General features: G+C 42.5%; 3 protein-coding genes across 6 annotated transcripts; 1 reads left to right on the forward strand and 2 right to left on the reverse strand.

The window, feature by feature from the left end:
• Window positions 1-41,979: 41,979 nt before the first annotated feature.
• LOC144688561 (tumor necrosis factor receptor superfamily member 6B-like) lies at window positions 41,980-51,549 on the reverse strand. Its single transcript, XM_078555290.1, is given in 5 exon segments — window positions 41,980-43,543; window positions 43,545-43,827; window positions 46,900-47,097; window positions 48,524-48,911; window positions 51,447-51,549. Coding segments are annotated over 5 exon segments (954 nt in total). The 5' UTR covers window positions 51,486-51,549; the 3' UTR covers window positions 41,980-43,497.
• A 14,458-nt stretch (window positions 51,550-66,007) lies between these two features.
• On the reverse strand, window positions 66,008-198,210 carry rtel1 (regulator of telomere elongation helicase 1). Of its 3 annotated transcripts, XM_078555291.1 has the most exons (36): window positions 198,187-198,210; window positions 183,989-184,098; window positions 180,317-180,512; window positions 176,836-176,929; window positions 175,243-175,324; window positions 173,248-173,308; window positions 168,006-168,081; window positions 161,688-161,772; window positions 159,938-160,003; window positions 157,407-157,560; window positions 150,438-150,476; window positions 149,699-149,777; window positions 141,638-141,735; window positions 140,849-140,904; window positions 138,268-138,342; window positions 137,135-137,216; window positions 126,822-126,954; window positions 126,160-126,273; window positions 125,176-125,216; window positions 119,365-119,450; window positions 115,770-115,847; window positions 115,544-115,621; window positions 114,522-114,668; window positions 111,302-111,417; window positions 106,986-107,109; window positions 99,630-99,798; window positions 93,576-93,721; window positions 88,080-88,166; window positions 87,237-87,447; window positions 83,861-84,004; window positions 81,105-81,245; window positions 75,531-75,785; window positions 72,712-72,912; window positions 71,016-71,243; window positions 68,359-68,459; window positions 66,008-66,361 (listed from the first exon to the last, which is right to left on the reverse strand). In XM_078555291.1, exons 2-36 carry the CDS (start codon window positions 184,088-184,090, stop codon window positions 66,227-66,229), a joined length of 4,080 nt encoding a protein of 1,359 aa, XP_078411417.1. In that variant the 5' UTR covers window positions 184,091-184,098; window positions 198,187-198,210; the 3' UTR covers window positions 66,008-66,226. The 3 variants fall into 3 exon arrangements, with proteins under 3 accessions (XP_078411417.1, XP_078411418.1, XP_078411419.1); XM_078555292.1 differs by lacking the exons at window positions 180,317-180,512; window positions 198,187-198,210 and having other exon boundaries at window positions 183,989-184,092; XM_078555293.1 differs by lacking the exons at window positions 168,006-168,081; window positions 175,243-175,324; window positions 176,836-176,929; ... (1 more) ...; window positions 183,989-184,098; window positions 198,187-198,210 and having other exon boundaries at window positions 173,248-173,302.
• A 13,140-nt stretch (window positions 198,211-211,350) lies between these two features.
• Window positions 211,351-274,515, forward strand: LOC144688563 (stathmin-3-like). Of its 2 annotated transcripts, none has more exons than XM_078555294.1 (5): window positions 211,351-211,576; window positions 258,730-258,825; window positions 266,090-266,259; window positions 269,001-269,192; window positions 272,732-274,515. In XM_078555294.1, the coding sequence occupies exons 1-5, from the start codon at window positions 211,558-211,560 to the stop codon at window positions 272,789-272,791; spliced, it is 537 nt and encodes a 178-aa protein (XP_078411420.1). In that variant the 5' UTR covers window positions 211,351-211,557; the 3' UTR covers window positions 272,792-274,515. The 2 variants fall into 2 exon arrangements, with proteins under 2 accessions (XP_078411420.1, XP_078411421.1); XM_078555295.1 differs by lacking the exon at window positions 211,351-211,576 and adding an exon at window positions 239,545-239,633.
• Window positions 274,516-288,358: the final 13,843 nt, after the last annotated feature.

Consider the following 288,358-nt stretch of genomic DNA (forward strand, 5'->3'; position numbering starts at 1 on the left):
GATGGTGTGTGGCTTGGAGGGGAACTTCCCAGGTGGTGGTGTTCCCATGCATCTGCTGCCCTGGTCCTTCTACATGTTAGTGGTCATGGGTTTTGAAGGTGCTATCTAAGGAGCCTTTGTGAGTTCCTGCAGTGCCTCCTGTGGATGGTACAGTGATTCAGCGATGATAATGCCATTGAATGTCAAGGGGCAATGGTTAGATTCTCTCTTGTTGGAGATGGTCATTGCCTGGCACTTGTGTGGCGCGATTGTTACTTGCCACTTGTCAGCCCAAGCCTGGATATTGTCCAGGTCTTGCTGCGTTTGGACATGGACTGCTTCAGTGTCTGAGGAGTCACAAATAGTACTGAATATTGTGCAATCCTCAAGGAACAATCCCACTTCTGACCTTATGATGGAGGGAAGGTCATTGATGAAGCAGTTGAAGATGGTTAGGCCTCAGACACTACCCTGAGGAATACCTGTAGTGATGTCCTGGAGCTGAGATAATTGATCTCCAACAACCACAGCCACCTTCCTTTGTGCTAGGTATAACTCCAACCAGTGGAAAGTTTTTTCCTCTGACTCCCATTGACTCCAGTTTTGCCAGGGCTCCTTGATGCCACACTCAGTGAAATCCTGCCTTCATGCCAAGGGCAGTCACTCTCTCCTCACCTCTGAAGTTCAGCTCTTTTGTCCATGTTTAACCAAGGCTTTAATTAGGTCAGGAGCTGAGTGATCCTGGTGGACCCCAAACTGAGCATCAGTGAGCAGGTTATTTCTAAGCAAGTGCAGCTTGATAGCACTGTTGATGACTCCTTCCATTACTTTACTGATGATCGAGAGTAGACTGATGGGGCAGTAATTGACCAGGTTGGATTTGTCCTGCTTTTTGTGGATGGGACATACCTGGGCAATTTTCCACATAGCCGGGTAGATGCTAGTGTTGTAGCTGTATTGGAACAACTTGACTAGGGGTGTGGCAAGTTCTAGAGCACAAGTCTTCAGTGCCATTGCCAGACTATTGTCAGGGCCCACAACCTTTGCAGTATCCAGTGCCTACAGCCCTTTCTTGATGTCATGTGAAGTGAATCGAATTGGCTGAAGACTGGTGTCTGTGATGCTCGGGACCTCTGGAGGAGGCCAAGATGCCTCATCTATTTGGCCCTTCTGGCTGAAAGTTGTTGCAAAGTTTCAGCCTTATCTTTAGGACTGACGTGATGGGCTTCCCAATCATTGAGGATGGGGATATTTGTGGACCCCTCTCCTCCAGTGAGTTGTTTAATCGTCCACCACCATTCACAACTGGATGAGGCAGGACATTGGTTGTGGGATCACTTAGCTCTGTCTATCACTTGCTGCTAACGTTGTTTGGCACGTAAGTAGTCCTGGGTTATAGCTTCACCAGGTTGACACCTCATTTTTAGGTATGCCTGGTGCTGCTCCTGGCATGCCCTCCTGTACTCTTTTTGAACTGGGGTTGATTCCCTGGCTTTTTGGTAATGGTAGAGTGGGAGATATGCCGCGCCCTGAGGTTATAGATTGTGGTTGAGTACAATTCTGCTGCAGCTGATGGCCTCCTGGATGCTCAGTCTTGAGCTGCTAGATCTGTTTGAAATCTATTCCATTTAGCACGGTGGTAGTGCCACACAACATGATGGAGGGTATATTCAATGTGAAGACGGGACTTCATTTCCACAAGGGCTGTGCAGTGGTGACTCCTACCAATACTGTTATGGACAGATGCATCTGCGACAGGCAGGTTGGTGAGGATGAGGTCAAGTATGTTTTTCCCTCTTGTTGGTTCCCTCACCACCTGCCGCAGACCCAGCCTAACAGCTGTGTCCTTTAGGACTCAGCCAGCTCGGTCAGTAGTGGTGTTAGCGAGCCACTCTTAGTGATGGACATTGAAGTCCCCCACCCAGAATTCTGAAGAAGGGCCATACGGACTTGAAACATTAGCTTTGTTTCTCTCTCCACAAATGTTGTCAGACCTGCTGAGTTTTTCCAGCATTTTGTTTTTGTTTCAGCATTTAAATAGTTCTGTTTGGAGGCGATTGAGACATGGATGGGTTTGCAGCAATACATGGAGTGGTAACTGGCAGTGTTACAAATATGGAAGTAGGCAGCCTTTATGATGGAGAAGAAAAGCACCAGAAACTCAGCTGAGGATCAAATAGGGTGCCAAGATTTTGAACAGCCTGTGACAGTTGCTGAAGGGAGGATAGAAAAGGTGGCAAGGGTACAGAGCATGTGGTGGGAACTGAAGGTGATGAAAATGAGACTTTGTCTCAGCACGGACTGTGTGATGGTCACTCCAACTAAAACTGTTATGATGATGTGTCTGCGACAGCTAGATTGGTGAGAATGAAACCAAATAGGTTTTTCTCTCGCATTTGTTCTCTCATCATCTGCTGCAGGCCTAGTCTGGCAGATATGTCCTTTAGGACTCAGCCAGCTCAGTCAATAGTGGTGTCTGTCTTTTCAGTGTCTAACTGAAGAAAATTGCAGCTCATCCAGGACTGGATGGTGAATAAGTAGCCTAAGGACACAGACAGTGGAAGTGAAAATGATCAGTCTGTATATGGAACTTCACCCCATCTCTGGATAATGTACAAGCTACCCTTTTGTGTCATACAGAAGAGGAGAGTGCCAAGGATAGATAGTGGGGGTATTCTAGAGGTAACAATGGGGATGGAAAGAGAAACTATTATTGGAATTACTCTCACCGCGATTTGAGAGGCAAGAGTGGAACCAAGTAAGGGCAGTCCCATGAACTGGACAATGAATGAGAGAGCTTGGAGAAGGATGTCATAAACTGCAGAGAAGTCAAGAATGATGAGGAGGGATTGTGTACCACATTCACCATCACAAACTTTGACTCAGGCAAGTTTAGTGGTGTAATAATGCAGAAATCTAACTGGAGAGAATTAAAGAACAAGTTCAGGATAGATGTGCACAAATTTCCAGAATATTTAGAGATGGGGTATTAGTTGGCAAAAATAGAGTTCAAGGTTGGCTTTTTTGAGGAGGGATCTAAAGGGAAGGAGACCATATGAGGGGGCCATTTCCAATGTCAGCTAGTATGGGTGGTAAGCGTTTTGGCAGGAATGGGATCAAGGGAGCATGGGTTGGATCAAATGAAAACAGAAATCCAATAAAAAAATATAACCAGAAGTAGAAATAGACTATCCAAGACACAGCCCTGGATAAATAACCTCACTTTTGAATCCTATAATGTATTATTACATTAACTGATCAAAAGATGAAATAAGGAAATAAGCCTATCAGGCCCTTGAGTAAATTTCAACTCATTTAAAGCTCAAAACTGGAATTGCAGATAAACACCCCAGTAGACACCACTTAGAATTAATGGAAAGACAGATTGAGTGAGTTTTATAATGGTTGCTCAACTGCCACATTGGTTTTACACTCCAGTGATAAGTTGAAAATTACCACCTTAAGTGTTATCAAAAAGGGGAGAAGGCCTTGATTTAACATTTCATCGAAAGCACAGGACCTCTAACAGTACAACACTACATTGGCTTTACACTGTCAGTCTAGATTATGTGCTCAAGTCTGTGAAGTGAGGTTTACATTGCAAAATTCTGTCTCAGTCTCTGTGTGACCACTGAGCCAAGAGTGACACCTGACAGGAAGTGTCAATCGTATGTGTGGACTAGAGTGAAATGTTGACCAGTTCAGATAGATTCACTTCCCTGAAGGATATTAGTGAACCAGTTTTGTTTTTTTCAGCAATCTTAGCAATTTTCAGAGTTACTCTTCTAGGCCTATGCTCTCTGGAGTTTAAAAGAACGGGAAGCAATCTCATTGAATCTTTGGAATTCTGTAGCCTAGAAGGTTCTTGATGCTCCCAACGTTGAGTATATTTAGGGCTGAGATACAGATTTCTGGCCTCTCAGGGAATCGAGGGATTATGGGGAACGAGCAGGAAAATGGAGTTGTTGCAGAAGATCAGCCATGATTACATTGAATGGCAGAGTAGGCTCGCGAGGCCGTGTGGTCTATTCTCCTATTTCTTCTGTTCTTATGTAAATTTTTTATAAATTGATTTTTTTTTTAATTATTTGCTTTCTTGGAACTAATAGTTCACTTTTGTTGGAATAATCTTCACTAGGCAAGTTCTTTAACCATTCTGTTCCAGAGTAGCTCATTAAGTTCTAATTACTTAGCAAAATATACCTTCTGGCCAAAACAGGTACTACACATGCAGCACTTGGACCCCATTTTTCAAGTCCTACGAACAGCTTCATTGTCGCTACACAAAATGCCAAAAATGTTAAGCTAAGTCCCCTGATGGTGTACACAATACCTAATGCAGACCTGAGTTATGCCTTCAAGGAATGTCCCAGGGTCCATCGCTAGTCCATAACAAGCCACTTATTCTCAGTTCTGGTGATAGTCGGGCACTACAAATTGGCTTCAGTGTGGTCTGTGAGGAGAAGTCAAATTTCATGTTCCTGATCACTATTCAGTGGTCTCTGCCAAAAAATGTTTATGCTAGTGTTAGTGGTTTTTCACAGGGAAAGATTTTCCCCCCATCGGGGGTGGGGGGGAAGTGCGTGGGTGGACGCATCTCCAATCGGCGCCTCCGATTGGGTGCACGCTGCCATTTTACGTGGATGGGCCAATTAAGGCCTGCCCACCGTGACGTCCGCCAGGAAGCGCTATGCGCTCCCTGTGCAGGCGGGGGCAATTCCCTCAGCCGGGAGTGTGCTCTTTCACGCATGCGAACAAAAGAGTGCAAAGATCTCCCTGAGGCTAAGTGCTGCCTCAGGGAGATCGCCTCGGAATTAAAATTTTTAATAGAAATGATAAAAAAATTTACCTGACATGTCCCCTCATGTGACACTGTCACATGAGTTGGGACACGTCCATAACTTTTATTAAAACATTTGATAAAAATTTAAATACCCTCATGAAACATCATCCCGCCCGTGGACGAGGTTTCATGCTTTTTACGAAGCCCACCAGGGCTCCCGGCCTGCTCGCCAATCTTAAGGTTGGACGGGCAGGTCCATTAATTATCTTAATTAGATTCTCAATGGCCTCAATAGGCTGTTGATAGGCCGGCGGGCGCACAGCTGACTCGGCTGCACCCCCACCGACCTGAAAATGGAAATGATGCGGGGTGATGTTGGGAGTTCCACTCGACGTCATCCCACGTCACTTTACACGTCGGCGAGTGGGCCCCGCCCCCACTCGCCGACCAGAAGATCCTGCCCTCATTCTTTTCAGCTTTCCTGTTTCTCTTCAGTGACATTTTTGCACAGATTTATAGTTGGATATTTTCAGTATCCTGTGATCTTGGCAAAATTTTATGTTCTGTACCCAGTGTTTAAAAAAAATTGTTAATTTGTTTTCTTCTCTATTTGTTCCTCTATTTTAAACAGCTGAATTCATATTGTAAATAAGGCCAAATATCATTCTGATTGATTCATGAGAAGGCATGCAAGGACATTAATTTCAAACATAGAAGATGCTCTCACTTAAAAATTGCAAATGAAATTTTTAAGTAAAAGATAAGGTTTTCAGGCTATATGCTTTTTATATATCATCAAAAACATCCTTTGTTTTCTTGGAACTGATCAGTTCTCTTTAATCAAATACAAAAATCTTCATTGGGCAAGTTCCTTAATTAGTCTACTCTTTTTTCGACCATTTAGTTTCTGCTACTTTATTCTCTCAGATATAGAAGGCTGAAGAATATAGAATATAGAAGAAGGATCATTGGAACAGGCGTTACTGCTGGTAATGAATTTAGGAAACCCTCTGAAAACTAAGGGAAGTGCCTGGAGGTGGTCACTCGAAGTTACTCCTCGGTGAAGTGTGGGCAGCTCCATTGAACTGGACAATGGAGGAGAGATATAGCAAAAATATGCTGCAGTCAATTGTGTCAAATGGTGAAGAAAGGTCAAAGAGGTAGTATGGTCATACTCTTGGAGAATAAAGTTTCATGACTTTAGTTAGGGCTGTCTTGGAGCCATGGCAGAAACAGTAATCTGAAGAGATGCAAACAAAGTGCTGACAGAGATAGATACATGACTTGGGCAGTGGCAACATGTTTAAGGGCTTTGGAGAGAAAAGGACATTGAAATTAGGTTGGTAGTTTGCAAAGAAAGAGGAGGCAGACATTTTGTTTGCAGGGGAATGACAGTGGTTTTGAAAAGAAGGGGGCCTGCACTTAAGAAGAGGGAACCATTTCCAATAACTGGAAATGTGCAGCAGGTGACAGCATCTGTGAGAGAGAAACAGAGTTGATGTTTCAGATTGACTATCTTTAATCAGACCTGGAAAAAATTATAAATCTCATGGGTTTTAAGGAAGTGAAGGGTGAGAGGGTGGAAAAAAAAACAAAGAAGGTCTGTGATAGAGTGGAAGACAGGGGAGATTAAATAAGAAAAGAGTTGATGGTGCAGGGACAAGTTAAAAAACAAAAGGTATGTCTTGAGAAAGTGTGAATGGCAGAATGATGACAGCTGCCCCAAAAACTCCAGAGAAAAAGAAACAGAATGGTGGCAGATATTACAGTCTGAAATTATTGAACTCAATGTTGAGTCCAGAAGGCAGTAAACGGCCTAATTGAAAGACGAAGCTTGCGTTGAGCTTGACTAGAACACTGCAGGACACTGGGGATAGAGGTCAACATGAGAGCAAGATGAAGAATTAAAATGAAAGGCAATCGAAGCTTGGGATCATTCTTGCAGACTGAACAGAGGTGTTCTGCAAAGTGGACATCCAATCTGCATTTAGTCTCCCCAGTGTAAAGCAGACTGCATTTTGAGCAGCAAACACAGTATATTAAATTGATAGAAATATATGTAAATCACTGTTTCACCTGAAAGGAGTGTTTGGGGCCTTGGACACTGAGGAGAAAGGAGGTAAAAGGGCAGGTGTTACATCTGCGCTTGCATGGAAAGCTACTGTGGGAAGGGGAGGGCTGGTTTGGGGTGACTGGGGATTGGTTCAGGGTGTTGCAGAGGGAATGGATCCCTTCAGAATGCAGGTAGGTGAAGGGAAGGTGTGTTTGGCAGTGGTATTGTGTGGAGGTGTCAGAAATGGCAGAGGATGATCCATTGAATGTCGAGGCTGGTGTGGCGGAAGGGTAGGACAAGGGGAACCATTTGTGATTCTGGGAGGAGGGGGAAGGGGTGAGAGTAGAGATCAGAAAACGGGTCAAACATGGTCAAGGGTCCTGTCAACCACAGTGTGGTGGATTGTCTGCAGAAAAAGGAAGACATCAGAAACACTGATGTGGAAAATTGAATAATTAAAACAGATGTGTCAGGAAAACTGGGAGACTGGACTGGAGTGCTTACAGGAAACAGGGTTTGAGGAAGTGCAGTCAAGGTGGCTGTGGGAGCCAATGGGCTTATAATAAATATTAGCTAATTGTGTAATTTATACTAAAACTTATTAAAAGGGACTACATAGTGAAGTGAAAGTTATGAACCAAATTATGAGCATTTAACAAATCAGTCTAACTGTGTACCTGAAGGAACAATGCAAACAGCTGTTCTTAGCCATTCACAGCATTTCTCTGGGGGTCCTGCCGATCTTCCATCAGAGAACAATGCAGAAATTCTAGGGTGGTCTGTAAAGAAGCAGTGCATATCGGATTGTTTCCTGGGACCCCATTAAGATTTTGCTAAGTTAATTGATCTCAACTGCACTGGTACTAGACCTGCTGCAGTTGGCTTTTGTGCACCCAGGAATGAAGGGTCAAATTCCATTCAGGATTCTTTTTCTTACTATTACCTAATAACTCTTAGAAACTGTTTGTGCATGTATGCCAGGCAAGGACAGCATATAGTTTGCTTGTGGTCTCCTCTTTGCACTACAGAAAAATGCCCTGCCGGCATTCACTCTCTCGGCTTAGACAATAATAGATTTAGGTTGGGGACAATATCAAAATAGATAACTGATATCTATGAAGCTGCACGTCACTTAAATCACTCCTTTTCGGAATAGAGAGGAAAACATTGTTAGCAGCTTAAAGTTTATTTTCATAGCAAATTTGTAAAAATATTCAGTTCCTCAAAAGTTTGAGTCCAACAATGCATTATCATTGAAGAGTGACAGATCGGAATCCAAAGTTGTAAAATGGAATTGACTAGTTCCTCTGAATCAAAAACAGAAAACGCTGGAAAAACTCAGCAGGTCTAACAGTATCTGTGGAGAGAAAGACAAAGTTAACATTTTCAGTCCGTATGACTCTTCTTCAAGGCTATAGAGAAGTAAAAATGTGATGAAAATTTATACTGTTTAAGGGGGGTGGAGCAGGTGAAGCTGGATAGAAGGCCAGCAATAGGTGGAGGCAAAGGAGAGATTGACAAAGATGTCAAGAACAAAAGGACAAATGGGGTGTTAATGATAGTGGTACTAGCTAAAGGAGGTGCTGATAGTGGCATTAAGGTAAGAAAGGGGAATGTGATAAAAGCGGGACAAGGGTAAGCACTCTGGAAAGGACAACATGAACAAGTGACAGATGGCCTTAGTGGGGGTGGGGTGGAGGGAGGGGATGCTGGTGGGAAAAAAGATCGAAAATAGGATAAAAGGTAGGGATAAAACAATGAATAAAAATGAAAATAAATAAAAATAAAAATAAGTGGATAAAAAATAAAAATTAAAAAATAAAAATAAATATTAAAAAAAGGGTATAAAAAAGGGGTGAGGATGGAGGAGAGAGTTCATGGTCTGAAGTTGTTGAACTCAATGTTAAGTCCGGAAGGCTGTAAAGTGCCCAGTCGCATTACTAGTACAGTGGCGTTACCACCATGTCATTGCCTCCCCCATAATGGTTTACAACAGTGTTTGACAATGCACTTTTTTATGTTATTGTTTTGGTTAGTTCAAATGAAAATAATAGTTAAAATAAACATGTGGATTTAACTAGTATGTAGGTCAGAGTGGAGGAGGTGGAGTCTACTTTGTGTTGTCCAATGATTTCAATGGGCCACAATGTATTCATAAATAAAAGGTCAGGGGGGAGTAGCACAACCTGACAGCAGAACCATGGTAGGTGGTGCCAACAGGCCAAAGGAGGCCAGTGTGGAAAAAAGTACTTTTGCCAGAACTCCTTGTGGGTGAGGAGGAGTAGAAGTGCTACCCCCAGGCTCCATAAGGAGTCATTGGGCCTCCCCAGCTCTGGCCTCCGCCATTATCGCCAATTGCCTACAGATCTGCTTCTCCCAATAACTGTCTGGGCCTGTTCCTGTCAAGTTAAGTAGATCTACCTTCTTTAATTCGTAATGGCGGGGGTAAAAAGCATACGTGCACAAAAGTTGGATAATACTGCAAAGGTGCAAAATGTATTTTCTGGAAATTGTTGGGAAATTCCCCACCCCACCTCTCAAATTTTGATTTTTGACGTTTTATTTAATGTGCTTTCCAGCATTTTGGATCAACACATTCTTTGTAGAATCCCCTTCCCAATCCTTCGAGGTAGGCATGCTATTGCCCTTTCAGCAAAAATAAATATTTAACATAATGGTGAATAATGGTAAGTAGTGACTTACTTAAAATAATGAAACTCTAAAATAGCTTAAAAACATGCTTACCTGAAGAATGAACCATTTGGTATTATATATGTTCATATCATTTATGGTGGCCGGAATTTGTTGTGGCAAGGCATCAAACAAAGTCTGCCAATTTAGACTTGCCCTTGCACCCTTCTCAGAAATATTTTGCTAACCAAGTTGCTGAAAGTACAAGCCGATCACGGTGCAGTGAGGGAAATTTCATATCTGGGACCTGACTGAACAGGGAAAGCAGCAAGTTATCTCCTTAACCTATCAGATTTAAGTATTGGGAAATAAACAGGATAAAGACTGAAAAGGGGATGAATTCTGTATCAAACAGGTACAGAAAGGGAAAGAAAGGAGGGAAAGTAAAGGTTTTCTTTTAAAATTTAATATTTTAAAAAATCTCCTAAAGCAATTCACAACATAGAGGAATTATACGTGTAATGGTTTATTTTTTGGTGTTAGAGATGTTGATTGGCAGTAATTAACACTTATGCTTATCTTTATTAGCCCCAAAATCTGTGGCTGGTTTAGTTCCTATAGAAAATAGACCAACTTCAAAACATTCAATGCATGTCAAAGATGAGACAGGCAGTGAAATACTGTTCTCATGTAGATAATGGCCGACCACATTTAACACGCATCTGCTCTTCATCTAAAGTTGCAATACCATCTGCACATCTACAAGTAATGAGGAATGCCATTATTTTGACAGCAAATTCTGTTGCATTATATCTTATGCAAACCTTTTGTATGCTAGCTCCTGGTCATTAGTAGGATGTGCTATTTATGACAATTAAGGAAACAGCAAAGTTCTTAATACAAATATTGAGAGCATTATTAAATATCTGTATGAACAGTAATAAACACTGAGAGCAGTGCTGAGAAATGAATACCAGACTTGTACTGAAAAAGAACACTTGCAGCAAGGGTTAAAAGAGAGCAGCAGAGATAAACTTAAAAATGGAGAGTCTGAGAGTAGCATTATAAAAGTATATAAATAGTAGGAGCAGTAATAATGAAAAAAATACACAAACAGGATTAAAAATAGCCAAATACCAGGGCTAAGGACAGTAAAAGTTACTGAGAGAAGCACAAAAAAAACTTAAGACAGAATTTAATGCCCTCTTCCAAGATGAGTTTGGAGGAGGGGAGGCTTTTAGTAGGGCAGGAGGGTGCTGGGTGGGGATCCCGCTGCCCTATGTGGCGCAATTATGTCTGAGGCAGGAAGGCTCATGGATGGCCTTCTTGCCCTGCTGCCAATCGAGGTCCTTAATGCCCACTTAAGGGCCCCATCCTGCCACCCTATTGTGTTTGCTTGCAGGCTCCCAGGTGGGAGTTGCTCGTTCAAAGATGCCTGATCGAGGTCCCGTATCAGGAAGGGGGGCCTGCTGGGAGTCAACCCTCTGACCTTGCTGCTGATCTCCCTCTGCCACCGCACCCCCCGCCACCTCCCCCAAGGACTCCCATCCCATCCTCACTCACCTGTGATCTGGATCCCTCGGCAATCTTAGGCCTGTCCCTGTGTGAATTGCCAGCAGTTGCTACCATTACCCCCACTGACGCTACCAACAATGAACAGTTGCCGGCCTCTCATTGGCTGGCAGCTCTCAGGGGCAGGATTTTCGCTCCTGGGATCCTTGATCCTGGGAAAGGCCCATTACTGGCCACTTAAGCGCCTGAGAGATATTTAATATTGGCAAGGCCTTTTCCAAAGGAGGCAACATGAGGCTCTAGATGGCTCTTTGGGGTTTCCCGTCCTATCATCTGAAGAGTTGGTGGGGAACAGATCCCTGCCAACACTGGCTGCCCCTCAGCTATTTCACGCTCCAATGAGTGTTAATTGGCTGCAGGCAGGACTTCCAGCCCTCACTCAGGAGGAAGTCCCATCTTAGAGAGCTGTTGGCCAATCTGATTAGCCAGCAGCTCTCTAGTCCCTACAGCGCCAGAAGCTGTAGTGGACAGAAGCAGGTCTGCATGCAGTCCCTGTCCCAAGACTTCAGGAAAAGGTAGGTTTTGGTGGTCTCAGGGTGGGGAGGGTTTAGGGAGGCCTTGTGGATGGGGGGGTGGGTGGTGTTGGGATGTGAATAGTAGGAGATTGGGATGTCAGTGGAGAGGGGAAGTGTAGGTCCAGTGGCCACTGTACCTTAAGGGGAGTGCCCAAGGTTAAAAAGAGGCTTCTGGTGGAGGCGCCTCCCCCATCCTGCCTGAGGCCTAAATCTGATTATTTTTGGGCTTCCCCCACACCCGGGAAATCATCCCACCAGCCTAAAAATTGAGGCTAGGTGTGAAACGGCCCTTAAATGGTCAATAATTGGTAACTCAACAGGGGCAAGGGCAGGTGGCCAGTTCAAGGCCTCGCCGGTCCCAGCGTAAAATTGCTGAGAGGTCAGGGTGGGCGGGTACCCAGCGGGAATCCCATTCGTGCTATTTCACACTCACCCCTGCCTACAAACCTGCCAGCAGGGAACATGAAATTCAGGCCCAAGTAAAGTCATGACAACAGCAGTAAGGTTGTGAAGGGGAAGAGTGTGCCCTCTGTAAATCTTTTAATATAAAACTAATAGTTGGATTTCAAATGCTTCAATACAGATTTCTAAAGTAACTATTAATTTGACTTAGAATAGATTCATTTTAATTATGAGCATTTTTGAGAAAAAATACTTAAAACTAGCCACTCCTGTCTTTGCAAATGGTAACATTTTTGGTGGTGGTCTCATGAAATATTTGGGGGGGAAAATCAAAGATTATTCACTTTTGTGTGTTTCTTACCAGAAAGAGTAGTTGGAGGAGGGTACAAACAGTCAGGTTTTCCTTCCTCTCCACAGCTATGTCTGCCCTAGTACTCAAGGAAGAGCTGTGCCTATTGGGGATACTGCCTTCCACTTCCAACTGAAAACTGCTCTGGAGAAGGGAAAATTTGGTGCAGATGCTGCTTCCCTTAGTGAGAAGTCACCCGGTTCTAACTCATCTTTCTGTTAATGTTTCTAGAATGATTTCTGCATTACTTCTAGTTGATCAGATCAGAGAGGACACTGGCAACATTGTCAGTTGCACATCCATGCCTCTTCTGGGTACTTTTGAAGGCGTAGCTCCTGTGCCCACAGGGATAGAGAATTTAAGGAAATTTCAACATCTCCTTGATTGCTTTCACTATTTTTGAGCACCGTACCCCCACACATTTCCCTCCACCTCCACCAACAGCACCCCCAATTCTCAGCAGGTCACACATCTGCAAAGCTATTTGTGTATCTGAGAAGATCCTGGTTAAGTGCATTATCTGACAGTAAAGATTACACATCATCTACAAATAGATTGCAATATAATGTGTGACTTTCCTTTAAAAGTTGATAAATTCACATCACAAGAAGAATTTAACTTTTAACTGTAACCTCTGCCTTACCAACAGCCACTGAATTCTAATCCAGTTCAAATCCTCACTGCTAACTTCACCTCCTCCCACCCCCCCCACCCCCCCAGTAAAAAAAACTGCAGGATTGACACCACATACTTATTGATCTAGAAACTGGATCTCATTGCTGCGCTGTCAAATGTGCTGACCTTAGAATGAGGAATTGAACAAATGCCCCATCTGTTCCTTCATGTGATATAAAAGGTGACATTATTTGAAGAAGAGCAGAGGGTTCTCTTGGCGTTTTGATTGATATATATTTCTCAGCCGTTATCACTAAAAAAAAAGGGGGTTTTTTTCTGGTCATTATCTCATTGCTTGTGGAATCTTGCATTTCCCTACAAGAATGGCACTTCTTTTTATTTTTGGAGGCAAAAGTATATCCACTTCTTGACAACTTGTAAGCAAGAGTTTGCTGTGGATACTTTTTATTAACTGTTGGATTCAAAAATCCTCCTTCCAAAAGCTCAACATGTCAAACAGCCTAAGGCGAAGATGATATGAGCAGTAAGCTTTTAATGAGGATCCTAGGATCGTGGCAGTTATTGTAAATTTTATCCTGTACTATTATTAGTTTAGGTGCTATTAACCAATGCGTGCTTAACACTTTTCTATAACATTCCTTTGTCCACCTTCTTTTAACATAAATGTTTAGCCATTTAAAATAATTTTCATGATTGAGACTGAAGATTTTGGGCAAATTAAGTAGGTATTTTCCTTTATCTAAAGTACCATACGCACCAAAATATATATATCTAAATAGATAGAGATAAAGCCCAATCATAGCATCGCCCTGTAGCCAACATAAATACAACTTTAAACATGAAAATGTCAGAAACCAAATTGCCAAGAAATGTTCCACATTGATCAGAATATTTTGTGCAAATCCAGCAATTAACTGGCGATTCCCGCAAACCGATGCGTCAGTGCACGGTTTCGGGAATTCTTTTGTTGAGTTTTATTTTACTTCTGTTTTAACGTGATACTTTTGCCAGTAGATGACTGATTTATAGCTGATGTGTTTATTGCAAGAATTAGCGCGTTCCATAAGAATTAAATTCCATTCGGGATTAGTATCGGACACATATTTGCATTTACTCATTTGCAGGAAGAAAACTGCAGTCATTACACTGGGAAAACAGTGTTACCAATGCGGATCAGCGAAAATTGGTCAAATATCATTTGTTTTTTGAACAGATTGGATGAAACTTCATTTCATTGAAACGGGTGAATTATGTCTCACAATGATATTTGGAGAGCAAGAACGATCCATGTATGTTCCTTGATGTAAACTTCGGATTAAAGACTAGTGCTAAATTAGGAGAATGGTGAGATAGCAAAATGACCTGGTAGCGTTTTTTTTTTCATTCGTTGGTAGGTTCAATCATTCACACATATCCATAAACCGTCCGAATTCAAGGTGTAATATGATGATTATTTTTGGAAATATAAATGCCAAATTGGAATTAAACTTGTTGAAACCGGTAGCTATTTATCTGCTTGATCAGAATGCACTCTAGCTCTTATGCATCGTAGACTGGGTATATCTTCTTAGGCTCTCAGCCCAAAGGCAGGGTCGACCCACAGTGCCATGACAGATAGGACAAGAGGGCAGGTCCTGAATCCGCCCCAACCCAAACAAGGATTGAACCTCATGCTGTTGACACCAATCTGATCTTCACCAGCCGTCTAGCCACCTACCTTCCACCCCCACCCTGCGCCGGGTCCTGAGTTGCTGTCAACATGTATGTTGTTGTCTGCAACTATGGGTAGTGTTGGTAGAGGCTCCAATTTTCTTTCCATCACATGGATGCCCTGGAATCTCTCCCACTCTTACCACCTGCCAATGGCATATGTTGGAAGGATTTGCAAGTAGATACTCAACCTGTTTGGCTATGTTATGAATACACCTTCGTTGGCCATTAAGTCCTGAAGTGGGACTTGAACTCTGGCTCAGAGGCAGGGACACTATGACTGCACCAGGAGACCTCCTTATATCATCAGTCACCTGTGTTAAATACAGACAACTGAACAAAGCTCCATGGGGGAGGGGTATCGAGGATACTGCCATTGATGAGCATCAATTCCTTTCAACATTATACCTTGTGCAGAACATTCAAAATTATAATATATTTATCATTTCTAAAGCTGGTCGATTAAAATCAAACAGTTGCACAAATTGACTTGCAGCTGATCTTTGACCTGGATTCAGAAGAAGTAAAACCTCAAATCAGAAGAACTGTACATAAGACAACAAATTCATAATCAAATAGTACACTCCTACTTGCATAATTGTCGGTAGTTAGCAAGAAACTGTTACATGCCCAAATATCTTTGGCATTGTAGAACTCTCACATATAAGTAAACCACGTCTATTGTCCCATAGGGAGGTCTTTTGTCACAGCAGTTCAGACTGCTTGGAGGGGCTAAAGGCAAAATACTGTGGATGCTGGAAATCTGAAACAAAAACAAAACATTCTGGAAAAACTCAGCAGGTCTAACAGCATCTGTGGAGATGCTAAGAAAGACAGTTAAAGTTTCGAGTCCTTATGGCTCTGAAGAAGAGTCATACGGACTCGAAACATTAACTCTGCCTTTCTTGCCACAAATGCTGTTAGACCTGCTGAGATTTTCCAGGGTTTTTTGTTTTTGCTTGAAGGTGCTGGTTGGCTCAGTTGGCTGGATGGCAGGTATGGATCAGATTGGTGCTAGCAGCATGGGGTACAATTCCTGTTCTGGCTGAGATGGATTCAGGACCTGCCTCCTTGCCCAACCCATGGTGGAGGTCATGGCACTTTGGACAGAGAACTGAAAAGAAGATTGTCCTATCCACCTGAAAACAGGGAGATAGAATTTTTCGTAGGTTTCATCAAAGATATGGTGGGTGATCGTGAATGCCCATGGAAATTCCAGACGTGGGTTTTTATGTGTACTTTGAGTTTCTGAAGACGTTAAAACTACTGTTGTGCTGCTACTCTGATGTCATTGTAAACTGGTTTCAGGTGTGTTTCAAAAGAAAAGTTGCAATATAAATCCAACATAATTAAGTCAATACCTAATTTCCAAATTTGCTGAAACAAAAACCATAAGACCACCACCAGTGGGGATTTCCTCCAGTATTGACTTCATACTGAATGTAATAAAATGGACAAGGATCCACAGGATCTTGTGTAAACTTACCATTGCTCTTTTAAACGTAATGAGGTGCTCATGTTCACACTTTCATAGCATTATCATTAAGAATGTTCAACAGTGCAGGTCTGCAAGTGTAATCCATGGTTCGGAACAACCGCAGTTATAACTTGGTATTGCAATCTACAGATTGTACCCAACAGAATTGGTTTGAGACAGTTTTGATATCATAATAGCATCAAATGGCAACCAAACCAATGTCAGTTTGCACATGGAAGAAATGTACCTGTTACTGTTATATTGTGCTTAATGGGTTGCCAGGGCTCTTGGTTTCTGACATCAGGGACAGGATTTTCCTTGCGGGCCTCAGAACCCCAATATCAGGCTCAAATGTGAGTCCTGAAGCCTGTGTGGGGTACAGTCACTCAATGTGATTTTCCCCAATGCAGCCAATTAATGGGCAATGGATGGGCTTACTGTCTAATTAAGGACGGTGTTCATGAAGCTGAAGGGCCAATTAAGCAGAGATTTTCCAGCTTGAAAGCAGCAGCCAGATGCTATGGCAGGCGAGTGAGGGAGAGGGTACTGCAAAATGGAGGTGTCCTCCAATGCTTTCAAAGTCTGAATAAGAAAATGACTTTTGCAGTGTCCACCAGTGTGGAGGTGGGGCCACTATATGATAACCTGTAGCTGCTGCTGCATTGAGGCAGGTGGGGAGGGTCTCGAAACCTGGCTGAAGTGCTTGCCCCCCCCACCTTGATCAACCACTAGGAAGCTGTCTCCAGACAGTTAAATTGGCCACCATTGCACCTAGGAACCTGGAAACCTACATGAAAATTCCAGTCAGCTTCCTTCAATTGGCTTTAAGTGGCCCTTATTAGTTAAAACAGTTACCTGCCATGTGTGGGAGAGTAGACACCCCCCACCAACCCCCACCCCCCCCCCCACCCCCACCTTGGTTTAAGCTGGTTTAAGGGGCGGTGGGGGGGGGAGGGGGTGTAGAGCTGGATAGAGGGCCAGTGATAGGTGGAAAAAACCAAAAGATGTCACAGACAAAAGGACAATGCATGAACCAATGTTCCCTCTGAGCTGTGAAGCTATAATCAACCCAAAAACTGCTGCAGGGAGGGAAACAGAGTTAACATTTCAGGCTAAAAACCTTTCATCAGAAAGGGAAAAGTTAAAGATGTAATAAGTTTTGAGCAAGGGATGGGTGGAGGACAAAGGAAGATCTGTGGTTGGTTGGAAGATAGGAGAGATTGAATGACAGTAGAGTTAGTCTTATGGGGCCAAAGAGACAGGGCAAGAAAAGAGACAAATAAACAAAATATATATACCTAGAGCATGTGTGCTGCTGTCTGAAAGCAAAAATAAGAGAAGAGCTGAAATGTGCAAAAGAAAACAAACAGAGTTTACAGTCTGAAATTGTTGAACTCAGTGTTGAGTTCAGAAGGTTGTAAAGTGCCTAATTTAAAGATGAGGTGCTGTTCCTCAAGCTTATACTGAGCTCCACTGGATCAGTGCACCAGGCCAAGGACAGAAATGTCCATGTGAAAGCGAGGTGGAAAATTAAAATGACAGGCTACTGGAAGCTCGGGATCATGCTTGTGGACTGAGGAGGTGTTCCATGTATTCACCCAATCTGTGCTTGGTCTCCCCAATATTCAGTGAATACACGCACCACTGATGTCGCGGAAAACAGAACACTCAGACCCAGGAGGTTTGTCTCGGAAGCCTTTATTAAATCGTGATATCATGGAGAGCCCAGCAACATACAATGGAGCTAGCTGACACTCTGAGGAAGCATCAGAGTACATTCATAGTTATAGTAAAAGCATGCGTAATTAATAATATTGAAATTTTATCTTTGGCATGCATACAATTGTTCTGTCTTAGTTTATAATTACGCAAAAACCTTGAGTAGTTACACAAAACCTTGAGTTACCCATCTGGCGACTAGTCATCTAGACAGACAACAGATAGCATGACTAGGCCCTGTCTCATGTGCTGATAACAGACCTCCTAACTTTGTTTCAAGGACTCTTGGTAGTTTGATTATGATACTTGTTTTTCTTCCTTCACAATAGCTGACACGCAGGTTTGTCTGCTACTGGTGCAAGGAGACTTCGTTGTAGTATTCCATTATGGTTTAACCACTTAACCCTTTGTTATCCTGTAGATGTATTTTATTCTCCCACAATCCCTCCTTGTTAATCTTCTAGATTAATACCAATGAGGAATAGTATCTTCATTATCATAAGGGGGTTCATAACCATAAGGAAAAGGCCGATCTCTGGCGGGGTAAACTTTCTCTCCCCACCAGTGGGTTTCACTGGGGCCAGTGCCCATCATTTGGGGAACAATTGGGGCACCACCTAATCCAGTAGAGGCACTGTTAATAACCTGGGAACAGCAAATTCGCAGAGCAACACATGCACAACACCCTATAACACATGCTATGACCCACCCAATTAAAACATACAGCAGCCAACTTCCCCAACCGGAGAACCACCCCATTACTGTAGCCCACCAGGAATCCTTGTTATAAAAATTACTCAGTCTTTCCCCAACTTTCTTTATTTCTTGCACTTTATCCATAACATGCTGTCCCAGGTTAGTAATGTTCTCAGAAACATCAGGCACATAAATGCAGCACTCTGAACCTATCATGGCACAAGTGCCACCTTTTTCAGCCAGGAGGAATTCAAAGGCCATTCTATTTTGTAAGGTGGTCAAGCTTAGGGCTATCATTTCAGTAGTGGTAGCTGAAATCTGTTTCTGTGTCTCAAAGCATCAGCCGTTGAATTAGCAAATTTTTCAAGTGCAGCTGCCAGGTTGATAATCTCTCGGGAATTACGAGCAGCTCCATAAGAGGGGATAGCAATCATCCAGAATCGTTCAGATTCCGAGATGTCATGGCGATGTAGACGCTGATGCGGGTGAATATCTAATTTACTTATATAGCGAAGGTAGGGATTCAAATATGCTGGGTAGCAGCAACCACTCCAGGTGGGAGCGGTAGCGCCCTTCCCCAAACTTCTGTTATCTTGATTAAAGAAGGAAGATAATTGCAGCATCCCAGGCAGCCAGGGGTATGCTTTTCCCCCACAAACCCAGTACGTACCATTTAGAGAATTTTGAGGGTCATAACTGCCAGGGCTAGTAGATATGGTGTTTTTGCAACTACTGCTTCCCAGGTTATAGGTACCGGTTGCAAGGTTCGAACACCAACAGGTGGCGTTTATCGGCTCCTGAGGAGGCTTGATTCTTATCCCATGATCTGTATAGCAGATGGAGAGCAGGTGGAGAGCGACGGAACCATCCCCTGAACATATTGGATACTGCATCATCTGACTGGGTGTGGAAATTTGTGAGATCCTTCACTTCTTCCTCAGTCATTGGTTTTGCCTGATAGGTGCTTGACTCATCCCCATGTTGGAGAGTCTGGGCACATATCCAACAGGAGCCCTGTCCTGCTTGTCTAGCATAGGCATGGCATGACGACAAAAAGGTGTTGGGGTGAGAATCCTTTGGGTACACCCCACAAAATATAGCAAGAAGACAGAATATAGCAAAAGGCAGTATCCGATACATAATGCAAATTAGTTCACTGGTAACGACGGTTATAGGACTGCCGGACAATGTTTTTTTCAATGAGTGGCGTGCACCCAGTCTTCCTTCCCTTTAACCTTCAAGGCCGTTCGAGTTGTTAGCAGCACAAGGTAGGGTCCTTTCCACCCTCTCATGCAATTCAGCTGCTGTTTTGCATAGAGGAAAATGAGTACAAATCCAACACTTAGTCCGATTAACTTGCGAGGCTAGGGCCTGCATTCGTCGAACCGCAGAATTGGTATTCCATGCCCCCGCAAGGACCACGCAGGACAGGATCCAAATCAGAGTCAGCATTCTGACGGCTCAGTTAAAGTTCTTGCACAAGCACTTCCGTCCGAGGTCAGCGTCCGCTTGACGTGAGATGCGTGGATCCACAAGGGCGTCCTTCAACCTTTACGGCCGTATAGGTGGTGAGCAGGACTTGGAAAGGCCCTTCCCATCGAGGTTCCAAACAGTTCTTTCTCCTGAAGGTCTTTACTAGGACTAGGTCCCTGGGCTGGTATTGATGGCAATCTTCAATGGTGGGCTTTTTCTGAGCTTCTACTACCTGTATATGCAAGCTCTTGAGACAGTTAGGGTGAGAGCGCATAGTCATGAGCCCCAAGGGTAGCGCTTCAGGCCCTTTCAAACTGGTTTCTTCACATAATTTAGCTAGTTTGTTTTTCAGAATACCATTTTGTCTTTCCACTGCTCCAGTAGACTGGGGGTGGCATGGGCAGGAAAGGTGATGGTTGCATTGTAAGGCCTTCAACAGTTCCTTTATCACTTTAGCCGTAAAATGAACAACAATTTTACAACAACAACAGCATCATTTCGTCGGGTGGGATACGCCTCCACCCATCACGAGAACAAACATACTAGAACTAAAACATAATTATATTCCATACATTTAGGCATTTGTATAAAGTCCATTTGTAGGTGTACAAATGGGCCCCATGGCTGGGGTCCCGTACCAGCAGTCACCGTGGGCGTCTTGCCTGGGTTATGTCATTGACATAGGTATCACAGGTATTATTAATACAATGCCTATTAGCATATTACTATTCACTATACATTCAACATTCATTCTACATACATGTGTTAAACCCCTGAGCTGGCAACCAGTCAAGTCATGATTCTTGTGTCGTGAGAGATTCAATAAGTGCTCATTAGTTACCCATAAAGGAACTACCCCTTCTTTAGTCTGTCTTATATTTTCTCGGGCTTGTTCCAGTGCCCAAGATCCATAGGTGTTGCATACATCATTTCTGCTTGCTTCGTCTGAAATACTTTTCCCTATTTCAATTAATTTATTGATAGTCCCCGCATGACTTTCGAGCATGGTAGCCAGACTTTGGATTAACCAATGATGTCCCTATATTGAATATCATAGTGGCATCATTTATCAGGCTGTGCTTAACGCGGTTCCCTCCCAAGCCTAATCGCATCTCGCCATTGAACTGAACTGCTTCAGTCATCAATTGGCACGTCAGAGCCGTATAGAGTGCTTGGGTATGGGTTGAGAACCACTGGGGCAGGACGACACCAGATACATTCAAGACTATGCGTACCAGCTCATGGTGTACATTATCATGCAAAACTTCTGATTAACCAGTACCAAACCATTCGTTGGTCCTGGCTGCATAGTCGGACAAGATGGATCAGTCGGTGTGGTTTGAGGGGCTTCAATTATCTCTACTCAGACTGTGAAAGTAGAGGTGGGAGGTGGCTGGGTAGTGGCGGACCTCCCATGCTCGATCTGAAGCAAACCCTTACTACAATTTGAAAGCACTTGTTCTCCTCCTGTTACATTTATCATTCCCCGTTGCATGTCGCATTCGGCACTGTCCATGCTGTACCAAAGTTCCTCCTGCGGTGCAGGATGAGCAGTGATGATCCCCGACCTTGTTGCCAGTACTGATAGGCCCACGATCAGGATCGTAGATCTGTGGAGACATTAACATCGGTTCCCGTTCTCTGGGTTACCGCTTGGTCAATTGTCATGTATCCTTAACTGTGTGTAATGCCTCCATTTACTTCCCGTTCTCATATCTACAAGTGCGCATGTATCACCTGTCATAATTACCTGGTATGGTCCATTGTTGCTCTTCGGATTTGCCTGTTTCCATATCCTTAATCATCTGTCAGTCTCTAACTTCCTCTCTCAACTCATGTAATTGCTTACTTAATTCCCTTACATTGTCCTGTATTTTTCCTTTCTGTGGCCCTACACCTCCTACTATAATACCTTCAGGTAATTGCATGGCCCTTACCTGTTATCATTTCAAATGGGGTGAACCTGTCGGTCCTGCTTGGGGTAGCCCACAGTGCATTAGAATATTGGGCTGTTCCCTGTCTCTTGATTGATGTTTTTTTTTAAAGTTCAGTTCATCCTTTCCACCATCCCTGGACTCTGGGGGTGGTAAGGAATGTGGAATTTCTGTTTAATCTCCATTAAATTACACACTTCTTTAATGACTCTCCCTGTGAAATTAGTTCCCTGTTCTGAATCCATCGGGGTAGGCACCCCCACTCCTTCCAGTTTACTCCCTCCTGCTGCTGTCTCGTGTCAGACCTCAATTCCTTAAACAACTCTACAATGCACCTTCTTATCCTATCTTTCAATGGCTCAGTATTTTCACTTCCAGTGATGGTTCTCTCTGGGAACTGCTTAACTCTGCCTGTCATCAAGGTGTTAATCCTATGGTTTTACTTTTTGTAGCTTGCAGGCACATTAATATAGTCAGTAGTACATCTATTTAGCCTTTTTCCAGCTTTCCCTTTACCTGTATCCATCTTGTGGTAAATTGTTGTTAAGTATTATTTCTCCTTACATTTCAATTCCTGAACTACAGATTCCTCATAGTTTTACCCCTAAGTTTTCTTTCCTGACCATGATCATCCTAAGTTTCTCTTGAGTTCAGTTTCTCTATTGTCTTGATTGTTTAAAATGTTTCCTTACTCTTTGGGCCATATCAACTATTCCATTTCAACGGGGATCTCTGTCTCTAGATCTTTGCTTATCTCCCCTTGTGCAGTTCCAATGCCTCAGTTGATGGCCAGATTATCAAATTCATTTCCCTTAAAACAGTTTGTACATTATGTCCTCTTTCCCTAACTCATTCTCCTACTTGCCTCATACCATATTACACTTGCAACAGCTACCATCTTATCTTGTTCAGGTTGTCTGGAGAGACTTTACAATCCAATAAAGTATTCTCATAACAGTTTTAAAACAGAAATCATGTTTTGCTTCCTTATCTTCTTCTCAAAGATTTTATTGTCTTAAAGGTAACCCACTAAATTGTGTCTGACCCTTTTCTTTTAGAATTATCCCAGATTCATTAACTCGGCCAAAAATTGGATTTCTGCCAAACTTTGTCAAGGTCTTGAGCTTAGCTTCATATTTTGGGAACAGACTTACAAACACAAAAGCTTGCAGCATTTGAATTAGTGCCAATTGTTGTCAGACCTTTTAAAATGAAAATTCCCTTTTGAGAACTTTATCAAGAACCAAACCTCAAATTTTTAAACTTTGTAAGAACTGTAATTTACACTATCAAAATTAAAACAACCTCTTTTTCATGTGTAATGATTTGTATCCAAGTTATAATTTCCGTATGTTTATCGACACATTCTTTATCTTAGATAGCATCCTAGTGATTCAAAAGTAACCTGTTAAATTACACTGCACTTTACATCTCAAGATTGTCCCAAATTCAAATTCCAGTGCTTTTGAAATGCAGATTTCCTTTAATATTTAATTCATCTCTTCTTAAGAAACCCCTTTTTATCCATTGGAACCATCTAGACCTTGTGTTTATGTCTTTTCGTTTTCCTAGAATCTTTCTGAATTTCAAGTAATTTCTTTTTCTCGGAATTTTAGAATACTAACTCGTATGTATTAATCCCAATCAGCTTGGAAGCTGATAATGAGTGTTATTCCCTACTAGTCTGCAAAGGGGTGGTATAAGGGTTGGTTCATCTCAAACAAAGGCAAGCCCTATTTTATCTTTACACTACCTTCAAATTACGATTTTTGCCAGAAATCTCAACTCAAACCTTATACTCAAAACTTTGGAATATTTGAATAAACTTTTCCTTTAATCTAATATGGGGCTTTCGACTCTAAAGTGCTTAACTACACACACAAAAGACAATTCAGGGAAGAAAACACATTAAAGCTCACATACAAATGCTTCATTGCACACAAACAAACACATATATAAAGGTATGTATCGATACTCCTATAATATTGAACTTAACTCTAAACGAAGCTTCGAGTAGCAGTGGGGGGAATAAAGGGATCTTGAAGGCTCCACCTATAGGGACCTTCAAACTGACGAAAGCTCACATTTTCTCTGCTGCTACTTGTGAGTTGCTCATTAACCCCCTAGGGGTACCCTTTCTCTCTCTCTCTCTCTCTCTCTCTTCAGCACAAACAGCTCTTGTAACTTAGATCAATTCAATTTTTTTTTTAAGTTACAGAAAATTCAGTCGCGGACTATCTACCTCCCTTAAAACATATTATAAGCGCTCAAATCTGTCCCGATTAAAAGTTCCAGCTGGTGGGAAGCTCTCTCCTTTACTTTGAGTCCATTTAACCCAATCAGAAACATATTGGACAATTTCAGGACTGTAATGGACATACATATAAGCATTTGGGGTTCCCTTCAAAGGGGGAACCTGGGGTTTCTTTGATGTCATATTTCCCATTTTACTTAATAATATATACAAAAGAAAACACAGAAATTACTTACTTTTCACCTCCATGGGACTTGAACCCCTGGGTATACTACTACTACTTTTTTTTACCTCCATTCATTTTTCATTCAGTTTTCTTGCCCATCTTCAATGTTCCTGATTTAAGCTTCGGTTTCATCGGTTTCGGTTTGTTCTTAGTACTTTGCGAAGCGGGGGGAGTGGCAGAGCCCGCTCAGCTGTTGCGACCTCCCATTTTTCTGAAAAGAAAACACAATTAACAGCGCGGCGCGTTTCCTGCCCTATGCGCTCACCGGTGTTTAAGAGTTCCTTAACAAGTCCTCCGATTCTTTGGGTCACTTAAGTCTCTTTGGTCGGTAGCTACCCTTTTACTTGCAGTCCCCCTTTCAGCTGGGACGCTAATTCACTGCAATCCCCCTCTCAGTTAGGATGCAGTTCGTACTCTCCCTAACTTAGGAGAGTTATTCCTCCCTTTCTCCGCGAGGGTTCTTTTTTTAGAGATCCGACGGCCCAGGATTTCAATCACCTCTCCAATTTCAGAGGTTACTGGACTTCAGTCGGATCCCATCCTCGTCGCCAATTTGTGCGGAAAACGGAACACTCAGACCCAGGAGGTTTGTCTCAGAAGCCTTTATTAAATCGTGATATCACGGAGAGCCCAGCAGCATACAATGGAGCTAGCTGACACTCTGAGGAAGCATCAGAGTACATTCATAGTTAGAGTAAAAGCATGCGTAATTAATAATATTGAAATTTTATCTTTGGCATGCATACAATTGTTCTGTCTTAGTTTGTAATTACGCAAAAACCTTGAGTAGTTACACAAAACCTTGAGTCGCCCATCTGGCGACTAGTCATCTAGACAGACAACAGATAGCATGACTAGGCCCTGTCTCATGTGCTGATAACAGACCTCCTAACTTTGTTTCAAGGACTCTTGGTAGTTTGATTATGATACTTGTTTTTCTTCCTTCACAATAGCTGACACGCAGGTTTGTCTGCTACTGGTGCAAGGAGACTTCGTTGTAGTATTCCACTATGGTTTAACCACTTAACCCTTTGTTATCCTGTAGATGTAGTTTATTCTCCCACAAGTGAGTACAGTAAACTATTTCGAATTTTTTTTTTCCCCATGTCCTGGGTAATATTTATCCCTCAATCAACATCAGTAAAACAGCTTGTTTGGTCATTATCTCATTGCTGTTTGTGAGACCTAGCTGTGTGCAAATTGGCTGCCATGTTTCCCTATCTTGCAATATTAATAACATTTCAAAAACATTTCTTTGGCTGTAAAGCATTTTGGGACATCCTGAGGCTGTGAAAGGTGCTATCTAAATGTATGTCTTTCTCCTTGAAATTCTTATGCCACAGTCCTTTTGGTACTCCTACAATGCTGTTAAGTAGGGAATTCCTGAATTTTGGCCCAGTGGTAATGAATAAATAAAGTAAAAACATTCTAACTAAAACCATTTATGATCTCTCAATAGGAGAAGGTTTTGGAACCTCGCAGTATTACGGGTATACAAAATTCTTAAGAATATAAACACTATAAGGTTTATCCCATTAAAAGTGAAACATTCAAAGGACTACAAATCACTGAGTAATTGTAGAATTAGATTGTTAACCTATTTCAAGTTAGAAGTACTGTAGATATCTCTCTGATATGGGCTTTGGTAACCATAACAAGAGTGTTATATCTGGAATCTTTTATGTTTTCTCAGTTAATGTATGTGCTGTCAGAGTTTGTAGAATATCAATGTATCACAGTGGTGCTGTAATGTACCTTATTGAATGTTTGTCACTATTACTCATAAAAACCCACATGTAACTACATCACCATTAGACTTATGAAGGAGGTATTAAGTTATAATGTACTATATTTATAGCATGAGTTTGGGCACAATGTTGCTAGTCAGTCTGATGTGGCAAAAAAGGGCTCCAGATTGCAAGCTGTCAACTGTCTTTGAATAATATTGAACTTGATGAAATTAAAATAAGGGTGAAGTAATATTCATCTGCTTTGCCTATTCCCCTTTTTAAAAAACTATTAGGAAGTTGCATTACACATGGGTGCTACTGTGTTAACATTGGTCATAAAAAGTACCTAAAATTCCCTTAGAGCTGGATTAATAATTTGACATGAAGAGTAAACAGTAAAGAAATATGCTATTTTTGTTAATCATGCTTATATTTCTTGCTGTAATATTCAGGTTGTTTTGTGTTGGAATATATTGCAAAGTGTATTATTTATGTCTAGTAAAATGGCACTATTAATATCCATCTGTGAAATAAAATAAATCAGTAATGGAGATGGAGTTAGAAATTTGCTGAAGAAAACTAGGAATGCAAACCTTTACTATTCCTAAAATGGTATAGCACAGAAGGAGGCCATTTGGCCCATCAAACCTGCACCAGCTCTTTGGTAGAGCCTTTAAATTAGTCCCTTTTGCCCCATAGACCTGTAATTTGTTTCCTTTCAAGTATTCATCTTATTCCCCTTTGAAATTTACTATTGAATCAATAGTGACTTGAGTGGAATATTGTTCTAACCGGGATGGGAGGAGTGCATGGATTATCTGCCCCCACCCCCTATTCCACAGGTCATACCATTAGTTTAAAAGTTTAATTTACTCATCAAAATGGCCAATTGTTTACCTTCACTATTGGTGCCCAGAATAAAAGAGACTATAACCGGGTTCCTTTCAATAAACAGCAAACTTATTAGTTTTTTATAAAACCAGTCTTGTCAAATAGAAAGGCAAAGCTTATCAACAGACAGCATGGAATAATAAATGATACTAATTATTATTTCGAGATACCCTAAGTCTCACACACACACACGTACACATACAAAAAAAGAGAAATGAAAATAGAAATAGAGGAATTCAGCTAAAGGTTAAAAGTCAGTGGTTCAAAGGTAAAGGATAGACTGTGGAGTTCCTGAAATAGCGTCCAGGTTATACAGTTGGTCTTTCAGCGCTGATCTGCAAAACAATTACTGACTCTGGCACTGCTTTCCGGGCGGACTCATGGAATATTTGAGGGTACTCTATTCCAACATGTAGAGTATCTCAGGAGCAGCTTATATTCACTTTCGGCTGTGGACTGGCTCTGGACTGCAAAAAGGTTGCTGTCTTCCTTCTCAAGCAATTGACCCTTCTCTTCTCAAAAGCAGAACTAAAACCCACCTTTATAAAACACAGGCCGGAATTTTCCTGCCCGGTTGGTGTCATGGTGGGCTAGGGGAGTGAGCAATATGGCAAGAAGGCCAAAAATCACCGTCGTGAAACCAGTTTGCGATCGCCCACAACACCTGTCAGTGGCGGGTCGCATTTCCTGTCGCTGCACGTCAGGAACCTAATTTCAATAGGTTCTCATTATAAGGCCTGCTTGCCAGAATCACCCCTCTTACGCTAGATCATTCGGGCACGTGTTTCACAACTGTACGTAAGCGACGTGCACCTGGTGAGCTGCACTTCGCTCGGGACTTTGAGGTTTGGTTCCCTGCCTTGCTTTGGGCAGCACTCATGGTCATCAGCGCCGGGCTTTGCAGGCAGACTTTTAGAGGGCTCACAGGCAGGTTTCTACTTACCAGACCAGCCCATAAGGCGAGGTTGCTTTTCAATGGCTGCAGGGCCAGGGCTTGCTTGGGGGAGGGGGAGTAGTGGCCTCAGGCAAGGGAAGAGGCTGCAGGGTGAGGGCTGTACTAGGGAAGGGAGGGTATCCCAGGGTATGTGTGGGGCCACACGTTGATTTGTGCAAGTGGCCTTAAGATGGTGAGGGCTGGGGAGGCAGTCTCCAGAGGAGATGAGGCCAGATGGAGATATGAGGGTGTGTGTGAGAGAATGAGTGGTGATGTCCCTTGAGCTGGCAGTGAGTGAGATGTCAGTGAATGTGAGTTTAGAGTGATAAGATGGTTGCCTTACCCTGGCAGGTCAGATAAGATCATTCATCCATTTTCTGCACTGGATGGTCAACCTCTTGTGTGTGGCATTGGTACTGATCACCCCTGCCACCACCTCCCAAGCAGGAGTGGTGAGACTGATGGACCTCCTGCAGCCCCAGCGGGCGTAGAGGACATCACGGCAGGCTACAGAGCATCCAGAAGGAGCCCCAGCGATTCATTATTGAATTGGCGAGCTGCACTCTTCTTGGCTTTTGGGGCCATGTCTTCACCGGTGTCCTCCTGGGCTGCAAGCTTTGAGAAGTGTGTGCGTGGCTGCAGTTTAAATATGGAGCCCTGCATGAAGAAGTGGCGAGGTAACAGTGTGGCGTGAAAATTGGAGGCCACCTGCCAGCGAGTCGGGCTGTTTCCTGTGGCTGAGGCGGGAATGGGACGACATAGCGCGAAAACCAGCCATTGCAGTCGGTGGGTAAAATGACTCTTTTCCTGCCTGCTACCACATTTTCTGAAAATCTGGTATGACTCCACCCACAGTCTTCCAGGCCTGGTTTCTTATTCAGAGCCACAAAAATCATGTGACCCCCTTTGTACACAGTCCACTAGGGCCAAGAAGTTTGCAGCCTTTTTTCAACTGCTTAATTACCCTTTCTTGTAAAAGGATGCTTTTTCCAGGAATAAAAATCAGAGTCCTGCATTAACCTTTTAAGGGACAGCATCTTTTAAAACACAAATTCTTCCAGAATGACCTAAGTCCTTGAAGGTGAACCAGAGGAAAAAATATTGGCGAAACTTTAGGGACTAAAATCCAACAAATTCCTGGGACCTGATGGCCTACATCCTAGGGTTCTAAAAGATATAGCTGCAGAAATAGTTGTTAGGAAATAGAGACAGTTTAAGTAAGTTATATTGGTATTTGTGGGTGTCAGTAATGAGTTTTAGCTTTAAAGTTCGATATGTATTTCTGCATTTGTGTGTTAAGAAAGGTCAAACTGAGTTTTAGTTTCAGTTTGAAAGGTGCTTGCATTTCTAACGAGAGTTTTACAACTGTAAGCTAAGTTAAGCAAACAAGAGTAGAATAGTGCTGTTGCCAAGTGAAGAAGGTACACCCTCCAATCCTGCAATTACCACATAGGCCAGTTGAAGAGGAGAAGTTACACTCTCTGATCCCACAGCGACCACAGAGACTCAGGCTTCCTTTAACCAGTTTTATTCAAACATATGCAAGGGATAAGGATAACAGGAGTCCTCGGGTTAAGGTGCTTAATTGGGGGAGGGCTAATTATAACAATATTAGGCAGGAACTGAGGAATCTAGACTGGAGGCGGATGTTTGAGGGCAAATCAACAACTGACATGTGGGGGGCTTTCAAACGTCAGTTGATAAGAATTCAGGACCAGCATGTTCCTGCTTGAATGAAGGATAAGCATGGCAAGTTTCAGGAACCTTGGATAACGAAGGATATCGTGAGATTAGTCAAAAAGAAAAGGGAAGCATTTGTAAGAGCTAGAAGGCTGGGAACAGATGAAGCCCGTGGATAATATAAAGAAAGTAGGAAGAAACTTAAGCAAGGAGTCAGGAGGGCTTAAAGGGGTCCTGAAAAGTCACTGGCAACCAGGATAAAGGAAAATCCCAAGGCCTTTTATATATATGTAAAAAGCAAGAGGGTAGCCAGGGAAAGGGTAGGCCCACTCAGGGACAGAGGTGGGAATCTGTGTGTGGAGCCAGAAGAAATGGGAGAGATACGAAATGAATACTTCTCATCAGTATTCACCAAATAGAAGGACTTAGCGGTCAATTTGTCTAGGTAAGAGTGTGTAGAAAACCTGGATCATGTTGAGATCAAAAAAGAGGAGGTGTTAGGCATCTTGAAGAATATTAAGGTGGATAAGTCCCCAGGGCCAGATGGGATCTACCCCAGAGTACTGAGGGAGGCAAGGGAGGAGATTGCTGGGGCCTTGACAGAAATCTTTGTATCCTCACTGGCTACGGGTGAGGTCTCAGAGGACTGGAGAAAGGCCAATGTTGTTCCATTGTTTAAGAAGGGTAGCAGGGATAATCCAAGAAATTACAGGCCAGTGAGCCTTATGTCAGTGGTAGGGAAATTATTGGAGAAGATTCTTCATGACAGGATTTACTACCATTTGGAAGCAAATGGGCGTATTAGTGAGAGGCAGCATGGTTTTGTGAAGGGGAGGTCATGTCTCACTAACTTGATCGAGTTTTTCGAGGAAGTGACAAAGATAATCAACGACGGAAGGGCAGTGGATGTTATATACATGGATTTCAGTAAGGCCTTTGACAAGGTCCCTCATGGCAGACTGGTACAGAAGGTAAAGTCGCACAGGATCAGAGGTGAGCTGGCAAGATGGATACAGAATTGGCTTGGTCGGTAACCGACACACTGGTCCCATGCTAACTCTATCCTATTGAGTACATAAACATGTGATTTTGCTAACCAATTATTCTAAAGGCTATATACATAATTATATTATCCAATCAAAATTAAAACACGTACACAAAGACCTTGGTTCTCACAACTCAAGATTGTTTGTATTTCATCAAAGCCCCTTCTTTGTCCATTGTATGTCTTCCCATATCTAAGCTAAAACCATCTGCCCCTTCCCTATGTGAGAGGGGGGTACACTTAATCTAATTTATGTCCTACTTTTGTCTCCAGTCTGACTCTCAAGGCTATGCAATGTTCATCTGGCAATCTTCAACTCTTAATATGTTTAGCAGCCATGTCTGCCTGGAGATTTTAAGGGTTTTTCAGTAAATTCTTACTGTATTCTCTTTTAACATTTTTAATTTCCCTCTAACACTAGCAACAAGGGTCCAGAGAGGCACAGACACATACAGAAGAAGAGAAACAGCAGTTTGATTTTGGAAGCTATTTGAATTCAGTTGGTTTTGAAAGTAGCTGCCAGGAGAGACTGGAGCAAAAGAGAGAGAGAGCCAGTCCCAAGCTAAAGAAAAAACCTCAAAATCAAGGGGAGTGGAACAGGGGAAAGTCCCAAGCAGACCTTCTAGTCAAAGGAAGGACAGGAAAATGGAAAAGGTCCTGTTAAGTGATATTAGGAGTAAGGGGCAGAGAGAAAGGTTCCAAGCTTCAGATTTAAACAGACAAAGGCTGTAGAAAGCGGATTTAAAACAAGAACAGCTTGCAAGAAGCAAGAAGGTCCGAAGAGACAACTGAAGGTCTGTAATTCTTTGATATTGGCATTTGAAGCAGTGGTACTGTTGATGGCCAAGTCAGTGAGAGGGAGTGCATGGAAGACTGCTTGAATGCATGCGGGAAGAGGAACATCAGAAGAAGAATTCAAATCCCTGGAGATTAACCCTTGTGGAATGCGTCTGAGAGGAAGTGTCAGTTTTGGAGAAGATTCCAAGGCGAGATCTTGGAGAGTGGAGTTTGGAAACCCTCGTGTGAAAGACAGAGTACGGTGAGACCATATGGTTCATGGTGCGACAAGTGTCTTGGGGGAGTTGAGGAGAGATCCATAGCATCTGGTTGAGGTGGCATTTGCCACTTGGTTTGAGAATGTGGTGTGTCAGACCACAGGTTGCCTATTGGTTTACATGGACTGTACTCACTGTGAACATTAAAGTACAAGATAGTTTTTGTAACTTGTGTTATCCTTAACAAATCTGTATATATCTGTATATATATAGTTGTGGATGAAGGAGTATTGTAATATATTCCATCTTTCCTTGTTGAATAAATGTTTTATTCTTTTGTTACAGCTGACTCCTGTGACTCTGTTCAGCAGCTGCTCTCCATGTATCTAAACAAACAATTAAAAGTTAGGATCTATCAAGCTGAGTTCCACCCTGGGATCAGGCTTGTCCAGGGGTAATCTCAACTGGGATCATAACATAGTAGATGCGCTGGTTATGATTTTCCAAAATTCCCTAGGTACTAGAATGATTTCAGTGGATTGGAATTAGCAAATATAATATTGCTATTCAAGAAAGGAAGGAGAGAGCGAACAGAGAACTAAGGACCAGTTAGCCTGATATCAGTCGTCAGGAAAGTGCTGGAATCTATTATTAATGATTGAAGTCTTAACAATGCACTTTGAAAATCATAGTACGATCAGACAAAGTCAGCATTGTTTTACGAAGTGGAAATTGTATTTGACAAATTTCTTAGCGTCGTCTGAGGATATACTTAGTAGGATAAATAAAGGGGAACCGGTAGATGTAGTATACTTGGATTTCCAAAAGGCATTTGATAAGCTGCCACATAAAAGGTTAAGGGCTAGATAAGGGCTCATGGGGTATTGTATTAGCTTGGATAGAGAATTGGTTAATGGACAGGAAGCAGAGAGTAGGGATAAACGGGTATCCTCCTGAACTAACTTTGGAACTAATACAGCAGCCATTGTGTTAACGAAGTGAGTGTTCAACATCCAAAGGGAGTAGAATTCCTTTTGGGTATGGCAAATCACAGAGTTGAAATGCAGCACCTGCAAAGTGTTGTGTGTGCAGTCTATGGCACTCACGGAAAAGCTCGTAATCCTAGTGAAGCTGCGTGCTCATACTGCCTGTTTTTCTCTGGCAAGAATTAATAAAATATGCTCAGCTGTCTTTGCATTCAGGGTGTAAGTGATCTCCCTTTTGACACAGTGGACTGCGAAATATCGTAAATATCGCTGTGATCCAGACTGGACAAAGCCATGTGCATAAATGTTTATGACTTTGGTCACCTTCGCAGCCACTGGTAATATCGTCCTCGCACTGCTCTGAGGCAGGTTTCATTGAGCACCTCTGTAGTGATGTGGGGAAGTCTGACACATTGTTTCCTCCTGGGGCTGATGTAGGAGAACTACTCCCTCAAACCCCTGGATGGATATGGACACCTGCTGAGAGCCCTGCTCTCCCTCCTCCCTCTCCCACTACCAGTAGTTTGCCTTTCTCTTTATCCTCTCTGCTGATTCTCCTTGTCACACTGTGGTCCAAGGGAATGCAAATTACTGAACCCATGACTGGCAGAAAGTGTTTTGTGCAGCACCCTTGAAGGCAGGACCAAGTCTTTCAGCAAATGCCACACCACCCCATGTAGACTTCAGCAATTTGAAATAACCGTACAATCCACCAAACACTTTTACAAACTTAGCAACAGTCAGTAGAAAACAATCGGCATCTAATCTGCAAGCAGTTGATCTCTTTAAACAGCACTGCAAATCCTTTTAAATAGCACAATCATCAGTAGAGTAATGGAAGGGTCATCAACAGTGCTACAAGCAGCACTTGCTTAGCAATAACCTGTCCACTGACACTCAGTTTGGGTTCCGTCAGGGCCTCTTGGCTCCTGACCTCATTACAGCCTTGGTTCAAGCATGGACATAAGAGCTGAACTCCAGAGGTGAGGTGAGAATGACTTCCCTTGACATCAAGGCAGCATTTGACCAAGTGTGGCATCAAGGAGTCCTAGCAAAACTGGAGTCAATGGGAATCAGGGGGAAAACTCCCTTCTGGTTGGAATCATACCTAGCACAAAGGAAGATGGTTGCGGTTGTTGGATGTCAATCATCTCGGTTCCAGGACAGCACTGCAGGCGTTCCTCAGGGTCGTGTCCGAGGCCCAACCATCTTCAGCTGCTTCATCAATGACCTTCCTTCCATCATAAGGTCAGAAGTGGGGATGTTCTCTGATGATTTCACAATGTTCAGCATTATTCGCAAGTCCTCAGATACTGAACCAGCCCATATCCAAATGCAGCAAGAGCATGACAATATCCAGGCTTGGGCTGACAAGTAACATTCGCATCACACAAGCACCAGGCAATGACCATCTTCAACAAGAGGCAATCTAACCATCGCTCCTTGACATTCAATGGCATTACCATCGCTGAATCCCCCACTATCAATATCCTGGGGGTTGCCATTGGCCAGAAACTGAACTGGACTGGCCATATAAATGCAAGAGCAGGTCAGAGACAAGGAATCCTGTGGCGAGTAACTCACCTCCTGACTCCCCAAAGCCTGTCCACCATCTACAAGGCTCATGTCAGGAGTGTGATAAAGTACTCCCCACTTGCCTGAATAAGTGCAGCTCCAACAACACTCAAGAAGTTTGACACCATCCAGCACAAAGCAGCCTTGATTGGCACTCCATCCACAAACATTCACTCCCTGCATAACCAGCGCACAGTGGCATCAGTGTGTTCCATCTACAAGGTGCGCTGCAGGAACTCAGTAAGCCTTCTTAGACAGCATATTCCAAACCTACAACCACTACCATTTAGGACAAGGGCAGCAGACACACGGGAACACCACCACCTGGAAGTTCCCCTCCAAGCCACTCACCATCCTGACTTGGGAATATATTGTCGTTCCTTCGCTGTTGCTGGGTCAAAATCCTGGAACTCCCTAGCAGCAGTGTACCTACACCACATGGACTGCAGCAGTTCAAGAAGGCAGCTCACCAGCACCTTCTCAAGGGCAATTAGGGGATGGGCAATAAATGCTGGCCTAGCTAGCAATGCCCACATCCCATAAACAAATAAAAGAAAAACTTGCAGAGCCTCTTTCCTGCTGCTGAACAAATGTTCAGCTGTGCAAGGGTAAGAGAGAGTGTTAGCTGGATTATCGAGTTCCAAAATGGCAACGCTAGCATCAAATCAGCATTACATGCTGACTGACATCACAATCTACTCTACTCTACATAGGCTTCCAGTCCACACTTCCTGCACGCATGTGCTGACATCCTACCCAAGATGGCGTCTAGCACAGTCCTCACCAGAGGTATGCATGCATCCCACTTTTTATTTATTCTTTCATGGGACATGGGTGTCACTGGCAAGGCCAGCATTTGTTGTCCATCCCTCACTGCCCTTGAACTGAGGGTGGTTAGGAGTCAACCACATGTCGACTAGACCAGGTAAGGATGGCAGATTTCCTTCCCTAAAGGAGCATTAGTGAACCAAATGAATTATATGACAATCAATAATAGTTTAATGGTCACCGTTACTTTGACTAGTTTTCCATTCCAAATTTTATTAATTGAATTTAAATTCCACCAGCTGCCATGGTGGGATTTGGACCCAGAGCATTCGTCTAGGCCTTGGATCACTAGTAGAGCGATATTACCACTATGCCACCATCTCCCCTTGGGATAACTTTGGAACTATTTGAGCAGCCATTGTGGTCAAGGAGAAGGTATTCCACATCCAACTTTTTAAGCTATTGTGCATGTCTGGGCTTGGTCAAACACAATAAAAGTTTGCAACCAGATTTGGTGTCAATTTGAATGTTTTTATAATTGGTGACTAGTGCACAACCTGACGAGCAACATTCCTGTGTGACACCAATTGCCTTTGATGATTAGGTTTGCGTTGAACTGAATTTTATTTATGTGGAAAATGCCTTGGTGGGTGTGTGAGTTTATGCTTCCAGTTGTTTGTGTAACCATGACAACTGTCAAGGAAATTCATAAAAAGAAATTATTTGATGTAATCAGAAATGAGGTGTAAGTCATCACATTGACCAAAACAAATCAGCTGTCTGGCCTGTGCACAAGGGTTTGCGAATGAGAAAATGATGACATTAAAAGCAGTGGGGCACTTTTGCATAGAGATGAGCAAAACTAGAATAAGTAAGAGTTGAAAGTGCGGTAGTGTATCAAACAACACTCGACAAAGAGGCGATTAAAGGTCCAAACAAGGCAAAGACTTTATTCCACCAGTATGCATATGGGTATACAGCTCAAGGGAGAGACTGTTCAATAAACAAAAACAAAAATAGCTAGAAAAGCTCAGCAGGTCTGACAGCATCTGCGGAGAGGAATACAGTTAACATTTCGAGTCCGTATGACTCTTCATCAGAACACTGAACAAAGTTTGCTTTACATATTTATACACTTTACTTAGCTTGTTACTCAGGTATCCAGTTTGTCACATGGCTACAAACAGTGCTAGACAATTACAGTATTGATTTTTTTTTGAAAAATATACTTTATTCATAAAAGACCTGGAAGAACATTACAAAACATTTCAGAATCGCCATCACAAAAAGTATAATCAGATTCAACTTTTACACATGGATCAATACAATCAATGAATATTACAATCATTTCAATATGGTCATTACAGACAATCAGACAATGGAATTGGAGTTATCAACATACATCATGTTGCGCTCTGAGGCACTTCAATACAATTATAATACAAGTAGTATTCCATCCATACATTCATTGTGAGTCGTACAGTCTGAAGGGTCTATGACAGTTCCCAGCCCCTCAGTGCACTATGGCAGAAAGGTCTTAGACAGCGACCTTTCCCCATGGCGCCTTTGCAGCGGCTGCCCCAAGCTTTAGTGCGTCCCTCAGCACGTAGTCCTGGACCTTGGAATGTGCCAGTCTGCAACACTCGGTTGGGGACAACTCTTTGTGCTGGAAGACCAACAAGTTTCGGGCAGACCAAAGAGCGTCTTTCACTGAGTTGATGATCCTCCAGCTGCAGTTGATGTTTTTCTCGGTGTGTGTCCCTGGGAACAGCCCGTAGAGCACAGAGTCCTGTGTCACAGAACTGCTCAGGATGAACATCGACAGAAACCACTGCATCTCTCTCCAGACCTTCTTCGCAAAGGCACAATCCACAAGGAGGTGAACAACAGTGTTGTCCCCACCACAGCCACCTCGAGGGCAAAGTACAGAGAGGGTGAGAAATGTACTGTCCCATGTACTGTCATCTAAGGCCTCCATGGTAGAGGACAGGAAGAACTGGGAGGCCGTGCTATCTGTGGGCTTCACGTCATACAATCTGGCATAAAAGGATTTGCTGATCCTCAAAATGTCAGACTGCGACGACTTTACTGAGCCGTCTTCTTCCTTCAGGCTGCTGATCAGAGCTCTTTCTGTGTACCTTTTGGAAGAAGAAACGTGAGCAGGTCTCTTCCTGCTCCACTGAGCGGACTCTGGAATGGAAGATGATCCTGGAGGCCTCTGGGGCAAAGAACGAGGCTTGCTGGCTCTTTACCTCTTGGAGTTCCTCGACTTTTTTTTTTGAAAAATATAATTTATTCATAAAATATCTGGCAGAACATTCCAAACCATTTCAAAATCACCAGCACGTAAGTACAATCAGATTCAACTTTTACACATGTATCACAAGGTGCTTCAATACATTTATAATACACTGAGTATTCACTGCATACATTCATTTTGAACTGTACAGCCCGAGGGGCTCTCAACAGTTCCCAGCCCCTCGGTGCACTGTGGCAGAAGGGTCTTAGACAGCGAACTTTCCCCATTGCACCTTTGCGGTGGCTGTCCCAAGCTTTAGTGCGTCCCTCAGCACGTAGTCCTGGACTTTGGAATGTGCCAGCGTGCAACACTCGGTCGGGAACAACTCATTGCGCTGGAAGACCAACAAGTTTCGGGCAGACCAAAGAGCGTCTTTCACCAAGTTGATGATCCTCCAGCTGCAGTTGATGTTTGTCTCGGTGTGTGTCCCTGGGAACAGCCCGTAGAGCACAGAGTCCTGTGTCACAGAACTGCTCGGGATGAACCTCGACAGAAACCACTGCATCTCTCTACAGACCTTCTTTGCAAAGGCACATCCCAGATTTGCACTAAGTGCAGTAGCGGGCAGGTAAAACGACGTTTTACCCACTGGCCGCAATGGTGGGTTTTCACGCCGTATTGTCCCAAACCCACTGCATTAGTTATGCATTCCCGGGAAACATGCCATTTCAATGGCAGGTGGGCTCTCATTCACCCACCATGCTATCACCCCACCGCTTCATCATGCCAGGTGCCATATTTGAAGTCCAGACGCGCGTACACATCTCGGTGCTTCCAACCCATGACTACTGCAGGGAAGAAGTCCATGAAAGGCAAAAAGACTCCAACCCCCAGGTTTAGTGGCACATCACTGGAACTCCTTTTGGATGCCATGGAGGCCTGCTGCGATTTCCTCTACTCCCACTCTGGCCGCAGGATGGGCAGCAGTGTGACCAGCCAGATTTGGGAGGCAGTGGCAGTGGTGATCAGTGCCAATGCTGCACAGAAGAGGTTGGCCATCCAGTGCAGACAGAGGATGAATGATCACATCCGTGAGCCAGGGTATGGCAACCGTCTCATCACTCTAAACTCACACACTCAAGGCCATCGCACATTCACTGGCATCTCACTCATTGCCAGCTCAAGGGTCATCACCACCCATTCTCATACACACACCCTCACATGTCCATCTGTCCTCATCTCCTCTGGAGACTGCCTCCCCAGACCTCACCATCTTGAGGTCACTTGCACAGATCAACATGTGCCCTCTCACACACCCTGGGATACCCTCGTTCCCCAGTACAGCTCTCGTCCTGCAGCCTCTTCCCTTGCGTGAAGCCACTTCTCCCCTTTTGCCAAGCAAGCCCTAGCCCCGCAGCCATTGAAAAGCCATTTGTGCGATATTTCTGATATATGGCTGATCTGGTAGGTAGGGACCTGCCATGAGCCCCCTGATGTGGTGCTGTCTGTGAAGCCTGGCGCTGATGACTGCGAGTCCTGACCGAAGCAAGGTAGGCAATCAAACCTTGAAGTCTCGAGCGAAGTGCAGCCCACCAGGTGCACGTCGCTTATGTGCTGTTGTGAAATATGTCGGCGTGTTTTCCCGCCGACATGGACAGATGATAATTTGTTGGGGTGGGCGGGGTAACGATTCCGGCGGGCTGGCCTAATAATATCAGATGTATTACAATGAGGTTCCCGACGTCCGATGGCGGGAAATGTGGCCCGCTAACGACGGGCTGGGCAAACGATTGTAAACTGGTTTCACGCCATCATGAGACCAATCGTGCCATATTGTCCGCTCACACCACTGAACATGCCCAACGCATGGAAAATCCCAGCCTTTGTCTCCTCAGATATATAACCCTTTGCTCCCTTTCCAGTATTATAATTGTGTCTTTGATTAGTATTGCCTCCTTTTTTCCATTTCCCTTTTTTCCCTGAATACCTTACAGCCAGGAATATTAAGTTTGCAACCCTCTCCTTCTTTGAGCCACATCAGTTATTACCATTCTATCATAGTCGCATGTGGTGACTTATGTCTTGAGCTCAGTTGGTTTATTTACCATACATACATCCAGCTCCGATCCATCTTAGACTGTCTTGTACTTGGTGAATCTGATCTCTCCTATTTCTGAACCATTCTTTTTTGCAGTATTTAGGTTGGATTTTAATCATCCCACTGTGACAGGTTGGGAAACTGGAGGATTCATAATATCATGACGAAAGGCGTCAGGACAGAAGCCCAATGTCTTTAATGAGCATCCGGTTATGATGAAGGGTGGCTGGGTTAATGGGAAGACCTCGCGTTGGAACAAGGCAGGAAGGTATTAACTCCTATTTTATCAGGGATTTCTAATTTTACAATGTAAGCATGGGAACAATGGAGCTTCAAAGCCTCACCAGGTACAAGGAGGCAGTGGGCTATCAGGAGTCAGGTCCAGGCAGCAGCCATTGTGAATGGTAGTGTGGCTTGGCAGAGGATGGAACAGCATGGGCAGTGGCAATAGAAATTGGAAGCAAGGACAAGCTTGCCATCATAGCAGGGGCATACCCCTTGTGTGCTATCTTAGACATGGCACTTGTATGTACAGAGCAGAGTGGTGAGGGGCCCTGAAAACTGAGTGCAGCCATCTGCCCTAGACTTTATTTGCTCAGATTTCGAGACTTGCAACAAGGAGCATCAGAGGAGAGAGCTGCAGTCACAAGGAGTGAGCCAGCAGCAACCAAAGGGGCACTAGGAGCTTCAGCCTTAGAGGGAACACGGGGGAGGAGGGCATAAAGTGGCGCACAACCAGCCTCTTATGCAAAGAAGAGGTTATCCACCAGAGAAGGTCTACCATCAGAGGCCCAGCTTCCTGCAAATGTCGGAGCAGCAATGTTACTGAAGACGGCGCCTCCTGAGGTGGCTATAATGTTCTGTTTGCCATCATGGCAGATGAGCACAGGGTATTGTGGGCACCAATGCCTATGGTAGTGAAGGTTACTGTGGTGCTGAATTTCTTCAAGGGATCTTCAGGATATATCGATGGGATTTTCCAGTCTCCGGTTCGTTACTGCATCAAGGTCACCAATGCCCCCCCCCAAACCAGCTTATATTTCACCCCTTTCCTATTTCTACTTAGTTCTGTTGAAGGGTCATGAGGACTTGAAATGTCAACTTTGCTCTTCTCCGCCGATGCTGCCAGACCTGCTGAGTTTTTCCAGATATTTCTGTTTTTGTTTTGGATTTCCAGCATCCGCAGTTTTTTGTTTTTGTTTTTATCACCAATGCCACATTCAAGATGGCCAATCAACACGTGTGTTTTTGTTCCTACCGGGAAAATCAAGTTGAGAGGGTTATAGGACTCAGGGCCATTGCTGGATTCCTCCAGGTGTAGGATGTCATCAACTACATGCATGTGGCTATGGCTCCCACAAACTGGCTTGCAACTTTCATCAACAGGAATGGCTTCCACTCGCTCAATGTACAACTAACTGGTCTGTGATCAGCACAAACAATCTTTCAAGTCTTTGCAAGGTTCCCGGGAAGATGTCACGATGCCTACATACCAAGGTAGTCCCAGGTGCCAAAGCTCTTTAAGCCCCCTGCATGCCTTCAATGGTTGATACCGGGTGATAAGGGCTACCCACTACCTTAGCTCTGATGCACAGGAGAGATACAACACCAGCAATAGATAACTTAAGCGACCATCAAGCAGGCTATAGGGCTTCTGAAAATGCGGCTCAGATGCCTAGATCAAACTGGTGGAGACCTTCAGTATGCCCCAGCAAGGGTTTTGAATATCATCATGGTGTGTTATGTCCTGCACAACCTAGCTCTACAGGGGGAAGAGGAACTCCCTTTATTGTCCAAGCAGCCTTGAAGAGAACCTGTGGGGATGCAGGTTCTGTAAACCTTGGATCATCCTTCAGCCATTCCAAATAATGCTTTGTTCTTCAGGTCTCTGTTTCCTGTATGCATCATTCCATTTGACCGAGTGCTGGCAGCCCTTTAAATATGGCACTAACGCTTCCTGCAGCATGATCTCATGCTGCCTCACTGTCTGAGTGGGAAGTTCCTCTGCCTCAAGCCAGTTAATTGGCCAGCTATGATGTAATCACGTCCACCTCCACTCACAAGGCAACAGCTCTTGTATCAGTTCCCAGTGGCAAGATCTTGAGCCTTTCTGTAAAATTCAGCCCTTTGTCTCTCTTAGTCTTTGGTATACCTGTTTCTCCTTTTTATTGTTTCATCCTCATGCTCACCCAACAACATTCATTCCTGTCTCTGTGTTCACATAATTCCCAGCTTTGTTGGGATACAACTGAAAAATATATATTGAAAATCCACCAGCTATTTTCTTCTAGTGCAATACTGACTACACTTTATTGAAGTATTTGGATGTCCTGTTATTGTGATTAGACATGATGTAAATTAAAGTTCTTTCTTTCTTCTAATTAATTCGCCTTTAGAACTTGGAATAGAACTGGATTGCTCCACTAGCATTTCCTCTCCACCTCCACTGAAGGTACAACAATAACTTCAACACAAAATCCTTTCAGAATCTCTACTGCTACCCAATAGCATGGTGATTTTAACCAATTTAAATAGCTTAAAGAATGTTGATATGTTGAGAAATGTAAAATACAGTAATATACAATAAAAGACACATGGAACACAATAGAATTGCAAGCTGAAAAATGAATAAAAAATTAGAAAATCAATTTAATTGATTGAAAAATACAATAACAGACCAAATGAATGAGCAACATTATAATTTTCCTGATACAATTGCTATTCCTACCCAAAGCTATTTCACAAATTCTAAAACCTTTGCCTTTACATGTAAAAAATTCAATAGAAAAATAAATATCTAATTGTAATTTGGCAAATCTTATTGTAAGAAGTGCTTTATGATAATATACTTTACCACACATACTATGGCAGAAACTATGCACATCTATATATACAAAATGGGCATTATATGTTTTTCAGAAAAGTCAATTTTTGCATTGATTGTTTCAATGATGAAACAATATTTCACACTAAGATAAAAGCAAAAAACCGAGGATGCTGGAAATCTGAAACAAAAACAAAAATACCTGGAAAAACTCAGCAGGTCTGACAGCATCTGCGGAGAGGGATACAGTTAACGTTTCAAGTCCGCATATGGACTCGAAACGTTAACTGTATTCCTCTCCGCAGATGCTGTCAGACCTGCTGAGTTTTTCCAGGTATTTTTGTTTTTGTTTAATATTTAACACTGTTTTATTCACATTCCTGTTTTGTATAAATAACAATATACATTTGTATAGCATCTTTCAAAGAATGATACAGCATAGAAGGAGGCCATTCAACTCACTAAGACTGTGCCAGCCCATTGGCAGAGCTATCCAGTTTGTCCCAATCCTGTGCTCTTTCTCTAGTGTCTTTTAAATGCTTTCCATTCAAATACTTATCCAATTCTCTTTTGAATGTTATTACTGAATCTGCTTCCGCCATTCTTTTTTAAATCTTCTTTGTATTAAGGAGAACAACCCCACCTTCTCTAGTATCTCCACATAGCTGAAGTTTCCCATCCCTGGTACCACTCCAGTAAATCTCTTCTGCACTTCTCTAAGACCATCACATCTTGATGTGAGTAAGATATGAGCAGCAGATTTTTAGATGAGCTGAGGCTTGTGGCGCATGGAAGATGGGAGGCTTGGACAGTAGATCATTGGAATAGAAAGCATGAATGAGGGCTTGATCAGCAGATGGGCCGATACAGGGGCAGAGACTGGCAGTCTTAACAATGGAGAGGGTATGGGGTTAGGAACACAGCTCAGGGACAAATAGGATGCCAAAATTTGGCCCCAAATGTTCTCATCAGTCAAATCCCTCAAATTTCTTTCCTTCTCCCTTGATGACTAATATTTGCTGGAATGCAGTTGCACATTATCGTACTACCCACTATCTCGTCCAAGTGCCAATTCTTCATGTGTGATCCCAGCCAGTGATAAGTGCCACAACTGAGTCAAATGCTACACACATGCATGTTTTTGTGGTGTTGGGGTGGGGGGCACACAGCAGAAGTGGGAAGCCATGCGAGTATTCCCCATCCACAATACAAAGGTGCATAGGTCAATTAATTGTAGCATCCAGCAAAGATCAGTTATTCCAGCACAAACTGGGAATAAAACCTGGAGCCTTCTTGTCTGTATGGTTTAGTTGTACTCTGCAATCATTCAGTGCGAATTAATAATTTTGAGAGCTGAGTTGACACTTCACATAAAACGCTTTCGTACATTTTTTATAACATTCTTCAACTTTGCTTTTCCAAGTATACGCAGGGTATTTTCTAGTAGGTGGTTTTCCTTGATACCTTCTTTCCATTTCACTAGAAGGGGATGTAACTTTCCATGCATCATATACTTATTCTCTATTCTCAATTGTTTATTAACTTTTTTTGCCCCTTCAATCTGAAGTAGATTAATAAATCTCATTAGCTTCTTTAGTGGAATCTTCTGATATGCCACAAACTGAATAAGTGCTTCATTACAGGAAGAAACAGCTGTTGAAAGAAAGAAAATTAAATTAGCATTTTATTAGGGGGGCTACATTGGTGCGTAGCTTTCTGTTGAAGGTTTTGGATATAACAATTCAGAAATAAACCTCCTTCTGTTTTTCTGGTCTTGTTTTCATTTTCTGCACAAAATACATTGAAAGCTCAAAAAAGCTCCTGACTGAATCTTGCACTGAGCTTCACAAACTGAAGGCCTATGTGAAAAACAGTTACTAATATAATGTACCATACAATTCTCATGTGAATTTTCTTTTATTCATCATGGGATGTGGGCATCGCTGGCTAGGCCAGCACTTATTGCCCATCCCCAATTGCCCTGAGAAGGTGCTGGTGAGTTGCCTTCTTGAATCGTTGCAGTCCATGTGGTGTAGGTACACCCACTGTGCTGTTAGGGAGGGAGTTCCAGAATTTTGACCCAGCGACAATGAAGGAACAGTGATATGTTTCCATGTCAGGATAGTGAGTGGCTTGGAGGCAAACTTCCAGGTGGTGGTGTTCCCATGTGTCTGCTAGTCTTGTCCTTCTAGATGGTAGTGGCCATGGGTTTGGAAGGTGCTGTCTAAGGAGGCTTGTTGAGTTCTTGCAGTGCATCTTGTAGATGGTACACACTGCTGCCACTGTGCGTCGTTGGCAGAGGGAGTGAATGTTTGTGGATGGGTGCCAATCAAGTGGGCTGCTTTGTCCTGGATGGCATTGAGCTTCTTGAGTGTTGTTGGAGCTGCACTCATCCAGGCAGATGGAGAGTATTCCATCACACTCAAGACTTATGCCTTGTAGATGGCGAACAAACTTTGGGGAGTCAGGAGGTGAGTTACTCGCCACGGGGTTCCTAGCCTCTGACCTGCTCTTGTAGCCACAGTATTTAGATGCTGGTCCAGTTCAGTTTCTGGTCAATGGCAACACCCAGGATATTGATAGTGGGAAATTCAGCAATGGTAATGCCATTGGATGTCAAGGGGCAATGGTTAGATTCTCTCTTGTTGGAGATGTCCAATGCCTGGTATTTGTGTGGCATGAATGTTACTTGCCATTTGTCAGCTCAAGCCTGGATATTGTCCAGGTCTTGCTGCATTTGGACACGGACTGCTTCAGTATCTGAGGAGCCGCGGATGGTGCTGAGCATTGTGCAATCATCAGCGAACATCCCCACTTTTGACCTTATGATGGAAGGAAGGTCATTGATGAAGCAGCTGAAGATGGTTGGGCCTAGGACATTACCCTGAGGAGCTCCTGCAATGATATCCTTGAACTGAAGTGATTGACCTCCAACAACCACAACAACCAGTGGAGAGTCTTCCCCCTGATTCCCATTAACTCCAGTTTTGCTAGGGCTCCTTGATGCTACACTTGGTCAAATGCTGCGTTGATGTCAAGGGCAGTCACTCTCACCTCTCCTGATAAAGGAAGTTTTGGAGATATAGTTTTATATGTTAATATAGTCTTTTGGTGGCAAAGGCAAACAGATATGTTACTCTCCTTTATTTATCCCCCCCCACTGACTCCCATGAATCCAGTTACCAATCTAGATTTTATGGGCAGGATTTTTCATATGGCAGGTGGGCTCGGTGGGAGCGGAGCCGGTTGCCGTCTGCTATCGGCTCTGCACCGCCATTTTATGCGGGCAGACCAATTAAGGCCCGCCCAGCGTAATACGCGACCGGTAGCGCTCAGTGCTACCTGTGCAGGCAGGAGGAGGGAGAGTTGGGGCCAGCGCTCTTTCGCGCATATGCGTGAAAGAGCGCAGCAATCTCCCTAAGGCACGGAGCTGCTTCAGGGAGATTCAATGGATATTAAAATGATTGAATAAATTATTTTAAAATGTATTTAAACATGTCCCAGTCACATGAGTTGGGACATGTGTTTATATTTATGAAAATTTATTTATTTATTTAATAAAAGCTCCAGGAAACCTCATCCTGCTCGTGGATGAGGCTTCCTGAAAAACATGAAGGCCACTTGGGCTTTTGGCCTACCTGGCAGCCTTAAGGTTGGACGGGCGGCGTTCACAATTGCTTCAATTAATTTCTTAATGGCCTTAATAGGCCGTTTACATTTCGGCGAGCGTGCAGCCGACTCCGGCGTGCGCCCACCAAATTATATATCGCGATGGCGCATGATGACATCGGAATACACATCCGACATCGTCGCGCATCATTTTACGCGTCAGTGTGTCGGGCCCACTCCCACACGCCAACCACAAAATTCAGCCCTATGGATCTGCTTTATTTGAATAGCTCTCGTTCATTGCCTCTGAGTCAGAAGGTTAAGGATTCAAGACCCACTCAAGAGACCTGAGAACAATATTTAGGCTGATGCTCCAAAGCAGTACTGAGTGAGTGCTATACTGTCAGTGGTGCCATCTTTCAGATGAGATGATAAACAGAGATCCCCATCTTCCCTCTCAGGTGGACATGAGAAGTCCCTTGGCACTATTTCAAAGAAGAACAAGGAAGTTATCCCCAGTGTCTTGGGGAATATTAAATCCCTCAACGAACATCATTATATCAGATTACCTAGTCATTATCTTCTTATTGCTGTTTTTGGAAGCTTGCTGTGTGCAAATTGTCTGCCATATTTTTTACATTATAGCAATGACTACATTTCAAAAGAACTTAATTGTAAAATATCTGAGATGTCCTGAGGTCATAAAAGGCACTATATAAATGCAAGTCTTTCTTTTATTTAATGCCAGCAGTTTTAAATCACATTTAACCTAAACCACCAGCATTAAAATAAACAGGAAATCCAGCTGTCCAAGACATAGTGATGGTTGGCCATCTCCCAGTCAGTAACATTGTTGGCTGACCTAGTAGACAACTCCCAATCCAGCTTTCCATCCTATAAAGGGAGCCATATGGAATCTGTTTGGAGTTTTCATGCAGCTTTATTCTTGCAACACATCTTCTAAAGAAGAGCAGAATGAGTAAAGCGCCCCAACGAGATTGGTATTTAGTCAGGGAACTGAATCTTGATGACAAGTTATCATTCAAAAAAAAACCCAACCATTTCACGTAACATATTGGCTATTTGGACAATATTCCATGAGATTACTTTACACACCTGAATCATCCAAAGTTCTGTTGTCATGCCTCTTGCAGGAAGTACACAGGGTATTGTGGTATCGATTACCTGGGACATTAACCTGTAAGCCTTCTTCAGTGCAGTTTGTGTGTACAAAACAAGGTTCTGAACTGGAAACTCTGGGAGAAAAATAACCATTGGTACACAGCTCACAATTTGTATCACTGTATGGGGTTCCTGGAAAATACCAAATTCACAGATTCTGTTAAAACTCATGGTAAAGATCCACTTATATCATTACATATAAAGCAGCATGTAGTACATTGTGCAGTAAGTGGAATTCTGACCTTTTTATTGTTTCAGACTGATAAGAGGAAACAAAATTGTGGTCTGTGATTCTAATCCATTAAAAGAACTAAACCCATTCACAAAAACTTTGAATTTATAGGCAAATTCAACTATCAAGTAAATACATTTAGTTCAATGATTACCTCAACAGATCCTTGATAAGTAATTTATTAGTGGAGTTAATCATTCTATTTTATCATCCAAGAAGGATTCCACAGCATTAACAACAAAGTATTTAGTAATGCTATCTATTGAGACAGTCCAGGACTTTCTCATCACGTTAGTTAAGTGCTTGGCTAGCAGGTTCATATTGAGTTTCCAAACCTATATCATCAAATGATGTGTTAGTCTTTATTGTTTTTTTATGCTGCATATGTTAAACTTTTAATCTACCAAGCATCTTCTTTTGTTTGTCCAATGCATGCTGTAAGATTCCTAGGGGACCCATTCTTCAAGTTTCCTTGTTAATTAACAAACACTAAATTAAAAGCTTTGGTTGACTGTGAACTTATTTTTAATTTGTTATGCTTATCCTGTTTTTATTCCTGTTGAGATTGTGATATGCTCTAAGTGAGGGTGGTTGACAGGTGAAAAGATGGGAAATTGTGGTTTGGGCCCTCGTTGACCGAATGTTTTATTGGCCCAAAAAGTGTAGAAGTCAATTGGTCAAAAAAAAAACAAATTTCAGCAAACTTCACACTAACACAGTGGGAATGCTGACATAGAGGTAATCCAGAGGCCCAGGCTATTGCTCTGGGGACACAGGCACCATGGCAGCTGGTGGAGTTTAAATTTAATAAATAAATCTGGAATTGAAAGTTAGTCTCAGTAATGATTTTCGCAAAACCCATCTTGTTCACTAATATCTTTTAGGGAAGGAAATCTGCCATCCTCACCTGGTTTGGCCTACATGTGACTCCAGACCCACAGCAAATGCTATTGACTCTTAACTGCCCTCTCTAGTGGCCTAGCAAGCCCTTCAGTTAGAAGGCAAGGCACCACCACCTTCTCAAGGGCAATTTGGGATGGGCAACACATGATGGCCATGTTAGTGATGCCCAGGTCCCATGAAAGAATAAAACAGTATCAAAAGATTAAAGAATAACTTCAATGAACAATTCCTCATAAGTTTAAATAATCAAACATTCTAATGGAAATCAATTATAGTTCTGCCAATTTATATAATTATTCTATAAGATTTGTAATTGGATATTTTTACAGAAAAGTAATAGAATCATAATTCCTGAAAACAAACTACATAGTCAAGGCAACAGATGGATAATGTAAGTTCTAAAAATGGAGATACTAAACTTACCCATTTTAATTACGCCAGCACCATAAGAGCAGCTGGATTGTTTCAGGCAGAATTCAAACTCCAAATAATAGCCAGCTTTGCATTCGCACACTCTATTATGTGTAGAATTACACTGGTGCTTTTCATACTGGTGGACTCCACAGAAGACATTACAGTAGCGACATTTCTGAACGTAGTTCCAATACTGTGTATAGTGCAAATTTGGGCAGCCTTCACATATTGTTGGTTGGGTACTAGTACAGTGTTCTTTCACAAATGTCCCAGGTGGACACTGCTCACATGTCACCATCTGACCAGTTATTGCATCTCTTCTTTGGTAAGTAGGCTTGGCTTTGACTGGTTCAAATGAACTTGAAACATTTTCTATTAGTATAATATTGATGAGGTACTGTTGGGGAAATTATAACCAAAAATAAGAATTAAATGTGATGTAAACAGTCCATCATTACCATTCAGTACATCACAGCCAAAATAATTTTGCACAAATACTTGTTCTAGATGCCAATAACTCGAAATAATAAAGTATAAAAATGCATCAAGTACTGGTGCACTAACAGTGCAAATGCAGACAATGACAAGTGTGAGAAAATCATGCCTTAGTATTATGCTTTGTAAAAGAATTAAACCATGTATTCAAATTCTGTAGCTTGAACACATGTCTGCATAAGTTCAAACACTTTCTTTTACACTTTAAGTGAACCGTTGCAACCTTGGCTTGCATACAGGCTTCCAACTGCATGAAATGATATCATAGTCATCAGAACAAGTATAAATTCATAAGGGGAAGGATTTTTAGTTCAGCGTGCAGGCATGATTGACGGGCCCGGGAGTGGACCGCTGCCCACAATCGGCCCCCGACCACCCTGCCGGGGTGGGGGGGGTGGAGGGAAGGAGCTGACGTAAGCGCGTGTGCAGACGAGTGCTGAAAGAAAGCTCCCTGAAGCCAGAGAGCTGCCTTGGGGAGATGAAGATTTTGAAACCAATAAATAAAGTTCTTAAAAACCAGAAAAAAATGTCCAGGCACCACAATCAGTCACCTGAACATATGAATGTTGAAAATGATGTCCATACTTTTAAAAAAATTTAATAACAGAAACCTCATCCCGCCCTTGGATGAGGTTTCATTAAAATTGCAAAGTCTGCCTGGCAGATTCGACCATCCGCCAACCATAAGGTTGGACAGACCACAAAAAATCGGGAACAATTGGAACTGTAACAACTTTAATTGTCTTCTTAATTGTTGGTGGGAGCGCTTCTGACACTTGTACAGCCGACTGAAATATCGCGTGAGCAAGGGATGATGTCGGGATGCTCGCCCGACGTCATCTCGCACAATTTTGCGTCCGATCAGGTCAGGCGCGTTCCTGCATCCCGACTTAAAAATTCTTCCCAAAGGGTCTGGATGTGTGATTCTTCTTTAGGAATAGAAGCTAATGCCAGATAACAAAAAAAAAAAAATCAAAAATCAACATACTGTCCTGGTAGCTGGTCTACAAGGTGAATCTACAGCATCTACAAGATTATTCCAGTCCAGATTTTAGTGTGCTCATTGTTCACAGCCAAAACAAGAAAGTATAACCTGTTAAGCAGTGTAGTCTAGTTTGCTTCATGCTTAATGAATCTTTGCACTTTACTACAATTTGACGGTCTTGCTGTAGACTTCTGTCATGCCCAAATTCCTGACATAAGTAGGATTGCCATTCCCCCAGGATTGGCCTGGGGCAGGATATTGAGGTCAGCGAGTGGAGGGCGGGGCCTGCCCACTGATGTGTAAAATGACGCATGGTGACGTTGGGCGGAACTCCCAATGTCACCGCTCCCCATTTAAATTTTCCGGTAGGCGGGGGTGCAGCAAAATCAGATGTGCGCCTGCCGACCTGTCAATGGCCAATTGAGGCCATTGACAAAGTAATTTAGCTAATTAATAGACCTGCCTGTCCAACCGTAAGGTTGGCAGGCAGGCCAGGAACCCTGGTGGGAATTAGAAAAAGCATGAAACCTCATCCACAGGCGGGATGAGGTTTCGTGTAGGTTTAAAAAAAAATTATTAATGTTTTTTGTAAAATTATGGACATGTCCCAACTCATGTGATAGTGTCATTTTTTTTCTCTTATTTTTAATATTTTTGACAGAACAGCCGATCTCCCTGAGGCAGCACTTAGCCTCAGGGAGATGGGAGCACTCTTTCGTGCGCATACGTGAAAGAACGCACTCTCGGGTTTAGGGATTCCCCCCTCCTCCTCCTCCTCCCCCTCCCCCTGGAGCGCACAGCGCTTCTGAGCAGATGTCGCGCTGAATGGGCCTTAATTGGCCCGCCCACGTTAAATGGCGCCGCGCCTCCCATCGGGAGCAGTGATCGGAGGTGCACCTGTGCGCGCCCGCAATTCAACTTTGCCCCCAGCAGGTGGGGGGGTTGGGGAGAAATCCTGCCCATTGAAATCCCTGTTCACATAGGCCAGAATTTGACGCTAATTGGGCAGGCGGGCGTGCGCCCGAACCGATGGACACCTGATTGGAAAGCTTGGCCATTTTTTTTCTCTCTCTCTCTCTGCTTTTCAAAACTTTGCCTGAGAATTTTCAAGTCTGCATTCCCTCTGCCTTCGGGGAGCTTTCTCGCGGCGCGCGTTGGGTGGCTCGCTCGCTCCCTCCCTCCCGCGCCGACGTGAGTTTCTGGGCGCGCGCTTCACCCTGACTGGCTGTAACCGGCCTGTGTGATAGCGCGCGCGAAGGCGGGCGGTTGCCATAGCGCCTGGAGGTCCCAGGGCGCTCGCGGACCTACTCTAGGCCAATTCTGCCCCGTCGCCGGCGTGAGGGGCTGGAAAATTCCGGCTCCTTTCCGCACTGTGACATACACGGGTATGTGTTGGCTATGGGGCAGTGTCTTTGGCTTGACCATTATAATGGAGTCCGTTCATCTGCCTACCTTGAAGATCATGGTGAGTTTCCTCTGGTCGGGCCGCATCTTCTGGGCTCCCTCCTGTTATGGGCATGATTTTATAAGCGGAGATCATCGAAGCCCGATGACTCACCCTCAGGAGTTCCTTGAAAACCGCACGTTTTGGTTGGACTCCACAGGTTTGAAATACGTCTCAAGGAAGAAGGAAGTGGCCCTGTGACAGTGGAATTTCCCCCTTTTCCTTAACTCGAACGAGCAAAACATATATTTTATGGGAATAATAAAAAAAATTAGTTCCTTTAATCATTTCTGAGACACTAGAAAATTGCGGTATGACAGTTACTGGTGCGGTAGACAATGTGTGGCGGTTTCTAAGGGGCGAGCACAGTTCTTGGAATGTCATTTATTGTATATTTAAATGTCAATGTTTGGAAACGACTTCGCCCCGAAGTCACAAGGTGCTAAGTGTTTTATATCTCGCATTCTGCTTTATTCGCTTTTTGTTAGTTTGTTTCAGTTAGAAAGAACGTTTCTATCAGTGAAAAACTTTTCGGTTGAAACCTCAGTCCAGGTGTTTTTTTCACCCACACAGCACGCCAGGTATCACCTGTGGAGAGAGAGAGAAAGGATTAAAGTTTCAGGTCGGCGACTTTCCTTCCGAACTGTAAAAAGTCAAGAGATGCAACACTGCTCACACAAGTAGAGGGGTCCAGAAATACAGGGGGAGGAAGGGAAAAAGGGAAAGATAGAGAGATTAAATAACAAAAGGGATGTTGGGACAACACAAAAGGGAACAAGTAAAATAAAAGCAGAAAATGCTGGAAAAGCTCAGCAGGTCTGGCAGCAGAGAGAAACAGAGTTAATGGGCAGAATTTTCCCTTTGGCGTGCGTGGTGGGGGGGGGGGGAGCCTCGCATGTTCATGCGTAAAATGACATGCGGTGATGTTGGTCGAGTGTCCTGACGTCACTGCGCGCCATCGCAATATTTTGTTGGGTGGGCACGCGATGATGTCCAATGCGCCATTAATTAATTAAGTAACGGGCCACTTAAGGCCCTTGACTCACCAATCGATACCTATTTTTCGGGGCCCGTGCAATCTTCGGATCAGCGCACGGGCAGGCGGATAGGAGACATTTGTATAAACCTCATCCATGGACGGGATAAGAGGGCTCACTGGGGTCGCGAGTGTGCACTGTCAAGTATTTATTTTTCAAAGTTATTGAAACTCACCTGTGTGATCTGCAGTACTTCAAAACGCACTCTAGCTGCTTTGTCCAGACTCTCAACCTTCATGTCAGCACACTGCAATGAATAATCTTTTCTGGGCCTGTAGGTTTCAGAAAGCCTTCCCTTTGCCTGGGAATGGGAGCTGAACTGTCCACTGGAGGCAGCTCCTCTGAGGAGGAAGGGAGGGCTAGAAGGAGGAGGAGGCCAGGAGTGCACATTCAGCCTCCAGAGGAGCCACCTTTGGGAGGACAGGCACAAGGGGTGCAGGGACAAGAGGTGGACCAAGGCAGAAGGGGCCGCAGATGAAGCCGCTATCCTGCTGGCAGGGTATACAAGTGGCGAAGCAGCTACCTTAATATGTCTGAGGTGCAGTGCCAAAGGAGGCTCCATCTCTCAAGGGAGTCAACTATATCTGTCAGATGATTGAGCCTGAGATCTCCACTAACTGTGTGGTTGGACAACCCATGCCAGTGGCTCTGAAGGTCGCAGCTGCCCTCAACTCCTGTGCCTCTGGCTCCTTCCAGAGGTTGGTGGGTGATCTTTGCGGTGTCTCCCAATCAGTTGTCTACACTTGTGTCAAGCAGGTTACAGACGCTCTGTTCAGCCGTGCATTGACCTTCATCCACTACCGTTGGGACTGGGCAAGCCAGACACAGCAAGCCAGAGGCTTTGCAGCCATTGCTGGCTTCCCCCGCGTCCAGGGTGCAATAGACTGTACACATGTGGCCATCAAAGCGCCAGCAGGTGAGCCCGATGCCTTCGTCAACAGGAAGAGTTTCCACTCCATGAACGTGCAGATAGTGTGTGATCACAGGATGCTGATTCTTCAAGTCTGTGCAAGGTACCCAGGCAGCTCCCACGACGCCTACATCCTCAGACACTCCCAGGTGCCGGGGCTCTTCAGTGCTCCAGTCCGGCTTGATGGATGGCTGCTGGGCAACAAGGGCTATCCCCTCAGAAGGTGGGTCATGACGCCTCTCCGCCATTCAAGAATGGAAGCTGAGCAACGATACAATAGGAGCCAGGCCTCCACAATGGCTGTGGTGGAGAGAACCATCCGTCTTCTCAAGATGCACTTCCGATGCCTGGACCACTCGGGGGCACACTCCAGTGCCCCCAGATTGTGTGTCGGTGATAGTGGTAGCATGCTGCTCTCTCCACAATCTTGCGTTGGAAAGGGGGGGGGGGGGGGGGTACAGTGGACGATGAAGATGCTGATGCAGTGGCAGTGGCTGCACACGATGAGTCCAGCAGTGAGTCCGAGGATGAGCATGCACAGGGAATTGCTGAGGGGGTAGACGCTGACCCGGGCATACAGTAGGGAGGCAGGGACACCCAGGAGGCTTTAATCCAATGAACCTTCAGCTAGCACACCACAGATGGCCCTCCAGGACAAGCCTGGGCAGTAGCTTCATACTCAATACCTAAGTGCCAAATCTGCCAGGTTATAAAAAGTAACCAAGGGCCTTGTTAATAAAGCTGAATGTCCCACAAAGCACTCATAACATTTTTGGAAACCATACACAAGCAAAGGAAAAGAGGCACCCACAGCCATGGTCACATGTCTGAATTTAATATCACAAGCAAAGAAACTTAAAAAAATGATCATGGTGTTCCAATTCAAAGCAAACCATCTTGGGCCAACACAAAAGCACCAGTGATAAACCCATGGTGTACCTAAGGTGCCTTATGTTTACATTTCATGTCTTAGTGCTGCCCCATCGCTCGGAGTAGCTTGTGAGACAGCCTGCTGACTCTGCTGTCCTGATGGCTTTGATGAGCTTGGCGGCCGTCCTCTGACCTGTGGAACCTGTGCTCGCCCCGCCTGGGAGGGAGCTGCCAGTTCCACAGCTGGCATCTCCCCAGTCGTCGCAGTCTCGCAGAATGCTACGGTAACTGGGAGGGACGGAGAAGATGCCGCCCTCATCTGGAGCACCCTGAGAGGTGTCCGTGGAGACGATAGGCAGCTGCTGCGCCAATGTGAGGTCTTCGGACCTCCCTGTTCGCCATGGATGGATGGGCATCGAGCTGGGAAACTTGGTGCCCAGACCATCTTCCACACTGGCACTGATCAGCTGAGGTCAATGCCAATGTGAGGGCTTGCTGGTCAGAGCGCATCCCCAGGAAGCCCTGATGGATCTGGAGGAGCCTCTTCACGCGAGTCACTCTCTCCATAGAGGACACATGGCGCTCGGACATGTGGCTCATTGCTTTGGTGATCGTCCACGTAGACTCCTTCACCACAGAGCCTAAGCCAAGAATAGCCTCATGTATCTCCTCCAGAGGCTCCCATACACCCGCCAGCATTTCTGGCTGAAGATTGTAGCAAATGCTTCGGCCTTTTGCACTGATGTGCTGGGCCCCCATCATTGAGGATGGAGATATTTGTGGATCCTCCTTCACCAGTGAGTTGTTTAATTGACCACCACCATTCACGAGTGGATGTGGCAGGACTGCAGAGCTTAGATCTGATCCATTGGTTGTGGAATCACTTAGCTCTATCACTTGCTGCTTATGCTGTTTGGCACGCAAGTAGTCCTGTGTTGTAGCTTCACCAGGTTGACAGCTCATTATTAGGTATGCCGGTGCTGCTCCTGGCCTGACTTCCTGCACTTCTCATTGAACCAGGGTTGATCCCCTGGCTTGGTGGTAATGGTAGAGTGGGGGCTATGCCGGGCCAGGAGGTTACAGATTGTGGTCGAGTACAATTCTGCTGCTGCTGCTGATGGCCCACAGCGCCTCATGGTTGCCCATTTGCTAGATCTGTTTGAAATCTATCCCATTTAGCACGGTGGTAGTGCCACACAACATGATGAAGGATATCCTCAATGTGAATATGGGCTTCATCTCCACAAGGACTCCTACCAATACCGTCATGAACAGATGCATTTGCAGTAGGTAGGTTGGTGAGGATGAGGTGAAGTATGTTCTTCCCTCCTTTTGGTTCCCTCACCACTTTCCACGGACACAGTCTAGCAGCTATGTCCTTTAGGCCTTGGCCAGCTCAGTCTATGATGGTGCTACCGAGCCACTCTTGGTGATGGACATTGAAGTTCCACACCCAAAGTACATTGTGCACCCTTACCACCCTCAGTGCTTCCTCCAAGTGGTGTTCAACATGGAGGAGCACTGATTCACCAGCTGAAGAGATGCAGCACTTGGTAATTCCTTGCCTGTGTTTGACCTGATGCCATGAGACTTCTTCTATCCACACCCAAGTGTTACGTCAGGTAAGGTGTGACTCAGTTTACAGACTTAACTGTATGCCACATGTTCTGTTACAGCTGCTTTGGGGCACATTCTTAGTAACAAGAAAACTTAATGACTCATCCAAGTCAACAAATACAGAAAATACTGGGAAAATTTGGCAGGTCTGACACCATCAGTGGAGAGAGAAACAGTTAACATTTCAAGTCCGTATGACACTTCTTCAGAGCTAAAGAGAAGTAGAAATGTGATTAAATTTATACTGCTAAAGGGGGTGGAGCAGGTGAAGCTGGATGGGGGCAAAGAAGAGATTGACAAAGATGTCATGAACAAAAGGACAAAGGGAGTATTAATGGTAATAGTAAGGACTAAAAAAGGTGCTGACAGTGAGGTAAAGGTAAGAAAGCAGTATGTGTTAATAGCAGAACAAGGGTAAGCACTCTGTGAAAGAACAACATGGAACAGGTAACATTTGACCCTTTTGGGGGTGAGAGAAATCAAAAACAGCTTTCTGCTTACAAGAGGGGTGGTGAGAGGAGAAAGCAGGGCTGTTTAAATTAAGCTCGCTTCCGTCCGTACCAAGGGCAGAATTTTCTGCCTGTCGGGCGGGCGGGCCCGACCCAATCTCCCCGGTGGGCGCGGAGCTGATCCCCGCCAGCAAAGCGGGCCGCACCACCATTTTACGTGGGTGGGCCAATTAAGGCCCGCCAAGTGTGACGTCCGGCGGGGAGCACTATGCGCTCCCTGTGCGGGCGGTGGGGGGGTATTCCCTAAAAGCGAGAGTGTGCTCTTTCGCGCATGTGCACGAAAGAGCGCACTTCTCCCTGAGGCTAAGTGCAGCCTCAGGGAGATCGCCTGGAGTTTGAAAAATATTAAAAATAGAAAAAAAAACCCTTACATGTCCCCCTCGTGACAATGTCACATTGAGTTGGGACTTGTTCATAATTTACAAAATAACTGTATTAAAATTCTTAAAACCCTGCATGAAACCTCATCCCGCCGCTGGATGAGGTTTCATGTTTTCTCTATTTGCCACCGGGGCTCCTGGCCTGCCCGCCAACCTTAAGGTTGGATGGGCAGGTCCTTTAATTGGTTAAATGATCCTGTCAATGGCCTCAATTAGCCATTGACAGGTCGACGGGCCCGCAGCTGATTTTGCTGCACCCCCGCCTTCCTGAAAATTTAAATGGGGCGGGATGATGTCGGGGGTTCTGCCTGACGTCATCCCGCGTCATTTTACGCATCAGCGAACGGGCCCCGCCCGCCGCTCTCCAATGGCAAAATTCTGCCCCAAGAGTATCTACATTTTAAGAATGTGTCTTTGGCTGTGAACTGCTTTAGGACATTTCTTCCGAGCTAAAGAGAAATAGAAATGTGATGAAATTTATACTATTTAAGGAGGGTAGAGCAGGTGAAGCATGATAGGTCAAAGGAGAGATTGACAAAGATGTCATGGCGGGTGGGGGGTTGTATCATGTGACATGACTCCCACTTTTCCACCTTGGTTTGCACAAAGGATGTATATTCCTGGTCTGGGTTCTTGAGATGTTTAATGTTTCAACCATTAACAACTTCAATAGAGGTTTCAGGGTCCTTTCGTCCTTACAGATGGACCATCTCTGTTAGTCAGGGCCTGGCCTTACAAATGTAAAGGGCCTTTGTACAATTCCTTGGGATTTGATATCTGCAGTAACAGGGGGCATCAGCACCTCTTTAGAGATAACAAGGTTGCTGCTGTTCTGAAAGCTAGAAATTCCTTTTGTGAGAGTTATAGCGTGTCATGACTTTAAAGCATTTGTGCAGTTTTAAGCATTTTATAAATTAGCCATGCTGATACACATTTTATAAAAATATAGAATGAGGTCTTCACTCCTAGACAGTTGTAATATAGGATTCAGGCACGCTCCCACAAACAGCAATGTACTAATGACATTATGATTCTAGTGATGCTGATTGAGTGCTAAGTATTGGCCAGTTCACTGGAAAAAATTCCCCTGCTCTTCCTCAGAATAGTGCCTTGAAATCTTTTGTATCCATTCAAAAAAAGAGCAGAAGTGGCTGAAGGACACAGTGCCCCATTCCCTCAGTACTGCATTGGCGTGTTGGCAAGCATTTTCTATCCAAGTTTCTGGAATGGGATTTCAACCTACAACCATTTGACTCGGAGGCAACATTGCTATCAGATGATTCATAACCAAGATCACACAACCGAGGAATTAAATTCTTGCCTGACTCATTGCTGTAGATTTATTAAACTGTATGGATGACTTGAGCTTCAGGGCATCCTTTTAGTTTCAGGTTAATCTTACATTTTTTTCTCCTGAAAACAAATGTTGCAGCTGCTGGAAATTTGAAATAAATTTTAGGAGTTCTGACGAATGACTTGAAGCATTAACATTGTTGCTCTCTCCATGGGTGCAGTTGAACATTGCTCCTGGTGTTTAATTAAATTTATTGCTGCAATAGGAAAGTTTCTTTCACATCATAGCACCTGAAATTGTAATTCCTTGGAGCTCTGTGGGTTATTGTAGAATGGAACAGGCAGATACAGTTGAAGGAAGGGTGGGTGGGAGTACTCTTAGAATAAGATAATCATTTAACTCTACATCTAGTTAAACATCAAACATATCCAAACCCGTTTTGAATCTTCTTTCAAACGGCAATAAATAAAATGGTAACTTGTGTTGTTTGTTATTTTCTTTCATGTTTGTAAAAGAACTGTCATTTAATAACTTCTTAAATCAGAAAACGCTGGAAAAATTTATGGTCCACGCACATTTAACTAAGCATGGATTCAGACAAAGGGAACTCTTTAGCTGTGAGAGATTCTATTAACAATGTGCAAATGGTTGATTACTGCCAATTAACCTATCTTGCAGTGAAAACTATTACAAGTGCTGAATCTCATTCCTTCAGGTTTGAGTTGCTCATTTTAAAATTTTCAACATATTTAAATAAAAGCATAAGAAATGTGAGGAGTAAACTATTTGGCCCTCAAGCCTGCACTCCATGGCTGATCTTCTGCCTCTACTTTCCCGCCCACTCCCCATATCCCTCGATTCCCTGACAAACAATTTAATTTCTCCTGTCTCTCCTCTCCCATTCCAATTTTTCCCTCTGTACTTGATTTAACATTGAACTCACTCAACAAACATTTGCTTTTTAGTCCTTGCACTGTCAATTTCACAATCCTTCAATTTAATTGATTAGGAGATACATAGTTGCTTGCCCTAATCACAAAGGCCCCAGATGCTCTGTTTCATTTAATGTGATGTTATCGGCTTGCATTTTCAGCAGCTTGCCATGTGCGATTTTTGTAAACCTAAAGTTGCAAGAGCAAGTCTCTGTTAGATGCCCTGCCATGGTGATTAGCCCCATTCTAAGTTCATATTCCAGTACAGTACCAAGGGAATGCTGCATTAACAGAGCTAGTGTCTTTATGGCTACAATTTAATATGCCATCCTTTCAGTCTGTTCAGGTGGCTGAATAAGATCCCATGCATTCATTGAAGAAAATGGAGTTCTCCAGGTACCTTTGGCGACATTTATCCTGTAATATTACCAAAATTAGATATTTATCATTTGCTATTTGTACAATTTTGCTATGTGCAAACTGGTTGCAATTTGCTTACATAACAACAGTACCTCTACTTCAAAAGTAATTGATTTGATTATTAAGCACTTTAGGACATCAGGAAGTGTTATATTGATGCGAGTTCTGACTTGGTTAATGGTAGACTTGATATTGACCAAAAGACCATAAGACATAGGAGCAGAAATTAGGCCATTCAGCCCATCGAGTCTGCTCCGCCATTCAATCATGGCTGATAAGTTTCTCAGCCCCATTCTCCTGCCTTCTCCCCGTAACCTTTGATCCCCTGACCAATCAAGAACCTATCTATCTCAGTCTTAAATACACTCAATGACCTCGCCTTCACAGCCTTCTGTGGCAATGAATTCCATAGATTCACCACTCTCTGGCTAAAGAAGTTTCTCCTCATCTCTGTTCTAAAAGGTCTTCCCTTTACTCTGAGGCTGTGCCCTCGGGTCTTAGTCTCTCCTACTAATGGAAACATCTTCCCCACGTCCACGCTCCAGGCCTTTCAGTATTCTGTAAGTTTCAATCAGATCGCCCCTCATCCTTCTAAACTCCATCGAGTATAGACCCAGAGTCCTCAAATGTTCCTCATATGTTAAGCCTTTCATTCCTGGGATCATTCTCGTGAACCTCCTCTGGACCCTCTCCAGGGCCAGCACATCCTTCCTGAGATACAGGGCCCAAAATTGCTCACAATATTCTAAATGTGGTCTGACCAGAGCCTTATAAAGCCTCAGCAGCACATCCCTGCTTTTATATTCTAGTCCTCTGGAAATAAATGCCAACATTGCATTTGCCTTCCTAACTACCGACTCAACCTGCAAGTTAACCTTAAGAGAATCCTGGACTAGGACTCCCAAGTCCCTTTGCACTCCAGATTTCTGAATTCTCTCCCCAGTTAGAAAATAGTCTATGCCTCTATTCTTCCTACCAAAGTGCATGACCTCACAATTGTCCACGTTGTATTCCATCTGCCACTTCTTTGCCCATTCTCCTAACCTGTCCAAATCCTTCTGCAGCCTCCCCGCCTCCTCAGTACTACTTGTCCCTCCACCTATCTTTGTATCATCTGCAAACTTAGTCAGGATGCCCTCAGTTCCTTCATCTAGATCATTAATGTACAAAGTGAAAAGTTGTGGACCCAACACAGACCCCTGCAGAACTCCACTAGTCGCTGGCCGCCATCCTGAGAAGGACCCCCTTATCCTCACTCTCTGCCTGCTGCCAGACAGCCAATCTTCTATCCATTCTAGTACTTTGCCTCTAACACCATGGGCTCTTATCTTACTGAGCAGTCTCCTGTGCGGCGCCTTGTCAAAGGCCTTTTGGAAGTCCAAGTAGATAACATTCATTGGCTCTCCTTTGTCTAACCTACTCGTTACCTCCTCAAAGAATTCTAACAGATTTGTCAGGCATGACCTCCCCTTTATGAAACCATGCTGACTTTGCCCGATTTTACAATGCACTTCCAAGTATTCTGAAATCTCATCCTTAATAATGGACTCTAAAATCTTACCAACGACCGAGGTCAGGCTAATCAGCCTGGAATTTCCCGTCTTTTGCCTCACTCCCTTCTTAAACGTTGGGGGGGGGGGGGGTTACATTAGCGATTTTCCAGTCCTCTGGGACCCTCCCTGACTCCAGTGATTCCTGAAAGATCACCACTAACGCCTCCACTTAGGTGTTTATTATAGACGCCCAGATAGTCAGCGGGAAATTGAGGAGCAAATATGTGCACAATTTGTGGAGGTGTGTAAAAACAATAACAATAGGGTAATTATATTAAGTGATTTCAACTTTCCCAACATTAATTGGGATAGACATAGTGTTAAGGGCTTGGATGGAGTGGATTTCTTGAAATGTGTACAGGAGAACTTTATAGGTCAATATGTAGAGGGTCCAACAAGGGACGGTGCATTGCTGGACCTAATTCTGGGGAATGAAGCCGGACAGGTGGCTGAGGTAGTGATGGGGGAGCAGTTTAGCGATAGCGACCACAACATGGTACAGTTTAAGTTTGTTAAGGACAAAGAAATCGATAAGTTGCAAAAAAATGTTTTGGATTGGGGGAGAGTGGATTTTAGTAAAATAAGGCAGGATCTGGCCAAGGTAGATTGGGAACAGTTACTCGTGGGGAAATCTACAGAGGAAAAGTGGGGGGTGTTCAAAAAGGAAATGGAGAGGGTACAGGCTCAACATGTTCCCTCTAGGGTGATAGGAAGGAGTAACAAGCCCAGAGAACCATGGATGACCAGAGATATTCAGTTTACGATGAGCAGGAAAAGAGAGGCTTTTAGCAGGTACAAGGGAAGCAAATCAGCAGAGGCATTAGTGGAGTACAGACGGTGCAGGGTGGAGCTTAAGAAAGCAATTAGGAGAGCAAAGATGGGATATGAGAAAGCTATGGCTGGTAAAAGTAGGGAAAATCCCAAGATATTCTATAAGTATATCAATGGGAAGAGGATAACCAGGGAAAGAGTAGGGCCCATAAGGGACCAAGGGGGCAATCTGTGGGTGGAGCCAGAAGACATCGCTAGAATGTTGAATGAATACCTCACGTCCGTCTTCACCCAAGAGAATGAGGATGAAGGTATTGAACGCAGGGAGATAGACTGCAAGGTTCTTAAGCAAATTGATATAGGGAGCGACAAGGTATTAGAAGTGTTCGCAGGCTTAAAAGTGGACAAATCTACAGGTCCAGATGATTTTTGTCCCAGACTGCTGAGGGAAGCAAGGGAGGAGATCGCAGAGGCTCTGACCCAAATTTTTAATTCCTCTCTGGCCACAGGGGAGGTGCCAGAGGACTAGAGAACAGCTAACGTGGTTCCACTATTTAAGGAGGGTTGTAGAGATAAGCCAGGGAACTACAGGCCAGTGTGTCTCACGTCAGTGGTAGGGAAACTATTGGTGAAATTTCTGAAGAAGAGTATCTCCACTTGGAGAAGAAAGGTTTGATCAGGGATAGTCAGCATGGCTTTGTCAGAGGGAAGTCATGCCTAACAAACTTGATTGAATTTTTTGAGGTGGTGACCAGGTGTGCAGATGAGGGTAGTGCAGTTGATGTAGTTTATATGGATTTCAGCAAAGCCTTTGACAAGGCCCCACATGGCAGACTTATAAAGAAGGCAAATGCACATGGGATACAGGGTAATTTGATAAGGTGGATTCAAAATTGGCTTAGTTGTAGGAGGCAGAGGGTGATGACAGAAGGATGCTTTAGTGACTGGAAGCCAGTGTCCAGTGGCGTACCACAGGGATCTGTGCTCGGTCCCCTATTATTTGTCATTTATATAAACGACATAGATGATTATGTGGGGGGTAGGATTAGTAAGTTTGCGGATGACACAAAGATTGGCCGGGTGGTTAACAGTGAGGTTGAGTGTCTTGGGCTACAGGAAGATATAGAAGGGATGGTCAAATGGGCAGATAAGTGGCAGATGGAATTTAACCCTGAAAAGTGTGAGGTGATACACTTTGGAAGGAGTAATTTGACAAGGAAGTATTCAATGAACGGCATGGCATTAGGGAGTTCTGAGGAACAAAGGGACCTTGGTGTGTGTATCCATAGATCTCTGAAGGCAGAGGGGCATGTTAGTGCCTCAATCGAAGCATAGATTACAAAAGTAGGGAGGTTATGTTGGAGTTGTGTAGAACCTTGGTGAGGCCACAGCTGGAGTACTGTGTGCAGTTCTGGTCGCCACATTATAGGAAGGATGTGATTGCACTGGAGGGGGTGCAGAGGAGATTCATCAGGATGTTGCCTGGGATGAAACATTTAAGTTATGAAGAGAGGTTGGATAGATTTGGGTTGTTTTCGCTGGAGCAGAGAAGACTGAGGGGCGACCTGATTGAGGTGTACAAGATTATGAGGGGCATGGACAGGGTGGATAGGGAGCAGCTGTTCCCCTTAGTTGAAGGGTCAGTCACAAGGGGGCATAAGTTCAAGGTGAGGGGCAGGAGGTTTAGGGGGATGTGAGGAAAAACCTTTTTACCCAGAGGGTGGTGACGGTCTGGAATGCACTGCCTGGGTGGGTGTTGGAGGCGGGTTGCCTCACAGCCTTTAAAAAGTACCTGGATGAGCACTTGGCACATCATAACATTCAAGGCTATGGGCCAAGTGCTGGTAAATGGGATTAGGTAGGTCAGGTGTTTCTCACATGTCGGTGTAGACTCCATGGGCCGAAGGGCCTCTTTCTGCACTGTGATTCTGTGTAAGGTAAGTGGGCAAGGGGGTAGGGTGGAAGGTGGGTGGTTGAGAAGATAGGGTAGCAGGTAAGTAGGTGAGGAAGTAGGGTAGGTTGGGATCAGGGGGGCTGTCGGTTGGTCAGGAGGGTCGTTGGGTGGTTGGGGGGGAGGTAGTTGGAGGGTCCAGTGGGGAGTCCTGGGGAAGGGATCAGTGGTGTAGTTACTCAGGATTTAGAACTGGTTTTGATCCTTCTAACATTTCCTGGGTAACTATTCTGGTAAGTAAGTTGGACCCATTCAAAGTCTTCGATTTTAACTCAAGAGTTTCAGAAGGTTCCAGACGCAGCAAAATTGCCCATCGGAAGTCAAAGCTTCCCAGGTAATTCGTATTTCGTCAAGTATGTCAGGACTCCCGAGGAATCCCCCAGCATATCATGTGGGACACCTCCAGGGTATGACCATCCAGAGATCGTAGGTTTTGGGCCATAATTTAATACTAGAAAGTTAAGGTACAATACGGATGAACTTTAAAGGGTTGCTTGGCATTTTCTTATATTTTTTTCTTATCTTCTGCTATTCTGGTTTTAAAATCAAATTCGATCATCAATACCACTCATTAGGATTTGAAACTTCACCTTTTCCAGCCCCATGGAAATGTCCTAAACTTACTGATGTTAGCAACGGACTTAAATTTTCAATGTTAGTGATAAGCAAACTGGCATCTGGATCAGAATGATGCAGAATTGGCAGTACAACTGTGTGAGAGATAGCATCAGTGAGTGTGTGTGTGAACGTGAGATAGTGTGTGAGAGTGTGTGTGTGTCTGCACGCGTGCGTGCGAGTGTATGTAGGGGCAGGCAAAGGTAATGAAAGTAATGGATGTGCCAAAACACAACAGGTGTGATAGAATGAATGGATTTTGTGGTCTGTACCTGTCCTTTCACATATATTTTTTCTACATACATGAAAGACATCCTGCCACCCAACCCCTTTTTTTCCTCAAATGAAATCACCCAATCCGGACTGTTTGTATTGATGTTGTAGGGGAAAATGCACTCTAATTGCTTAACCTAGAGAGGCAACCAACTAAGGTCCGTTCAAAGTAGAGCTGGCAGCTCTGGATGCTCAGCAACCGCACTAGGAGAGATGGGCGTTGTTGAGGCAACTCAGAATACGAGGAGGGAAGCGCCCTCTGAGCCTAAAAAAAAGAGGGAAGGCAATAGGCCCCTCGGGTTTGGAGAGTAAACCCCTCATTTTGGATCACTGGGGCTGAAGGGAAGGTCTTTGATGCCCAACTGCCCCACTTTCGGGGGGTGGAGCATCCAGCTTTGATGACCCCAAGGGTTGCTGCAAGAGGGCGCCTCCATTAACCTGGCAGCCTCCACATGCAGTGGGGCCCACTCCACCACTGGCAAAATGTCGCTGAGCACAAAAAAGACCTCTGATTGGGGCCTTAATTGAATTGGCTGCCTGCCTCCATTGAGTGGTCAACCGATCCGCATGTCAGCTTGCCCTTGAGAAACCCCCACAACACAGAATTTTCTTATTTATATTTGTTCATGGGATGTGGGCATCACTGGCTAGGCCAGCAATTATTGCCCATCCCTAATTGCCCTTGCGAAGGTGGTGATGTGCTATTTTCTTAAACCGCCGGAGTCCATGTGGTGTAGGAACACCAGCAGTGCTGTTAGGAAGGAAGTTTCAGGATTCTGACCCAACAACAGTGAAGGGATGGCGATATATTTCCAAGTCAGGATGGTGAGCAACTTGGAGGGGAACTTGCAGGTGGTGCTGTTCCCATGCATCTGCTGCCCTGGTCTAGGAGTCCTGCCAGGGCTTTTTATTATTTTCCTGCACCTCCAGCTCCTAGCCCCACCTTCCTGGGGCCAGGAAAATTCAGCCTCTCTAAGAATTGCCACTTAATTTTATGCCCAGCTTCAGTTGATCAGTGCAATTGGTGCTAGAAGCGCAGTAGTTGAGTTCTACGATTTGGTGTTTCTGCATTAACTCCCTGAAAGGTTGGACAAATATAATACAAGCAATTGTATTTAGAATCTTTTCATTCTTTTAATACTAAGATCTGAACTGATGACCTTTCTTTCCACCACCCCCTAAGTATACCCAATTCCTCATTTTTGACAGAGCGATCAGTTGAACATTTTGTGACAGATTTTCACGTTTATGTTATACTTATTCTTGCATTTGCAAGAATTTAAACCCACATCTATCATTCCACAGAATCACACAGTGATGGTTCAATACACTACACCATTTACCAACTTGCAGATCCAACTGAACTGAGCTTCTACTGTTAAGGGCATTATTGAGATCTTCATCTTTGATCCTGAACTGTTTATATAAAGCATATGATTTGTCAAAATATATTTTTATTCACATGCACACAATGAAGTTGACATTTACAAAATTCAGAATCTTCCCAAGTATAATGATTAATTCAAAAAAGTTTTGTCAAATATTTTGACAGCCGTAAAAACACAATTTTAAATAAGATAGTTTATGCGCAAATAAAAGTGCATTTTTGCAGCAAAATTGGTTATTTCCTTGATGTTAGTTATGCAGAATGCAAGGTCAATTGAGAATGTCCTTTGTGTCAATACTGTTCATCGCTTCATTCTGAGACTGTGGATCGTCTGTCCAAAAGAAAAGTTGCCTCAAGTATCTTCTGTTGGTGGTCTTTTTGCATTGTGGGCATCTTTTATTTTTCTGGAATGATGATAGGACAATGAAGTCTTTGGAGATGGTGCTGCATTTCAATACTTATATTTACATTTTGATGACTCCATTTTGTTAAGCTCACACAATGACAGTTTGAAATAACCACAATAATTAGAGAAAAAAACCCGTATTCCAATCATATTCCAATGACAAGAATAGCCTTATTAAAGTATTCTTATAGAAATAACACTTAAAAATGTATTTTTTAAATCTCTTATCTCTCTAGCCTAACTGACCTACCTCATTTTACTAACCTGGTTTTCATTTTTAAAAAAATCTCAGCTTTCCATTATCCATTTTGAAGGTGGGAGCAAGTTTGATAAACAAGGGCTTTTTTTAAACTCAAGCCCAGACATTGCATATTAATATGGTTTTAACCTGGTCTAATCACTCCCCAACTCCAAAAGATTAAGACTGCAGGATTACTTGAAACTTAAGACCGAGATCAGTAGATGTTTGTTAGGTAAAGGCATCAAGTACAGACCACACATGATGTTGGGGTACACGTCATCCATGATCTAACTGAATGGTGGATTGCCTATATTATGTTTATATTTTCTAGATTCATGAATAACATGCAATTGAGTTTTAGATTTTCCATATACAGTATAACGGGAACTTTTTAAATATCTGTCAACAGTCTCAGAGAACTAATATGATTTTAATTTTAACCAATAGTAGATTGCCTTTTATCCAGAATTGTTTAATGACATTTGAATTGCTGCATCAACGAGCAGTGGCAGCAATGTGTATCATCTACAAGATACACTGCAGGAACTCACCAAGGCTCCTTAGGCAACACCTTCCAAACCCACGACTGCTACCATCTAGAAGGACAAAGGCAGCAGACACATGGGAACACTGCTACCTGGAAGTTCCCTTCCAAGCCAGTCAGCATCCTGACTTGGAAACATATTGCCATTCCTACATTGTCGCTGGGTCAAAATCCTGGAACTCCCTCCCAAACAGCACTGCGGTATACTTACACCACAGGGACGGCAGCAGTTCAAGAAGGCAGCTCACCACCACCTTCTCAAGGGCAATTAGGGAAGTGTAATAAATGCTGGCCTAGCCAGCGATGTCCACATCCCATAAAATGAATTAAAAAAACTTTGGTGAAACAGTAAATTTTAATTTATGCAACACATTCAAAATTAGTTGTCAATAAATATTTTATATGTATATTTATTTTATTTTAAAAGTTATTTAATTTATCAATATAGGAATTCAGCATTGTAAAGTATTTGAAGTTACAGGATTTTTTTTTCTAATGAGGAAGGCCCTACAGAACCTAACTACAGCTTTTACATTGGTTTTAACAGAAAAATGTGGTTTGCTTAAAGTCGTTTCACATAAAAGTTGTGATTTTCAGGAATGAAACCACAACTTTAAGTGAGGACTTCCTGTATTTGAATCTTTAGGTCTCCCTTTTTATCTACGTCTTTGAGCATTTTCTATATTCCTTTCAGCAATTTTCTATTTTCCATGTGATGAGGTAGCAATAAGTAGAGGTCAAAGCCTCACAATGGAGCAATCATCACAGGCAGAGTCTTCATTAGACTGTTCTTATGCACTTCCTAATTCCTAGATTACAGAAAAACAAGTATAGTTCTGAGAGCAGTTTACAACTTGACATGGGTGACAGAAAGCACAAATTGGCAGAGAAAAAAAATTCAAACCAACATGAGATCAACTGAGAACATCTACATGTAAGCTTTTGTAATAATCAGTTAAGTAACTGAAATTGAATAAACATATAGCACTGAAAAATCACAATAAACCACCCATCTGCTTTTGAACATATTTGCACTAAGTAACCGCCTTTTCAGTCTAGTGTTAGTTTTCTCAGATTTAGTTAGTCACTGCTTTAGCTACCCAATCTTCTGGTTTCCAAAACAATCTTTAGAACTAAATATATAAAAATCACAACATATTCATTGCTAATTGAGCATTTAAAAAAAAACAAATTAAAAAGCTAGTCTAACCTTCAACAACTGCTTCCAGCAAGACATGCAGCAGGTGAATTCACAGGAATGACAATTAAATGGCACTGTTGCATCAATTTTGCAAAGTATGCAATGGAAACCTAGCAGAATATGGTGCAAAATTTACAACATTTCCTTTGGAAAAAACAGCTGTTCATATAAATTAGCTGGTCTTGGTGTGACAAGTTTCAGTGCATCAATAGTGGGGGAAAAAAAACACTTCAGTAACGTATCCCAGTAAAGGAACAGCTTTGTTTTATTTACAGGTTGCTGGGTCTCCTGTTCAGAAAAGTGTTTTCACGACTGCCACAATGACCACCAAAACATCAATACAGAAACAAATCTGGAGCGATTTAAAAAAAACCCAGCAATTTTGGTTGAAGAGATCATTAGAAATGACAAATCTGCACTCAAATTCTGGTACTTATGCCCAGGTTTTGCACGTCAATAGGACATGGGTGGAAGTTAACAAATGTAGTATATCTTTTGACCACTTCCTCTAACTGTGTGTGCCTGATTAGTGTAGGCTCTAAACAAATGGGGAATCACAGCACAAACAAAATGAAATATTTTAAGGACAATATTACTTGATATGAAAAGCTTAAGAACACAAAACAGAAGAGCACAAGTGAACTTTTAAAAGTTAAAATCAGCTAAGTACAAACTGAGGAGAGTTCATCTTTGATAAACAGGGAATTTAGGAGTAAGCAACACTTTTTTTTCATTCTGTATGCTGACCTGATAGTATTGAACACTTCAAAACTCAGTACTGGCTAAGACTGCTAAAGCTCAAACTACAAGGGGACACAGAATACAGCAGTATTGTCATCAAATTTGATCACGCAAGCTGCTCATTAATTAATTACCAATTCTACACACTCTTTAATAAGCTGCTTCTATTGATGTATCACAATTTTCCCTAAAGCAATAAAAAACATATTTCATTTTTCTCCTATACATTTATAGACTTCAAATGATTGCACTTAAATCTGTATAATCTACGAATGTTAATGCCTTGCAATGAATTAATGAACCCTTCAGTTTTTAAACCCTGAAACACATTTACATGCACGCATCCAACTTCAGCAGTCTTTTAAGTTGTTCTCCCTTATATCAAGGTTTTTAATTGGTTAATTGGTCATTCTGCAATTGGTTGGTGGCACTCTTAGCTCTAAGTCAGATGGTAACGGACACAAGCCCCATTCAAGATTTGGGCACAGAGAAATATAATATAGGCTGACACTTTAGTACACTCTAAGGGGGTGTTGCACTGTCAAAACTTTCAAATGAGATTAAACTGAGGCCAAACAGTTCCAAAGAAGAGTCTCTCCTGCCAGACTTGCTGAATTTTCCCAGCGCTTTCTGTTTTTATTTCAGATCTCCAGCATCTGCAGTATTTTGCTTTAATTAATCTGAGGCCATTTCTGCCAGTTCAGCTGAATGTAGAAGTTCCCATTGCACTTTTAAGAAAAGCAGGGGGATGGCCAGGTTAAGGCCAACATTGGCTTGGAAGCATTTTGGGATGTCCTGAGAAAGCAAGTGGCACTAGATAAATGCAAATTCTATTTAATGATTTACTGTTTCTTACATCTGTTTTTAAAAAATGACTTTGTTAGTAAGAAAATGACAATTGTGACCACTATTTGCTGCTCTGCTTTGATGTAAACGGCAACTAGCCCACCCCAAACCTGAACTTCAAATCAGGAAATTCTTCCTCACAAAAAGATCAATCCATGGCATGGACTTCCACATTGCATGGTGTATGTCAGAATTCAGATAACCAGGCGATAAAGGATAGAAAGCCTAATCTTGATAAACTTTTAATTACAGAGACATATATTACATATTGTGATCTCCAACCTACGACCAAATGTTCAGCCTGCTCCTATATATAAGCACAGGTGAGTTCCCAATTAATGCCCATCACATTAACCCCAAACTGATATACAATTAACAGCAGAAATGAAAACCCTGGCATCATTTAAGAAGCAAGTTAAATGGTGCAAATTTGTGGATAGTCAGGTGTTTCTGGATGGATGAACCTAGATGGACTGAATGGCGTTATGTCTGTAATTATGCACCCTGCAATTTTGTGCACCCACCAATCAACACTTCACAACATCAAATGATTACTTTATTAAAGGGCATAGAGCAGCCTTACATAATGGCAAGTCAACATAAAATAAAACCACCATTTTATCTTGAACTAATTAAAACATTACTTGAACTTATCAAAATCAGCACACAGTATAAAAAATATGTAATGGAACTTGCATAAAAAACAAGCGAGTATCACTCAAGTTGTATGCTTCATACTTTTCAGTAAACCACTGAATACTGCTTCTTAACCTCTGGGTATCCACTCACTTTTCTTAAAACTCACCCTGTCTTTGGTTTTCATTGAAGTAATTGAACAATTTGGAAGCAAGTTAGTTACCTAAACATACCTATTCATACCTTTCACAACCTCGGGACATCCCAAAGCACTCTGAAATTCGTAGCTTTTAAAATTGAAATTCAAAATAGAATCTATATTTGGCAGGGTAGGGAGGAGTTTGTGGAGAATTTCAGGTTTATACATGGTCTAATTCTGAGAAGTGTTTTAGTTAACTAAAGCTGTATGCTAATATTAATTCATATAACTTCATGTAACTTACCAAACGTCAAATTCACATCTGAGGAGAAATGCGGCAATGGTTCATTTGTTGATGGGGGTCTTATGCTTTTTGTTCCCATTTCTTGAAATTCAGAGGGACAGCTTTTTACCATATTATCATTAATACAATGCAAATTGCCTGGGATCCCCACGACATTCGAGGACTTTGGTTTTCCACTGCTTGGAAAGAATGCTGAAATCTTGCTTTGTGTTGCAACAGATCCTTCAGCTAGTAAAATCGTAATTGACCAAAAATAGAAAAAAAATCATCACACATGGACAACTTGTGTCTGAATGTTCACACATACTAAAACAAATGTTTGAATGTGCCTGCTCCATCGTGGGTATCTACCTAATGGAAGCTCAAATCACAGCTCCGCTGGACATTATAAAACTACTTTTGCTATTTCATTTTTGGAGGAAAAAAGTCTTCAAAGACCATTAGCATGGTTTCTAAAATGTAACAGCATGATTAGACTGTTCACTGCAGCTTAAAGCCTCGTTAAGGGTTTAATTTCATTGTGTTCTTCTGAAATTCACAGCTCCCCTCTCCACATCTGACCTAAAGTCATTCAGTTCCAAGTCGGCCCAGTTACTGAGGCTTTCCTACTGATTCTCCTAAGTAAATTTCTCTAGTTAAATATTTATTTAAACCTCTTTTCTGTTCAGCTAATTTTCCCACCTATTTAAAAGAATTATCAAACATCTTATTTTGAAAGGCGGTCAGTTATTTTTTGGGGAGTGAAAAAAAATTCACAGGCAGAAGAAAATATGCAATCATCTATACTATTCATGTTAATAAGTTTTCAAGTGATGTGACTGTTTTCTTCAAAATATCTCACCATTGTCAAGAAGAAACCATCAAAAACAATGTAGTGAAGGAAAATTCCATGCTACAGATGAGTTTATCAAGCAAAGACCATCATCAGTTCACAGGACTTTAAACTGATTGGGATATGAACACAGAGCAGCCCTGTTAGTATCAATATATAATAACCTAATTTTATTGGGGGAGCTGTTCTGTCCAATACCAGGAAGATAAAGAAAAGTAAAAGCTTTTAAAGGCAGAAAAGGGTATGATAGATTATTTTAAGCTAAATCAGTCCCTGAGCTTAACTATGCCCTTCTCTAAAAGAATTTTCAACAGGAGTTTGATGCATTGACGAGGATATGCAATCAGGGACTCAGTGACTGATTATTTTAATACATTGGAATAGTTTTTAATACATAATTTAAGTTAGATCTCAGTGATAGGGTAATTTTCTTTTATTATTATTCATTTATATGTAATTTTTAATGAACGAGCAGTGTACCCAAAATTAATTTCCATATGGACAATAAAGTGAAATTCAATTTTGAAAATTGAACTGAATTGAGATAGAAAAAGAACAATGCCATTTAAGGTAAAATAATCAGGGAAAAAAGGTAATTAAAATCTTCACACTTAAAAACTGCTGAATATTATGGTAAGTAAAGCTCCTTCTGCTTTGAGTGATATTACTGGAATATTAATATTTACTCCAGTATTACAGTCTGAGAACTGAAAACACAAAAACTAGCTAGTTTATGGAAATGCTTACTTCTCTGTATTCCAAGCATTAAACATTATCAAAATAAAAGTTTATAAAAATCTTGTAAATATACACAAAACCCAAAGATGATCTTGTGAAAGACAATAAATGCCAGGATGTTCTTACCATTCTCATTATTGCTGTCATTCTGGTTTCCAGTCAGGACTATATGTTTAGGGGGTTTCTCTTCAGTTTTGTTCAGAATTCCCCCTTGTCTCTCAGGCTGATGCTCCTTCTCAATGAACTGTTTACAGTCTGTGCCCGTCAGCTCTTTACACATCTGGTTAAACTGTTGTTTGTGGTGTGTTCTAACAAATATGTAAAATTCTGTAAACACATAATTAGTAAACATTGCCACTGATCTTGCAAACCAGGACCTTTTTTGAACACTTAACTGCATTGTAATCCTTTGAAAAGGCCACCAAATTGTTTTCAACAACACAAAGACGGTTCTCTCAACACAATGCTCATAAACACCACAAAAACAAAGTAGCAACAGAGTTTTCTCTAAATTGTCTGTGTTCATTTGCATGTGCATTTTGATTGCCACTGCAGAATCTCCCATGAATCTTTCCTTGAACCATCCCCCTATCTCATCTACATGCTGCCTCTTAGTGAAATGATCGGCAGATACTGGCCAGCTTCCACAACTACTCTAATGGCACCCAATTCATCCTCCATACAGTACATGGCCTCTGCTTTCATTGACGATCCCCAATTGCCTTGAGAAATGGTGGGAGCCACCTTCTTGAGTATAACTGAGTGGCTTATTCAATCTTTTCTGAGGGCAGTGTCGAGGCAACCATAATGCAGTGGGTCTGCAGTCATATATAGGGCAAGTTGGGCAAGTAGAGCAGATTATCTTCTCTAAAAGGGCATTAGTGAACCAGTTAGGTTTTTGACAACAATCAGTAGTTTTGTGGTCGTCGTTACTAACAATAGCTTTTAAAAAAAAAATTCCAGATTTATTTGATTAAATTTAAATTCCTCAGCTGCCGTGATAAGATTTGAACCCATCACTCCAGGTCATTCCTCAGGGTCTCAGGATTACTAGCCCCATAACATAACCACTGTACTCTGTACCCTCCATCCTTAACCCCTCCACTGCCTCTAATTGATAGATACCCCTACCTAACAAAAGTATAACGATGTAGATCAAAGCTGTAAATGGGAACACTTCATGACACTATATAAAAGCAAGGTGCCGTTGATTGAAAGTCAGCACAGGCTCAACAACTGCGAAACATCTGGCCTATGATTACTTCTACCAACTTAATGAACGCTGCATTACAAATCAACATCAGATTAAAGCAAAGCCATCTCCAAAGATTTTACGTCAAGACCAACTGTTTGCATATTCAATCATGATTACATTAATTGAAAGAGAGTGAACTTCATTTCACAAGGTGAAGCTACTCGAGAAGCCATTTATGTTACAGGTATTACAGTATATAAATACAAGTTGGTGTTATTATTTGTCTTGTTGAAACTTGAAAGCAGCAGGTCTCATGCTTCCTTCAAAACTTCCTCAGGTTGAAGCTATCTGAAGAGTCCAAAGCAGGAACTTTGCTAAGGAGTCTTATAAAAGCAAACATCTTGGTTTAACAGATTGGAGCATAACATGGGAAAATGTGAGGTTGTCCACTTTGGTAATAGAGTTGAAAAGCAGATTATTTAAATGGAGGGAGACTGCAGAATGCTATGATACTGGGGGATCTGGGTGACTTTGTGAATCACAAGAAGTTAGCATGCAGGTACATCAAGTAATTAGGAAGGGAAATGGGATGTTGGCCTTTATTGCAAGGGGGATGGAGTAAAAAAAGTAGGGAAGTCTTGCGACAACTGTACAGGCGTTAGTGAGACCACATCTAGAATACTGCATGCAGTTTTGGTCTTCTTATTTAAGAAGGGACATATTTGCATTGGAGGCAGTTTGGAGAAGGTTCACTAAACTGATTCCTAGGATGAAGGGCTTATTTTAAGATGAAAGGTTGAGGTCATTGGAGTTTAGAAGAATGCGGTGATCTTATTGAAACATACAAGTTTTCAAGAGGGCTTGACGGGGCAAATGCTGAGAGGAAGTTTCCACTCATGGAGCATTTAAAGCCAGAGGCATAGTTTCAAAATAAAGGGTCTCACATTTAAGATGGAGATGAGGAACCATTTCTTCTCTCAGAGTGTCATTAACTTTTGGAATTCTCTATAATGGAGAGCATAGGATGTTGTATCATTGAATATATTCAAGACTGAATTGGGAAGTTTTTGATCTACAAGGGAGTCAGTTATGGGAGCAGGCAGGAAAGTGGAGTTGAAGCCAAAATCAGACCAGCCATGATCTTATTGAATGGTAGAGCAGGCTCAAAGGGCCAAATGGCCTACTCCTATTTCTTATGGTAACAGTATCTTGACTATTTGCAAAGCAAGATTTTAAACATATAAATGGAGAGAACATAACACAATTACAAAGAAAAAGGCACGTAAAATCAATGCAAATGTCAAACACCAAATTCAAGTTAAAAGAGCACATGCAATTAATATTCAACAGATACAGATTCCAAAGAAAAGAGGAACATGCAATCAACATCAAGAATTTTCTGAATCCTGATTAAGGCAGTGTTGTTCCATTGCAGGTTTGATGTTGGAATAGTGTCTCGAAATGGAATACATCACAAAATTGGATTGCAGGACTCCACAACTCCAGTCACACCTCGACATCTCTTAGCAATGTAAACACCATAAATTATTATTATTAAACATTTTAAATTTTCACTGAAGAACCAATAAAGTGCATGAGCTTTTGTTGATCTGTACAGGCACTGTGGAATTATTGGTTTCCACTAGCTATCTTAGAAGCTAGACAACCGTGGAGCACAGGGAGATAAATATTTGCCGAACAGACAAAACCTTACCATGCACTCAATATAAACAAGATACCAGCTACTTACTGCGTAGTAAATGAAAATCCTCAGACTTTTCTGTAAAGAGAGCAGCTATTTCAGACACCATGTTGTCATAGTTATCAGTCTTTTTATATGTCTGAAGTACTGTGGAGAATCTGTTGAAATTACTAGATCCTAAAGCCTTCTTAGCATCAGTAATATAAGCAGCAAGTAAATGCTGTTTCTTCTGGTCTGTCGTAGCAGCTAATATGTTTGAAGGTGTAGTTGTGGAAACTGTTGGTTCAGAATTACAAATTTCACCTATATTTAAGGCAGACAAAAACCCACATTAATACAATCTTTTAATCAAATTTATAAATCAGTCATCTCAGTTCAAATAATTTCCTGAAAAATCTCAATTTTCCTGCAACAGAAAGTGTATTCACTTGATGCAACTTTAGAATTCCTAGGTTTTTCATGCCTAAGTTTTCTTAGGGGGACTGAACTTTACCATTTCAAGTGACTTTAATTAAATAAAATGCTGAGAACTTGTATATAAAAATACACATGATGTTAAATGACACAATCAGCTCAATAATCTATGTACACTTAACTTTGGTTAAATTTCACAAAGGTAGACACTCTAGGGGTGGAATTTTCCAAAAATTGCACTAAGTACGGTAGCCGGCGGGTAAAATGGAGTCCTGCCCACCGACAGAAATGGAGGGTTTTCACGCTGTAACTTCCCGAGCCCGCCTCATTATTTATGCATTCCTGGGAAACATGCTGTTTCCATGACGGGCGGGCTCTCATTCACCCACTCGCCATCACCCTACTGTTGCATCACGCCACCATCTTTAAAAGGCAACACCCAGCAATGCGCCCATCGCCACCAGCTCATCACCACTGCCTGGGAGACATGGCCAGCAAAGGCAAAAAGACTGCATCCCCCTGCTTCAACGACAGGTCCCTCGAGCGACTGCTGGATGCTGTGGAGGCCCACGGGGATGTGCTCTACCTCCCGCTCTGGCCGCAGGATGGGTAGCAATGTCACCAACACGGCTTGGGAGGTGGTGGCAGTGGTGGTCAGCGCCAACACCCTGCAGAGGAGGACAGCCACCCAGTGCCACAAAAGGATGAATGATCTCCTCCATTCCGGCAGGGTAAGTCACTCTTTTCATCACATTCAACTCACACGCTCACAAACCCATCACACATCCACAGGGCCCTCACTTACTACCAGTGCAAGGGACATTCGCGCTTTCACACACACTGTCATTGTTCTCGTCCCACCCATGGGACCACTCACCACCCACACAGGCCAGGCATACTTATCATCTGGCCCGGCAGGCATCCTGATACACTCTCCCCATCTCTATCCATGCAGGACAAACCGGCTGACAACAGGGGGGATAGGTCGCAGACAAGTGGAGGGATGCCGGAGATCAAAGTGCGGACAGAATTAGAAAACAGAGCCATCCAGCTGGCCGGTAATGACTGGGACCAGTCCTGTGCTGACAGTGAGGTTGGCACTGCTGTACCAAGTGAGGATCCAGCAGTGCAACATCCATCAGACAGCCATGCCGTGAGTGACGTGTCCTCTTTCATAGGCCACTGCCATGCACTAATTATCTCCCCTTGTTTTCGCAGGCACATCTGCCAAACAGCTGACAGAGTCCATGACCCAGGGCCTCCAATCAAGCTCCGAAGAAACCTCTGAAGAGGAATCTGAAGACCTCCCTGAAGTCCCGTCACAGTGCTCACCCACACCCTCCACCAGCGCAGAGACACACACGTCGGTGGGACCTAGCTTTAGAGTAGCATCGGGATCACAATCTGGTGAGCATTTTGCACTTTCTGATCCGCAGCAGGCGGAGGCAGGGACTTCCCAGGTCCCCGGTACTCAGAGGACTGCTGAAGGCCAGAACATTGCTGGGTCCAAGTCAGATGACGAGCCTCTGGACTCGGTCATGTCACGGTTGCTGGAGCTGCAAAGGCAAGCTAGGGAACAAGAAGAAGGGATGTCCGCTGCAATCCTCAGATTGCAAGGCATGATGGAGGAGTCCGTCCATCTTCAGCCTGAGGTAATAGCGCCAGTTTGCCAATGCACCAAGGTCAACACTGGCAGGATGGCAGCCATCATGGAGACCATGGTCCAGGACGTCACTCCTGCACTGCTGCGCGGGCTTAACTCCATTGCTGATGCCATAGTTGGCCTCCAACAGTGTTTTTGCGAGAGGGGTGCTGGGCAGCTCGAGCTCACTCCAGCTACCCCTTCCACTCACTGAGTCAGCCAGAGGACCTCCGGCACCCATAGAGAGGAGGATCAGCAAGTGCACACTCTGGGGCAATCCACACAGGTGACTCTGGGAGCGACAGGCCCATCCGAATCCTATCTTCCTGTGACCTCTGCAGATACAGCTTCACAGGCCGAGGCCTGTGCCACACAGCAGGACCCTGAAAGCAGGCCGTGGCCCTCCAGAGGATGCCCACCAAAGGCATCACAGTCAGCAGGCTGCCTCCCCTCTGCTGTGGATGTCCGGGCAGCACCAAGACGTAGTGGCAGAATTAGGAAAGTTAGGTAAAAGTAGTTGCACAGCCTGGCCATGGGTGTTGATCACTCATACATACTGTTCACTATCGTCAATAAACTCCTAAGAATGTCACCCTGTCTGTGGCTCCTTGTTCTGATGAGCAGTGTACTTCTCACTCAGATGTGAAACCTTACTGCATAAGGTAAAAGGCAGGCGTCTCGGTTCAGGGCCTCTTCCCTGTGCTCTGTGCAGCCTTCAGACCACAGTGATGGTCCAGCCTCACACTCCCTGGAAACATTACTGATGCCTGCACCTCGGCGGTGCTGGTCATTGCTGCCAGAATGTAGAGGGCAAGCGCCACAGAGTTCTCTCATATTCTGTGTGCTCTCAGCACCTTTAAGGTGGGGCTCGCCTCCATCACATCAGCATCTGCGGCCAGTGATGCTGTGCACCAGCTCCTGAAGAGCTAAGGTGCTGAAGGCAGACACAGCATCAGATCTAAAGTTTCATGGCTGCGTCTCTGAGATGGCCCTGATCATGGATCAGCGAGCTGCTCTCAGCTAGACACGAGTCAGACATTCTCAGGGCCTATGTGAAGATCTATGGAGTGGTTTCACTGCATGTTATCATCATCCTCCTGTGATTGAGCAACTATTAGGGCTTCCACTGCATCTCCATGACAGGAGCTTTCTCACAGAGGGTATTGGCGGTGTGATAAGCCAGACTGGAGTCAAACGTCCACAGCTGCAATATGAGGATCTACGGGGATATCTCATTGCATGTCGTCATCATCTTCCACAAATCTGGCAGCTATGAGGGCTTCCCAAGTGCATCTGCCTCGTCTAACCAGTGCGAGGGCCTCATCCCCGTCGTCGTCACCACCGAGGACCCCCTCACCCTCAGCTCTGTCGACGTTCTCCTCATCAGAGGAGACGAGCAGCTCCTCCATCTCCTCCTCAGCCAGCTCCCCTCCCATTGCATCGCCAGGTCGTAAAGGGCACAGCAGATGATGACGATGCGTGGCAGACGATGACGATGCGTGATACCCTTTGCGGCCTGTTTTGCAGGGCTCAACCAGACCAGTCCAGGCACCAGAACTGCAATTTCAGCAACCCGATGGTCTGCTCCACCATGTTGTGAGCTGCTGCACGAGCCTCATTATAGCTTCGCCCGGCTGCAGTCTGAGGCCGCCACAAGGATGTCATCAGCCACGGCCTCTGCAGGTAGCCCTTGTCTCGAACCCTGGAGCTAACCCTGCAGCCTCTGCGGACCCTGGAAGACTGCAGGGATCTGCGAATGACTCAGGATGTAAGCTTCGTGCACACTCCCTGAAAACTGTGCGCATACCTGCTGGATGTGTTTCTGGTGGTCACATACCAGCTGTACATTCAGTGAGTGGAAGCCCTTGCGGTTGATGAAGTCCACCGAGTGTAGCGCTGGAGACCTAAGCACCACATAAGTGCAGTAAATCACACCCTGTACCTGTGGGAATCCCGAGATCAGGGTGAATCCAATGGCCCTTGCATCCTGGCTGTCCCGGTCCCAGGCGAAATGCACAAAGTTGTGTGTCCTCGAGAAGATGGCACTCGTGACCTCATGGATGCATTTGTGGGTGGCAGATTGTGAAATCCCACAGAGGTCACCTGTGGAGCCCTGAAAGGAGCCACTGGCATAGAAATTGAGCACCACGGTCACTTTCACAGCCACTGGCAGTGGATGCCCTCCATGTCCCCTTGGCGCCTAGTCCTGCAGTAAGTGGCAGATGTGAGCCACCAGGTCCCTAGGCATGCGCAGTCGTCATCGACACTGGTTCTCAGTCATCTGCAGGAATGGCAGGCGGAGTCTGCCACGGCTTGCTGTCACTCTTTGGCAGCGAGTGTGGGAGACCCAGCTGCTCCTTCTCCACGAGGTTGCTGCTCCTGCTTTTGTGCAGCCAGGTGCCTCAGTCACTCTCTCCTCCGTCTTCTACGGTCTCTGTAGGCCATCAGGCATACAGCTAGGTCACCAGGATCCATGATGCTGACATGGTCCTCCTGCAGCATGAAAGAGAGAGAGCCGTGGTTATCATGGCTGTACTTAGCACCTTTCCTGACCCTGTGTGACCACCCCTTATTGCATCCTGGAGAGTGCTGGTCACCCCTTGGATGGCCAGAGATGAGTGCGCTACATGGCTGCCCTGTCAACCTGCGACATGGGAAACACTGGTCCAAACCAGGATGCTGAGATTGCAAGGGGCTGTGAGCGCCTCCAGCAGTGACTGCTACATGGCCAGCATTGGCGAACAGATTGTACGTGTGCAGTCCAACTGCTCCACGGTCCAATAAAGTGGCGGCAGACACGAATTCTGTGCCGGGGGAGGGTGGGGGCGCTTGGAGCGCTTGGTGGCCCTTTGGTGCCTCCGTGTTGCTTGCATGGGTGGGCAGGCAAGGAGCCTGACCCCAATCATATCACTGTGCTTGTGCCTGATCTTAGTTGCAGAGGCATGGTCAGTTTATACAGGTAACCCCGTCACCCGCAGCAGTCGCCTCCCAGGCCAGGCATCAGTTTCCCCTGGTGCCCCCGAGGCCTGTAAACAACGGGCGAGCTGTGAAGAAAGCTCCTGCTCACTCACCTCAGTTCCTCTAAAGTGAAGGCCGCCCAGTGCACGTCGCCACAACATGCTGTTGTGAAACACATCAGCATGCTATCCCGCCAATGTGGGTGGATGATACGGCTGGGTACCAACAGCCTGGTGGGATGGCCGTTTAATTATATACTAATATATTACAATTAGCGCCTCGCCGACTGATGGCAGGAAACTCAGCCCACCATCAGCGGGCTGAGCAGACAATCGCGACCTGCCTTCACGCTGTCGTGAAGCAGGTTGTGCCACATTTCCCATGCACGCCACCTATCATGTCCGCCGCCAGCAGGCTCGGAAAATTCCACCCTAGGGCTTTTGAACTAGGACGAATTAGAACAGCAACTTCTTTCTCACCAAAAAATGTATTTTGAAGAGTACCCAAAATGAGAACAAAATAATTTATTAGAACAAGTTTTAATTGGGTCTGTAATAAACAAAACAATCTGAATAATAGTCTGTATGTTAACAAAGGAATCTCAATACCTTTGCTAAGTGCCCCACAGTTTAAGTGTTTTCCTCCTTTGTTGAGATGTGTGCAAGCATTTAGCTGTTGAGATGAACTTGAAGATGTAAATTTGTTCTCTGTAGAGATTGCAAGCTCAAACTTCCACTTAGTCTCACTACCTGGATTTTTCATAAAATGTTGAATAATAATTATCCTGCTTTAAGCAGAAGAGCAGCACTTTGCAGCTTTACCATAATCATAGAGTCATTTTACTTGATAAAAAATTGAAATCAGAAAGACACTTTTGAATTTTCAACTCCACTTTTAACATGGATTCACATTTATCTTACATAGAATTTCAACAATGCTATAAAAGTAAATAGTATTAAAAATGTTCAGGTTATGGAAGTGCATTTCAAAGCTTTAAGACTTCATATTTCCCCCTCTACTCCTGTCAACAGTAAATGCTGCGGAGAAAGATTTCACAATTACAGATGGTTCTCAGTGGTTTTGACAAGCTATTGAAGCAAGAGGTGGGCATCAAGATGAGCCTAATTGTGTTATTCAAAGTCCATACACCCTTTCTGTAAGCACTGATTAGGCTTTGGAGTCCCAGCTGTTTCTTCCTTCTCTTCCTATTTTATTGCTTGCAAGTGCCTTAATCTTCTCAGCAACAAATAATGAAGAACATTTAATATCAACCACAATAGAATTGAGGCACAATAGAAGTCATGCCTCTTCCACCTGTCTAGCTAGGATTCACTAACGCAGCGTGAACCAGGGACTAAATTTGGGACCTGATGCAAACAAATTGAGAGTGTTGATACAGAAATTACACTAAGTTGGCATTACCTATCAAACCCTTCCACAATGCAATTTTCTATATGGATCTCCTGATGGAAGAGCTTACAGTGGGGTAATATGTATGGGTGCAAGTAATCCTGCCATTGTTCATGCAAACGTCCATTTTTCATGAGTCCAGATGGAGAGTGTTAACAAGTTATTCCTAAAAGGGAGCAAGGTATGTCATAATCTAATCTGCTTCATGTCCTTATCTGACTTTCATGTTTCACATACTTCCAACAGGACTCAGTTAACCCAATTTAAGCTTCCCACACAACCCTACAGAGCTAAATACAAACCAGGAATCAAATCTGAAATCTTTTCTGCCTGTCTGGCTGAGTAATACATGATTGGTGTATTCTCGATGTAGATTTCTTTATGTAATTGCCGTGTAAGCACAGGAAGAAAAAGGCAGCAAATTCTAAAGTGAAAATAAATGCTTGATTGTTCCGGGAAACATAGTTTTGCAATATGAGGAACTGCTTAATTTGCATTTCCTGAAAAATTAATATTATGTTTCTCCCCTTTTCCACATGAGAATAGCTAGAGGCTATAGCTATAATTAAAAATATTCCAGCAATTTTTCAATTAAACTGCAATGCTAGAAAACTTAAGTTTTGCATAGTTTTCTTTACTGCAATGTTTACTCTATTTCTTCTTACAAAATGTATTTTGTATTTCTTTTTAAAGTATATTAATCACAGAAAAGGACAGGCATTGTCTCTATGTACAACTGAAAGAGGCACACAGGACTGAGCCTTTAGGACTTTCAAAAATTTCAACTGTTTATGTCTTACAGGAGTTGACAAATCTATAAATTCAGGTTTAAAAAATTAGTAAAACCTGATTACGAACAGAATGTGCAGCGAAATATCCGTTTAAAAAACCTTCAAGAATAAAAACCTTACACTAAGGTTACGTAGTGCTGCTGACAATCTTGTAACAAAACTACAAACTCCATACAGCCAATGTGATGAGGTTGAACTTCTTTCTGACCACCTTTGGGAACCTTAGTGCCATGTACTATTCACTGGTCAAGTGACTGGCAGGCAACTTGGTCTTCAAACTCTGACTTGTTAACTGACTTCCTTGAGGGGTTGCTAGAGTCAACCTGACCTGTTTTTTTTTTACTTCTGCTCCCTGGCGAGCACAGGAAACAAATTCTTTGATAAGCTGTTAATACATAATGAAACCGCCCACAGGTCTGACAATGGTACAGTAGCGTGCTCTGCCACACAGCTGCTATATCTACCTTGTGGAAGCCTTTGTTATACAGACTGGATTTTGATTAAACATAATTTCTTAAAGTAAAAGGATTGTTTTTTGCCTCTTACGTCTTAGAACTGCATAATCAGATTTATACACCCATCACCAGTAAGATGGTGGCAGGTTTCATCAAACCTTATTTTGTGATTGAGTTATAACATCAGGGAAGAGTGGAGAGAAATGGGGAAGAAAGTAACTGGAAATAACTTAATAATTAAAAATACAGCACTCATTCTCTTTTTTGAATCCTTAATTAACTGCAATCCTAAATGATTGATTAGAAGGTAAATACCAGCTAACATTTTTCAAAATTAATCCCTCTTCCAATTAGAAGTTAACTGGCATCATAGGTTTCCAGCTATAGTATTTTAAGAAGTGATTTCAACACTAAACAAAATACACGACGGGAAATCACCTATGAGGTACTTCCTTTTTATTGCCTGCAAGTGCCTCGATCTTCTCAGCAGCAGCAAATAATTAAGAACATGTAACATCAACCACAATATGATTTATTGGGAAATGAAGCAAGAGGGAAAATACTCATTTTCCTTCTGATGTTATATCCATAATGTTGCCTGATCGACAGCTTATTTATAAAATGGATTCCTCTTGTTCGAAAAAATAGATAATAAAGTAATGGATTATTTTAGTTAATGCAGGAATTCTGTGCTTCTAAATGGTGTACCTGGATTTTCTTCCTGCTCTACTCTTTGCCTCTCCTCTCTTGGAAGTGCGTGCTCAGGCTTAAATCCACATCCCTCGCCAGTCAGGTTATAGCAGGCTTCATCAAACCTCTTTTTGTGATGTGGCCGAACAAACTGATAAAACTCTGTTTAAAAATAGTATTTAAAATTTATAAGCATCACAACAGCAAAATATATCCCAAAACAATAAGCTGTCATTACCATGTAATATATGACATATTAAGGCAGAGCCTGATACAATTGCACAGAATCATATCTACGAGCTTACATGCCAGAGTCCTCCATCACCATGCCTGGGTATGTTTGCACTGCCAGAGAGTAGACTGACCAGAGTGGGCTCTAGTGGGATAAACAGTCAGGTGAAAGTAGTTCTGGTAGTCCCCTAAATTGGTTATAGAGGTGAATGGCTTTAGATGGAAATAGGCCAGGGAACCTCCTGCTGATAACCCACCACCCCTCCCAACTGCTTCTCGACCTGCCCTTCCCACACCCACCCCCACCCTGCGCTCCCCAAACAACCAACCTCCTGAAACTGATGAATCATTTGTTCATGTTGAACATCACTTGATGAGGCACCAAAGGGAATCAAGGGATCCGTGTACTTTAAGATTGTAGAGTAACTGGGGCTTGTTGCAATGGAGCAGAAAAAGGGTAACTGGAGATCAGCTAAAATTATGAAGATTTTTAATAAATAGGGGAAAGCTGTTCTACTTTTTCGTAAGTCAGCAATTAGAGAATATAAATTTACCACTAAAAGATCAAAGCAAGCAGTTAGAAGATATTTTTATAAACACAGGCCACAGAATGTTCCACCAGAAACAATGGTGGAAGCAAACTCATAATAAGCTGGTATAAGGAAAATAGTTAAATATTTGAAAGAAAATATTTGAAAATATTTTTCTTTAAAAGAGGTACAGGAAAAAGACATGAATGGGTACCTCAGCCAGAAACAATCCCACTGCCTTTCTTGAGAAAATTGAGGGAAAGTACAGTTAAACCTCTATAATGCCTCCAGTCCCCATAAGAATTTTTAAACATCTTTTAACCCTATCCTTTAATTATTGTTGTTGGTACTTGTTTTTATAAAAACATTTACTGTTTCTCTTTGTTAATTGTCAATCTTTCCTTTTATCCTTTCCTAGTTTTATTCATTTTCCTCTCTACATTAACTATATTCTGCTTAAATTTCTTTTGTGTAATTAGCATTAAATTTGTCATATGGCTTAAAGTCTCATTTTAATTTGCATTTTTTTACTCATCCATGGAACTTCAGAATTTGCCATATCCACGACCTATTGTAGGGAATAAGTCTAGTTTCAATCCTTGTTTCCCACTGGTTATCCACTGTCTTATGTCAGTTTTTCTTTCCATTTTATTTGGCTTTGTTCCCTGTTGGAATTGGTCAGTTTGCAATCAAGTTCCTATAACTTTCACTGTCTTTTTCAATTTTAATATCAAATCTAAATATGTGACGGTTGTTGTTTCCTAGAGGTTCTCCAATTTACACAGGTTATCTGGGCTTTTTTCAAATGTGAAATTGAGTTCCACTCCTATGCACGTATTACTTTTCCATTTACTTTAGTCCAGTACTACCTAAATGGATGATTTGGCTTCAGAGGTCATCAGGAAGCTAGACCCGTGGTATCAAAGCATGTGGGTCAGTTTGATAACAGAAAGGTTAAAGCTAATTTAAAATTAATTACAGAGATATTCAGAATAGGGAAAGGAAAAGAAGGAAGGATGGAAAGGAGAAAAGGCTTGCATTTACATAGTGCCTTTTGCGACTAAATATCACCCCAAAACGTTTTGAAGTGTGGTCATTGCAATGTAGGAAATGTGGCAGCATTTGCGCCACACAAGTACCAGGCAATGATCATCTCCAAAAGGGAGAATCTAATTATCTCCCCATGACATTAAATGGCATCACAATCGCTGAATCCCCCACTATCAACATCCTGCGGGGTTATCATTGACCAGAAACTGAACTGGACCAGCCACATAAATACTATGGCTACAAGAGCAGGCCAGAGTCTGGGAGTTTTTTGCGGCGAATAACTCACCTCCTGACTCCTCACAGCCAGTCCACCATCTACAAGGCACAAGTCAGGAGTTTGATGGAATACTCTCCACTTGTCTGGAAGAGCACAGCTTCAATAACACAAGAAGCTCAACACCATCCAGTGCAAAGCAGCTTGCTTGATTGTCCACCACCATCGATGCACAGTGGCAGCAGTGTGTACTATGTACAATATGTACTCAGCAACTCACAAAGTCACCTTTAACAGCACCTTCCAAACCTGGACCTCTATACCCCTAGAAGGACAAGGGCAGCAGACATGGGAACACCACCACCTGCAAGTTCCCCTCCAAGTCACACACCTTCTGACTTGGAGCTATATCATCGTTCCTCTACTGTCACTGGATCAAAATCTTGGAACTCCCTTCCTAACAGGACAATGGGAGTCCCTGCACCAGATGGACTGCAATGGTTCAAGGAGGCGGCTCACCATCACTTTCTCAAAGGCAATTAAGGAGGGCCAACAAATGCTGGTCTTGCCAGCGACACCCACATCCCATGAAAGAATAAAAAAAATGCCCACAAACACAAATGTGATAGTGATCAGATAATCTGTTTTTGGGATGTTGATTGAGGGATAAATATTGGCCAGGACATCAAGGATTGTTCCCCACTCTTCTTCAAAGTAATTCCATAAGATCTTTTACATCCATCTGATAGGGAAGATGGCATCTCTTTCAAAAGATTTTGCCTTTGATAGTGCAGCACTCCCTCAATACTGCGCTGGTATGCCAGTCTCGATATTTCAATAATCCAGAATTAGAACCATTGCTCGGTACTGAACCTACTATCCACACAGCAGCATCTTTATTTGAAACACAAGGTAATCCAGCTCCTGGTGAACTACAATAATCCACTGTCACTGCTCTAGGGAGCTTTCAGGCAGGAATAGAGTCTGAAACAGGTAGTTTCCAAACACAATATCTTCCAGAAGTCCGTGGCACCAGCTCAGAGTGGTCAGGTGAAAATTCTGAACAAGTTACATTATAATATTATGCCACCTGTATTTATAGGCAGGTGGTCTTGCCCCGACTGCAGAGAATAGCAGATATGCTATTGAGTATTTATACTATATTTTGGCACCAACTCAAAATGCACACGTGACACAATGTACCATTCTTTCAACATCAAAGAGTACCAGATCAACCAGTCACACAGTTATTTTTTAACCTAATTTTAGATGGTGCAACTTATACGGCACTTCATACACAATGAAAACCATAATTGGCAGAATATAGTTTTATGTAACCACACAGTAACTAACCCTTACAATTAATTACCTCGCAGAAGATTGTTTTTTCTTGAATCTTCTGTAAAAAGGGCTGCCATTTCACCAAGCATGGTATCAAAATCATCCGTCATCTTGTACTTTTGCATTGCGTCTGTAAAACGCTCATAGTTGGCCTTGCTAAGAACCTCCTTTACAGCTACAATGAAAAATTTAGCTTTTTCTGCTTTTGTCTTTTCAGATAGTGGCAACACATCAAATCCCTAATCAGAAAACATAACAAATCAAGTTCACTTTGTCAAATAATATAAGTGACTGCTGAAAAGGTGAAAAAGTTATTGATATGCAAGTAAAGACTGAATTTTTTTAAATCCTTACAAAGACATCAACAGCCTCAGCACAGATTGATTGCAACAGTTTCTAGCATTTTGGAGCAGATGGAAGGGATTTTTAATACATTTCACTTGCAGGTATGCAGACGTCAAAAGTACTATTAACACCATGTATTAGAATTAACTAAATTCAAATATCTTTGTCTTTTAAAATAATGAAACAGTAAAATAAACAATTCATTGCACTAATGAGGAATTTCTTCACTATTAAATGAAACAAGTGGCCTATTAAAAGTCTTCTACAAACACTGTGTTTTTAAACTGCAGGAAAACCCAAAAGGCATTTAGACTGCCAAAAGCAACTGTGCACTTTTGGATATTACTACATAGCATAAATACAAAGCAACTTGTGTAAAGAATCTCAGAACAAAATGGCCAGAATTAATTTCAAATAAGATTTTATGCTGGGGGAGTACATTGAAATGATGTCATCAGGTAACTGTACCATTAGATGAAGTACCATTAGGTTTACATAATAATGAAGACAAAAGAAACATACATACATGATTACTAACGAGCATAATTTTTTTTCTGCCTCCTCGCTGTTCACCAGCCAGATGTTTAAGAGACATTGCTGGCATTTTAACTGCCTACAGAAATGCAAATTAAAAAGTAAATCATTTGCCACATTCGGCAACAGGTGACAACATGCTAGAAGTAATTCATTCACTGAAGTCCTGAGGATGTGAGAAATGTTACATAAATGCAAGTTCCACATCATTATTATGCAGCCATCTATTTGTAGCTATGAGCATTGGTATAAATTTTCTAAGGCTTTTGGGAACCACTGAATTACTAATCGACAATTCTGCTGAAGGATCCACTGAATTAATTCATAGCAATGCTTTTAGGGAAGGCTAACAAGGCAAGAAAATGCACAATAAATGGTCAGACACTGAGCAATATTGAGAAACAGCAGGTCCTAGGAGTGTGTCCACAGATCTCTGAAGGTGGCTGGCAAGGTAGGTAAGGTGATCAAGAAGGCATACAGGATACTTGCCTGCATTAGCAGAGATACAGAATGTAAGGGCTGGGAGGTTATGCTGCAACTGTATAAAACACTGGTTAGGCTGGAGTACTACTGTAGTTCTGGTCACCAAACTATAGTAAAAATGTGATTGCACTAGAGAGGGTATAGAGGAAATTTACGAGGATGTTGCCTGGACTGGAGAATTTTATTTGTGAGGAAAAACTGGATAGGCTAAGAAACTCCGGGATGACCTAAATCATGGCATGAAATTATGAGGGGTTCAGAAAGAGTGGATCGGAAGGCCCTATTCCCCTTGGTTGAGGGGGCATAGATTTAGAATAACAGTTAGGAGATCTAGTGGGGATTCAAGGGGAAACCTTTTCACCCAGAAAGTGATGGGGATCTAGAACTCACTGCCTAAAAGACTAGTTGAAGCAGAAACCCTCATAACACTTTAAAAAAATACTTGGATATGCATTTGAAGTGTGGTAACCTACAAGGCAACGTATGACGAGCCGGAAAGTGAGATGAGGCTGAATGGGTCCTGAAGTACCAAATGGCCTCCTTCCATGCTGTAAATTTCTATGATTACGTTCTATCTCAGTCTGTACAGATTTCCAACATTTTCTCACTTTGTTTCTGATTTTTAGTTTTTCTCTTGCATGACTTATCAGTGACATTTGGCTCTGCAATATTCAGCAGGAGGTCTCGCTTAAATGAAGGAATGATATCTGATTTGTAAATCAAGTCTGATAAACTTTCAACCCACCGGCACTGGTCTTAAGAAAGAAAACAGACTGACATCAAGTGCTGCACAAAAGCCATCTTATGAGCTAAATGGTATTCTATAGCTCTACAGTGCTTTTCTTGCTAAACATTTTGCCCATTGTTGACGTAAGGCAGGGCTGGTTAAAGGAACTACTATGAAAAATAAAGGTTAAAAAGTAGAGGAAACATGAAGGCTGAAGAAATAGTCTAAACAGGAGGAGCAGGAATTGAGAGCCTGATTAAATGTGGCACTGATAGTGAGCTTTTGCTGAAAGGGGGAAACAAGGTGAAACGGGAGCTTAGCACTGAGACAGAGCAACACAAGACTTGTATGCTGTACTATTTCAAGACCACTGTAGTAGACTGCCCACTGAGAGGACAGTAAAGTGAGAAGGCAGCAGTGTACAGGATTTGACCTGAACTGGAGTTTGCCACTAAGTAGAGTTGGTTTAAAATTAAATTTCAGTTAAGACAATAATGGGACATGAAATCTGAGTGGGCTCATATTGTACTGCTACTCATGTAGAGGATAAACACCAATATAGATTGGTTGGGCCAAATGACCTGTCCTGGGTTCTATTCTACAATATATGAAGTAATCTCGAATTAGGTGGTATCACAGAACATACAGGAAGGATTGGAACATGTGTGGAAATGCACAAAGTCTGCTTAATAAAGTTAATGAGCTGCAGGCACAAGTAGTCATGTGAGAAAATTATGTAGCAATAATGGTGATTTGAATCAGAAAAGGGGCAAATTGGATATTTAATGTTCCTGGGTACAAAGTATTCAGCAAGTACAGGAAAGGGAAAATGGAGGTGGGGTAAGTTTTGATCAAGGAAAATATTAGTGTGAGAATGTCCTTGAGGGGTCAAAGATCATATTAAATGATGGGGCAGGCTCGCAGGGCCAAATAGTCTAATCCTGCTGATATTTCTTACATCCTTACGTAAACCCTTTGCAAAAAGGTTAACTTACCATTATGCCTTCCCTGTAGCTGTATCTGCATGCTGGCTTTCTTTGATTCCACGTACAACCAAATTCCACTGAATCTCAACATTTACGAGTATCTCATCTTAGAAAAAATATTTTGCTTTTCTGTTCTTCTTATCAAAGAAGATAATTTCATACTTACTTACCCACGTTATATTCCATCTGCCACTTTTGTGCTAAGTCACTATCCACTAAATCTATATCCTTTTGCAGCTTCTCTCTAATTCCTCACAGCTTACTTTCCCACTTCCATCAACAAACTTGGATATATTACACTCAGCCCCCTCAGCTAAATCACTGATGCAGATTGCAAATAGCTCAGGCCAAAGTCTTTTTTAGCTTGGAACAATTGCTTTTGATGGCACCCTACTAGTTACAGCATCTCAGAAATGACTTAACATGTTAATACATTACTTCCAATCCTGTAAGCCCCATTTTCTGGGTTACAAACCTTTATGTGGCACCTTATAGAGTGCCTTCTGATAATCTAAATATGCTACATCTATTGGTTTCTCCTCATCTATCCTGGTAGTTACAACCTCAAAAATCTCCAATAGATTTGTCAAACACTATTCTCCTTTCATTAAACTGTGTTGACTCTACCTACTCATTTTGATTTTCCAACAGCCCTCTTACCTCGCGCTTTATACATTTGAGTATTTCCCTATTACTGATGTCAGGCTAAGTGAACTGTGGCTCCTTATTTTCTTTCTCCAAATGTTTTTTGAACAGCAGGGCTACATTTTGCTTCCTTCCGAATAACTGGGACCATTCCCGAGTTGAGGGAATCCTGGAAGATCAAAACCAATGCACCCATTATCTCTGCTGCCACTTCCTCTAAAACCCTAGTACGTAGGACATCAGGACCCAGGGATTCATTTCCCCTTTTAAAAATTTTTAAATTTTTTTCTTATTTTAAGTTTCTCGTTAGACTCTTTGGTTCCCCACCATTTCCGGTACATTGAAGGAGAAAAAAAATTCCAGAGAAATGGGGAAGGAGGTGGGAACTGGGACCACCAGGATTTCTATTTGAAAGAACAGACGCAAACTTGATGGGCCAAATCACCTCCTCCGTGTTTTATTATCTATGGGGAGAATTTTATCCCTGTCGGGCAGGTGGTTCGGGAGAAGGCACAGAGCCGATCGCCGCCCGCGATTGGCTGCGCGCCGCCACTTTGCGTGGGTGGGCCAATTAACACTCAGCGCAACCTGTGCAGGTGGGGGGTGGAGGGAGAGTTGGGGCCTGCGTTCTTTCGCGCATGTGCACGAAAGAGTGCAGAAATCTCCCTGAGACATGGAGCTGCTTCAGGGAGATTAATTGTAGAATAAACATTGCAAAAAATAAACTACTCAGACATGTCCCCTCATGACAGCATCATGAGCTGGGACGTGTTTACGTATTTTCATAAAATTTTTAAATTTAATTTATAAACCCTTCATGAAACCTCATCCCGCCCATGGATGAGATTTCATGAGAAATGAGAAGGCTGCCTGGGCTCTTCACCTGCCCGCAACCTTAAGGTTGGACGGGCAGCCAGGCAATCAGTTTAACTGGGTTATTAATGGCCTTAACAGGCCTTTGACAGTTCAGCGGGCGCACAGCCAACTCCGGCGCGCGCCTGCCGAACTGAAGATCGGAACGACGCGCGGTGATGTCGGGACGCAGGCCCGACATCACCGTGCACCGAATGGGAGATTCTGGCCCATGATTCTATGGGAGCAGGAAAAGTTCCTGGGGTATATTCGGATGGTCATGCCATGAATAGAGAGACAAAGGAAATGAAGTTGCTAACCGTTGTGGGTGTGGGGAACAGGACAAATAGAGACAATGAAGGAAACTGCCGAGGTCTGAAGCTATTTTTCTTTAGGTATTAAACACTATATGCTTATGACACAGACAAAGATGGCAAACTAGGGATAGAAAATACGAGCAATGCCAGGGTGCACTGTCTACCAACCATTGTGGGAAAGAGTTAACTACAGAAATGTAGTGGTAGTACAAAATTCAACTGAGAGAGGAATAAATAATCACTTCCGTAACCACAAGCAAGTCCTGGATAATGTGTTATCTCCAAGGTGCCACTGTAAGGGGCACTGAGAACAGCTCTAGAGACAGTGAACTGTGCAGATGGGCCAGTCAACAGGATAGAGGATAGAGGTCACGGATAGAGCTATGTGGGAGGGTTCAGTCTAACATCATGGGGGAAGGATGAAATCTCTCAACAAATTACTAGAGTTCTAATTGTAGGAAATGTTATTAACACAAACATGGACTAGGTTTTGGAGAGCATTTGTGGTGATAAGGGAAGGTTTTTTTGCAAGCGCTCAGGACATTATTTCACATTTGCCATTGCAGCATGTAAAGAAACAGGCAGAGCAATTATGTAACCTAAAAGGGGAATATTTGAGAAAAAGTAACCACCAAATAGTTAGGTTCATTGTTAGAACATTAGAAGTCAAAAGCAAGTGCACTAGACCATTAAAAGCAATTTTTCCAATCTCAAAAAGACTTTGCCCAAGCAAATGGAAGAAAATAATTGGCAAACAAATCTACAGGTTAGCAAAGTCCAAGAATGGAATATATTAAATGATGTTAGAAGTGATCACAAAATTAGGTGGCTCATATGGAAAACAGCTGGACTGTATTTTTTTTTCAGTTATTCAGATGGGAGTGTTACTGGTAAGGCCAGTATTTATTGCTCATCCTTAACTGCCCTCATGAAGATGGCAGTTAGCTGCCTTCTTAAAATGCTACAGCCTGTGGGTTGATATTAGATCAGGAGTTTCAGAATTTTGATCCAGAAATGATGAAATAAAGTAATATATTTCCATTTTTGATTCATTAAATTGCTCTGGGGGTATAAAAGCTGATTGGAACACAGATAACAAATTAAACCACAGCCCTGGTCCTGGAGCAGATAGCGAGAAAACACGTTTTAATTATGAAACGGAAGCAAAATGTGTTTCTATGAAGCTCTGTGCAAACCAGGTACATACAGAAGCTAAAGTGCCTTCAACTTGAAAGGTGGAGTAATTAATCCAAAAAAAAATGACAACAAATCTTCAATTTCCCATTTCTGAAGTGACATGCTTCATGAGTCACTGCATCAAGTAGCCTGATGAAGTACTGATGAAAATCACTCTGGTTTTTGCACAAGTAAGCGAGGACAAGTCCATTATTTTAAAACTCTTAACTTGCAATCAGGGACCAGAGCTAAACAAAGCAAATCAGAAGACATTGCAGAATACAGTCATGCAGGTATCTTACTTTTTTTCCACCTTCATCAGTCTTTAGTTCACTGTGCTCTAATGCATCAAGGAGACTCAAAGGTTTCTTTCGCGTGTTCTCAGTTGCTTTCTCATATTCAATGCAGAGCTTGGCCATGGCATCTCCCCTGGAAGGCTCAACATCCTCTGTAAGAGTGCACAGACACAAATTGCTAATAATTTGTTTTGAAGAATTAAAACACAATTTAGTAACTTTTTTTTTTGAGAGTGTGGGAGTTTCTAACCTCATAATTTAAAAAGATAATTAGGCAGATTTATGTTATAACCCCCATGTAAATGGAATGTTCAAAACACTAAAAATGGTATCAGAGGAGAAAACAACTTGCACCTTTAATGTAGAAAAACAGCACAAAGTACTTCACCAAACCAAAGATGATATTCGGAGAGATAAGCATTAACCTAATTAAAGATGTGGGTTTTAAGAAGGCTCTTAAATGAGAAGTAGGATTTTAAGAGATGGATTGTAGTTCATCTAAGCTGAATGTTGGGCAAGCTAAGTGACAGTGGAGAGATCGAGAGAGGTACAGACAATGTCACCAAGAGTCAGTACATAGATGAGGGAAGGGGTAAAGAACAGATTCCTAGTACAGCATGTTGCAGTTGGGAAGGAAAACCATTGCTTGAGTTCTCCAAGTTGGACAATGGAGGTAAAGGATTGCAAGATCATATTATATACAAATCTCTCTATCCATGTATTTTTCTAACCACCTGTCTATATAAGAACATAAGAAATAGGATCAGGAATAGATCATTCGACCCCTCGAACCTGCTCTGCCATTCAATAAGATTATGGCTGATCTGCTTGTGTTTTGAATTCCATGGCCAGAATTTTTACGTTGGCGATTTGGGGGCGTGGCATACTTGCCAACAGGAAAATGACGCAGGATGACGTCAGGAGGAACCCCCGACGTCATCCTGCCCCATTTAAATATTCAGGAAGGCAGGCAGACAGCAAAATCAGCTGTCCGCCCGCCAACCTGTCAATGGCCAATTGAGGCCATTGACAGGATAATTAACCCAATTAAAGGCCCTACCCGTCTAACCTTAAGGCTGGCGGGCAGGCCAGGAGCCCCGGCGGGCAGTAGAAAAAACATGAAACCTCATTCACAGGCGGGATGAGGTTTCATGTCTGTTTTAAAAATCTTTAATAAACTTTATGTCATATTTATTAACATGTCCCATCTCGTGTGACATTGTCACATGAGGGGGACATGTTAATAATTTTTTTATTTTTCTATTTCTGAGGTTTTTTAAACTGTCACCAATCTCCCTGGGACAGCACTTAGTCTCAGGGAGCAGTCGCGCGAAAGAGCACGCTTTGACAGTTGGGGAATCCCTCCCCACCTCCCCCCCCCTGCACAGGAAGCGCATAGCACTCACTATCGGGCAGCCCGCTGGGCAGGCCTTAATTGGCCCGCCCACTCAAAATGGTGGCGGAGTTCAGCTGCCCGCCCGCCACCGAGCCGGTGGGGCCCGCCCGCCCATCGAGGGCTAAATTCTGCCCCATGTTCCTATCTACCGCCAATAACCTTTGATTCCCTTGCCTAACAAGAATCTATCTATCTACCTTTGCCTTAAAAATATTCAATGACCCCAACTCCACCACCTTCTGAGGCAGACAGTTCCAAAGTCGCACAATCCTCAGAAAAAAATTCTCCTCGTCTCTATCCTAAAAGGGCGACCCCTAATTTTAAAACATTCCCCCCTAGTTCTGGACTCACCCACAAGGGGAAACATCCCTTGCACCTCCACCTTGTCAAGACCATTCAGGATCTTGTATACTTCCATCAAGTCACCCCTCATTCTTCTAAACTCCAGTGTAAACAAGCCCAGTCTGTCCAACTGTTCCTCATAAAACAACCTGCTCATTGCAGGTATCAATCTAGTAAACCTCCTCTTACCAGCCTCCCATGCATTTACATCCTTCCTTAAATGAGACCAAAACTGCACATACTACTCGAGATGCAGTCTCACCAATGCCCTGTATAACTGAAGCATAACATCCTTACTTTTATGTTCAATTCCTCTTGAATAAAGGATAGCATTCCATTAGCCTTCTTAATTACGTGCTGTACCTGCATACTAACTTGTTGTGACTCGTACTAGAACACCTAGATCCCTTTGCACCTCGGAATTATGCAGCCGTTTTCCATTTAAGTAATACTCTGATTTTTTATTCTTCCTGCCAAAGTGAACAACTTCACATTTTCCCATATTATACTCTATTTGCCAGATCTTTGCCCACTCACTCAGCCTATCTATATCCATCTGCAGCCTCTTTATGTCCTCTTCACAACATACTTTCCTACCTATCTTTGTGTCATCTGGAAATTTAACTACCATGCCATCATTCCACTCATCTAAGTCAGTGAGGTAAATTGTAAAAAGTTGAGGCCCTAGCACAGACCCCTGCAGGACTCCACTGCCAATCCAAAAAAGACACATTTATGCATACTCATTTTCTGCCAGCCAGCCAGCCAATCTTCTATCCATGCTAATATGTTACCCCCTACACCATGAGCTTTTATTTTCTGTAATAACATTTGATGTGGCATCTTACCAAATACCTTCTGGAAATCTAAGTACAGTATGTCTACAGGCTCCCCTTTATCCACAGCACATGTTACTCCTTCAAAAATCTCCAATAAATTGTTAAACATAATTTCCCTTTCACAAAACCATGCTGACTCTTCCCGATTACCTTGAGCTTTTCTAAGTGCCCAGTTATAACATCCTTAATGACCAATTCTACCAACTTCTCCACGACAGATATCAAGCTAACTGGTCTATAGTTTCCTGTTTCCCACCTCGCTCCCTTCTTAGCCCAAAATAGACGGACTTGAATACTGATTCATAGGAGCTGCAATTTAAGCAGTTTAGCGTGCAACACTTTTTATTTCCATCTGGGTACATGGTCGAAGCTGTGTCACCTGATGTAGATTAAGTTGGTGGTTACAGATAACGTTCAGTTCTCAAAATTGAACCCAAGACTTTCCTATTGGGAGTCAGGTGCTCCACCCTTTCCATTCATTATGACCCATTTGCCAAAGCTTTTATGTACCTTATATTGTCGATAGCCTAGAAATTGCTGCAGGTATAAAGAAAGGGGTTAACTCTGAACAGCAGCACCAGTCGATCAAGCTTAATATTGATGGTTTTGCAGCACATGCAACAGATCTAATCTGCTGCCTTAGTGCCGGGTTATTCAAGTCAAGCCTGCAATCTGAGTGTTCTGACCATTCAATAGCTGAATGAAGGACATTGCACAAGTACATTAGAAAACCAGGCATCCCTTCCTCATACAAGTACATGGGATACAATGCAGCTATATTCCCCATACATCTCAACAGAATCTTGCTTCATCAGGGGTAACTAAATCTACAACTAACAGAACCATAGAACCATAGAACATTACAGCACAGAAAACAGGCCATTCGGCCCTTCTAGTCTGTGCCGAAATATTATTCCGCTAGTCCCATTGACCTGCACCTAGTCCATAACCCTCCAGACCTCTCCCATCCATGTATCTATCTAATTTATTCTTAAAACTTAAGAGTGAGCCCGCATTTACCACGTCAGATGGTAGCTCGTTCCACACTCTCACCACTCTCTGAGTGAAGAAGTTCCCCCTAATGTTCCCCCTAAACCTCTCTCCTTTCACCCTAAAGTCATGTCCTCTTGTGTTTATTTCTCCTAATCTAAGTGGAAAGAGCCAACTCGCATTAACTCTGTCTATACCCCTCACAATTTTGTAAACAAATCTTTCAGGTCAGCAATGCCTCACAATGAATTACCTCCTAAAAAATGTTGTCTTCCAGAAACTGTTAAAACTTATTGGAAGGCAATGAGTATAGTTGGAATGGCTGTGGCCAAAGAAAACCACCACTCTTGGTCTTGACCCTGAATTAAACAGTTGTATTATGATTCAGGAAGCTGAGTGAATTAAAAACCACAAATGCAGTGTGGTTTTGTTTTGTTTTGTGTTTTGTGGTGAACCAGGATGTCAACAGTTTAAAACACATCAGAAAATAAATCAAATCAGCAATATTTTGAAACAGTCACTCACAGTGTGGGTGAGAACGCTCAACGTTAATTCCCTCTCCCAACACTTCTTCCAAACACTGACTAGAAAAGGATAAACCCACACATATACTGGATGTGTGCGCTGAGCCAGCAGCATTCCTAATGGGGAAGTTAGGTACAATTTCCAAACCGAGGTTGCATCTGGAATCAAACAACCCCAGCAGCTAATGAGAAGCAATACTGGATTGGAACAGCACCCCATTAATAAACCCACAAAACCAACAAAGGAGGAAGGGATAAAATCCACCACCCCCCGCCCTGCCCCACAACAGAGTGTAAAAGTCCACCATTTGCAGCACAGAAACAGAAAGGCAACTAAAACAGCACATAGTGTACTCAGAGATAAACTTTCCTCCCTCACTGTAATTCTAATAGCACAAACCCACGTAAAACACCCACCTCCCTGCACCCCTTCATTACCTACCACTCCCCCACACCCCATAATGATAGGAGACTTTGGCACAAGGATAATAAAACTAAAGCAATAACCCTAACAGACAGAATTTCTGATAGCATAAACTTCTCCCACTGCACATAGAAATTAGAATTGGATCCAGTCACCAATGTTCCCCTACTGTAAAATGAGTGATTATATTCCTTTCCCTACCCCAGAAAATAACTTCTCTCCATAGAGCAGAAATATTTCAAAGATGTCCCAACACCAAAGTGGATTTTGCCTCACTGAATAAAGATATTGCACTCTTCCCTGAACTTGGCCTCCTCCCCCAACAAGATGCCCAAACTGCACTGAGCCTACAATTCTAACCTCCAGCTAAGTAACGCACAATTAGCATTATTTAGCTGATTGGAATCCCAAACCCACAGCCAACACTTCCTCCCATTGTTTTGATAATCAATAAACCTACTGACCAAACGCCCACCCACCCAGCCCAACACATAGGCTATCACTTTGGTGGTCAGAGCCTATAACCTCATTGGAAGATAGCCTACCGCTTCCCCCTGCAATAATCCATCCTTTATTGGACCAGAATTCATCCTCCTCACCTAAGCATATTTCACTCCCAAAGCAGCCACCATGTCTTTCCTCTTTTATCGATTTCTCTCCCCCTTCTCCAGCCTTTCCCCTCTTCATCACTCTCCTCTTTCTTGGTCCAATTCAATTATCCCCTGCCCTGGAAACACACTTGAATTGAATACAGTACTTGGTCTCAACTCCTCATGTGTAATACAACAAAAGGTTGTCTAATTCTGTAATAATGTGACAATTTACCACATCTTTCCCCACACCATCCACCCCCCAAGCTTTTTGCAGGTATTGTTATCTCAAAAAGTGCACGACTTTTCCTTTTAAAAGGATTGGGATTTTAGTTTGGTAGGGAATTTATTGGCAGGAAGAAATAGGCTTCCAACATAGACATGTCGGGCACGGTGCACAGTTGTGGTCTCCTAACTTAAGAAAATATATAATTGCATTAGAAGCAGTTCAAGTTCACTCACCTGATTCCTGGGATGAAGGGGTTATCTTGGGCGTGTATCCATTGGAGTTTAGAAGAATAAGAGGTGATCTTATTGAAACATAAGGGGCTTGACAGGATAGATGCTGAGAGGATATTTCCATGGGGGAATCTAGAACTGCAGGACATAGTTTAAAAATAAGGAGTCTCCCAATTAAGACAGTGATAGGGTGAATTTTCTTTCTATTAGAAGGTTGTTAGTCTGTGAAATTATCCTCCCCAGAATGCAGTGGAGGTAGGATCAATGAATATTTTCAAGGTAAAGTTAGACAGATTCTTGATTGAAAAGGGAGTCAAAAGGGTATAGAGAGTAGACAGGAAAGTAGAGGTGAGGCCACAATTAGATCAGCCATGGTCTTATCAAATGGCAGAGCAGGCTCAAGGCCTACCTCTGCTCTTAATTTGTATGTTCATATGTATTATATATACCTAGGCCACTGTAAGTGAAATTAACAGCAATATGAAAAATACTGTACCGGCACGTTTTCTTTTGAGGCTTGGGACATGAGAATCTAAAGTTTTTGCTTTCTTCAGACTTAGGCCAGAGGCAGCAGACAAGGATGAAGCAGACAAGGATGAGGCAGCAGGATTTACCTCCGAACACCGGCCACTACATGACCCCATCTTCAGTTTTGGCGGAGGCATCTATTTGTGTAACAGAAATACAATTATAGTAATAAGTAATATTCTTGCAAATTTTCCTTTCCCATTTTAAATTCATTTCAGTGATCCATAAAATCAAGCTCTTTAAGAGAAACACTGGAACTTCATAATGTTTAAAAGCGACCGGAGGTACTGAGGGAGCTCTTTTTTTTACAAAATATCAATCCAAGCTGTATAAAACACAAAGCATATTGTAAAATATATTAGTTCATAACTTAATTTAACTTAAGTTTAATTTAACTAAATTTCAAATCGATATCACCTTCCCTGCAAAGATGCCCTACTTTGGTTCACCAGACTCAAGAATGAGCTACTTAGTTGGCATTAATTATGGACCAGTCAGTACATGATGGCATGCGAAAATGTGGACTGTCCTCCTTTCCTCCAGCTAGCCAGGAATGTGGACCAAGTTGGCAAGAGGTTATCAATTATTTGGAACAAGTAGCTGACAGGACACATGTTGGACATTTGTTGTTACATTGCCATGAAGTGGATGTGACAGTAAAGGCTTGCTCGCTTGTGTCTTGGACTATTCATGAAAAATACTATTTTGCATGAAAACGTGTCTCCTCTGATCCAAAACCAGCATTATTATGTGTGTGGCTCAGAATTGTAATTATCCCTTTATTACAGTACATCGCACCCAGGATACCATACAGTCATCCATGATCTCTTTTGAAAAGTGGCACACATCATACCATCAGACCAACATTTACAATTTAAAACTAATAGGTTATTTGCAGGCTGAACAATACACAGGAACAGTGAGACTGAGCTACATATCAGCTATATTAACTTTAAAAAAAAGTCAGTCCACAAGAAGTCAAAATAAGAAAGGACTTGCATTTATATAGTACCTTTCCCAACCTCAGGATGTCTCAAAGGACTTTACAGTCAATGTTGTACTTCTGAACTGTACTCACTGTTGTAAATTAGAAAAAGTGGCAGCTAATTTACACAAAGCTGTAAACAGCACTTGATAATAAACAGATATTCTGTTTTAGTAATGTTGATTTTAGGGTAATATTTGCCAGGACACAGTGGAGGAACTCCCTATTCATCTCTTAAATAGTGTCAAGGGGCAGAATCTTCTGCTCTCACAGGTGCAAGCTTGGAGGCAGGAAGGGTATTTACGTAGGTGGGGTGGTGGCATACCTGAACGTCACCATCTTTCCACCTCTACCAGAATTAAGTTCTGGGCAGGAAGACCCATGGTTGGCCTACCCACCAATTGAGGCCCTTAAGTGGCCAATTAATAGGGGGCATGGTCTTCAATCAAAGGCCTAAAAGGAAGCACCACAGGTCTCACCGGCTCTCAGTTGGCAGGTGAGACCCCAACGCCACAACAAGATTCCGCCCATGGAATCTTTAATGTCATCGGAGGGGACAGACAGGGCCTCAATTTAATGTCTCATCCAAAAGCCTGCATCCCCAGTGCTGTATGAGCCTAGATTTTGTGCTCAAGTCTCTAGGATGAAATTTGAACCACAACCTTCCAACTCAGAGGTAGAGTATGTTGGCCAGGGGCTGCAGCTGAATTGCTGACACAGGCAAAAGCAACTTTTGACCTGAAGTAACCTGAGTCCAGTTACTGGCCTGAGCAACTTTTGAAACCTGACTCCAGTCACTGGTCTCAGCTGGCTGGAACCGGTTTTAAAGTAGCTGAGTGTCTTGAAGACAAAGGAAATGTGATGAGTCCTTATTTAGAAAAGGAAGAACGAGGTGATACTGCAGGTCTTGGAACAGAGCCAAGGAGAATGTGCCACAGATCAGCCAAGCAGGCCTAAAGCAACGGGAAAGAGACAGCACAGCTTGAAGAGATGAGATTCAGTATAAGACTGAAAGGATTTCGGGCGTGGAGCAGCGAGACTCTGGAGACCAACCATCGCAAAAGCAGAAGAACCTACATCAGCAACGTAGAGACACAAGAGAGAGAGAATGGAATGCCTGGCCAGCGTCAGCTCTCCTTTTCGGGTATTAGCTTTTATATTCTGTGACCACTCAGGGAGTGTCAGAGAAACCTAGTGGGTGTGCGTATAGATCCTAGTTTTGGGTATAAAACTGTATAACCTGCTGTAACCTGCATGTCTATATTTAACCAGACGTATAAGCTATATGTAGATGATCTAACGATGTGAATAAAGCGAATTTAGAGTTAAGAGAGAATTGACTCTTCTCCTTTGTGTACTAAGCCAATAACCGTTACCGGTGATCTCCGGCAACAAGTATTACCAGGGATCAAAGGCTGACAGTCTTTGATGCTAATCAGCTGAGACTTGCCCAAGTACTCAGTCATTCCATTCCTGATGATAGACTGCAATAACATTATTTTTTACAACTGATGGCAAACTGGCACAACTGTATTAGCTGGTTTCTCCCTCCTTCCTTTCTTAAATAATGGAATATTTACAGTTTTATGATTGGAAAGGCACAACTCCCAATATAGAGTGTTTCAGTTATGACTTGTGCATCTGCAACTGTTTTTAATACCACATGGTTGAAATCATCAGGTCCTGAAGATTTGTCTAAAGTCTTGTTTTTGCCAGTCTGGCAGTCGGCATAACTTAGCATTTCAAATAGTCTATTTTTCATACCTGACAGTAAATTAAACTGTAATCCCATTTGGGTTGATGAAATGTAAACCATGAATGCGAACTATCCCAACCTTTCAAATAATCTATAGTTTAATTGATGTTTAAGTTATTGTGGCCTCAGCTCAGGAGGCATTTAAGTCCAAAGGAAACCTTTAGACTCTATTTTGAATCCTTAAAAGGTTATATAATTTATATCTTATTGGGGAAAAACATTTGCATTTCTAAAGCATCTCATAATTTCTCTCAGAAACATGCCTGAACACTTCACATGCAATAAATTTCTTCGAAATTCAATGAGTGTTGCTCACAGGTAAACACGGCACCCACTTTACACACAGTTCTGAAATTGGCAACATATGAGCTAACTTGTTGTTGCGTTATTGTAAGAACATCCAGACAGCTTCCTGTTCTTTTTATAGTGGCATGGCATGGCATGTCCACCTGAACTAGCTTATGCACAATCCAATATAGGTTAAAATACACATCACAGCTCAAAAATATTGCTTTCACCATAATATCACATTAAGCAACCTGACTAAGAATGGAATTCAGCCAAATAAAGAGATGCCAATCTTTCAGGAAGTAGTTGAAGCTGAAACTGACACTTCCAAGCACACTAAGAAATTAATGGCTAATTATTACAACAAGTTGAAACTTTGAGAAACCGCACTCTCAGGCTGGAGCACTAGTCACTAATAGGATATAATGGGAATTGAGGCTCATCATGATTTTCTCACATGTGATACGTCAGCTGCTCCCAGTTCTGAGGGATTGAGGGTGTGGGAGACATGTGGCAGAAAACAAATCAACACTGGCTCCAGGCAACCCAATATAATGTTAAAAATTACCACACCAAAGGTTAGGCAATGCTGTTTGCTTCCCACCCTAGCCTCAAGTTGGTACATGTTAAATGGTTAAAAGTAAGGAAGATGTGAGGAAAAAAAATACAAATTACCAAAATAAAATCTTGATTTTCTAATTTCTGAAGTACTAAAAAATGCGTTCTGAAAAACTGAATCATTAAATATCGGTCGATTAACGTACTTTGCAGCAATAAAATCACAAAGGCTTACAATATCAAACATAATACAAGTGTGGCTGGGCAACGCATCTTTCTGTCTTGCTAATGTTAGGAATACATATCTCCAAGAATTGGGGCCTCAATTTCACGCTTCCCTGCAGGGGGTTTTTAGGCCGGGGGTGGGGGGGCGGAAAGAGCCTGAAATTGAATGAACAGGGTTCCCTCTGGTTTCTGCCCGTCCCAACCTCATAGCGATTTTACGATGGGGTGAGCAAGGCCTCAGATGGAAGCTTGCCCTTGCCCAAATTGGGGCTCTTAAGTGGTCACTTATCGGCTACTTAAGGGTTGTTTCCCACCAAGTCTCAATTTTTAGGCTGGCGGGGGGATTCACCTGGCACGGGGAAGCCCGAAAAAGAACGGGCTTAGATCTCAGGCAGTAAGGGGGTAGGTGAGGGGTGCCTCCATCAGAAGCCCCCTTCTGACTCCAGGCATCCCCCCAGTGGCTCCTAGACCTCCCTTCCTCCCACTGGCCTCTCCAATTGCCCCCTTTGCGTCCCTCCCAGGCCTTCCCTACCCTTCCCACCCTGGGGCACCTTAAAACTTAGTTTGTCTTTCAGTCCTGGGACTCAGGCTCTGTTGTCTTCCTGAAGTTTCTCTTCAGCCCACTGCAGATCTTGTCACTGCAAAGACAACTGGCCGGCAGCTCTCTTCCTCCCGAGTGAGGGGCGAAAGTCCTGCCTGCAGCCAACTGACACTCATTCGAGCATGAAATGGCTGCGGAGCAATCTGAGCCGGCGGGGATGTATTCTCCACCGACTCTTTGGGTGGCGGGAAGGAAGACCCTGCCATTCGAAAAAGACAGGCCTATGTGTTTTATAAAAATTGGAAGAACGTTGAAATATTTGGACATTTTTTTGGGAACTGACCTGGGTTTTTTTTTTAAAAAAGTTTATAAGTTCACTTTAGACTGTGAGCAAACTGCCTTTTCCAAGAAGTCACATGGCTTTGGCTAAATGACCAGCAAGGCACCTGACAGAAAATATTTGTTTATTTGAATTATAATTGCTGGAGAAAAAACTGTTTTCAGAGGCTGAGGGGCCCTGGTAATTTTCTGGAATCCACCTGGCTAAGATGAGTTTCTGTTTCAAATTTGTTTTTTGGACTCAGTTTGGGAATAAACTGAGAAAGAGAAGGTTGCCCAACTTGCTCTCTCCCTGCCTTATCTGAAATGCAGTGTAATTATCAGCATCCAGCTAGAAATCCTCATCTCAGTATAACTCGTCTGTATTTGGAAACCTGAGAAGCTGAGATGAGAGATCGATCCCAAGATCATTGATTCTGCTCTGTTCTCTTCCACACAGGGGCTCCTTTGGAAACAACTTCCAGACAACTACTGTGACAAGCAATCCGTCTTTGCAAGCAGGAAACCTGCGACAAAGCCCTTTGAATTTTATGCTTTTTCATAAAAGATTTCCCATTGGCCAAAAGGTGTTTTTTTTCCCTTAAACACAAACTTCTGCAGAGAACCTACTTGTTTTGTCCTTTATGTGCGTGTGTGTGTGTGTGTGTGTGTGTGTGTGTCTGCTGTGATTTAGAGGGGTACATAGTCACACTTGCGGATTACAAATTGTACGTTCACCAGTTTTTGCAACTTGCTTCTTAAAAGAACTTTCATTTCATAATAAATCAATCATTCTGCATTTATTGAACGAAGTCTGGTTAAAGTCTCTTTTATTCTGGGTCTAACAATAATGAAAGTAAACCATTGGCCATTTTGGTGAGTGAGTTAAACATTTACACTTAAGATGTGACCTGTGGAGTAGAGGGGCTAGAGAAACCTTGCACTCCTCCCATCCTAGACGTACACTGCTTTTGATATATTCTTTTTCAGTAATGTTGAGATGTGCACCTTTTTACACTAACTATAAAATCAAAAAACCCTTTAGTTAAGAACACACCAGTTTTGTTTTTCTTTTGCTCCAATAGTTTGTATGCACTCAAATCATTATTTTTAAGCATATTAAATTCCCAATTTTCTGATTTATCTTTCAAGCTACACTTACAACTGCCCTCCACATTGACATCTCTGAGCTAACACTAAGTATATGCCAGCTCCCTTGATTTCTGTGTACTGTCTGACTAAACTATGTACTTAGGCATGGCCCTGTTCTTTAGCTACATTCTTCAATTTTTTCTTGATGAAATCATATTATATTGATGTCATTTCTTGCACACGCAATAGTTTATCGCAATACTAACAACTTAATCATACAGGAGGAGAATCAAAGCATATTTCTGGGTAGACTAATATGGTCCACACAGTGACTTTACATTTTGAAATCAACTTTGCTGGTGTTGACTTTATACTAAATTCTGTGTGAATCACAGTTAAAGTATTCACTTTGCAAGATACGATGCAGTCAGCCATTGGATGAGGTAACACATTTAAAAAATCTTTGGTAACAATTTGTTTTCAATATATTCATTCATGTGATCTCAGTTGCCCTCAAGGCAGTGGTGAGCTGCCTTCTTGAGCTGCTGTAGACCGTGTGTTGTAGGAGCACCCGCATTGCTGTTAGGAAGGGAGTTCCAGGTTTTTGACCCTGAGACAGTGAAGGAACGGCGATATAGTTCCAAGTCAGGGTGGTGCGTTACTTGGAGGGGAACTTGCAGGTGGCGGTGTTCTGATGCATCTGCTGCCTTTGGTCTTCTAGGTGGGTAGAGGTTGTAGGTCTGGAAGGTGCTGTCAAAGGATTCTTGGTAAATTACCACAGTGCAACTTGTATATGGTATACACTGATGACACTGAACGTCTGTAGTTGAGGGAATGAATGTTTAAAATTGTAAATGGTGTGCCGATCAAGTGGGCTGCGTTGTCCTGGATAGTGTCCACCTTCTTGAGTGTTGTTGGAGCTGCATTCATCCTGGCAAGTGGATAGTATTCCATCACACTTCTGAGATACTCCTTGTAGATGGTGGATAGGCTTTGGGGAGTGAGGAAGCAAGTAACTCATTGCAGTTTTCAAGCCTCTGACCTGCTCTTAAAGCCAGCATGTTTATGTGGCTGTTTCAGTTAAGTTTCTGGTCAATGGTACCCCTAGGATGATGATGCATGTGAATTCAATTATGGTAATTCAGTTGAATGTCAAAGGAAGGTGGTTAGATTCTCCCTTGTTGAAAATAGTTACTGCCTGGCAGGCATATTATTTGCCACTTATGAGCCCAAGTGGCAAGTAAACCTATAATTAAGTTTATTCCATAAAGCGAAAAACATATACAAGAGCAAATTAATTCTTGCAAATAAAACGTTATGACCATAAAATATACAAAAATAGAGTGAAGGTGTTAAAGATCTACTACCCTATCAACAATTTTACTCATCATAAACAAGGTTTCATAAAACACTTAACTAATCCAGGAGGCCATGAGATTTCAGGAACATCAGCTAACCTCTTAAAAACATCCCTTACAATTGATTGCCATCTTACTTTTCTTCCACTAGTATTAAACACACAGAGCATTTTATAGGTTAAATTTAAACATGGGGTACTCACAATTTTTTGAGCAACACGAAAAAACTGAGATACGTCTCGAATTATGTGTCCAAAGTTATCATACACTTTGACATATGGCCGCACCCATGATGGCAACTGTGACCTCACCTCAGCGCCGATAAACCTTAAAAAAAAGACAGAAATGCAAGTGAAGTTGAGCAAGAGAAGAATTTTCAAATTAACTGGAAGTTAAATTCTGGGGGCGGGGTTTTCCAGTCCTGCCAAAAGTCAATGGTCTTTTGGCTGGGCCGCCACATCCCCCTGACGGGTCCCTGAACAGCTGGAAAGTCTAGGCCTGGCTGACGCCTGATATGGCTGCACTTTTGAGTCAAGACTGTCCAGCTAATCCTCAAGTTATCTTATGAGTTATCTCATGTTGCAATGACAAAATCAAAAATTGCATGTTGAAAAATGCGCCCACAATGTATCATTCCTCCTCCAATAAACTCCTATATTTTAATAGCATCAGCCTAAGCAGTTTTTATGGTCCAGTTTATTCAATGGCAATCTTGAATAATTAGATTCATTTTTCATACAAGGAAAGCCTACCAAGATTAGGCACTGAAATGGCATAGTCCAAGAATTGGCACACAGTAAACACTTTCAGGAACAAACTTATTTTGGCAGAATCACTAAATAAGAACTGGCAGAGAGACAAAAGGAGATAGACTGAAGTGAGCTTATCTCCCTCTGAACCTGTAACACTCTATTCTCTCAGGTCCAATCCTAACAACCTCATCAAACCTCCTGACAACAGTGGCACTATTGTTGTCTGGTGTACTGATCTCTACCTAGTGGTGGCCGAACGTCAACTACCCACACTTTCGCCAAGCTCCTGGACCATGACCCCACTGCTAAACATCAAGACATTGTATCCAGACCTTTCATTGGTCTCATCTCCTCTGGAGATCTTTCCTCCACAGCCTCCTCACAGGCCCCAAACTCCAAACAGCCCACTTCTATCTCCTTCCCAAAATCCATAAACATAACTGCCAGGGGCAATCCATTGTTTCAGCCTGTTCTTGCCTGACTGAACTTATAAGCTCCTATCTCAACGCCATTTTTCTCCTGTTGTCCAGTCTCTTGCTACCTACTTCCAGGACTTTTCTGATGCTCTACGCCACTTCAACAGTTGCCTGGCCCCAACCATCTCCTCTTCGCTATGGACATTCAATCCTTCTACACCTCCATCCCCCAACAGAATGATCTGAGAGCTCCACGTTTCTTCCTTGAACGGAGGCCCAATTAATCCCCACCCACCACCTTCCTCCTCCTGGTTCAACTAGCTCTCAAATTGAAAAGCTTTCCTTTAACTCCACTCACTTCCTTCAAACATGTTGCTATGAGTACCCTCATGGGTCCTTATTCCAGTCCTACTCAGGTCCCCTCCCTCATCTCTTTTTCTGATACATTCTCTCAATGACTTGTTCAATCTTGAAAGGGAGCAACTCAAGAGGGGATCTTATCTAAGTGAAGATGTTAAAGTCTTTTCGAAATGAAATTATGTTTGTACTAGGGCTCCCAACCCTCTTGCTTTGGGCAGGAGTCTACCAGAGTGGGCGACTGTTCCCCCAAGCACTCATGGGGGTGACTCTGGAGAAATGGTCCTTGTACGCAATGTTCCTGTGTATGTATTACTTTGGTAGTTGTTAGCAGTCACATTGTCTGAGCCCCGCTGATCCATCCTTCTCTCACCTTCAACTGATCTATCTCTGACTCTTCCCTTCCCTGCCTAGACTACTCTAACTCCATTTCTGGGGATAGGCAATCAACTTATATTCACAACAAGCCCACAGACTCCCATAGCTACCTTGATCACACTTCCTAACACTTTGCTTCCTGTAAGGACTCAATTCCATCCTCCCAGTTTTCCCATCTCCATCACATATTTCTTTATCTTCAACTGAAGATTCAGTTGACAAGGCCACTCCACAGTGTCTGATCTATTTCACGTACTTCTGTTCTCACCCCTTCCCCTCCCTCCTAGAACCATAATAGGGTCCTCCTTGACCGCACCTTCCATCCCACCACCTTCCACCCCGCTAGCAACAGATCAACCATTTCCGCCACCTCCAGTGTGATGCCACCCAACATACATCTTCCCTTGCCCTCCCCTTTCAGCATTCCAAAGGGGCTGTTCCCTCTGTGACACCCTTCAGTCCCCTCCAACATCCCTTCCCTTTCCCATGGCACCTTTCCATGCAAGTGCAGGAGATGCAACTCCTGTCCTTTAACCTCTTCCCTTCTTACCATTCAAGGCCCCAAACACTCCTTCCAAGTGAAGCAGCAATGTACTTGTACTTCTTTCAATTTATAAATTATGCAAAGTTACATTGCTGGTGATACAACACTACGTGGAAATGTAAGCTGTGAGGAGTACACAGAGGCTGCAACGAGATATAGACAGGTTAATTGAGTGGGCAACAAGATGGCAGATGGAGTACAACACAGGAAAGTGTGAGGCTGTTCTGATTTTCTATTCTTACAACCAAAGTGCATGTACTTTAAAAGATGCCATAATTGTAAATGTTAATGTTCAGAGAGACTTAGATGTGCTCATATAAACAGGAAGTTATTGTGCAGGTACAAGAAGTAATTAGGAAGAAAAATAGCATGTTGACTTTAGTTGCAAGGGGATTGGAGTACAAAAATAAAGACATCTTGCTACTATTGTACAGGGCTTTAAAGAGACCACGCCTGGAATACAGTTTGCAGATTTGGCCTCCATGTTTATAGGAAATATATACTTGCATTGGAAGCGGTACTATGAAGGTTCACTAGATTGGTCCCTGGGATAAGAAGGTTGTCCTGGGATGAGAGGATAACTAAATTAGGCCTTTATTCTCTGGAGTTTAGAAGAATAAGAGATGTTCTCATTTAAACATAGAAGATTCTGAAGTGTCCTGACACAGTAGACACAGCGACTGTTTCCTCTGGCTGTAGGATCGAAAACATGGGGGCACAGTCTCAGGGTAAGGGGACAATCATTTAGGACTGAGATTAGAAGAAATTTATTCACCCAAAGGGTTACGAATCTTTGAAATTCTCTACCCAGAGGGTTGTGGATGTTCCATCATTGAATATATTTAAGACTAAGATAGACAAATTTCTGGTTTCTCAGGGAACCAAGAGATATAAGGAATAGGCGGTTAAGTGGATTTGAAGCCCAAGATCAGGCATGGCTGTATTGAATGGAGGTGCAGGCTTGATGGGCTGCTCCTATCTAGTGTTCTTGTGTATCCTGTATTTGCTGCTCATCGTGTTCACTCATCTACATACAGGAAACCAAATGCTGACTCGGTAATCGCTTTGCACAACACCTCCAGTCTACAAGCATGACTGAGTTTCCTGTCACTGGTCATTTAAATTCTGCATCTTGCCCCTCTTGGACCTTCACCTTGGCCTGCCAGTGTTCCAAAAAATCTCAATGCAAGTTTGAAGAACAGCACCTCCATCTTTCAATTTGACGCTCCACGGCCTTTTGAACTCAAATTGAGTTCAACAATTTAAAATCATAATCCCTGCCTCCATTTGATTTTGCTGGTTCAGTTTTGTCTTGTTTCTTGCTTTATTCCTTCACATTGCATTCGGACAGCTGCTATGCAGCCATTCATACTTCATTCATACATCTTTTGTTTCTTTACCCATTAGCGCCTTCTTTGGCTTTTGTAGCATGAAACCTTTTGTCATTTAATTTCTCATACCTTCCACCCTATCACAGACCTTCCCTTTTGTTCTCCTCCCCACCCCACTGCCCCCCAGTTTCACTTGCTCAAAACCTATTACATTTCTAACTTATCTCAGTTCTGATGAAGCCATTGTCATCAACCTGAAACATGAAAGATGCTGTCTGACCTTCTGAGTGTTTCCAGCATTTTCTGTTTTTATTATGAGAGTTAAAGAGGGCCTTGGCGGCACTAAGAGAAAGACCTAGAGAGATGAAGATGCTTGGCAACATGAACAGTGAATTTTGGTGGTGAGTGACAGTAAAGCATGGGAAAAAATTAAAATTCAAGCACAGCACAGCAGTGTTTAAATAATGCACGCCTTCAAGTGACAGAACATGAATTTGTATCTAATTCTCCACATGGTGAGATCATTCTCATTACGAGGTGAATAATAAACAATGTGTCACACTTGCTTCTCGCGTACCTGAACAGAATATACCATATATTCAGTCTCTGTACATTGAGATTACTAAACATTGAAATACACATTAATAACAATGTTCTATCAGGAATTATGTCAATTCTGAAACTACTTTTTATTAATACTATTTTATAGGAAAACATTTGGAAAAAATATTATTCACACACCTATGATCACACAGAAAGATGGCTCCATAGTCATTTCGGTGACGAATAACCCTGCCAATGGCCTGATTGACAGCACGTGATGCTTGCTGTCTGTACCATTCTTGCCCAGATAAATTCTTTGAAAAAAAATTCTATGTTATCTATGGTTTCATCCTTTAATTCATGCTATAAATATTCATATTTGAACAAAATGACATCCTTAATTACATAAACCTTTATTTTTTTGCAGGTATTAATGACAAATTACTCCACCAAACAGATGTGACTTGTTTTGTTTCATTAATTTACTATTTAATCTCTAGAATAATTGTTAACTGGAAAACAGAATTACCTCCATTTCCACCATCTCCCAAGCACAATGCCGCCACTAAATACACCTTCTCCTCCCCTTTCAGCATTCTGAAGGGACCAGTCCCTCCATAACACCCCGGTCCACTCCTCGATCAACCCCAACGCCCCCTCCCCTTTCTTTCCATGTGAGCACAGAAGATGCAACACCTGCCATTTTACCTCCTCCCTTCTCATCGTCCAAGGTCCCAAACACTTGTACCAGGTGGAACAGCAATTTAATTGTACCACTATCAATTCAATATACTCTATCGTTGCTCATAATGTGATCTCCTCTACATTGAGGAGACCAAATGCAGACAGTGACCTCTTTGCAGAATAGCTCCATTCAGTCCGCAAGCTTGACCCTGCACTTCTGGCCACCTGTTATTTCAATTATCCACCTTGCTCCCACTCTGACCTCTCTTTCCTTGATTTTCTGGAACATTCCAATGAATGCTCAATGTAATCCTGAGGAACACCTCATCTTTTGATTAGACCCTTTGCAGCTTCCCCCTCTCAACAATGAGTTCAACAACTTCAACCTCTGCCCCCTTTCTGTTTCCTTTTTCTTTGCTGGTTTTGGTTTTACTCTTTTTTTGCTTTTGGATGGCAGCTGTTCATGATTCTGCCATTCACACTTTCAGATATATCTATTGTTTTCTTTATTTGTACCATTACCACTCCCTTTGGCCTTGCACTACCAACACTTCTGTCATTTAATCTCTAATGCATTCGACCCTATAACAGAACTTCCCTTTTGTTATCCTACCTGCCCTTTTTCTCTTGCTTAAAACCGTTATATCTAACATTTCATCAGAACTTTTTGAAACTTTAACTCTGCTTCTCTCTCCACAGATGCTGCCAGAGCTGCCGAGTATTTCCAGTGTTATCCATTTTTACTTCAAATTTCTAATATCACATTATTTTGTTTTTGTTTGAATTTTTTAAGTACCTTAGCAAGAGGAGCTAAAGTCATAGGTACTGTTTGACCAATCTTGCCCAGTATAACCATAATTCAAAACAAAAACAAAAACAGAAATACCTGAAAAAACTCAGCAGGTCTGGCAGCATCGGTGGAGAAGAGCACAGCTGACGTTTCGAGTCCTCGTGACCCTTCAACAGAACGAAGTAAAAATAGGAAAGGGGTGAAATATAAGCTGGTTTGGGGGTAGACGGGGGGGTGTTGTTGGGACAAGCAGCCAGTGATAGGAGGAGATAACCAAAAGATGTCACAGACAAAAGAACAAAGAGGTGTTGAAGGTGGTGATATAATCTAAAGGAATGTGTTAATTAAGAGTAGAGAGCAGGACAAGAAAGGTACAGATAGCTCTAGTGGGGGTGGGGTGAAATAATACTAAAAGGGCATAAAAGGTATAGATACACAATGGGTGGAAATACATTTAAAAATAATGGAAATAGGTGGGATAAGAAAAATCTATATAAATTATTTCACCTTTTTCATCCCCTACTCCTCAACCCCCTCCCACAGCACCTCCCCATGCAAACGCAGAAGATGCAACACCTGCCCCTTCACTTCCTCTCTCCTCACCGTCCAAGGGCCCAAACACTCCTTTCAAGTGAAGCAGCATTTCACTTGCACTTCCCTCAAATTAGTCTACTGCATTTGTTGCTCCCAATGCGGTTTCCTCTACATTGGAGAGACCAAACGCAGACTGGGTGATCGCTTTGCAGAACACCTTCGGACTGTCCGCAAGCATTACCCAGACCTCCCTGGCACTTGCCATTTCAACACTCCACCCTGCTCTCATGCCCACATGTCTGTCCTTGGCTTGCTGCATTGTTCCAGTGAAGCTCAACGCAAACTGGAGGAACAGCACCTCATCTTCCGACTAGGTACTTTACAGCCTTCCGGACTGAATATTGAGTTCAACAATTTTAGATCTTGAACTCTCTCCTCCATCCCCACCCCCTTTCCGTTTCTTCTCCCTCCTTTTTGTTTTTTCCAATAATTTATATAGATTTTTCTTTTCCCACCTATTTCCATTATTTTTAAATGTATTTCCATCCATTGTATATCTATACCTTTTATGCCCTTTTAGTATTATTTCACCCCACCCCCAATAGAGCTATCTGTACCTTTCTTGTCCTGCTCTCTACTCTTAATTAGCACATTCCTTTAGATTATATCACCACCTTCAACGCCTCTTTGTTCTTTTGTCTGTGACATCTTTTGGCTATCTCCTCCTATCACTGGCTGCGTGTCCCAACAACCCCCACCCCCCACCTTAAACCAGCTTATATTTCACCCCTTTCCTATTTTTACTTCGTTCTGTTGAAGGGTCACGAGGACTCAAAACGTCAACTGTGCTCTTCTCCGCCGATGCTGCCAGACCTGCTGAGTTTTTCCAGGTATTTTTGTTTCTGTTTTTGTTTTGGATTTCCAGCATCCACAGTTTTTTGTTTTTATTTTTTGTGTTTTTATAAACATAATTCAGTTTGCCAACTGTACTAGGCCAAAGCTCATATGTTGCTGATTCTTATGTAAAATGGGCTGGCATTTTCAAACATATGCATTCTGTATAAAAGCACACCTTTATATAGATCTACTTCATCATGTCAATCATCAACAGCATTCTCTGAATGGTGTATATCTTCTCCATCAAAAATACATAAAAATGTTTTTTGTGCATCATTAGAACAGTTAAATTTTGTTTACAGAGTGTGTTCATTTAAATCTAATGCATCTGTTTTGGGACAAGTATTCAAAGAGAATACGTAGAACTTTATATAGATTTAATTTATAAATTAGTGACTGCCATCAAATAGAATATCAATAAAATATTATAAGCACAAAGTAAATCTTTCAACCAGGTAAGCGTTAAAAGGCCAGGTCTATTAAACAATTATAAGCTTTTTGTTTATACAGTACCCGAACATTTCCGACACATTTCATCCTCATTTCATCAAGGAATTGCATCTTTAGCATTACTTTTGGGTCCATCCGAGGTGGAAATGGCAAACCAGTGACAATCACACCTCGCCCATTCATGTCTGCAAAATCCAAGCCTTCGCTGGCCTAAAGAACAATAAATACAGCAACATAACATACGTCTTTGCAAATTTCTAATAACTAAAGACATGCATATATAAAGATAAACTGACTGGGGTCAAATTGCCCAAATTTACTTCAAGTACAATCCTTTACACCTGTAGAATCAGGAAGATTTCATTCCATCACCCTGGCCTGGGTTCAAAGTAGGATGAAATGAATGTGCGCTGACCCACTGCCACAAATATACACCTTACTATCAAAGACTTGCATATGGATATTGTATATGGTTTGATGTATTTTGTTAATCTTATGAAAACATATAGCTATATCAACTCCCAAGGTTTAGATTATTTCTAGTTATTGATGCCACTTCAGACCATAGGAGCAACATTCTGACTATGCAATGCACTACCTGAACCAGGCAGGTACTACAGGGTGCAGATGCCAAGCCTTCAATCACTTAAATCCCACTCTTGAATTCCTTTCCCAAGTCTCCTGACCTTTCCAATTACCTGTACTCATTAGTGCCACTGCACTGCCTGCCTGCCCTACCCCCACCAATAAAACCTACTTCTATGACCAAGCTTTTGACCACTCTGCCTTTTGGTTTGGCATGCTATTCCTCCCTGCCCCCACTCAACCCCATGCCCCGTGATGTACCATGGGATATTTTTCAACATTAAAATGTGTTATATAAGTGCAAGTTGCTGTAGTTGCTTACTAGCTGTACTTGCATTTGCTGACACTACTTACAGAGAGCACAACCAGCAATCACAGGTAAAGTCAACATTTTGGATTTCATTCAGCAACTGTGTACAATCTAAAAGTTACTTGGCCAATTAAAACAATACATCCTTGTTGAGGGATTGTACAGTTGCACACGGAGTCTAGTTTCTCACCTTTCCTCTGCACACTGCGTAGAAACAAGCTCCATTCGACTTTGGATCGCTAACTTTATCATAGTACGCATCCATAACCTGGAAGAGATTTGCCAATAGCAAGGTGAAAAACACAAACTCAGAGAAAAAGGCCAAGGATACTTGAACTGCTGTGGTAATTTAGTTTTTTAGTGAGTAAATTAAATCTTAAATGCAGATTTACAAGCCAGCGAAAAAAAAACCAAACCTCTGTAAATGTTCCTTTGCCCTTTACTTCCACAAAGATGGGTTTGATCTCTTCTATTCTGTTGGAAATTCCCTGCTCCTGTTAGAAAGAATAGCTTAAATGGAACAGAGTCTACAAACTCTCCTTTTGTCATGTAGCTTTTGATGAACGGATGTTTTTACCATGCACAAAACAATTATAGAAGTCATATATTGTACAAGCTAGAGGAATTTTTGGATTTGTCCCTTTTATTTTTGAACAGTACTCGTTCAGAATTTGTCTCAACAGATTTGAGGTGATTTATACTTTTCCTGATGTATGAGATGGGTTAACATAGGTGCCACATGTGCTCCAAGCACAATGTGGGGATATAGCGATTGACAAAGTTCCAAACATTAACACATACACAGAAATCTGAACTGTTGAAATTACTGTATACACAATCTGTTAACTTTGTGTTCCCCCTTTATTTGTGCACTATATTGTTCCAATTCTCAGAACTTTTTTCTAAATATGAAAAAGAGGAATATACTGTCCCTGTGAAACAAACAAAGGAGATGCAAAATGACTCAATCTAATGAACCAACAATTAAAAACCAGTAAATTAAACAGGAAAAAAAGTTGCAAGTTTCACTTTTGCCAGTTGAAGAGTCACCTGAAATATATTAAAAGGAACAACGAGCAAATTTGAGCAACTTTCTCTCAAGACAGATGATGGGGTAAAGTCAAAGAAGCCTTGATGAGTTATCACAGTGCATCTGGTAGATGGCACACAAAACTACCACTATGTATCAGTGGTGGAGGGGGTGAATGTTTAAGTTGGTGGATGGGTTGCCAATCAACTGGGCTGCTTTGTCCTGGATGGTATCGCAAGTATTCTTGGAGCCGCACTCATCCAGGTAAGAGGAGAGTATTTCACACTCCTGACTTGTGTCTTATAGATTGGACAGGTCTTGGGCAGTCAGGAGGAGAGTTACTCGCTGCAGAATTCCCTGCCTCTGACCTGCTCTTGTAGCCACAGTATTTAAATGGCTGCTCCAGTTCAGTTCTGGTCAATGGTAACCCCCAGGATGTTGATGGGGGGATTCATTGATGGTAATGTCAATAAATTAAACAGGAAATAGATTCTTTCTTGCTGGAGATTATCATTGCCTGCCATTTGTGTGGTATGAATGTTTCTTATCAGCCTAGGCCTGAATGTTGTCCAGATCTTGCAGTTATGTGGACTCAGACTGATTCAGTATCCAAAGAGTTGTGACGGGGTTGTGAATGGCGTTGAACATTACATCACCGAACATCCCCACTTCTGACTTTTTGAGGAGAGGAGGTCATTGATGAAGCAGCTGAAAATAGTTGGGCCTAGGACACTATTCTCAGGAACTCCTGCAGGGAACTGGAACCATCTTCCTTTGTGCTAGAAATGACTCCAACCAATGGAGAGTCCCCCCCAACCCCCTGCCAACCCAACCCCCATTGTTTTCAATTATGCGAGGGCTCCTTGATGTTAAACTCGGTTAAATGCTGCCTTGATGTCAACTGCAGTCACTCTCACCTCAACTTCTGGGGTTCAGCTCTTTTTGTCCAGGTTTGGAACAAAGCTGTGAATGAAGTCAGGAGCTGAACGACCCTGGCGAAATCCAAACTGAGCTTTAGTGATCAGGTTAGTATTGTGCAAGTACCATAGAATTTGTCCTGCTTTTTGTGGACAGGATATAAATGGGAAATTTTCTACATGGTTGGGTAGATGCCAATGTTGTAGCTGTATTGGGACAGCTTGGCCAGGGTCAATGCTAGGTCTGGAGCACAAGTCTTCGGTACTATAGCCGGAAGTGTTATTTGCGCCCATAACCTTTGCAGTATCCAGTGTCTTCAGTTGTTTCTTGATATCATGTGGAGGGAATTGAATTAGCTGAAGACCAGCATCTGTGATGCTGGGGTCCTCGGGAGGGTGGATCATCCACCTGGCACTTCTGGCTGAAGATGGTTGCAAATGCTTCAGCTTTGTCTTTTGCACGATGTGCTGGGCTCCCCTATCACTGAGGATGGGGCTATTTGTGGAGCCTCCTTCTCCAGTTAGTTGTTCAACTGCCTACCACCATTCACAATTGGATGTGTCAGGACTGCAAAGCTTTCATCTGATCCTTTGTTCATGGGATCACTTAGCTCTGTATATCACATGCTGCCTCTGCCGTTTGGCATGCAAGTAGTGCCGTGTTGTACCTTCACCAGGTTGGCACCTCGTTTCTTCGCTATGCTTGCTGCTGCTCCTGGCATGATCTCTTACATTCTGCATTGAACCAGGGGTTGATCCCTTGGCTTGATGGTAATGGTAGAGTGGGGGATAAGCTGGGCCATGAGTTTGCAGATTGTGGTTAAATACAAATTTTCTACTGTTGTTGGCCCACAGCGCCTCATGGATGCCCAGTTTTAATTTGCTAGATCTGCTCGGGATCTATCCCATTTAGTACAGTGGTAGTGCCTCACAACACAATGTGGGGTATCCTCAATGTTAAGACGGGACCTTCTCTCCCAAAAGACTGTGCAATGGCCACTCCTACCTATACTGCCATGAACAGATGCATCTGTGACAGGTAGACTGATGAGGACAAGGATCCCTCACCACCTGCCGCAGACCCAGTCTGGTCGATATGTCCTTCAGGACTTGGCCAGCTTGATGCTACTAAGCTTGGTGATGGACATTGAAGCACCCCACCCAGAGTACGTTCTGTGCCCTTATCACTCAGCGCTTCTTCCAAGTGGTGTTCAACAGGGAGGAATATTGATTCATCAGCTGAGGGAGGGCAGTAGGTAGTAATCAGAAGGTTTCCTTGCCCATGTTTGGTCTGATGCCATGAGACCTCACTGGGTCTGGTCAATGTTGAGGACTGCCAGGGTAACTCCCTCACGTATACTTCTGTGCCGCCACCTTTGCAGCGTATGTCCTGCTGGTGGGTAAGGTATGATTCTGTGAGTGTGACTATGTCAGGCTGTTGTTTGACTAGTCTGTGGAACAGCTCTCCCAATTTTGGAACAAGCCCCCAGATGTTAGTAAGGAACACTTTTCAGGGTTGACAAGGCTGGGTGTGTCGTTGTCATTTCCAGTGGTTAGGTCGATGCTGTGTTGTCCATCTGATGTTATTCCTTTTCAACTTTGGTACAATGGCTTGCTGGGCCATTTCCGAGGGTACTTATGAATCAACCACATTGTTAAGGTCTGGAGTCACACGTAGGCCAGGCCAGGTAAGGACACCAGATTTTCTCCCCTGAAGGACATTAGTGAGCCAGTAGGGTTTTTACAACAATCTGATAGTTGCATCATCACTATTATTGAGACTAGTTTTAAATTCCAGATTTATTAATTTAATTGAATTTAAATTCCACCCATATCTCTAGAGCATTAGCCAGGGCCTCTGGATAACCAGTCCAGTAACACTACCACTATGCCACAGTCCATGCCAATGTGTGACCCACAGCAATATGGCTGACTCTTAACTGCCCACTGAATTGGCCAAGTAAGCCACTCAGTTATATAGGGGTGGATAATAAATGCTTGGCTTGCCAGCTTCAACCACATCCTGTCCCATCAATGAATTTAAAAAAATGCGTAGTCACTTACCTTCCAGAACTCAAGGCTTTTATCCATGACAGGATATGATGGGAAGAACACCAATAAGCCATTTGGCACCACTCTAGACAGATTAACTGGAGGTGGGGAGGGCAAACAAACATGTAATTGAAGGAAGTATTTGATTTGGGAAGTTATTTAAAGCATCCAGGCCAAGGTTTGTAAAGAACTGCATTAAAACATTTTCCTTAACTTTTTCTTTTGAATGTACAGAAACCACCCTTCACCAAATTCTCTATTTCTATAGAGAAGTGGAATCTGTACAGAACCGTATAATATTTGATTGGTGTTCTTTAGCAATGATTAATTTGTTATAAACTACAGTTGTTCACAAGAATGTAAGAACATAAGAAATAGGAGCTGGAGTAGGCCAGTTGGCCCTTTTAAGTCTGCTCCACCACTCAACAAGATCATGGCTGATATTCGACCTCAGCTCCACCATCCCGCACTATCCCCATATCCCCTAATACCCAAAAGTCTATTGACCTCCGTCTTGGATATAACCAACGTTGGGCATCCACAATTTTCTGGGATAAAGAATTCCAAAGATTCACAAACCTATTGAGTGAAGAAATTTCTCATCTCAGACTTAAATGGCCAACTGCTTACTCTGATACTGTGAGCCCTAGATTGAGAATCCCCAGTCAGAAAAATCATCTTCCAGCAACTACCCTGTCAAACCTCTTTAGACTTTTATGTTTCAATTAGATCATCTCTCATTCTTCTAAACTCCAGGAAACATAGGTTCAGTCTACTCAACCTCTCCTCATAGGACAGCCCCTTAATTCCCAGGAATCAGCCCAGTGAACCCTCTTACACTCATCCTATAAGGAAGGAGATCAAAACTGCACGTAGTACTCCAGGGCCAGAATTTTCCATCCCCTTTCCCCTTTGGGGATAGGCTGGGAGGCAGGAAGGCTGGCAAAATGACACTGGAAGGCTGTGGGGAGGGAGGGTGGGATGCTTGAAGTCTTCCAGCCACCCAATGGGACTGCCTGCTGGGAGTTCAATTGGGTCACATAAATGGCCAATTAAAGGCCGCTTCCCGCCTCTTGCATTTTGGCCACAACAGGAGAGCCCGCTGCTACATGAGAAAACCACTGGGTGAAACCTGCCAGCCTCACAGTGGGTTCGGGGGGGGGGGGGGGGCAGCCACTTAATTGGCCACCACTGGCAAAATGCAGCTATGGATCCCCACCAAAGCAGGACTGCCTCCTGCTTTTGACCCTGGCAGCATGACTTCTGCTCTTTCCACAGAATTCGACGCCAGGTGTAGCCTCACTTGTATAACTGCAGTTAAGACTTTTTTAGTTATATACTCCAAGCCCTTTCTAGCAAAAGCTAACAGACAATTTGCCTTCCTAATTGCCTGTTGTAACGCATATTAACTTTCTGTAATTCATGCACAAGGGTATCCAGGTGTCCCTGATTGCAAACATGTCCTAGTCTCTCACATTCCAAAAATATTCTTTTTTTCCTCCCTTACCAAAGCGGATAAGTTCATACTTTGCCACATTGTATTCCATCTGTGATGTTCTTGCCCACTCATCCCATTTGTCTCTTTCCCTCTATAGTCTCTTTGCATCCTCCTCAGGGCTTACCTTCCCACCTAACTTTATATTGTCAGTAAACCTAGATACATGACACTCAGTGTCCTCACAAAAGTTACTAATGTAAACTGTAAATATCTACGGTCCATGTACTTACATTGCAATACCCCACTAGTTACAGCCTGCCAACCCATAAAGGTCCTGTTTATTCTTACTCTGTATTTGGTCCATTAACTAATCCTCAATCCAGGCTAACATATCACCCATATCCCATGAATCATTATTTTGTGCAAGAAGGAGTTCACTTTGCCAAGATGGCCAGAGGGGAAACAGAGAGTGAGCGAGCGAGGCTAAAACAACATGAGAGAGAGGAAAGAGAGGGAGAGACAGAAACAGAAACAGGGAGAGACCGTTTATTTTACCCAGGAGATATTGTGTGGATTGCTAAAATTGGATCTCAAACTTGATAAAAATGGGGAAAGAAATTAAAATGAGAGTAAACTAGCAAGAAATATAAGAAAAAAACAGCAAGAGCTTCTATAAGTCTATAAAGAGGAAGAGCGTAGCTGAAGTAAACATTGGTCCCTTAGAGGATGACACTGGGGAATTAAAAATAAGAAACAAGGAAATGGCAGAGACTTTGAACAAATATTTTGTATCTGTCTTCATGGTAGAAGACACTAAAAGCATACAAGAATAGTAGAAAAGCAAGGAGTAAAAGGGAGGAGAAACAGTACTAGGAAAACTAAAGTCTCCTTGTCTTGATGGCCTGATCCTAGGCTCTTAAAAGATATGGCTGCAGAGATAGTGGATGCATTGGTTGTAACCTTCCAGCATTCTGGAAAGGTGCCAGCAGACTGAAAAACCACAGATGTTTCAAGAAAGGGTTGGGGGGGAGACAGAAAGCAACAAACTATAGGCCAGTTGACCTAACATGTGTAATTGGGAAAATGCTGAAATTCATTATTAAGGAAGCAGTAGCAGGACATTTAGAAAATTATAATACAATTTCCTTCACTGTCACTGGGTCAAAATCCTGGAACTCCCTCCTTAACAGCACTGTGGGTGTACCTATACCACTTGGACTACAGCAGTTCAAGAAGGCAGCTCACCACAACCTTCTCAAGGGCAACTAGGGATGGGCAATAAATGCTGGCCCAGCCAGTGAAGCCCACATCCTGTGAATGAATTTTTAAAAAATCAAGCAGAGTCAACATGATTTTTTTGAAAGAGAAATCATGTTTAACAAATATGTTAAGAGTTCTTTGAGGATGTAACAAGCAGGGTGGGTAAAAGGGAACTAAAATAAAACAAAAACAATTATAATATATTACTCAACATTGTAAATAATTACTTTACTGAATCGCAGTTGGTAAATTTTGATTTCAATTTTCATTTTTGTTCCAAATAACATATTTTGTTATTCACATTATGTTGAAATGCTGCTGCTTGGGGGTAGGTCTGAGTTTGACATTGCAAAACTGGAGTCCATTGTGGGTGAATAGCACAGTGCTAACAGCAGACTGATCAGATAGAGCTGACAACTCAAACAGGGCATCATTTACAGGGCTGAGAGTGGCCAAAGGTATGAAGATCTTTTGTGACACAGAGAAACTTTTTATGATCTTTAGAATTGCAAATGCTTCTAGATCAATTTAAATAGGTGAAATTGTTAGACTTCAAGACGGTAGAACCATTAGTTTTCCTTTTGTTTATCTTCTATCATCAACTATCATCATCAACATGGACTAATGCATTTGTATGAACTTGCTGAAGGGCCCTCAACATTTCAGCATTCAATGCAGTTAATGTATGTAATGCAGAATGAAATCCATATAAACAGCAGAACATAACTTTGCTGGATTACGTACATGTGAAGTGAAGCAAAGCACTACAATAGTGCTTCACACACTATTTTCCAATATGACCCTATTTTAACTCATCACCACCTTCTCAAGAGCAATTAGGAATGGGCAACAAGTGCTGGCTTTGCCAGCAATGCCCATATCCCATGAACAAATATATAAAACTCTTGAAAATTAACACAACTCCGGGCACCAGCAAAAACAAAGCAGCAAAAAAGCAGCATAGTAGCATTCATATACAATTACTGAAGTTCATATATTATAGATCAACATATATACATCATATAAACATGAAAATGTGTTTTTAAAGTACCTTGTAAAAATGTTATATATTCTTTAGGATTCAGCCTAGCTCTCCATATTCCCTAATGACAAAAGACTCAGTGAAGCCCCTCTCCCCTCTCACATGATAATCAGCCTCTCTACACACACACACACACACACCACCCCCCCCCCACCCCACTGTCTCTCACACATACACACACACACACACACACACCCCTTTTCCCAAACCTTCTCCTCCCAACTCACTCACTCAGCAGCCTGGCCTGACAGCACACCAAACCGCTGTGGGTCCCTTCATGACCAGGCCACCATGACTGAAAACCAGTGCCAATTCACTATAATCAGCCAAGACTTGGGCTTTGCTGCACCCTCCTGAGTAGCTAGTCGTACTGTGTCAAAGCATGTCAATTAAAACATTTTATGTCTGTTTTATCCTATGCTGCAAGAACTCTCGCTTGGACTGATTCAATGAAGGACTCCCCTCATAAACAAAAACGTACCAGTCTGAATTGACAGCAGGGCATGTTATCAAATTAATCTTAGAATACTAATTAATCTAAACCATGTTGTTCTGAGTCTATTTCCTAAACGTACTTCGGTTAATGAACATTTTAAATAATATCTGTACATTTGATTCTCAATATACTCATGTTGCATTGTTTAAGGAAGATTCTTATGTTTTGTGAGTTTTTTTCTTTTTTTTGCAACTGGCAAGTATTGCAACATCTTGAATTTTAAAGTTAATTACAATATAACATCTCACAAAGTAAAGAAAAAGAATGCTTGTGATTTGTGACATTTTTAATGCAGCAAAGAATTCTGTAATTTCTTTTCTTGCTGGCAATCAGAAATCACCTTCCCTTCCAGTGCCTAGGTTTAAGCATGTCACTTTCTTTTGACTTAACAAATTAATAAATAATGCACAGTGCAGAATCTACTTCACTAACTTTTAAGAATTTCTAGTTTTGATGCACCTTCAATTACATCTCCTGCAGCCACTGTTTCCAAGTCTTTCGGAGAAAAAAAAGACTTCAGCATCAGGCTTGGCTCTGCTGCACCCTCTCCCCTCATACCCCCTTGGGTCTGCTGTGCTCCGTGGAGACTCAGTTCTGCTACGACACTACCCCCCGCACCCACAGCCCTTTCGAGCCCTGGCTCCACTGCTTCCCCCACCCCTGCCACAGGACGTTCTGAGCCCCAGCTCCACCGCTCCCTACCTCTCCTCACCTGCCACCTCCCCCCCACCCCTAGGCCTGCCAAATCCCACATTTTTACCAAGTAGGCAGCAATAGAGCATGCCCTTCTGGTGGGATGAGTGCCAGCTCCCTTGAGCCTGCTCCTGGACTCAAAGGCAGAGATTATCTGCACTTTGAGAGGTTCTCCTCCTGGCTTTGGAGGTGCTGGAGGCAGCTGCAGCCAAGGGGAGGTGGAGGCCGGAAAAATATTTGAAGGGCGGAATTCCATTATTCAGAAGTCAGAATATTGCCAAGTGGTAGAAATTTCTGATCCCTGCATTTACATGCAAGGGTCCATCCTCAAATTCAATGGGCAGAGGAGGCTATCGTATTTAATATTCAGCAAGCACAGGGTAAAATAGCATGGTCATTTGCTACTGGACTAGTGATCAATTGACATTGAATCCTCAGACATAAGTTCAAATCCAACATGATAGTTAGGAATTTAAACACAATTAATTAAATAAACAGGGAGTTAAATGCCAGTACCAGTAGCGGTAACTATGAAACTACCAGAAGCCAACTGGTTCACTAATGTCCTTTAGGGAAGGAAACCTGCTGTCATTATTCAGTCTGACCTATGTAATTCCAGATCCACAACAGTGTCGTTAACTCTGAACTGCCCTCTGAAATTACCTAGCAAACTGAACTCCCACAAAAATCTATAATCCTAATGAACTACAGCTATTCAAGAAGGAGGCTCGGCACCAACTTGTCAAGGGCAATAAGGAATGGGTAATACATGCTGACCTTGCCAGTCACTCCCACATCTCACAAAAGAAGAAAAGGCTTTCAAGACCCATCTCTATTGGAAATAACAGCTCCAGTGACTTAATCTCTATTTGAAAATAAAATTCACCTACTTACCCATTGTTTTTCCAAGGGATGACATGTACTCAGGTGAAAACCTAAAGTGAGAATAGTTTCCATCACAATTAAGAGCCATAATACTTTCTGTGTTCAATTACACATTAGATGTTGCTAACTTACAGGTTTCTGAAAGTTTTGTCAGCATAAATTATTAAAAATAATGTAACTGGGCCATTAGCAAAAGTAGTCCTTGTTCTGGTTCAAATGATACAAAAATAAATTTAAAAAAAACACAGAATCCCAGTTGGTATTCCCTACATACAGCACTGTCAAAGATATTCACGATAAACCTCAGGTTGTAAGAATGCTTTCATTTCTAATAAAGTTTATTAAAACCTTTTACAAACTATTCATTTGTCCAAACATAATGTGGAGAGGCTCACCAATGTTACCACTTTTTGCCAGAAATCCAACACATTTGAAATCTCTAAATGTTTTTCTGTGAAGTGCTTATGGGGAAATAGGTGATCTATGTGCAGATGCTTTTAAATTAGGCAAGCATCAATGTTTGTGGAGCGAAAAGCAGAGTTAACATTTCAGGTTGATGACCTTGCATCAGATAAAATGCCATCTCTGTTTCACTTTCTACAAATGCAGCCACACCTGCTGAGTATTTCCAGCATTTTCTGTCTTTATTTCAGATTTCCAGCATCCGCTGTATTTTGTCCTTACAAGCCTCAATGTTTATTGAGCGTCCATGCGGCCCACTTCAGTCTGCATTTGATTCAAACTGTTCTCCCTTTTGTGCAGTTGCCATTTTAATAATCCCATAGCAGTCACCCTCTGCGAATCAGGGAAATGTTCTATGAATTTTCCATGTCCTTTTTTTGACTACCTTTACCAGTAAAAGGCTCTGTCACAAATGAGCAGTACAAACATACATATAAGACAAAAATCAATCTGTTGCTCAGTAGCTATGTTATGTCTAGTAACCTATAACTATTATGCATTGGCTGTCACATAAATGAGTTTGTATCTTACCTTTGATTATATGCAGAGCTCAACTGTGCACCATCAGGGCCTTTTGGAACAATCCCAATCCATATTTGGTGTTTGTCAATCACATGAGGATTTTCCAGACTGACAGGGAAAGGGCTTAAAGATGTATTGGCGTGCATTAATATAAATTTATTAGCCAGTTAAACACATATGCACTATTATTCAAAGAATAAATGTGATACTTAACAGCATACAAGTTTAAACATTTGCCAAAATATTCTAACATTACTGAGTAAGTTTGAATGAAGAAGCTTTCATGTCACTTGTCAACAAAGCTTGTGATTTTTTTTGGAACAAGCTCACATTATTAGATGCATTTTTTAATAAAAAATGTTAGAATGTCACTGATTTGGTAATCTGGATATCATGTGTACAAAATGCAGTAGGGTATTGTTCTTTCAAATTGGAATGACTTAGTCACAGTAGCACTGGCTCAAATGTTTAAATGGAATAATCGTTACAAGTAATAAAATGACTGCATCCTGTGACCATTAATTGTTTCATTCTGAGCCTGCATTGCTTGAAGCTATGGAATACATGAACATTGAGACTTAATGAACTTGTAAAATTTATATTGTACATCCTGATTGTATTCCATTTTCAGTTGGTACTACATTTCTACATGTTTTTTTGAACATACTCACATTTGCATTTCTGAAGTGAAAGAGGACAATGGAGCAAGGGTACCACTTGTGAGGATGATAGACTGAACCCCTTGGCGTACCAGCTCAGCCATACTGTAGCCAGGGCAGAAGCACCAGTAACTTAAAACTTTTCCTGTCAACATAATTTTTTTTTCAAAAAGGAGAAGACAATAAAGGATTGGATGTCATAATATTTAAATTTATCTAGAAAAGATGCTCACTACTGGATATCTTAACAGTGAAGTTTTGCTAGTAGATTATCTCTTTCCCAGTTTTTAAGTTGAGTAGGGGACATATTAGAAAACATTGAGTGATGTTTTACATAAATAAATAGGATGACTTGATAATTTATGATAAAAGTTACGAGCAAGTTATGGTCAGCATATTGAACTGGATATAGGACTTATCCCATCATATTTCAACCTATATTCCAGTCCTTCTGCAAACAAAGTAACCACATTTATACAAGAGTAGTAGATCTAAATATTAATTTTTAAAAACATAAATCACATAAATGCATAGATTATGGAAACCATTAAACTTTTTCACAATTCTGATATGACCATGAAATGTGATGTGATCTTCCTTTTGGTTCTGCTAGTGCTAATTTTAAAACTCAGTTTCGAATTCTGAAGTGCCTGTGCTAGCCTGAAGGGTCTTGCAGTAATTTACTGACATACATTTTTTAAGTAACAAAATATATAAAAATTACTCTGAAGCATCTACACAAACTTCCTGTCACACCGGAGTTCTATCACACTTAATCACAAGTGAATATTCCCAATATTAGGGAAATTTCTGTTACCCTTATACATGACTGACCATGTTTTCACCCTATTAGTTCATTCGCAAATTTTACTTCCAAATGTTTAGATAGAAGGCAAGAAATAAAGGGCTGTAAACAACATCATAACGCTTGCAAGTTTTTAAAGAATGATTATCAAAGCAATAAAATAAAATCTACAAGTCTCTTTAGCCATTCATTCAATAACTCTCAGTTTTTATTCTATAATTCTGATCTTGTCTCCTCCCTAGCTGACCTATTCTTGCCCCATGACTTCTCAACTAGACAGAAGATTGGTCAAGTATCAACAGGTCAATCCATACCAATTCCAAATGTCATGCTCCTTCCCCATTGACATCCATCTTCCTATGCTTCAAATATTTATCCAATTTCCTTCTCAAATTTAAAAAAAATTTTTTCATGGGATGTGGGCGTTGCTGGCAAAGCCAACATTTGTTGCCCATCCCTAGTTACCCTTGAACTGAGTGGCTTTTAGGTTATTTCAGAGGGCAGTTAAGTGACAACCACATTGTTATGGATCTGGAGTCAAAAATAGGCCAGATGGCAAATTTCCTTCCCTGTAGGACATTAGTGAACCAGGTGAGTTTTTACAACAATTGACGATGATTTCATGGTACCATTATTGAGACTAGTTTTCAAATCCTTTTTTAAAATCTGTGATTCGAATTTGTTATGATTCTAGCTATGAGAATGCTGGACAAGCCAGACATTTGTTAGGGTCTGGGTAGATCATAATCATTTAAAGAATGTAATGTGCGGAAGTACTTCAAGATTAAACTGCAACACCAAAACAATCTTTATACAAACTTGAACAAAACAAACACAAGCAATAATGACTAAATAGGTACACTGAATAAACAAGGTAATGATTTTAAATTCTACCTTAAACTCAATCCAACAGGTTTAGCCCAGCTTAACCATTTTCATTCTGATAGGTTTTCACTCCAATAGGCTTTTAAACAGACTCATACTCTGGGAGGCAGTTCCTTTTTCTCTGGGTCTGGCTGCACAGGTCACAGCTCAGGGCTATGATATCTTCCTTCCAATGCGACCTCCTGGTCCAAGTATAGGCATTGCTGACGGTTATATGCCAGGACCCACCCGACACACTCTTGGCATTTATTCTGTGGCCGGACATCTCTCTTTACAGAGCTACTTTGTCCTAAACAATTTTCTAGAACTCCCTCTTGTTCCCTCTAAACATTGAGAACAGAGTTTGCTGGTTAAACACAACAGGCTGGATAGCTGCAGCCTCTAGGTCAGCTTCTCTTACACTTACTTTTCCTAAAAAAAAACCCAGTTTTCCTTTTAGAGCATAGCTCCACCTCAGCAATTGTCCCCATAGCAACCTCAGGGTTTTCTGCCTCTCAGATGGTTCTAAAGTTCAAGCATAGTTTGTAAACACAAACAGGCACATTAAACAAAACTAAAAGTAAATAACCCCCAATTCACCTTAACCTGAAGCCAAAACTCTACATTCTTAACCCTTAATATAACCCACAACAGAGACAGTTGTAACAAATTTTAATTCCGCCAGCTGCCCTGGTGGCAATTGAACCTGCATCCCCAGGAAAGTAGCCTGGGCCTCTCTATTACTAGTCCAGTGAAATTACCACGCCTCTCAGTGCAGTTTTGCACAAACCACTCCACATAGCAAAGGGTCCATGTTCAATGGAACGAAATGTCTCAACCTTCTCTTCCTCTCCTCAAATTCTTACCAAGACTTTTAAATTGATGTCTCCAGCTGGAGTGAATAGTCTTTCACCATTCACTGCATCAAAATCCTTCATCAGTGAGTTAAATAAATCTATACTCTTTGGAACACAACTTTCAGGCAGCTAATTTAAAGTTTCTGAAAGGTGCCGATTAATGCAACACCTCACAAGAGTCCATTAACAGAGAATTTTTAAAAAAGTTTAATCTTCTTGATCATTCTCGCCATGCCCCTAGCCAAGCTGTTCCAGTGCAGCTACAAAACTGGCATCCAACTATCAATGTGGAAATTGTCCAGGTACATCCTATAAGTTTTTATATCACCAATGCTCAGTTTGGGTTCCACCAGGGCCACTCAGCTCCTGACTTCATTACGGCCTTGGTACAAATATGGACAAAAAAGCTAAATTCCAGATGTAAGTGAGAGTGGTTGCCCTTGGCATTAAGGCAGCATTTGACTGAATGTGGCATCAAGGTGTAGGGAGGTCCATGTTGAATAATTTTAATAGTTTTAGTTTAGTTATGTTCAATTATCAAGGAATCAAAGTATATTAATCAATTAACTCAATATGGTATCATACTATCAGAGTTTCTCTCTTTAGGTACATTCCTACTTGACAAGGGATGTGTGCCACAGTGCCTTAAGTAAAAGTAGGATCACATTTTATGGTTTTACTGCAGAACAAATGTTGAAGTGAATCACTTACATTTTATGGCTTGATTGAGGATACATGTGAAATTGTAAAAAAAAATGCTGCAGAAATGCTGTAGACATCAAAGTATATTAATCAATTAACTCAATATGGTATCATACTATCAGAGTTTCTCTCTTTAGGTACATTCCTACTTGACAAGGGATGTGTGCCACAGTGCCTTAAGTAAAAGTAGGATTACATTTTATGGTTTTACTGCAGAACAAATGTTGAAGAGAATCACTGTTACATTTTATGGCTTGATTGAGGATACATGTGAAATTGTAAAAAAAATGCTGCAGAAATGCTGTAGACATCAAAGTATATTAATCAATTAACTCAATATGGTATCATACTATCAGAGTTTCTCTCTTTAGGTACATTCCTACTTGACAAGGGATGTGTGCCACAGTGCCTTAAGTAAAAGTAGGATTACATTTTATGGTTTTACTGCAGAACAAATGTTGAAGAGAATCACCGTTACATTTTATGGCTTGATTGAGGATACATGTGAAATTGTAAAAAAAATGCTGCAGAAATGCTGTAGACATTAGGCTTTGGGAAGGGATTTGACATTTATGCTGTATTCCTGTCAAGTGTCTGTTGTGTAAAGTAAAATAGCTTTAGGTCTCAAAATACAGTTCTATGTCTTAAATTGTCTTATCTTTTTCACTTAAAGTGCCTCTAAGAGAAATAGTCACTTTCCTTCAAAGTATACACAGGTTTGTGCATTACTGTGGTTTTTAATATGTTTCTGTAACAGTGTTGTAGTTACATAGCTTTAGAGACTTTTATTTTTTATGAACATGTAACGTGTTAACAGAACATGGTATTTTGTAATGTGTCTATTACTCCCTTGACTTTATGTATTGACTCCACTCATCTTTACGCATTGATTTTATATGTACTGTCGTAATTTTCTAATTGCTGTATTAGTTTAAAGCTTGTGTATCTCTTGTACTTTTAGTTTTTTGTTTTTAAGTAACTTGCTTCAGCATAAGCACTCACTAAGAAGTTACATATAGGCATCTGGACTTTCCAGAACACCCAAGATGTATGAATTAGGTCTTTTTGGGACATGAGCCCCAAAGGAAATCAATCATGAGGAAGTGACACCAGACATTCTCTTATCACAAATAAGCAGACATTACCTTGCAGAAATTACCTTGTGGTGCCTTGTCATCTTAGTGGAAAAGCTATAAACTTAATGAAATAACAGGGAAAAGCTATAGCGAGAAGGAAGTTGCCACAAGTGACTGACATCTTAAGGAACCCATTAGGAGTTAACGGGGAGTGACATCAGCAAGATGATCATCCCCCTTAAGAGACCAATCAGGCATTGATCATGCACCATTCAATCAAACAGGGACTGATCATGTGCTGTTGGGCCAATCAGAACTAAACTATACTACTGACCCTGCAGAGAGGTAGTTGCTAGCAAAGGTTAATAAGCAACAACTTTCAGTAGCTAGGTGCACAACGCAACATGAAGAAAGAAGATAAGACTTCAGTCAACATAAAGCGCCGGTCAACTGGAAATCAAGAGCCAGTGTTCCAGAGCGAACAGGTTGATCCACTGCCTTGTTAAGTAAAATAATTTTGTATTTATTACGATTAACTTAATAAATTCTGTGCAACTTATGGCAACATACTTGCACCCAGAGTGATCTGTAGCTAGTCAGGTGCTGCAGGTTCCTTTTAGATAAATTTCCCAACTCATTGTAACAACTGTAATTGACTTGTGTATCACAACTGAGATTAGAGTGAACCCCAGAGCTAATAAAGGAGCCTGAATAAAATCAAAATCAATGGGAGACACGGTGAAAAGCTTTCCACTGCTTGGAGTCATACCTAGCACAAAAAGAAGATGCTTGTGGTTGTTGGAGGCCAATCATCTCAGTCCCAGGACATCTCTACAGAAGTTCCTCAAGGGTAGTGTCCTAGCCTCCTCAGGTCCTGAAGCAGTCAGTGTCCATAGGCAGCAAGTTCTGGACAACATTCAGGCTTGGACTGACAAGTAGCAAGTAACATTTACACTACACAAGAGAGAACCTAACCATCTCTCCTTGACATTCAACAGCATTTACCATCCCATTAGAATAATATTTTTAAAAGTAACAAACGATCATGAACAATATAATCAATAATTTACAAGACCATTTGCTCTGGTTACTACATTTGCTCCATACTTCTTGCCTCCCTCTGTGCAAGGTTATATTACGTTATTAACTCCTTGATGATTTGCAGATGCACCAATACTGAAGCTGGATAAACACCAACCCCAACACGTGGCTTCGCTACACCAATGAATTTTAGATCAAGGGAGTTCAAGAAAAACTAAGTATGATATAAAAAGTGAAACTCAGAGAACCCAACGAAACAGTTGATTACACATCACTACAGTTCTGCAAAGCCCATTTTCGGGTTACTTCAACTGAATCATTCCTCAGAAGATGTTTAGTTTAAAAATTCAATGTTATTCTTTTATTTGTTAGGCCTTTTGTACAGAGGGTGAGAATTTAAACGTCTAGCAGAAATTACTCATTGCCAGGAACAGCATTGAAAGTGATGTCTACTGTAATGGAGAAGAAGTCCAGAGCCAATTGCTATCATGCCTGGCTAATTTCTAGTCGCCTCCAGGCTACATTCGGCAGAGACTGTTTGATTATCTGGGCGGTTATGAATGGAGTTGAATGAAATTGAAATGAATTGTTTGAAAGCTTCAGTGTTTTGGCCATAAGTTATAAATGTTTCTTGGCTCTGTTTTATTTACTTTAGAAAAGCCTGGGATCTTTCCTTCATAAAAGAGAAGGCTGAGTACTAACCTTATGGAGTTCTAAAAATTCTGAAGAAGTTTTAGTAGGAAAGGAATACAGATGATGTTTCCACTTGTGGAGAAGACTAAAACATGTGGCCATAAATACAAGATAGTCACCAATAAATCCAATAGAGAATTTAGGAGAAACTTCTAGATCCAAAGAGTGATTAGAATGTGGAACTCACCATCACACTTGACAGGGTAGGCACTGAGAGGGTGATTCCCCTGGCTGGGGAATCTAGAACACGGGAGCCCAGTTTCAGGATAAGGGGTCAATCGTTTAGAATTGAGATGAGGAAAAATTTCTTCACTCAGAATTGTGAACCTTTGGAATTGTTATATGATAAAATTCTTCGTCAAGATGGACAGTGATGTAGTTGATTCTGAGACTAGGGTCCTGAATCCTAGTAAAGGAAACTATGATGGTATGAGATGGGAGTTGGCTATGATGGATTGGGAAACGTTACTGAAAGGGATGACGGTGGATAGGTAATGGCAAACATTCAAAGCGCGCATGGGTGAACTGCAACAATTGTTTATTCCTGTCTGGTGCAAAAGTAAAATAGGAAAGGTGGCCAAAGGTGGCTTACAAGGGAAATTAGAGATAGTATTAGATCCAAGGAAGAGGCATACAAATTGGCCAGAAAAAACAGCAGACCTGAGGATTGGGAGCACTTTATAATTCAGCAAAGGAGGACCAAGGGATTGATTAAGAAGGGGAAAATAGAGTACGAGAGTAAGCTTAGAGGGAACATAAAAACTGACTGTAAAAGTTTCTATAGGTATGTGGAGAGAAAAGGATTGGTGAAGGCAAACGTAGGTCCCCTACAGTCTGAAACAGGGGAATTTATAATGGGGAACAAAGAAATGGCTGACCAACTAAATACATACTTTGGTTCTGTCTTCACAAAGGAGGAGGCTAATAACATACCAGGAATGTTGGGGATCACAGGGTTTAGTGAGAGGGAGGAACTGAAAGAAATCAGTATTAGTAGGGAAATGGTGTTGGAGAAATTGATGGGAATGAAGGCTGATAAATCCCCAGGGCCTGATAATCTACATCCCAGAGTACTTAAGGAAGTGGCTTTAGAACTAGTGGATGCATTGGTGGTCATCTTCCGAAATTCTATAGGCTCTGGAACAGTTCCTACAGATTGGAGGGTAGCTAATGTAACCCCACTATTTAAAAAGGGATGTAGAGAGAAAACAGGGAATTATAGACCAGTCAGCCTGGTGTCGGTAGTGGGGAAAATTCTAGAGTCCATTATAAAAGATTTAATAGCTGAGCACTTGGAAAACAGTGGCAGAATCAGACAGAGTCAGCATGATTTACAAAAGGGAAATCATGCTTGACAAATCTACTGGAATTTTGAGAGAATGTAACTAGTAGAGTTGATGAGGGGGAGCTATTGGATGTGGTTTATTTGGACTTCCAGAAGGCTTTTGACAAAGTCCCACATAAGAGATTAGTGTGTAAAATTAAAGCACATGGGATTGGGGGTAGTGTATTTGGGATGGATAGAAAACTGGTTGGCAGACAGGAAACAAAGAGTAGGAATAAACGGGTCTTTTTCCAAATGGCATGCAGTAACTAGTGGGGTACCACAGGCATCGGTGCTGGGACCCCAGCTATTCACAATATATATTAATGATTTAAATGAGGGAGCTAAATTTAACATCTCTAAATTTGCAGATGACACAAAGCTGGGTGGGAGGGTGAACTGTGAGGAGGATGCAGAGATGTTTCAGGGTAACTTGGACAAGCTGAGTGTGTGGGCAAATGCATGGCAGATGCAATATAATGTGGACAAATGTGAGGTTATCCACTTTGGTAACAAAAACAGGAAGGCAGATTATTATCTGAATGGCTACAAATTGAGAGAGGGGAATGCGCAATGAGACCTGGGTGTCCTCATACATCAGTCGTTGAAGGTAAGCATGCAGATGCAGCAGGCGGTAAAGAAGGCAAATGGTATGTTGGTCTTCATAGCGAGAGGATTTGAGTACAGGAACAGGGATGTCTTGCTGCAATTATATGTGGTGAGACCACACCTGGAATATTGTGTACAGTTTTGGTCTCCTTATCTGAGGAAGGATTTTCTTGTCATAGAGGGAGTGCAGCGAAGGTTTACCAAACTGATTCCTGGGATGGCGGGACTGACATATGAGGAGAGATTGAGTCGGTTAGGATTATATTCACTGGAGTTCAGAAGAATGAGGGAGAATCTCATAGAAACCTACAAAATTCTAACAGGACTAGACAGGGTAGACGCAGGAAGGATGTTCCCAATGGCGGTGGGGGGGGTCCAGAACCAGGGGTCACAGTCTGAGGATACGGGGTAGACCACTTAGGACTGAGATGAGGAAAAATTTCTTTACCCAGAGAGTGGTGAGCCTGTAGAATTCGCCACCACCAGAAAGTAGTTGAGGTCAAAACATTTTATGTTTTCAAAGAGTTAGATATAGCTCTTGGGGCGAAAGGGATCAAAGGATATGGGGAGAAAGCGGGAGCAGGCTATTGAGTTGGATGATCAGCCATGATCATAATGAATGGTGGAGCAGGCTTGACAGGCCAAATGGCCTACTCCTGCTCCTATTTTCTATGTTTCTATGTTATGATATGGCAGGTGGTAATTGCCAGGCTGACCAAAGCCCAAAGGGAAACTTGGCCAAGCTATCACAACATTACCCAAAAGTTTTCTACTTAGCTAGATTCACAAATAAACATCCTTTTCCAGGCAACAGTCCAAATAGATTCTTAATCTATAAAACATCCAGTAATATTACTACAAGGCACCCACTGTTGCTATAAGGGAAGTATTTCACAAACTTCCGTCTCACTCACTTGACAATCGAAATCCAAGGCTTGTAACAAAACCTTGCCTTCTGGAATAAACAGGCACTTCTCTGGGGTGGCTAGAAGGTGTTACTTCATAGTACACCCTAAGATCTCACATGACCACTCGCCTCATACAGCTTTCAATCTTTCCTTAAACATATTTTCCCTCTTTAATCTTTAAACCTGTCACTCTCACACCCCTTTGAAACTCGAACTCTTCCAAATAAGATATTTCATGTTTCCATCTTTTTGCTTTTGGATCAATAAAACTATGAAATCCCCACTTCTTGTTTACCTATGAACTCCTGCAAGATGCATTTTCCTTGTCATCTTCTAATTCCCCTTTGAAATTTAAACAGCCTCTCAACTTATCTACAGATGCAAATGTTAACTCTAACCTATTTACTTGCACCCCATCTTAGCTCATCCTTTTCCATTTCAAAATGCCTGCTTTTACCTAGCCCCTTTGATGATTTAAACTTTGCAGTGACTATCTTCAGTTTAATTAAATTAGTCACATACACACACAGCCTGCTTCACAGCATCCCACAGTAATATTAGGAAAAATTATATTCTCTTTAAAGAATTCTCTAACCCAGAAAGTTATTGATGCTCCATCATTGAGGACTTTTAAGATCAAGAAAGATAGGTTTTTGATCTCTTGGGGAACCGAGGATATGGGAAGCAGGTTGGAAAGTGGAGTTGAGATAGAAGTTCAGTCATGGCGCAGCAATCTCAAGTCCACTCCTGTTCCAATTTCTTACATTCTTGTGTTCTTTTGCTCATATTGAGTAGTTGAGGTAACTAACATACATACATTTAAGGAAAGCTGCATAAACATGAGGGAGAAAGTCACAGGGTTATTATGAAGTAGGGAGGGAGGCTCATGTGAATCATAAACACCAGCGTTAACCGGTTGGGCTGAACGGCCTGTTTCTATGCTGTCAGTCCTATGCAAGAGCTGGGAGGTTGTCTGCTATCCTGACCAAACTTTATTCTTCAACCAATGTGTTGTACTGCAGTGCCACCACTGGGAGGAGGGTGCCAGTACAATGTGATGTGTTTGCACAGGTAATTTTATGACAGGACTATCTAAAAATACAGACAAAATATGACTTTAAAATGACAACTGTAATATTGTTCCACTCTTTTGCACTTCTAATGAAGTTAGCTGTGACAGTAAAAACTGCCTGTTTACAGTAAAGCAGTTTTACTAAATGGTGACTAGATTATGTGGAACAAAAACTGAAACTTATATTTAGCATCTTCTTGCATCTCTCAGAAAAAAATGACTTACACTGAAGCACAGACATTTGTAGCAAGTAGGAAAAGTTAGTTACTTTACACACTAAAAACCCAAGAACCCACAAACAGCAAAGAAATAAATAATCAGTTAATTTATTTTTGTTGAGATTATTTTCTATTGCCAGTTTAAGCTATTTGTACCTTGTTTTTTTGTAACTGAGGAAGTCCATAAATCAGTTCTGTGCTGCTTCTTCTTCCCACTATTATCTGGGTGTACATGAACCTAGGGGAAAATTAAGAGCATATATTAATAGCAGCAAAAGTATGGAGCTGGCAATTATGAAAACACTGGGAAAACTCAGTATTTAGAAGCAAACAAAGTTACTTACAAAATGATGGCAGCATTTTAAATACATAAGCAAGTTTACATGTTGTGTATATAATAGCAAGTATGTAGGAGGCATGCAGAAGTGATCATTGGCCATAATTTTGCCCTTGGTGGCAGTGCTCGGCCAGGGCGGTTGAGAAGCCGGCCGCCACCCGTGATCGGCATCGCACCGCGATATCACGCTGGTGGGCCAATTAACACCTACCCAGTGTGAAATGCAAGCAGCAGCGCTGACCGTTGCATGCGCCCAGAGGGTGGGCGGGGGGGGGGGGTGCAAATGCAAATTTCACGCATGCGTGCGAGTGAGCGCTCCATAATCCCCCACAAGGCACGGAGCTGACTCGGGGATGAAGAGATGTAAAAAAAAAATGTTAAAAATAAAAATGTCATGAAACATGTTCCCTCATGTGATTTTGTCACATCAGCAGGGACATGTAAACTATGAAAAATTAAAGTTTTAATCTTATTTTTATTTGCTGTAGGAAAGCTCATCCCGCCCATGGATGAAGTTTCCAAAAAACCGCAAAGGCTGCTTGGCCTTTTTGCCTGCCTGCCAACCGTTAGGTTGGATGGGTAGCAAAAAATTTGATTTAATTGGTTACTTAATGGCCTTAACAAGCCTCTTAATTGTCGGCGGGTGCGCTGCTGACTGAACTATCACGCGATTGCGCGTGGGCGTTGGCACGATCGGCCGACGTCAATGCACGTCATTTTACACTCGAGCGGGTTGGGCGCGCGCCCGTCCGCCAAACGGAAACTTCTGCCCAGTGTAATTTCCAGACATTGGTAAATTTACAGTCCTAACATTCCCAATGTATCTCAAGAAAACATGATAAATTTAACTGGCAACCTTGAAAAATGACTAAACATTTCAGAAAAGTCAATGATGTTTTCTCTGAGTAATACCACTGTTAGAACACCATTAAAAAAAAAATTCAAAAATAACCTTGTAATGCTTGGCTACATTCAGTCCCATCGTGTGCAGTGTAGTACCTTCTTGAGGACTGCTGCAGAAAACAATCTGAAAAGGTAGTTTTATTGTAACAATAAAATATTGTAAGAAATTCACCACCAGTTCCAATGCTCATCTATAATATGCATTCTGATCTACTTCAACGCTTCGGTGCACTGTTTAATTCAGCTGTTGTGTTGAATCTAAGACAGAATCCTCTTGGTTTTGGGCTAAATCCTGTTTATCAACTGGCCTTTGGGCTTTAGTGACCTTGACTTTTGCCATTGCTTCCAGAGATCATATTTTATACTGCACTATCTCTGTTGCAGTACCTGGTCTGCTTTTGAGGACTCAGTTTTCTGTTCCTCTGCTGGGAATTTTCACTCTCTGCTGAGTTAGCTCTGATTTGTTCCTGCTGGTTCCCTTCCTGCTGTAGATTCCTTCCCTCGCTCTTCACCCTTCACCATAGTGAACTATTTCCCTGCATCAGATTTGCCAGTTTTTCATGATCTACAAATCATCAATAACCATTAAATTACCTTTGCAAAAGAAAAATGTCAAACGTCCTGATTGGCACTTCATATTTTGTGCATGAGCTCCGCTTAGTTGATGGCATTACCATCTGAGAAACATAGATCATTCCCAGGTACTGCCTTCACTTCCTCTTAAGAGGCATGTAATAAGTACTGTCCATAATTATAAGATATGTTCTTTAAAATTAAAAAGGAAATAGTAGCAATACTTGGCGACATGATTTTCTCTCCCTTTCCCATCTTATGCTGGAAAAGCAACAGGAAACAAAACACCCATCAGGGGACGAATTGAAAAGAGAACCTGCTGTTATTCCCAAGAGCTCAAAACCTTGGCCATGGAAAAACAGATGGGAATGCAAGCTGGTTAACTTTACACAATTCACGCCCGTGGCAATTAGAGCTGTATATTGAAAATATTCCATTTATATTGCTGTCACACCAAGTTACAATGGTTCTGTTGGAATCAGCAGTAATGTAAAAATAACATAGCTAAATGGCTTCAATTTCATAGGCAATTTTATAATCAAAAGTGATCTGCTGACAACAATCCTGTTAGCTTATGAAAGTATGTGGTTTTCAAACAACACAGCTAACCTGTCCACCCACAGTATAGAAAGATAAAAGCAAAATACTGTGGATGCTGGAAATCTGAAACAAAAACAGAAAATGCTGGAAAAACTCAGCAGGTCTAACAGCATCTGTGGGGAGAGAAACAGAGTTAACGTTTCAAGTCCGTATGACCGTATGAAGAAGGGTCATACGGACTCGAAACATTAACTCTGTTTCTCTCTCTACAGATGCGGCTAGACCTGCTGAGGTTTTATAGCATTTTCTGTTCCTGTCCACATCGTAATTGGATAACCTATGTAACATGCCAGTGCCTCATCATAACAATCAAATCGTCCCTCCAAGTTAAGAAAATTAGTTTAAATAGTCAGTTGTTACAATATTGCTATGCATCTAAACCACTACACTGTCTATAGGACCATTATCGGCTTCTTCTACAAGCAGAGTTTTGGATAAGCTGAAATTTATGGAGGATGGAAGAAGGGAGGTGTTGTAGGGTGTTGGTTATAGTTCAGTAAGTCTGAAGTGTAGTTAACTGTAAGTCTTTACTGACTCAGATCTATTTACAAACATATAGTAAAGGGTGCAAACTAGGAGCTGTCTGCATGCGGCTCTGTCCAATACCACACTAACCCGGAGTGTGGGTCATGTGCTTTCTTACATCACTGTGGGTGGTACTGTACACAGTCTCACATTAACCCTATATGTGCCAGTCCCTTATACTACAGGGGGCAGGTCATGAGAGCATTGAAATTAGTCAGAAGGTGGCAAAGGTAGAAATGAGGGTTTCAGCAGCAAATGGGCCAAGGCAGGGCACAACCAACCAATATTTGTTATGGACATAAGGTAGGAAACTCAGCTCGGGTCAAAGAGAGTGCTGAGGTTATGAACAATGCTTTAACCTGAAACAGTGAGCAGGAAGGCAGCCAATTTTTGGCACTCTTCCCCTACCATGTATTGAATTCATCTAGCACAAGGTTGCGGGCAGAGGGTAGTGGGAGGGCGTCTGGGATAGTTGAGAATGCCAAGGAAGGGAATTCAGATAGGCAGGGAGAGAAGAATTAAGGTATTGCAAAGCCAACCAGTGAGGGTGGCAAATCCATTCAAAGCATCATCTGCTGGTGCATTATTGCATTAGCTTTACAATTCCTGGAAACAGTCACTGCTTTTAATATGTAACAGATGCGTGGTCCAAACCTCTGTGTACACATCACTCTTATGTTTCAGGCTACATCTCATTTTCCATAATCGACTTTAGGTTTCTTTCATAAACTGGAAGCTCAGCATTCTCTGTGCACTCAGTTCAAACTAGCAGCAGGCATAATTACACTTTTGCATTAAGTATAAATCAATTTTAAAAAGGAAATGATTATTTAGATCAAGTTATTAATAAAAAAGACAATTTTATTCAAAACTATGTGGTGCTCTAAAAATACTGCAACTTTCGAGGTTCACAACTTAACAAGGCACCTTACCTCAAGAATGTCAGCTACCTTCTGTAGTCCACTTGTATTGGTGAATATTCCACTGCCTATAGACAGGCGAATAAAGAATTCAGTTTAACCTCAAGCTCCAATGATGTCAATGTTTTGACTAACAACTTATTTGACAAGATTTTGGAGGGAGCATAGACACATGTTTTCAAGGTCAGAAACCAACTTAAAACATTACTAGCAGGTAACTAGCCATACACAATGAACAATGAACACACAATGAAATCTTTGTTGCTTTCCATTTTAGAACTACGTCCTCCCGGGTGAGGGTAATTCACAGGAGCTATATTTTCATTGTCCGGACCGAGCAAAATACGTGAACTGACAATATACAAATGTTAATACATACACAAACACCTGAAACAGTCAGGATTATTATAACTAAATTAATATTTACACAGAAAGTTCCTGTACAAATTCATTTGAATCATTAATACAAACAATTTTCTCATGGTCTTATTACTGGCAGATATTTGACCCCACCTCAGACCCCTTTGAGTCTCATTGTGGATAAGAGCTGGATTTTCGACTCTTGTTATTGACCAGTTCACTCCCTTGAACATAATTAGCTAAAATTTTTGGCAGTTTTAACATACACTATACAGCAAAAATAATCAAGTAAATTTATATATACTTCACAGTTTTGCTTGAATTACCCAATAAATGAAAGATGCATCATGAAGATAGCCATAAGAAAATATCGATCCAAAATTCTGTACATCTGTGAGAGATGCAACAAAGTTGAAAAGGCAGACTATATCAAATACTTACGCTCTGACAGAGCGCTCATGATCTGTTCCAGTGCTTCTAAAATTGCAGACTTGTTTTGGAAAGTAATTTGAGCTTGTGCAAACAATTCAAAGATGAAACTAGAAATAAAGATCATACCATATTAGAGGAAAATCAGTAATTACTGCCCATAAACTAGGAAATGACTTAAATAACTACAAAATGTATTGTAAATAATCAGTAGGTCAGGCAACTGTGGAGAGAGAAAGAGTTAATGTTTCAGGCTGATGACCTTTCAGTCTGATGAAGGATCATCGACCTGAAATATTAACTCTGCTCCTCTCTTCCTCAGATGCTTTGTGCCCTCCCAAGTACTTATAGCATATTCTATCTCAGACTTCCAGAATTTGGAGTATATTTGCTTTTGTATTAGGAAATGTCTTAATCTCTTATTGAAATAACCCATGAATTCACATTCATGGTCAGATTCAGTTTTGCTACTTTTCTACCTTCCTTATTTATGACCAGAGATTGAATTGTTCTATACAATAATGGGACAAGACTGTATTCCTTAAGCTCCACGTCACCACCAGGAAAGGACACCCCAGCCACATGTCTGGCCAAACACTGACCACTTGCCAAATCTCAGGAATGAAATCACAAACTTCCAAATTCTTATTACCTAACATTTCTTGGGAATCCTAATGGTTACATTATTTTCTGCAATACTGTTCCCTGTGGGTTGAGAACTTCAATATATTTAGCACTAGCATTGATTATGAAGTTGCAGTACATAAAGAATTTCAAATGATTTTACAGCACACAAAAAGGTAGTTCAGCCCAACATTCCTATGTTGGTATTTATGCGTCATACGATTGCAATAAAGGGGGAAGATGCTTATATCATTAGTGGCACTTTCTGGGCATCTGTCCCAATAGGGCCATATGGAACAGCACCTTGCTGCTCTGACAAGGTGGTTGGTCATTTCAGCCAAGTAGTTCAAAAATAAATACTGCATTGTCTTTGTTACTGTTCAGGATTTGGCACCAACTTCCAAGCTCATTTACATGAAAGGCCAAACTGGTGCCATTTCTGGTGGGTACATCTGACCAATCCTGTCCCTACGCAACATGAGGTTAGTAAGGCACAAAACTGCCCTTATCTCCATTAGAGTTTTCCCAACAAAATAAATGCCTCAACCCCACCCATCAAGGTCAAGGAATTTTCTTTACTTCGAAAGTGGAGAGAATGTAGAACATAGAGTTGTTGGTGCATTTGAGGGGACGTTACATAAGTACAGAGAGAAAGAAATAGAAGCTACGTTGATAAGGTGATACGAAGTTAGGTAAGAGGATGCTGGTGTGGTGCATAAATACTGACATAGACATGTTGAGCTTATTAACCTGTTTCTGTGCTGTTAAACCCTTTGAAATTCTTTATGTACTGCAACTTCACAACTAGCACTAGTGCTAAATATATTAAAATTCTCAACCAATAGGAGGCAGTATTGTAGAAAACAATGTGGCCATTTAGGTTCCCAAGAAATGTTAGCTAATAAGAATCTGAAAGTTTCAATGATTTAATTGTCTGGGTGAACATTCCACAGCCAGAGGTTCATGTAATTAGACCTAGAATTAAAACACCAGTATGTATTATGTACCCCACAATGTCATGTCCTCGGCCCAATCATCCTCAGCTGCTTCATCAATGACCTTCCCTTCATCATAAGGTCAGAAGGGGGGATGTTCACGGATGATTGCACAATGCTCAGTATCATTCACAATTACTCAGATACTGAAACAGTCCATGTCCATATACAGGTAGACCTGGACAACATTCAGGCTTGGACTGATAAGTGGCAAGTGACATGCGTGCCACACAAGTGCCAGGCAATGACCATGCCAACAAGAGAAAATCTAACCATCATGCTTGACATTTAATGGCATTACGATCGCTGAATCCTTCAATATTAACATTCTGGGGGGTTACCATTGTCAAAAAAACTTCACTGGACCAGCCATATAAATACTGTGGCTACAAGAGCAGGTTAGGAAATTCTGTGGTGAATAACTCATTTCCTAACTCCCTCTACCACTAACTCAGAGTGGCAGAAGTGTGTACCGTATACAAGATTCACTGGAACAACTCACCAAGCCTCCTTCAAAGTGTCTTCTAAAACCACAAACTCAAACATCTAGAAGAACAAGAGTAGCAGACACACGGGAGCACCACCATCTGCAAGCTCTCCATCCTGATTTGGAACTATATCACTGCACCAAAATCCTGCAGCTTCCTTCCTAACAGCACTGTAGGTGTACCTACACCAGATGGACCACAGCAGTTCAAGGCGGCAGCTCACCACCACCTTCTCAAGGGCACTTAGGGATGGGCAACAAATGCAGGCCTTGCCAACGATCCCATGAAAGAATAACTTCTGGGGGAAAATGGTCTATGCAGAATTCTTGAAATCAGGGCAAGCACATGCCATGCCATCCTTGTGGACTCTAAACACCTCTGGAAACCACTAGACAGATTTTCTACAATTGCAGCAAAAACCAGCAGAAATCAATCAGCAACTAACATGAAATTAGTTGATGATTCCTTTAAATAGCACTGGTTGGGGAGGGATGGGTGTCCTTCCTTCTGTTGAGCTAATGTTCAGTTGTGCAAGGTTAAAAAGATGGCTTTAGATAGAGCATTGGGCTGCAAAATAGCAGAGTTAGCAACAAATCAGTGTTACAGGCTGATGATGTTACAATTTGCCTACTCTGCATACTTTGGTGAATGCTCCCCATGGACATGCTCACATCCTCAACAAAATTGCACCAGGAGTGTATCTGCAGCCATTACATGCACCATTTTGGAGGCAAAGTGTCACCCATAGTGTCAAAATGATACTGGATATCAGGTTCATTGACCAAATAGAAAAAGTTAGCGCTCAAGGGATATGATATCAACTTAGAGCCTGTTTAGAACCAGGAACCCGTAAGGCATTGCAGCCTTTAATATTGCAACAAGGCAGAAAAACGCAATGTTCTGAACAATTCCAGTTTACATCTTGCTTTTTTTTTCAAAAAAATGTCCATCCAGAATATCAAACTTATGCTTGACAATTTAGATGCACCGATTATAACTGCAGATTTACATGTATAAAGACTACAAATTCCCATTCCAAAAAGATAATAAAACGTTACATTGCTTCTAAACTTCAAGGGCAGAATTTTGCCGTCGGTAAGCAGAGGGCTCGCCAACGCGTAAAATGACGCAGGATGACGTTGGGCAGAACCCCCGACATCATCCCGCCCCATTTAAATTTTCAGGAAGGCGGGGGCACAGCAAAATCAGCTGTGTGCCAGCTGACCTGTCAATAGCCAATTGAGGCCATTGACAGGATCATTGAAACAATTAAAGGACCTGCCCGTCCAACCTTAAGGCTGGTGGGCAGGCCAGGAGCCCCAGCAGGCAATAGAAAAAACATGAAACCTCATCTTCCGGCGGGATGAAGTTTCATGTAGGGTTTTAAACAGTTTAATAAAGTTTTCGTGTAATTTATGAACATGTCCCATCTCATGCGATATTGTCACATGAAGGGGACATGTTAAGGATTTTTTATTTTATTTTTAATGTCCTTAAAAGTGTCAGCGATCTCCCTGAGGCAGCACTTAGCCTCAGGGAGATGTGCGCTCTTTCGTGCACATGCGCGAGAGTGCACACTCGCTTTTGGGGAATCCCCCCCGCCCGCACAGGGAGTGCATGGCGCTTCTCCCCGGACATCACGCTGGATGGGCCTTAATTGGCCCGCCCACATAAAATGGCGGCGGAGCCCACTGCTCCGGCGGGGATCAGCTCCCCGCCCGCCGGAGATTGGGTCGGGCCCGCCCGCCTGCCCAGCAGGCAGAATATTCTGTCCTAAGTAACGGGAAGATTCTGAATGAGGAAGGCTTAACTATAATAGTTCAGAAGAGAACTGGTTTTCTCCCTGCAGTTGTTATTTTTATAGGCTCAGAACAGATGCACTGCTGCAAGTAAGCAATTTGTCCGTAGTCACAGTAATTAGTGATGTTCTGTGGAAAAATATTTCCAGCAGAAGGCCAGTAACTAGTAAAAGAAAAATAGCCCAGTGGTGTACACCGCAAATGTTATTGGTGTGTCTAACATTTTTTCCTTAAATCTTAAGACTTTATTTTGTGCTTGGAGAAGCTGTACATTAGTTAACAGATGTGCTACTTTCCCACAGAATAGTGGACGCCTGAAAGAGGCTAATGACTGCTGTGGTGAACATTGATTCGCTGTCTTCTTTCAAGCAAGAGCTAGATCTGTTTCTGGCTGGGGCTGAGATTATCTCATATAAAAAGGTAGATACTGCAAGGAATTCAGAGCCAGAGTGGTCTCCTTGACTCGTGTCAATAGCCTAAGGGAGTCAAAGAGCAATTTTCCAGATTTCTTTCCCTTAATTGGCCTGAATTTTTAATTTTTTTTGGCTCTCTCAGGAGATTACATGATTTTCAGTTGGGGTGGGATGTGTATATATTGTGATTTACAAGGCACTGCAGTTGCATGGGACAGGCTGGATGATCAGTGGGTCTTTTCATGTCAGTCATTGTTTTATGTTTAAAAAAAAACAACCTCCCAAAAAGAGACAAATAGAGGGGAGCTGAACAGGTTAACTTAGTTGTTGATGCTTTCATCATTTACTAAATTTATATTAATTTGAGAAATTAACCCTACTGACCATTCCCATATTAATTGTGCAGTTAAAACACACTACATGATCACATTAACATGATATCACTGGTTGCTTTAGTGGCATTTTTTCATTGGAAATAGTATTGGCACTTAGTGCGAGATAATTTACTTGTTCCAGTTAAACCTTAAAGTGATACATCACTGGTATTACACCAATGCATTAAACCAAGTGACAGACCTTGCGTCCTTCACATCCAGAGTATATGGGACTGGGGGAGCATATATAGGATAAACTTTGTGCAGATCAGAGTGGAGCAGAGTTGAATCTGAAGAAGTTTGAGCTGGCAGACAGCATGACCAAATGGAGAACAGCAAGGGAATACAGCTTAGAGTGGCTATATGTTTCTCAGGTTTCACCTGCACATCTGCAGTTTTGAATTCAAAGTCCACCAATGCCCTTCTATAGCGACTTACATGTCATTTTATGAGGTCTGTACAACGTACAAATTGAAAGATACTGAATCAGCTTTCTGTGAATAGATCATTGCAAATGGGGAAAAAATAGTGAACACTATTTTCTGTTATACTGATATTAAAAGGGAAAGAAAATTTTACAGTAAATAGAACAAATAAATCTTCATTCAGAGATCATTTCCCTGCTATTTATTCATTTCCTTTAAACGTTTTTTAAAAATTCTATTGCCAGTTTCTTCTTAGATTTTTCTCCCTACATTTTGAAGCCATTCATTTGCTGGAGCATTAAATGGAGCAGAGAGGAACGACGCAAGACCAGCAGAGTGTACATGTGCTTTGTGATTAATAATGCCATCTGTCTCCTACTGCTCCATGGCACTATGCACCATGCTCCAAAGCAGTGCCAATGTTGAAGGTTGTCACTTTATGTCCGATCTAAAATCAAACAAAGCAGGACAGATATCTGGCAACTAGATCTCGAGAGTTGAGCGGGTAACTACCATTGATTGCTTTAATATGACTGAATTAAACATATAAACATAGAAAATAGGAGCAGGAGTAGGCCATTCGGCCCGTCGAGCCTACTCTGCCATTCATTATGATCATGGCTGATCATCCAACTCAAATCCTGCTCCTGCTTTCTCCCCATATCCTTTGATCCCTTTTGCCCCAAGAGCTATATCCAACTCCTTGAAAACATACAATGTTTTGGCCTCAACTACTTCTGGTGGTAGCGACTTCTACAGGCTCACCACTCTCTGGGTGAAGAAATTTTTCCTCCTCTCAGTCCTAAATGGTCTACCCCAGATTGGTAACCTCAGATTGTGACCCCTGGTTCTGGACCCCCCGCCACGCCATCAGGAACATCCTTCCTGCATCTACCCTGTCTAGTCCTGTTAGAATTTTATACGTTTCTATGAGATCCCCCTTCATTCTTCTGAACTCCAGTGAATAAAATCCTAACTGACTCAATCCCTCCTCATATGTCGGTCCCGCCATCCCAGGAATCAGTCTGGTAAACGTTCGCTGCACTCCCTCTATAGCAAGAACATCCTTCCTCAGATAAGGAGACCAAAACTGCACACAATATTCCAGGTGTGGTCTCACCAAGGCCCTGTATAATTGCAGCAAGACATCCCTGCTCCTGTACTCGAATCCTCTCTCTATGAAGGCCAACACACTATTTGCTTTCTTTACCGCCTGCTGCACCTGCATGCTTACCTTTAGCGACTGGTGTACGAGGACACCCAGGTCTCGTTGCACATTCCCCTCTCGCAATTTATAGCCATTCAGATAATAATCTACCTTCCTGTTTTGTTACCAAAGTGGTAACCTCACATTTATCCACATTTTACTGCATCTGCCATGCATTTGCCCACTCACTCAGCTTGTCCAAATCACACTGAAGCATCTCTGCATCCTCCTCAGCTCACCCTCCCACCCAGCTTTGTGTCATCTGCAAATTTAGAGATATTACATTTAGTTCCCTCATCTAAATTATTAATATATATTGCAAATAGCTGGGGTCCCAGTACCAATTCCTGTGGTACCCCACAAGTCACTGCCTGCCATTCGGAAAAAGACCCGTTTATTCCTACTCTTTGTTTCCTGTCTGCCAAGCAGTTTTCTATCCATCTCAATACACTACCCCCAATCCCATGCGCTTTAATTTTACACGCTAATCTCTTATGTGGGACTTTGTTGAAAGCCTTCTAAAAGTCCAAATAAACCACATCCAATGGCTCCCCCTCATCAACTCTACTAGTTACATCCTCGAAAAATTCCAGTATATTTGACAAACATGATTTCCCTTTCGTAATTCCACGCTGACTCTGTCCGATTCTGCCACTGTTTTCCAAGTGCTCAGCTTTTAAATCTTTTATAATGGACTCAATGATCTTCTCAATATGGAATACAATACAAATTCTGTCCACCGGCAGTTAATCTACCTTTCTTTATATTAAATGCGGCCTTAATCACTAACATAGAAATTCCAATACCAGGAATGCAACAGGAAGTATTGCACCAGAGGTCTATCTGGACTCTTCAGAACCAAATTTTCTAGTATTTAAAAACATCAAGTCAAACTGATTGGGGTATGCTTACTTATACTTCAATTAGATCATATTATATTACATTGCTAGAATCTACAGACTGCATTGTTTTTTGCTGGGCCCACTGTAATTAGATGATTAAAACTAACCAAGCATCAAAATGCAAGACGAAAGCAAAATACTGCAGATGCTGGAAATCTGAAATATAAACAGAAAATGTTGGAAAAACTCAGCAGGTCTGACAACATCTGTGGAGAGAGAAACAGAGTTAGTGCTTCGAGTTTGTATGACCTTTCTTCAGAGTTAAAGAGAAGTAGAAATGTGATGAAGTTTATACTAATAAAGGGGGGTGGAGCAGATGAAGCTGGATAGAAGGCCAGCGATAGGTGGGGACAAAGGGGAGATTGACAAAGATGTCATGGACAAAAAGTCAAAGGGAGTGTTAATGGTGGTGGTAAGGGCTCACCCTTGTTCTGCTATTAACACATTCTGCTTCCTTACCTTTATGCCACTATCAGCATCTCCTTTAGCCCTTACCACTACCATTAACACTCCCTTTCTTTGTCCTTTTGTTCATGACATCTTTGTCAATCTCTCCTTTGTCCCCACCAATCGCTGGCCTTCTATCCAGCTTCACCTGCTCCACCCCCCCGCCCGTTTTAAACAGTATAAACGTCATCACATTTCTACTCTTTAACTCTGACGAAGGGTCATACAGATTCGAAACGCTAATTCTGTTTCACTCTCTCCACAGATACTGTCAGACCTGCTGAGTTTTTCCAGCATTTTCTGTTTTTATATCAGAATGCAAGAATTGAAACAAACCAAGCATCCATATGCAAGAATATGTAATTATTGAAAAATAAAGGAGATAATAGCAATTCTTACCTTCCTGGTTTGGTGACACCACTTCCATTTGGTAATAATTCCACAGAATCGATTGCATTTTCTAAATCAAGTAGAATTTCTTTCAAGGACAGAAGATACAAAAAGTAACAGCAATTTATTAATACAAGCTTAAGGAAAATGTTCATTTTGACTTTTTGACTGGTCACTCAAATTTCTGCAGTCGTTTTGCTATCTGAGTGACCGATTTTTAACACATACCAAGCATTAATTTAATCCTATATACTAGAATTAAAATAAATAATTCACAACTCCCAACAAAATAAGTGAAAATAACTTCACTATGCTATCTTATCACTGATAAATAAAATAAAAACTCATGTCAAAACTTTACTAGTTACTACCACGTTCCAACTTATGTGTTCAGACCTCTAGTTCTGGTCTCCAATACTTGTCCCTCCTCCCCCTCTATCACTAGCAGCAGAGCTTTCAAGCTTCAGTCCTACCCTTGGAAACTCACTTTGTAAATCCGCCCGCTTTGCTACATCTTAAATGTGTTCCTTAATCCTTAGGTTTTCAAACATGCTTTTGACCCACTTCACTAATTCTTGCTATTGTTCAGCTCTCTCTGTAAAATGTTTTGTGATGTTCCACTGTACAAATGTAAACTATAAGACCACTAAATAATATTTCTGCTCATCTTGATCAGGAACCAATAGAATTTTTGACCTGAAAACTATTAAGTTGTCAAAGTAACCTCGGAATCACAAAATCAACTTACTTTTTATTTTAGCTAGATCACTCAAGTCCATTTTCAGTCCTGAAATTTAAAAAACGCACATATTGCAGTATTATCTTCTCCTACTCATGCACAAAAGAAAAATAGCATATCCAAAGTCACTGGAAGGTTGGTATTTTATTACTTAAATAAAATTCCCTCATTGAACTGTGATTCCAGTAAATTAAGCAAACTGCATTTTTAGAACTAGCACAGTCACACTAGCTACAACGACAGAGCACAAGGTTCCTAGCCTGGAAATAAAGTTTGAATATTATTTAAAACTGGATTTACATTTTAAGAGTTTGTCAGTTTCTTAAAGGTTGTCTGTATATTCTACGGAGGTCAAACCACAAATCTTAAACAGGTACAGTAAACATTTCAAAAAGAGGAATAAATAAATGTACATTTAAAGCTATTTATTTATTGCACCACCAGATTGTTAAAACAAGTTTGCACTTATCAGAAGTTGTAGAATAAGATCCAGATCTTGGCAAAAACATTAGAAAGCATCAGACGGAGGGAGAATTGAAGAATAGAACAAAAGCAAGTCAGCCTAAACTGCAACATCCAGAGTCCAGGAGAGAGGGCTGCCCATGGTGCTAATCACTGTGCCTTTCGGGGGGGCCTGGGCTCAGGCAGCCCCGCCTCTGTCTCTTGTGGTCACCTGCCCGCCCCAATGAGTTTGCAGACATGCACACAGTGGGCACTCCACTCCAGAACAAAGTTCTGTAGTATAAGCAGTTATGGGAGCAAGAGCCTGAGTCCGCACCAATTACTTTGACAGAAAAGGTGCATTCTGAGTGATGTGGTCCACCCTTGGTTGTGCTCTTGCTCTCTAGCTGCATCGACCCACTAAGGGACTATAGGAGTCAAGATGGATGAGTGAACTGGGGAGGCCAGGAGGAGGGTGGTTGTAGCAACAGTGAGGCCTGGGATAGCTGGAGTGTTAGATGGGGCCGAGAGAGACTGTGTCTTGCCTCCCTCACAACCGTCCCGAATGCCTCCTCAGCAAGAAAATTTCAAAACCTCCGGGCCTGGAGATGAGTGAGTATGTGCCGGTTGCGAAAGACATAAATTGTGTAGTTTTGAGCACCCTTCATTCAAAGTAATAGAAAAGGGGCATTGTAGGTTCACCAGAATATTATGAAGGATGAGGAGACAGAGTTAGGAGGAGAAATTTGGCAAGGTCGGACTTTTTCACTGAAGCTGCAAAGAGTGAGTGAGTGTGCAAGAGAGCAAGTGAATTGAACGATATTTTGCACCTGTCTTCAGGTGCAAAAATAACATCCCAGAAATAATTGTGAATCAAGAGGTGAAAGGGAGGAATTTAAAACAAATACAATCACCAGGGAAAGGTCATTGAGAAAATTATTAGAATGAAAAGCTGACAAGTCTCCAGGATCTGAGGGACTTCATCCTAGGGTGTTGAAAGAAGTGGCTGCTGAGATAGTAGTTGCATTGGTTTTGTTTTTCCAAAATTCCCTAGATTCTCTGGTGCTGCCTAATGTTTTTGCCAAGATCTGGATCTCACTCCACAACTTCTAATAAGTGCAAACTCTTTTTAACAATCTGGTGCAGTAAATTAATAGCTTTAAATGTACATTTGTTTATTCCACTTTTTGAAATGTTTACTGTATCTGTTTAAGATTTGTGGTCTAAACTCCATAGAATATAAGACAACCTTTAAGAAACTGACCAACTCTTAGAATGTGAGTCCAGTTTTAAATAATATTCAAACTCTATTACCAGGAACCTTGTGCTGTGTCATTGTAGTTAATGTGCTAGTTCTAAAAAGGTAGTTTGCTTAGTTTACTGGAATCACAGTTCAAGGTTCCTTCAGATTTCAAAATAGTGAATGTAACTCCACTATTCAAGAAAGGAGGGAGACAGAAAGCAGGAAACTACAGGCCAGTTAGCTTAACATCTGTCATATGGACACTGCTGGAATCAATTATTAAGCAGATTATAGCAGGGCACTTAGAAAACCTCAATGCAAACAGGTAGAATCAACTTGATTTTGTGAAAGGTAAATCGTGCTTGACTAATTTATTGGCGTTCTTTGAGGAAATAACAAGCAATGTGGGTAAAGGGGAATCTGTGGAAGTGCTGTACTTAGATTTCCAGAAGGCATTTGACAAAGAGCTGCATCAAAAGTTACTACACAAAATAAATGCTCATGGTGTAGGGGATAACATATTAGCATAGTCAGGGGATTGGTTAGCTAACAGGAAACAGAGAGTAGGCATAAATGGTTCATTTTCATGTTGGCAGGATGTAAGAAGTAGGGTGCCACATGGGTCAGTGCTGGTGCCTCAACTATTTGTAATCTATATCAATAATTTGGATGAAGGGGCTAAATGTATAGTTGCTAAATTTACTGATGACACAAAGATAGGTAGGGCATAAGTTGTGACGAGAACATAAGAAGTCTGCAAAAGGATATAGTTAGGTTAAATGCGTGACAAAAATTTGGCAGATGGAGTATAATATAGGAAAATATGAACTTGTCCACTTTGGCAGGAAGAATAGGAAAACAGTATTTTATATAAATGGAGACAGATTGCAGAACTCTAAGGTACAAAGGGATCTGGGTGTCCTGGTACATGAATTGCAAAAAGTTAGTATGCAGGTACAGCAAGTGATTAGGAAGGCAAATGGAATATTGTTCTTTATTGAAAAGGGAATATCCTTATTTAAGAAAGGACATACTTGCATTCGCAACAGTTCGGAGAAGGTTCACTCAACTGATTACTGGGATGAGGGGTTATCTTATGAGGAAAGGTCAGACTGATTGGGCCTGTATCCATTGGAATTTAGAAGAATGACAGGTGATCTTATTGAAACATATAAAATACTGAGGCAACTTGATAGAGTGGATGCTGAGAGGATGTTTCCCCTTGAGGGAGAGGCCAAAACCAGAGGACACAGTTTAAAAATAAGGGGTCGCCCATTTAAGACAGAAGTAAGGAGGAATTTTTTTCTCTAAGAGGGTCATAAGTCTGTGGAGCTCTTTTCCCCAGAAAGTAGTGGCAGGGTCACTGAATATGTTTAAGACAGAAGTCTTAACTTCTTGACTAATAAGGGAGTCAAAGGGTATCAGGGGTAGACAGGAAAGTAGAGTTGAGGCCACATCAGATCAGCCATGACCTTATTGAATAGCGGAACAGACTCGAAGAGCCAAATGGCTTACTCCTCCTCCTAAGTCATATTTGTACAAGCAAGTGCGCAAGAGAGGGGGAGCCCAGAGACTGAGGGCCGGATACACACACACACCCGCGTCCCCCACACACACACCCACACCCCCACACCCACCCGCCCCCACACACACACACACCCGCCCCCACACACACACACACCCGCCCCCACACACACACACACCCGCCCCCACACACACACACACACCCGCCCCCACACACACACACACACACACACACACACGCCCCCACACACACACACACACACGCCCCCACACACACACACACACGCCCCCACACACACACACACACACGCCCCCACACACACACACACCCCCACACACACACACCCGCCCCCACACACACACCCGCCCCCACACACACACACACACACCCGCCCCCACACACACACCCGCCCCCACACACACACCCGCCCCCACACACACACCCGCCCCCACACACACACACACACACCCACACACACACACCCGCCCCCACACACACACACACACACCCGCCCCCACACACACACACACACACCCGCCCCCACACACACACCCGCCCCCACACACACACCTGCCCCCACACACACACCTGCCCCCACACACGCACACACACCCGCCCCCACACACGCACACACACCCGCCCCCACACACGCACACACACCCGCCCCCACACACGCACACACACCCGCCCCCACACACGCACACACACCCGCCCCCACACACGCACACACACCCGCCCCCACACACGCACACACACCCGCCCCCACACACGCACACACACCCGCCCCCACACACGCACACACACCCGCCCCCACACACACACACACACACCCGCCCCCACACACACACACACACCCGCCCCCACACACACACACACACCCGCCCCCACACACACACACACACCCGCCCCCACACACACACACACACCCGCCCCCACAAACACACACACACACCCGCCCCCACAAACACACACACACACCCGCCCCCACAAACACACACACACACCCGCCCCCACAAACACACACACACACCCGCCCCCACAAACACACACACACACCCGCCCCCACAAACACACACACACCCGCTCCCACAAACACACACACACACCTGCCCCCACACACACATACACCCGCACCCCCCCACACACACACACACACACACACACACACACCTGCCCCCACACACACCCGCCCCCACACACACACACACCCACCCCCACAAACACACACACACCCGCCCCCACACACACACACCCGCCCCCACAAACACACACACACCCGCCCCCACAAACACACACACACCCGCCCCCACAAACACACACACACCCGCCCCCACAAACACACACACACCCGCCCCCACAAACACACACACACCCGCCCCCACAAACACACACACACCCGCCCCCCCCACACACACACACACCCGCCCCCACAAACACACACACACCCGCCCCCCCACACACACACCCGCCCCCCCACACACACACACACACACACCCGCCCCCACACACACACACACACACACACCCGGCCCCACACACACACATACACCCGGCCCCACACACACACACACACACCCGCCCCCACAAACACACACACACACCCGCCCCCACAAACACACACACACCCGCCCCCACACACACACACACACCCGCCCCCACACACACACACACACCCGCCCCCACACACACACACACACACCCGCCCCCACACACACCCGCCCCCACACATACACACACCCGCCCCCACACACACACACACACACCCGCCCCCACACACACACACACACCCGCCCCCAAACACACACACACACCCGCCCCCACAAACACACACACACACCCGCCCCCACAAACACACACACACACCCGCCCCCACAAACACACACACACACCCGCCCCCACAAACACACACACACACCCGCCCCCACACACACACACACACACCCGCCCCCACACACACACACACACACCCGCCCCCACACACACACACACACACACACACCCGCCCCCACACACACACACACACACACACCCGCCCCCCCACACACACACACACACCCGCCCCCACACACACACACACCCGCCCCCACACACACACACACCCGCCCCCACACACCCCTGCCCTCAAGGGGAATGAGCGACTCACAAGAAGTCTGTTTGCTTTTGGAGGGCTGGCAAAAGGGGTTACTTTTGCTCCACTAGAAACAGGGAGCATTAGAAATGCTCTGCATGTCTGACGCTGTCTATGCAGACAAAAACAAACAGAGGTCAGTGAGCCTTTGTCAGAACTAGGGCAGATCATGGGCCTGAAACATTGGGCAGGATTTTTCAGTCGGCGTGTGGGGGCACACCAATACGTAAAATGATGCGCGATGACGTCAGGCATGTGTCGCGGCGTCATCGCGTTGTCTCGTTTGGCAGGCACACGCCGGAGTTGGCTGCACACCTGCTGATATGTAAACGGCCTATTAAGGCCATTAAGGAAGGGAATTGTTGACGCTGCCCTTCCAACCTTAAGGTTGACAAGGCAGGTGAAAAGGCCAGGATGAGGTTTCCTAAAGCTTTTATTAATTAAATAAAACCATTTTCCAAAATATAAAAACATGTCCCATCTCATGAGACACAGTTACATGAGGGGACATGTTTAATTACATTTTTAAACTATTTATTTAATAATTTCAGTAGCAATTCAATCTCCCTGAGGCACGGAGCTGCGTGCTACGGCTCACATCTTACACTGGGTGGGCCTTAATTGGCCCGCCCGCGTATAATGGCGGCGTGAAGCCGATTGCAGGTGGGCCCGCTCCCGCCGTGCCCGCTGCCTGAAAAATTCAGGCCATTGACTCTGTTTCTCTCTCCACAGACGCTGCCTGGCCTGTTGAGTATTTCCAGCATTTTCTGTTTTATTTCAGATTTCCAGAAGCTGCAGTAATTTTTCTCCTGTTATATGCTCCATGCTTGGCATTTGTAAGTGTAGTTCATTTCAATTTAACATGAGAAAATATGTATCATTCAATACAATGTAATTTTTCTGTTAACAAAGCCCACTTTGTGTGTATAGAAATAGCACATTATTGCAGGTGAATTGGTTGGTGCTAACTTACTAGAAGGTTTTAGCATTTTTACACTCCGAAGTGAAACCAGGAGTCTTGCGCCAAAAGAATATGTCACTGTTAGTTCAAGATATTCTCATTTGTAGATAGGATTGTTGTTTATGGTGCTTGAGGTTCACGTCTTTTGGACACTGCTCTCCAGATATTGCAAAGGGCCAGGACCAAATAAGTTGAGCTGGTTACATAATATGAACGACCAAGATATGGATAACTGTCTGACAAAGCTGTGGTTGTAAAGTGTATCATACTGAAACCTGACTGTGGCTATAGTTCCCAATTTTGGGCACCCAAAAGATGTGAGGGGAAGGCTTAAAGAGGTGGGGGGGAAAATAGGCCCAGAAACAGGAGAAGCACCAGGGCCCATGATTTCTCTCCTTGGCCCTGGCTGTACTGTCATTCATTTTCTAACTGACAGTTACAGGAAAAGCAGTGCACAGCTTCAGAAATGATCTCCTGTTCACACTATATCAGCTGAGTAACAAGGTACAGCATGAAAGGAAAAAGAAATAGAAAAATGTGGTACACAAAAATTGAAGATGTAGTCAATAATTCTTGATCACAATTATGAAAATTCCTCAATTCTTGACAATAAGGTCTGAGATTCATACAAGTCCATTTACAGGCATTCTTACAATCACTTGAAAAATTAATGAACAAACCTGAATTGAATGATTCAAAATTGACATCTGTATTGTTTTCATTGTGTTTAACCGTCTTTGCTTCATTCTCTAAGACCTGATTAACAGCATCAATCCCAGAGGCAAGGTCGTAAGGAGTAAGGTCAAATGAAGCAGACTCTTCACACATCTTTTCCTATGATTAAGGAACAAGGCAAGTTTAACTTTTCCTAACCCCATGGGTATCACACAACCTTTTATTCAGTACAAACTATGCAACTTAATTGCAGAGTTCACACTTGGATTTTGACTTGGATCGTTATGACGAACTACAGCCCAAATTCACTGCTCATGTCCACTTTTGTATGCCACACAAAATTGATAAGTTGAATCTTGCATTCATCATATATAAAAGTTTAACACATCTTAAACTCATTCTAAGAAATGAAAAAAAGAGGGTGAAGGGAATGAGACCAAGTGAGGAAGGGAAAAGAGCAAGACAGAAGTTCCTGAATTCCCAATAATTATGAAATTGGCGAAGCCTAACAATAAATTTTCAGAACGTTAAATATTTGTATTGTTAATTGTAGCAATTGCTCAATGCCAATTATTAATTGATCAATCACTGGCAAAGTATACAATTTAAGAAATTCAGGGGCCGTGGTAATTCTGAAATCTTACCTTACACCTAGATTACAAGTACTTGTATGTTAATTTATCTAACTTCAGGTCATAAGCAATTATCACTTTGTGGATATGGCTTCCACCCCTGCCACAGAGTTGAACCCCTAATTAAGATCACGAAGTACAACCTCTGCAACTGTAATCATGATGCATTTTACCTCCCAATCCTCCCTGCAGCCTCTGTGTAGTTGCCCACACCATCACACACTAACACTTACAGAATCTCCTCCAGCTTCAATGGCCTCCTCTGTGGCACTGCCAAGTGCAAGAGCTGCCGGCCTCTGATTGGTGGGCAGGAAGTCATTTCCTGGAGTCCTCAGTCTGGAAGGAGGCCCACCACTGTCCACTTAACTGCCTGATGGGCACAAGGTACGGCAGAGTCAGCGTGGGTGTCTCGCTGCTTTTTCAGACAGCAAATGAGACACCTGCCGAGAACAGAAGATTCCGCCCTTTGTATGTGCTCAAATAACCATCCAATCAATGCCTTCCACCTAACAACTTCAGTTGGTACAATTAACAATCCTAACTCAGGCATCACTCCTATCATTAATTTAGAGGCTTTGGGGGACAATGTAAGTAAAGTTCTCATCTTTGTGATAATTTCCTTCTTGGTTTTGCTCCTTCCCATATATGTAACCTCCTCCAATCATACAGACATCCAGAATTCTCCTTATCTGACTCTGACATCATGCATCTCCTCCAACTTTGCCCCACAATAGGCACTCCCCAAACCACTATGGTTCTCCTTAAAACTCATCTCTCTGACCAAGCTTTTGGTCACCTCTCCAAATAACTCAATTTCTGTCCGATTACAACTCTTGTGATCGCAGAAGGCTTTAAAACTAACAATTCCCCTCAACTTGCCCTGATATTTCATCAGATAAATTGCACTTAGTGTGGCACTAAACTTTAGAAACCAAGAAAATCTCAGATATAATTCGTGTTTGGTGCCATCAGCTGATCCTAGCTGAGACTGCAATGAAGCAGGACAAGTATTCCCAGTTTACGCACCAACAAAGAGGAATAGGATTAAAGTAAAAAGCTTCCCTTCTCTTGATTTGCTCTCCAGAAACTAATGCTCAAAATGCAATAGATAAGGACAGAAGTTGGGTCAACTGTAGGCTCCCAAAATCAAATAGTTCTGCAGGCTGACCAAGCTCACATGAGAAGAAACAGACACCAAACTGATGGAGGAGGAGCAGGTAGCTTTAAATAGAAGGGTATAGGATAAAATCTGGAACATGAGGTGGTTCACCCCTTTCCTTTTTGCCTCGATTTGTGATTGGGGCAATGCAGCTGGAGATACTACATTCTGGAATTCAGTCCCCATCCGCATTCTCCCACCCCACCACCTCTCAAACCTCTGCCCCTCTCCAACTCTCTCTGTGTCTTTAAGATACTCTTTAAAATTCATCTCTTTGACCAAGCTTTTGGTTGCCTGTTCTAATATCACCTTTTATGGCTCGTTCTCAAATTTTGCTTGATGTTCCTGTTGAGTGTCTTGGGATGTTTTGCTATGTTAAATTTGGTATATAAAAGTGCAAGTTGTTAAAATAAAAGTTAAGTTAAATAAAAGTTAAAATAATTTAAGTGAAAAAATACATTTATGAGCCAGCTATTCATAGAAAGTAGAAAAGTGGAGTTCTTTTCTTACAAAAGCAAGAATTCCCAAGTCTGCTACCTACCTTGAATGTGACTTTAGAAACTGTTAAATAGACAATCCCTTCAGTGTATTTTACAGTCCTAGTAAGACTGATCCATTTCAAATGACTATATTTCATGTAAAACTTAATTTAGATACATTTAGCTATTTTAAAATTGCAAATATTAACACATGCTTTTAAGAGCTAGTACCATACCAAACAATTTTACAGACATAAAATACTTACCACATTGTGCGCTTCATCAAAAATAACTATAGTGCCACGTAGATCTATATTGTGAGTTTTGCGACTCTAGAGAAAAAATATAGTCAGTTAAATAGAAAATTAAGCCTTAAATAAATTCCTTAATAAATAGCTGATACATAACAAGCTAGCTGCAAAGATTTTCAATGATCAGATTGAACTGCAATCTTGTTTTAAGTGTCTGCGTGAAAGACAAATTTATCTAACACCGGGCTTTGATTCAGGATAACAACTGATGTTTTAACATCAGTGAAGGTGAATGGTATTCTGTAATTAAATTTAAGTATAATAAACTCATGCACACCAAAGTAGCATATATTGGGATGTCAATTTATTATCTCTGAAGTTCTTCTGTAGGCTATAACAGGAACTTAGCCAGGATAAGGAAATATATTTATTACAAAGCGATGTGTTACATCACTGGTTATTACAAAGTCTGACCATATTCTGTAGTGTTTCCTAGCAATGTGATTACAGTAGTAAATCTATGTACAACAACTGACATTTATATGGTGCCTTTAACATTAGGAAATGCCCCAAGGCACTTCACAGGAGCATTATAAACAAGACTTGACACCAAGACACATAAGGAGATATTAGGCCAGATGACAAAAGCTTGGTCACAGAGGTGGGTTCAAGGAGTGTCTTAAAGCAAAAAAGTGAATTATAGAAGCAAGGTGGTGTAGGGAGGGTATTCCAGAGCTTGGGGCCCAAGAAACTGAAGGCACAGTCACCAATGGTGAAGCAATTAAAATCAGGGATGCTCAAGAGGCCCGAATTAGAGCAGTGCAGATATCTTGTGAGCTGTGCGGCTTCAGAAGATTACAGAGGGTAGGGAGGGGTGAGACCATGGAGGGATTTGAAAACAAGGCTGGGCATTTTAAAATCAGGATGTTGCTTGACCGGGAGCCAATGTAGGTCAGCGAGCACAGGGGTGATAGGGAGTGGACTTGCTGTGAGTCAAGACATGGTCAGAGTTTTAAATGACCTCAAGTTTACAGAGACTAGAATGTGGGAGATCAGCCTGCAATGTGTTGGAATTGTCAAATCTAGAGGTAATGGAGGCATGAATGAGGGTTTCAGCAGTGGATAAGCTGTGACAGGGTCAAATCGGGCAATGTTATGGAGGTGGAAATAGGCTGTCTTAGCAATGGGTATGAATATGCTGCTGGAAGCTCTGTCTCTGGGTCAAATGTGACACCAAGGTTGAGAACAGACTAGTTTAATCTCAGACTGTTGCCAGGGACGGGGATGGAGTTGGATGGAGTTAGTAGCTAGGGAACGGAGTTTGGAGCAGGAACTGAAAACAGTGGCTTCAGTTTTCCCCTCAAGATTTAAATGGAGGAAATTTCTGCATTCTGTACTGGCCATCGGATATGCAGTCTTATAATTTAGCAACAGTGGAGGAGTCAAGAGAGGTAGAGGTAGAGAGGTCAGCATACATCTGAAAACTAATAGCGTTACTTCTGAGATATATATATAAAAATATTGGGTAAGGTGGTCCCAGAGACAAAAGAAAGATTCCATTTTTAACCTATCAAACCCAATAGAAAATATGATCCCATACCTTTCCTTATGTAAAACAGGTGACATTTTTCGTTACTTCAGAAACATTCAAAATAATTCAGAATCTATGAGCTTCTAATGTATTAAAACACTGCGGCATGGTAACCATGTGGTAACCATGGCAAATGACAAAGGAGTTAAGTAAAGCGAATGTTCTTGAACATACCTTCGGATCAAGTAAATAGTTGTACGGCATGAAGATTATTTCAGCGTTCTGCTTCAGAGCACGAGATAAATAATAAGGACAAACCCTATTCAAAACAAAGTATCAAGTGAGATTAACGTACTTGTTCAGTGAAGAAATTCAAATTATGTAGGAATGTACTTGACACTTCAAGCACATTTATAAATAGCCTTAAAAGTCAAAATGTTGTACCCTGTATACCATCACTTTTCTGATTCTAGAAAGACAAACTTGCCAGAATACATTATAATAGTTAACTCAGTTTTTCTTCAAAAATGCATTCTGAAGGTTCAAAAATTTGGTAATATGACATTCAATGTGCCTGAAGTTCAAATAATGTCTTGCATTGGAGTTTAGAATTGTGTCCATTATCCCAGTATTCTTCTCGTCTGGCAATTATTAATTACAGATTATTAAGGGTCTAACCATTATGCTTTCAGGCTTGACATCTTAATGTTCTGAAAACTGAGAATGTTTTGAATTTGAGAAAAGCTTCCAACGCATGTCATTTACATTATCACAATGTCTAAGCATTAAACACATGGCCAATTACTTCAGCAACCACCTACATTTGTAAATTTATTGGCGAGTGTCAGTCACTTGCAATAATATTAAAATATGTCAACATGAACATCTTGTTTCAATTAAAATTTATAACCCTTGTACTTTAATGGCACATTAGCACTGTAAGTAGCTTCAGTTACATTGGATGGTCCTGCACATATATATCATTCACCGCTTACAAGCAACGTTCAGACGTTGCTTGAGGAGAGAACATCTGGTTATTTGAGAGTGGTAGGAATCTGCAACTCACTGCCTAAAAGGGTGGTAGAGGCAGAAACCCTCATAACATTTAAGAAGTACTTGTTTGACTGACGCAGACTTGATGGGCTGAAGGGCCTTTTTCTGTGCTGTAGACCTCTATGACTCTATAAGATGGTTTCAAATAAAACATAACTAGACTAGAAGATTTCAGTTGAACAAAGTACTTATTATTCTTCACCGTACTGCATTTATACATTTACGAGTTTCATGCAGTGCCTTTTCAAAAGCATACTAAACACTATTCCCTACTGCTGTGCTTCTTAAAGCCATTCTACCCATCCCCTCCTTCCCACTCTATTTTTACTAATCTGATTTATTAAGTATTCTGGGATGTATTTCAATGCTAAGAGTGTTAGATAAATGTATGTCGTTTGCCTTGCTCTTATAAACTATTTCATTTACCCAAAGCTACCTGCAATGATTTGGAAAAATGTGAAAAAGATGCTGAAAGCTAATGCATTTCCTTTGTTAATCAACATTCAAACTCTTTTTAAACTTAATTTAATTTCAACAGGAATCCAAGAATAAGCAGTAAAAGTCTTCAATTGCTGAGAACAAAAACATTTACTGCTTGTCTCAAAATTCTCCTTTGGGTGTGTGGGGGGTGGGGATGGGACAGAAGAAAAATGTCAAATATCCAACATCAATTTACAATATACAATGTGAAGTAAAGCCAGACAAAAACTAAAACATGTTTCTGAAATCACGGCAATCTCCTCCTTCATCCAGCTGGAACCTGGTTCTATTCTTATCTAACTATCCCCTGCAATAGCTTCTCTTCCCACTCCTGCATCATTACTTCTGGTGTGCCTGTAAGATCTATCCTTGGCCATCTTCTATGATGCGTCTACTACATGCTGGTGAGACCGAAAAACCTCTTCAAATTCCATATGTATGCTGATGACACCCAGCTCTACCTTCCAACTCGACCTCCTTTGACCTCTCCACTGTCTCTGAATGGTCAGATTGCCTGCAGACGTCCAGTACCAGAGGAACAAAATTATACTCCCTTCCCAATGGGAAGGCCAAAGCCACTACCTTTGGGTCCTGCCATAAACTTCGTTCCGTGGCTACTTACTCCAGCCCTCTCCAGGCCAATGTCTGAGGCTGAACAAGATTGCTCGAAACCTGTGTGTCTTATTTGGCCCTGAGATGATCATTCAAACCCATATACACTCCATCACGAAGGCCAACTATTTCTAGTTCTAGAACGTCATCATCTACATTCCCACTTCAGTTCAATTAGTGCTGAAATCCTTATCATGAGACACTTCCAAGTTTTTTTTAATTCATTCATGCGATGTGGGCATTGCTGGCTAGGCCAACATTTAATGCCCATCCTTAATGGCCCTCGAGAAGGAAGTAGTGAGCTGCCTTCTAAAACCACTGCAGTCCATTTGGTGTAGGCACACCCACAGTGCTATTAGGGAGGGAGTTCCATGATTTTGACCCAGCGACAGTCAAGAAACGACTTCACGATATATTTCCAAGTCAGGAGGGTGAGGCACTTGGAGGGGAACTTCCAGGTGGTGGTGTTCCCATGTGTCTGCTGCCCTTGTCCTTCTAGATGGTCGCAGTCAGGGGTTTGGAAGGTGCTGTCTAAGGAGCCTTGGTGAGTTCCTGCAGTGCTTCTTGTAGATGGTACACCCTGCTGCCACTGTGCATTGGTGGTGGAGGGAGTGAATGATTGTGGATGGGGTGCCAATCAAGCGGGCTGCTTTGTCCTGGATGGTGTCAAGCTTCTTGGGTGTTGTTGGAGCTGCAGTCATCTAAGCAAGTGGAGAGTATTCCATCACAATCCTGACTAGTGCTTTGTAGATATGGGCAAGCTTTGAGGAATTAGGAGGTGAGTTATTTGCCACAGGATTCCTAGCCTCTGACCTACTCTTGTAGCCACAATATTTATATGGCTATTTTAGTTCAGTTTTTGGTCAATGGTAACCCCCATGATGTTGATTGTGGAGGATTCAGTGATGGTAATGCCATTGAATGTCATGGGGCAATGGTTAGATTCTCTCTTGTTGGAAATGGTCATTACCTGACACTTTTGTGGTGCGAATGCAACTTGCCACTTTTCAGCCCAAGCCTGGATATTGTCTAGGTCTTGCTGCATTTGGACATGGACTGCTTCAGTATCTGAGGATTTGTGAATAGTGCTGAACATTGTGCAATCATCAGCAACATCCCCACTTCTGACCTCATGATGGATGGAAGGTCATTGATGAAATAGCTGAAGATGGTTGGGCCTAGGACACTAGCCTGAGGAACTCTGCCGCAATGATGTCCTGGAACTGAGATGGTTGACCTCTAACAACCACAACCATCTTCCTTTGTGTTGGGTATGACTCCAACCAGTGGAGAGTTTCCCCCCGATTCTAATTGACTCAAGTTTTGCCAGGGCTCCTTGATGCCACACTCGGTCAAATGCTGCCTTGATGTCAAGGACAGTCACGCTCACCTCACCTCGGTAGTTCAGCTCTTCTCTTCATGTTTGAACCAATGAGGTGTAATGAGGTCAGGAGCTGAATAATCCTGGTGGAATGCAAAGTGAGCATCAGTGAGCAGGTTATTTCTAAGCAAGTGTGGCTTGATAGCATTGTTGATGATCCATTCCATCACTTCACTATGATTGAGAGTAGTTGATGGGGTGGTAACTGGTCAGGTGGGATTCGTCCTGCTTTTGGTGTACGGGACATACCTGGACAATTTTCCACATTGCTGGGCAGACAACAGTGTTGTAGCTGTACTGGAACAACTTGGCTAGGTACGCGGCGAATTCTGGAGCACAAGGCTTCAGTACTATTGCTGAAATATTGCCAGGGCCCATAGCCTTTGCAGTGACCAGTGCCTTCAGCCATTTCTTAATATCACGTGGAGTGAATCGAATTGGCCGAAGACTGACCATAAGGCGTAGGAGCAGAATTAGACCATTCGGCCCATCAAGTCTGCTCCACCATTCAATGAGATCAGGGCTGATCTGATAATCCTTAACTCCACTTTCCTGCCTTTTCCCCATAACCCTTGATTCCCATACTGATTAAAAATCTGTAGATCTCAGCCTGTAATATACTTAACGACTCAGCCTCTACAGCTCTCTGCGGTAAAGAATTCCACAGATTGACTAGCCTCAGGGAAGAAATTCCTCCTCGTCTCTGTTTTAAGTGGGCGCCCCCTTACTCTGAGATTATGTCCTCTGATCCTAGACTCTCCCACAAGGGGAAACAACCTCTCAGCATCTACCCTGTCAAGCCCCCTGAGAATCTTATATGTTTCATTAAGGTCACCTCTCATTTTTCTAAACTCCAATAAGTACAGGCCCAACCTACTCAACCTCTCCTCATAAGAAAATCCCTCCATCCCCAGGATCAACATAGTGAACCTTCTCTGGACTGCCTCCGATGCCAGTATATTTTTCCTTAGATAAGGGGACCAAAATTGTTCACAGTATTCTAGGTGTGGTCTAACTAGTGCATTGTACAGTTTTAGCAAGACTTCCTATTTTTATACTCCATTCCCTTTAAAATAAAGGCCAACATTCCATTTGCTCTCCCTATTACCTGCTGAACTTGTATGCTAGCTTTTTGGGATTCATACATGTGGACCCCCAAATCTCTCTATGCTGCAGCTTTCTACAGTCTTTCTCCATTTAAGCAATGTTCAGCTCCTCTGTTCTTCCTGCCAAAGTGCATAACCTCACACTTTCCCACATATAACATCTGTGATTCTTGGGACCACTGAAGGAAGCCGAGATGGATCATCCACTCGGCCTTTTGTCTGAAGATTGTTGCAAACGCTTCAGCCTTATCTTTTGCACTGATGGGGATATTTGTGGGGTCTCCTCCTCCAGTGAGTCGTTTAATTGTCCACTACCATTCACGACTGGGTGTGGCAGGACCATAGAGCTTAGGTCTGATCCGCTGGTTGTGGGATTGCTTAGGTCTGTCTATTGCATGCTGCCTAAGCTGTTTGGCAGGCAAGTAGTCCTGAGTTGTAGCTTCACCAGGTTGACACCTCATTTTTAGGTTTTCCTGGTACTGCTCCTGGCATGCCCTCGTGCACTTTGCATTGAACCAGGGTTGATCCCCTGGCTTGATGGTAATGGTAGAGTGGGGGATATGCTGGGCCATGAGGTTACAGATTGTGGTCGAGTACAATTCTGCTGTTGCTGATGGCCCACAGCACCTCGTGGATGCCCAGTCGAGTTGCTAGATCTGTTCGAAATCTACCAACTTAGCACGGTTGTAGTGCCATACAACACATTGTAGGGTATCCTCAATGTGAAGACGGGACTTCATCTCCACAAGGACTGTGTGGTGGTCACTCCTACCGATGCTGTCATTGTACAGACGCATCTGCGGCAGGCCGATTTGTTAGGATGAGGTCAAATATGTTCTTGCCTCTTGTTGGTTACCTCTCCACCTGCCACAGACCCAGTCTAGCAGCTATGTCCACTCTTCTTGATGGACATTGAAGTCCCCCACCCAGATTACATTCTGCACCCTTACCACCCTCCGTGCTTCCTCCAAGTGGTGTTCAACATGGAGGAGTACTGAATCATCAGGTGAGGGGGTGCGGTATATGGTGATCAACAGGAGGTTTCCTTGCAAACGTTTGACCTGATGCCATGAGACTTCATGGGGTCCAGAGTCGATGTTGAGAACTCCCAGGGCAACTCCGTCCAGACTGTATACCACTGTGCCACCACCTCTAGTGATGGTGATGGTGGTATCTGTAAGGTATGATTCCGTGAAAATGACTATGTCAGGCTGTTGCTTGACTAGTCTGTGAAACAGCCCTCCCCATTTTGGCACAAGCCCCCAGATGTTTCAAAGAAGGACTTTGTAGGGTCAACAGGGCAGATTTTGCTGTTGTTTCCAGTGCCTAGTTCAATGCCAAGTGGTCAGTCCGGTTTCATTCCTTATAGACTTCGTAGCAGTTTGATACAACTGACTGGCTTGCTAGGCCATTTCAGACAGCAGTTAAGAGTCAACCACATTGCTGTGGGTCTGGAGTCACATGTGGGCCAGACCAGGTAAGGACAGCAGATTTCCTTCCCTAAAGGGCATTCACAAACCAGATGGGTTTTTACGACAATCGACATTGGCTTCATGGTCATCATTAGACTTTTAATTCCATATTTTTAATGAATCCACCATCTGCTGTGGTGGGATTTGAACCTGGGTCCCCAGAGCATTGTCTCTGGATTACTAGTCCAGTGACAATATCACTACACCACCACCTCCCCAAGAGTCACATTAAAATATGATGGATTAGACAGGTTAACAAATGAAAATGTAAACTATGGGTGTTTCATGATATTCTGCTTTATAAGGACAGTGGATTTGCCTCATCTACCAATCCCTTCTCAATAAGTAAAAAGGTCCTGAGCCAATACCCTCTTCAACCTAGTAATTAGAAAAGTGTTTTAAAAAGGATCATCTTTTTAAAACATTTTTTGCCATTGACAAACTATACCTGTGTTTAGTGCCACTTTTAACAAGATCTTCTACATCCAGAATGGACTGTGTAAATTCTTTTTCAGTGCTCTTTTCTGAAATAACAAATGAAGTCCAAGAAATCCATCAGTGAGATGCGCACAACAATATTACTACAATTTAACAAACGGTAGGTGAACGGCTACTAATAGAAGTCTTTATTTCTTGAGATAAATCAAATTTTGTGGAAATATGTTCCCTTTGAATACACAGATATTGAAGTACAAAATGTGATAGTGTAAAGTGTAGAGGCATTATTTAATTATAGAGATTCCAGCTCACCTGTACTAATGAGTGGAACAACATAAACCAGATACATATGAAAAAAAGTGGCACTTCATTTTATATCACTTAACTGTTGACTATGTTTTGATAATCTAGTTTACAAATTGAGATGTCTAAGTATATTTTAATATAATATTCAGTCCATTGGCTGATATATTGTATTCAGCATTTGACCTGTTCAACAGAATATTTTCTACCGAACGTTATTATTTCGGCATATTTTTTTCAATTCGTCAATTAGACCCAAGCAACTAAGCATGGACGTTTTCAAATCTAAGTAAAAATACATTTTTTTTTTACAATACAACTAACAAATTCAATAAAGCTTTCTTTGCCATGTATTTCTTCATTTTAATGCTCAATTTTATATCAAGGGAGGGGCTGGAATATCAAGGGGGGAAAATTATGCTACAGTCATAAAGAGCTTTGGTCAGACCCTAACTAGAGCAGTGTATTCTGTTTAGGACATTGCAGTTCAGAAGAATATATTAGCCTTGGAGGGCATACGGTGCAGATTGACCAGGAAGCCAAGGTTTAAAAGTGTTAAATTGTGGACTGGCTGCATAAACTTGGTTTGTATTCTCTTGAGATTAGATGGTTGAGGAATAATCTGATTGAAATATTTAAAATGATAAAGGGATTTGACAGGATAAATAAGGATAAACGATCTCCACTGCAAGGGAATCCAGCACCAGGGCCATCTTACAATTAGACAAATAATACTTAGGACTAAAATGAGGAAGTACTTTCTCCACACAAAGAGCAGTGAAAAATCTTGATGTTCGGTCAATAGAAATTTTATCTGAGATCAATAGATTTTCATTAGGCAAAGGCAACAAGGGATTATGAAGCAAAGGCAAATAAATGGATTTGAGGTGCAGACCAGCTACGATCTACCTATATAGCAACAATGACTTAAGGGACCTGCTCCTGTTCCTATTTTCCCCCTCGAGTATTTTCATATTGATAAGGATGATTTGGAGCCAGCAACAATCCCATAAGTTTCATGAAATTCTTAAAGGAAAAGTATAGGGATCATAAATTAAAGGATGAGTGTTTTTAGAAGTGTAGATACTCAATATCATAAAGGGGGAACTATAGTTAAGGTCTGATGTTTGTCATGCCCCTAAGGCATGAAAGAGATCACTGTTTAAATCAAACCTTACTTTTTTGCTATTTAAAAAGTAGACTTTGTTGAAACACAAGATGGCTGCTACGTCACGATTCACAAGTTGGCGACAGTTTCTGGAAATTTCCAACAGCAGTTACAGGACAAAAGCTCAACCCACACCTCTCATTTTGAGGATGCATTACAATCAACGAAACCAGGGACCAGCAGACAATTTGTCTCTCCAGCCTGGTTCAATAACAAAGGGAGAGTCATCAAAACTTGTTATGCCTGTAGAGGTAGCCACCATCTAAGGTGAACAACTGGATTTTCACCAGAGGAATAAAAATTGCTCGTTGGCCGGCAACTGACTCATTAATGGACAACATCACATGACCTAAGCTTCCGACCTTTAGAAAGTTAACATTTCATTTCTAAATTCACAAAAGTCTGCTATTTAACCTCCGGTCTGCAAGCACCACAGCAGGACTCCAGGCTGACCAACAGCCTGCATTAAGTCTAAGCCTCCTCGAAGCCTGTTTCTCTGGAAGACTCCGACCATTGAGTGCTAAACAGACCAAGACTCTGTATACCAACCTCATCTCGCTGCATCACCATCAGCTTTAAAGGAATTCTGCAACTCCTGCTTCAGCTAGCTGAACTCGCCAGATCCATAACCCCTCCGTGAAGGAACCCTCCATGGACTCTGGCAATCACATGAACTGGTATCCATACAAGTGGACTTTTTTTTCTTTTAATTCTGATTCATAGTTGTAAAAACTCCTCTTATTGTGTACTTGTGTGTATATGAAATTGTGACTCCCCCCACCTCCCCCTCCACGGGGTTGAATGTGTGAATAAATTATGCTTATAATTTAACCCTAAAGAGAGTTTGCTGCAAGTCACTTTATGCACCTCAAGTCCAGTAACCTGCAGGGCTACAGACCAAATGCTGGAAAGTGGGATTAGGCTGGGTGGCTCAATTTGTGACCGGCCCAGGTCTTTCTGTGCCATAAACTTTCTATGATTCTAAAATTGGCGTCACAAACAAGGTTTGGGAAACACTCCACAGCCTATTTCAAAAATTAAAAAACCTCTGCTTACAGACAGATGGCGAGAAAATAAAGGAGTTCTGGTTTGCCTTTCTCCCCTGTCCATAACAAGTTAATAAAATCAATATTAAGACCAGAGGTTTACAGAACATTTAACAGAAAGGTGCAGTGCTGTTCCAAGAATTTCAAGAGAAAGACCAAAGACAATGAGGCCAGAATGCAGTGAAATAGTTGTAAAGTGGCAAGTGACAGAAGGATTGTGGTCACCCCTGTAGATGGAAGGTAGGTGTTCAGCAAAATGGTCATCTCATATGTATTTGCTCTCATAAATGTGCAGCAGAATATACAGTATAGTAACTGGAGAATATAAATTGTTCTCTCACCCAGGAGTAGTTGGGGTTCTGGACAGTAGTGTGGAAGGAAGTTAATGGGCAATTGTAGTATCTCCGGCACTTGCATAAGAATTTGCCAAGAAATGAAGAGCAGGTTGTTGGGGAGATTGAAGACTGAATCAGGGTATCACTGCTGGATCAGTGCCTTTGGAAAGTAGAGGAGATGATGTGTAAAATGGTGGAATTACATCAGAGATGTTGCAAATGAGATTATCTGTCAAATATTAACACTGGTAGGGTATAAGGTGAAGGCAAAGGGGGCCCTATCATAGTAGTTGGGAGGGACAGTAGGGAGGGGTAAAAAAAGGGATGGGCTGAGAGCAAGGTCATGGGAAATGAGACAGACAGGGTTGTGGATTCTATCACAGTTGAAGGGAATTCTAGGTCTGAGAATAAAAGGAGACTATTTCAAAAGCTTGTATGCTTTTTCCCCTCCGAGGCTTCCTGGTTGTTAAAGCTTGCTGTGTTTCATTACATTTTTAATTCTTGAGCTGCATTTTACATGTAAATTAAGGAAAAAAGATTTGAGTTGGTTTTCCCACAAAATTACATTTGTTAAATCAGTGTCATGGAAAATGCTGCTGACATTTTGCATTTAATTATCAGCTGCATCCATCATGCAGCAGAGATGCTGTCTGTCTGAAAATTTCCTGCTAAATATTAAGTCAAGACTTATTCTGATTTTTAAAAAACTGAAAAGGGTAGAAAAGACCAAGTTTAAGGTGGTGAAAATAAATATCTCCTGCTTCTGTCATAGTGGAATGATTACCAAAATAATATTATGGTATGAACTCTTTGGAAAAGGAAACTAATTAAAAAAGAACCTCACTAATAGCCTGCCTGTGGCAATTTTCAAATTCAACTGTAGAAACAGCAAGGCATCAAATTTTAGGTGACCAGAACTGGCAGGGTCACATCCAGATTGAATTAATGATGAAAATCTATAGTTTAATCTACCCCTAGCAAAGGGCAGACCATAACTTATCACTGGAAGCCATCTATATATATATTTAATCGTCTTACAGCCTGCTTTGTTGTTATGGACAAAGCTTCAAGTTCATTTATCCTGCTAGTTTTAAAGAAAAACAAAGATAATTTGGCATGAAAGGTTTTTTGCCATACGTTAGATTATAATGTTTCATCAACAACTCCCACTTCTGTATTACTCCTCACATAGAGCAGGTAAAGATCTCTCAAAGCAGCCTACAAGGAAGAAATAAGACAGTGATCACTGAGAGGAAAGGAAGAAGGAAATATGTAAATATCAGAGGTGGAAAAATACAAAGATAAGGGGCTGAAATTTCCTGGTTGGATCACGAGCCCAACGTTGGCCAGCTTTCAGTGGACATGGCAAGACGTCATTCGTGATCTTCCCAGAGATTGACAATTGGGAAGCCACCTCCAGGAGTCCAATTAAGGATGGCGGGAGGACCAAGGAGGTTGGAAATGCAATAAGATGGCCACAGCGATATTCGGCTGGCAGTGGTTGGAAGAGGCTGGCTCTGCTTTGGCAGTTAGGAGACCATGAGGGGGCTTCAAAATGGAGGTGAGTTCTGCAGCATTGGGAAAAATTAAAAATTCTTCCTGACTATAGCTGTCAGGCCATCATTGTGGAAGGGCAATCCATTAATGGGCCTAACTGACTACCCACCGCTGCCAGGCAGGTAGCCCCTGCTGTGTTAACCCCGTCACCGGCAAGATTGCTGGGAGCGGGGAACGTGCGGGTAGCTGACCTGGTTTGCAACTTTGCCCTCAGTCCGGCCTCCTAACCCACCTCCCCCAGGAGCAGCAAAATTCAGCCCAAGGAATCTAAAAGCAGTAAAGGAATTAGCAATGCAGAGGGCTGGAGGAAGGATAGTCCAGAGGGCAGGAGCACAGTAGCTGAATGAGCAGTGACAGATGGAATGGGGAACAGGGGTAACCTCGTGCATGAGCAGAAAATGAAGGAGGCCACAGAAGGATTTGAAAGGGAGGAGGCTAATTGATTGTGACATAGGGAGCTGTGGAGATTTGCAAGCACAGGGACAATGAGTACAGGAGAGGACATGAAGATGCATTGTAACTTATGGGCTGTGGAGATGAGTAAGCAAGTGATAAAGAAATTGAGCTCCTGGATGATAATAGCATGGGTTTCTGTTTCAGCATCTAGGTCACTGGAGCAAGATGAGGCAAAGGTGGAATATTATGGAGTTGGGAGAATGCGATCCTGTAACAGAATCAATACAGTATAGGAAATGAAGCTCAGCTCAAAGCTGAACAGCAGCTGAGATTGCTGCTCCAGAGGTAGCAATTGAGGTAGCAATTGAGTGTTAAACCAAATACAAGTGCTTTTTATGACAGAGAATGCATAATCTCAATATTAGAATTCATGTATTCAACACTTACCCTCCACATTGTTATAGAAATGGCAAGTGCGGGTGGATATTTTTGCTCGACACATGTGGACCTGAAGGAAAAATCAAGTCTCAAGTTAATATATCCTGCGCACAAAAATACTGTCTGATCATTTACTTGAGCTATGGGAATTAGCATTTGAAAATTCCATTAAATTTCCATGAATGTGGTCTCCCTAACCCAGGGTTCTAAGCTGTGCTGGTTAAAAGCAGCTAAATTAGCACACAGCAGGATACAAATTGGTGAACTTCTTGATCAGAATAGATCAAATATTCACTGAACCATCAGGGGATACATAAGGCATGCCTTTTAATGTATCACCTATTTTAAATAGAACAGGAATGGGGAACCCATTAGATAAATCTAACTGCTAGAATCCTCACTGGGGAACTTGAACTTGAATCCCAGTTCTGGCTGATACTCACTCCTAGCTTTTCTCTGCAGAAGCACTAGTGAATTAATTCTGAAATTAGGAAAATGGCAGGCAGAATGAAAGAATCATTACAAATCTGATTCTCCTTGAAAGCCTCAAAGTACAACAATGCTTTGCAGAACAGATTTTTCTGAAATTGAATTTGCTTAAAAAGACATCCCTACTGGCAACAAAAGGTTAAAAAGTCTGCATCTGTGGGATTCAGCAGCACAGGAAATTAGCACACAATTTTATCATTTTTGAATTCATCCTGAATTAATGTCTTCTCTCGCTGGCTTAAGAGACCTGCATGAAATGAGTTTGCTGGATCTTAGTGGGCACAGCTGCACAAAGCAAAATTATTCTTGAACTGAAAATCTTACGAAGAAATTTTAAGTGGGCAGTGTGGTAAACAAATGTTGAACTCTGCAGGAAGGAATGCTCTTATCAAATAGGGGTTCCATTGTACCTCAAACACCGATATTGCACACTTTGATAAAGACAAACAATAATTTAAATTTTAGTTTATAATAACTTACATATTTAACAATTCATGACGACCAGAGTTAGCTATAAGAAGTGGTGGTGTGGTATGATACAGTTCACTCGTGGAGTCCGAGTTGCTGTGGCAACATGCACTTTTACATGCATTTGTAGTCTGAAGCTATGGATAGTGATGGTAGAGGCTCCAACTTACTTTCTATCACAAGGAGATCACAAGGACCAGGAATCTCTCCTACTCTTGCTGCCTGCCAATAGTACATGTTAGAAGGATTTGCAGGTTGATATTCAACCAGTTTGGCCGTGTTATGAACACAGCTTCCTTGGCCATCAAATCCAGGGGTGGAACTCAAACCCTGAGCTTCTGGCTCAGAGGCAGGATGCTGTGCCACTAGACCTCTATAAGTACAAGGTTGCCAATAAAGAAACACAGCAAGGAAATGTAGTCAGTTTCATAGATATCTGCAGAGGCAATTTAAGCAACCCAACATAAACAGCTACACTACAAACAACACTTCCAGAGAACAAACACTGATCCTCAAATCCTAATGAAATTTTGTCCAATTTTTACAACAATGATATGCAAAACTCAAAATACAATATTTTATGCATGATGTTACAAATCTACAATCGATAGGAACGTTATTCCTCTAATTTATGGTCCCTGCATTTTTCCAACAAGAATAAAGCTTATGGCAAAGTTGCCTTTTCAATTAGTTAGTTGGCTTCAAAGAAAGATATCCAGTCAACATGCACTAGACAGAAAATGATTGATACTTCATGTAATCGCTTATCAATTTTGCATTCTAGTAATTGTTGGTAACCAGCAATTATTTCTGATTCACATCAACACATTTAATAAATTAATTTATTCCAATTTTCTTAAATAGTACTTCAAAATTATTTCACTTTCTTTCTCATCTCTTATATTTTTATAGTGTCCCAAGATAATATCACAAATCAGTTGGGTTCTCTTCACGATTTGGAGGATAAAAGCAGGCAAACAACAAAAATGCAACTAGAGAAAGTGACCCAAGAAAAATAATTTGAATACAATTCAGAAACATTTTTACCTTTACATGATTGCTTTCCTGTTTCATTACTTCAGGATGGATGCACAGCTGTTCTCTTGACCCAAGAACACACACCTTTGGTCTACATAGGTAATGGGAGTGAAAGAAGTAGTTACAATGCAGTGATTTTGACATTAATTCGAACTACTGAATCTGTATTTTCCATCACATAGTATATGCAAACATTCAGAAACTATAATTTTGAATACAATAAACTTGAATATAAACATATATAAAAACAAAAAGCTAAAAGCTACTGCGGATGCTGGAAATCCAAAACAAAAACAGAATTACCTGGAAAAACTCAGCAGGTCTGACAGCATCGGTGGAGAAGAAATCAGTTAACGTTTCGAGCCTTCACGGCCCTTTGGCAGAACTGAAGCATAGTTAGGAGAGAGGAGAAATATAAGCTGGTTTAAGGTGGGGGGCGGGGGGAGAGAGAAGTTGAGGGTGTGGTGATTGTGGAGATAAGCAAGCAGTGATAGGAGCAGATAATCAAAAGATGTCACAGACAAAAGGATCAAAGAGGTGTTGAAGGTGGTGATCTGTGAAAGCGGGTTTTAGTAAACACCTTGTCAAACACTGCAGAGCATGAATTTACAGTTCCACAAGGTGAAGTAACACAGATTCAATTGCTCAACAGTGCCAGATGATACCCAACATAATCTTAGCCCATCACACAAATTGTAACATGAAAATCAACCCAAAGAAACAGCCATTTAAAGCTAATTTGTAGCATCAACTGCAATCTCTTCAACTGTGTATGTGCCAAGGACCCCATTTACTTCAAGAGAAAACAAGGGATGTAAAATCATTTTTATTCTTAAACTGTCACATGTAGAATAATTTACAATAACTTCCTGCAGTAGAAATTATTCTACAACATAATCCGAACCAGTTCACATTGGTCCTTTGTTACATGTAGCTGGTCAAACCAGAGGTTCAGAACATCAGATCACTGAAATTTTCAGTTCCAGAGAACTCTCAGTTAGTTTTCAATAAAGGAAATACAAACATGTAATGCAGGGAATTCTGAAAAGGCAAGCTTTTGAAAGCTCACAATCATAGGGCAGAATTTTTGGAGGTGGGTGGGAACGGAAATTCACGCTACAGCCCAGCATGCCGGCACCATCTCCACCCCAGGCCATTTTCCTGGAGGAATTTTCCAGTTGGCCTGCAGTCCAACCCCGGCCTTTCCTGTTGACCCTCAAGCTTAGAGAGCCCGCACACCATCTTTAATTGGACAATGAGCCCATCCTCTGGCCACTAATTTGCCAAATCAGAGAAAATTACTGCTTCGTGACTGTTTCTCTCACAATGCTGGGTCAAGACCCAACGACAGGGTCAAATGGGGGTCCTGACCCAAAACCTGACCCATAAATCTCTGTAGCGCAGGTAAAGGTGCTAAATTTTTTAAAAATCAACATAATTGCCAATTAAGTAACAGCCACTATTAACAGTGTTAAGATTGTTTACACTGAAGTATGTTGCCAAAAACTAGCTAGTAATAGTTCACTATCTTAGTGCCCATTAAACCTGTCACTGAAGTTCAAAAAAAAGGTTAACGGAGCTGCTCCAAAATAAATATCTCACCTGTATGCTGTGCTTCTTAGCTCATTAATAACTTGAGTGAGTTGTGAATGTGTCCTTGAGGCATAAATGATCTTTGGGATATCACTGTAACTTGCTGAGTAGAGAAATTCAGATAATATTAACACATCATCGAAAAGGTAAAAGTGAGACACTGAGACATGTAAAATGCAAAATTGGATTCAGGTTTAAACACTAGTAAAGCAATAACTATGTAACTTTCTAAACATATCAGGACAGTATTGGCAACATGTGGCAGCCAGATCAATCAGGTATTTTGTCCTGTCTTCCTATTAACGAAATCACTGTATGAGCATGTTCATTGGACAGCACAAGAATGGTTTTCAGATTTGCAATGAAGACACAAAGGAGCTGTCAACTGAAATTCTAATATAGATATTAAGGACTGAGAAATTCCGTTGGAGTGATTATACAAACATACGAATTAGAAGCAGGAATAGGCCACACGGCCCTTCAAGCATGCTTCGCCATTCAATAAGATCATGGCTGATCTGATTTTAACCTCAACTTCACATTCCTGCCTACCCCTGATAACCTTTCACCCTTGCTCATGAAGAATCTATCTACCTCTGCCTTAAAAGATATTCAAGGATTCTGCCTCAACCACCTTTTGAGGAAAAGAATTCCAAAGTCTCACAAACCTCAGAAAAAAAATTCTCCTCATCTCTGTCCTAAATGGGCAAACCCTTATTTTGAAACAGCGACTCCTAGTTCCAGATTCTCCCACAACCTTTCCACATCCACCCTGTCAAGACCCCTCAGGATCTCATATGTTTCAATCAAGTCACCTCTTACTCTTCTAAACTCCAGTGGATACAAGCCTAACCTGGCCAGCCTTTCCTCATAAGGCAACCTGCCCATTCCAGGTATTAATCCAGTAAATCTTCTCTGAACTGCTTCCAATGCATTTACATCTTTCCTTAAATAAGGGGACCAATACTGTACACAGTATTCTAGATGTGGTCTCACATAAGGACCCACTTACTTAACTTAAATGCTTGGTTTTGCATAGCATCAATGTCACTTAAATGGTGGAAGCATATAATAACTAAAGCTGTGTTAAAGTGGGGAAAATTATAACAGTAAGATAAAAGCAAAAAACTGCGGATGCTGGAAATCCAAAACAAAAACAAAAATACCTGGAAAAACTCAGCAGGTCTGACAGCATCTGCGGAGAGGAACACAGTTAACGTTTCGAGTCCGTATGACTCTTCAACAAAACTAAGGAAAAATAGAAAAGAGGTGAAATATAAGCTGGTTTAAAGGGGGGGGGGGGGCGGACAGGTAGAGCTGGATAGAGGGCCAGTGATAGGTGGAGATAACCAAAAGATGTCATAGACAAAAGGACAAAGAGGTGTTGAAGGTGGTGATATTATCTAAGGAATGTGATAATAGGTGATATTAAGGGTAGAAAGCAGGACGAGCAAGGTACAGATAGCCCTAGTGGGGGTGGGGTGGGGGGAAGGAATCGAAATAGGCTAAAAGGTAGAGATAAAACAATGGATGGAAATACATTTAAAAATAATGGAAAAATGAAAATAAAAAAGAAAAATCTATATAAATTATTGGAAAAAAGGGGGAACGGGAAGGGGATGGGGATGGAGGAGAGAGTTCATGATCTAAAATTGTTGAACTCAATATTCAGTCCGGAAGGCAGTAAAGCGCCTAGTCGGAAGATAAGGTGCTGTTCCTCCAGTTTGCGTTACAACAATGCAGCAGGCCAAGGACGGACATGTGAGCATGAGAGGAATGGTTATCAAGCCACCTAGAGGCTATCTTCAAAATTGAGAGACATTTAACTGATTGTTTATTCCTCCTTTGTCTAAAACCAGTGGTATATGCCCCAAAATAGGAAATTAGCATGCACATCGAACAGCTGACAAAGGCAGAGCATCAATGAAAAAGTCAATGAAGAACTGAGTGGCAAGTATCAACATGTACTCCTCCAATTCTGACCTCTTGCCCATCCCCATCCCTGATTTTTATTGCTCCATCTCTTCAAGAGTCATACGGACTCGAAACGTTAACTGTGTTCCTCTCCGCAGATGCTGTCAGACCTGCTGAGTTTTTCCAGGTATTTTTATTTTTGTTTTTGTTTTGGATTTCCAGCATCCGCAGTTTTTTGCTTTTGGCTTAATCAAAGATATGGCAAAACCTTTGGTCAGTCACCTTTGTTAATTTATCATAGACTAGACATTTGAACTTAGTGAAAATTGTGTTTTTTATAATTCACTCATTATCATAAACTTGAGTATTTATATTTTTGGAATACATTCAAACCAGAATTGTGGTTAAATTTCTAATGTATATAACATAGTGGCACAGCACTTTGAACACCACACAGTGTTACTGAATGGCACAATGTAGGTTTGATTCCTCCACTGCTGCCTAACTAAACCCAACTGCTTCAGTTTGGGCTTATTCCTTGTCTCTGTTCACATGTTCCAAATGAATGAGCAAAAGTCATTTTAGACCATCCGAGCCCAAAAAAGTTACTCAACTAAAGGACATACCATGCGGTGATGTCACATGCTCCAACACAATTTCAATGCAGGGGATTTAAAGCCAGTGATATTTGGATTTTGTTTCCCTATAGCACTTGAGGAAATCAGGTAGTGTTAAAGCTCTGAATAATTTATGGTCAAATTATGCAACTTTTTAAATATATAAACACCTTTTATCTCTGAAGTGTCAATACATATTAAAGAAGAGTTCTAAAGGTAGCAGTGGCCCTTGTATAACTCACCAAAATGACTGTGCTTTGTGCGTATGCTGGATGAAGTACAGTATTTAATCGTCAGGAGAGTTGAGCCTGCCTGGCTTCTACACTTGGATAAATATAATAGTTAGCCAATAAAAAACCTGGTCCACTTTTCTCTTTTCAAGCTCAGGAACATTGGCTTTGGCAACGCTTATTATTAATGCTCACAATTCATGCACAAAATGTCTCTATTTTCAAAACCTCACCAGCAAAAGGTCTTATAAAAACTCCCAACTCTACTTGGTGCTACCTCCAGACACCTGCTCAGATATGGTACCAGGATCAGTAATGCTTTTGCCGAATAAGTATCGCACAGTTCTTACTTAATGAATTCATCAAGGTGGGGTTTTAATTACAATATCTGAGTTTTCCAGGTTTGCCCTAAAACAAGGCCAAAGCAGAAGCAGTGGTGGCAGCACTGCAATTGGTATCAATGCACCAGGGCTAGGAAGGGGAAAAAATAGTCAGGATTCCAATCTCAGCTCTACCTCAGACAGCCCATGGGAGAAAAGTACACATTTATGGATGTCAGGTTAGGACAGAAGAGGATCATCTGTGTCGCATCCCGTTGTCATATTACTGCCAAAAGTCACTGGTTTGTGATAGAAGCCAGAGGGGTGCCGGAGCCTTAGCGTAAATCACTGCTGTCAGGAAAACAGACAACTAATGGGATAAGGAAAACAAGATGAAAGATGATCTTACCGGAGTCAGCATCTATAGATGCACTGCCCCATGAAGACAAAGACCGGCCATCAAAAAGCTCTTCCCCATTCAATTTACGGGATATTTTATTTGCTGAAATACTGTCTCTTAAATGTTCTCTCCAGGCCAAAGAAGCACACAACAGACAAAGCGTTTTTCCTGTGCCAGTAGGGCTTTCCAGAACCCCATTTACTTTCTGCAAAACAAGAACAGAATGCACCAGAAAATAAACTATCCTCTTGTAGTATAATATTCACTAACAGAAGTATCACAAGCCAGTAGGTGCAAAAAGGGAAACACTAATTTCTATACTAGAAAAATGCATAGAGGGGAAAGGTTTGGAAAATGGGTGGACCAATAAATCTTCATGCACATTGGTCAGTTTCGTGAATGAAATATAGGGGAAAATTTCCGCTGTTTACCATTTAAAGCTAAATCGAAACCCTTGTATAAAGAACACTTATAATTTCACCATATTTAACAAAAATGTCCCATAACTCATATCGCGACTGGCCAAGACCTATTGCTTAATAATATGCAAACAACAGTATCAATTGGTACAGTACTGCCCTGTAGAAATCACTGATTAGCCACAGGTATTAATACTGGAACCCTGTTTCAGTCACATGCATTAATTTTCATTTAGCCACATGCGCTAATTTTCATCGAAAACGCCTTACACACAAAACAATTAAATGTACTGTTACGGACAGGAAGGGGGTTAATTTAAACAGCACTAATTTCTCCTCTCACCACCAGTCTGGTAGGCAGGAAAGTAAGTTGTGACGAGGACATAAGGAGGCTGCAAAGGGACATAGTAAGGTTAAGTGAGTGGGCAAAGATCAGACAAATGGAGTATAATGTGAGCAAATGTGAAATTGTCCATTTTGGCAGGAAGAATAAAAAAGAAACATATTATCATAATGGTGAGAGATTGTAGAGCTCAGATTCAGAGGGATCTGGGTATCCTAGTGCATGATTCACAAAAGGCTAGCACGCAGGTATAGCAAGTAATTAGGAAAGCTAATGGGATGTTATTGTTTATTGTGAGGGGAATTGAATATAAAAGTAGGAAGGTTATGCTTCAGTTATACAGGACATTGGTGAGACCACATCTGGAGTACTGTGTACAGTATAGGTTTCCTTATTTAAGGAAGGATGTAAATACGTTAAAAGCAGTTCAGAGAAGGTTTACTAGACTAATACCAGGAATGGGCAGGTTGTCTTATGAGGAAAGGTTAGACAGGCTAGGCTTCTATCCACTGGAGTTTAGAAAAGTAAGCGGCGACTTGACTGAATCCTTTAAAATCTTGAGGGGTATTGAGAGAGTGGACGTGGAGAGGATGTTTCCTCTTGTGGGAGAATCTAGGACTAGATATCATAAATAAGGGGTCGCCCATTTAAGACAGAAATGAGGAGAAACTTTTTCTCTCAGAGGGTGGTGAGTCATTGGAATTCTCTTCTTCAAAAGGTGGTGGAAGCAGAGTTTAAGGCAGAGGTAGATAGATTCTTGATAAACAAGGGGGTGAAAGGTTACAATCAGATCAGCCATGATCTTATTGAATAGCTGAGCAGGCTCGAGAGGCCAAGTGGCCTATTCCTGCTCCTAATTCGTATATTCATAAACAGAAAGGCGTCTTGGTTCGATTCCCCCTTTATAAGCAATGGCGTATTTCCCAACCCCTCAGTTTTGGTGTGATCCAATCTTGATTGAAAACTCCACAGCAAACTTGAGATAAGATGAACTCAAAGGGCTACTTTATTTGCACACAGTAAAATGTGTGTGGCGGGGGGTTGGGGGCAGGGATGTTGCAATGCTGCCCCCTTTGCAGTCATACAGTAAAAGAGGGATAGAGAAAAGAAAGATTTACAGTGCAGAGACCACAGAGGGAAAAAAATGGTATTTCACATGGGTTCCAGAGTCCAGAATCAAAGTCTAATTAGGTATTCCTTCACGGAGGTCAGCAGGCTGAAACCGATGCTGGACAATTCACTTCTCTGGAGGTGTTGACTTCACACAGTGAGATAGACAAACAGAGATGGATCAGTCTTGTAGGCGATGATACAAAAGTTCCATCAGAAACAGTGTAGACGGGGCCAGGTATCCAATCTGGGCCAAGCCCCTTTTCTGTGAGGCTGCTTGTATAACGGTAAACAGCAGACTGAAATTTTGTCAGACAGCAAGGCAATATTACTGGTCACACAAGCTAGAGGTCCATGTTGCATGACTCCCACCTCTCCACTGGCTTTGACAAGGGATATGTATCCCTCATCTGGGTCCCTGAGATGGTTAAATGTCTCAACCATTAAGAATGGAAAGAAAGGTTGCATGACCCTTTGTCCTAGCAGATGAGTAGACTCTAGTTGGTCAACCTGGGTTATGAAATGCAGATGAACTTTGTTTAGTTCTCTTCGAATTTGGTCTGTGCAGCCCATAGGGGGGTTGTTAGTGTCTCTTCAGAGATAACGAGGTGCAAGTTTCTTTGATACTGCCAGATAGCTCTTTTTATTCATGGATCACAGACAGACTTAGGCTCAGCTATTCTAAAAGGTCTTTGTCCAGTTTTTTAAAATTTTAGAAGTAGCCACGAGGAAATCTATATACATTTTATAAAAATATAGTGTGAGGTCTTAGTCCCCTCACAGTACCTAACCTAGATATTTACTTGACAAATACCTACCACCATTCGATGCAAAAGGTTGCAACTTTGTTCTGGCTTTGAACACCAATGCTACCAGCACTCCCAGATATTAAGGAGTAAACAAGCAGTCTTTGGCTGCCTTGGAGCTATTGATCAAGCAGGCTGTGGTTACATTGTACTAATGAAGGATAGTTCTCTATTTTGGACTTTCACCCACTAGGGATTAGATTTTATAAACAGGAACATCACATTTCAGCCAACACAGCTGGAGCTCGAGATTTAGTAACTAATCCAGTTTCGTTTGCATGGTTTATGACGCAACTTGAAATTCTCATTATTATAGACTTTCCTGATGGCTCAACCGTCTGCAGTATCAAGCCATACAGCTCAATATGATCCAGGCTCAATCCCAAGGTTCTTGTGAGTTAGCTGATCTTAGCAATGGAGAAAGCTGGATAATACAATTGGCATCAATGCAATTGGGTGGATATGAAGTGTCTGTGTATATGCCCTGATTACCTTCAATGATATTCTTAACTGTGTCCACAGGAGGTAAGGTCAAGGCCATTAAATGCCTCTACAGTTGCAAAGCCAACTAGACTCACAAAAGGAATGGTAACTCTAATGCTACTGCAAGCAAGCTGGATGGTTATTGCATAACACCTCACTGAACACAACCTTAGTACAAAGGATTAGAAGGGTCAGGCACTAAATGTTGCAAGAAAAACATTAAAATAACTTTACAATGCAGTTCCTTACTATAACATGAATTTAGAGCAGTGCAGTTTGCTGTGCACTGACTATACTATTGTAACAACACTATTAACCAGAACTAGAAACGTTTGCATTCATCATGTTTATGGATTGCTGCAGAACCATTAATACTGCAGGAGATGCTTGGTTTCATTGAATGAATGAATAACAGCTTGGTTTGCTGCAAAATTGGATGCAATTTTTGTTAAATGCCCGGAGGAAAAACAGTGAAAATAAAGCTGCATTATAATGTTACGCATTATACATAGCACATTACCTTTTGTAGACATTCTATCACCTTAGACATATAATCCTCTTGGCATTTATAAGGTATGTAAGGAAAATCTATCATAATTCCATCAAGCTGTATTTTGGGCATCTTGGTATCTGAAAGGGAACAAAATAAAACAAAAAACACCCCACAGAAATTAAAAGTAATCCAGTTAAAAGAAAATACATAAATGAGATAATATTTATCAATTTTCTAAATTTACTAGTACAAAAGCAAAATACTGCAGATACTGGAAATCTGAAATTAAAACAGAAAGTACTGCAAATACTCAGCAGGTCAGGCAGCATTTGTGGAGAATTAATGTTTCAGGTCAATGACCTTTCATTAGAACTCAAATTGATGAACTCTGTTTCTCTCTCCACAGATGTTGCCTGACCTGAGTATTTGCAGCATTTTCTGTTTTTATTCCAAAATTTACAGTTCACATGAAAGTCTTTCCTGTTTCATAAACAAAATACTGCCCATTTGCCCTTCTGGCTCATAAGAAAGTAAAATGTTAAAAAGACTTGAAGCTCAGCAAAAAAGCAGCACATGAATAAAATACAATACTGAATGCTGATCCTCTTCAATTCTACTAAACTCTACTACAATTCATTCATAACATCTTCATACGTTCATTTTATGTGTGATTAAATATGCTTTCAATTGAAAACTTCTTGAACCTTTAATGCATTCTCAAACATACAAAAGTGTGCAATATTTCAGACTCACTACTGTAAGATATATAAACACAGCAATGTACTGTACAATACACTGCAAGCAATGAAACATCAGTGAGAAGCTGCTAAGAGCATTCAAATGCACAATAGTCCAGAATTCAAGTTAACATTTTGAGAATTATACTTCTTCTTAGGCAATCCTTCGAAAATGGGGATGACTTGCTTCCACTCTGGTTCAATGGGTTCTGAGATGGCTGATAAGTCTAATGTGCGATCTGCAGACTCTGCCACGTAGGGCACATGGTGCTTGAAAGTTTGGGTGGACAGGTTATTTGGAGGTTTATGTGCTCCCTCTTACGCCTCAACTTCGCCTCTGCATATTCCCCACGAAGTCTTTCGACTCTCGTTTCCGCTGTTCTTCTGGGAGTCTCTTGCCACGACCAAGTTCATGGCAGTCACTTTGGGAATCTAATGTCAGGCATATGAATAACATGTCTCAAACCCAAGACTAAGATCATGGCTTACTGGGCAGCAGTGATTCCCCACACTGCTGTACACTTTGGAGACTTTGAAAACCTACAGCAGGTACCTCAAAGCACCGCAAAAGTATCACCAGTGGTACCTTTGCAAGATCCTCTAAATCTGGTGAAGGCAGTCCAACAGCAGCATCCTCTCCCAAGCCAACTTGCCCAGCAACAAGGCACTAATCACTCAAAAACAGCTCCGTTGGACAGGAGGACCTGACAAAACTCTACGCAATGTGATTCACTCGTTCCTTTCTTTTTAAAATTAACTATTTATTTATATTCACATAGAAGTTGCAGGAATTAGATCACAATATTCTATATACATTATAAGTCAATTCTTAAGTTACAATTCTAATGACTGTCATGATAACTGTTGATGTTCTGTCTGACTGCCCAACATCAAGTTACCGTGTTTAGCATCCCGCTCTGGCACATTTCTGTTCACCTGCCTGACTTCTCACTTAGGATGGAATTTAATTTCTTCACCCCACCCCTCTGAAACTGGGCTGGGAGGCAAGGGCTGCTGTTTAATCGGGTGGGAGGATGCACAGTGGAGAGCCTGCCATGCACCCAACTCATCCCAATTAAGTCAGGAACAGGGTGGGTCAAGAATGGTCTGTCCACCTGGAGGCCAACTGAATCCCTTAAGTGGCCAATTAGGACCTCAATGCAGCACCACTGTTTGGGGGGTCATATGCCATGGAGTGTCGCCTCTCCACCACCGCCACTCAAACAGCTGAGCCCCACCCCTCACTAACACAAATCCCCATTTCCCCTGCAGTCTGACTGACCTGACAAACCTGCCCCACTCACTGTCTTCTGGTGTCACCTTCGTGATTGTTGGGACTACAGATGGCCTGGAGCAGCAGTGACCAACATTCCAGGTGGCCCTGTTTTGAAGATCTGCGGGCCCTCTGACTGGCCAGCATCTCTGGGAGGCAGAATCTTTGCCTTCAAAGGCTCGGGAACCCCTTAACTGCCTGATAGGTATTTAATCCCTTCAGGGCTCCTAGAGATGGCCGTGGAGGAGTTGCTACCAGCTTTCCAGTCAGTGGATGGTGCCAGTGCTAGAGCCATTAAATTCAGCCCCAAGGGTAAGCCTGAGGTAGACAATCTTGCTATACCTTGAGCTATGCTTCAAAACCTACATTCAATCCAATCGCCAAAATTGCATTCCTCAATTTGGACTGCAGCCCGGAGTCCATGAAATGTATGACAACTGTCTTACTGACATTATAAAAATCTACAGAGAAAGAGGCCATTCATCTCAACTAGTCTGCTGCTGCTTGTAGCTACTCCTAGCAGGTGATCTGCTGTCTTGGTATGCCATGCTTGTCTGTCTTGCACCATCCTCACACATCCACTGTAGCTCGTCTGCAACTGCTCTGTGATGTCCGTCTCCAACTGTGCCAAGGTGGACTCCTCTTTCTGCTGCCCTCCACTTTGCTCTCTATCAAACGGCCAAAATACTGACATTTTCTTATCTGGATGTCACTTTCTAACAGTTCTTTTTGCTCTTGCAATTTCAAGCACCTCTTCATTTGCATTATGGTCTGCAGATGGAATTTTCAGCATACGTCTTAGCATCCACATTTCAAAGACCTCTATTTTCTTCCATAGATCTTTACTTATTGTCCAGGTTTCTGAGGCATACAGGAAAGTGGATAGAATGTAGCATCTTACGAGTTTTTTTCCTTGTTACTAACACATCCTTCATCTTCACAAAATTACTCCTGGCTATCTCTATCCTTCTTCTAACTTATGCATCATATCTGCCATCTTCTGTTATCATTAGTCCGAATTAGACAAACTTATCTACTTGTTGCAGTGTGACACCATCCACTTCAATCTTCACCCTAGTTTCTTCTAATGTGTTCCTTCTAACTACCAATGTTTTTGTCTTTTTGGTGCTCATACTCAATCTATATTTTAAACTTCTAGATTTTACTTGATCTATGATATTTTGTAGGGCCTCTTCTGATGCTGCAAGTAGCGCTGCGTTATCAGCGTACCTCTACGTTGTCAGCATACCACAAGTTTGTTATGTTCTTGCTGCAATTTTTACCCCTGGAAGTACATCTAATTCTCGGAATATTTGTGTACAGATTGAATAATTTTGCTGACAGTACAAGCCTTGTTGTACCCCTCTCTTCACTTGAAGCATGTCTGATTGTCCATCTTCTAGCCTGATATTCACTATTTAGTCACAATATAGAGCATGAATAAATCTCACATCTTTACTGTCAATGTTGTATTTCAGCAACAGATCTATCAACTTTTGGTGATAAAAACAATCAAACTTTTTTTTTCATAGTCTATAAAGCCGATATACTTATCAAAGATTGTTCTTAGGTTAAATATTCCCTCTCTCGTTCCTACTCCAGGCCTAAATCCAGGCTGTATTTCACCAGTTTCTACTTCAAATGGGTTTTTTTTTCTTTTTATTATTATTTTCAAAATCAAGTTAATGAGATGACTCATTAAGCTGAGAGTTCTAAAATGATTGTATGCAATTTATTTAGGTTTCTTAGGTAAATTAACAAATAATGAATGTCTCAAGTCACTCGGGATATATCCTTTGGTATATATTTGATCACAAATTTCTGTTATCACTTCTACTTCTGTTTCTCCAAGGGCTTTTAAATGTTCTGTTGTTACTTCACCTATGCCTGGAACTTTTCTTGTACTCATCAATTTCAGAGCATTCTTTACCTCTGGTATCATAAGGTTTGATCCATTGTTTGCCTCTCGAGGACTTCCTCGGTTTGGACCATCGTATAAATCACATATTTTCTGCCCAACCTTTGCTACTGCACCCCTTTCTTTTATTCATTTACGGTATCTGGGTGTCGCTGGTTAGGCCAGCATTTATTGTCCTTGAGGAGGTGGTGGTGAGCTGCCTTCTTGAGCTGCTGCAGTCCCTGTGGTGTATGTACATCCACAGTGCTGTTAGGGAGGGAGTTCCAGGATTTTGACCCAGTGACAGTGAAGGAATGGTGATATATTTCCAAGTCAGCATGACGAGTGGCTTGGAGGGGAACTTCCAGGTGGTGGTGTTCCCATGTATCTGCTGCCATTGTCCTTCTAGATGGTAGCAGTCGTGGGTTTGGAAGGTGCTGCTTAAGGAACCTTGGTAAGTTTCTGCAATATTTTATCACCTTTGTCTTTTACGCATCCACTATCTGTTATTACCCCTTTCTTTCTTACTGTCAAAGATTTCACCTTCTGATGCATAACTCTCATTTTGTGATTTCTTTCCAGCTCCAATATTTCATCATACATCTCATGATACCATTTCTCTTTGGGATGCCCGCATGCACTTTATTTTATTTTCAATTTCATCATATTGTACGGAACATACCTTTTTATTTTTCTTTATTACTGTGGGACTATGGTTTTAAAAATGGAACTGTGGCTTGAAAAACTACCATGGCTGCAGTTGAAAGAATGTTCACTGGAACAGGATGAGGAATATACAATGGATGAGAAATATCCTCTGAGACAGAGTATGCCAGGTTGGACAAAATGGTGCTGGAAAGGGTCCTGAACTCAGGGGAACTGCCTAGCAACAACATTTTAATTGGCTCCTGATCAGCTGACCAAGGTTTTGTGTGATAACGGTGAGCAGAGAGATCCTAGCCTGCAAAGAGTACATACCTAAAACTCTCTGTCCTATGTGTGTAAGATTCCAGTAAATCTACAAGGCCAGCTAGCTGGCTTTTTCTTCATATCTCTGTAGCCTATTCTCTTTGAAAAACTTTATGTCAAGAGGAAAAGGGGAAAATCACCTGTAGAGACATTGAAAAGCAAGTTTGCAACCAGTGAACTACAGACTGAAAGTGCTGGAACAACATCTCGTGTTATTAACAACGAACTGCAAGGAATTTGGAAGACATTAATCAGAATCAACCCATCTAATCCTGTACTCCGGATTGGAGCTATTGAACTGTTTTATCTCACCCTTAAAATCCATGGGGTGTGTGTGTATATAGGGGTTTAAGAAGGGGTAGAGTTTAAGTTATGGAGTTGGAAATTAGCAGTTCACATTTCTTTTTTTTGCCACTGGTTAAAGACAATTTGTTTAATAAACATTTATTTACTTGTTAAGTTTACAAACCTTGTGCTTGTATTCTGTTAACCTAAATTAAACAGTTAGGTAGAATTGGGCAATTTGGTGGTCTAATCAAACTTTTCATAATTGTCGCAGCTCGGGGAACAGTGGGGCTTGATATTACAGTGCACTATCCCCAGTGAGTCATGACAATATTCAGGTGTGTTTCTTTTCTTTCCCCTTTCTAACATCATTGCTAGTATCTCATCTGTCATCCACTCCTTGTCCCTTTTTCTTTTCTGTTTTGGTAATATTTCCTTTGCAGCGTACTGTATATTCACTCATTTTTTTCCCCCACTTGCTTTCTACTTCTTGTTCTGAGACCTCTGTTTGTTCTGATTCCTCAATCCTGAGAAATTCATACTGGTTTTTTACTTGAAGAGTGAATGCCTCTCTGATGTTCTCATCCTTCAACATATCAAGGTCTAGATGGTCACATACCTTTTCTTTTTTGCTATTTTCAGTTTCAACTTAATTTTTAGCTACAAGGAGACAATGATCTGAACTCATCTATGTCGGTGTTTATATTTTACACAGCCTCCGTTTATTCTAATTGTCTCTTCCCACCCTGTCCTACACCCCTCTATTTCCTAATTTGAATTGTATATGCCATTTATCTACCCACTCTGCAAGCATTGTTTTTTCCTTCTTGCATTTAGAGTAGACTTCCTAATTACTAGCTATACCCCTTCCCCCACTACACCCACTCCCCCAATTTAGCATCATCTGCAAATTGACACCATAACTCCAAATATGGTAAACAATAGTTATTCCAACACAGATCCACATAGGACACCACTTTGTTCTTTCTGCCAGTCTGAGAAATATGCTTTAGCTCCTATCCTGGTTTCTGCTTTGTAGTCATCTAGCAATCCATTCTGCTACCAGGTCCCTGACTCCACATGCTCAGAACTGTCAGAAATGCTTCAGAACAGCCTTCTGAAAACCAACGAATACCTCATCCACTGCATTCCTCTTACTTACTGTTACCGCTGCAAAGAATTCAGTAAGGTTGTCTAAATACAACATTCCTTTAGAAAATCAATTGTGAAAAACAATGTTTCATTATATTCTCAATTGTTAGATATTTTGTTATCTCAGTTAAGATTTGAGTATCTTTCTGCAACAGACACTCATCTAACTGGCCCATTGCTCTCTGGATTAATTTTAACTTCCTTTTTGAAGATAGGAACTACATTTGTTTTCTGGCATGGTTCTTTTACAGAAATTTTATAGCTTCATTTGCCTCAGTCATCACTTCCCTGGCTTCTTTGAGTATCCACAATCCATCTACACCTGCGGTTTTGCCCTCTTTAAAGCTTGGCTAGTTGATCACTTTTCTTTTTTCACTGTTTTTAATATCCCTGTTACCTTTTTCTACAATTAGCATTCCCTCTTTGTTAGCCTTTTCAATTAAACTGTGACAAAGAATATATTCTGCATCTGTCATTTCAGTATCATCTGCAAGTTTACTTGCTCATCTATTAGTGGCTCTATCACTATCTTAATTCTCTTTTTGTTAATTATATGCCTACAGGATATGTTGTTTATTTTTGTTATGTATTTTTATTTCATACTGCAGACATTGCGCCACATCAGGGAGGGGGAAAGTTACCTGGACAATTTGTTCCAGGAGGTTGTCACACACTTCAGATTAGGTAATTCAAATTTGGTCTGTGACCAGGGACTACAGGTGAGGCACCCAGGGGTAGCGTTTGAGGAGCCTCGGCCTCTGCAACTGTTCAACAGTTAGGAGGTTCTTGCAAATTGTGTGGACAAGAGCGGGGACTGCAGGGAGGATGAGCGAAGTGACAACAGCATCGTGGTACAGGAAGCCATTCAAGTGCAGGGATGAAATAGGAAAGTAGTAGTGGTAGGGGACGGTATAATTAGGGGGATATATATTGTTCTCTGCAGCCATGAAGGTGAGTCTCGAAGGCTGTGTTGCTAGCCCGGTGCCAGGGTTCAGGACATCTCCTCAGGGCTGGCGAGGAACTTAGAGTGGGAGGGAAGAGATCCAGTTGTCGTCATCCATGCTGGTGCCAATGACATTGATAGGACTAGAAAGGAGGTTCTGCTGAAAGAATCTGAACAGTTAGGAGCTAAATTAAAAAGCAGAACCTCCAAGGTAATAATCTTGGGATTATTACCTGAGCCACGGGCAGACTGGCATAGGGTAAATAAAGTCAAGGAGTTAAATGCATGGCTCAAAGATTGGTGTGGGAGGAATGGGTTTCAGTTCATGGGGAACTGGCACCAGTACTGGGGTAGAAGGGAGCTGGTCCGGTGGGACGGGCTTCACTTGAACTGGGACCAGTGTCCTGGCGAATCGAATAACTAGGGCTGTAGAGAGGGCCTTAAACTAAATAGGCTGGGAGCGGGGGCAGGGTTCTAGAGAGGGGATATGTAGGCTTACAAAGCAAAAGGATATGGCAGCTATTTAGGTAATGATACCCAGAGTGTGACATGAACGGACAGAGTCTACAAACATAAAACAACTGCAGCAAATAGGGTCAAAGGGGAAAAAAATGGTAAAAAGGCAAAATTAATGGATCTTTACTTAAATGCACGTAATATTTGGAACAAAATAAATTAATTAACAGCCTAAATAGAGGTTAATGGGTATGATCTTATAGCCATTATGGATACATGGTTACATGAGATCAAAGCTGGGAATTAAATATTCAGGGCTATGTGGCTTTTCAAAAGGACAGGCAGGAAGGAAAAGGTGGTGGGGTAACTTTGTTAGTACGAGATGGAATAAGTGCGATAGCAAGAAATGATCTTGGATTGGAAGATGTAGAATCCATATGATGGAGGTAAGAAATAACAAGAGGAAGAAGACACCGGTGGGAGTAGTGTATAAGCCCCCTAACAATAGCTATACTGTAGGACAGACAATAAATCAGAAGATAATGAGGGCACGTAAAAAAGGCAGTACATTATTGTGGGTGACTTTAATCTTCATGTAGATTGGGAAAATCAAATTGGCAGAGGCAGCCACAAGCAGAAATTCATAGAGTGTATTCAGGACAGTTTTCTAGAACAATATGTTGTGAATCCAACCAGGGATCAGCCTATTTTGGATCTGGAAATGTGTAATGAGGCAGGTTTAAGAAATGGTCTCAGAGTAAAAGATCCCCATGGGAAACAGTGACCATAACATGGTAGAATTTAGCATTCGGTTTGAGAGTGAGAAACTTGGGTCAGAAACAACTGTGCTAAACTTAAACAAGGGTAATTACAAAGGAATGAGGGCAGAGTTGGCTGGAGTGGACTCGGAAAGGAGCTTAGCAGAAAAGACGGCTGATGAACAATGGCGGACGTTTAAGAAAACAGTTCATGGCTCACAACAAAGATATGTCCCAGTGAGGAAGAAGGATCCTAGGAAGGGGATAAACCAACCATAGTTAACCAAGGAAGTTAAGGATAGTATCGAATTGAAAGAAAAAACATACAGCGTGGCAATGATTAGTGGTAAGCCAGAGGATTGGCAAAGTTTTAAAAACCAACAAAAGATGACCAAAAAAATAATAAAGAGGGAGAAAATAAACTTTGAAGGTAAACTAGCAAGTAATATAAAAATAGACAATAAGAGCTTCTTTAAATATATAAAAAGGAAGAGAGAGGCCAAAGTGAACATAGGCCCCTTAGCGAATGAGGCTGGGGAAATAATAATGGGGAACCAGGAAATGGCAGAGGAGCTGAATAAATACTTTGCATCAGTCTTCACAGTAGAAGACACTAACAGAATTCCAAAAATACTAAATAATCAAGGGGAAAAAGTGGGGGAGGAAATAAATACAATAACTATCACTAGAGAAAAAATACTAGGGAAACTAATGGGGCCAAAGGCTGATAAGTCACCTGGACCTGATGGGTTGCATCCTAGGAAATTAAAGGAAATAATTGCAGAGATAGTGGATGCACTGGTAGTAATCTTCCAAGAATCCTTAGATTCTGGAAAAGTCCCAGAGGGTTGGAAAACTGCCAATGTAACACCCTTCTTCAAAAAGGGAGGGAGACAAAAAACAGGTAACTATAGGCCAGTTAACTTAATATCCATCATTGGGAAAATATTAGAGTCTAATATAAAGGATGTAATTGCAGAGCATTTAGAAATGCATAATATAACCAAGCAAAGTCAGCATGGCTTCATGAAGGGGAAATCATGCCCGACAAATTTATTAGAATTCTTTGAGGAGGTAACAAGAAGGTTAGATAAAGGGGAAACAATAGATGTAATATATTTGGATTTCTAAAAGGTGTTCGATAAGGCACCACACATAAGGCTATTTAATAAGATAAGAGCCCATGGTGTTGGGGTAGTATATGAGCATGGATAGAGAATTGGCTAACTGATAGAAGACAGAGAGTTGCCAAAAGGGGGACATTTTCAGGATGGCAATGTGGAACTAGTGCAGTGCCACAGGGATAAGTGCTGGGGCCTCAGTTATTTACAATATATATTAGTGACTTGGGAAGTGAATGTACTATCGTCAAGTTTGCGGATGACACAAAAATAGGTGGGAAGGCAAAACTTGGCAGATGGAATATAATGTGAGAAAATGTGAGGTTATGCACTTTGGCAGGAAGAATAGAGGAGCTGAATATTATTTAAATGGAGAAAGACTGCAGAAAGCTGCAGCACAGAGGGATTTGGGGGTTCTCAAGCATGAATCACAAAAAGCTAACATACAAGTTCAGCAGGTAATAGCGAAGGCAAATGGAATGTTGGCCTTTATTTCAAAGGGAATGGAGTATAAAAATAGGGAAATCTTGCTAAAACTATACAAGGCACTAGTTAGACCACACCTAGAATACTGTGAACAGTTTTGGTCCCCTTATCTAAGGAAAGATATACTGGCATTGAAGGCAGTCCAGAGAAGGTTCACTCGGTTGATCCTGGGGATGAGGAGAGGTTGAGTAGGTTGGGTCTGTACTCACTGGAGATTAGAAGAATGAGAGACGACCTTATTGAACCATAAGATTCTTAGGGGGCTTGACAGGGTAGATGCTGAGAGGTTGTTTCCCCTTGTGGGAGAGTCATGGGCTAGAGGGCATAATCTCAGAGTAAGGAGTCACCCATTTAAGACAGAGATGAGGAGGAATTTCTTCCCTGAGGGTAGTGAATCTGTGGAATTCTTTACTGCAGAGGGCTGTAGAGGCTGAGTCGTTAGGTATATCCAAGGCTGAGATAGACAGATTTTTAATCAGTAAGAGAATCAAGGATTATGGGGAAAAGGCAGGAAAGTGGAGTTGAGGATTATCAGATCAGCCATGATCTCATTGAATGGCGGAGCAGACTCGATGGCCGAATGGCCTACTTCTGCTCCTATGTTTTATGGTCTTATGTTTCTTCATTATCTTTCTAATTGTCTATTTTAACCTTTCCTAAACTCATCATATTCTCCTTTGTCATTCCCTTGTTTACATAATATCGTATGCCAGTTGAGCTCCAAACTCATTCTCTCATAGTTGGCTTTCTCGCTAACATATTACTTTGTTTTTTGTATTATCTATATATCTTTTTCTCAATCATTATCTTAAATCATATTATATTGTGACCACTACTCCCTATTTATTGCACATATATTTCTAATTCACTGGCATTACAATCTGGGAACGCTCCAAATACCTGTTTAGAAACATAGAAAATAGGAGTAGGTCTTTCGGGCCTTCGAGCCTGTTCCGCCATTTAATATGATCATGGCTGATCCTCTATCTCAATGCCATACTCCTGCGCTCTCCCCATACCCTTTGACACCTTTCGAGTGCAGAAATCTATTTCCTTCTTAAATATATTCAGTGATTTGGCCTCCACAGCCCTCTGTGGTAGAGAATTCCATAGGTTCACCACCCTCTGAGTGTTTCTCTTCATCTCAGTAGTAAATGGTCTACCCCCTATCCTGAGACTTTGATCCCTTGTTCTAGACTCCCCAGCCAGAGGAAATATCATCCCTGCATCCAGTCTGCCCATCCCTGTCAGGATCTTATACATTTCAATGAAATCCCCTCTCATTCTTCTAAACTCCAGTGAATACAAGCCTAGTCGGCCCAATCTCTCCTCATACGACAATCCTGCCATCCCAGGAATCAGTCTGCTGAACCTTCATTACACTCCCTCTATAGCAAGTATATTCTTTCTTAGGTAAGGAGACCAAAACTGCACACAATACTCCAGGTGTGGTCTCATCAAGGCCATGTACAGCTGCAGTAAGACATCCTTGCTCCTGTACTCAAGTCCTCTTGCAATGAAGACCAACATACCATTTGCCTTCTTAACTGCTTACTGCACCTGCATGCTTGCTTTTAGCGATTGGCGTACAAGGACACCCAGGTCCTTTTGTGCATCAACATTTCCAAATCTATCACCATTTAAATAATACTCTGCCATTCTGTTTTTCCTACTGAAGTGGATAACTTCACACTTATCCACGTTACACTGCATCTGCCATGTATTTGCCCACTCACTCAACCTGTTTAAATCACCTTGAAGCCTCTTAATACCCTCCTCATCACTCACATTCCCACCAATTTTTGTGTCATCAGCAAACTTGAAAATATTACATTTGGTTCCCTCATCCAAATCATTCATATATATTGTGAATAGCTGGGGCCCCAAGCACTGATCCCTGTGGTACCCCACTAGTCACCGCCTGCCACTCCGAAAAAGACCTGTTTATTCCTACTCTGTTTCCTGTCTGCTAACCAATTCTCAATCCTTGCCAATATATTACTCCCAAACCCAAGTGCTTTAATTTTACACACTAACCTTTTATGTGGGACTTTATCAAAAGCTTTCGGAAAAACCAAATACACATCCACTGATGCTCCCTTATCTATTCTGCTAGTTACGTCCTCAAAAACTCCAGTAGATTTGTCAAACACGATTTCCCTTTCATAAATCCATGTTGACTTTGTCTAATCCCATTGGTATTTTCTAAGTGTCCTGTTATCACATCCTTTATAACAGACTCTAGCATTTTCCCTACTATTGATATTAGGCTAACCAGTCTGTAATTCACTGTTTTCTTCCTCCCTCCTTTTTTAAATAGTGGGGTTACATTTGCCACCCTCCAATCTGCCGGGACTGTTCCAGAATCTACAGAATTTTGGAAGATGACAACCAATGCATCCATGGGAAATGCAAAGGCTTGCTTTAATGTACAAGATTACCCACCCTCCAGGAACCAAAACTCAACATTATGTATAATCATTAACTGAGCAAAGTTTTTAAAAAATCTTTCTATTGATTAGGTACACAGGAAATGTTAGGAATGGTCAGTGCAAGATCCTGATCTCTGACTGATGAAATATGTCAACACAACTTATTCCAGTCTCAGACTAGAAATTACAAATCAAGCTCATTAAGAAGTAACATTAAACAGAAGGAAAACCAGATACAATAAACTTTACTAAATTACAGCACTTAGCATGAAATCCTAATTTCAAAATTATAGAGAATTGAGGTTCTGGACATTGTCTTTTGCTCCAAGAACCAGGAGGCCACTGCAAGCATGTGAAAGAGGAAACAAAGCTGGATGGGATTTGAGGGCGAGGAGCTTTGAATCTAACAGCAACTGACAGTAACTCACTGAAATTACTCTGATAATAGCAATAATGGTAACACACACATTTCCCTCAACCAGGACTAATACGATAACTCACTGAAGATCTATATATAATTGCTCCCAACAGATGCTTGCAAAATACAAACAGCAAAGACCCATCAGGTTAAATGCAACATTTGTAGGTTTCTCATGGTCATAACATCGCAATTTCAAATCACCAGAAATGCCTCCAATGAGAATTTGTAACCCCAGGACCAGCGTAAACAGGGCATTAAATGACCAAATGCCACTATCAGGTTAAAATTGGCCTTCAGTTCCCAATCACTTTGGAGTGACAAATACACACTTCAGCAGCAGAATTGCACTAGGTTTCTCTCCTTATAGAACGCACAAGCCCTGAGATTCATTCGCCCTCCCAATAAAATGCAGCAGGGAAGATAGATGGCAAAAAATATATTGGTTCAAGTACAGTCTAATCTTAAAAAAATTACTCGTTTATGCGTTATAAATATTAAATGAATCAATCGTTTGAATCAAACAGCATAAATAGCCATGAAACTGGAATTGTGTGATTTTCAGTGATCAGTTAATTGGTAGGCACAGTGAGGATTTGATGAATTATGGTGAACAGGGATGATTTCCTTATATTAGTTTAAAACCGATTAGTGCATTCACCCAGTGACAGGATTTGCAGTTTATCGCCCAGCAAAACGCTGCTTGAAATTACTCACAGGCCCCAAACGGTGGAGCCGCCCCTTGCAGCCCGAGTCAGCGCCAGGCCCAGCGAATGCCGAGCCGCAACCGATTCCCAGGCTGCGCGGCCCAATACGGACGCCGACTTCCAGACTCCCCGGGGCCGCTGCTCCAGGCTTCAGCCGCCTCTCTCGGATCAGCCTGGGCTTCTTCTGCTCTCCCGGCTCAGCACCGCTTCGCATTTGGCGCCACTGGCCCTCAGTCACTGAGCTGGGGGGCGGGGCGAGCTTTAGCCTTTGTGTTCAGTGAGTTAGTGATTCCCAAACTCCCTAGATTGAGGGGCACATTTTCAAATGGTTAATAATCATAGAATATTCCCCCCCCCCCCCCCCCCCAAAACCTAAAGTCTTACACTATATAATACTAAAGTGCTGCATATAGAGTGTTAATAATGCCTTTAAGAAAACAGGTATATCCTTAGAGACGTATAACAACAACTTATATAACTTATTATAGCCCCTTTAATGTGATAAAACGTCCCAATGCACTTGCGAGGAGTGTTATAAAGCAACATTTGACACCGAGCTACATAAACTGATATTAGACAGATGATCAAAACCTTTGTCATGTTTTAAATAGCATCTTAAAGGAGGTAAGAGATGGACAGGGAGGGTTAACCAGAGCTTAGGTGCCTCGCTGATGGCCTGGCTCCAATAGAGCAGGGATACTCTCAAGAGGACAGCATAAGAGGAATGCAGATAGGTCACAGTGGTTGTGGGGCTGCAAGAAATTACAGAAATAGGGAGAGGCAAGGCCATGAAGGGACTTGTAAACAAGGATGAGGATTTTAAAATCAAGGCACTGCTTGCCTGGAAGCCAGTGTAGGTCACGGAGCACAAGGATGATAAAGTGAAAAAAACAAAAAACTACTGCGGATGCTGGAAATCCAAAACAAAAACAGAATTATCTGGAAAAACTCAGCAGGTCTGGCAGCATCGGCGGAGAAGAAAAGAGTCGACGTTTTGAGTCCTCATGACCCTTCAGCAGAACTGAGTAAAGTTAGGAGACGGGTGAAATATGGGCTGGTTTAAGGTTGGGGGGGGGTGGGGTGGTGGTTGTAGGGACAAGCGAGCAGTGATAGGAGCAGATAATCAAAAGATGTCACAGACAAAGGAACATAGACGTGTTAAAGGTGGTGATATTATCTAAGACAATGTGCTAATTAAGAATGGGTGGCAGGACACTCAAGGTACAGCTCTAGTGGGGGTGGGGTGGAAAGGCTAACAGGGCATTACAGGTATAGATTTAAAAATAATGGAAATAGGTGGGAAAAGAAAAATCTATATAAATTATTGGAAAAAACAAAAGGGAGGGGGAAGAAACGGAAAGGGGGTGGGGATGGAGGAGGGAGTTCAAGATCTAAAGTTGTTGAATTCAATATTCAGTCAGGAAGGCTGTAAAGTGCCTCATCGGAAGATGAGGTGCTGTTCCTCCAGTTTGCGTTGGGCTTCACTGGAACAATGCAGCAAGCCAAGGACAGATATGTGGGCAAGAGAGCAGGGTGGAGTGTTAAAATGGCATGCGACAGGGAAGTTTGGGTCTTTCTTGCGGACAGACCGCAGGTGTTCTGCAAAGCAGTCGCCCAGTTTGCGTTTGGTCTCTCCAATGTAGAGGAGACCGCATTGGGAGCAACGAATGCAGTAGACTAAGTTAGGGGAAATGCAAGTGAAATGCTGCTTCACTTGAAAGGAGTGTTTGGGTCCTTGGACGGTGAGGAGAGAGGAAGTGAAGGGGCAGGTGTTGCATCTTCTGCGTGGGCATGGGGAGGTGCCATAGGTGGGGGTTGAGGAGTAGGGGGTGATGGAGGAGTGGACCAGGGTGTCCCGAGGGAACGATCCCTACGGAATGCCGCCAGGGGGGTGAAGGGAAGATGTGTTTGGTGGTGGCATCATGTTGGAGTTGGCAGAAATGGCGGAGGATGATCCTTTGAATGCGGAGGCTGGTGGGGTGATAAGTGAGGACAAGGGGGACCATATCATGTTCCTGGGAGGGAGGAGAAGGCATGAGGGCGGATGCGCGGGAGATGGGCCAGACACGGTTGAGGGCCCTGTCAACAACCGTGGGTGAAAAACCTCGGTTAAGGAAGAAGGAGGACATGTCAGCGGACCTGTTTTTGAAAGCGGCATCATCAGAACGATGCAACAGAGGCGAAGGAACTGAGAGAATGGGATGGAGTCCTTACAGGAAGCAGGGTGTGAGGAGCTGTAGTCGAGGTAGCTGTGGGAGTCGGTAGGCTTGTAATGGATATTGGTGGACAGTCTATCATCAGAAATTGAGACAGATAGGTCAAGGAAGGGAAGGGAAGTGTCAGAGATGGACCATGTGAAAATGATGGAGGGGTGGAGATTGGAAACAAAATTAATAAATTTTTCCAGGTCCCGACGAGAGCATGAAGCAGCACCGAAGTAATCATCGATGTACCGGAGAAAGAGTTGTGGGAGGGGGCCGAAGTAGGACTGGAACAAGGAATGTTCCACATACCCCATAAAGAGACAGGCATAGCTGGGGCCCATGCGGGTACCCATAGCCACACCTTTTATTTGGAGGAAGTGAGAGGAGTTTAAGGAGAAATTGTTCAGTGTGAGAACAAGTTCAGCCAGACGGAGGAGAGTAGTGGTGGATGGGGATTGTTCGGGCCTCTGTTCAAGGAAGAAACTAAGGGCCCTCAGACCATCCTGGTGGGGGATGGAGGTGTAGAGGGATTGGACGTCCATGGTGAAGAGGAGGCGGTTGGGGCCAGGGAACCGGAAATTGTTGATGTGACGTAAGGTGTCAGAGGAATCACGGATGTAGGTGGGAAGGGACTGGACAAGGGGAGAGAGAAGGGAGTCAAAATAACAAGAAATGAGTTCCGTGGGGCAGGAACAGGCTGCCGGGACAGTCCTGTTTGTGGATTTTGGTTAGGAGGTAGAAGCGGGCCGTCCGAGGTTGGGCAACTATCAGGTTGGAAGCTGTGGGAGGAAGATCTCCAGAGGAGATGAGGTCAGTGACAGTCCTGGAAACAATGGCTTGATGTTCAGTGGTGGGGTCATGGTCCAGGGAGAGGTAGGAGGAAGTGTCTGCGAGTTGACGCTCAGCCTCCGCGAGGTAGAGGTCAGTGCGCCAGACAACAACAGCACCACCCTTGTCAGCGGGTTTGATGACAGTGTTGGGGTTGGACCTGAGAGAACGGAGTGCAGTAAGTTCAGAGTGAATGTGTCTTGTTGCGAGTAAGAGTTTTGGATGCTCTCAAGTTTATGCAGTGCAGAATGTAGGAGGCCAGCCAGGAGTGCATTGGAATAGTTAAGTCTAAAGGCAACAAAGGCATGGATGAAGGTTTCAGCAGCAGATGAGCTGAACAAAGTTTGACAATGTTACAGAGATGGAAATAGGTGTTCTTGGTAATAGCATGGATATGTGGTTGGAAGCTCATCTCAGGGTCAAATATGACGCAAAGTTTCAGCCTACCAAAGTTACCAGGGAGAGGGATGGAATTTTTTAGCTGGGGAACAGAACTTTTTTACAAACCCTGCGGGGAAACCGTAAACCAAAATGAACCAAATAACAATGTTCTCACGGATCCAAACTTCTTCTAAAACTTCCCTTTGCTATAACTCTGAACTCACATCTTCCTCTAGTTTGGCTCCTATCTCCCCTCATGTCCAAGCTCACCTTGTCCATGAGATCCACCTCCTGCTCCCTTGACCCTATTCCCACTTAATTGCTGACCACCCAGCTCCCCTTCTTGTCCCCATGTTAACTGACATTATTAACAGTTCTCTCTCTTCAGGTGTTGTCTGATGCTCCTTTAAATCTGCTGTCATCATCCTCTCCTCAAAATACCAATGCTTGACCCCAACTACCGTCCCATTCCCAAACTCCCTTTCCTCTCCTAAGTCCTTGAACATGTCGTCGCCTCCCAAACCCATCTCTTGTACGTTTGAATCCCTCCAGTCAGTTTCCACCCTGTCACAGTACTGAAATGGCTCTTATTAAAGTCACAACTGACATCCTATGTGACAATGACAATTTAAACTATCCCTCCTCGTCCTTCTCGACCCATCTGCTTTGACTCAGTTGACCACAACATCCTCCTCCAATGCCTCTCTACTGTTGTCCAGATGGGTAGTACTGCACTGGCCCGGCTAGTACAGATTATTTACAGAGATAGCAATCTTCATGTTGCTCTCAATGCTCCCCTCCTAGGCTATACAGCAAGCCATTCTGCACTGCACATGTAGCAGCCCCTCCACTCCTGCCATAAGTCTCACACAAAGCCCACCTTTGGCTGCCGACCTGTAAGGACGGCACTGCTCAGTAAGCACTTGAGGACTCCCTAGAAAGTCTCTATGAACCTCAGGGTCTGCGGATCCCAATTTGAGAACCACTGAGTTAGCTCACAAAGCAAAATAGCTCCAATAGACGTAACCAGAAAGGATCTGCTTTTAACCATTGCAAATTAATTATTTTGATCCACTGCAGGAGCAGAAATGACATAAAATGTAGACATTGATGCTTTACAATGATGGAGTAAAATTAGTTTCCTTTAAATAAGTTATTGTGTTGTGTTTCAGAGCACAAATAGTTCACCATTTTGTGCCGTTCCTGCAAAATCAGGATCCTGCTGCAATCTCTCCATGAGTTTCAAGAAATTGCTGGATTTGTGCTGTGGATGAGAATTAAGCTCACCACTGGTATAAAACACCGGTTCAGCCTCAACTGGACACCACACTCTAGGAAAGATATGAAGGCTATTTGGAGGATACGGAAAAGATTCACAAGAACGGTTCCGGCGGTGGGGGAGATGTGGTGTGGTTCTGGGGTGGGTTGGCAGTGGTGATATGGAACTTCAGTTGCAAGGATAGAAAAAACTTGGGCTGTTTTGAAATATCTAAAGAGAAAAAAATTGGCAAGGCAATGTGTTGTAACCATTCTATGATTTCATGACATGCACTCATTTACAATACAATTTATATTGTTGCAATACTGTTCAACTCAGAGACCCAAAAAGGGAACAATTCAAACTGTGGGGTTTCAATCCTTTAGGGAGCAAACTTTTCCTTGAGGTGGTTCAACAGTTGACTAGCTAGCAAGCATTCACTGGAAAGAGTCATGCCGGGCTGTGTAGGTGAGAGACTGAAGGACAATTGGCACCCATGTATTCCAGTTCAGAGTCAAGCAGCTCCAGGGGTGGAATGGAGAGACCATGAGACCACTGGTGCATTTTGTCAAGTGTACCTGTGCTGCTGGGACACAGAAAGGCCTTCCTTAGGCTTTCTGTCATTTCAGTTGGGCTCATGCTCTCCCAGCATAACTTATGTCGCACACAGGAAATGCAGAGATTAGGATTTTGAGGACCAGAGCAGAAATGTACTGCTTTTCAAAAATTCATTCATGGGATGTGAATTCACACCCTTGCGAAGGTGGTGGTAAGCTGCCTTCTTCAACCGTTGCAAACCATGTGGTGTAGGTACACCCACGGTGCTGTTAGCAAGGAGTCCCAGGATTTTTACCCAGCGACAGTGAGGGTCGATGTCAGGTGGACCATCCAGTTTGTTACACTGAAGTGGCTTGCTAGGCCATTTCAGAGGGTATTTAAGAGTCATGTGTCAGCCAGATGACAGATTTCCTTCCCTAAAGGGCAGTGAACCAGATGGGTTTTTACAAAAATCAACAATGGTTCTGTGGTCATCATTAGACTTTTAATTCCAGATTTTTATTGAATTCAAATTCTACCATCTGCTGTGGAAGGACTCAAACCCAGGTCCCCAGAGAATTATCTCTGTGTTTATTAGTCCAGTAAAAATACCATTATGCCATCACTTTCCCCCCAGGCTGATGGTGTGATATCTGAGCTATTTGTTGCTGACATAATTTGAAATTAGGTATGTTATACTGCACAAAGATGAAGCAGGGTCCAGCAGAATAATAGGTGAGTCAAAGTGAATGGTAGAGTCCAGTAAAATATAAATTAAACATAAAAATAAATAAATAAACACCCAACCCAAAGAAACAAGTAATGATACAATGGCAAGAAACCAACAACAGCAACTAGACAGGGATAATTTCATTAAAACTTCCTAGGGTTCCTAAAATCCAAATTTGTAATTGAACAAAATCCCTAAATATCGAGGTGGGCGGAGACACATCGATTACCAGCAATGCATTAAGTACAGTAAAGGATAGACTCCATCAGTTACTAACTAATCAAGGAAGCTTTAGCCACTGGGAGAGGTCCATTGTTCCAAGCCAGCCAAGCAGCATAAAATCAGCAGACTAGCTAAAATAATAGAGGGGTGAAGAAATTACTTGGATAACTATGTCTTAAAGAGGATCCTAAGCAACAAAATCTTTCCTTTATAGAGCATTGTCATTGTTGTAAAACATTCCAATATCCTTCACAGAAGCATTATCAGACAAAAATGTAGAAGCAAAGTTAAAAGCAAAGTACCAGCAAAATATCACAGCCTAGAAAAATAGTGGTTGCAGTAGATAAAATAGAAGCAGTATACTGAGAGGGAGATGCATTAAGTGATTACAGAGAATAAAATATTGGAGTAATTTCACAGAGGGTGCATCTAACTGAATGTTAACCAACAAGATGATAAACCAAAGAAACAAAGAAGTACTGGGAACATGTACAAGCAAAACACATAAGGGAGTGAACAAGACAAGTGTGATTCATTGAGAAACCCAAGAGAAGTAAAAGTAAGTTTGAGGTGGAGGTGCACTTAATGTGAGATATTTACAAAGGGGGGGGGAAAAATTTAATAGATTACCTAAATGATGTGAAAATGAAGAATAAAAAGTAGAATGTTGCAACTGTGAAAAGCTGAAATAAAACAAAAAACACTGGAAATGCTCATTAGGCCAAGTACCACCTGTGGGGGAAAAAAGCGTTCATATTTCAACACAATGACCATTCATTAGAACTGGACAAAAGAAAATCTCAAAAAAAAACAAAAACAGAATTACCTGGAAAAACTCAGCAGGTCTGGCAGCATCGACGGAGAAGAAAAGAGTTGACGTTTCGAGTCCTCATGACCCTTCAACAGAACTGAGTAATATTAGGAGAGGGGTGAAATATAAGCTGGTTTAAGTTGGGGGGGTGGGGCGGGGGTGGGGGGAGAGAGGTTGGGAGGGTGGTGGTTGTAGGGACAAGCAAGCAGTGATAGGAGCAGATAATCAAAAGATGTCACAGACAAAGGAACAAAGGGGTGTTGAAGGTGGTGATATTATCTAAGAGAATGTGCTAATTAAGAATGGATGGCAGGACACTCAAGGTACAGCTCTAGTGGGGGTGGGGTGGAAAGACTAACAGGGCATTAAAGATATAGATTTAAAAATAATGGAAATAGGTGGGAAAAGAAAAATCTATATAAATTATTGGAAAAAACAAAAGGGAGGGGGAAGAAACGGAAAGGGGGTGGGGATGGAGGAGGGAGTTCAAGATCTAAAGTTGTTGAATTCAATATTCAGTCCGGAAGGCTGTAAAGTGCCTCATCGGAAGATGAGGTGCTGTTCCTCCAGTTTGCGTTGGGCTTCACTGGAACAATGCAGCAAGCCAAGGACAGACATGTGGGCAAGAGAGCAGGGTGGAGTTTTAAAATGGCAAGCGACAGGGTGGTTTGGGTCTTTCTTGCGGACAGACCGCTCGTTGAAGAGAAGAGCAGGCCCAACCCTCTTCAGCTGCTTCATCAATGATCTTCCTTCCATCATAAGGTCAAAAGTGGGGATGTTCACTGATGATTGCATAATGTTCACCATTCGCAACTACTCAGATACTGAAGCAGTCCATGTCCAAATGCAGCAAGACCTGGATAATATCCATGTTTGGGCTGATAAGTGGCAAGTAACATTCGTGCCACACAAGTGCCAGGCACTGACTATTTCGAACAAGAAAGAATCGAACCGTCGCCCCTTGACAATCAATGGCATCATTGCCGAATCCCCCTCTATCAACATCCTGGGGGTTATCATTGATCAGCAACAAACTGGACAAGCCATATAAATACTGTGGCTACAAGAGCAGGTGAGAGGTTAGGAATCCTGTGGCGAGTAACTCACCTCTATTAAGAAGTATTTGGATGTGCACTTGCAATGCCATGGCACACAAGGCTATGGGCCTAGTGCTGGAAAACGGGATTAGAATAGTTAGGCACTTGTTTGACCGGTGCAGACTCAATGGGCCGAAGGGCCTTCTTTCTGTGCTGTAGACCTCTATGACTCTATGACTTTATGACCTCCTGACTTCACAAAGCCTGTCCACCATCTACAAGGCACAAGTCAGGAGTGTGATGGAATACTCTCCACTTGCCTGGATGAGTGCAGCTCCAACAACACTGAAAAGCTCGACTCCGTCCAGGACAAAGCAACCCGCTTAATTGGCACCCCATCCACAAACATTCACTCCCTCCACCACCGATGCACAGTAGCAGCAGTGTGTACTACCTACAAGATGCACTGCAGGAACTCACCAAAGTTCCTTAGGCAGCACCTTCCAAACCCATAACTAGTACCATCTAGAAGGACAAAGGCAGCAGGTGCATGGGAACACTACTACCCGGAAGTTCCCCTCTAAGCCACACACCATTCTGAGTTGGAATTATATCGCCGTTGCTTCACTGTCGCTGGGTTAAAATCCTGGAATTCTCTCCCTAACAGCACTGTGGGTGTACCTACACCACATGGACTGCAGCTCACCACCACCTTCTTAAGGGCGATAAGTGCTGGCCTAGCCAGTGATGCCCACATCCCGCTATTGAGATGCAAAGTAAGGCCCAACTGGAATGGTCCCCTCATGCCAAATTTTCCATAAGGCCCACAGGAAAACACTTAGACCCAGAACACGTCTGGACAAGTGTGACGTGCAGAAGTCGGTGATTACTGTTAGGGCCTTGCTCAGATTGTGGACAACTGAGCAGCAAGTTGCTGGAGCTCCGCAGCTACTGGACCCGGGAGGAACACATGCATCACATGCTGGGTGTTTACTCATGGACGTGGCACCACCGTAAAGCAGCTCACGGAAAGTGGGAGCTCTCTGCTGATGCTTCGGGTCCACTTCAGAACATCTGTCTTGGCCATTGGCAGCTACGGATGTGGAGAGAGGAAGGACCAGCTGTGAGTGGGAAAGGAAGGTGTATCAGGGGGTGGGGTGGGAGAGGAAGGTCAAGGTTTGACTGGGAGAGAAAGGTGTACTGGGGAGATGAGGTTGGGGTGGGGATCGAAGGTGTCAGCTGGTGGTGGGGGGGGGAGGTGGGGAGGAAGGTGTCAGGGGCCTGAGGTTGGCAGGTGTCGGGAGTGAGGTTGGGAGGGTGGGGGAAGGAGTTTGGAGGTGGGGAGGAGTTCAGAAGGGGGAAGAAGTCCATGGGGAGGAAGGCATCTGGCGGGAGGAAGGAGTTCGGGGGAGGAAGGAGTTTGGAGGTGGGGAAAGGAGTCCAGAAGGAGGAAGGAGTCCAGAGGCAGGAAGGAGTTCACGGGGTGAAGGAGTCCGGGAGGAGGACATTCTGGACATCCTGAAAAGGCAAGGGTTTGGGTTGGTAGGTGGTGGTGGGGAGGCGGAAGGTGATGCCAGGGGGTCAACAGTGATGGAGGAAAGGACATGGGTGGAGGGGAAAGGATTGGGAAGCTGATCAGAAATGTGACGACTACCATGGGCACAGTTGCTGCAGGGAATTTAATCAGTTGGTGGGTGGAGATACATGTCAGCTTAGATGGACCAACTGAAAGAGAGCCCCAGCAGGCACCATTAAAAACGCTCGGGACAGTGAGATAAGTGTGATGGGCGTGCACGGGACAGTGCTTGCACGAGGCTCCAGAAGGCCCTGCCTTTTCACACATCTCCCTCCAGAAGCATTTGTGGTCTAGCTGTGTTCAGCTGAACAATATTGGGAGAGATGCAGGGGGAGGACTCACGAAGCCTGTAAATGAAGCTGAAAGACAACATTATGCATTATTCAGTGAAAGTGAATGTATTTTCAGATTATAGAGCGACAAAATGTGTTCACCCGTGCAACCACTTATGATCAGAATTTTTAAAATTTTCTCAGCCTACCACTTCTTCTAGGTGCTGCCCTGACATTCGCAGCTGGGGTGGAAACAACCTGTGTAATGGTTGGCCCTGTTGCCTCTGATGATTTTGACATGCGGCCTCTGGAGAGCCAAGGCCTTGAGGGCCTTGGCTTTCTTTGGCTGTCCTCCTGTGGGTCAGCTGCTCTGCCTGCGGTGACATAGGACAAGGTTGAGGAGGTCACAGGCAAGGGGCACTCAGAGGGAGAGGAAGCCTCTGAGATTCCTGAATGGATGACCTAGGAGTATCCAGCTGTCGCTCCTCCTCCCTTCATGTGCCCGAGGGCCCGGGCCTGACTGCTTGAGGGGAAGGAGCACCTGGACTGACGTCGGGGTGCCCTGTTTCCCTCTCGCAATGCTACTGCAGGAACTCACCCATGGCTAACCTGATGGAGTGCAGATCTGCGTGCATCTCCGCATTCTACTGGACCAGGGTCTCCATGGCGTCCGCCATTCTTCCCATGGAGCCCTTCATATGTGCACATGTGGGCACCACTTCATCAGAGAGCAGGCAGATGCACTCCCCCGACTTGCATGCCAATCTGTTGAGGGCTTCCAACAGCTCTGCATTATATTTCCCTGCCTTCTGCTGACTCTCCATGATGAGTTGTAAGGCTGAATCCAGGCTGAACCTGCCTGCTGCTGCTGACATGTGTCCATGCAGTGACCTTCAGATTGTGAACCCGAGCCTGCCCTAGATCTAGGTCCCACCAAGCTGTGTGTCTCTGCGCTGATGGAGGGTGTGGGTAAGTGCCTTGACAGGTCTTCCAGGCTGCTTATTTGCAGCTCTTCAATGGAGGAGGTCTCCTCTTGGCTGCAGGTGGGGATCTGGATGGAGCTGAGAGACTGGCTGGCTGAAGGTGTTGGTCGCTTGGCAGAGCTCCCTGTGAACCAAAGTAGAGATAATTAGCAGAATTCAAAGCAGGAGAAAGAGCTTTCACAGTTGCAGTGCAAGAGGGATGATGTGGTGCAGGATCCTCATGTGCATGTTCACCACTGTCCTCGCCGTCGCCGCAGGCACAGTCAACATTCTCAACAGTCAGCGCGATAGCACACTCCTCAAAGTAAGTGAGGGGCCCAATGTGGGCCACTCTATCCCCGATCTGGGACCTCTCCTTGCTGTTGTGAGCAGGCTTCTCCTGCATGAAAACAGATGGAGAGAGTGTGAGCAAGATGCATGGCGCTACGTGGAATGTTTGTGTGGTGAGTGGAGCCATAGACGGGATGAAGGCATGAGCGTGAGCAGATATGAGCCTGATGGAGATGTGAGGGTGCGTGTGAGAGTTAGTGGTGATGTCCCTTGAGGCGTGAGATCCCTGTGGATGTGTGATGGGTTTGTGAGTGTAGGAGTTGAGAGTGATGATGTGTTTGACTTACCCTGGTGGAACCGATGAGCCATTCATCCTCTTCCTGCCGGGAATGGGACAATATGGCGTGAAAAGCCGCCATTGCAGCGGGAATGGTACAATGTGGCACAAAATGCCACCATTGCGGCCAGTGGGTAAAACCTCCTTTTACCTGAGTGCTACCTCACTTTGTGCAAATCTGGGACGATTCCACCCATTGACCTGAAACGATAACCCTATGATTCTCTCCCCAAAAATACTGCCTGATCTGTTTTTGTTAAAGAAAGACATGTGGATTTTGAAAGGAAAGAACAAGATTTTCTGATAATTTATGTAAGTGATGCAATCATTGAATGCAAATAAATAATATTGTACTTCATACGAAAGTTACCACAGGTCAGAGAAGGGTCCACGTCCATGCGATCAATGAACCGCAAGAACGAACCTTTGGGGATCGGAGGTAAAATCGCAGGCAGAGCCGGCATGGTTGGAGATTAGTGCTGCCAGAAACCAAGGAAATGGGGAAAGTGGATGGAGCAAGGTTGGTGAAACCTTAAAAAAAAAAGAAAATTCCTACAGAAACTAACTCCAGTATGACTTTCATTATTTCTATCAGGGATGGGGTCTCAAGTGGGAGTCGCAAGAGCTTTCAGCTGGAATTCCACTGAGGCCTTTTAAGATCAGAATTCCTTGAGCAATGCATGAATTTGCCTGTCATGTCCCCAGTTCAAAAAGGGGAGTGGACGGAAGGCCCACCCAACTCTTTACTGGAAAATGGCTGACGTTAAAAATAATTGCAGAATCTGGCATAACATGATTCTGGACCATTTTCTGCTCCCTGGAATGGGTATCAGCCCCAGCTGCAGTCTGGCCTGAACAAGAATTGTGGGCCCTAAATCTTTTGTTGTAACAGCCCCTATTAAAGGTGATCGGTGAGCTATCTATCAGTGCTCCGCCACAAAAATGTTTTGGGCATCTGATAATCTACTTTGGGTAGTTTTTGGCATGCTCTTACTACCAGCCATCTGATGTAAACTCCACATCCAAATCACACCTCCCCCCACAATGTCATGTATAGTGCTACATGATATATGATATTTTCAAAAGAGAACTATTTTGTAAATGAGTAAAGATCTTTCTTTAACTTTGTAAAATATTTAGTGTTGGAGGAGATTCATTCCATTTTAGTAATTTTTGTTATCAACTCATATGCGTGGACATGTTAATTATTTTAGTTAAGTAATTTACTGGTTATGTGGATGTGGATTTCAGTCCTCATTTGGGAACTTCCATTTGTCAGCTGACAGACCTCAGTAGATTTGTTTGTTTATCTTTTGTTCCTCCATTTATACCAAGCACGACATTGTTTCCCCTTGAATCTGAGAGTAGAAAAAAGAATGGCCAATTATATTTTTCTAGCACATTGTCAGCATATAATTCTTGCAGGAAAATGTGAGAAATGGCCTTGTGCAGTGAATTAACCTAGTGTGTTGAAAATTTTCATCTAAACATGGCAATGTACAATGTCAAGGTCAAATTTTTTTGGCAATTTTTTAATAAGTGAGTTAGTTGCCATGAAGATAATAGAGGAAATATATATTTATATATTTTTAAAAAATATTCATGAGATGTGGGCATCGCTGGCTAGGCCAGCATTTATTGTCCATCCCTAATTGCCCTTGAGATGGTGGTGGTGAGCTGCCTTCTTGAACCGCTGCAGTCCATATAGTGTAGGTACACCCACAGTGCTGTTAAGGAGGGAGTTCCAGGATTTTGACCCAGCGACAGTGAAGGAACAGCGAAATATTTCCAAGTCAGGATGGTGAGTGGCTTGGAGGGGAACTTCCAGGTGGTGCTGTTCCCAAATGTCTGCTGCCCTTGTTCTTCTAGATGGTAATGGTCGTGGGTTTGGAAGGTGCTGACTAAGGAGGCTTGGTGAGTTATTTAGCACAGTAAAATGTTATGCAGTACACAGTACTGAAAAGGTTAAAGGAATTATATTATCCATCATAAATACTTTAACAGCAGGAGTCTGGGCGAGCTATAGCACTTGAGTGGTTTTGTATGTATATAAAATATAAAGTTTAATCCGATAGTCAACAATTTTCATTTTTAGCACTCAAAGCAAATATTCTGTGAAGATGAAATATTTCATAAAATAGTCAATGTCTTAAAATGATAATTTGTAACGTCAAACAGGCTAAAAAAGCTGTTATTTGGAATGTGCAATTGGTAGGGGAGTTTTGAGGTTTCATGCCTAATTCAAATACTTTAAAAAATGCATTTTAAGACTGGGAGTTTTTGGATCATTTAGCAAATTAATATTCATTATGTAGAGAAAGAGGCAGTGCAGCAGTGACATCAAAGGACTATCAGAGCCACTCAGATTTACTGCTTCTAACAGGTTACCTCTCCTATTCTCTTTCTGCAGTTTACACACCACTGAGTCAGTGCCTTATTCAGACATCTGTCTCCACACCACTGCAGCACAGACCCATCTCATTCCTGCTGCTTGAGCCTCTACATCCTGCGCCACCATGTCCAGCACTGTAGCCGGTATGTAAAGAAAATTTTAAAAATATATATGTTACTTTATAAAAAAAGTACTTTATTTCTGGATAGAACAAAATGCAGTGTTGCTGCAAAATCTGTCAGTATTTCATTTGTCACGAGTAGATCTGAATGCAGTATGAAATACATATATTGAATTTTAGTTCTGTTGATTGCTTTAAGTGATTATTTAAAAACCCAATATTTTAATTTCAATATAAGTACATGTTGTAGTTTAAAATTATAACGTATGGAAAGGTATGTGATTGCTAATAAATCATTACAGTATTGTTTAAAGCAAAGGAAAGTAGAAGGGTAATCTTCAGCAATTTTTCTCAGTATTCTACAAGCTGTGGGAGGAAAATATGGCTTAATGCAGAAGGTTCCACCCAGCAGCCATATTACTTTCCTGGGTGGACTGTAAATTCTAAAGGTACGATGTGTCTCTGTAGCCTGAGGCAGTGCATGGGAGGAAATTGCCTTTCGAATAAATTGATCAGAAATAACATTGACAGCAAGCCCAGTGGGAGCTAGAAATGTCCGTAGTTAACAATTTGCAATGGAATTAGGCCATGGAATATCACAGAAACTAGGTCAGTAAATTCTTTAAATGAAAAAAAAACTGTAATCAACAGCCCTTCATTTTAAGGAACCAGTATTTACCAGGAAATTATATCTGAATTGAAGTATGCCACTTTGCCAGTTCTCTTGTTGTATTTCTGCATTTTCCCTTCAGATATGAGAAATTTGAATTTCCATTTAAATAAGGAAGCTTTGAATGAGCAAAGTTATTTAATGAGGAACTATTTGGTATTTGTTTTGCTGACACCATTTACCCATAGCAGCTCAGTCCCAGAATCATTTAACCTGCTTTATTGATCTATGTTATAGAGAATTAATATCTATGGAAACTGCTAGACAAAGATAATTTGCCTGTAGTGCTGGCTGGGGCTTCTTAAGATGCTTGGTGGTACAAATAAATAACAGCTACGAGAGAAACAGACTGTCTCCTGAGGAAATCTGAAACAATGGTGTTTTTGCAGTGTTGCTAAGGGATGGGCAGGCCTTTATTCTTCCAAAATGAAGTCTATCTCCAATGCAGTATAAATAAGTAGAGATTAATAATTTGTGGCTGCACCAGGCTTTTATTGCAATAAAGATGCACTTAAGTTTCAGGAGCACCAAAAAAACTCTTGTTTAGAGACATTATTTTAAAGAATATTAGATTTATTAGTGAGAGAATGGCATTCTGGGTAAGTAGCAACAAGTCCAACAACATCATGAATGATATAGAGGGCACGATAGCAGAATAGCTACTCAGTGGCATTATTGATTAGTAAACTATGAAGAAAACAATGTTGTGTAATGGAGATCTTGCATAGAACCTGGCACCTGATCTGCAAAATCTCGAAGCAAATTCTCAGGTGTATAATGTGTGCACATTTTGCAAGACTACAAAGTACTTCGCATTAATCAAGTATTATGCATTAGGTGCTCTAGAATGCATATTGTGACCTTACATTGTTGGACCTTTAGTTATTAAGTCTTTGGAAACAATATAATTTGCTTCACAAAACACACGGCCAAAATGAAGGCCAAATTATATTTATTTGCAAACGTTTCCTCATTTTAAACATAGAACAATAAACAATTGACAAAATGGATTACTAATTATCTCTTGGCAAAAATTTTGTGTGCACAAAATTGGTAGAAATATGGTAAATGTAAGCAATTTGTTGAGGTGAAGAATACATATACTGTGTTGAAGGAAGGGATGCTAATAAGCAAATGAAAATGCTAAAATACTTAAAATGGAATAATTATCTTTGTAATTCTATGCTAGTAAATTAATAAAGGAAATGGAAAGTGACTTTCAAATATTTCACTAATTTGATCAATTTTAGACAAATCACTGATCTATTTTATAGCATTCTAGATGCATGAAAATAATGGTAGGCTAAGAGGCATTTATGTGAAGCATTTATTTGATTTGAGTTAATGATATGGAAGTCATCACACTTGTATGACATGGCATAAACTTGCAATGCTGGGAAGAAAATAAACTATAAAGACTATTTATTGTAATGAAACTGTTAGTTGCTGTCATTAATGACAAAGAAGGTTTGCGGTATCTGCAGTGTCTGAACAGATTTGCAGGCTGTGTCGTCACAGCTGAAACCTGCACCAAGCCGAGGCAGTGTCTGTGAGTGTCAAATCACTTGCACTGCAGTCTGTGCTGCAACACGAGAGGGGGGGGGGGTCCTAATAAAGTGCCTGGTGGATTAATGAGTGTTTCATATTTTAAACAAGGCATCATAATTTATCTGTTTATTCTTTGTGCAGTAGTAGATCACCCATTTAGATTTTTAAGATAACTTTGGTAGATTCAGCCTGTAATTTTCTCCATTTATGAAATTCTACCTTATTCCAATGATTATTTTTCTAAGGTGTCTTAAGATACTGTTACTGCACTGCATGGTTTAAGATTTGTCAATGTAACAGCAGAAAACATAGCTATATAGTAACTATTAAGTTTTACAGTATTTTGCTTGTATGCTTTAATTTGATCAAAAATAAGAAACACCATTAGGGTTTATGGGCAAGGCATGCTTATAATTTGTTACCTTCTTGCAATTTTTACTCAATAATATTCCATATTGCTCATCTATAAATGGCATTCTGTAATCAGCGGCTAATGTGAATATTGCTGAGATTATTTGCCTTACATTCAGATAATTTCCTAAAAATTCGTAAAACAGATCTTTTACCAACAATTTAATTCAATTTCTTTCTTTCCTTCATTCAATTTTATTTTTTATGTATGCTTATTCTATCAAATGCATATCAGCATTTCAAACAGGAAATATTGATTTGCTACATAAGTACATGACAAAACTTAATCTATTTGACAAGCATTAAACTCTACAAATCTAACAACCTAAAATCTTTGTGCATTGTTAAAAGTCTGATCTTTTCATGTCTGTTGGCAGCAATGTTGCAATAAACCTTTCCATACACCAGAAAGTGTAATCGCCTTTTTAGCAAACGTTTGGGCTTTCCATCACAAACCTATAACCTACCAGTCTTTGGGCAATGCGATCAGTTGTCTCCTGTGCCACCAGCATGTAAAGTCTATTGTACCTAATATCTCATAGGACCATAACACACAGGGGCATTAATATTAACTGAGGGCAATTTGCAATTAGTTTCAACTTAACACAAATACAATGTTATATAAAATACAATCCACACATAATTATTTTTAAATGTTTATTGGAGTTATAATTTGAGATCACAATGTAGCTTTTTACTTTAATGCTAGTTTTGTATGACCTTTAACAAAGTCTGATATACCGGTTTACTAATCATACTGATGATTTTCAATGCATCATGCTCCTCTATGTGAGAGATCCCATTTACCCAAATTCACTACATAAGTCCAGATATACATTTTTATTCATAAGAGACACAGAGCATCAGAGGAAAATTGAAATAAAGATTCATCAAAGCCCCATGGGAATGCCTCTCACTTATGCAACATTTTCAGCTTACAGGATGCAATTTTTTTCATATCAGACCTCAACATTTTCTTTATATTTCCAGTTATGGTATTTACTCACATACATTTGGAGAAATGTAAAAAAACATTTGTGTCCAATGTGAAAACTTTATTCTTGCAAATGCAATGGAATAACTGGCTTTTAATACTATAATCTCTAACATTCTATAGAATGAAAACAAACTCCTCATTGGCTTCAAATGACAATAATTCACTCCAGCTTTGTTTTCAACATTTATGTGATCAAAATCTCAAAACATTATTATACCCTTTTACTTTTTTTAATCAGAAGCTATTGTTAATTGCCCTAAAATTCTATATAATTCTTTGCTCTGCAGGTTTGTATAGGAAAGGCAAAATTTAATGCGTTATAACAAAAACTGGAATTGGTGGAAACACTTAGCAAGTCAGGCAATTTCATCATAGAATTTTGTCTATAGACAAAACAAAAACTTTTCTATTTGCTACACAAATGCTGGTTGAGCTGCTTAGTTTCTCCAGCATGTTCTGTTTTTGTAGAATCTGTATTTTGCAATGTGTTTAATGTGCTAAACCTTGCTATTAGGTTTGTTGCCAGGAATAAATCATTATAATGTAGACATCTGATAGCCATCCAGAAAATACCATTAACTTCTTGTTTTATTACTGTTGTTAAAGCCACTTGTAGACACAATAAAGTATTTTCTTAGCATGGATTTTAGAAACAATGACTATGGCTACAGTCTTTGTTGAAATATTACAATGAGGTCACAATATATCTCTCCTTTATGCAAAGACACTTAATGCAACCCAATATATGTCAGTTCCAAGCTGCTTTCAACTGTTGAAATATGACTGCTGGGTGATGTCACCTTCTACATGATGTGTAAAAGCCTCCTATGTCTTAGTGAATTGGAAACTTGTTTTAATTGAGCTTTAAATTAGTTCTCTTAAAAATACTTCAAGTGCTAAATCAAATTGCAAAAGCATGGAAGAGAGAAATCTAGTACCCATCTGCAATTTTCTGTATTTCTATACTCCCAACCATTATCAGCTTCAGATTAGTAAAATATATGTTATTGTTGCTTTATCTCTGGTAGTGTCTTATAACATCAATTAGTGCACAGAAGTACACACTGATGGGCAATACAATAATCAGTTATAGGCACGTGCAATCCCAAGCTATGTAATTTGCTCAAGACTTCATAACTCTTAGCTGTTAAGTTATTGAGTGGGTGAACTTCTAATAATCCAGCTATTCAATAATAATCCAATAATAATCTAATAATCATGTTATGGAGAGGATATTTTTGTTTTATTTGTTATTTCATCTCTACATCATCTTCACTATTAAATTTTCAATTGTACAGTGTATCAGATTTTATGATAGAAAATTGAATCTATTTGATACCCTCCTGTGGAAGGAAAGCATATAAAATATCTTCCCTACGACATGGTCTCATCATGCATTGTATTTTTTACATTGAAGTAAGTAGATGGGAAGGAGAGTCATTGATTCAAATACAGGATTTATATCGGCCAGCCATTACTTTAAGCATGAGCTTCACTAGGAGTGTCTTACCATTTTGAGACAATTTTCTCTATGTATCCTACCTAATGGCCTGTTAACCCTGGATTATAAGGAGAGTAAAATGCATTAACCAATGCCACCTAATTATCCTGGTAAGTAACATAATCAGTTTAGGTACCTGTTTCATCCATAAATGGAGGTCATCATGTATGAACAGGCATATGAGAACCACATAATATAAGGCTGAGGGAGGATGATTTGCACTGATAGATGGATAGGGATAAGTACTGGAGTTGGCGGTGTGCTAATCCAGCATTTAACTACTCATTTGGATGGTTCTTTTTGCAGGATTTTTACTGCTACAGATATAAATCCATTACAAAAATCCTAAAATAGCAGAGGCATAAAACATGATGGAACCAAACTATGGGGCTCAAATGTAAAGTTCTAGAATGTGATTCTGATCTAATATAAGCTAAAGGCATTTCAAGTGACACACTAACATTTGGATTCTCTTCACATCCATTGAATCTAAATGAAGAATCCCTTTGTGTATCCTGGGTTTAGAATAGGTAAATCAGCAAAGCGTGAAAGGTACTAATTTGGGAGGTTCCTTACAAAGGTGTTTTGTAAAAAATACTAATAGTATCAATTCTTGTGCAGATTTTAAAAATAATGCAATTTGATGTTTAAGGACACATGGTTTTGAATTGAAAAGAGTTGAAAGAACTCACCAGGATTCTCTAATTTTCCCTTAATTTCTTCTGCATTTAATCGTTTTACTCATGTACACATTTATGGTGATCATTTATTGTTGTTAACTTAGTCATATTCAAAGCTGTCTGGTGTGGTAATGTCACTGAGTGCACATCACAAGTATTGTAATATATTGGAATATAATACATGAGACAGATAACAGAGCTTTATGCCGTATGGAACATCAAATGCTCAAAGGAAAATTAGGCTTCTGTAAACCTTCATAATACCTTTAAAGCTAGTGCCACTCTTTGATATCAGAGCTCAAAGCTATTAAGAATCCCCCTTCCAGATGATCTAATCTGTGGAAAGACCATGCATTTTCTGTACAATATGTACAACTCTCTCTTTGATGCGTCCATCAGTGAACAGTAGCTGCATTAGGATGAGGTAACGGCACATTTAAAAAAGGCAGTTTGTGATGACGTGCAGTTAATGACAAGTCACATTTTCACATGCACAGTCACATCAAAGCGGCAAAAACATAATGGTTATATGACGTGGAAGATTCCAAAAATGCAGGAAAATAATCTGCACATACAGACAGGAGTTCACATGGATTACAGTGATAGCATGTTCATAAATTTTAGAGCAGTGATTTTTTTTTACAGGGAGGTGCTATCTTAATCCTTGTCTTGTTTACAATATAGTAAAAAAAAGCACTGATGTTGGGTACATCTAAAACAATCGCCACCCTTGTATTTCTATGGAGTAAGGAATGAAGCTGAATTAATTTTGGAAGTCAAATGCCCTATGATGACCCTGGTGTTATATCATTCTGTCTAATGAGCTCATTATACGTGTTGTGCATTTTAAAAATCTATTATGTTGGAGTTTTTGTGATAGACATAATTAGATTAAGATATATGATTTCTGCAGTCGCCAAAAGAAAGATGCAAGGATATTCTGGTTTAAAAGAGAAAATGGATACATGACAGTAATCTGTTCATTGTAGTAATTAGATAAATAAATGCAGAAGGTAATATAAGTGATTGATCTACCAGTTCAATAATTCATCAGTGTTGTATGCATTGACTTGTTCCAAATTCATGGCTGACAGTGGCATCTTTGGCAGCCCATCATGCTTACTATTTCCACAGACCGTGTAATCATAGCATATTATTATTTAACTTATATTGCTTTGTTTTGGGCTGGGTGTAATGAAATAAAATTATGAATTTGCTGCTGTGGGGCTGTGATATTGTTATATCATTCAAAATGAGTTAGGAACTATATTGTTATGCGGATGTATACATATATATCCAGAATACACATCACTCACGACTGCACTACAGTCAGGGTACAGAGCAACAATGTATCAGTCCAAAAGTCAGATGGCGAGCTACACTTCATGAACCTCCAATATTTGAATCTAAAAGTGTGACAATTTCAAACTTCTGGGAACCACACAAGACATAACAGGGGCTGTTAGGCCATGCTTGTAAACTTTACAAGATTTATTTGCACCAGCATAAAATGCATACAGCATACAGATAAAACCGTATTATTGCATATTATTACGCTATCCAGGTTCTACAATGATTGAGTTTTTACAATGATCCTGAGAAAAATGCTCAGTATCCTCTCAAATTTCAACAATTTTATTTGATGACAGGTAAGATGACAATAAATAATTTTTCCAATTTTTACTTTTAATTTGTCACTAAATAATAAATTATGATTATAGTCATTGAAATTCTTTAAAAAAAACCTCATGTTAGTAAGTTTGCTTAATCTATGTATTTGTCGTCGTCAACAGTCCCTTGAAATGAGGATAATGTTTGCCAGGTTTCATGATTTGTGTGTCCTCAGGTGATTCAACAAGCAAACCTTGGGGCCACAGATCTTTGGGCAAAGACGACACGAGATGCCCTGAGGAAGGGCTTCTCAAGCTAGTGTTTTACTCTCTCTTTCTGCTTTCCTCGCTTCTCCACAGCAGAGTTTGTGTGGTCAGTTTCTGAATGTGATGTGTCTTGTTGAATGAGCCACCATTGCATGGTACAGTTTTTTGCAAGTTTCTCCCAAGCACCGATGTCAATTTATCCCCTTGTTTTTATTTATTTTTTCATGGGATGTGGGTGTCGGTTGCAAGGCCAGCATTTGTTGCACATCCTTAATTTTAAAAAATTCATCACGGGATGTGGGCTTCGCTGGCTGGGCCAGCATTTATTGCCCATCCCTAGTTGCTCTTGAGAAGGTGGTGGTGAGCTGCCTTGTTGAACCGCTGCAGTCCATGTGGTGTAGGTACACCCACAGTGCTTTTAGGAAGGGAGTTCCAGGATTTTGACCCAGCGACAGTGAAGGAACGGTGATATATTTCCAAGCCAGGATAGTGAATGACTTGGAGGGGAACTTTCCAGATGGTGATGTTCCCATCTATCTGCTGCCCTTGACCTTCTAGATGGTAGTGGTCATGGGTTTGGAAGGTGCTGTTGAAGGAGCCTTGGTGAATTCCTGCAGTGCATCTTGTAGATGGTACACACTGCTGCTACTGTGCGTCGGTGGTGGAGGGAATGAATGTTTGTGGATGTGGTGCCAATCAAGTGGGCTGCTTTGTCCTGGACGGTGTCTTGAGTGTCTAGCTTCTTGGCATGCAAGTAGTCCTGTATTATAGCTTCACCAAGTTGACACCTCATTTTTAGGTATTCCTGGTGCTGCTCCTGGCATGCCCTCCTGCACTCTTCATTGAACCAGGGTTGATCCCCTGGCTTGATGGTCATGGTAATCGTCCTTTGACTGAGCTAACTCTAGCTGGAAGTGTAAGTAAATGTCCGAGATTTAAGCACACAGACTGCATGGAGGTTCTAAAACAGGGATTCTTTGTTCCACTGGCATCAAATCTTTATAAACGTTATATACTTAACTCTGAGAAATGAATTACTTGCAATGTGCATTCATGGCTGACACTCCAAATCCACCAGGATACCATTGAAGCTTAACTCCTGCTCTCTAATCAGCTATGTAGGATAATTCAGTTGGTGGAGTTCCTATTGCTAATTTCCCATAAACACGTGAACCAGATTACCTGTCTCCCAGATACAAAGGGTATCTTCTTCTCCCTCCTGGCTTCTTGGACAACAGGGGTGCTGTTCAGGTGGTCTGCATAGATCCCCAGCAGCTATATGCCTGCTCCAATTCCACTTCCCAGTTCTCTAGCCACCATTAATGTCTTTGGACTGCTCTTTCCTTGGCCTTGGCCTTGGCTCCTCAACACTGCAACTGACCAGTCCCAAACTTCTGCAGTAAAAACAGAAAATGCTGAAGAAATTCAGCAGGTCTGGCAGCATCTGTGGAGGGAGAAACAGAGTTAACGTTTTGAGTCCATATGACTCTCCCTTGGAGCTGAAGAGAGGTAGAAATGTGTGGATTTTATGCTGTTGAAGAGTGGGTGGGGGTGGGGGTGGGGGGGATGATCCTTTGAACGCGGAGGCTGGTGGGGTGAAAAGTGAGGACAAGGGGGTCCCTATCATGGTTCTGGGAGGGAGAGGAAGGGGTGAGGGCAGAGGCGCAGGGGATGGCTCAGATGCGATTGAGGGCTCTGTCGACCACAATAGGGGGGAAATCCCGGCTCAGGAGAAAGGGAAGACATGTCAGGAGCACTGTTTTAGAAGGTAGCATCATCGGAACAGATGCAACGGAGGTGGAGGAACTGAGAAAACAAGATGGAGTCCTTACAGGAAGCAGAGTATGAGGTGCTGTAGTTGAAGTAGCTGTGGGAGTCGATGGGCTTGTAATGAATATTGGTAGACAGCCTATCACCAGAAATGGAGGCAGAGAAATCAAGTTAGGGAAGGGAAGTATTAGAGATGGACCATGTGAAGGTGATAGAGGGGTGGAAATCGGAAGCAAAATAGATAAATTTTTCCAGGTCCAGACAAGAGCATGAAGCGGCACCGATACAGTCATTGACGTTCCAGAAAAAGAGTTGTGGGAGGGTGCCTGAGTGGGACTGGAACAAAGAATATTCCACATACCCCACAAAAAGACAGGCATAACTGGGGCCCATGCGAGTACCCATTGCCACACCTTTTATTTGGAGAAAGTGAGACAAGTTAAAGGAGAAATTGTTCAGTGAGAGAACAAGTTCAACCAAGTGGAGGAGAGTAGTGGCAGTTGGGGATTGTTCAGGCCTCTGTTAAAGGAAGAAGTGGAGAGCCCTCAGACCATCCTGGTGGGGAGTGGGGGTGTACAAGGATTGTACGTCTATAGTGAAGAGGAGATGGTTAGGGCCAGGAAACTGGAAATCGTTGATAACACATAGGGTGTCAGAGGAATCGTGAATGTAGGTGGGAAGAGACTGGACAAGGGGAGAGAGAACGGAGTCAAGATAGGTAGAAATGGGTTCAGTGGGGCAGGAACAGGTTGAAATGATGGGTCTACCAGGACAGTCCCGTTTGTGGATTTTGGGAAGGAGGTAGAAGCTGCTGTGTGGGGTTAGGAGAATATGAGGTTGGAAGCTGTGGAGGAAAGATCTTCAGAGGTGTTGAGGTCAGTGACAGTCCTGGAAACAATGGCTTGATGTTCAGTGGTGGGGTCATGGTCCAGGGGGAGGTAGGAAGAAGTGTCTGAGAGTTGGTGCTCAGCCTCTGCAAGGTAGAGGTCAGCACCATCCTTGTCAGCAGGTTTGGTAATAAAGTCAGGGTTGAACCTGAGAGAACGGAATGGAGCAAGTTCAGAGGGAGACAGGTTGGAATGGCTGACAGGAGCAGAGAATTTAAGATGGCCGATGTCATGCCAACAGTTCTCAATGAAAAGATCAAGAGCAGGTAAAAGGCTAGAGGGAGGGGTCCAGGTAGAGGGAGAATACTGGTGTCAGGTGAAAGGATCTGTTGAACAGGGGGAGGATTCCTGCTCAAAGAAGTGATCATGGAGGCGAAGGTGACAGAAGAAGAGTTCAGCATTCTGCCAAGCCTGAAATTCATTGAGGTAAGGGTGTAAGGGGATGAAACTTAGTCCTTTTGCAGAGCACAGAATGTTCAGCATCAGAAAGGGGAAGATCGTAGGGTATAGAAAATACATGGCAAGAACTAGGATTAGAAGAAGGGATGGGGTCAGAGGGTTGGGACGAGGTGGAGGGTCCTGGATGGGCGTTGGTGTCAATACGTTGTTGGAGCTTGTGTTCCTTAACACAGGACTTCTGCTCCTGCTCCTTGCTGCTGCTCTCGCCCTCTCTCCCTCCACGAGGCTTCTGGTTCCGCCCCTTCTTCAGCCCACAGCTCCAGGCTTCAGACTTCATCCCCCAGCCTCCTCAGGGTATCACTTCTTGTCCCAAGCGGGGCCGACAGGGCTGATTGAGTTCGCTGCCTGGTGTCCTCCCTAGCAGACGACCTCTGCTGGCAGGTACTTAGTGTCCTGCAAGAAATGCCTTGCAGTGGGCGGGGCCCAGTATCCAGCCCCATGCAAATATTGGAAATTGGGACACCAAGGTCCTGCTCACCAACACCGCCACCCCCCCCCCCCCCCCCCCCCCCCCACCCCCCGCTACATGCTTCCCTGCTTGAGAGTTGCTGTCCCAGTGTCTGTCCATAGGTTGTGACTGTTTACTCAACAATTGCATGATTGGCAGGTTCAATTGAGGTTTAATGGATAGCACATTCAAATCCACATTGGTGGCAGCATTTTCTTCATGCATTACTGATCTGGGCAAATGGTAAATGTTGAGATGATATCCAACATTTGTTCGACATGACCTTCTCGGCCCTTTAACCATACTCATATTTTCAAAGGGATCCAGTGCCCTGCAGAGAATGCCCTGGCATCTGGCCCTACACAACCACAGAAGTTGGGCACCGGTGTGCCACTCACCTTCCCCACTGCACAGAGCAGGGCTGGTGAAGGATTTTGGTCTGGCTGATGTTGAGTGAGAGACCAACCCTTTTGTCTGCAGAATTGAGGAACATAGGTCTTAGGAGCAGGATTAGGACATTCAGCCCCTCGAGGCTGAGGATGGTCTGAATGTCGTTCGCAGTGTGCGCCACAACTGCACAGTCGTTGGCATATTGTAAGTCATGGATATGCTAGAGGGTCACCTCAGCCTTGGCTCTCAGCCTATTGAGATTGAAAAGCTTCCTGTCAAGTCGAAACTCAATCATGACTCCTTGTAGAAGTGAGTCACAACTAAGTTCCATGACCAGGCTGTAGTAGGTAATGAAAAGAGTTGACACAATCACACAGCCTTGTTTGACTCCAGTCCAGATATGAACTGGCTTGGTTTCCAATCCATTGCAAAGGATGGTTGCTGTCATACCGTCATGCAGGAGTTGCAGGATAGTAACAAATTTTGCTGTTCTATGTATTAGTGTTCGGTTTAATACCCAGCAGTACGCATGATTTTAAAAATATGTAATGTGTTCTCTTCCTAATAGATTGTAGCAAACTTCTTTTTGCAATGTTAACTGGGACTTCAAATAACCCGGAATAGCTAAAATGAAGTACAGGGTAGATGCATCAGGAAAGGAGAAACAGTTAATCAATTGCATGGAAAAATATATAGTACCATTTGCATTACCCTTCTGTGAGTAAATTAACACCAGTAAGTTAATGGCATGGCCAGCTGTTGTAACTGACCCATAGAGGCTTTTACAATACACAAATTGGAAATAAATTGCAGAGTTTTCAAAATTGTTAAAAGATTAAATTAAAATAAGCATTTTATTTATTATTTCCAAATATCCATCGACAAGTTTATAAAAGTATTAGCAGTTTTAAAATGGATTCTAGTTTTCCTTTACGACACAAATGAGACTGTAATCAGACTGTCTGGCCAGACTATTGATCTTTGTTGCCTGGTTGTCCATTATACCAAATGTAGAATCTGCAAAGCCAGAATAGCTTTCTTATAAAGCTAATGCACATTTGGTTCCAAAAATCAAAACTGGTCTGCAGTAGATCTTATTAAATTTAATAAATTTATCTCTTTGATATTTTTATGAAGATCTGAACCTCTTTAGAATAAATTATGCTTCCAGTAAATGGAATTAGGAATTTCAGATAACTTTATTGTTACGAAGAAAATACAATTTCTAATTCTTTTTTATTTCTGGCTGGATTTAAAAAAAAAATCAACCGAAATTCTATTAAGCCAATGGAGGACGACCAGCCAGTTACAATATACAAGCTTGCATTCCATCAAGCGGGATGAAATGGAATAGACACTCAAATCCCCTTGCGAACATGAAAGCCCCCGTCTCCTTTTGGCTTACACTATCCTGAATCTTTTCAGAAGTTTCTAAGATGAGACATCAAAATGCAATTACCGGTTCTGAAAACAAGAGTGTTGTACTCAAAACAGGCTGAAGCTCTGTGCCCCCTCCCCCCTCTCTCTTTATGGGCATAATATGACTGTCGTGATTGTTAATTTGGAGCTCTAAGGGCACTCGTAGCGCCCAGAAAACAGGCATCAACAAGCCCAATTCCTTCTCCAGTGATTCTGAGATCCAAATAATTGTTTAATTTGGCCAGGGAGTGATTCAGAGATGAAAGAATTGTCTGGTTAGAATATGTAGTCAGTTTATGATGTATACACATTGTGAAATGCTTATATCCATCGAGTTCTCATTTGGGCTTAATTTGTCTGCCACATCAAGTCTTGTTCTTTGAAAATCTAGTATATGTCCAAATAAAATGTTTGCCTAGAGAGCATAATCCTGTAGAACCCATAGAAGAATACAACAAAGGAGGAGGCCATTCAGCCTGTTTTCCACAACTTTTTGATAAATGAATCTTACTGCTTTTCTCTTTCCTTGTGGCCTTATTTCTTCTTTTGTTTCAAATATTTTTCAATTTTTTCCTTAAAAGATGCAAAGGTCTCTCCCTCAGCCATTTCCTTTGGCAAAGCAGAGCTCTTTAAATTCTAAGCTGCTATTCTTATTCTGGATAAATCCCAAATTCACAAATACAAAATCAAGCGTGTCACTTAATAATAGTTAAAAAAAATGATCACTTCGCCTGAACATAAGGATCATGCCCACAAGTATGTTCTTGTCTCAGATATAGATAGGTAAACAGAAATGATACATTGTTATCCCGGTATATTTCCTTGAGAGCATTAGTCAGATTCAAGTGAGCCAATAAAATCAAAATTTCCATTAAACTGCAGGAGCAGCTACTGAAATTTGGTTACAAAATGCCTCAAGGTGAATATTTCTCTGGTTAAACCGTGGTTTTGAAGTGAAACTATTACCTTTGCTTATCATTTTGTCTTGCAAATTGAAAATAGCATTAATGGAAATCTACTGTATCTTCCTCAGTTAATAGGCAAATATTGATTATTCCTGGATGAAGATTAGCACTATAGCAGGTAGTTGAAGATGGACAGATTGATTCAAACCGATGGTCAAATTTTAGTGAATAGACCAATAATTTGCCTCATCATTAAATACAGAGAATGATCAGAACATTTTGGTAACTCTTTAGTCACAGCCAATAGCCCTGATTTTTCAAGACGCCTTAGATTTGGGGTTGATGAAAATTAATTAATAATGTAGGCAAGGGATGAGACGGAGAGATATATGCAATAACTCAGTCACTCACTCACTTTTCCAGAACCGCTTTATCCAATTCAGAGTTGCGGGAGTCGGAGCCTACCCTGACAGGCAGTGGGTGTTAGGCGGGGTACAGCCAGGACAGGATGCCAGTCCATTATGTGCAATAACATTAAGAAAAAAAGTAATTGCAAAATCCATCCATAACCATTGAACAGCTATTGAAAATCACTGTGTAATCATTAGTTATTACAGCTGGTTGGGAAAGATCAGCATTAAAAAAGATCCACTGAGTGATAGTATTTTGCTCTTTATCTATGTTTGTTTAAGGAATTTTCTACTGTCAAAGTGTTTGCATTATTGCATTATGTTAAGGACATTCAGTTATTTGTTTGAACAAAGTGGGAGGCAAGGCCTAGTGGGGAGGCATGGGAGGAGTGGAGAGAAATGACTATAAATCTTTGTAATACTTTAATAAATGTATTTAGAACTGTGAAAATTGTAGGCAAATAAAATTGTTTGTCAAATATTCCTCACCATGTTGAACTGTAAATGCCAATACATTGGAATAATGCAATTTTGGAGGTACAACAGCAGGGCCAATAGAATTGATACATCATTAATTTTATTGTGCTGCTGTGGGGTTTGTTCTGAAAGTTCTCATTCCTGCTACCAAATCATTGGCCTTGAAATATTCTTCCTCCCCACACCCTTTTTTAAGGACATTTGCAAACTTAACAATTAAAGATTCTCTGTACAGCATGCATTACACATTAAATGGATTTGTAACACAGAAATATGTCACATTTTCCTCATTAGCTGAAGTAGCCATTTAATTTGCTCAGGCATAAACATGCAGGATACAATGGCCAAGTTGCTCTCCTACCTGTCTTACTGTACACACCTACAAATAACATTTAAAGCATAATTAACATCTTCAAAATTCAAAAAATCCAAAATAGAAAAACGAAACCTATTAATGGAGTTACCTATTTATATTTTACTGTACAGTCACCAACTTTCACCTCCATAGGCTTTCCCTAGTCTCTTGTTTTCTATGTTCAGGAGTTGCTGTTCTTCTTGGTTTTAACCACAATTCAAACTCTGTGCCCTTAATGACCTCCCCGATGCCATAATATTTCCTTTGCTGCCTTTTGGGCCTCCCATACAACCCACGTCCATGCAACCTTTCACCCTTCTTTAAATGCGTACCCTCAGTTTGTCCACTGGCTTACATTTCTGGAGAGAAGTTAAATGCAGTTCATGAGGATCTGATATATCAGCTGAATCTACTCATTTAACCCAATAATGCACTTCATTAACAAATGTTCATACAACCATGGCCCCTGCTAACAATGTTGGGGACACACCATTAATTCCTTCTCCACCAGCAACATTGTGGGAGATCCACAATTACTGGACAGTGATTGCATTCCTTGCTGTGTTCAGGATCCCAGTAGGAGCCCACACTAATTGCCTGGTGAGACCCAAACCAGAAAAATGGGTCAGGGTTATAGCAGAGACAGAGAAGCAGATGAAAGCTCTATCTTGCCAAAAAGTTTAAAATCCAGTCCCAGGACTCTTTTAGAACCTTCCCTCTTCAGTTAATATAGGTTTTAATTAAACTTAAAATGAAATTAGAAGTGTGAATTTTAGCTAAAGGCATTAATAACTGGGCCTAAGAAACATGAAAATAAATTATTAATAAGTCTTTATTGAGTGATTGTTGATGGCATATTATTACAATATTGCATTATTGGTGACCTCAATTAATCCAAAATGTTAAACCAGGCAGTTGACCAATCAGAGTCAAGCTGCCTGGTTTGAAATTTCAAACAATGCTTGGCAGTTAACTGTCAGTCACCATTAACTGTACAGTAAAATATAAATGACATTCTCCATGACAATGCCTCTACCAGCCAGAGTCCACCTGCCAACCAATCAGCACTCTTTTCTCTTACAGTATAAAGTTATTGCTTCCCCTGACATTGGTGTTCTTGCGATTGTCCTGATGAGTGCAAGACGAAAAGCTTCGACAAAATGTCCTTTTTCAGCAGTACTCAAGATCTGTCACTCTTAGCTGAAGTTCCTGCTGCGGGATCTGATGGACTGTAGTGAGGTACACTCTCCTGAGGACAGGAGGAAGAGGACAAACTCTCCAACCAAGCAGGCATGGATGGAAGTGACTGAGGAAGTGAGCAGCATGAGTATAGTCCCTTCAGCCTGGTGTCAGTAGACCAAGAATGTCCAAGATCTCAGGACGGCATGACATCGGGCAGAATACTTTCAGATGTCAACCATCACACCCTGACTTTCACAGCATTTTCTTCAGAACAACGCACCTCTCACCTCCATTCATCTCTCTCTGTGCAGGCACCTCACAACCCCATCTGAACAGTCAACACTCACCCTCGCCCTCAAGCTATTGTCCTCCCACACCCATGTCTCACAGTCTCCCTCCATGAATGTGTCCTTCCCTCCTCTCCACTCAAGACATTATGAACACTCAAACCTCACTGCTTTCTCACCTTTCAGAAGAGAGCACACAACTTGCCAAGAGGCAAAGACCCGATGTGGATTGGGGGAGGGGTAGGGTGGTCCTCAAGTGACAGAAACCTTATCGGCCACTGGAAATGCACACCCATTGAGATGGAGGTCTTGTTCCAGGAGGATGCAGATGTCAGCAGACATCTGTGAGCACCTGAGCTTCCTGAGTCACTGGTGCTCGGGCATGTCAAGGGAGCTGACCCTCTGCTTTCAAACTCTGGGCGAAATTGTCCCAGATTTGCACAAAGTGCGGTAGCGGGCGGGAAAAAGGATGTTTTACCCACTAGCTGCAATGGCGGGTTTTTGCGCTGTATCATCCCAATCCCACCCAGGAAACATGCCGTCTCGCTGGCAGGCAGCCTCTGATTTGCCTGCAATGCCATTATCTCACCGCTTCCTTACGCAGGGCACCATATTTAAACTGTAGCCACGCACACAGTTCTCAATGCTTGCTCTGGTGAAGACATGGCTCCCAAAAGCCAAGAAGAGTGCAGCCCCCCGATTCAGTGACACATCCCTGGGACGCCTTCTGAATGCCAGAGGCCTGACGCGATGACCTCTACCCCTGCTCTGGCTGCAGGAGGCCAATCAGTCTCACCATTCCAGCTTGGGAGGTGGTGGCAGAGGTGGTCAGTGCCTTTGATGCACACAAGAGGTCGGGCACCCAGTACAGAAAACAGATGAATGATCGCATCCGTGCCATCCGGGGTAAAGCAACCATCTCATCACTCTAAACTCACACACTCACAAGGCCATCACACATTTACTGGTGTCTCACTAACTGCCAGCTCAAGGGACATCACCACTCACTCTCTCACTCACACCCTCACATCTCCATCTAGCTTCACCTCCTCTGGAGACTGCCTCCTCATCCCTCACCATCTTGAGGCCACTTGCACAGCTCAACTTGTGCCCCCACATCCTGGGATACCCCCCCTTCTCCAATACAGCCCTCGCCCTGCAGCCTCTTCCCTTGCCTAAGGCCACTTCTCCCCCTTCCCCAAGCAAGTCCTGCAGCCGTTGAAAAGCCACCCCTGCCTTACAGCGGTCTGGTAGGAAGAGACCGGCCTGGGAGCCCCCTAAAGTGATGTGCTGCTGCATGCGAAGCCTGGCACTGATGACTGCGAGTGCTTCCCAAAGCAAGGTAGGCAAACAAACTTCGAAATCCTGAGTGAAATGCAGTCACCAAGCGCATGTCACTTATGTACAGTTGGGAAACACGTCGGCGTGATCGTGCCCAAATGATCCAGCATAGGGGGATGATTCCGGCCCGTAGAGTTTATAATAAGATGCTAAAGTATTGAAATTAGGTTTCCGATGTGCAGTGGCGGGAAATGCGGCCTGGCATTGACTGTTGGAGCAGACAATTGCAAACTGGTTTCATGACGCCATATTTCCCCCTCCCCGTCCGCCATAACACTTGACGTCAACATCCGGCCTTTGTTTTCGGCGTCTTGCCTCCTGAACCTCCATATCCATCACGACTAACCTGAAGGGAAAGGAACAAAAACAGAATTAACTGGAAAAACTCAGCAGGTCTGGCAGCATCAGCGGAGAAGAACAAAGTTGACGTTTCGAGTCCTCATGACCCTTCAACAGAACTAAGTAAAAATAGGAGAGGGGTGAAATATAAGCTGGTTTAAGGTGGGGGGAGAGAAGTGGGGGGGCGGGGTTGGTTGTAGGGACAAGCGAGCAGTCATAGGAGCAGATAATCAAAAGATGTCACAGACAAAAGAACAAAGAAGTGTTGAAAGTGGTGATATTTTCTAAAATAATGTGCTAATTAAGAATGGATGGCAGGACACGCAAGGTACAGCTCTAGTGGGGGGTGGGGTGAAATAAGACTAAAAGGGCATAAAAGGTATAGATTTAAAAATAATGGAAATAGGTGGGAAAAGAAAAATCTATATAAATTATTGGAAAAAACAAAAGGGAGGGGGAAGAAACGGAAAGGGGGTGGGGATGGAGGAGGGATTTCAAGATCTAAAGTTGTTGAACTCAATATTCAGTCCGGAAGTCTGTAAAGTGCCTAGTCGGAAGATGAGGTGCTGTTCCTCCAGTTTGCGTTGAGCTTCACTGGAACAATGCAGCAAGCCAAGGACAGACATGTGGGCAAGAGAGCAGGGTGGAGTGTTAAAATGGCAAGCGACAGGGAGGTCTGGGTCATTCTTGCGGACAGACCGCAGGTGTTCTGCAAAGCGATCGTCCAGTCTGCGTTTGGTCTCTCAAATGTAGAGGAGACCGCATTGGGAGCAACGAATGCAGTAGACTAAGTTAGGGGAAATGCAAGTGAAATGCTGCTTCACTTGAAAGGAGTGTTTGGGCCCTTGGACAGTGAGGAGAGAGGAAGTGAAGGGGCAGGTGTTGCATATTTTGTGTATGCATGGGGAGGTGCCGTAGGTGGGGGTTGAGGAGTAGGGGGTGATGGAGGAGTGGACCAGGGTGTCATGGAGGGAATGATCCCTATGGAATGCCGCCAGGGGGTGTGAAGGGAAGATGTGTTTGGTGGTGGCATCATGCTGGAGTTGGCGGAAATGGCGGAGGATGATCCTTTGAATGTGGAGGCTGGTGGGGTGATAAGTGAGGACAAGGGGGACCATATCATGTTCCTGGGAGGTAGGAGAAGGTGTGAGGGCAGATGCACGGGAGATGGGCCGGACACGGTTGAGGGCCCTGTCAACGACCGTGGATGGAAAACCTCGGTTAAGGAAGAAGGAAGACATGTCAGAGGAACTGTTTTTGAAGGTAGCATCATCAGAACAGATGCGACGGAGGCGAAGGAACTGAGAGAATGGGATGGAGTCCTTACAGGAAGCGGGGTGTGAGGAGCTATAGTCGAGGTAGCTGTGGGAGTCAGTAGGCTTGTAATGGATATTGGTGGACAGTCTATCACCAGAAATTGAGACAGAGAGGTCAAGGAAGGGAAGGGAAGTGTCAGAGATGGACCATGTGAAAATGATGGAGGGGTGGAGATTGGAAGCAAAATTAATTTATTTTTGCAGGTCCCGACGAGAGCATGAAGCAGCACCGAAGTAATCATAGATGTACCGGAGAAAGAGTTGTGGGAGGGGGCCGAATTAGGACTGGAACAAGGAATGTTCCACATACCCCATAAAGAGACAGGCATAGCTGGGGCCCATGCGGGTACCCATAATCACACCTTTTATTTGGAGGAAGTGAGAGAAGTTAAAGGAGAAATTGTTCAGTGTGAGAACAAGTTCAGCCAGACGGAGGAGAGTAGTGGTGGTTGGGGATTGTTCAGGCCTCTGTTCGAGGAAGAAGCTGAGAGCCCTTAGACCATCCTGGTGGGGGATGGAGGTGTAGAGGGATTGGACATCCATGGTGAAGAGGAGGCGGTTGGGGCCAGGGAACTGGAAATTGTTGATGTGACGTAAGGTGTCAGAGGAATCACGGATGTGGGTGGGAAGGGACTGGACAAGGGGAGAGAGAAGGGAGTCAAGATAATGAGAAATGAGTTCAGTGGGGCAGGAACAGGCTGACAGGATCGGTCTGCCGGGACAGTCCTGTTTGTGGATTTCGGGTAGGAGGTAGAAGCGGGCCGTCCGAGGTTGTGCGACTATCAGGTTGGAAGCTATGGAAGGAAGATCTCCAGAGGAGATGAGGTCAGTGACAGTCCTGGAAACAATGGCTTGATGTTCTGTGGTGGGGTCATGGTCCAGGGAGTGGTAGGAGGAAGTGTCTGCGAGTTGACGCTCAGCCTCCGTGAGGTAGAGGTCAGTGCACCGGACAACAACAGCACCACCCTTGTCAGCGGGTTTGATGACAATGTTAGGGTTGGACCTGAGAGAATGGAGTGCAGTAAGTTCAGAGAGAGACAGGTTAGAATGGGTGAGAGGAGCAGAGATATTGAGATGACTAATGTCACGCCAACAGTTCTCAATGAAAAGATCAAGAGAAGGTAAGAATGCAGAGGGAGGGAGAATATTGGAGGTGGGTAAAAGGATCCGTTGAACGGGGAGAGGACTCCTGCCCAAAGAAGTGAGCGTGGAGACGAAGGCGGCGGAAGAAGAGTTCAGCATCGTGCCGAGCCCGAAATTCACTGAGATGAGGGTGTAAGGGTATGAAACTAAGTCCTTTGCTGAGCACTGAACGTTCAGCGTCGGAGAGGGGAAGGTCAGGGGGTATAGTGAATACACGGCCGGGGCTGGGATTGGAAGATGGGTTGGGGACGGAGGGACAGGCAGGGGTGGAGGGTCCTAGATGGGTGTTGGTGTCGATGAGTTGTTGGAGCTTGCGTTCCTTAGCACTTGAGAGAAAGAGAAAAAGTTTCTTCTTGAGGCGTCGGATGAGACGAAGAATAAAATGAAACTGGGGGCAAGCGCAGCTTTGAAAAAGGGTGCGGCGGTGCTGCTGGAGGGAGAGGTCGAGTGTGTTCATATGGCAGCGCATGGCACTGAGTGTGGATCTCAGAATGCGATGGGAACAGCAGTCCGAGAAACGTTTTATGTCCCGGAGATACCTGTAATCCTGGGTGGGTTCGAAACATGAGGGATGGAATTTCAGTTGAAATCCACGTGGGGTAAGTTGGAGACGGAGACAGTCACTGAGAAAGGAAAATCTCTGAAGGGAAAGGAAGCTGGTGCTGCTGCTGCTGGTGCTTATGGCACAATTCGAGAAAGAGCAGGGAAGTTCCCCCTGTTCTGTTAGCCAATACTTATCCCTCGGCCAACGTGACTAAACTGGAATATGTTGTCATTATGTCACCGCTGCATGTGGGAGATTGCTGTGTGCAAATTGGCTGCTGGATTCCTTGCAATACAATGGTGACAACACTTCAAAAGTACTTAGGTTGCTGTAAAATGCATTGGAACATGCTGAAGTCATGAAAGGATCTCCATAAATGCAAGTATATATTTTTTTCACTGTATAAGAATATTATCTCTGGTTTTCAAGGGAACTAATTGATTTAATACAGGTTCAGCTGCTCCATTTCTGGCAATAGACAGTCAAATAATTGTGCTGATGCTGAAAAAGTACAATGCTGACTCTATTATAAAATATCAAGCTGACACAATACCCCAGAAACTAATCTGCTTCAAGGTGAGTGTCAGCAAGAACAAGAATGAGAACAAGAACTAACATTTACATAGCACCCCAATTGTAGGAAATCATCACAGTGCAAAATAGAGGAACAGACACTGAATCATGGACGAAGAGATTAGGAGGGCTGACTGAAAGTGTGACTGAAAATATAGGTTTTACACAGAATTTATATGCTTCTCTGAGACTAGTATTTTTGCTAAAAGCTACTGCGGATGCTGGAAATCCAAAACAAAAACAGAATTACCTGGAAAAACTCAGCAGGTCTGGCAGCATCGGTGGAGAAGAAATCAGTTGACGTTTCGAGTCCTCACGACCCTTCGGCAGAACTGAGGTATAGTTAGGAGAGAGGTGAAATATAAGCTGGTCTAAGGTGGGGGGCGGGGGGAGAGAGAAGTTGAGGGTGGGGTGGTTGTGGGGATAAGCAAGCAGTGATAGGAGAAGATAATCAAAAGATGTCACAGACAAAAGGATCAAAGAGGTGTTGAAGGTGGTGATATTATCTAAGAAAAGTGCTAATTAAGAATGGAAGGCAGGATACTCAAGGTACAGCTCTAGCGGGGGTGGGGTGGAAAAACTCACAAAGTTTTAGTTTTAGATTTAAAAATAATGGAAATAGGTGGGAAAAGAAGAATCTATGTAAATTATTGAAAAAAAAGGGGGAGGGGGAAGAAACGGGGTGGGGATGGGGGGAGGGGGAGTTTAAGATCTAAAGTTGTTGAATTCAATATTCAGCCCGGAAGGCTGTAAAGTGCCTAGTCGGAAGATGAGGTGCTGTTCCTCCAGCCCTCAACCGTGTCTGGCCCATATCCCGCGCATCCGCCCTCACGCCTTCTCCTCCTTCCCAGAAACATGATAGGGTCCCCCTTGTCCTCACTTATCACCCCACCAGCCTCCACATTCAAAGGATCATCCTCCGCCATTTCCGCCAACTCCAGCATGATGCCACCACCAAACACATCTTCCCATCACCCCCCCTGGCGGCATTCCGTAGGGATCGTTCCCTCCGGGACACCCTGGTCCACTCCTCCATCACCCCCTACTCCTCAACCCCCACCTATGGCACCTCCCCATGCCCACGCAGAAGATGCAACACCTGCCCCTTCACTTCCTCTCTCCTCACTGTCCAAGGGCCCAAACACTCCTTTCAAGTGAAGCAGCATTTCACTTGCATTTCCCCTAACTTAGTCTACTGCATTCGTTGCTCCCAATGCGGTCTCCTCTACACTGGAGAGACCAAACGCAAACTGGGCGACCGTTTTGCAGAACACCTGCGGTCTGTCCGCAAGAAAGACCCAAACCTCCCTGTCGCTTGCCTTTTTAACACTCCACCCTGTTCTCTTGCCCACATGTCTGTCCTTGGCTTGCTGCATTGTTCCAGTGAAGCCCAACGCAAACTGGAAGAACAGCACCTCATCTTCCGACTAGGCACTTTACAGCCTTCCGGGCTGAATATTGAATTCAACAACTTTAGATCTTAAACTCCCCCTCCCCCCATCCCCACCCCATTTCTTCCCCCTCCCCCTTTTTTTTCAATAATTTATATAGATTCTTCTTTTCCCACCTATTTCCATTATTTTTAAATCTAAAACTAAAACTTTGTTAGTCTTTCCACCCCACCCCCACTAGAGCTGTACCTTGAGTATCCTGCCTTCCATTCTTAATTAGCACTTTTCTTAGATAATATCACCACCTTCAACACCTCTTTGATCCTTCTGTCTGTGACATCTTTTGATTATCTGCTCCTATCACTGCTTGCTTATCCTCACAGCCACCCCACCCTCAACATCTCTCTCCCCCCGCCCCCCACCTCAGACCAGCTTATATTTCACCTCTCTCCTAACTATACCTCAGTTCTGCCGAAGGGTCGTGAGGACTCGAAACGTCAACTGATTTCTTCTCCACCGATGCTGCCAGACCTGCTGAGTTTTTCCAGGTAATTCTGTTTTTGTTCTAGTATTTTTGCACCTGTTAGTATTTATAAGTGTGTGCATGGTGAGTTGGGTCATATTAGCATATTCTGGAGAGTGCTTCCCTGGTTCATTCTGTAATATGGTATATTCATTTATTTTCAATAAAATGTATCAAATACCCTGTAACAGGAGCACCATGGCAAATATGAAGTCATTTATGCAATCATGTGTACCATCATGTATGTGTACACTATGTATATTAGTACTGTCACGGACAAGTGTAAGTTATTATCATTTGTTGTCCGTGACCATTTTTCTTTGTCTGTAGATGTGCGTGTATCTTACCCTTGGAGTGAGTAAGTCAATTTTAAATAACCCAGCAAGTTTTTTTGTATTTAGAAAGGAAAAGGTTAATTTATTTTTCACACCCTTGCCCTGAACATTAACTAAAGAAAATGACGCCTCAGTCACTCTTTCACTCACACTCTGTCACACAAAAAAATCATTATAGATGAAGATAAAAACAGCAAATGTAAAAAAATGATTTTAACTCAAGTCTCTGTTCATTGCAGGCCTGTGGTTGTTTTATAATCTAGTTGTTACATTGTCTGGAGTGAAAACTTTGAAATTGCACAGATCTTTCAGCAACTGTGATGGCTCCTAAAATTGATCTGCCAGAAGTGGGTTTCTCAGGTAGGCTTGCAGATTGGAATGAGGTAGAGGAGAGAGAAGATTGTTTCTCTATCTCAAGGTGCTGTGGTGAGGCACTTTGGCTGCCCAATTGACTACAATAGCCTGTTGGCTTTTTTGGCTAGACTCCTCTCTCTCCCTGATGGAAAGCAGTCTGTCTCTGAGGATGTGTCTCTCTGAAAAGCAGTTTGAATTTTCTCTGCTATATCTTTAGCAGAGAACCAAGATGGCCACTGCAACATGTGACCTCACATTAGTGTCAAGTCATGATCCCAAATAAGGTATTGTGGTAATTTTAATTATAGTCTGAAACCTTCTCTCACCTGCAGTTCTTTTAACTGGCCAAGTCCTTTGTTCTTGCCAAGGCTAAATTAACATTCTTACAATGAGTGTCGATGGAAGTTTGTTTATCTCCTGGTCTGTCAAACATTGAGTCAATATCAAATTAAAGTTTGTCATTGTCCTCTTGAAAGTTAACAGCTGGATCAAAAGAATTAGTAACTTGGAGCCATTTAGAATTTCAGCGTTTTAAAGTGTATATTTTTTAAAAATATCTTTTTTCTTGAGTCACAATATCGTCAAGCAATACAGCTTGACAGTACCATTCAAAGTTGAGAGCAAACTGCTGTGCCACCCCCTCGGGGCAAATCATCTGGCTGACATGAGTGAGCCAGTGTTGTTCATTGTACACCACTGAGAAGAAAAATCATAAGAGAGATCCTCCCAGGTTACTCAAACTATTTTAGCCGCCTGAATCAACCTTTGTTGATGATACCCTTGAATGTATTGATGAAAGAGACTTTTCTATTCTCCTATTATTGAAATATTGTGGTTGCAGAAGGCTAATGTGAAGAACATAAGAAATAAAACGTACTTGATATTTTTTGATTTCTATAAATGATTCCTTGGAGACTATGCCTTGACCCATGTCTATGCTTAGACTCCCTCTGATAAAAAGCCTAATCCTGTTAATTACTCATAAAACAACCAAATTAAAGAAACAGGCATTCAAAAACTATTGCAAGATACATAATTATCTTAACAGCTCATAAAACTGCCAATTAAACAAAGCCCAGTCTTCTTCACAGCTGTGTAAGCAACCCCCACACAGCTGAATCAGTTAGTGGGTTTTGGATCGCACCCAAGCATTCAGAATAGGATTCTATCTCACAGTTGTATAAACAAAGGCTCTAAAGCTAATTCATTGAAACCTTTGAAGCAGGCTGAACAGGTGGCCATCTGCTCACCAGCTGGCTGACTTCTTTAATTGACATGTCAGCCATCTAGTCAGCCTGCTTCAAAGGTTTCAATATATTCAGAATTAGAGTCTTTGTTGACACAGTTGTGCAATAGAATCACATTATGAATGCTTGGCTGTGTTCCAAAATCTACAAATGTATTCGACTTTGCATGGGTTGTTTACACAGCTGTGAAGAAGGCATTGATCTTTGATAGTTTTATGAACTGCTGAGAGAATTATATTTCTTTGAAGTGGTTTTTGATGCCTATTTGTTTATTTTGATAGTTTTCTGAGTATTTAATAGGAATAAGCATTTTTCAACAGGAGGTTGAATGGCTGTCAGTTTATTTTGACAGTTTCATGAACATTTCAAAGACTTCCCAGTGTTATTATAGGGCTTATAAGTCTGTCTTTAGTGGACATTGAAATAGTGCTTCAAAGGATCAGCAGATTGCTAAACTTAAATCAATAGAAGGATGAAAGCATAATGTCCCGATGACACAGTTCAGTCAGATTATCAATACTGCTTAATGCTGCAGAGGACTTTATCCACTTGCATGTGAACACTTAAACAAAACATGGTTAATTAAATGGTCCCTTAACTTTTAAAGACAGAGTCCTATGATCAATCACTGCATTAAAATATAGTTAAATTATCACAGAGCATCTAAGTTGAAGTTGGCAAGACCTTTTAAACTTCAAAAGGTTCCCAACTGCACAACAGACTTCCCTCGAGGTTCATGGGCAGGATTTTACGCGTTGGTGAGCGGGGGTGGGGCCCGTTCTCCAACGCGTAAAATGACTCATGGTGATGGGGCGGAACTCCCGATGTCACCGCGCCCCATTTAAATTTTCAGGAAGGCGGGGATGCAGCGAAATCAGCTGTGCGCCCACCAACCTGTCAACGGCCAATTGAGATCATTGAAAGAGTCAATTATGTAATTAAAGGACCTGCCCGTCCAACCTTAAGGTTGGCGGGCAGGCCAGGAGCCCCAGCGCAAACTAGAAAAAGCATGAAATCTAATCCACAGGCGGATGAGATTCATGTAGCTTTTAAAAAAGTTTAATAAAGTTTTTGGGAAAATTATGGACATGTCCCATCTCATGAGACATTGTCACATGAGGGGACATGTTAGGGAAATTTTACATTTCTATTTTTAGGTTTTTAAAATTCTGAGCTAATCTCCCTGAGGCAGCACTTAGCCTCAGGGAGATGAGTGTGCTCTTTCATATGCATGCATGAAAGAGCGCATTCTCAATTTTGGGATTTCCCTGCCCCCGCCTGCACAGGGAGCGCATAGCACTTCTGTGCGGATGTCACGCTGGACGGGCCTTAATTGGCCCACCCTTCAACTTCCCACCCAATGGGGGTAAAATTCAGCCCCATGATTCCACTGAGGTGCCGTGAACCATGTCTCCTAACAAAATGGGCCAGACTCCATGGAAATAACAGGGGCAGGGGGTCTAAAATGAGTTAAACTTACTAAGCTACGGTGCACATTATTTGAAAGTAATACAAAAACAGAGGCTGGAATTTTATGTCCCATGGGCAGGATTGTGCCCGACCTGAACGGGCATAAAATCGTGCAAGATGACTTCGGGCGAGCGTCCCAACGTTGTTGCGCACTCGTGAAATATTTTGCTCGGCACGCGCGCGAAAAAGTCAGAAGAGCGCCCGCTGACAATTAAGCAGGCAATTAAGCTCATTAACGGCTCAATTGTAAGCGATTTTTCATGGCCCGTCCAATGTTGTGGTTGGCGGACGGGCCAATTGGCCAGCCAGGCTTTACATTTTTGATGAAACCTCACCCAAGGGTGGGATGAAACCTCCGTTTGAATTTAAAATAAAAAGAAATATCTGGAGACTTCTTTTCATGAGGTACACTTTCAGGTGCTTGATTGTGCTGTGTGGAGATTTTTTGCAGCAATTTTGTGCTTTCTTTAATTATTTGGAGACCTGCGGCTCCCTGAGGCATCTGTCTGCCTTCAGGGAGCTCTCTGGAAGCGCTCACCAGCACCCACGGTGACGTTGGCGCCCGCCCTCTTCCCACCCCCACTGGCAGTGCTGAGCCTTTCTCGGGGCACGTTTCATGCTGGCTGACCATTAATAGGCCAGCCAGAGTGAAATCGTGGCCGGAGGCTGATCGTGGTCGAGGGACAGTTTCCCGTCCGCTCCCAGGCCAGCCATTCATGCGCACCCGACGAGCGCAAAATTCAGGTCAGAATTTAGTTTATTTCAAAAGTAATGCCAACTAAACCTGTCAGCATATTTGCCCTGATGATAAATTACAAATCAATAAAATGGTATGCACCACTGAAGAAATACTTTGCAGTGAAAGGATTAGTCATATTTGAAATAACACTTTTTGTTGAGAATGCAACATGCTAATACTAGACATTATCAGCTGCAAGCAGATTGTTGTAGCTTCCATTGTTCTTACTTTTCTCAGCCTTGCTTTTTGTAATTGTATCAAATTTAATTAAATCTGGACTTCAGTCAAATTTTAAGGGCAAGGCAAATTAATGCAGCATCTCACACTTTGTACTTAGACTAAAGAAAGGTTAGCTGAAGGGCATGGAAAACATTGTGAATATGGAATTGGATAAGTATTCGTCCTTAAAATGCTTAGAATTGAATTCTACGTCCTACATATGTTGTAATATTTTCAGCAGGAGGATAAAGTAAACACAATATTTGTTCTCATATTTAGCAAAATATGTGTTTGAAGTTTAATTTTAAAGTTTTGTGGAATTACATAGCTGGGAACCTTCAAGCACAAAACACTGTCGATGAAGGTTAATGCATAGCTAATAAATTCTCATTCGATCTTGGCTTTCATTCAATTTTGCAGCTCCGTCATTATGGGACCAATTTCTGAAAGTGGCGGCAGTAGACATATTTGAAGTTAGATTTCTGTTTGGCCAGTTTATTTAACACAAACAGACAATATTACAGTTCTATGCAGAATAAAGACCCAATAAACCAGCTTTGTAGGAAGTGTGTTCATTTTGAATACTGGAAGCATCTTACGCTTTTTCACCGCAAAAAAAGCAAATCTAAGCATTGAATGGCTACATCAATAATTCTTACATTGTTTATTGAATAATTTCATAGAAAAAAACAAAAAATTAGCCAAGTCAAAAACTCAATTTTTATGGCATAACGAATTTTACATAATTTTAAACAAAATTTAAAGTAAAGATATCTTACAGGATTTGAAATTAATATAAATCTCTACACTAAAAAATGCTTGTGAAATTTTGTACTTGTCATCTTTCTAAATACATACAAAATATTGCTAGCAGGATTAGCTCCTGTGCATCCTGATTTGTTCATGAAATAAAAAATATAGCTTGTGCAGAAATAGAGCGGGCATGGTACAATGCATATTTGTTAGCTGCTCAGGTTTTTCTCCTGGAGGATTATTTAAATACAAAAAAAAATTTTCAGAGAATAAAAAATGTCTTTAAAAAACAATGATTAAGGATTCTGTAGCTATATTGCTAGAATCTTAGGTGAGAGACCTTGAATAAAGTCTGACCCTCAATCTGCTTTTGGGTTTGAGATAGTGAGTTTTCAACAGAGTGAGCTGAACAATGGGAATATGTCTGCAAATTGACAATTCCTGTTTGTCCTACAAGGTCAAAGGAGAATATTGTGTCAAAATGGAGGTGCTGAAGACTATCTTTTAGGGAAAGGAGAAAAAATACAGAAAGATATAGCTAATTATTCAAATCCGTGAGACATCAAGTTTAATACAGACAATTTAAAATTCTGTACGTGCATCTTTTCAAATTAATCAGTTAATTAGATGCACTGTGGTCACCATTGGACAACTTCAGCTCCAGTTGATTTCACCAGTAGAAAGCAGAATTCATAAGGGACAATTTTAGCCACTAGCAAGAACAGGCTAGCATGAAAATCAATTAAACTTAAACCTTGGTTAGCATGGTAGTTTCATGTTTCCATGGAACCATATTAATTTTAAGATTAATCAGTATTCAAATGTACCTGCGTATTTGTTATACGTATTTGAAATAAGATATGTGCACTCTGTGCAAAATGCCAATGATGTCAGTATACATTTATGGTTTTTTTATGTCTTGGGTCGGTGAGTTCGCTTGTCAACTGAACTCTAACTGCATGCCTTCCTATGTTCTCATCATTTGCTTCTTGCGATCAATAATGGGGAGAGACTGATGTAATAATAAACAGTGATGGTTATTGAGACATAGGGCAGAGCACCAGATGACACATGCTTACTCAGAAATCTCCAGAACTAGACTTCCAATTCCCAGTTGCCCCGCTGTACAGTGATTCATCAGTGCTGTCACATGATCAGTACACTTGCATTTTCTTAAAGGGACAGGGCATCTCACTTTACCACAGTTTTACAAAATGTAAATTAAAACGTTAAATGGAACCTATTTTAAGAGGGATTTCATATTCCAAAGGTTTTGATTGAGTAGACACTTCTAAACAAAATGATGTGTGAATTGGAGAAGTGAGATTATTAATTAGTTCCCCAATGAGAATGCCAAGCTTGCTGATGGTAATGGTAGTGTATAACAGAGCTGTACAGATCAGATGTAGCAGGCTAGCTGATCTCCACTGGTTGGTGCCATAATTAGCCTCAGCACCTCTTGGTTAGAAAACAGAAAATCCACCAAGTTTCTTGCTTCTGATCGTCATCAAGTGATTCACTGGAAAGCATGCATGTGTGAACATTAAGTAAGGATGGGGTTGCTGGTGATGTCCCCATATTGAATCGCCTCCAAAAGCAAACATTGTCTTCTTGCACATGAACAGAAATTTGAGGGTGGGACAAGAGGGGGTTAATTGTAGGTGACTCATGGCTGTAGTAAACTAAAGCAAGAGCCAACATACTCAGATGAGGTGATGTGATGAGGAGAGAAAGCTGGCCAAAATATAGTGGTGATTTGTTCTGAGAATCACCAGCTCAATTCAGATTGTAAATGGAGATAGCAAGAAGTCAGACAAACTTCTGCTATTCAAGGAGGAGATAGAGAGGATTCAGAGCAAATATGTCCTCACAAGGAAAAAGGGTCGGACTCCCAAATCTACAGCCTCCTTGATGTCAAGGACAGCATAGGATAAGGTGAAAAAGGAAGCTTATTCCAGATACTGAGAGCTTCTTACTGCAGAAAACCTAGATGAGCAAAGAGAGAGCATGAAAAACTAGTGGCAAGTAAAAGCAAGGAAACCCAAAGATGTTTTAGAAATACATAAAGAGCAAATGGATAACTAAGAAAAAGGTAGGACCTATCAGAGACCGGAAAGGTAATCTGTGTCTGAAGGTGAAAAACATGGGCATGGCTCATAATGAATACTTTGCTTCTGTCTTCACAAAAGAGGGGGACGATGCAGACAATTAAGTTAAGGAGGAGGAGTATGAAATATAGGATGAGATAAAGATTGTGAAAAATAAAATATTAAGGGATTTATTATCTTTGAATGTAGATAAATCACCAAGACTGGATGAAATGTATCATAGCCTGTTAAGAGCAGCAAGAGGAAATACCAGAAGCTCTGAATATCATTTTCCAATCCTCTTTGACTGTAGGCATGGTACTGGAGGACTGCTAACATTGTACCATTGTTTAAAAAAAGGGAAAGGCATAGACTGAGTTGTTGTTGGCTGTCACTTGATTTGAGGATGATGTCTACTCAGGGTCGTGAGTTTCTACCATGGGTCTTCATGTGACTGAATAGGCCAATTCTCGACCCACAGATCAATGGGCACATGGGGCAGGACATTCCATGAGGTAGTGGGATCTGGAGTGCAGGATTTGCTTGTCAGAATAGTTCACAGGCTAGACATTCTAACCTCAATGGTGGACCAATTATTCAAAAACGTTCTGAGGGACAGTATTAATTGTCATAGAGAAAAGTATGGATTAATAATGGAAAGTCAGCATGGATTTGTTAAGGGAAAGTCATGTCTGACTGATTTGATTAAATTTTTTGAAGAGGTAACAAGGAGGGTTGATGAAGATAGCATGTTTTGATGCCTGGATTTTGGCAAGACTTTTAACAAAGTTCACACATGGCCGACTGTTCAGAAAAATAAAACCCCATGGGATCCAGGGGAAAATGGCAAGTTGGATCCCAAATTGGCTTAGGGCAGGAAGCAAAGGGTAATATTTGACGGGTGTTTTTGTGACTGGAAGGCTGTTGCTAGTGAGGTTCCACAGGACTCATAACTTAGCCCCTTAGATTTCATGATATATATATCAATAATTTAGACTTAAATAAAGGAGGCATGATTAAGAAATTTGCAGATGATACAAAAATTAACCATGTGGTTAATGGTGAGGAAGAAAGCTGTAATTACTAGGACAATATCAAAGAACTGGTCAGATGCACAGAAAAGTGGCAAATAGAATTCAATCCAGAGAAGTGTGTGGTAATGCATTTAGGGAGGGCAAACAAGGCAAGGGAATATGCAATAAGTAATAGGATACTGAGAAGTGTAGAGGAACAGAGAGACCTTGGTCTGCATGTCCACAAAATCCCCGGAGTAGGAGGACAGATAGATAAGGTGTAACTGAGACAGAAGATCAAGCAAGTTATACCAGTCCTGTACAAAACAGTAGTTAGGCCACAGCTAGAGTATTGTGCACAGATCTGGCCATCACATTACAGGAAGGATGCAATTTCAACAGAGAGGGTACAGAGAAGATTTACGAGAATGTTGCCAGGACTGGAAAATGCGAGCTATGAGGGAAGGTTGGAGAGGCAGAGTTTGTTTTCTTTGAAACAGAGAAGGCTGAGGGGACACATAATTGAGGTGTATGAAATTATGAGGGGCTTATATAGGTTTGAAAGGAAAGACCTTTTCTCCTCGCAGAAAGGTCAATAACAAGGGGCATAGATTTAAAATAATTGGTAGAATGATTGGAGGGGAGTTAAGGAGAAATTCTTCCACCCAGAGTGTTGGGGTGGTGGGAGGGGGATGGGGTGGTACGGAGCTCACTGCCTGAAAGAGTGGTAGAGGCAGAAACCCTCAACACATTTAAAAAATGCTTGGATATACACGGGAAGTGTCATAATCTACAGTCCTATGGACGAACAGCTGGCAAGTGGGATTAGGATGGATAGCTCTTATATGGTTGGCACAGAAATGATGGGCCAAATGGCCTTCTTCTGTGCTATAAATTTCTATGACACTATGGTTCTCTTGAATTTCATACATATGGGGTAAATTAACTAGTATAAAATGCAGAAAATATCCAGTGGGTTCATCTGAAAGAGAGATACAGACTACATGCCTGTGCATTAACCGCATTTTCTGTTTTGCATGCTTTTCAGAATTCAGCGTTTCTCTTTTCTTTTTTACAGAATAAATTTGGTCCAATGATATATCCCTCTTCATAATTATGGGATTCAAAGGAGTGTTCCTAAATGGTGTGGAATTTACAGTCACAATGCTCAATCAATTAAAAAAAAACAATTGTTTTGAAATGTTTGCTGTGCTAGTCTTTCACTATACGGCTGCCTTATGTCACCAATTGCCTTACACAACCTCATGTATGCAATCAAAAGAAGACTTCCAACATCAAGATATAAAAGTAGCTGTCTTGTCATAACCTTTTGCTTTCTGGTGTATTTGTCAACAAACAGAAAAATAACAGTAATATAATAAAAGCAAAATACTGCAGATGCTGGACAGTATTAGAGGAATGTTCAGCATCAGAAATAGGAATACATCAGTATTAATGCAATTTTAATTATTTTAAGTTTTAGCATTGCTAGATTTCTCAAAGCTATCAAATAAATGTAGTTCTGGCGTCATATTTATAATTGAACCGCAACAAGAAACTGCATTTCTTTTGTCCCCATTAAAACCAAGACGTTAACTTTTGGCAAACCTGGTGAGAAAGCTACATCTGCTTCCATGCTCAGGCCCACTGTTAAAATAGCATATTTAAAGAAGGACCCCACCAGCTTCAGCTCCTCTTGCCTACTCAGAACAGCAAATTAAGGTCAGAGCCTGGATATTGGCAGATGAGTCCCACAGGCAATTTTAACTGTTTAATTTCTGCCAAGCAGGCAGGGTGATACTTGCCCTTTAATCTCACTGAAGTATTAATATTTAATTCTCTATTCTGTTGAAGAAAGGTAATGCACATTTTACAAAATCACCCAATGTCATGTACCTTTTAAGTGCTGCTGCCTAACTGTATGATATTGCGACATACATTTTCTCCCATTGTCTAATGTTTGCCTCCAGCCAGAAAACAAGTGGAGAAATTTATTCTCACACATGAACCCATTCTGCTTCTGAGTTAACTCAATGGAGAGCACAAAAAAGCAGCCCAAGTTTACTTTTGCACCTGATTTCCCATCCTTTCCTGCCTCAGGAACTAATTTTTTAAACCTTCTCAATGTTTGATCCCTTTATCTGTCAGGGATATATTTATAGATCCCATTTCTCCATTCCTCAGTATAACTCTTTACCTCCATTTGATGCTTTACTAGGCACCCCAGCTCTATTCAGACTCTTACTTACTGGAGAGTTGTGTGATTGGAATCAACATCAATACTAACCCTACAGGTGGTCTTGTGAAGCAACTAACAGTACTGCACCTTATTCCTCAGTTTTAAGAGAATCATAGGAGTTGATTACGAGAATTACAGTTTTGTGCCATATAATTGAATATACAATGGTAACTACAATTATGTCTTTTGCTGTCACTTCACACTATATGGGATTAATATTAGCTTCTGACCTTTGAATGAAGCCAGTAAACAACACTACCTTCTGTTATGGTCTGGAATGCACTGCCTGAAAGAATGGTGGAAGCAGATTCAATAGTAATAACATGCAAAAGTGAATTATATATCTACTAGAAAACAAAACATGTGTAGGGGAGTGGGGTTAATTGGATAGCTCTTACAAAAATCTGGCACAGCCATCATGGGACAAATTGCTCCTTGATTCTGTGATGTCTCAGCAGTATAAATGTCTGTATTGGCCTTCGTACATGAGTGAACACAGCGTATTGCAGTAGAGTAAAAAAAATGTAACATGTAAGACAAAATCAATATATATATATATTTTTATATTCATTCACAGGATATGGGCTTCACTGGCTGGGCAAGCATTTGTTGCCCATCCCTAGTTGCCCTTGAGAAGGTGGCAGTGAGCTGCCTTCTTGAGCCGCTGCAGTCCATGTGGTGTACGTACAGTGTAGTTAGGAAAGGAGTTCCAGGATTTTGATCCAGCGACAGTGAAGGAACAGCAATATATTTCCAAGTCAGGATGGTGAGTGGCTTGGAGGGGAACTTCCAGGTGGTGGTGTTCCCATCTGTCTAATGTCCTTGTTCTACTAGATGGCAGTGGCCTGTGGGTTTGGAAGGTGCTGTTGAAGAAGCCTTGGTGAATTCCTGCAGTGCATCTTCTACATGATAAATACTGCTACTACTGTGCGTCGGTGGTGGAGGGAGTGAATGTTTGTGGATGTGGTGCCAATCAAGCGGGCAGCTTTGTCCTGGACAATGTCAAGTTTCTTAAGTGTTGTGGAAGTTGCAGGCATTCAGGCAAGTGGGGAGTATTCCATCACACTCCTGACATGCGCCTTGTAGATGTTGGACAAGCTTGGAGGAGTTAGGAGGTGAGTTACTCGTTGTACTATTCCTAACCTCTGACCTGCTCTTGTAGCCACAGTATTAAAAGGCTAGTCCAGTTCAGTTTCTGGTCAATGGTAACACTCAGGATGTTGATAGTGGGGGATTCAGTGATGGTGTGCTATTGAACATCAAGGGACTTGTTGGAGATGATCATTGCCTGACACTTGTGTGGCGTGAATGTTACTTGCCACTTATCAGCCCAAGCCTGGATATTGTCCAGGTCTTGCTGCATTTGGACATGGACTGCTTCAGTATCTGAGGGGTCGTTAATGGTGCTGAACATTGTGCAATTATCAGCAAACATCCCCACTTCTGACCTCATGATGGAAAGATGGATGAAGCAGTTGAAGATGGTTGGGCCTAGGGCACCACCCTGTGGAACTCTTGCAGTGATGCCCTGGAGCTGAGATGATTGACCTCCAACAACCACAACCATCTTCCTTTGTGCTAGGTTTGACTCCCAAGCAGCGGAGAGCTTTCCCCCTGATTCCCATTGACTCAGTTTTGCTAGGGCTCCTTGATGCCACACTTGGTCAAATACAGCCTTGATGTCAAGCGCAGTCACTCTCACCTCACCTCGGGAGTTCAGCTCTTTTGTCCATGTTTAAACCAAGGCTGTAATGAGTTCAGGAACTGAGTGGCCCTGGCAGAACCCAAAATGGGCGTCAGTTATTGCTAATCAAGTGCCGCTTGATAGCACTGTTGATGACCCCTTCCATCACTTTACTGATGGTCGAGAGTAGACTGATGGGGCGGTAATTGGCCGGTTTGGATTTGTCCTGCCTTTTGTGTACAGGTCATAGCCGGGCAATTTCCCACATAACTGGGTAGATGCCAGTGTTCTGGCTTTACTGGAACTGCTTGGCTAGTTCTGGAGCACAAGTCTTCAGTGCTATTGCCGGAATATTGTCAGGGCCCATAGCCTTTGCAGTATCCAGTGCTTTCAGCTGTTTCTTGATATCACGTGGAGTGAATTGAATTGGCTGAAGACTGGTATCTGTGATGCTGGGGACCTCCAGAGGAGGCCGAGATGGATCATCCACTTCGCACTTCTGGCTGAAGATTGTAGCAAATGCTTTAGCCTTATCTTTTGCACTGATGTGCTGGGCTCCCCCATCACTGAGGATGTGGATAGTTATGGAGCCATCCAGAGAGTTGTTTAATTGTTCACCACTGTTCATGACTGGATGTGGCAGGACTGCGGAGCTTAGATCTGATCTGTTCGTTATGGGATCGCTTAGCTCTGTCTATCACTTGCTGCTTATGCTGTTTGGCCTGCAAGTAGTTCTGTGTTATAGCTTCACCAGGTTGACATCTCATTTTTAAGTTGTCCTGGTGCTGCTCCTGGCATGCTCTCCTGCACTCTTCATTGAACCAGGGTTGATGGTAATGGTAGAGTGGGGTATATCCCAGGCCGTGAGGTTACAGATTGTGTTTGAGTGCAATTCTGCTGCTGCTGATGGCTCATAGTGCCTCATGAGTTGCTAGATCTGTTCAAAATCATCCCATTTTGCACAGTGGTAGTGCCACACAACACGATGGAGTGTATCCTCAATGTGAAGGTGAGACCTCATCTCCACAATGACTGTGCGGTGGTCACTCCTACCAATACTGTCATGGACAGATGCATCTGCAGCGGGTTGGTGAGGATGAGGTTAAGTATGTTTTTTCCTCTTGTTGGTTCCCTCACCACCTGCCGCAGACCCAGTCTAGCAGCTATGTCCCATTAGGTCAGTAGTGGTGCTACCGAGCCACTCTTGGTGACGGACATTGAAGTCCCCCACATTCTGCACCCTTGCCATCCCTGGTGGTATTCAACTTGGAGGAGTACTGATTCATCAGCTGAGGGAGGGCATGTTTGGCCTGATGCTATGAGACTTCATGGGGTCCAGAGTCGCTGTTGAGGGCAACTCCCTTCCAACTGTATACTGCCACGTCTGCTGGGACATTGTCTCTAAGATTTGATTCCGTGTTGCTTGACTAGTCTACAAGACAGCTCTCCAAATTTTAGGCAGCAGGATGTTAGTAAGGAGGACTTTGCAGGCTGAGATTGTCACTGTCATTTCCAGTGCCTTGGTCTATCCGGTTCCCTCCTTTTTTGTGACTTTGATATAACTGAGTGGCTTGCTAGGGTCAACCACATTGCATGGGTCTGGAGTCACATGTAGGTAAGGACAAACCATTAGTGAATCAGATTGGTTTTTTTTACAACAGTCGACAATGGTTTCATGTTCCAGATTTTTTATTGAATTCAAATCAGATCTGCCGTGGTGGGATTTGAACCTGGGTTCCCAAAGTATTACCCTGGGTTTCTGGATTACTAGTTCAGTGATAATTACACTAAACCATCGTCTCCCCTGTGCTATTGTGCCATTACTTATCATTCCAAATGTAAAATATTTTTACCACATTTATGATTTATGATGGTAGTGTTTTTACTAGTACCTGCATGTAAACCTATAGCATTGAAGATGTCCAAACAATTACCTGAATGGTATGGCAGACTCTATGGATGGAATCAGCCCAGATTTGCACTAAGTAGCAGGCAAGTAAAAGTATGTTTTACCTGCCGGCTGCAATGGTGGCTTTTCACCCTGTATAATCTCAAATCGGTGATATTAATTATGCATTCCCGGGAAACACGCTGTTTCCATGGCGGGCGGGGTTTCACCTCGTCGCTTCAACACGCTGGGCACCATATTTCAAGACCAGCCACGTGCACACGTCTCAGCGCTTCCATGAATTGCTGCAGGGAAGACAGGATGGCTCTGAAAGGCAAAAAGACTGCAGCCCCCAGGTTTAGTAACGTGTCCCTTGAGTCTGACGACTCTGAGGCCCGCCGTGATGTTTATACCCCCACTCTGGCCACAGGGAGGGGCAGCGGCACCATCAGTCCAGCATGGGACACGATCGCAGCGGTGGTCAGCGCCAATGCCCTGCAAAAGAGGACAGCCATCCAGTGCCACGACAGGATGAATGGTCTCATCTGTTCCACCAGGGTAACTCACTCTTCTCATCACTCTCAACTCGCACACTCACAAACCCATCACACATCCACAGGGATCTCACACCTCAAGGGACAACACCACTAACTCTCATACACACCTTAACATCTCCATCAGGCTCATATCCCCTCGAGCTCAAGTCCACATCCTGTCTATGGCTCCACTCACCACACAAACATTCCACACAGTGCCATGTGTCCTGCTCACACTCTCTCCATCTGTTTTCATGCAGGAGAAGCCTGCTCACATCAGCAGGGAGAGGTCCTAGACTGGGCTTGAAGTGGCCCACATTAGGGCCCCCCAACTCACTTTGAGGAGCATGCCCTCGCACTGGCTGGTGAGGAGATGGACCTTGCCTGCAGCGACGGTGATATCGGCGGTGAGGACCTGAGGATCCTGTACCACATCATCCCTCTCTCAATGCACTGTGAGTGCTCTCTCTCCTGTTTTTGACTCTGCTGCCACGCACTAATTATCTCTACTTTGGTTCACAGGGAGCTCTGCCAAGTGACCGACACCTTCAGCCAGCCAGTCCCTCAGCTCCGTCCACATCCTCACCTCCAGCCAAGAGGACACCTCCTCCATTGAAGAGCTGGAAATAAGCAGCCTGGAAGACCAATCACAGTGCTTACCTACACCCTGTACCAGCGCAGAGACACACACCTCAGTGGGACCTAGATCTAGAGCAGGCACGGGTTCACAATCTGGTGGTCACTGCATGAACACATGTCTGCAGCAGGGAGAGGGAGGTTCAGTCAAGCTCCCTGGCACTCAGAGGACTGCTAGGGAAGAAGCATCTGTGAGGTCTGCGTCAGATGATGAACCTCTAAGTTAGTCCTGCCAACTCATCCTGGAGAGTCAGCAGAAGGCGGGGGAACATCATCCATAGCTGTTGGAAGCCCTCAACAGAGTGGCTTGCGAGTCGGAGGAGTGCATCCACTGCTCTCTGATGAGGTGGTGCCCACATGCGCGCATATGGAGGTCTCATGGGGTGGATGGCAGATGCCATGGAGACCCTGGTCCAGCAAAACGCGGAGATGCATGCAAACCTGCACTCCATTGCGGGAACCATGGATGAGTTCCTGCAGTGGCAACACGAGAGGGAAATGGGGGTACCTTAATGTCCCTCCAGGTGCTCTTTCCTCTCAATGAGTCAGGCCGGGGCCCTCAGGCATCCGAAGGGAGGAGGAGCGGCAGTTGGACACCCCTGGGTCATCCACTCAGGATTGTCAGAGGCTGTCCTCTCCCTCTGAGTCCCCTTTGCCTGTGACCCCCTCAACCTCATCCTCTGTCACCACAGAGGGAGCAGCTGGTCCACAAGTGATTCTGGAGGGAGGAGTGTGCGGCAGGGCCTTTCGGAGCCTCGTTCAAGCACTCTCCCACGCACACGGATCCTTCCCGCATAACACTCATTTCAATGTCCTGAGCCTTTTCAATGCTGCTTTATGGGTTCGCTTTCAGTTGTCCATCTGAGCTGACCTGCATCTCTGCCCACCCACTGTTCACACTCCCATGCAGCACCTGATCTTACTCACCATGACTCTCATTTCACTTTTGATTTGGATAGCATATTGCTAATTCGGGTTTACTTTCGTTCCCCCATTGTCTACTCTGTCCCAGTCACCTTTTTCCTTTCCCCCATCACAGATGACCCCCAGGCATCACCTTTCAGCTCCCCTCCATGACCCTTTTCCTTTGGGGATGTCCTGGTGAAGTGCACGTTCCCTTCCTTCCTGAAAATCCCACCCCCCGACCTCCTCCTTCCCACCCCCAGGGTTCCTGTCTGCTTCTGAGTCTCCACCAACCACCCTCACCATCCCTTCTACCGTCGAACCCTCATTCTCCCGTCCTATTGCCTCAGTCTGCCCTTGGTCATTCTCATCATTCCCTCATAGCACGCCCACCCTCAGTTCACTTCCCAACAGGCAGTCATGGATCTGTCAGACCCCTCCCTTGCATGTTCACCTGGACATCCCCCACTCCAGACCCCATCCCCCTGGGAATCCCTTCCCCCCTGGAAACCTTCCCCCACCCTGGCTTAATCCTCCCAACCCCCGGACTCCCCCCTAGTTAGTGCCTCCCCCTTCCTGACTCCCTCAGACAACCTTACTTCTTCCGCCACCCTTAGTCCTCCCCTCCTCCCGACTCCTTCCTCCAGCCTTACCTCTTCCTCCAGCCTTGCTTCTTCCTCCACCCTTACTCCCTCCCCTTTCTGCACTTCTTCCTCCCACTGGACTCCCTCCCCTTTCCGCATTCCTTCCTACCCCCCAGACTCCCTCCCCTCTCCACACTCTTTCCCCCCTCTGAACTCCTTCCCTTACACCTTCCACCCCCCTTATACCTACCTTCCCAGTTGCCATCTTCTCCCCCATCACCCCCTCCTCCCTCAAACTCCCTACCCCCAGAAACCTTCATTCCCCCCTCAACCTCACCCCTGGCACCTCTTTTCTCTCCCAGTCGATCCTAGACCTTCCTCTCCCACCCCCTCGACCATCAACCAGTGTGAGCATCAATGGTGACTTTCCAACCTCCGTGAGCTGCTTCGCAGCAGAACCACGTCCATGAGAATCCACTCAGCATGGCTTGGACATTCCTCCAGTGTGCCATTGCTGTTGGGATCCAGCATCTTCTGCTCCTCGGATTTCCACAATGTGAGCAAGGCCCTGCGGTAAGTCCCAACTTCTGCACGTCACAGTTGTCAAGACGTGTTTTCCCGCTGATGTGGATGACGATCCAGCGAGGGCGGGTTGAGTCCAGCGGGCTGGTCTTATAATGATATGCTGATATATTACAATGAGGTTCCCGACATCCGATGGCAGGGAACGTGGCCCGCCATTGATGGGCTGAGTGGGCGATCGCAAAATGGGTTCATGACATCGTGAAACCAATTTTTGGCCTCCTTGCCATATTGTCCGTTCATGCCACCAAACACTCCAGACGCCAGCCGGCACGGATGATTCTGCCCTATGGACATGAGCTTCGACAGAGCAATGAAGTAAGAGGATGTTCTACCAGAGGGGTTAAATGAGAGAGCAGATGGAATTATAGAGAAGTATATTCCTTTGCTTTTAGCTGAGAGATCCAATAACTGAGATAGGAAGGAATGAAAAAGGGAAATGAAGAACATCATGTTGAAAATTATTTTGTCAATATTCAATGTCCTGAAATGTTTTATAAGATCTGTTAGTGATATATCATTATGCTCATCATCACCTGTTCAAGGGCAATTAGTGTGGGCAATAAATGCTGGCCTTGTCAACAGTGTTCACAGTCCAAGAATGCATAAGAATTAAATTGATTGTAAAAGGCACCACCTTGTTTTATCTAGAGGCTGAACCTCTTATTGACTAAAAATTACTGGTGGCTCAAAACATTGTGCCTCCGCTTCTTAAAACAACATGGGATCTTTCCTTATTTTTTACAACACTTAAACTGCAACAATGACAACTTTACACCACTTTACACAGGGCTACAGACCATGAGCTGGAAGATGGAATTAGACTGGATAGCTCTTTTTTGGCTGGCATGGACACGATGGGCCGAATGGCTTCCATCTGTGATGTGACTTTTTCTATGTTTCTATAATACAGCTTTATTATTTGGTATTGAACGATGGAGAGGGAGTAGAGCTGGAATAATCACATGTTTCAGTCATAATGATATCACACCTCTAGCAAGATAAAATAATTTAAAAAATGACACATGTTACATCATCCCACTGAGTGTTTTTCAAGCAACAAAATTTAAAAATAAATGCTGCTGTGTGAATACCTTGATGGTTTATAGTTGGATATTTAAGGAGGTATTAGGGGAGACTTTCAACTACTGGTCCCTTGTTTCTCAGCTAATGCATGGGTGACCAGAAATTGAAAATCTGGTGGAGACCTTGTGCATCCATTTGTCTGCTTGATTCAACTTGCAGGGAGGCCTTTAAATGGGCACCCAGTACTCCCGTTGAAATCGCATGGGAGAGGTTTAAATATGGAAATCAAGCTCCTCCACCTGTTGTCGAACCCTGATTGCAACCTTTGAGGAGAACTGGGTGGAGGGTGTGCAGTGTATATCAATTTCCATTTCCCTCGGTGTTGAGAGATCTACCTGATGAAAGGTACCACAGGAGGCCTCTCCAAAAGGTAAGTATTTGGGATTTTATAATAAGAATTTTGTAGAGCCAGGAGCAGCAGGGTACACCTCTGGGCCCTTCAAAAAATATTCCAGCCTGCTGCTGACTTGTTCTCACCACCTGACATTTGCTCCCCCTCCCCCACCTGTTGACTGGCTCTTGGCAGTTGACAGTCAATTTTTCACCAGATAAGACTGGCCAAAGGCAGCCGGGCGCCCATTTGATGCCTGCAGCTCACTGAGAAAATGTTAATGAGGCCGGAACATGTAAGTGGTCCCGAAGGGCCAGAGGGGCGGCTTGAGGGGAATACCGGGTGATCACAAGGTACATGATCATAAGTCTGTATGTGCTTGTTTATCTCTGTTCCTAAATGAAAATCTTTTATTTCAATGATTGCAAAGGGAAGTTGACAATGTATTCCAGAAATCAGGACAAGGTGTCTTCAGGAACATGTTAATACATGTTTAGTATTCCTCAGGGGCATGCCAATATTTGTAGACCCTCTCATAAAGAAGAATGAAAATCACTCCACTAAACCATGAGAGATCACCACAGACATAACGGCGCCACTTTTGTTTTGTGCTGGATTTTAATTGTCACGATGGCATTATTATTGGCTGCAAAAATAAATACTACAATCCCAGTGGGCGGTAGATATGTTAATGCTTCAGCAGCCACTGGTAATTATGTTAGAATAATTTTAGGGTAGAATTGTGGCAGTGCACTAATGATAATCAGATGTTGATTTTATTTAAGTTAATACCTAGGTTAACAATACGGTAAAAGATATCCTGAGGTTGTGAAAGTTGTGATATAAATACAAATCTGTCTTTCTTGTTGGTTCCTGATGATGCTTCTTCCTTTCTCCGTTTGGCATTTTGGTCAATGCTGGGAAAGATATAATCCCACTGGATCCCTTTTTTTCTTTAACATATACATTTTATTTCCGAGTTTAAATTTTGTAATTTTTTTTCTTTTTTTGATGTTTCCCAACTAGTGTTAAAAATAAGACTTTGTTTGGAGCTTGTAGCTTCTAACAATAACAAAACAAAATTCTTGGTGCTGTTACGGCTGCCAATTATTACCATATGGCACAGGAACATTTTTAAAATAGAAAATGAAGCATAGTCTTGACACATGGTAAGAAGAGAGTGATTCAAAGAAAAATAATGTTCTGTTAATGGCTGACTCTTTCAAAATATTTGCCAGTCAGCCAGTACCAGAACAGTATTTTTCCTTAAATCACTCTCTTCTTACCATGTGTCAGGACTATGCTTCATTTTCTATTTTAAAAATGTTCCTGTGCCATATGGTGATAATTGGCAGCTGTTAACAGCACAGAGATTTTTTTTTAGTTATAGTTAGAAGCTACAAACTCCAACCAAAGTCTTATTTTCATCTAAATTCTATATATATATATATATATAAATTAAAATATATATTTACGACCATGATGGTCTCTTGGAGTCAGGCAAAAATCATTCAGCATCAATCTTGCAATTTATGGCATCCACAAGCCTCCAGCACATTAAATGTTTCTAAGTGATTCCTGGTCAACCTTACATCTTTACATAGGGCATAAAAGCAAAAAACTGCAGATGTTGGAAATCCAAAACAAAAACAAAAATAAAAATACTTGGAAAAACTCAGCAGGTCTGACAGCATCTGCGGAGAGGAACACAGTTAAAGTTTCGAGTCCGTATGACTCTTCAACAGAACTAAGGAAAAATAGAAGAGAGGTGAAATATAAGCTGATTTAAGGAGGGGTGGGACAAGTAGAGCTGGATAGAGGGCCAATGATAGGTGGTGATTGCCAAAAGATGTCATAGACAAAAGGACAAAGAGGTGTTGACGGTGGTGATATTAGCTAAGAAATATGCTAATAGGTGACATTAAGGGTAGAAAGCAGGACGAGCAAGGTACAGATAGCCCTAGTGGGGGTGGGGTGGGGGGAAGGGATCAAAATAGGCTAAAAGGTAGAGATAAACAATGGATGGAAATACATTTAAAAATAATGGAAATAGGTGGGAAAAGAAAAATCCATATACATTATTGGAAAAAGGGGGATCGGAAAGGGGGTGGGGATGGAGGAGAGACTACATGATCTAAAGCTGTTGAACTCACTATTCAGTCCAGAAGGCTGTAAAGTGCCTAGTTGGAAGATGAGGTGCTGTTCCTCCAGTTTGCGTTGAGCTTCACTGGAACATTGCATCAAGCCAAGGATGGACATGTGGGCATGAGAGCAGGAGGGAGTGTTGAAATGGCAAGCAACAGAGAGGTCTGGGTAATGCTTTTGAACAGACCCAGTCTGCGTTTGGTCTTTCCAATGTAGAGGAAACCGCATTGGGAGCAGCGAATGGAGTAGACTAAATGGAGGGAAGTGCAAGTGAAATGCTGCTTCACTGTAAAGGAGTGTTTGGGCCCTTGGACGGTGAGGAGAGGGGAAATAAAGGGGCAGGTGTTGCACCTTCTGCGGTTGCATGGGAAGGTGCCGTGGGAGGGGTTTGAGGTGTAGGAGGTGATGGAGGAGTGGACCAGGGTGTCCCAAGGGAACGATCCCTACGGAATGCTGCCGGGGGGGGTGAAGGGAAGATGTGTTTGGTGGTGGCATCATGCCAGAGTTGGCGGAAATGGCGGAGGATGATCCTTTGAATGCGGAGGCTGGTGGGATGATAAGTGAGGACAAGGGGGGGGGGACCCTATCATGATTCTGGGAGGGAGAGGAAGGTGTGAGGGCGGATGCGCGGGAGATGGGCCGGACACGGTTAAGGGCCCTGTCAACCACCATGGGTGCAAAACCTCGGTCAAGGAAGAAGGAAGACATGTCAGAAGAACTGTTTTTGAAAGTGGCATCATCCGAACAGATGCGACGGAGGCGAAGGAACTGAGAAAATGGGATGGAGTCCTTACAGGAAGCAGGGTGTGAGGAGCTGTAGTCAAGGTAACTGTGAGAGTCGGTAGGCTTGTAATGAATATTGGTGGACAGTCTATCACCAGAAATTGAGACAGAGAGGTCAAGGAAGGGAAGGGGAGTGTCAGATATGGACCATGTGAAAATGATGGAGGGGTGGAAATTGGAAGCAAAGTTAATAAATTTTTCCAGGTCCAGACGAGAGCATGAAGCAGCACCGAAAAAGTCATCGATGTACCAGAGAAAGAGTTGTGGGAGGGGGCCAGAGTAGGACTGGAACAAGGAATGTTCCACATACCCCATAAAGAGACAGGCATAACTGGGGCCCATGCGGGTACCCATAGCCACACCTTTTATTTGGAGGAAGTGAGAGGAGTTTAAGGAGAAATTGTTCAGTGTGAGAACAAGTTCAGTCAGACGGAGGAGAGAAGTGGTGGATGGGGATAGTTCAGGCCTCTGTTCGAGGAAGAAACGGACAGCGATCAGTTCATCCCGGTGGGGGATGGAGGTGTAGAGGGATTGGACGTCCATGGTGAAGAGGAGGCGATTGGGGCCAGGGGACTGGAAATTGTTGATATGATGTAGGATGTCAGAGGAATCATTGATGTAGGTGGGAAAGGACTGGACAAGGGGAGAGAGAATGGAGTCAAGATAGCAAGAAGTGAGTTCCGTGGGGCAGGAACAGGCTAACACGATCGGTCTGCTGGGACAGTCCTGTTTGTGGATTTTGGGTTGGGAGACTATCAGGTTAGGTTGGGTTTGTGGATTTCCGAGGTTGGGAAACTATCAGGTTGGAAGCTGTGGAAGAAAGATCTCCAGAGGAGATGAGGTCAGTAACAGTCCTGGAAACAATGGCTTGATGTTCAGTGGTGGGGTCATGGCCAAGGGGGAGGTAGGAGGAAGTGTCTGCGAGTTGACGCTCAGCTTCTGCGAGGTAGAGGTCAGTGCGCCAGACTTAAGGGAGCTGATGTTGTTTCTGAAGCAAAGACACAGGCCAGGGACAAGTGATAGTTCCTAGAAAGCAAAAATATAGGAAAAAAACCTCACACAATACTGGTGACTTAAACTATTCAACTAGTGTTTCGCTGGTTTTGGAAGTCCTTTTCACTTTGGATACAACCTCATTGTGGCTTCATTTATATTACATTAGCAAAACACAACAAATCTGACTTAAAAGAAAGTGGTTTGAGGCTGAGCCAAGCAACTATTTAATGTAGGAGTTTGTTTCATTTTCACTCAATTGAAATATTTCTCTATAATTATTGTAGTTTTAATTAAATTAATAGGTACCCAAGCTTTATTAAGATGTAACTTGGAACGAATAGTTCGATAAATGAGACCACTGTTTGAATCTTTCAGTCAACCTGATGCCCTTAATTCCAATTTCCTACAGGATAATTATTGCAATTCTTGCTTTCTGAGCACCCCATCTGTCCTTAATGCTGTACTTGATGAACCAACCAAGACGACCAATGTGCGAACTGGTGAAATATTAAGCATGGCATTTCATTGAGGCTTGGTTCCCTAGTGCTCAGTGCAATATAAGGAACCAACAGATTTTTGGGTTTTTATTTAAACTTTTAACAAATCTTATCAAATGGATGCCCATTTATATGAAATCCAACTGGAAAAGTTGTACAATGCACTTGCTAAAAAGTTAATCAAAATGTAGTTTTTAATCACAAATATCTTTTCTATTTTTAAAGCCTACAAGGAAAAAATGAAGGAGCTCTCGATGCTCTCGTTGATCTGCTCTTGTTTCTACTCTCAACCACATCCCAACACAATTAGCAAATTTGGTGGTGAGTGATGTCTTTGTGTAATCTATAGATTGCTCTCTAAATATGTGTAGATTGTGTAATTATACTGTAAATATTATATTTACCCAGCAAGATAATGTAATAGGTAATAACTATTGTTTTATCTATATATATGTGGAATCACAGTTTTAAAATTTGCATAATTATTCATTTCAAATTTAACCTAGGTGTGAATGTGTGACGTGAACAACAAATATAGCATCATTCTAAAATACAGGGTTACTGATAAAATATTTGGTAAATTGTTACCACAGTAATCCAATTATTGCCCATATGAAGTGCTATGTATCATGTCAGGTCACAGGATCAAAGCAAACAATCATCACAGGATATCAATCAATCAGCTCTCAGAGACCATTGTCTCTTTAGTTTGACAATACCAGGAATGTGAAGATCAGGTCCCAGAATTAACCCTGTATTGTCATTTCTGATAGGATTAGTACAAAAACTAGAAACACACATTCTAGCAAAATGAAATTTTGTGTCGTTACAGTTCTTTGTCCATCCCTTCTACCCTTCTAGAAAAATATTTTTGCGCATACTGAATCTTTAAAAATGTAGTAATTCACAATAATCACAAACTTACCCTTTACTTTCCTCAACCTATGGACAGAATTTATCGTGGGCTGGGGCAGGCCCAGTGAAATCTGGTGGCACCCCCGCAGACCTGATCTCCGGGAGCCCTGCAACGGTTGTACTATAAGTGTCTGGCACAAATGGGTTAACTGAAATGGACTGAATACATCACTGCCCACACAATGATATAAGAGAACATATGATCTGCATCTAGGGGTCAGTCTCATGTTGGACAGAGCCATGTGAACAAGCAAGCATTTAGACAGCTTCTAGTTTGAACCCTTTATTGTATATATGTACATAGTTCTTGTAGTTAATAAATACATACAGTTAACCTACTTAAGACTATGAGGGCCTCATTAAGACCTACCGGAAGGTATCCAACATCGTACAACATGGTGGCAGCCAATGGAAAAACACAAAAACTCACAAAAAATGCAGAAAAAAACTAAAATTCTGTAAGACTAAAGTAAAATTCAAAGAAAGCATTCTGACCTGTAGAAAAGCTCAAGAGGCAAATGCACAGAGGAAAATCACCAGGGAAAAGCTCCAAAGAAAGGCTTAGAAGCTGAAGGCAGAAATTTAAAATCACTAACCGCAGCATAAGACTCTATAGGATTGCTTGAGAGTCCAGCTTCAATTTCCAGAGTGCAGAGTCAGCATACCTAGCAGGGGTGAGCTAGAATGTTTAAATTCCAGGATAAAACAAGTTGTGAGAATCTTTTGAATAGCTCAGTGGTCAGAAATTGCTATTTAAAAATAAACATAAAGAAAAACAGATTTCTGAGTTGGCACCTGAACATGTAGCATCCGAGCTCACTCAGAAAAGGAAAAAAATAATCCCCAAGAATCACAACTAAAAAATCAGCTTTAAAGAACAACAACGGCCAGAATTTGACACCTTTGTGACCCTAAAGCATAGTGCTGAAATGGAGAAGTCTGCAGCTATTCAATCCAAGTAGCCATTGTTTAAATTTGTTCCTGGCTGAGCATGAACAGCATTAAAGCGGGAGCCCAACAAAACCAGCAAGTGCGGAAAAGCTCTTTGTCTTCAAACGAACTGCGGCACCATCTTGAATTTCAGTAACCTCCTAAAAATGAACCTACACTTTAAAATTTTTTTAACCCTGGATTGGAAATCCACTCTTCCAGATCAATTTGGACTTATCCAAGGCCCAGATCAATCACATAATTGGGGACTTCGGAGAAAAGGATTTCTTAGATACATGATTGCTTTAGATCTGGATAAAAAGACAGAAGCTCAACAAGTTACAGGAAGTCAGTGGCATAATGGTATTGTCACCAGACTAGTAATCCAGACACCCAGGGTAATGCTCTGGGGACCTGGGTATGAATCCCACCATGGCAGATGGTGGAATTTGAATTCAATAATAAAAAATCTGGAATTAAAAGTCTAATGATCACCATGAAACAACTGTCAATTGCTATTAAAACCCATCTGGTTCACTAGTATCCTTTAGAGAAGGAAATCTGCTGTCCTTGCCTGCTCTGGCCTACATGTGACTCCAGACACATAGCAATGTGGTTGACTCTGAAATGGCCTCTCAAGCCACTCAGTTCTCAAGGGCAAATAGGGATGGGCAATAAATGCTGGACTAGCCAGCGACACCCCCATCCCATGGATGAATAAGAAAAAAGTTAACACACTGCTTTATTCGGTAAGCCCAATAGTAGATTACATTATTGCTAGACAAGGAATCAATGAATCATTTGTTAAATTTGAAGAAGTACTAAAATCATTTGATGCTTATTTTAACCTAAGAAGCAACAAAATCTTCAAAATCCTCAAATTTAATAAATGGGTCCAGCAGGCAGGAGAAGCTGTCGACTTGTTCATTAGTGATCTGTACATGATGGCTGAAGGCTGCAAATATAGAGACCTAAAATCTGAATTTATTAGGAGTAGGAGTAGGAGTAGCAGATGACGCACTCTCCATAGAACCATAAAACAATAGAAAAGTTACAGTGAAGAAAGGAGGCCATTCAGCCCATCATATCTGTGCTGGCCAAAAAGAGAAAAAAATAAACCAGCCACTCATTTTAATCCCACTTTCCAGCACCTGGTCCATAAACTTGCAGATTATGTGCTTCAGATGCAGGTCCAAGTAACTTTTAAATGAGTTGAGCATTTCAGCCTCAACCACCAACTTAGGCAGTGAATTCCAGATGCCCGCCACCCTCTGGGTGAAAAAGTTTTTCCTCATGTTCTCTCTAGTCTTTCTACCAGTCACCTTAAATCTATGCCCCCAGGGAATTGACCCCTCAGTTAGGGGAAACAAGTCTTTCCTGTCTACCCTGTCTAGGCCTCTCATAATTTTGTACACCTCAATTAGCCTCCTCTGTTCTAAGGAAAACAAACCTAGCCTATCCAATCTCTCCTCATAGCTGCAATTTTCAAGCCCTGGCAACATTCTTGTAATCTCCTCTGCACTCTCTCCAGAGCAATTATACCCTTCCTGTAATGTGGTGACCAGAACTGTACACAAAATTCCAGCTGTGGCCTAACCAGCATTTTATACAGTTCCATCATTACATCCCTGCTTTTGTATTCAATACCTTACCCAATAAAGGAAAGCATTCGTTTCAGACATGCTGTAAGTGAAGGAGGACCTAACCCTCGAGAAAGTTATCCAGATTATTAGGCAATCTGAACTCTGTGTACAGCACAGGCCCACTTTAAGAGGAAAAAGCAAACCGTAGTACAAAGGAAACCCCATAGTCCAGTTAATTAAACAGCTCAGAAACAGGGACACTCCAGGCCAAGGGAAGCAATACCCTAACTAACCAGTAGAGTGGCCATGTCTGCGCTGTATGGACCCCCTTCCTCCCACCATTAAAAGGCCATAGGCTTGCTGGGCAGCCTGCCCAGATGGTGAGTCTCTCGCCCGCAATGGTTCAATACCAGCAACATTAGGATGATGCCTTTAAGTGGCTACTTAAGGGCCTTTATTGGCCTCCTGGCGGGAAGGCCCAGAAGCCTTCCACCCTCAGACGTAATTGGAGGGAGTAGGCAAATGGGTGAGATCGCCACTCTCCGCATCCTCCTTCCTAATCACACAGCTCCCACTGCACCCCCCAACCTCTGAACTCATCTCTGGGGTGGGGTGGCATTAACTTCCACCCTATGTTCCTATTATTCTGAACTTGCCTCTCCTCATTCACACATAGTAAACCAGTGTGATTCCAGATGCACCCTCCCACACAAGGAGGCAGCACCACACACAGTCACCCATATCCTGGTATTCCAGGACTGACCTAACTCAAACATTATGTCATATGATTGGAGTCGAAGACAAAGGCATGTTATTGTCGTGGATTTTACCTTAATGGATGGACAATCAGGGGCTATGTGTGTATATTTTTGTAATCGTTTTCCCACCGGGTGCAGTTCCAAAGCCTGTCTACCATCTACAAGGCACAAGTCTGGAGTGTGATGGAATACTCTCCACTTACCTGGATGAGTGCAACTCCAACAACATTCAAGAGGCATCCAGGACAAAGTAGTCCACTTGGTCAACCTCCCATTCACTGCCTTAAACATTCACTCCCTCCACCACTGACTCACAATGGCAGCAGTGTGTACCATCTACAAGATCCACTGCAACAACTCACCACACCTCCTTTGGCAGCACCTTCCAAACCTGCAACCTCTAACATCTTGCAGGATAAGGGCAGCAGATGCTTGGGAACACCACCACCTGCAAGTTCCCCTCCAAACTATACACCACCCTGACGAAACCATATTGCCATTCCTTCACTGTCGTTGGGTGAAAAACCTGGAATTCCCTTCCTAGCAGCACTGTGTTACCTATACCAGATCAACTGCAGCAGTTCAAGAAGGCGGCTCACCATCATCTTCGCAAGGGCATTTAGGGATAGGTATCAAATAATGGCCTAGGCAGTGATGCTCACATCCCAAGAAAGAAAAAAATAAAGTTCCACCCCACTGCTTGGAAGAGGAAAATGTGACAGTGTACAGGCACAGACCCACAACCATTATTCATTTTTCTCTCACCAATTTCCTCTCACTCATTTCTCTCTCAATGGTTTTAACTTCATGCCATTGTGCAGTTGCATCTGCGCCATTTGCTCTTCATTAGTTCCTCCAATTACCATCTTTGAGTATAACGTGTCATAATTAGTGTCAGAGAAGTATCATTCCAGATCCAGTCCCATTCTCAGCTGCTATCCAAACATTACATTAGGGATGGGGACTCTGATTGATTCTTTTCTTAGCCAAGAGGCAGTGATGCCAATTGTAGCATCTCTACTCCTGCTCTGAATGAGATGAGTTGACTCAGCACAAACTGGTGATTTAATTTGGATTGTTTGGATTGTTTCTGATCTGTCTAGCTCCAGTACTCATTGAACCACTGGAGGAGCCACCACATTCCATAATATGGATATTTGCTACTGCTTTGCTCAAGAAATTTATCCAACGTTCTATTCATAAACTGTTAGTCACTCTCCATTGAGAATAATGTTATGATCTCCACTGAGACTGTTAACATTTAGAAAGAAATTTGGGCACCCAGTGATTAACTGAAGGAACTACGTCATAAGATTTCACATTTTTAAACAAAAACAAACTTTACTGTGTATATATATAAAAAAATATACAAAGCAAACACTTAACACTAGTTTGGCAAGAGTATAAATGCAGTTTCCCTTTCATTTCCTAATTGCACCCGAGTCCCCTTACACATTACGAGAACTTGAGGGTTCATACTCTTCTTCTGGGACCAAACCAAGTACGCCACAGCTCTCTGTAGTTCACTTTGGTTTCTCCTCAGAGTGTTCCAGCTATTCTCTGAAGTATGGGGATCCCTCCATTAGCTTTTGGTTAAGCGTTGGGAGTCTCCTGACTGTGGACATCTTAGCTCAAGCTTGGGCCTCACTACATTTGTGCTTAGTAACTTAACAATCAGGAGCACCCCTGGTTCCTAATGGCCTGTAGGCTCCTTTTCCTGGCTTTGGATGGATACAGACTGTCCTCTCCCAGGCTGCTCCCGCAGCTCCTGTACAGCTCTCGGTCCCACAGTTGCTTTACAAATCCTGGCAAACTCTTGCCTTCTCCAGACAAGCTGACTGCTGACTGCCTGCTTCTGTGAGCAAACACACATAGAGAGGAATCTTCCTAAACCCATAGTCCATCTCCATGGCAATGCAAAAACGTAAACTCTTTGGGCAGGGTTTTCTGGCCCGCCCACTGCCGGGATCATCCGGTCCCACCGAAAGTCAATAGACTTTTGGCTGGGACGCCAAATCTCTCGCAGAAGGTCCCACCACGTTGAGGTGGAAAATCCTGGCCTTTATCTTTTATCTTCAAAACAACCCATTGATTCTGTGACCTACATGATTAATTTATGATTAATTTATATCCCTAATGAAGTTAAAGGCCTTCTTTCCAGACTTGCTAATTCAACCATGAAATCCTCTTGCTCACAAAGGTGTTTTTAGTTTCTTTGATCTGAGAACTACATGAATAATTTCAACCCTTATTGAACTAACTGTCGACCTCCTGTCCCTACCAAGAGCTGAGAGATGGGTCATCTATTGTTTAAGTTTTCTCAATTCCAACTCTGATCTTATTAAATAAACACAGGTTGCCCTTTGAACTGTAATCTCTCTAGGTCTCTTTACCAGTTTCTCAACAAAGTGTTTCCATTTATCTACATTTCAATTCAATTCCTAAGTTATTTCCTAAAACTTATGAATTATAAAATCAGATATTCACAATGACAATTAAAGAGAAAAGATTCCCGATGGGCAAAGAACTGCGGGTAAATTGAACTCAAAAAGTTATTTTACTGCAATGCTGAAGCTTTACTTGTTGTGAAATGTCTCTACGCATCGAAGAATTTTGCTGTAAACTAAATCTACTATCAATGTCATTAGACAACAATAATCCATTTAAAAACTGATAAATCCAACCACTTTTTAAAAAAATGTAAATTGTTAGTGTTGACCTTGGCTGTCAGGCTTGTCACTTTTAAACAACACCACCTGAGATACTTCAGGATATGTTACTTACCCCCCCCCCCCGCCAAAGCTAGACACCATTTATGTGACAGTACACAGTACAGTGAGAAAAAGGGTAGATCATAATCATGTTTGTCACTGAATGTGACTCCAAGACAGCATGGAAAGCATCATGACCACTCTTCAAATGTTTCCAGGAAGTCTCCAGGATGTTAAGTAATAATTTTATTTATGTTATTCCATAACATATATAAGTGGGGTCAATCCCACAGGGACTTGCTCGTCTGCTGTAACGTCAGTGGAAGAGCTGCAAAAGTGACAAACAAATTGCATAAACAATCATTTTTTCAGAGTTTCTAGGGCACTTCCACTAAATGTATGTTGTCAGTCAGAAGTGCCTTCGTGATAATTCAATCACATTGTATGCTTCTTTCTTAGATATCCAAATAAAAGAACAAACCAAACATGTAACACTTTAAAAACAAACACCGAATTCTTATCCATTGATAATAATAGTTGCTTTCAAGTTAAGTAGAAATTCTAGAAATAAGAATTGTTGATAATTTCACAGGTTATATGAAGGAATAGGAGACTTGAGTTTAACTCTCACTCCATGCTACAATTCACTTGCAAGTTCCCTGTTCCCAAATGTCTGTTCTTTCTTTAGATATGGAAGTGAAACCAATTAACAAGCGTGCATCTGGACAAGCTTTTGAAGTAATCCTGAAGCCCCAATCGACTGATTTGTCACCTGAACAACCTATCTCACCAAAGAAGAAAGAGATCTCTTTGGAGGAACTCCAGCAACAGCTGGATGCTGCTGAGGACAGGAGAAAGGTAAACAACAACGATACCAGCTTCATGTGCAGATGGCAAATTGAACATTTTTCCCCCCACTCAGTTTTTCCATAGATACTGTTATTCCTAAGTCTCCAGTTTCCCATAGGCACATGGATTTGAAAGTCAATCTGTCCAACTGTAGTCACAGGTTAGTAGAAAATGTTACCTTTCACCACTGATCATAGAATGATAAAACACTGGAGACCATTCTGCCCATCATGCCTGTGCTGGCTCCCCTGTTCTTTCCCATGGACTTTCAAACTTTTCCCTATAAGGATATATACAATTCCCTCCAGATGGGAACAACTACCCCTCCAAGTCACTCATCATCCTGACTTGGAAATATATCACTGTTCCTTCGCTGTTGCTGGGTCAAAAGCCTGGAATTCCCTTCCTAAAACACTGAGGGTGTACCTACACCACATAGACTGCAGCGATTCTAGAAGGCAGCTCACCACCACCTTCTCACGGGCAACTAGGGATGGGCAATAAATGCTCGCCCAGACAACGAAGCCCACATCCTGTGAATGAATAAAAAAAAAGGAAAGTCACCATTGAATCTCCTTCCACTATCCTTTCAAGCAATGTATTCCAGATTATAACAACTTGATGCATAAAAAAATTGTCTTCGTCTTCGGTATGGTTCTTTTGCCTTAAATCTGTGCCCTCTGGTTATTGACCCCTCTGCTAATGAAAACAACTTTTGTTGAACATAATGTCCAGGACTTTGTGATAATAACGACTGCAAAACTGTCAGCGTTTGCCGTCATTACTCCTCTGAAATGGACAGCAACTTCTGGATTCCTCACATAAGAACATAAGAGGCAGAAATTTGCACCCCCCCTCCCCCCCATCGGGAACCTGATCGGCACCCCCCCGATCAAGGCCGCACTGCCATTTTAAGGCCAGTTAAGGCCCAGAAGTGCTGAGCACTCCCTGTGTGGGCCGGGGCGGGGAGCGGTGGGGGGGGGAATTCCCTGAGTCGGGGCTTGTGCTCATGCGCGCAGAAATCTCCCTGAGGCACATCTATGCCTCAGGGAGATTTGTTTAAGTTTTAAACATCAAAATAAAGAAATTAAAAACTTTTAAAACACTTCCCCTCGTGTGACAGTGTAAATGAATTTTTGTGAAAATTTTTATTGAATTTTAAAACACTCCATGAAACCTCATCTTGCCCGTGGATGAGGTTTCAAGAAAAATGCGAAGGCCGCCTGGGTTCTTCGCCCGAACAAGCAGCTCATTTAACTATTTTAATTAGTTTTTTACAGGCCTTAATAGGCCTTTGACAGCCGACTCGGCTGTGCGCCCGTTGAACTGACAATCTAAATGATGTGCGGTGATGTTGGGACGTCTGCCCCACGTCAACGCACATCATTTTATGTGCGGCGAGTGGGCCCCACCCCCGCTCGCCGACTGGAAAATTCTTCCCAAGAAATAGGAGTAGGAGTGATCATTTGCATCTTTGAGCCTGCTCCACCATCCCACAAGCTCATGGCTGATCTTCCATCTCAACAACATCCCGCATTATCCCCATACCCCTTAACTCCCTTAGTACCCAAAATTCTTTTGACCTCTGTCTTGAATGTACTCAATGGCTAAGCATCTGCAGCTCTCTGGAGTGGAGAATTACAAATATTTACAACCTTTGATTGAAGAAATTTCTCCTCATCACAATTCCCTTTATTCTGAACCAGGGGAAACTTTTTCTCAGCATCTAGCCTGTCCAGCCCCTTAAGAATTTTATGTTTCAGTTAGATAACTATTTTTTTCTAAAATCGATGGAATATGGATCTAGTCTACTCAATCTCTCCTCATAGCACAATCCCATCATTCCAGGGACTAGCCTTGTGAACCTTTGTTGCACTCCGTCTGGGGCATGTATGTCCTTCCTTAGGTAAAGAAACTAAAACTGCACACAGTACTGCAGGTGTCGCCTCACCAATACCACCTGCATGATTGTAGTAAGACTTCTTTACTTTTCCAATCCATTTGTAGCAAAAGCCAGCCAGCATGCACACTTAAATACAGAAATCCAGACGTTGCCGTCAGTGATTGTACGCTTCTCCAGCGGACCGGTGTTGAGATTCCCCCAGGCTGCGGTCAATTGGAAGCCATTGAACTGGCGAGAGCTTCCAGTCTTACACTCTTAGTTTTGTTGCAAGATACCTTTGAAAAAGTCACACTTTGTTGAATAAGGTGTAACTTTTTTTAAGGTCTACTAGGTTCACAATTACTGATAACCAGTTTCACTGGCCCTGAAAGAGTAATTTTATATTTATTGAATGTCAAATATTTCTAATATGTTAAGAAATTCTACATATTTTCATTTTTAAAAGTTTGTTTATGATATTTAATCATCTACCTTAGTCTCATGTGTATGCCCCAATCATTTAATTTATCATAAAAATCCAAAATTAAAAGTGGGGGGATTCAGTGGTTTTTACTTCCTGCTATGCTGTCTTTTGAGGGTATTTCAATGTGATTGGCTGCTTACCCAGATTGATGACATCACCATTGCTTCACACCTGGAGGCCCTCTTGACCTGACACCCGAAATAAACTGATGTTGGGAAAAGGGAAACCCATGCCATATAATTCACTGAATCTTTTTTGGCAGCTTTCTTTGAGGTCAGCGGAAAGTTGCTTTGCTGCTGTCTGCAAAATCCAGCCTTATTACTTTATATTTTTCTCAACTCCCACTCACATAAGCATAACCATTATCATTCTGTGGATTTACAGTCCCAAGAGATGCAGCTTTTGCAGCAACTTGCAGAGAAGCAGCAACATAGGCGTATAGTTCTACACAGGGCGATTGTGGATAACTGCGACTTCAGCAGAACTACTGAAAGAAAGTTAAATCAGAAGATGGAAATTTGTAATGAAAATCGCAAAGCTCATATAGCTGCCCTCAAGGATCGTCTTCGTGAGAAGGCAAGTGTGATGTTTGTGTTTAACGTTTATGCTTTTTTGTAAAAGGACATTTTAGTTAAAAAGAAGTGTTATATAAAAAAACCTGACAGTAGGGTGTGCCACGTCCTGGATGTATTGCCCTCTGGTGTGGAATAAGGAATCTTCTGTTTTTTTAAACAGGAAGCTGGCGTTCAGAAGCAGATAGCTGTGTGTGTATTTTTAATTGTTAAGAAGTGACAAGACACTTCAGCAAGTATTTCACTTTTCAAAAATTGCCTGTTCTCATCGTTATTTTTTAGATGTTTAGTCTTTAGAAAGAAAGACTTTCTAGAATGTTGTTGTTTCTAGTGGGATATGATAGGCAGATTTTAGTTTGGACCTGTGTTTATTTGGTGAATCCAAATAGTGTAGGTAGACCTCAGGTTTGTAGTTTCACAAATGACTTACTCTCATCAAGTTGGGGAAGAGCTGCCTAACCTTTTCATTCTCCTCTCAACTTACACTTGGATCTCTAGTATTTAAAATTGGGATCTTCACTGCTATTAAAACTATAGGTTTATAGCAGTAAGCATGAATTATGCAATAATATATAATATTATTGTACCCTCCTCTGTTTATAAATGTAGTAATAAGTTTTGCAAATTTCATTATGACCATACTTAGAGTACCTTAAATGGTCTATTTATAGTAACTTCCAATTAAAGCATTGATCAAATAAACTTGATTGTTCTTTACTTCTTCTGGAGTTTTACAAAATAATGGCATAGTGAAAACATATCCTAATTGTGCAAAGGGAAATAATTTGAATTATGTACTCAGAAATGTTCTATTCGTAAAAGTTCTAAAAATAAACATCAAGCATATAACAGTTAAATTTCCTTTAGGCCTTGAAATTGGTGTTGAGCACAGAGTCCAAATCTCAACCAAGTGGCCCCAGGACAGTTCAAATTTGGACCTAGGGCCTCACTAATAGTATTGAGCCAGCTACTCCCAGAGGCTAGTTGCTTATTAAAAAAATATCAGGCCACTTGCCTCGCTGGAAAGGGCACCTAAAGCAAATTTCTCATCTACATAAATAATAAACTGGAATAATTGCTCAATCTATTATCAGGTGAGATCTCTTTTGGGCAGGTGTACTTTGGGCATAGGGTCTTGGTCCCCAAAATTGGTTCTCATGGCACTTGTTTTTCCATCTGTAAAACTTGAGTGATGAGGTCCAATTTCTAATCCATGATCTGCTGTTAACAGGTTTACACTTTCTTCAACTAATTATGATGTGGTGGTGACGTGTTAAAGTTCATCCAGGAAGTCTGAGTTGCTGTGGCAACATTCACTTTTACATGCAGTCTCACGTAATGGATAGTCATGGTAGAGGCCTCAACTTTCTTTCCATCACATGACGACCAGGAATTTTTCGCTCTCTTACTGCCTGCCATTGGCATGCATTGAAAAGATTTGCAGGTCGATAATCAACTTGTTTGGCCATCGTGTCTGGGGTGGGACTTGAACTCAGAGCTTCTGGCTCAGGGACAGGGACGCTACCCACTGCACTACAAGACCTCCCAACTAATTATGTATCCATGGGAAAAATATGCAAAAATGGAAATTCAGATGAGATTATATTTTGCAATATTCTTATGACAGTAGTTTAATACATAATGCTGAGGGATTTTATATATATCTGTGTTTAATTCTAGTCATCACAATCCACTGTTACATTGTATTAATGAATGAGTTGAGTCATCAAGTTACCCAGTGAATAGATTGAAAAGTGAAGAACACCTTGCTATGTAGCAACACTGTAAATGTATTTTTTATGAAGATTTCCTCTGCTTGCTACAGTTTGCGCTGAAGCACCTATTACAATTAGGAACTGTGCATCAGGCATGTTGCTCAGACAAGGAGCACCCATAACTTGCATTAAAAATAGAGCCATAGTAAGCTGTTAGGTATGGTGGCTCAAGTGCTAAGGTGCTGAACTGGAAAATGTACTTCAATAACAATCAAAACTTTAATTTTATCAAAGTGCTATTTTTGTACTTTATCTGAACAATTTTGTCTCACGTAATATTGTTTAATGACGAGTAACATACATATCTGCATTAATTGTACATGAAAATAAAATGATCTTTATAAATAATTTTGTTTAAACCTTTGTTGATAGAAACCCAATTAAAGAATGCCAACTTAATGTGCAATTCAAATAAACAGGTCCACGTAGGGTGAATTTTTTTATGACCCTCATCCTGCCACCGATGGCAGTTTCCAAAGCTTTCTGTGAGGTGGTCCCAGTCAAATATTGAGCCATTTTTGGGGATTTCCTATATATACAGACATGCTCCTGGGCCCACTTGCTGAGGCATAAAATGACGTGGGCGTGCATCCCGACGTCACCGTGGGTCATTTAGATTTTCAGTTTGGTGGGCTGCGTGTGCCCACCAAACTGTCAAAGGCCTATTAAGGCCATTTAAAAACTAATTGAACTAATAAACTGAGCTGTCCGTCCAACCTTAAGGTTGGTGGGCAGGCGAAGAGCCCAGACGGCCTTCCCATCTTTCATGGAACCTCATCCACGGGTGGGATGAGGTTTCATGAAGTGTTAATAAATTGAATAAAAATTTTTATAAAAATTAATTGACATGTCCCAGTTCATGTGACAGTGTCACATGAGGGGACGTGTCTTAACATTTTTTCTTTTCTTTATTTAGATTTTGAAAAGTTAAACTAATCTACTGGAGGCAGCTCCATGCCTCAAGGAGATTTCTGCGCTGTTTCGCGGGCATGCACGTGAAAGAGCACAGGCCCCAACCCAGGGAACACCCCCCCCGCGCCCCCCAACAACACCCCCCCCACCCCCTCCCGTACAGGGAGCGCTCAGCGCTTCCGGGGGCACGTCACTCTGGGCGGGCATTAATTGGCCTGCCCACATAAACTGGCGGTTGGGGGTGCCGATCGGGTCTGCGCCTACCCCCACACAACCCCCTCCCCCTGACTGGGGGGAAAATTCTTCCCCTGGGGATCACCTGCAAATATTGACATGTTTCTGGTTATCCTTATTCTGACTGTCAAAAGACAGCAATGTATTTCTGAAATTATCATTGTGGATTTTTAAAAATTGCAAACAGAAATAATGCGCAAGTGGATCAATCAATTTGGAAAATCATTGCATACAGCATTCAGAAAACACCTGCGCTTGTGTTGCCTGTCCTCAGACAGAAATTGAAAGACCTTATGCAGCTCCAAGAACCCACAGAGCTCTTTTTCAAAATCTACAGGGTAGAACACTTGGTAGGAATTAAGTGCTTTATTTCACAGTTGGGAAGAGTGAAGCTCATCTTACCACTTTTTATGAGATTTTCTTTGAACTGTCAAACAAATCAGAAAATCTATCAACTGCACACAAACGAAAAAAGATTCTCTATCCTAATTTCCATCCTAATTGTCTCAAACTGGAAGCATGTGGTTAAAACGAATAGAAACTGATGGCAATGAAAGTTACATTTTTAAGACTAGTTGTTCAGGTATGTTGTCTTCTATAATTTGTGCATTTTGTGTGATAGGAAAGGCATGCAGCTGAGGTCCGTAGGAACAAGGTGCTACGAGAGGAACTTTCTGGCTAAACGTCTTTCTATCACTTTGTGAAGAACACCCTGGAACGAATCTAATAATAATATCCTGGCTATCAAGATACGACTTTTGTTTCTGAATTCAGTACTTCTATATAATAGTTCATGCTTTTTTGCATTCAGATTATTGGTTCTTATTTCATGTGCAATACAGAAAGTTGTAAGCAGGCAAAAATCAGCAAAATATCAATAATCTAATGATATTTAAAACATTCAGAGTATTAATTGTTATTGACATCATAATCTGCCAATGTATTTTAACATGTGTATATATAGACGCATTATATTGATTAACAGATTCAACCTACAATTAGAAAAGGTTTACCAACAAATTACTTAATATGTTTTATATCCCATATGTAATTAGCCATTGGGTTTTTATTGATATTATTATGGGTAACTAAGCATTGCCAGTTTTTGAAGGGTTATACTATAGAAGAGTAATTGCAGCTGCTTTCTTAGTCCCTACATTTAATTCCTTAATCTGTCCCCCAGCATGCTGCTGCTGCTTTTAGAATTCTCAGCCATTTGAAGACTAACTAAGCATCTCTGATGCAATGCAATGATTTATGCCAATAAATTATGTAAGTCATGCCAAATTCATCAAATCAAATAGATAAAAGTGACTGTTTCTCAATTGTACGTCTGAACAAGTATGCTGATATATTTTAAAACATACATTTTATTGTTTCAATGTTTTCTCATTTCATTATGGTTATGTCTTTAAATTTATCACTAACTTAATAATTTAACAATAATATAATTTTAAGTGAATGCCAATGATTATTCTGTGGAAAAATCACAGCTTAATTATGACCTGTTGCTGCCTATTAGGCCTTTGTATCTTTAGAGAGCATAAAAATATCTAGGCCTTCAACAGACCTATCTATTTGGCAGTTGATGTTGTGGGTTGAATTTGTTAATAAATGGAGTAATTTCCATCTATAAATAGAAAATGTCATTGGTAACATTGTATAGTACAGCTGTCAGATTAAGCAAACTCTTTCTATATCTTATGCTCACTAAAGAGGGGGAAACCTTCCATGTAAGTAAGCAACATTTTGGTGAAATTAGTCTCCCTGCAAAAAGTAAATGGTTAATTGTGTGTGTGAGAAATTCCTAAATTATCCAGCTGAATTTTTGTCTTATTACTGCTGTAGCTGTGCCGAGTAGAAATGGTTTGCCAAATTTAAAGCTGTATAAGTTACAGATTGTTTGTTTGGTGTGGAGTATCTGACTTTGAAAATTATTTTGTAAATACCTAATTTTCTTTGAAAGGATTGTGTTCGGCAAGCTAGTACATAACCTTTAATCTGTAACACTGTACTTTGCTAACATCTCATTTAATTATGTGCCATTTCACCTCGAACTCTGACAGTTTGTATATTTGCCTATCGGACTTGAAACTAGAGTCAGGGTAAGACCGTAAATGGTGCTAGATACTTTCATCTACTAACTGTACTTGAAGGTGGCATGTTTTTAATCACTTGATTAGATCTTGCTATTTATTGATGTGTTTGTATTTGAATTCTTTGGGCTTTTTGGGAAGATGTTAACAAATCTCTCCCATCTCACAGTTAAAAGTCAGAGGAAGATGATCGCCCTGAAGATTCTTGCCCACCCATTTAGGTTCCATAATGTGCATTTTAACGTCAGTTCAAAATTGTTGTAGTGTGCTACATGTGGTTACAAAATAAAATACATAATATAATCCATAAGTACTTACATTGCTATTTGTTCTTCTTGCCTTTTTTTTGCATTGCTAAATTCTTTGAGATTAATTTATGTGTATTCCATTCTCAAGGTGTAGAAATCAATTGGCAGCCTAGGTAGGACACGCATAAGGATTTTGCAATAAAATGATGCAGTGTCATTTTTTGACGAGTCAAGATGTTGTGGGTTGAACTTGTTAATAAATGGAGCAAGTTCCACCTATAAATAGAAAACCTCATTGGTAATATTGTATAGTATAGCTGTCAGATTAAGCAAACTCTTTCTAGATCTTATGCTTTCAATTCTTAGCTTATTGTGCTGTAGATGATAAATTGGGGAAAATGGTCACTCCCTCACCTGTCTCAAATGTCTTCATGGACAGAAATTTCCCCCCTGTTGGGGGGATTGTGCGGAGGTGGGCGCGAACCCGATCGGTACCACACCACCATTTTACATGGGAGGGCTAACTAAGGCCTGCCCATCGTGACGCACGCCCAGAAGCACTGTGCGCTCTCTGTGTGGGTGGGACTGATTTGTTTCAGGCTAAAAATCTTAAATAAAGGATTTTTAAACTTTTAAAACATGTCCCCTCATCTGACACTATCACATGAGCTGGGACATGTCAAAGAATAAATGTATAAATTTTTATTAGATTTTAAATTCATGAAACCTAATCCCACCCGTGGATGAGGTTTCATGAAAAATGTGAAGGCTGCCTGGGCTCTTCGCCTGCCCGACAACCTTAAGGTTGGACGGGCAGCTCATTAAATTGAGTTAATTAGTTTTTAACAGGTCTTAATAGGCCTTTGACAGTTCAGCGGGCGTGCAGACTCGGCTGCACACCTGCCGAACTGACAGTCTAAATGATGCGCGGGCCCCACCCCCCTGCTCGCTGATGGGAAAATGCTGCCCCACGTTGCTAAATCTGTCTTTGCTCTTCTGCCTCTCTGTTTTTTTCCCTTCTCTTCTGTTTCTCTTCCATTAACTCCTTTTGGTTCTCTCAATTTCCTCTTTTGCTTCTCTACCTTTTGTTTTCTTTCCTTTCTGGTAGGAAGTGATGGATGTATTCTGTAGTGTGACAAGCAAGGAACCCATCAACAGCTTCAGGCACATTTGTGGTTGGGGTTGTGGGGTAAATGGTACCTTCAGCAGCTCTATTCTAATTCCCTTATCACTCATGCTTCCTCTACCCCTTTGTTCCCATCACATCTACTTCCCCTTCACTTTCCCAGTCACCATTCCATATCCTACCATCCCTTTGCTTCCAGTAGTAACCTACCTCTTTTTCTTTGAACCAACTCAAAACCTGCATTCTTCCCTCCCCTGTGCTTTGCTATCACTCATTTTATCCCTAACCACCTATCGATTTCACCTGTTCCATTTTACAAGGGTGAATAGCAAAAAGCCAGAGGTCCCCATACCTTCAACCACTTCCCCTCCCTCCTATCATTAACGGCTCTGTTTTCCTACCACACTGACTTTGACAAACTATTTTGTTTGCAACACTTGTGCAAATTTTCAGTTATGTTTATGAATTGTTCATGCTTTTATTGGTGGAAGGTGTTTGGCTAGTGGTGTATGGGTGGCCAATTTGCTACTATTAAAGATAGAGTTGATATGCACAAACTTCTTGGGTGGAAACATTAATTTTAATTACAATATATTCAGCAGCAACTACATGTGTGCTTTCAACTCCAACTCTATCTCTACATTGCTTGCTGAGCTAGCCCCAGCTACTCTCCTATTGGGTGAAACAGGTCATGTGATCATTCTTAACAAGTATCATTCTTAAAGGTACATTACATACTAAATAAAACCATGGGCTGGATTTTACCAACGTCACGACACCCCATTTAAATTTTCAGGAAGGCGGGGGCGCAGCAAAATCAGCTGCACACCCGCTGACCTGTCAGTGGCCAATTGAGGCCATTGACAGAGCAATTAAAGTAATTAGTGGACCTACCCGTCCGACCTTAAGGTTGGCGGGCAGGCTAGGAGCCCCGGTGGGAACTAGAAAAAACATGAAACCTTATCCACGGGCGGGATGAGGTTTCATGTAGGGTTTTAAAAATGTTTATAAAGTTTTTTTGGAAATTATGAACATTTCCCAACTCATGTGGCATTGTCTTAGCCTCAGGGAGATGAGTGCGCTCTTTTGTGCGCATGCGCGAAACAGCGCACTCTCGATTTTAGGGATCCCACCCCCCCCAGCCGCACAGGGAGCGCATAGCGCTTCCCTGCGGATGTCACGCTAGGCCTGCCCACGTAAAATGGCGCTGTGTCCGCCCATCAACATCCCCCCCCCCCCGCAACGGGGGGAAAATTCAGCCCCATAATTACCAAATTGCTCTCCCTTTAACTCGGCTATATTTACAAGTACATATTTTTCAAGATGACATAATATTTACACTGGGTAAGGAATTTACAAGTTCAATCTTTCAGGTGGTTTCCTGGTACATGTGGAACGTCGCAGCTCCATAACTTCAGATTCTTTGCCAGGAACCTCCTTTTCCGGAGTTGCCTGAACATCAGGTGCTTCAGTGGGCACTTGCAGTTCTGTATCCTCAACTCTTACAGGAACATCAGACATGTCAGTCCTGGGTTGAGTATTCTCAACAGGAAACGCAGACCCGGTCATGGTCACTGGTGGACCAAATCTTGGTGATTTGTCTCTCTCTTCCTTAAATGGTCCACATGTTTATGGATCATTCGGCCTTCCACCTCCACGTGGTAAGATAGAGGTCCAGTCACCACACTTATTTCACCTGGTAACCACTTTGGTCCTTCCGCGTAATTCTTCATGTATACCGTCTTTCCCACGGTAAACTTCCTCGTGCGACTATGCCAGTCATGTCTAGCTTTCTGGCTTCCCTAACTCTTTCCATATTCCCCTCTAAATTCAGCATTATTAGGCTCAATCTCATCCTGAGATGTTATTTCAATAATAACTCCTCAGGTGTGACACCTGTTGTTGTGTGAGGGGTAGTCCTGTAATGAAAAAGAAAGTGTGCGAGCTTGGTTGCCAAAGAATCGGCAGTTAGCTTTGTCACACCTGCCTTGAATGTTTGAACTGCCCTTTCGGCCAACCTTTGAAGGGAGGGTGGCACGTTGCAGTTTTCGTATGAGTGATACCATTGTGGCTGATAAACCGTTGAAACTCAGCACTCAAAATGCCATGCCATTATTGGAAATGACTACTTCTGGTAGTCCATGAATGGCAAAACTTTGACTTAGGGCAGAATTTTACGTTCGTCGGTTGGACTCAGTGGCGGGCGGGCAGCTGATTGCTGCTAGCGAAATGGGCCGTGCCGCCATTTTCCGTGGGCGAGCCAATTAAGGCCAATGTTACCAGCCAGGCGTGAGAGGAGGTGGGCGATGCTGCAAGTGCCCATGATGACGTCAGATGCACTGGCACCCAGTGCAGAAAACGCTTCAATGATTTGCTGTGCTCCAGATGGGTGAGTACCATGTCTGTCTGGGCTATTTGAGGCAGAAGGCAGCCTTAGCCTTTGCCCCCCCCCCCACCATGTCTTGCTGCCGTTACTGCATAGGGCATCTGTCGCTCGCTGGGTGGGCAAATGGATACTGACAATGCTTACATCAGCCTTAGTGGTTGAGGAGAAGAAGGGCTTTCTGCGCAGCATATGTTGGTTTCTGTGACATTTGAGTAGTTTGGGGGCTATCTGCAGGGGAGGCCACACGACACCTACTCAGAACTCTAACACATGTCATGTTGATGGTAATGAGATAGTGCAAGGGGTGCCTCAAAGTCTTTTGGGCAAGTCCCATCTGCTGGCAACGGCACCACACCTATTTGATCCTCCTTGCCATGGGCGCTAGGACCCGTGTGCTATTCAAAGTGATGGACGCCGAATGTGTCCAAGGGGACCATTGGGGGAGGGGGTTGGGACCAGCCGTACTATCTTCTGGGGACTCATCACTAATAGTGTGGACAGGAGCCGCTGGAGGCCTCAGATGGCCCACTGTGGTTGGGGTGCGGCGTGCGGGTGCAGAGTACATGAGCGATCAGCCCCAATAAATCCTCTTATGTGTTTTGCAGGCAAAAAGTAACCACAATGCCCGGGAGTGCCTGAGGACTGGAGGTAGGCGCTCCCTCCTCCAGCACCTCACCCCATTTGAGCAGGCCATGGAGCTGGGCAGGAGGCAGGAAGCCAGGGCGGCCGGGGTCGGTGAGGCTGGGGTCCGGCGGGCAGGTATTTGAGGTCCACACTCTGTCTGCCCACCACCCAAACTACTGATGGTTGCTGCAATCGTTAATGCTGCAACAATGCTCATTCACAAACAGAATTACCTGGAAAAACTCAGCAGGCCTGGCAGCATCGGTGGAGAGCACCAGCATCCGCAGTAGCTTTTTGTTTTTATGCTCATTCACAGACAGACATTCTGACGTCTGGGTCATACAGGAGGGATCCTCGTCTCCTTGAGGAATAGCGTCTCCACCACCTTCCAAAGTCACCTTATCCCATTTGTGACCACTATCACCATGGTCTAACATGCCATTGGATCGCTGCTGCACAGCCAAAAACATTCCATTTTCGGGGTTTTGGGACCTTTCAGCTAGTGCGCCCCACATTACTTTGTCCAGAAGGTCCTCAGCACCTCAGCTGTGAACCTCATGGCACTCAATTTAGATGAATGTCACCACGTTACTCATCCCTGCGCCAAGGGGAAATGTTGCCTTCTGGCCACCCGGTCTATACCCTTCCTTACGGAATGAAGGGCAATAATATGATCTCTCAATCTTCTGAGTTCGGCGGAAAATGACACAACTGTTTGAAATGTTTCCTCAGCCCCGCAACTATCCAGGCAACAATGCATCCAAATCAGATACCTCTGCACTCTCCCCACTCCTCTGGTTCTTTACAAGCCATGTGCTATTCATGAGGCCATCTAACCAGCCTGTTTGCATGTGCGTTTAATGCTTGGGGCCCGTCTTGACTCATTTGGACCTCACCAATGTTCTTCTTTTAAAGGTCTTTAAGGTGAGCTACTTATGAGCCTGGGGTGGGGAAAGGGATGAAAAGTTGAAGTGAATGAACGCTAACTGATGCACTGTCCTTGTTGTTAATTTCAGTATCACCACCAGAGCGACCCGCACCTCGACACCGCAGCCCCCCCTCCACACCTGAGGGCCAACATGTGCAACTCGCGGGATATCATTTCAGCCAGCCAGGCACCAGCGCAGACACACACACCTCGGTGGGGACTTTACCGTCGGCTAGTGTCCAGGGTCACAGTGGAGAGGGCACATCACGATCGCTGGAGGAGATGGCAGGGACAGAGAGTGCCGATGGCTCCAGCAGCCGGAGGGCTGCAGGGGATGAGGCACATACTGAGTCCGGCACTGATGACGTGCCTCTGGAGAGGTCAGCCATGCAGCAGCTGCAGGACAGGCGGCAGGAAGTGCGTTTGCATCTGGCAGGGTTGCATGAGGGAATGCTTCAGTTGCTCTCTGCGACGGAGCAGTCCAGGCAGAGAACACACGAAGAATCCACCCTCAGGGCAGAGCTTCAGGATTCCTTCAATGAGAGACTGGCGACTCTCATAGAGAGGGGCTTCCACCAAATGGATCAAAATATGATTGGGTTACACTCTGACCTGCAAACCCTCACAGCGGTACTGGCCACAGGCAGTCTTTCCCACTGTGGGAGATGTTGTGGACACCAAGCGCCGGCACTCGGTGCCCATGCATCTGCGGTGAGCAGGGAGGTAGATTTGGACCTCATGTCGGCACAGCAGCTGCCTGCCGTCACTGCGAGCTCCTCTCAGGGCGCTCCGGGTGAGGGCAGCAGATCCTCCGCCCCTCTGCCAGTCAACGTTTCTTCCATTGAGACTGCGACAACTGGGGAGGTGCCAGTTCAGGAGCTGGCCACTCCCTCCCAGGTGGGGCCATCAGAGGCTTCATGGGCCAGAGGACGCCCGCCAAGGTCATCTAGGCCAATAGGACGGCAGAGTCAGCAGGCTGTCTCTCAAGTTACTCCGAGTGATGGGGCGGCACCTAGATGTAGCACCCTGAAACGTAAGCATAAGGCACCTTCAGCACTCCACGGGTATGTCACTGGTGATTTTGTGTTGGCCTTAGAATAGGGACCCCTTTTTGTAACATTGTTGAATAATCATGTGGGCTTTAATTTTGGACACAATAAAGTCCACCTTTGTTACCATGGCTGAGCGTCTTTTCATTGTGGTGCTTTTTTCATTTTCACATAATTATCATGAGTGCTTGAGTGGACATTGATGTTCCTGTACTAAGGCCTTATGTGCAGCTGATCAGGTGGAAGATGTAGCACCTAAGTGCCACGTGTGGAAGTTCCAGGCAATGCTGCTCCTGCTGATCCATGTGTGTGGAGCTAGATGAAGGTTCTTTGGATTAAATTGTCCCGGGTGTCCCTGCCTCCTTGGTGTAGTTGCGGGTCGGTGTGCTGCCCCTCATCATCGCCCTGTGCTTCCTCATCCTCTGAGGCACTGCTGGATTCATGATGTGCAGCCTCATCCAGGGCGTCAAGGTCTTCATCGTCAACTGCATCCTCCCTTTCCAGCACAAGATTGTGCAGGGCGCAGCAGACTACCACGATCAGAGAGACATGATCTGGGGGGTACTGGAGTGTGCCCCATGAGCGGTCCAGGCAACAGAAGCGCATCTTGAGAAGACCGATGGCTCTCTCCACCACAGCCCTTGTGGTGCCCTGGCTCCTATTGTATGGATGCTCAGCTTCTGTTCTTGGATGGTGGAGAGGCGTCATCAGCCACCTTCGCAGGGGATAGCCCTTGTTACCCAGCAACCAACCATCCAGCTGAGCCGGAGCACTGAAGAGCCCCGGCAACTGAGAGTGTCTGAGGATGTGGGCGTCGTGGGAGTTGCCTGGGAACCTTGCACAGATTTGTAAAATCTGCATCCTGTGATCACACACTATCTGCACGTTCATGGAGTGGAAGCCCTTCCTGTTAACAAAGGCACTGGGCTCACCTGCTGGCACCTTGATGGCCACATGTGTACAGTCTATTGCACCCTGGACGCGGGGGAAGCCAGCAATGGCTGCGAAGCCGCTGGTTTGCTGTGCCTGATTTGCCTGGTCACAGCGGAAGTGGATGAAGATGGATACCCGTCTGAACAGAGCGTCTGTAACCTGCTTGACACAAGTGTGGACAGCTGATTGGGAGACACCGCAAAGATCACCCACCGAGCCCTGGAAGGAGCCAGAGGCATAGAAGTGGAGGGCAACTGTGAGCTTCAGAGCCACTGGCATGGGGTGTCCTCCCACACTGTTAGGGGAAATCTCAGGGCCAATCATCTGACAGATATAGGTGACTGTCTCCCTTGAGAGTCAGAGCCTCCTTCAGCACTGCACCTCAGTCATATTGAGGTAGCTGCTTCGCCGTCTGTAAACCCTGGCAACAGGATAGTGGCATCGTCTGCGGCCCCTTGCACCTTGGACAACCTCTTGGCCCTGCGCCCCTTGTGCCTGCGCCTGGACACCCACAGGTGCCTCCCTTGGAGGCTGATTGTCCAGTCCTGGCCTCCACCTGATTGTATCCCTCCCTTCCTCCTCAGGGGAGCTGCCTCCACTGGAGAGGTCAGAACCCATAGCCCCAGGCTAAATGGAGGCCTCCGGAAAGCTGCAAGGCCGAAAAAGAATGCTGTCTGCAGAATGCTTTCACTTTACACAAAAACCTCTTGGACGTCGATGAGAACCACTAACAATCACACAGGTATGTTTTAACCACTTTCATCAATTATAACTTTGTGTAAAACATGAACAACCCCCTCTGAGTCCACATATCCCGAAATTGCAAAAGTTTTCTTAAATAATCTCCAACCTGCCTTCCCGTTGGGCCCGTGCCCAAACCTGAAGTTTGCACGGGCCCCTCAAAATTGTACACGATTGGCAAGTTAAGGGCCTTAACGAGCCCTTCAACTAATGACGGGCGAAATGATCGCGCCCGCCCACCGAAATATCGCGATGGCGCACACTATTGTCAGCAAGCATCATTTTACGCACTGACATGCGGGCTCCACTATCCGCACGTCAGCTGGAAAATTCTGGCCTTAGTTTCTCAATTGTAACAGCCGACACTGGTGGCTTCACTTCATATACATCCAACCATTTTAAATGGGCGTCGATGATAAGCAGAAACATTGATCCCAGGAAAGTTGCAATGTAGTCAATGTGTAACTTCATCCAGGGTCTGCCTGGCCACTCCCATGAGTGTAATGGAGCTGTCACTGGACTTCAACTTTTGAAGTTGCTGACATCGCACACAGTGCTTTAATAAACTCTCTATTTCGCCATCCCAGGCCACCATAGATAGCTGCGAGCTATGGTCTTCATTTGGGAAATTCCTGGATGGGCACTATGTAGTTCAATTAAAAGTGGTTCCCTTCCCTTTGCAGGAACTATCACTCATGCTCCCCACAATAAGATGACATCCTGGCTGGTTATTTTATGTCTTCTGTTGAAGTACGGTTTCATTTAATCAGATACAGGCTCTGTGGCCAACCTTGTAGCACTTGTTCTCGTACTTGAGATAGGACTGGGTCCCGCCTTGTCTAGTCTCTGATTTGCCCAGCACATACCAGCGAGGAATCTAAGAAATTTAACTATAAAACAAGTTTCTGTGGAACTGGGACATACTTATCAATTTCTTGTAAAGGTAAACGATTAAGGGCATCAGCGTTTATGATTTGATCGCCAGGCCTATGTACGAAAGTGTATTCATACGCTGTCAGAATTAAAACCCTATTAGTATTTCTGTGTCCTCTTTCTCCGTCCCTTCTTCTTTCTAGCGCAGACTTTAATCTCGGCCTTCTTTTTGACTTCACTATTGGCTAGACTTCTCTCAGATGCCAGCTCAACTTGTCTGAGCTCAGTGGCTGAGTCTGCCAAAATTTCAATGTCTGTCTGCTTCTTAGAAAATTTTGTGACTTTTGCTTCCAAAGCCTCTTTGGCTTCATTTATCTGATTCTTCAGCTCTTCTATCTCCTTTTTTGTATTTGTTTGCTGCCTTCTGGAAAATTGAACATTGTTGTGACTTCCCTGCCAACTCATTCATTAGTTTGTTCAGAGAAGTGCTGAATTCTTTCCGTTTCTCTTCTTACTTTTCCAGAGGTACAAACTCTGACTTGAGGGCATCTCATAGTATGTGAAGGTCTTTCAACAGGTTTTCTTTTTCCCTGTGATGGTTCCTCACTTCATCTCAAACTCTGTCATCAAGCAGGGTCTCTTTGAGTTTCTTCTGCTGTTCTTCCATCATTTGGCTTAAGACAGCCTGTATTTCTTCAGGTTGTTGAGTCCTTACACATTCCTTTTTCCAAACAGGAACACTTCCAGCTTCCTTTTGGAACCTCAGTGGCCAGTCAAGGTTGATTTCCCTTGGCCAATTTCACCTTATAAGGCTTGGTGCTCTGCTTCTCAATACCAGCACTGGTAGCTTTGCCAATTGGCTTCCATAATGAACAATTACTCTGTTTAAGCCTTTTACTTGAATGTCTTCACCTGTATATGTTCTGACTTGGCAGCTGTTTCTCCTAAACTTTATTGATGTTCACCATTATTCAGTTATCTGAAGGTATGTTCCCCAATTACTGTAGTGGAGGCTCCCGCGTCCACTTCCATTCTAACAGGTTTGCCATTTACTTTCACTGTGACAAATATTGGTTCTGTTTTTCCAACTTTCAAATTACACAATGAGTAAATGTCTGAATTTAAAAACAAAAAACTACTGCGGATGCTGGAAATCCAAAACAAAAAACAAAAACACAATTACCTGGAAAAACTCAGCAGGTCTGGCAGCATCGGTGGAGAAGAAAAGAGTTGACGTTTCGAATCCAATGACCCTTCAACAGAACTGAGTGTAGTTAGGAGAGGGGTGAAATATAAGCTGGTTTAAGGTGGGGGGCGGGGGGAGAGAAGTTGAGGGTGGGGTGGTTGTAGGGACAAGCAAGCAATGATAGGAGCAGAGAATCAAAAGATGTCACAGACAGAAGGATCAAAGAGGTGTTGAAGGTGGTGATATTATCTAAGAGAATGTGCTAATTAAGAATGGATGGCAGGTCACTCAAGGTACAGTTCTAGTGGGGGTGGGGTGGAAAGATTGACAAGGTATTAGTTGTAGATTTAAAAATAATGGAAATAGGTGGGAAAAGAAAAATCTATATAAATTATTGAAAAAAACAAAAGGGAGGGGGAAGGAACAGGGTGGGGATGGGGGGAGGGAGTTTAAGATCTAAAGTTGTTGAATTCAATATTCAGCCCGGAAGGCTGTAAAGTGCCTAGTCGGAAGATGAGGTGCTGTTCCTCCAGTTTGCGTTGAGCTTCACTGGAACAACGCAGGAAAAATTTATTAATTTTGCTTCCAATCTCCACCCCTCCATCATTTTCACATGGTCCATCTCTGACACTTCTCTTACCTTCCTTGACCTCTCTGTCTCAATTTCTGATGATAGACTGTCCACCAATATCCATTACAAGCCTACCGACTCCCACAGCTACCTCGACTACAGCTCCTCACACCCCGCTTCCTGTAAGGACTCCATCCCATTCTCTCAGTTCCCTCTCCTCCGTCGCATCTGTTCTGATGACGCTACCTTCAAAAACAGTTCCTCTGACATGTCCTCCTTCTTCTTTAACTGAGGTTTTCCACCCACGGTCGTTGACAGGGCCCTCAACCGTGTCCGGCCCATCTCCCGCGCATCCGCCCTCACGCCTTCTCCTCCCTCCCAGAAACATGATAGGGTCCCCCTTGTCCTCACTTATCACCCCACCAGCCTCCGCATTCAAAGGATCATCCTCCGCCATTTCCGCCAACTCCAGCATGATGCCACCACCAAACACATCTTCCCTTCACACCCCCTGGCGGCATTCCGTAGGGATCGTTCCCTCCGGGACACCCTGGTCCACTCCTCCATCACCCCCTACTCCTCAACCCCCACCTATGGCACCTCCCCATGCCCACGCAGAAGATGCAACACCAGCCCTTTCACTTCCTCTCTCCTCACTGTCCAAGGGCCCAAACACTCCTTTCAAGTGAAGCAGCATTTCACTTGCATTTCCCCTAACTTAGTCTACTGCATTCGTTGCTCCCAATGCGGTCTCCTCTACATTGGAGAGACCAAACGCAAACTGGGCGACCGCTTTGCAGAACACCTGCGGTCTGTCCGCAAGAAAGACCCAAACCTCCCTGTCGCTTGCCATTTTAACACTCCACCCTGTTCTCTTGCCCACATGTCTGTCCTTGGCTTGCTGCATTGTTCCAGTGAAGCTCAACGCAAACTGGAGGAACAGCACCTCATCTTCCGACTAGGCACTTTACAGCCTTCCGGGCTGAATATTGAATTTAACAACTTTAGATCTTAAACTCCCTCCCCCCATCCCCACCCCGTTTCTTCCCCCTCCCTTTTGTTTTTTTCAATAATTTATATAGATTCTTCTTTTCCCACCTATTTCCATTATTTTTAAATCTACAACTAATACCTTGTCAATTTTTCCACCCCACCCCCACTAGAGCTGTACCTTGAGTGTCCTGCCATCCATTCTTAATTAGCACATTCTCTTCGATAATATCACCACCTTCAACACCTCTTTGATCCTTCTGTCTGTGACATCTTTTGATTCTCTGCTCCTATCATTGCTTGCTTGTCCCTACAACCACCCCACCCTCAACTTCTCTCCCCCCGCCCCCCACCTTAAACCAGCTTATATTTCACCCCTCTCCTAACTACACTCAGTTCTGTTGAAGGGTCATTGGACTCGAAACGTCAACTCTTTTCTTCTCCACCGATGCTGCCAGACCTGCTGAGTTTTTCCAAATGTCTGAATTTGTTGTTTCAGGCTCTTCTACATTGTAGATTTCATTGGGCTTCTTCTTTTGTTTACAAGCCTGTTTGAATCTTTCTGTGCACTGCCTCATTATATGTCCATTTCTGTGACAATAGTAGCATTCGATTTTTTTAAACTGCCAATTGCTAAAAGACTGCTTGTTTCCACCTCTATTAAAATTATTCTTCGATTTCGCTGCTAAGTTATTTTTCTTTATTCTTCGGATAGCGGGGGCCATTTCCCACGTCTCGGCAGAGTCTTGCATATTCGCACTCTTTTTGGCTGATGTGGAGGACAGTGCCATTTTTCACTCCCACAAGTATGCTTGCCTCTTCTCTTCCCCATAATCTCATTTGCTTGAAAAAAGAACGTGAGGCATTCTATGCAATGAGACCAATCATCTGTGGCTGGTTCAAAAGGATCAATTCTCCCAAATTGCAGCATTTTGAGAGGAGGTAACTTTTTCAATTCTAACAAAGCTTGCTACTTACAATCACTGGGTGAGGTACAGTGCTGATTTCTTTTTAACTTGATTTCTACTGTTCAATCCTGTTTTATCCTCATCGCTAGTTTGTTGTAAGGGTGGCCGAGTTGCTACTATTAACAACAGAGTTGATCTGCATACACTCCTTGGCTGGAAACAATTAAGTTTCTTTACAATATACTCAGCAGCAACTACACGTGTGCTTTCAGCTCCAATTCTATCTCTACACTAACTGTTGAGGTAGCCCCAGCTATTCTCCCACAACAAAGGGCAGAAGCTTCTGCTTGGTGAGCGGAGGCGGGGCACGCTCGCCAACGCGTAAAATGATGCGGGGTGATGTCAGGCGTGTGTCCCGATATCACTCCGCGTCATTTAGGTTTTCAGGTCGGCGGGCACAGCTGACTCGGCTGCACCCCCACCGACCTGTCAACGGCCTATCAAGGCCCTTAAAAAAACAATTGAAACCATTAATGGACCAGCCTGTTCAACCTTAAGATTGGCGAGCACACAGGGAGCCCTGGCGGGCTTCTGAAAAAGCATGAAACCTCATCCACGGGTGGGATGAGGTTTCATGAGTGATTAAAAAATCTCAGAATATTTCAAAATAAAAATTATGGACATGCCCCAACTCATGTGACAGTGTCACATGAGGGGACATGGCAGCGAAATTTTTTTCTCATGTTTATTTGAAATTTCAAACCTGAGCCAATCTCACTGAGGCAGCCCTTCGCCTCAGGGAGATGAGGGCGCTCTTTCGCACGCATGCACGAAAGACCGCACTCCCGGCTCAGGGAATCACCCCCCCGCCCGCATAGGGAGCGCATAGCTAGACGGGGCTTAATTGGCCCGCTCACGTAAAATGGCGGCGTGTCCCCAGCTGGGGGCGCTGATCGGGAACCTGCCCAATCACGCCCGCTCCTGCACATCCCCCTGACGGGGGCAAAATGTTGCCCCATGCGCTCTTCCTTAATAAGTATCATCCTTAAAGATACATTGCACACTAAATAAAACCATAATTACTAGAGCTAAGAAACAAATAAATTAACATTATAAGTACTTCTTTAAGATGTCAACATCAGGGGAAAAAAATCTAATTTCGGCACTATGTGGCAAAATCAAAGAATAATATGTTCACAAAGAATTACACAGAATTTTACAGCACGGCTAATGTCATTCAGCCCAAGAGATCAATGCCAGTATTAATGCTGCACCCCATTCTTTATAGCATCTAATCTCATCAGCATATTCTTCTAATTTTTTCTCTCTCATGTACTTATCTAGTTTCCTCTTATGTGCGTCTCTGCTATTCACCTCAATCACTCAATGTAGTAACTAGTTCCACATTTTCATTACTCTCTAAGTAAAGATGTTTTCCTGGATTCCTTAATGTTTCCAGCCAAGGAGTGTCTGCAGATCAACTCTGTCGTTAATAGTAGCAACTCGGCCACCCCTACAACAAACTAGCGATGAGGATAAAACAGGATTGAACAATAGAAATCAAGTTAAAAAGAAATCAGCACTGTACCT

The sequence above is a fragment of the Cetorhinus maximus genome, chromosome 13 (assembly GCF_964194155.1).
Source record: "Cetorhinus maximus chromosome 13, sCetMax3.hap1.1, whole genome shotgun sequence".
Lineage (NCBI taxonomy): Eukaryota > Metazoa > Chordata > Chondrichthyes > Lamniformes > Cetorhinidae > Cetorhinus > Cetorhinus maximus.

Coding starts and splice junctions, on each gene's coding strand:
- LOC144688563 (XM_078555294.1), top strand. Junction 266,260..269,000: donor CTGCTGAGGACAGGAGAAAG/GTAAACAACAAC, acceptor GTGGATTTACAG/TCCCAAGAGATGCAGCTTTT. Junction 269,193..272,731: donor AGGATCGTCTTCGTGAGAAG/GCAAGTGTGATG, acceptor TTTGTGTGATAG/GAAAGGCATGCAGCTGAGGT.
- rtel1 (XM_078555291.1), bottom strand. CDS start 184,090: ATGCCCAAAATACAGCTTGATGGAATTATGATAGATTTTCCTTACATA. Junction 126,274..126,821: donor TTCACTTCAGAAATGCAAAT/GTGAGTATGTTC, acceptor TACATCTTTAAG/CCCTTTCCCTGTCAGTCTGG. Junction 81,246..83,860: donor AGAGCAGGAAGAAAATCCAG/GTACACCATTTA, acceptor TGAAAAATCCAG/GTAGTGAGACTAAGTGGAAG.